At 45.9% G+C, this 288,358-nt stretch overlaps 3 protein-coding genes across 5 annotated transcripts in view; 1 reads left to right on the top strand and 2 right to left on the bottom strand.

The window, feature by feature from the left end:
• LOC136172034 (IQ domain-containing protein H-like) overlaps positions 1-10,405 on the bottom strand; it is an 81,368-nt gene extending 70,963 nt beyond the window's left edge. Inside the window, exons 1-3 of the mRNA XM_065941157.1 lie at positions 10,279-10,405; positions 4,715-4,837; positions 3,275-3,366 (exon numbers count right to left, since the gene is read on the bottom strand). Of these exons, the coding sequence (XP_065797229.1) occupies positions 3,275-3,366; positions 4,715-4,837; positions 10,279-10,329 (266 nt within the window). The 5' untranslated portion in view covers positions 10,330-10,405. The remainder of the gene's footprint in view (positions 1-3,274; positions 3,367-4,714; positions 4,838-10,278) is intronic.
• Positions 10,406-10,543: 138 nt separating this feature from the next.
• AAGAB (alpha and gamma adaptin binding protein) lies at positions 10,544-87,931 on the top strand. Of its 3 annotated transcripts, XM_065941398.1 has the most exons (10): positions 10,544-10,669; positions 31,327-31,517; positions 31,650-31,746; positions 32,082-32,171; positions 49,378-49,461; positions 78,884-78,966; positions 79,783-79,879; positions 84,969-85,073; positions 85,527-85,576; positions 86,199-87,931. In XM_065941398.1, the coding sequence occupies exons 1-10, from the start codon at positions 10,597-10,599 to the stop codon at positions 86,274-86,276; spliced, it is 948 nt and encodes a 315-aa protein (XP_065797470.1). In that variant the 5' UTR covers positions 10,544-10,596; the 3' UTR covers positions 86,277-87,931. The 3 variants fall into 3 exon arrangements, with proteins under 3 accessions (XP_065797470.1, XP_065797472.1, XP_065797471.1); XM_065941400.1 differs by lacking the exon at positions 49,378-49,461; XM_065941399.1 differs by lacking the exon at positions 85,527-85,576.
• Positions 87,932-96,013: 8,082 nt separating this feature from the next.
• Positions 96,014-220,170, bottom strand: SMAD3 (SMAD family member 3). The gene is made up of 9 exons (XM_065940034.1): positions 219,419-220,170; positions 118,856-119,049; positions 118,529-118,660; positions 117,201-117,275; positions 113,793-113,843; positions 104,274-104,486; positions 101,968-102,105; positions 99,474-99,618; positions 96,014-97,059 (listed from the first exon to the last, which is right to left on the bottom strand). The coding sequence occupies exons 1-9, from the start codon at positions 219,622-219,624 to the stop codon at positions 96,936-96,938; spliced, it is 1,278 nt and encodes a 425-aa protein (XP_065796106.1). The 5' UTR covers positions 219,625-220,170; the 3' UTR covers positions 96,014-96,935.
• Between the last annotated feature and the right edge of the window lie 68,188 nt (positions 220,171-288,358).

Here is a 288,358-nt window from a genome sequence, read left to right as displayed (position 1 = left end):
GTCAATAAGAGGTAGTAAAATAACCTCCAATATTTTCTTCTCCAAGAATCCCTTTTGTTATTTTCCCTACAGATTCCTTGTTCCAAAAGATGATTTATACAAACCTATTTGAAAATCATATTTTTATTCTCAAATTAAAAAATCTAAGATAGGGCAATTCCCTGGTGGTCCAGTAGTTAAGACTTCATGCTTTCATTGCCAAGGACATGGGTTTGATATCTGATGGGGGAACTAAGATCCCACAAGCTGCACAGTGTGGCCAAAACAAACAAACAAACAAAACCCTAAGATATAAATGACTTCAAACTAGACAGACGAGGGAAGGATTGCCTCTGCCAACGGATGATGGTTGCCTGTGGCACTACCTTCATGGAGGGAAAAGGGAAACGGGTACATTGAACACCCGAGGCTCTGTTCCCCACTACAAGAGCTGGGACCTGGTTGTATCTCTGGGTTTCTCTCTGAAACTTGACCTCCTGTCTGATATGATTCATTTACTCTTGATAAATATTTATGATGCAAAAAGGACCACAGGGTTTTAAGCTTCATACAAAACCCTGATCTACGTTCACTTCAATTCAGAAGGCCTGGATGGAAGAAGGTCCAAAGTAAGAAAAGGTTATTTCTCTTTTTATTTCTTTTTAATTTTTTTTTTTTTTTACTATGGTTGGTTTACAATCAGTTATACATATATATTCACCTAGAGTATACCACTCACCTAGAGCCAGACATCCTGGAATCTGAAGTCAAGTGGGCCTTTGGAAGCATCACTACAAACAAAGCTAGTAGAGGTGATGGAATTCCAGCTGAGCTATTTCAAATCCTAAAAGATGATGCTGTGAAAGTGCTGCACTCAATATGTCAGCAGATTTGGAAAACTCAGCAGTGGCCACAGGACTGGAAAAGGTCAGTTTTCATTCCAGTCCCAAAGAAAGGCAATGCCAAAGAATGTTCAAACTACCGCACAATTGCACTCATCTCACACACTAGTAAAGTAATGATCAAAATTCTCCAAGCCAGGCTTCAGTAAAACATGAGCCGTGAACTTCCAGATGTTCAAGCTGGTTTTAGAAAAGGCAGAGGAACCAGAGATCAAGTTGCCAACATCCGCTGGATCATCAAAAAAGCAAGAGAGTTCCAGAATAACATCTACTTTTGCTTGACTGACTACGCCAAAGCCTTTGACTGTGTGGGTCACAATAAACTGTGGAAAATTCTTTAAGAGATGGGAATACAAGACCACCTGACCTGCCTCTTGAGAAACCTGTATGCAGGTCAGAGAGCAACAGTTAGAACTGGACATGGAACAACAGACTGGTTCCAAATAGGAAAAGGAGTACATCAAGGCTGTATATTGTCACCCTGCTTATTTAACTTATATGCAGAGTACATCATGAGAAATGCTGGGCTAGAAGAAGCACAAGCTAGAATCAAGATTGCCAGGAGAAATATCAATAAACTCAGATATGCAGATGACACCACCTTTATGGCAGAAAGTGAAGAAGAACTAAAGAGCCTCTTGATAAAAGTGAAAGAGGAGAGTGAAAAAGTTGGCTTAAAGCTCAACATTCAGAAAACTAAGATCATGGTATCTGGTCCCATCACTTCATGGCAAACAGATGCACAAACAGTGGAAGCAGTATCAGACTTTATTTTTCTGGGCTCCAAAATCACTGCAGATGGTGACTGCAGCCATGAAATTAAAAAACACTCCTTGAAAAGAAAGTTATGACCAACCTAGACAGCATATTAAAAAGCAGAGACATTACTTTGTCAACAAAGGTCCGTCTAGTCAAGGCTATGGTTTTTCCAGTAGTCATTTATGGATGTGAGTTGGACTATAAAGAAAGCTGAGTGCAGAAGAATTGATGCTTTTGAACTGTGGTGTTGGAGAAGACTCTTGAGAGTCCCTTGGACTGCAAGGAGATCCAGCCAGTCCATCCTAAAGGAGATCAGTCCTGGGTGTTCATTGGAGGGAGTGATGTTGAAGCTGAAACTCCAATACTTTGCTCACCTGATGCAAAGAGCTGACTCATTTGAAAAGACCCTGATGCTGGGAAAGATTGAGGGCAGGAGGAGAAGGAGATGACAGAGGATGAGATGGTTGGATGGCATCACCGACTCAATGGACATGAGTTTGGGTGAACTCCGGGAGTTGGTGATAGACAGGTAGGTCTGGCGTGCTGTGGTTTATGAGCAACTGAATGGATACTGATACTGATACATATATCCACTGTTTTTTAGATTCTTTTCCTATATAAGTCATTACAGGGTATTGAGTTCCCTGTGCCATACAGTAGGTTCTTATTAGTTATCTCTTTTATATATAGTTGTGTGTGAAAAGGTCATTTTACTAATTTTAATAAATCATCTCTTAGGTTGTATTATTAATGTATATGTCAGTTGCTCAGTTGTGTCTGACTCTTTGTGACCCCATGGACTGCAGCCCACCAGGCTCCTCTGTCCATGGAATTCCCCAGGCAAGAATACTAGAGTGGGTAGCCATTCCCTTCTCCAGGAGATCTTCCTGACTCAGGGATTGAACCTGGGTCTCCTACATTGCAGATAGATTCTTTACCATCTGAGCCAACGTTTCAAGCAAGTTTTATTACTTTTGTTTTGTTTACCCTGGATACCAAAATCATCTTTACAGTAAAGCACATAAGACAGGCTAAAAACTGTAAAGAAAGCTCCACATGATCTAAATAGCACAAAAAATTGATTTGTTTTAAAATATTTCCTCTAGGAATTGAATTTGGCATGTTGTTGTTATTATCTAGTTACTAAGTCATGTCTGATTCTTTTGTGACTCAATAGACTGTAGCCTACCAGCGTCGTCTGTCCATGGGATGCCCCAGGCAAGAATACTGGTGTGGGTTGCCATTTCCTTCTGCAAGGGATCTTCCTGACCCAGGGATTGAATCTGCATCTCCTGTATTGACAGGTAGATTCTTTCCCATTGAGCAACCAGTGAAGCCTTTGAATTTGGGATATGCTTTACTAAAAATACAAAAGATGTAACACCAAAACTAGGACCCAGAAATAACTGTCATGACATCAAGCATTAAAATGCAGTAAAAATAACACAGAACAACTTTATTAAAGTTTAAATTCTGCCATTATCTTCATATGCAAAACTTGTATGGAAATTAGCAGAACGGATATAAACAAAGCCAAGGAAATTTTGTCTTTACAGTCATCTCACTGAGTGAGCAAAGTTCGTTTTTTTTTTTTTTGTACTTATTTTAGACCCTAAAATGGCTATTTTACTTACCATTTGGAAGCATGAGACGAATATAAGTTATAATCAATAGGAGTTGTTAACACATGTTGGTGTACAACGTTTAAATACTTCTCGATGTGTATCTGTTACAGAAAAGTTAAAGTTTAGGCCATTAGAGTGGACTGGAAATCCTCACCTAATTTTCTCCATTTCATTAGGTTCACCCTCTGAGTGGTATAATTAAGCCAAAAGACATAACATGCTATGTGTTTATTACAAGCCTAAGGTATCACTAGGTATCTCAAGGGCAAATTACTTCATCCCAAAAAGCATCATAAACAGTTGAGATTCGAAGCTTAAGTAGCATTCTTCACAAATGAAACTGCACAGTAGTCAGTTTGCTCCTTGGTTGGGGAGACTTGCTCGGTACCACGGACACAGAATGTCTTTCTCTGACTAGAACTTCAAGCAAGCATTTGAGCAAAGAGTTTGGCCTTCAGGTAACAGATTATTTTAAATGGCCAAACCCAAAGACTCCAGCTGGGTCCAGCCCTCTCACAATCACGTTATATAGGACAACAGCATATTACCACATCTCTCAGCCTCAGGAGCTGAGCTAGGAAGCCAGTGAGATGGAACAGTGAAGGTTGGAAGCAAGAGTAGAGATGCTGATGGAGGTCTAGATGATGGAGGTGGTCTTTATTGCAACCACGTGCTAATAGATCCTGATTTTGTACATGACGGTTATCCTAGTCTGAAGATTGGATTCCCCCGTGCCCTTAGGTCCATCTATAATAATGAAGGTCCTATCTACTTTATTTTTAAAATATTTATTTATTTATTTGGCTGTGCCAGGTCTTCATTTCAACGCATGGGATCTTTAATTGGGGCATGTGAACTCTTAGTTACAGCATGTGGGATCTCATATCCTGAGCAGAAACTGAACCCAGACCCCCTGCATTAGAAGCTTGGGGTCTTAGCCACTGGACCACCATAGGAAAGTTCTCCTATCTACTTTATTTCTATTTGCAGTGTTATGTACTAGGTTATAATATTTAAAAATTACTTAATCTTAAAATACCTAAGCTATTAAGGAAGAGTGAACTCTTATTTTTTAGAATCCCAGTGATTCTGATAGAAACTGTCTGCAATGTATTGGTATGAATCCTTTTCTGTCAGGCATACTGTTGGACTAAGTAGTTATTTTTAAAATTATAAATTCTTTTTATCAAACCACATTTTAGGGGTCATAAATTACTGCATAATCATATATTATCCATATCTCACATTCTCTGTGGTATGTGACAGGATGTAAATCAATCAACCAGCTAATAATCAACATTCTTAAAAAAGCAACAGGATGGGAAAGCTGATGACCAACCGAAGCCCCCTCTGTTCCAGAATTACACAGAACCTGTGAGAAGCACAGTTCTTCTTGAGGAATCTTTGTCTCCTTCCAGAATTTTATTTAATATCTAAAGCTCTACTTACTTTTAACCCCATTTCAGTCCTTTTGATTGCTGTTTCAAGATTCTGAATGTCTAGAGCCCCGCCTTTTTCCTCAAGCGGGAATTTTGTTAATTTCTCCCTTAATTCATAAAGATCTTCATGGACCTAGAGAGAGAAAAATGTAAAAGAATACATAAATATTACACCTAAAACAGTTACTTAGTTAAAGGTTTGCGACCTGTGTGAACTGCTAGAGACAATAAAGTTGATTTAAAGATGGTGTTCATTGAAAAGACTGTCCTTATAGTTCTAGGATGTGCTTTATTAGATGGCTCTGTTACTGTCTTTCAGATTTTGAAAAATTAAGAATGCAAACAATTTTCTATTTGTCCTTCCCCCGTTAGAAACAGATCCAAGATAAAATTGCAACCCAAATAACTTCTGCTTTCTCTGGTGGAAAAGAAGGTGAGTCAGATACAAGAAAAAGTTCACTCCAAACTCTGATTTCTACTAATTGATTGAGAGGTTAAAAAGAAAAAAGAAAACTTCCAGAAAAGAGATTCTAGTGAAAACAGTACCTGTCAAAAGAGAATTCTAAATATGTTGACAGGGTCTGTTGGTTTTCCATTCTAGCTAGATCTTCCCACTTAGTGCTGTGAAGAAGCAGTTCTGTAGATGTGACCTTAATTTTGTTTTAAGTACTCAGAAATGAAAACAATCCATGAAGAAAAAGCAACATGTCATTACTTGAACATTTTCCTTCAGTTCATATTTCCCTTAGAAATGATGAACATTTCTCCAAAGTCAAGCACCCTCAGAGTAACATGAGCATTATAAAATTAGCACAAGATTCTCTGCCTTCATATTAGAAACCAAACTTCCGGAGACAAATACAGATGGCACCAATTATGGCATGGGCTGCTGCCACAAGAGAAACATTTTACTATGCAAATTTATGAACCCAACACCTGTTTCAGCAATAGTCACACCAATAACAATCTGCAGATTGGGTTGCTAAGGGCATTTTGAAACAGTTACCTTTTTCTCTGTTGGTATAACTGGACCTACACATTGATCCAGCCTATGTTATCAATTACTCTCAAACATTCCCAAGGAGCCAAGTATTTGAAAGATCAAAAGATTTGCATCTTTTCCCTGATGAGCAGCACAGTCTGGCAGACGGATCAGGTCATTTGTACCCTGCACAAATTATCATGTCGAGCCTCCAGGGTTCACAGATTGAAATTTGAACACACCTACTGTTTGCTGATAGGCACTAAGGATGAAGATGTATTAATACTTTTTTCGATTTTTTTTGTCCAAATTACTGCTGCAAGCTATTTACAGTCTATTGTCTAAACACATTTAGAAAGTACAAAAAGCCAGTTCAAGGGCAAGCCCACTTCCAAGTCCATAATTTTTTGGTTTAACTTTTTCAAGATTTATTTATTTATGGTTGCACTGGGTCTTCGTTTTTCTCTAGTTGTGCATGGACTTCTCATTGTGGTGACTTGTTGCAGAGCACGGGCTCTAGGCCCACGGGCTTCAGTAGTTGTGGCTCTAGAGCGCTGGCTCAGTAGTTGTAGCTCACAGGCTTAGTTGCCACAAGGCATTTGGGATCTTCGGAGAGCAGGGATTGAACCCGTGCTCCCTGCATTGGCAGGAGGATTCTTAACCACTGGACCACCAGGGAAGCCCTTGGCTCAACTTTTGAATGCACTGAATTTCCTTCTTGTAGCTCTAGTATTTGTAGCTTCATGTATCCTTCTATAATTATACCTGTCGACTGCTGGAGGGAGTGAAAACAACACTGGATTATTTATCAGGGAACTGAAAATCCGGCTACTTCATCGGCTTTGTAGGAACCATTATGTCTTCATAGAGTTGTGAGATAATAGGTAATAATCTAACAGTAGTAACTCGGTAAAAGGCAGATGAACACGATTCCTTGTTCTATTACTAGTCACACAATGTCCATGCACACCATCCACATTTCCTCTAGTGTCCTCACCAAGGGGGAAAAAGAGAATTACTCTTCTTATGGAATGAAAATGAGACAATACATGTGAAAATGAACTAATAATATAGGCTTTGGAATCAGACAGCTATGAACTAGAATTCTATTTCCTTCTTTACTAAACTGAGATAGGCCAATTTACTTTTATTTTTTAGAGCCTTAGTGTCCTTATCTGTAAAATGGGGATAAATAGCACCTTTCAATATAGTGGCAAGAATAAAATGAGTTAAAAATATTGTAAAGTGCTTTGTACAGGGCCAGCCACAGAGGAGGGCATTGAGCCAATGCTAATTCTCTTCTGATTGGTAAAACCTAGTGAAGCACTTTGTAACTGGCACTTAGTAAATATTCATTGATTTGAATTATTCTCTTAATCTTTCTCAAGAGCTTTTTACTTTCCTAGCCAGGTATTGTCTTCTTCCCTCTTAGTAACTGCACATCTGTTTGTATAGCTGCAACAGAGACAACTACTGTAGGAAATGTTTCACTAGACCTGGGTAGAAAAAGAATAAGTTCTAAATCTTTGTTCTTTCTTCAAATAGATTCACTCTTCCATACTGAAATTTTAGGTGTCACCCATCATTTTTGTGATCATCAAATACATTGCTTTCCATACATTTCCCACTTGGAGGAAGATTTTGACAGTTTGGGGACAGGGCTACTTATAATAAGCTCTCAAAAGATTTAATGCAGACAAAAATTGCTCTATGATTTAAATTATTTTTTAGTCTTTTGCCATACCAAAAGACTTGGATCTTAGTTCCAAGTCTTAGTTCCCCAACCAGGGATTGAACCTGGGCTCTTGGCATGAGGAGTCTTAACCACTGGACCACCAGGGAATTTCCTAGAATTTAAGAGCCATGCAAACGAGACTCAGTTTTGTCAAAAGCAGTCTTATAATTCCATTTCTCTACTCATCCTAGAGTCACACTTTGAGATAAAAGCTAAAGATAAGAGTTTAAATGAGTCATTCTCATTTTATTGTTATATGTTGTACAGTCCTGGCAAACCAGACAGAAGAGGTTGATAAGAGTTCAGTTCAGTTCAGTTACTCAGTCATGTCCGACTCTTTGTGACCCCATGAACTGAAGCACGCCAGGCCTCCCTGTCTAACACCAACTCCTGGAGTTTACCCAAACTCATGTCCATCGAGTTGGTGATGCCACCCAACCATCTCATTCATCCTCTGTCATCCTCTTCTCCTCCCACCTTCAACCTTTCCCAACATCAGGGTCTTTTCCAATGAGTCAGTTCTTCACATCAGGTGCCCAAAGTATTTGAGTTTCAGCTTCAGAATCAGTCCTTTCAGTGAATATTCAGGACTGATTTCCTTTAGGATGGACTGGTTGGATCTCCTTGCAGTCCAAGAGACTCTCAAGAGTCTTCTCCAATGCCACAGTTCAAAAGCATCAATTCTTTGGCACTCAGCTTTCCCTATAGTCCATCTCTCACATCCATTCATGACTACATATAATATTAATTTTTTCCCCTCATTATACATATTCTACATTGTATCAGGGAGAATTTTACACTGTATCTACAGATCAGACTCAATAATTAGATTAAGGGGTGGCCTCTCTTTCTCTACATAGCCCTCCATTTAAGTGTGTACAAAGTAACCCTTTTAAGCAAGTAGGAGTGTTGATCAACATGGATATGATTCCTAGTTCTTCCCCAAGAGAGATCCAGCCTCTGCCCTTAGACCCTGGGAAGTGATCACTAGGCCCCTGGAGTATCCCACTTGATGGGAATGGGGTTTATGATAGGTGCTTTGAGCTATGCTGTATCAGTTCTAATCTCTAGAGGAATTAGACTGAAATCATTAGTCTGCTCTCGGGGAAGGGCTGAAGACTAAAGTCAGCCAAATGGGCATTGTGACTGAGCTCCAATAAAACCTCTGGACACTAAAGTCTTGGGAAAGCTTCCCTAGTTGGCCATAATCTGTATATGTTGTCACATATCATGACTGAAAGGAGGTAATGCTATGACTCCACTGGGAGAAAATGGCTGGAAGCTCCATTTGTACCCCTTCTGGACTCTGCCCTGAGCATCTCTTCCCTTGGTTGATTTTAATTTCTATTCTTTTGCTATAAAAACACTGTAATTATAAACATAGTGCTTTTCTGAGTTTTGTGAGTGCTCTAGCAAATTAGCCAATGTGACATGGCTGGGGCTTCCAAAAGTGTAGACAGCTGGTCTGAAATAAGCATAGTTCTAGGGACCCCTGAACTTGTGCCTGGAGTCTAAGTGAGGGCAGTCGGGTGGAGATTCTTCCCTCACACTTGGCAGTTTGGCTAAACTCATTCTAAGGTGATGGTGAAAGCAAGGATAAGAAAAGGTGAGGTAAGAAGATCTGGGTATGATTCATATTGGGGAAGTCTATAAAACTGGTGAGTTTAGGGGTTTATACTTTGGAAACATGAATTTAAAGAAGTCTCCCAGAGGGGAGGTAAGAGACCAAATCATGGCAGGAAGAAAAATTAGACCAAGTGCAGATCTGAGTAGAGTTTTGATAGTCCTTAGGGAAATTACTTCAAACTTTTAGTTAAGTAGAGCTACATATGAGTTAAAGGTGATGATATGTCAAAAATGTTCTAAAACTATCACATATAAATGTGGGGGGAGGGAGTAGTGCTTTTAACATTCTGGAAAAGTCTGAGTGTAAAGGTCACAAACTAAGTTGTACTGAGAAATTAAAACTTTCCTGATGTTCCCCCCTCAGATTAGAGAAAGTTACTTTCCTGTGCTTTTTGTCACATTTCCACATTCAAAATTTAACTTGATTAGCAAGCTTTTATCTTGTTCCCAAGTAAGGAATTTTTATTATTTTTTATTGAGATATAACTGACATAAACATTATATTAGTTTCACATAGACAACATCAGTCAATATTTGTACATATTGCTAAATAATTGCCACAGTGAGGCTAGTTAACATCCATCACCATGTAAAGTTATAATACAACTTTTTTCTTGTGATGAGAACTTGTAAGATTTACTCAGCCGCTTTCAAATATACAGTATTATTAACTGTAATCACCGTGGTGTGCATTACCTCCCCAGAACTCCATTATATGCAAGGGGCTTTTAGAGCGAAAAAAATTGGGGTACTTAAGAAAAGCAGGGCTTCCCTTGTAGCTCAGCTGGTAAACAATCCGCCTGCAATGCAGGAGATCAAAAGCAGTTCACCTATTTCAACTTCCGCCCAGATACGTGTCTGATTTGTATCTCCTCCACTTCCCTTACATCGTAGGATCAAAATTTTCAGAATATAACATTTAAAAATGGTGCCTGTGGAACATGGATTTTTCCAAAGTAAAGGTCCCAGTGGGGTGTATCGTCCTGGAGTTTTACCAGAGGCGGACTGGTCGCACTTCGACCGCGCAACCTCCAGGGTCAGGCTCAAGAGGTGTGTGAGGCTGGCGAGAGAGGTCTAGGTTGGCACACTTGGGAGTTCCTTAAACCGTGGTGTTGGAGGCAATCTGAGCAGCGGCACGTTAAGTGGGAAAGCGTCAGTGGATGGGCTCTGCTGGGCCTCGCTTGCTGGAAGGGTTCTAGCTGGACAGGGTTAGGAGAGGCCCATTTCCCACCTGGATTAAGATAGATCCGACGGGGTCTTCGTTTTCCTTCTCCTGGGCCATGCCTACAGCACGGCGGGGATCCCTCCCCAGGAAGGCGCGGTCTCCAGACTCGGGAACTTGCAGTGGAGGGAGCTCGTCCCCATGGCAACGCCAAGTGAAGCCCAGCCTGGTCCACGCCGGGAGCGGAAGAGGGGGCGGGGAGGAGGCAGGGCCGGCCGTGCCTTCTGAGAATGCGCTTTCCTTGGGCGTCTCCCCCGCGCGCCGGCGACCGTGGTATCGCCCAAGGCGGAAGTGGCTCCGGGAAGGAACCGGTTCGCGGGCGCAGAGATGGCTGCGGGCGTCCCCTGCGCGCTCGTTACTAGCTGTTCCTCCACCTTCTCCGCAGACCGGCTAGTGCAACGTGAGTAGCCAGGCTCCTGGGCCGGCCTCCAAGCCCCAGGACAAGCCGCGGCGGGCGGCAGTCCCAGCACCGCGGCTCTTCTCGGGGTCTCGGTCCTCGCCGCGAGCGCTGGGCTCTTTCTCCCCTCGGTGGTGGCCCGAGGCCCCTCGGGTGCCGCTCAGATGTGGTCACGGTGCCTAGTTCCCCGTCCACTGTTAGCTACAATACTCGTTGCTTCTCTGTTTCTGCCTGGCCCACCGTGGGGTTTGTTCCAGCGTTTTCTGTTAAGTAGGACCTCAACCCAGGGGTTGTCGGCGGGCAGCAGTTGAGGTGAACAGAAAAGGCTCTCTAGGAATTGAACCTAGGAACGCGAGCGTCAGGTGCAGGATTCGTGATTTATGTTGTTGTTCCTCTGCACCCCCAGCCCAATGTGTATATGTTAAGACTTGTTAAACTTGCCCCCTCCGTTCTGTTATTCACTGCCTTGCCTTCCTCCTGAGACCAGGCCCTCCGCCAGCGTTAGTTTTTGGTTATTACTGGACCTGGTCTTTTTCTCTCTAGACTCCCATAGTGGTTGTCAACCTAAGTCATTCTTCAAAGAATCGTAGGCGAGGAGGGGAGACCAGTGGAGTAGAGAGAGCATAGGGTATTGGGCTCGACTCTTCCACTAAGACTCCGCAAAGTTGATTATAACTCGACTCCTCTGTTTCAAATTGTGGCTTCGAGTCAGAACGGTGACTCTCAGCTGTAACCTATGCCCTTCAGTTTTCTGATCTGTAAAGTGGTGATAATTTTCACATGACTGTTGTGCTTAACACTTTGAGTGATCAGTCGGTAAATGGTAAATACTATTAATAAATACATTATCTCTCTAGCCCTCGGTTTTCTGATCCTGCAAGTGGGGCGTGCTAATCGCTTTAGTCTGTCCGACTCTTTGCGACCCCATGGACTGTAGCTCACCAGTCTCGAATGTCTTTGGGATTCTCCAGGCAGGAATACCTAACTGGGTTGCGGAGATCCAGGGGATCTTCCCGACCCAAGGATCGAACCCGCGTCTGTTTTGTCTCCTGCATTGGCAGACAGGTTCTTTACCACTTGCGCCACTTGGGAAGACCTGAAGTGGGTCTTATGAATCTGTCTCACGGGATTCTTTGAAGGATAGATGATGTGACATTTTGAAAGCATTTGGTAAACTATAAAGCATCATATAAACGTAACTTTTCGTTGTACTTGTCAAATGACAAAATTAGGCAGGGTGTCTCTCCAGCACAAATACTATATAACTTAGTTATCATTTATGATCTCCTAAAAAGTTCCTTGCCAGAGTAAAAGTTTAATTATACTTTAAATGGTAACCAGCTGCTTTAATTATGCCATTTCCTTACCTCTCAGCAGTGCTCCTTCTCATTTATTTCCTTTCTTTTTAAAAATTGTTTTATTGTAAAAGTAGTGCATAGTCCATTAAAAAAGATTTAGCATAATGGAGAAAAGAAAATGACAGCCAGGGTCTCATCACACAAATACAAATACTGTGTTAACATTCCTGTGCATTTATTTCAGTTTTTTCCCCCAATGCACAGATTTTAAATGGTAATTGCATTTCCAATATATACAGTTTTTATCCTGATATAATCATTTTAACATTTTATATGTAGCATGTTATATTTTTATTATTTTACATATAAAAATTCAAATATTGTATCTGAAATATTAAATATATTTATATAAACATATAAAGTTATATATTTATAACATTTAAGGCATATGATTTTTATAAATATATTTATATAAAATATACTATTCTCATATAATATTTCATATTTTTCATTTGTAAAAATTTACCATTACATTGTAAATTAATTTTCATTATGTATTACATCTAGAGAGCGTATTCGAATTTGCTAAGAATTCTTAAGCTTCTTGGTGTAAGCTTCTTTAAATTCCCAAGAGAATTATATGCATTTTTATTTCCATTTTTGATACATAGAAGTCCTTTCAAAGTCAGTCTTGAAAGTATTGTTTTCTCATGGCTATCATGTGCCATTGTTGCAGGAAGGGGGACCCCTTCAGGGCCCGAGAGTGGACTCTTGTCTAACACTCGGAAAAATGAATTGTCGGAGGAGACACACATGCTGACAAATCGAGAGACTTTCTTGGGGAGGGGCACCCGGGCAGAGAGCAGCAGGGTGACCAGGGGACCCAGCAGAGCCGCCTTGCCGCATGGCTCATAGTTAATGTTTCATGGTAATGGACTTAGTTTCCAGGTTGTCTCTGGCCAACCTGTCTGACTCTTTCCTTCCCGGTGGCGAGTGCATCGCTTAGTGAAGTGAAGATGGAGTCCAGCGAGGAAGATTCTGGGAGGTTGGTAGGACATGTGGACTGGAGTCTCCTCTCTTCTTTTGACCTCTCCTCAATTCTTCCAGTTGGTGATATTTTGTTAGTTATACATTCCTTTTCAGGACCTGCTGTCCTAAGATAAGCTTGCAAGTGGTACTATCTTGCGTGCCCAGGGCAGGCAGTTGCAGTCAGTGTTTCCCCTAACAGTTTAAGAATTTGCAGACACAGTCATTTCTTGAAGGAGTTGATTACCTGTAGTTGGTGAATGGTAATACTGTACTTCTTTAAAATATATTAGCATCGTTGGAAATGAAATAAATCCTGTAAAACAATTCACTTTATTTCTGTATATAAAATGTTTCTTGGATAGCTTCTATGTTAAAATTAGATAACCTTTCCTTTGTGGTTCCATTAATGTTTTATAGTGAAAAATAAAAACAATTAATGAAGAGATTAGTTGAGTAAGTAAAAGTGAACCATAAAAGAGAGATTTTACCCAGGTTAATGATTTGGGTAACCATGGTAACAGTGCAATGTAGTATTTGCTGAGTTTTGATTCTGTTTTATCATAATTAAAGATGGATTCATCACAGTTTGAGTCTAAGTTTGGCATAAAAGATGGAGACTACTATAATGAATGACTTTTGTTAAGTGTTCAGTGACATAAGATTTTGGACTGAATCTTAATTTACTTTTTTGGGAAGATTTGGTTTCTTTCCATGCATTAGGAAGAACATTTCGGCTTTCTCCAGTTTCTTTCCTTCAACATTTGATCTATTTCATTGCTTTTAACCAACAATGGGAAATATTTCTTAACCAAATTACCAAGTTTATTGTAAGTATTCCTGAAATAAAAATCACTCTGGGTAAAGTATGGACTTGTGAGAAGCTTTTTTCATTTTGTCACTCAGGGGCTTTATGTGCAGTTTTCTGGGTAGGTATCTGACATCAGTTAAAAGGGGTCTTATCCTTTTAGATTTTTAAAGGGGAATGGAGGTTCAGGATACTTGTGCAAGGCTATATGTGGTGTGCGAGCAAGTGTCTGTACCCCCAGGCCAGACATCTTTCCACCTTACATATGTTTATACGAACATTTTACATTTATTCTGGAAAAGTGTATTCTGATATTAAGAACAGAGCTAGTCTCTGTGCCAGTTTATTGTTTAGCCGCTAAACCGTGTCCAACTCTTTTTGCAGCCCCATGGACTATAGCCCGCCAGGCTCCTCTGTCCATGGCGTTTCTCAGGGAAGGATACTGGGGGTGGGTTGCCATTTCCTTATCCAGGGAATCTTTCTGACCTAGGGGTCGAACCGGTGTATCCTACACTGGCAGGTGGATTCTTTACTACTGAACCCCCAGGGAAGCCAGTTACTGTAGCTAAAATGATTGCTAAGAGACTTTTCCTGTCTTCAGGAAGGATGTGGTCAAAGTGTGTGCTCCACCTGGGAAAGTATTAAAATGTATTAGTAGATACCTAAGTCTTAACATCTTGTTCTACTTTCCTAGAAGAAACTTTCGATAGAAAAATCAAATTTGGTTTTAATATATGTAATGCGTATTTAGCAACTGTAAGCTGTTTAGGTTCTACACCTAAACATTTGGAGCAAAATTGTTTTCTTCCTGTGAAATGTGGGAATTTGGAAATCTTAACATCAAGCATTTTTGTGTATATCAATAGTCTTCCCAAGCATGTTTTCACATAATTCAGTTTGGTTCTTGTATTCCCGTGAATTAACAAAGTCAGATTTTCTCCATTTTACAAATGAAGAAACTGTGGCTCAGAAGCACTTGGCGAGTTGTCTAGATTGCTGAAGAACCAAGTGTGGAGGATATGTTCTCTTTCGGGATTTGTGTGCATGGGCTTTGCGAATGAAATATGTTGAAATTCTTCAGCAATCAGAACTATTTTAAGGTGGTGGCATTGAAGAGAGAAGATTAACTCTAAAAGAAGTTTTTAAAATATGCTCGCATTTCCGTTTAGAATGGTTGGAGTCTTAATTCTGAGTGGAGGAAAAAAATCATTGCCCAAAGCATCTGTATTTTAAATAGAGCATGCACATGCCTAATAGTCTTTAACAGTGTCTGGATTTTTTTCCCCTCAATTGAGGGAACCCTAGTACAAACATTGTATGTATTAGTCAGTTCTGCTGTGTAGAATTAACATTAAAATTAAAGTATTGTTCCAGATAATGTCTAACAGCATCCCTTATAAATGTAAAATTCTAAGTATTGGTTATTTTTATGTTAGATTATATAGTTGAGTTCAGTCACTCAGTTATTGTCAACTCTTTGCGACCCCATGAATCACAGCACGCCAGGCCTCCCTGTCCATCACCAACTGTCGGAGCTTGCTCGAACTCATGTCTATAGAGTCGGTGATGCCATCCAACCATCTCATCCCCTGTTGTCCCCTTCTCCTCACACCTTCAATCTTTCCCAGCATCAGGGTCTTTTCTAGTGAGTCAGCTCTTCACATCAGGTGGCCAAAGTATTGGAGTTTCAGCTTCAGCCTCAGTCCTTCCAATGAACACTCAGGACTGATCTCCTTTAGGATGGACTGGTTGGATCTCCTTGCAGTCCAAGGGACTCTCAAGAGTCTTCTCCAACACCACAGTTCAAAAACATCAGAGTTTATATAATACTTTTTTTTTTCATGTTTATCTTTTGAAAACTGAAGAATCAAGCCCCATTTTAAAGTTTCAGTAGACACTTCACTTGTAGTAAAGAATCTGACATTTTGTGTTTGGAATTCAGATGCATTTTTACCCATAGAAACAATCTGCTGGTCCTCAGGTTTCTAAAACTGTGGAACCAGGTAGTTCAATTATAAGATGGATGAACTAGACTTTGGGGAATTATACAGGCAAAGCTGGCCATCAGACTGCCCACTGCTGCTTTGGGAAGTATTCATTCTGTGAACTGGGAGTTTGTCCTAGGTCTATCAGACTCTTTCGGTTCACAAAAGATCTTAAAGTAATTTTCTAAAGAGAACATTCCTAATTTGGGGTAGGGGCTATTATACAATTTAGACAAGGTTATCTAGCAACAGACTAGGGATAGTAACTTGTGACTTCTAATTTAGGTTTTTCTGTAGCAGCTTGAGGAGCTTGAATAGAGCCTTTTAGTTTACTCTGGGAATAAGTAATAATCTTTGCTTTAACCAAGTTGCTTATTTTGTTGTGGTAGGAGAACTCTGTCTTTGATTGGATTGTGTATTTCCGAGTCTGTATTTTCCTCAAAGGAAGAAAGATTGGGCCAGGAAGATTTACCACAAGGATGATTTCAAATGATAGTGGAGGAACTTTGATTTGTTTTCAACTGTAATACTTAATATATTTAATTTTCAAATAACATTGAAAGAAGGCTCAAGATTCTTATCTTTATTAAATGAGGAATATTAAATCATCAACCTTAAGATTAAATACAAGTTCACATCCTCTCCAGACTCAAAGGGACTTAAAACACGTTCATGTTATCTTTCTGTGTGTCTGTGTATGTGTGTGTGTATAGTTGTATGTAAAAATTAAAGCTCAAAGAGACTGCGATTTTCTAAGTTTGTTTAGGTCATAAAAGTTGGGGAGCCAAGATTCAGTTCTATCCTTTGTGTGTGTGAAATCTGATGAACTTCCTGGTGACCAGAGTTGTATGTCTTCAAGGTGAATTGAGGGACAGAAGAAATGACAGTAGAAGATTTTACTACTACATTGACAACTTTTATGGTTCAAAATAAGTTTATACCTTTTCTTTCATGATAGTTGGAGCCTTAGTAGATGAACTATGGTAAGTTAAATAATAAATGAAAATGCCTCTGTTGGTGCCCAATTTGTTTTTTTAATCCATCGAGTAGAGAATTTGTATGAAGTGTTAAGACTAATCCTTTAGCCATTGTTGATGAGTTAAATGATTATAAGGTGTTTGTCTTCCCAGTAAGTGGCATTCCAGTAACTGAGGTTGGGGAACAGGCCGAGAACAGCAGTGGGGAAGTGTTACACATCAGACCATGTTGCATAAAACTGTTCATGATGCTGAGAGTATTGCATCCTGAATGTGTCAAGACTCGGAGCTTTCTTTCTGGGCCATGCAATGGCTTGTTTTTGTGCAGCAAAAGGTAAAAACATCCAGAAGGTATGCAGTGGTCATTTGGGTTAAAGAACTTGCTGCCTTTTGCCCTGAGTAATTCCTTAGCAAATAGTGACACTCAGTAAATAATGAAATCTGATATGAAACCATTTTTTTTTAAGCTAAAAATATGCAAGTTGTTTTAAATATGTCTGACAAGAATGAGAATCCTGGACACGACATTGTATTTATTTGGGAGCCAGTGTACAAACACTTCCCTGATAATTACTTATCCAGGAAGCAAGACTAAGGTATATTAAGACAGAGAGGATAGTTGTGAAACTCTTCAAGAGCCTTTGTGATATTTCAGGTTCAGTAACAAATGACCTATTTAGGTTTAATTTTCTACATAGACCTGAAAGCTGGTTCTGCACAGGGGTAAAGTAGTATCGTACCTGAATCAAAATCAGTATGCTTAGAGCAGAAAAATGAGCAGGATCATTTGGTAATAAACAACACTGTTATGCTGACAAGAGAATTACCATTCTGTCTGAATTCTGCTGGGGTTTTTAGGACTTCTGTGGGGAAAACGTTTGTGAGTTGAGCACTGAGTTCTACCCACTTCCTAGCTACCTGACTTTAAGCAAGTTAATTTTTCATCCCACAGACACTTAACTGTCTTTACACGTGCTGTCATTGTTCTCAGGGTCTAAATCCTGTGCCTGTCACCTTCCTTATCCATAACGTGAGAGCACTGTCTCCCAGTTTCCATGATTTTTTTCCAAGCCCCTTTATTGGGGTGTAATTTAAATGCCATAAAATCCACCTGTTTTTAAGTGTAGCCCATTCCTGTCATCCTAGAAGAAAACCTCTTAGCCGTCATTTCTCATTCCCAGCCCCAGCTCTGGGCAACCACTAATACACCTCCCAGCACCCTACAGTTGCCTTTTCTGGACGTTTTGTATAAGAGGAATCATACAGTACGTGGTCTTTTGTGCCTCGCTTCTTTTACTTAGCTTGATGTTTCTGAGTTTCATCCCTGTTTTAGCATGTACTTGGTATTCCATTGTATGGCTAGATCACGTTTTGTTTACCTATTCATCAGTTGATAGACATTTGGTTGTTTCCACTTTTTGGCTATTATGAACAAATGGTATGAATAATAATAATATGAATGCCATTATGGACTTTCTAAGAAACTGTTGTATTATTTTATGAAACTGCTGGACTTTGCCAGAGTGGCTGTATCACTTTACCTTTCCCATCAGCGATGTATGTTGTTGTTTAATCTCTTAGTCGTGTTCGACTCTTTTGTGACCCCAGGGATTGCAGCCTGCCAGGCTTCTCAGTCTGTGGGATTTCCCAGGCAAGGTAACTGGAGTGGGTTGCCATTTCCTTCTCCAGGGATCTTCCTGACCCAGGGATCAACCCGCATCTCCTGCATTACAGGCAGATTCTTTACCTCTGAGCCACTGGGGAAAATGTATGAGAGTTTCAGTTTCTCCACATTTTTGACAACAGTTGTTTTTGTTTGTATTGTCAATTAGTATTTTCAGTTTCATTCTAGTGGGGGTGAGGTAGTGTTTCATTGTAGTTCTAATTTGCATTTTCTTAGTAACTAGTGATGTTGAGAATCTTTTCATGTGTATATAGTCCATTCGTATATCTTTGGTCAAAAGTTTATTCAGATCTTTTGCTCATTTAAAAAAATTGAAGTATAGTTGAAAAAAATAAAAAATAAACTAAAAAATTGAAGTATAGTTGAGTTACAATATAGTGTTGTGTTAAACAACAAAGTGATTCAGTTATATATATATATCAGATAATTTCCCATTATAGGTTATTATACGATACTGAATATAGTCCCGGTGCTGTCTTGTCTCTATTTTATGTGTAGTGGTCTGTATCTGTTAACCCTGTGCTCCTAGTGTCTCTTCTCATCTCTGCTTTGGTAACCACGTTTGTTTTCTATGAGTCTATTTCTGCTTTGTGTATAGATTCGTTGTTATTTTTTGAGTCCACATATAAGTTATATCGTATAATATTTGTCTTACTCTGGTTTCACTGAGTGTAATATCGTCTAGATCCGTCTATGTTGCTGCAAATGGCAATATTCATTCTTGTTTATGGCTGAGTAATATTCCATTATATATGTATGCTGCATCTTTGTAAACCAATTGTCTGTTGATGGGCACTTGGGTTGTTTACATATCTTACTTTTTTCCCCATTAAAAAACCCTTTATCTTCTTATTAATGAGTTGTAAGAGTATTTTATATATCCTAGATAAAATTCCTTATCATGTATGTAATTTGTGAATATTTTCTCCTGTTCTGTGGCTTATCATTTGGTTTTCTTGATGGTATCTTTTGAAATGCAGACATTTAAAATTTTGATGAAGTCCAATTTATTGATATCATAGTTTACTTTTTCTATAATCCTTTGTGTGTTGTCCAGTTATGATTTTAGCCTGTTTTGAAGAACCTTTTGGGTACTGGGATGTTGGGTCTATTACCTTTGTAATGTTTTTCATTGGACCAAGCTTATTTTCAATGCATGCATACAGAATAAATGTTCTTCATTGAATTTATTCTGTTTTGACAGTTTCATCTCAAATATGTTTACCTTCTTTCAGAATAAATTAACATCTGCTGCAGATTCTATTGTTAACCTGAGCTGACATCAGTATTTTTGGTATGAAGTCTAATTACTTGATGCTGGCTTGTTTATGAAAATTACCATTTGAGTATAAAAATTATTTTCATCTCATAATTGTCCTGTTCAGGCTTACGTGTTCTTCATTTATAAATTATTTTCAAAACATCTAAGATTAATTGCTGGATAATTTTTGTGGTTAAAAGAATTAAAAAATACTTTTAAGATAGGTTTTTTTTTTTTTAAGATAGGTTTTTGATCAGATGCAAATGAATGGTATTTATGTCTGTGGTGGGAGGTTATTGTGCCTGGCTGTAAAAGGCTAGCTTCAGTTCTGTAAGAAAGAATAAAACCAGCTGTGCATTCCACACTTCTGTTTCGTTTCATGAATACAGTTAAGTCAGTGCCACAAGTTCTTTTGCTTTAAATTAGGGTTTCCGAGCATCAGCGTTGTTGACATTTTGGACCGAGTGATCTTCCGCTGTGTGGGGCCACCCTGCATGTTGTGTTCCTGGCCTCTGCCCGCTGGGTGCCAGTAGCATCTCCCCAGTTGCAAGAACTGAAAACGTCTGCAGATGTTGGCATGCCCCTTGGAGGCAAGGTCGTCTCCCAGTGAAGAGTCACTGCTTTAGATACGTGTCTCACGCTGTGAGAATAGTCATGGGATTCAAAGGAGTCCCCTCCTTTCCCCAAGCGTAAGTAGGAGTTGTCTGTCAGCTGTGCCACTGGGATTGATAAAGTGGTCTTTGCAAGAAGCCCATGAAACTTAGAGGCTGGTGGTTCTTCCTTGGTCCTCCTAAGGCACTCCTCCATAATCTCTCTCCTCTACCTGCTAGCTTCATTATGTTCTTTTGTGCATATTGCTCTTTCATGGACAAGCAGAGACACCCCCACCCCTATTTATTTATTTTTTTTGAACTTTTTAGTTTAGTGTTGGGTGTGGCTGATAAACAATGTCGTGATAGTTTCAGTTGGACAGCAAAGGGTCTTAGCCATACATGTATCCATTCTCCCCCAAGCTGCTGTCCCATCCAGGCTGCAACATAACATTGAGCAGAGTTCCCTGTGCTATAGGATAGGTCCTTGCTGGTTATTCATTTTAAATATAGCAGTGTGGACATATCCATCCCAAACTCCCTAACTGTCCCAGTTATTTTAACACGAAGATGTGGTAACCATTTCCAGATGGGTATTGGAAGAAAGTGAACTTGAGGAAAAGGAGGAGGACTGAGTTGGATTTCCTCTGCTTCAGCTTTTAAAACTTAAGCCCCAAAGCATATGGAAATGTGAGTTTAGAGAGTGACCAGAGAGGACTGTGTGAGGAAGAGGTAATTAAGTGTTGTGAGCAAACCGGAATTGCTGTACTCTTGTTGAAGCAGGCATATGTTGCTTTAACTCAGTCCAGTTCCTCTTCTCAGTCACTTAATACTGCTCCACTGATGGAGCTGTCATCTACACGCAGACAGATGTTGCATTTATGTGTACCAGGAGGCTGCAGGATGATTACTCAGAGAATCACAGATAAGAATTTCCCGACATTGTCTCTGTAAAGTCCCAGCCCTAACCCTGCAGTTTTAACCTGTAAATGGCACACAGGCTCCAAAGGCCCTTTCCACTGCAGCAGTATGAGCTACTCCTAGTGATTGGGGAATAATCTGGCAGTTAATAACAGCTACAGAGTTTCTGACAGAGCAGCACCCACCTTATACAACGTTCTCATGAAATTGTGGTTATGAAATGGTCACTGGTTGCAACAGCAGAGAGCCATTATGAATTTTAAAGATTTCTGCCTTTCCTCCTCTCTGGTTAATGAAAACCCTGGCTGTCATATATTTTCCCGAATCACATTTTGCTCAATCCTTTTCTTTCATAATGGTTGCTTTCCCCTTCAGCTGACGTCAGACTCCACTGCCTCCTATAATTTTCCTAATTGCTTTCTCTTCTGTCTCAGTCTGCACAGTAACAATGGAAAAGAAAAATTCAAGAAGGCTGCCTTTGGGGAGGGAGGGGCCAGGGAGGCTTAAGGGAGGTGGTTATTTCCTAATTGTGATGTTTCTTAGGCACTGTCCGCAACGCGGGTGTGACATCCTCCTAGAGTCAGGAGAGCTGTCACACGTGAGGACCCCGAGCTGGGGAGGAGGACGTGAGCTTACTGAGGGTCTGCTCTGTGCCCGGAGCCCACCTGCGCTTCTTGTGTAGCGTTTTATTTAATCTTCAAGGTGCCATTTGAGGAGTGTTTTTATCTCCTGTTGCAGGTGAGGAGCTGACAGAGAGGTTAATTTGCCGTTCTCACCCAGGGCTAGCGTTCAGATACAGGTCCCTCTGACCCTGGGGCTGTGCTGTCTCCTTTTCCTGGCCTTTTCAGGTTAGCAGTACTGTCATCTCAGAGGGAAAGGAAGCAAATGTGGGTCCCCGGAGTAGGGTGCACCTTGAAAGACCCTGGTGTTGGGGTGGAGGTTACAGTCCTCGGCTGCAAAGGCAGTTTCAGGTCTATGAGAAAGAGTAAAACTAAGTGTATTCTCAGAAGAGTTCTGCTTTCTGGAAGGATCATCTTGATTTGAAATGGCAGCTATCACTTCCCTCAAGGCATAGAAAATAAGATTTTAACCACTGGACAGCTCTTCACAAAGAATATCATGATTAATTAAGTGCCCATTAATTCTACTGGTATCAAAAGTGTCTTTAATTGTCCAACTGAAGGAGTTAGGAATACTCGAAAAGAGTATCAGTTCCTCGAGTGCACTAATTTGATCTTTTTTGGCTGGAGTAGATGGGAGAAAAGGAGTAACGTAAAGATTATATATATGTATGTAAGAAATTGGATATTTGTGCTGTTTGAGAAATTTGCCTTGGATCTTCAGTCTGCTTCTTAGTTCACGATAAAGAGAGTATTACCTTTTGTTGATTCTAAACCACAAAAAGCTACTTCCCTCCTTTCTTTCATGATTCCTTTTCAAATTTATACTTTTTTCTGAGGGAAGGAACATCAGAAAAGATAGGAAGTAGTACAAAGAGGGGCAAGAAGCAGAAGGAGTTTTTGAGTTGCTGGACTGAAACTTTTCTTACAGTTCTCTTCAACTCTTGAATCTCTTCACTGCCTTCCTGTGTGGGAGGGACTGTAGGGGAAATAAATTCCCCCAAAAGTGAGAAATAAGTAGGAGCTTCTGGAGAAATGATGGCTGTGTAAGTTTCTCAACCAGGGAGGGAGATTTATACTGTGCTTAAAGCTGGGGGGAAGGTTTATACTTGCTACTGGAACCAATTTGACATTTAACTTCTCATCTAAAAGCATTACGAATTAACTATTTTAAGCTGTGAAACCACTTGTAGTAACAGACCCAGCAATTAATCACCTAGTATTTGTCTCTTAAAAATGATGTATTACAGCTCCACCAGGTGGCTGCCGGCAGTGTGAATGAGACAGGCCATCATCCTCCAGGAGGAGGGAAACGCTGCTCTTGATTGCGTGTGTGCATCATTTTGAATCCATCAAAATCCAGTTGAGTGCAGGGCTTCCCAGGGTACAGGGCTTCCTAGGTGGTGCTAGTGGTAAAGAACCCTCCTGACGATGGAGGAGGTGTTAAGAGACACGGGTTTGATCCCTAGGTTGGGATGATCCCCTGGGCATGGTAACTCAATCTAGTGTTCTTGCCTGGAGAATCCCTTGAGCGGAGGAGCCTGGGAGGCTACAGTCCATGGAGTCACAAAGAGTGAGACACACCTGAAGCAACCTAGCATGCATGAAGGGCAAAGAAGAGAGACCATGGCAGGTTTTTCTAGAAAGTCTGTCTGGCAAAAAACTCCCACAAGATCACTGTGACTCACTTTTGACATGTAAATACCCAAACCCGTAGACAGTTTTCTGCTGGGTTAGTTGCATCTCTCATGTGTTTGGGTATCCTCATTCTGGCTGTTGTTTTTGGTTTTTGTGAAAAGGCGGAGGATACTTAGGCCCATAGTTGATTTTAGCTTGTGACTGTTAGACACCTGAATGTGACTTAGCCCAGATGCTAGATATTGCAGTGTATAATGTACCATAGTGGAGTAGGAGAGATGCTAGTGACCTGGACGCTGTCTTAGGCTCTGCTCCTATTAGGCAGGTGGCTTTTTTTTTTGGTTGTCAGTTTTCTTATCTGGAAATGAGTGAATTATACTGACTATCTCCATAAACTCTTAGCCATGTACACCAGCATTTGAGTGGTTTTTGCTTTAATTTGGAAAAGAATAAACTCGTTAAACATTTGAAACCAAATATAAAAGATGAAGGAGAAAAGCTATGTTTAGTGTAGGCATTTACATTTTTTAAATTAAACTCTACATTATGATATTGATGATAAGAACTAGAATGAGCCAATCTTCACTTTTCTCTCTCTGGTTCTAATATGGCACAGATGTGATAATAAAGCCCATATGCAGCTTTGCTGAAAGTATCTGATTAGACATAAAATGTTGAAAAAAAAATCTGATAAGTAAATTGAGCCATCAAATTGTTTTAGACAGCGCAACAAATGAAAACAAAACAAAAAACCCACTCAGCTCCTGAATCTTTGAAAGGTGAAATTCATTTTTCCAACTTATTGGTTCTATTCTCAGCTAATATAGAGAAAAGAGAAAGAAAGAACTTCTTTCTACGTGTTAAGTAAATACCTTCTTGTTTGAAAATCAGTGACAATAGGTAATTGGAATTTTAGGAGCTCTGAGTAACATTGTTTGTCCTCTTGTATTCTAGACATTTATTAATAAAATGAACCATCTTAAATGGATCCAAATATTCTGTATTGCAGTTTGTGAAGTATATGACGTCCTCATTGATTTAATTTTTTCATGTTAGTTGAAGACACTGATTTGAAAAAAAATGTAATCCATATTATATTCCAGTGTTTTAACACTACAACCAATCTAGGAACTATCAAGAACTGGCTGTGGTGCTGGTAGGAATACTGGTCCCCGGCTCCTTCTCCTTCCCCTTAACAACACTTAACAAGTAAGTTCATCACTGTACTCCTTTAGCTTCCCCAGTTTAAAAAAAACAAGTCAATTCATTATTTTAAAAAAGTACTCATGAATGAAGACTGATTCCATATGGTGGCTTGTCCTGCCCCTAAAAAAAATCAGTTTATACTTTTTTTGCCGCACCCCTTGGTTCAGTTTGCGTTCTTCCATATGTGCTTTTATTGGCATATTGCTGTACCACCTGCTTGAAGTTTGAAATGTTAGTTTTGGATGCAACATTGACTTTGATCTAAGAGTTCTTTGTTTTTTATTCTGTGAGACATTTATATGAAAGCAGAATCTTTGATTTTAGTAACTTATGTGTTCTTCCTGCTGCTCATTTCTTAATTGTGCTTGTCATAATGTCCATTACGGGACCACTATGGCATTATTGATAATTAATAAAAGATTATAACTTGAGATAGAAATTAAGCAGAAAGAACTATTGATTTCTTAAAGAGACAAGGTAAACTCTGATTTTCAAATAGTGGCATAGCCCTTCTGTTAATATGAGAATAACAATTCTAGTTTTGGTGAAAAATTTTAGAAAGTTAGTTTCAAAATGTGCCTTACGGCAAAGGTAAATTCCTAAATTTATTTGAAATTTAATTTTTTATAATTAAAAAGTTTTATTTTAAGCAGGCCTGTTCTTCTTAATAACCACATGATGAAGTTTACTAATGAAAGAATGCATGTTCGCACATACATGTTTTATATATTATATCTTCTTCCTAGCAGTTTGGGAACTCAGCAATTTCTACATATCTTTGTTGAGAAGAAACTATGGCAATGTCCCAAATATATAATCCTAGGTCTGGAATTTTAAATTTAACTTCCAGTTTTCTGTGTCCTGCTAATTGTGAGTTTGAGGAATTTTTTTTTTTTTAATTTATTTTGTTGAGGTTTAGACGATTTATGATGTTAATGTCTGCTGTGCAGCGACGTCATTCAGTTATGCATATATATGTATATGTTCTTTTTCATAATCTTTTCTTTTGTGGTTTATCAGAGACTGTGGAATATAGTTCCCTGTGCTATGTATAGTAGAACCTTGTTTATCCACCCTGTATATAACAGTTTGCATCTGCTAATCCTAGACTCCCAGGCGCTCTCTTTCCCACCCCCCATTTGTGTCATATTTTAGAATCTACGTGTGAGTGACATCGTATGGTACTTGTCTTTTTTCCTGAGTCCTGTGGTATGGTAGCTTCTAGTCCACCCACATTACTGAACATGGTGTCGTTTCCTTTCTTTGATGGCTGCGTTCCGCTGTGCACAGGCACCGCGTCATCTTCGTCCCCGCATCTGCTGATGGACGTTCAGGTTGTTTCCGTGTCTTGGCTGTCCTGAACGGTGCTGCGACGAACAGAGGGGTGCATGTATCTTTTCAAATAATAATTTTGTCTGGGTGTATATCTAAGAGTGGGATTGCTGAATCATATGGTAATTATATTTTTATTTTTTTGAGGAACCTCCATACTGTTTTCCACAGTAGCTGCACCAGCTTACATTCCTCCCAACAGTGCAGCAGGGTTCCCTTTTCTCCATACCCTCTCTAGCATTTGTAATATACAGCCTTTTTAATGGTGGTCATGGTAGTTTTGATTTGCATTTTCTTAATAATTAATGATGTTGAGCATCTTTTCTGTGTGTCGTCTTTGGAGAAATATCTGTTTAGGTCCTCCACCCATTTTTTGATTGGGCTGTTTTTTTTTTGTTGCTGTTCATTTATATGAACTGTTTGTATGTTTTGGAAATCAAACCCTTGTCAGTTGCATGATTTGCAAATATTTTCTCTAAGTCCATAGGCTGTCTTTTAGTTTTATTTATGGTTTCCTTTGCCGTACAAAAGCTTGTAAGTTTGATTAGGTCCCATTTGTTTATTTTTGCTTTTATTTCTATTGCCTTGGTAGACTGATCTAAGAAATGCAAAAAAAGGAAAATGGCTATCTTAGGAGGCCTTACAAATAACTGTGAAAAGAAGAGAAGCAAAAGGCAAAGGAGAAAAGGAAAGATATACCCATTTGAAAGCAAAGTTCCTAAGAATAGCAAGGAGAGAAAAGAAAGCCTTCTTTAGTGATCAGTGCAAAGAAATAGAGGAAAACAACAGAATAGGAAAGACTAGAGATCTCTTCAAGAAAATTAGAGATACCAGAGGAACATTTCATGCAAAGATGGACTCAATAAAGGACAGAATGGTATGGACCTAACTGAAGCAGAAGATATTAAGAAGAGGTGGCAAGAATACAAAGAAAAACTGTACAAAAAAGATCTTCATGACCCAGATAATCACGATGGTGTGATCACTCACCTAGAGCCAGACATCCTGGAATGTCAAGTCAAGTGGGCCTTAGGAAGCATCACTATGAACAAAGCTAGTGGAAGTGATGGAATTCTAATTGAGCTACTTCAAATCCTGAAAGATGATGCTGTGAAAGTGCTGCACTCAATATGCCAGCAAATTTGGAAAACTCAGGACTGGTCACAGAACTGGAAAAGGTCAGTTTTCATTCCAATCCCAAAGAAAGGCAATGCCAAAGAATGCTCAAACTATCACACAATTGAACTCATCTCACATGCTAGTAAAGTAATGCTCAAAATTCTCCAAGTGAGGCTCCAGCCGTACGTGAACTGTGAACTTCCAGATGTTCAAGCTGTTTTTAAAGAAGGCAGAGGAACCAGAGATCAAATTGCCAACATCCACTGGATCATTGAAAGAGCAAGAGAGTTGCAGGAAAACATCTATTTCTACTTTATTGACTATGCCAAAGCCTTTCACTATGTGGATCACAACAAACTGTGGAAAATTCTTCAAGAGATGGGAATACTGGACCACCTGACCTGCCTCTTGAGAAACCTGTATGCAGGTCAGGAAGCAACAGTTAGAACTGGACATGCAACAACAGACTGGTTCCAGATAGGAAAAGGAGTATGTCAAGGCTGTATATTGTCACCGTGTTTATTTAACTTATATGCAGAGTACATTTTGAGAAACTTTGGGCTGAATGAAGCGCAAGCTGGAATCAAGATTGCCTGGAGAAATATCAATAATCTCAGATATGGAGATGACACCACACTTATGGCAGAAAGTGAAGAACTAAAGAGCCTCTTAATGAAAGTGAAAGAGGAGAGTGGAAAAGTTGGCTTAATGTTCAACATTCAGAAAACCATCATGGCATCTGGTCCCATCACTTCGTGGCAAATAGATGGAGAAACAGTGGAAACAGTGGCTGACTATTTTTTGGAGCTCCAAAATCACTGCAGATGGTGACTGCAGCCATGAAATTAAAAGATGCTTACAACTTGGAAGGAAAGGGATGACCAACCTAGACAGCATATTAAAAAGCAGACACATTACTTTGCCAACAAAGGTCCATCTAGTCAAGGTTATGGTTTTTCTTGTAGTCATGTATGGATGTGACAGTTGGACTATAAAGAAAGCTGAGCGCAGAAGAATTGATGCTATCGAACCGTGGTGTTGGAGAAGACTCTTGAGAATTCCTTGGACTGCAAGGAGATCCAACCAGTCCATCCTAAAGGCAATCAGTCCTGAATATTCATTGGAAGGACTGATGTTGAAGCTGAAACTCCAGTACTTTGGCCACCTGATGCAAAGAGCTGACTCAGTGGAAAAGAGCTGATTGTGGGAAAGATTGAAGGTGAGAGAAAAGGGGCCGACAGAGGATGAGATGGTTGGATGGCATCACTGACTCAATGGACATGAGTTTGAGTAGACTCCGGGAGTTGGTGATGGTAGGGAGGCCTGGCATGCTACAGTCCATGGGGTCGCAAAGAGTCGGACACCACTCAGCAACTGAACTGAACTGAACTGAGACTGATCTAAGAAAACATTGGTACGATTTATGTCAGAGTGTTTTGCTTGTGTTTTCTTCTGCGAGTTTTATGGTGTCTTATATTTGCACCTGTAAGTCTTTGAGTTTGTTTTTGTGAATGGTGTGAGGGTGTGTTTTAACTTCATTGATTTACATGCGACTGTCCTAGTGCCACTTGCTGAGGTGACTGTCTTTTCTCCATTGTATGTTCTTGCCCTCTGCAAAGATTAATTGACTGTCGTTGTGTGGGTTTATTTCTGGGCTCTTTATTCTGTTCCATTGATCCATATGCCTATTTTTATGCCAGTGTCTTGCCATTTTGGTTATTGTAAAGTGAAGTGAGGTGAAGTGGCTCAGTCATGTCTGACTCTTTGCGACCCCATGGACTGTAGCCTACAAGGCTCCTCTGTCCATGGAATTTTCCAGGCAAGAGTACTGGAGTGGGTTGCCATTTCCTTCTCCAGGGGATCTTCCCGACCCAGGGATCGAACCCAGGTCTCCCGCATTGCAGGCAGACGCTTTACTGTCTGAGCCACCTTACTTAGCTTTGTAATATTGTCTGAAGTCTAGGAGGGTTATGCCTCCTGCTTTGTTCTTTTTCTTGAGGAATGTTTTGTATGTTCACCTTGTTGTTGTTTTAGTCACTAAGTCATATCCAACTCTTTTTGCGGCCCCATGGACTATATAGCCTGCCAGGCTCCTCTGTCGTTGGAATTTTCCAGGCACGAATACTAGAGTGGGTTGCCATTTCTTTCTCCAGGGGATTTTCCTGACCCAGGAATCAAACCTCTGCCTCCTGCGTTTCATGCAGATTTTTTACCACTGAGCCACCTCGGAGGCCCATATATGTGTTCATCTTAGTATGTATTAAAAAGGAGTTTGTGGCCATTTTGCTCTATATTCTTATAATAACCCAGTTAGTGGCATGTCATTTTAGATCTCTTAAGTTCATTTTCTACATCTGTGTAAAATGAAGATTGTGGTTTGGGGTATGAGAGATGGGAGTTTGGGTTAGAACAGTTTCTGATGTCTCTTCCAGTTCTAAATGTTGTATGACTTTATAGAAGCAAAAGGCTCCCTAATGGTCCAATGACTACACCTATATTTGTTCATCATTGACTTGGCTTTTACTCTAAGAATTTTAAAAGTTATACCCTTACTACACATGAATTTCTGAAAGATTTGGTTCTCTCCTAAATCATTTAATTTTCTTGGCTCTTTTATATTGAAATTTGCCAAAAGTATCTTTGTCAACAAGAATTTGAATTGGCTTTCAAAGAATCTGAACAAGGCTGAATATAAATGGAATGGGGTCATTTATCAGTATCCATTCTTTTATTTTATTAGTTGAATTAATGTGTCAGCATTTGGTCTAGGGACTGTGTGTAGCCCTTTCATCTTGTTAAAGATTAGCCTTCCTGCCATCTTCCTTTTAGCTTGTAGTAAGTACAGAATAGTTAAATATTCTTGACTTTTCTTAGTCTTTGAGCTTCCATGAAGTACGTAAGCAATAAAATAAATGTAACTGTTATTTTTTCTCTTCCACACACTCTTTTTTTTTTTTTTTTTTTTTTTTTTTTTTGTTTTTATTTTTTTTTTTTTTATTATTTTTTTTTTTTTTAATATTATTTTATTAGTTGGAGGCCAATCACTTTACAACATTTCAGTGGGTTTTGTCATACATTGACATGAATCAGCCATATAGTTACATGTATTCCCCATCCCGATCCCCCCTCCCACCTCCCTCCCCACCCGACTCCTCAGGGTCCTCCCAGTGCACCAGGCCCGAGCACCTGACTCATGTATCCCACCTGGGCTGGTGGTCCGTTTCACCATAGATAATATACATGCTGTTCTTTCAAAACATCCCACCCTCACGTTCTCCCCCAGAGTTCAAAAGTCTGTTCTGTATTTCTGTGTCTCTTTTTCTGTTTTGCATATAGGGTTATCGCCACCATCTATCTAAATTCCGTATATATGTGTTAGTATACTGTAATGTTCTTTATCTTTCTGACTTACTTCACTCTGTATAATGGGCTCCAGTTTCATCCATCTCATTAGAACTGATTCAAATGAATTCTTTTTAACGGCTGAGTAATATTCCATGGTGTATATGTACCACAGCTTCCTTATCCATTCATCTGCTGATGGGCATCTAGGTTGCTTCCATGTCCTGGCTATTATAAACAGTGCTGCGATGAACATTGGGGTGCACGTGTCTCTTTCAGATCTGGATTCCTCAGTGTGTATGCCCAGAAGTGGTATTGCTGGGTCATATGGCAGTTCTATTTCCAGTTTTTTAAGAAATCTCCACACTGTTTTCCATAGTGGCTGTACTAGTTTGCATTCCCACCAACAGTCCACACACTCTTTAGTAGGTGTTTTGTTAGATGACTATTTTGTGCTCTAGTATTGTCTAATCTAGTCACAGTAGTTTTCATATTCTCTTTTTGGCTGTGCCATATGGCATGTAGTATCTTAACTCCCTGACCAGGGATTGAACCCATGCCCCCTGCATTGGAAGCATAGGGTCCTAACCACTGGACCTTCAGGGAATTCCCTAGTTTTTATATTCATAAAGAAAAATGCCAATTAATTGAATTAAATTATGTCACTCTTACAGTCAAATTATCAAAGAAGAAAATAGCACAATAAATGGGATCCCCTTTGAAAACTTCAAAATCCTTGCGTAAAAAGAAGCAGCGGAAGTAAATGCCTTTTTAATATGGTATTTTACTGAGAAGCTTGACCAGTGTATATTGATTTTGCACTTTCCATGGTAATGTTGTGCCATTTATTTAGATATTCTTGGAACAGAAGATGTTGTTGTGGAAGTGACTGCCAACGATGCTGTGAGGTTTTATCCCTGGACCATAGATAATAAATACTACTCAGCAGATATCAATCTGTGTGTGGTGCCAAACAAATTTCTCGTCACCGCAGAGATTGCAGAGTCTGTCCAAGCATTTGTGGTTTACTTTGACAGCACACAAGTAAGATTTTGTTTTCCTTGGACCTTGAATAAAAAATTACTTTGTGCTTTTTCTTTCCCCTTTGCATTTTCTGTGAGTTCTCTTAATGTCTCTTTTTCTGTTTTTGTTTGTATATTTTTTTTATCCCTCTAGAAATCTGGTCTTGATAGTGTTTCCTCCTGGCTTCCTCTGGCAGAGTCATGGTTACCTGAGGTGATGATCTTGGTTTGCGATAGAGTGTCTGAGAACGGTAAGGCACACCAGTAGGTGGTACGCATGTCTGCCATTTCTTGGTAAACAAAACATGGGTCTCCTTAGCTCAGGGCGGGATGTCTTGTATGATTTTACTGCCTTACAAAAATATCTTCAGCTTTTTCTCTTTAGAACTTTGTAGTATTTACATTTTATTTTTTAAGAATGAACACTTGGGGTTTGAAAAATCATCTTTTTATTAATTTATTTTGGATGCCTTTAGAATAACATTGACATTCAAGGTTAACACTTTGAGACTGTGGAGAATGTTGCAGCAATATTCATGTTTTATTTTTTTTTTGCTTCTGAAGAATCTTTTGCATGTTATTTTAGGTATAAACCGACAGAAAGCTCAAGAGTGGTGTATCAAACATGGCTTTGAATTGGTAGAACTTAGTCCGGAAGAGTTGCCTGAGGAAGATGGTAAGTATTTTTATGTCTGGAGAAAACATAGATTTTGGATTCACAGATGAGAAATTATTTTAATTCAAGGAAATAGAATCAAAGTGATATTCAAAACACATTTTTCCCTAGCTTTTTGAAAAGATTTATGCAGAATCCATTGATACAGTCTGTTAATTGAATAATCCATTTATTTGGTTTTACCACTCATTTTAGGGCTTTTGAAATGTTTGTGTTTGTTATGAGTAGAGATTTCTACCTTAAATCTTAGTCATTTCCCTAATCTCTTATCCTTTCTTTGCTGCCAAAAAAGGAGGGTTTGGCCTATATTCATAAATAGTTATAAAGTTTATGTTTCTTATTTTGAATTCCTAGTAACCTGAGGCTGAATTCCTAGGGACCCTAGGGTGCATGTCAGTACTATTTGTACAGTCTTTTGGACATTTGAAACCACAAATAGACCCACAAATGTCCCCCCGCCCCTGGGGGGGTAACTCTGTACTTTCCTTCCTTCTACTATATTTTGGATCTTATATTTCTTTCCCTTCTTTTTTCCCCTTCCCCCATTCTTCTTCTCAAGTTTTTCCTTCCAAGTACAACTGTGCTAGCTACTGTGGAGTCTACCAAGATAAGACAGTTTTGGCCCCCAAAACCTTATAATCTGGTACAAGAGATGAAACTTGTATACAAATTACTGAATACAATGGAACTTCCTAAGTATTATAAAAAATATATATAATGGTGCTATGGTGTTTCAGAGATCAAAGAGGTTATTTCACATCAGAAGTTCAAAGAATGCATTGGCACTGTGAACTCGCACTTGTGAGCTGCTCCATTGGAAAGAAATAGAGAAGGTACCTGGATTTAGAGCTAGAGGACTGGTGGGAAGATGCTAGTTATTGCAAAAGACATCCTAAGTAGGGCAGCCAACTTGAATTAAAGTGCATAGAGAGGCTAAAAGTAATCATTGTGTGAAACCTATTTTTTTTTAAAGAAATTAAGAAATATTTTTCTATATTCTGACTTAGAATTTTTTCCAAAGTGTTGTTACCTTCAGGAATAAAGCCCCACCAGAGAAAAAGAGGACAAAAATGAAATAAAAAGGCTGATTTTTCTCCCTGTACATTTTTTAGAATATTGAAAACTATTAAGTATAATTTCTTTTCCATGTTTTTCTAGAATTCTTGAAACTTGTGCCCTGTTTTGCACTCTAGCATGCATGTGATTGCTTGCTTCTGGCACAAGAATGTTCTCTTTCCTATTGTCCTTGAGAATCAACATTTGAGTCATTTTCTTTATCTGTTTTCATTTTGGAATCTCTGCTCCTTTATCTTGTTATGCTGCTCCCTTACCCCTTGTCTGGATAATGTTCCTTTTTTTGAAAACGTTTATTCATTTTTAATTGGAGGATAATTGCTTTATAGTATTGTGTTGGTTTCTGCTATGTGTGTGCGCGTGTGTGCATCGTCGCTCAGTAGTGTCCGGCTCTTTGCGATTCCATGGACTGTAGCCTGCCAGGCTCCCCTGTCCATGGGATTCTCCAGGCAAGAATACTGGAGTGGGTTACCATGCCCTCCTCCAGGGGATCTTCCCAACCCAGAGATTGAACCCAGGTCTCCTGCATTGCAGGTGGATTCTTTACTATCTGAGCCACCAGCGAAGCCTGGTTTCTGCTATACATTAACATAAATTAACCATAGGGAATAATTTTCTTGTATTCAGCATAATCTTTTTTTAAAAAATTATTCAATCTTGTTCCTTTATTATGATTTTGTGTCTGTATATAAGGTTCTTCTTTTTTTTTTTTTTAATGGTTGTGCTGCACGGCTCACAGGATCTTAGTTCCCTGACCAGGGTTCGAACCCTGGCCTATGGCAGTGAGAATGTGGAGTCCTAACCACTGGAGCGCCAGGGAATTCCCTAACAAAGCTTAAAAGTAGATTTCAACATATTGTCTTTAGGTAAATTAACTAAAACCTGCCTAGAATGTTTAAATGCCAATTGTTAGTGTATACCCTCATCATTTATTGGCATGTATTATTCCATATACTCTCATTGTTTATTGGCATGTATTGTTCCCATATACCTTCATTGTTTTTTCTCATGTATCCTCATCCCATACACCCTCATCATTTCCCACATACACCCTCTCGTTTATTGGCATGTATTATTAAACATCAGCATGAGACCTTATGTTTGTTTGTATTAAATTAATCTTATTGATTCTAGCTCTTTATTTCTGATCATATTTTTGGCTCCTGGTTATATATCTTCTGAAGTTTAGTTATTCTTTCAAGACTTGAATCACTGAAAGTTAAGATAAACATAGCTTTTATTTCTTCATATAAACACTGATGGTGATAAACTTGGCCTTGTCGAGTATTTCTGGTTTAATTCTTCCTATATTTCTGTTAGGTTGGTAGGATGGTATTTAAACAATCCATCATTTCTGAATGAGGCATTTCTGAATGCCTCTTGTCTTTAAGGCACTGTGTAAGTTTAAGTAGTGAGAATGATGAATTCAGTAAGACATGACTCCTGCCTTCAAGGAGTTTCCAGTTTAGAGGGGAAGGTTATACCAGTGAATTATCAGTTCCAGTGCATCTTTTCCTTGGGAAAGGTACACAGAGTGATGTCATCCCCACTTTTCTTTGAGAATAGCATGACTGATTTGCCTTTAATCAAATAGTTAATAAGTTACAGAGCCTGACTTCACATTCGGATCTTAAGACTTCTGATTCTGTGCTGTTCCCATTAAACCCCCCAGGACTGGGGCAGGCCGCTAGAGACAGGTTCTGTATGGACTGTGCTCTGTAAACTCTTAAAAAACTTTTTAAACCACATGAAAACTTTTAGATTCTGCTGTTGTTTTCCACATGAGTATTGTAAGACTCAGCTGAAGGATTTTCATTTCCTTTATGCACACTCATATCTACATTGCAGATAAGAATACTGCCTTATTATTGGTATGCTAACTAGGATACTGATTATTTGTAGTGCCCCGTTATTTTTAGTATCAAATTCCAGAAGCAAGATAGTACCGATACTGAACTAATTAAACTAAGTTGTCAGTGTTTGTGGTTTTTTTTTTTTTAATGACCCCTTGCCTGTCTCTTACACTTAGGGTTATAGTAATTTCATTTCTCACTCTTAAACTGTCTATTTCTCATCAAAAAATTGTTATCTAGATAACTATTATAAATAGTAATTATCACTGTATGGTTCCCATTGAGGAAAAGTTGGGGCATTTACTGGATTTTATAGCATACCAAGCGGACCTTTCCTGCCCTTAGGAAACTCATTGTTTATGAATAGCCAAGTTTGGTATTTCTAGTACTATCCCAGGATTGTGTAATTGGTGGAAACTAACATTTTCAGATGTTAATTGATGGAAACTAACATTTCTTGCCTTGAGAACTCCATGAACAGTATGAAAAGGCAAAATGATAGGATAATGAAAGAGGAACTCCCCAGGTCGGTAGGTGCCCAATATGCTGCTGGAGATCATTGGAGAAATAACTCTAGAAAGAATGAAGGGATGGAGCCAAAGCAAAAACAATACCCAGTTGTGGATGTGACTGGTGATAGAAGCAAGGTCCGATGCTGTAAAGAGCAATATTGCATAGGAACCTGTAATGTTAGGTCCATGAATCAAGGCACATTGGAAGTGGTCAAACAGGGGATGGCAAGAGTGAATGTCGACATTCTAGGAATCAGCAAACTAAAATGGACTGGAATGGGTGAATTTAACTCAGATAACATTATATCTACTACTGTGGGCAGGAATCCCTTAGAAGAAATGGAGTAGCCATCATGGTCAACAAAAGAGTCCAAAATGCAGTACTTGGATACAATCTCAAAAATGACAGAATGATCTCTGTTTGTTTCCAAGGCAAACCATTCAATATCACCATAATCCAAGCCTGTGCCCCAACCAGTAACGCTGAAGAAGCTAAAGTTGAATGGTTCTATGAAGACCTACAAGACCTTTTAGAACTAACACCCAAAAAAGATGTCCCTTTCACTGGAATGTAAAGTAGGAAGTCAAGAAACACCTGGAGTAACAGGCAAATTTGACCTTGGAGTACAGAATGAAGCAGGGCAAAGGCTAATAGAGTTTTGCCAAGAGAACACACTGGTCATAACAAACACCCTCTTCCAGCAGCACAAGAGAAGACTCTACACATGGACATCACCAGATCGTCAACACCGAAATCAGATTGATTATATTATTTGCAGCCAAAGATGGAGAAGCTCTATACAGTCAGCAAAAACAAGACCAGGAGCTGACTGTGGCTCAGATCATGAACTCCTTATTGCCAAATTCAGACTTAAATTGAAGAAAGTAGGGAAAACCACTAGAGCGTTCAGGTATGACCTAAATCAAATCCCTTATGACTATACAGTGAAAGTGAGAAATATATTTAAGGGAATAAATTTGATAGACAGAGTGCCTGATGAACTATGGACGGAGGTTCGTGACATTGTACAGGAGAACAGGGATCAAGACCATCCCCATGGAAAAGAAATGCAAAAAGGCAAAATGGTTGTCTGAGGAGGCCTTACAAATAGCTGTGAAAAGAAGAGAAGTGAAAAGCAAAGGAGAAAAGAAAAGATATTCCCATTTGAATGCAGAGTTCCAAAGAATAGCCAGGAGAGATAAGAAAGCCTTCCTCAGCGATCAACCAAGGAAACAGAGGAAAAACAACAGAATGGGAAAGACTAGAGATCTCGTCAAGAAAATTAGAGATACCAAGGGAACATTTCATGCAAAGATGGGTTTGATAAAGGACAGAAATGGTTGGACCTAACAGAAGCAGAAGATATTAAGAAGAGGTGGCAAGAATACAAAGAAAAACTGTACAAAAAAGATTTTCACGATCCAGATAATCCCGATGGTGTGATCACTCACCTAGAGCCAGACATCCTGGAATGTGAAGTCAGGTGAGCCTTAGAAAGCATCACTACAAACAAAGCTAGTGAAAGTGATGGATTTCCAGTTGAGCTATTTCAAATCCTGAAAGATGACGCTGTGAAAGTGCTGCAGTCAATATGCCAGCAAATTTGGAAAACTCAGCAGTGGCCACAGGACTGGTAAAGGTCAGTTTTCATTCTAATCTCAAAGAAAGGCAATGCCAACGAATGCTCAAACTACTGCACAGTTCAACTCATCTCACATGCTAGTAAAGTAATGCTCAAAATTCTCGAAGCCAGGCTTCAGCAATACGTGAACCATGAACTTCCAGATGTTCAAGCTGATTTTAGAAAAGGCAGAGCAGCCAGAGATCAAATTGCCAGCATCCACTGGATCATCGAAAAAGCAAGAGATTTCCAGAAAAACATCTATTTCTGCTTTATTTACTGTGTGGACCACAATAAACTGTGGAAAATTCTTCAAGAGATGGAAATACCAGACCACCTGACCCACTGCTTCAGAAGCCTATAATGCAGGTCAGGAAGCAACAGTTAGAACTGGACATGGAAAAACAGACTGGTTCCAAATAGGAAAGGGAGTACATCACCAGACAATATTGTGCTTATTTAACTTATATGGATAAGCTGGATATTGTGCTTATTTAACATATGCAGAGTACATCATGAGAAACGCTGGGCTGGAAGAAGCACAAGCTGGAATCAAGATTGCCGGGAGAAATATCAATAACGTCAAACATGCAGATGACACAACCCTTATGGCAGAAAGTGAAGAGGAACTAAAAAGCCTCTTGGTGAAAGTGAAAGAGGAGAGTGAAAAAGTTGGCTTAAACCTTAGTGTTCAGAAAACTAAGATCATGGCATCTGGTCCCATCCCTTCATGGGAAATAGATGGGGAAACAGTGGAAGCAGTATCAGACTTTATTTTTGGGGGCTCCACAATCACTGCAGATGGTGATTGCAACCATGAAATTAAAAGACGCTTACTCCTTGGAAGGAAAGTTATGACCAACCTAGATAGCATATTAAAAAGCAGAGGCATTACTTTGCCAACCAAGATCCGTCTGGTCAAGGCTATGGTTTTTCCAGTGGTCATGTATGGATGTGAGAATTGGACTGTGAAGAAAGCTGAGCACCGAAAAATTGATGCTTTTGAACTGTGATGTTGGAGAAGACTCTTGAGAGTCCCTTGGACTGCAAGGAGCTCCAACCAGTTCATCCTGAAGGAGGTCAGTCCTGGGTGTTCACTGGAAGGACTGATGGTGAAGCTGAAACTCCAGTATTTTGGCCACCTCATGCGAAGAGTTGACTCAGTGGAAAAGACCCTGATGCTGGGAGGGATTGGGGGGTAGGAGGAGAAGGGGACGACAGAGGATGAGATGGCTGGATGGCATCACCGACTCGATGGGCATGAGTTTGAGTAAACTCCAGGAGTTGGTGATGGACAAGGAGGCCTGGTGTGCTGTGATTCATGGGGTCGCAAAGAGTCGGACACGACTGAGCAACTGAAGTGACTGAACATTTTCAGAGGAATATGAGTGGATTCTATTGGTGAGGTAATGAGGTTGACTTTACTATATAAACTTTTATGCTGTGTGTTTATTTAATTTAGTTTCTATTAAAGTCATGGTTCAGACAGTAAGGAATCTGCCTGCAATGCAGAAGACCCAGGTTTGAGCCCTGGGTTGGGAAGATCCCCTGGAGAAGGGAATGGCAACCCACTCTAGTATTCTTGCCTGGAGAATCCCATGGACAGAAGGCCACAGTCAGTCCATGGGGTAACAGCGTCAGACACAACTGAGCAACTCACACTTTTCATAGTTGACTTACAGTTGTTGTGTTAATTTATGCTGTACAACAGAGTGACTCAGTTGTGTGTGTGTGTGTATGTGCTCAGCTGTGTCTGACCCTTTGTGACCCTGTGGACTGTAGCCTGCCAGGCTCCTCTGTCCATGGGGATTCTCGAGATAAGAGTACTGGAGTGGGTTACCATGCCCTCCTCCAGGGGGTCTTCCCAACCCAGGGATCAAACCCAGGTCTCCCAGATTGCAAGTGGATTCTTTACTCTCTGAGCCACCAGGGAAGCCCAAGAATACTGGAGGAGGTATTCTATCCCTTCTCCAGGGGATCTTCCCAACCCACGAATTGAACCCAGGGTCTCCTGCATTGCAGGCAGATTCTTTACCAGTAAGCTGAGCTCCCAGGGGAGTTCGGTGTGTGTATGTATATATTAAAGAATATAAAAAAGATATATACATATATGTATATAAAAGAATATATTGAGCATATATATATATATTCTTTTTTATGTTCTTTTCCATCATGATAGAAAATATCTCAGGATACTGAATATAGTTCACTGTGCTATATAGTAGGACCTTGTGGTTTATCCATTCTATATGTAATGGTTTGCTTCTACTAACCCCAACCTCTTCCTCCATCTCTTCCCCCACCCCCACCCCCTTGGCAGCCACAAGTCTGTTCTCTCTGTCTGTTTTTGTTCTGTAGATATATTGATTTGTGTCATATTTCAGATTGCACATAGAAGTGATATTATATGGTATTTGTCTTTTTCTCTCTGACTTACTTTGGTTAGTATGGTAATCTTTGGGTCCATCCATGTTGCTGCACATGGCATTATTTCCTTCTTTTTGATGGCTGAGCAATACTCTGTTGTGTATATAGACCACATCTTCTTTATCTACTCGTCTCTCCACGGACATTGAGGTGGTTTCTATGTCTTTGCTGTTGTACATGGTGCTGCTGTGAACATAGGTTTGCATGTATCTTTTAGAATTATAGTTTTGTCTGACTATATGCCCAGGAGTGGGATTGATGGATGAGACCGTTTTTAGTTTTCTGAGGAACCTTCTTTCTGTTTTTCACAGTGGCTATACCAGTTTGCATTCCCACCAACAGTGTAGGAGGGTTCCCTCCCCCCCACACCCTCTAATAGCAGTAATTGCTATTTGAAGACTTTTTAATGATGGCCATTCTGACTTGTGTGAGGTACTACTTTGTTGTAGTTTTGATTTGCTTTCCTCTAATAATTAATGATGTTGAGCATCTTTTCATGTGCCTCTTGGCTGTCTGTATGTTTTCTTTGGAGAAAAGTCTGTTTAGGTCTTCTGCCCGTTTTTTAATTGGGTTTTTGTTTTTTTGTTGCTGTTGAGTTGTATGAACTCTATATGTATTTTGGAAATGAAGACCTTGTCATATGCAAATATTTTCTCCCATTCTGTAGGTTGGCTTTTTGTTTTGTTTCCTTTGCTTTGGAAAAGCTTATAAGTTTAATTAGGTCCCATTTGTTTATTTTTGCTTTTATCTCTATTGCCTTGGGAGACTGACCTAAGAAAACATTGGTTTTATGTCAGAGATTTATGATATAAAATGATTTAATGTCAAAGAATGTTTTGCCTTTGGTCTCTTCTAGGAGTTTTCTGGGGTCTTGTCTTATATTTAGATCTTTAAACCATTTTGAATTTACTTTTGAGTATGGTGAGAGGGTATATTTTAGCTTTATTGTTTTACATGTGGCTGTCCAACTTTCCCAGCACCACTTGCTGAAGAGACTGTCTTTTCCCCATTGTATATTCTTGCCTCTTTTGTTAAAGATTAATTGACCATAGGTGTGTGGGATTATTTGTGGTCTCTCTATTCTATTCCATTGATCCATATTTCTGTTTCTGTGCCAATACATGCTGTTTTATATTCTTCTCAATTGTGGTGGAAAATGTCTCAGGATATTGAGTTTAGTTCCCTGTGCTATACAGTAGGGCCTTGTTGTTTATCCATCCTGTATGTGATGGTTTGCTTCCTCTAACCCCAACCTCCTACTCCATCTCCTTCTCCCACCCCCTTCACAATTGCAGGTCTGTTCTCTATGTCTGTTTTTGTTTTGTAGTTATGTTATGCCTCCTGCTTTGTTCTTTTCTTTCAGGGTTGCTTTGGCAATCCTGGTCTTTTATGGTTTCATATAAATTTTAGGGTTATTCTGGTTCTGTGAAAAATGCCTTGGGTAATTTAATAGGAATTGCATTAAATTAATTGCTTTGGGTAGTATGGCCTTTATTTTTGGGTATGGTTGCTTTATAATGTTGTGTTAATTTCTGCTGTACAATGGAGTGAATCAGCTCTATGTATATATATCTTCTTCCTCTTGGATCTCTCTTCCGCCCCCACCTTTCCCCATTCCATCTACATCATCACAGGACCCTGATCTGAGCTCTCACTAGCTATCTCTTTTACACATGGCAGTGCTTACACATCAGTCACAGTCTCCCAATTTACTATGGCTATTTTAGCAATATTAAATCTTCCAATCCAAGAGCATGGATTATCTTTTCATTTCTTTGAATCATCATTAAAGAACATTATAAAAGGATGTGTGTGTATCACACATAACCCTCCCAGACTTCAAATAATACAACATGCTAAGCAAAGTAAGTCATAAAGAGAAAGACAAATACCATATGATATCACTTATATGTGGAATCTAAAATACAATACAAATCAACATGGGTCCATCATGTTGCTACAAGTGGCATTATTTCATTCCTTTTGGTGGCTGAGTAATATTCCATTGTGTATGTAGGCTACATATTCTTTATCCATTCTTCTGTCTTTGGATATTTAGGTTGCATCTTTAATTTCCTTTATTAATATTTTGTAGTTTCTAGCATATATGTTCGTCTTTCACCTCCTTGGTGAGGTTTATTCCTAAGTAATTTTTTGGATGTGATTTTAAATGGGATTATTTGTTTACAATCCCTTTTTCATATTTTATTATTAGTGTAAAGAAATGCAACTGATTTCTGTATGTTAATCTTGTATCTTGCTAAGTTGCTGAATTTATCAGTTCTAGAAATTTTTGTGTGGAGTCTTTAGGATTTTCTGATATGATATCATGTCATCTATAATAATGACATTTTTACCTCTTCCTTTGTAATTTGATACCTTTTATTTCTTGTCTGGTTGCTGTGACTAGGACTTTCAATACTGTGTTGAATAGAAATCATGATAGTGGGCCTCTTTGTTCCAGATTTTAGAGAGAAGGCTATCAGCCTTTCACTGTTGAATATTACATTGACTGTGGGTTTGTCATAAATAACTTTTATAATATTGAGATATGTTCCTTTTATACCCACTTTGTTAAGAGTTTTTATCATGAATGGATGTTGTATTTGGTCAGGTGGTTCTTCTGCATCTATTGAGATGATCATGCGTTTTTTATCTTTTGTTGACGTAGTGTATCACATTGACTGATTTGCATATGTTGAATCATCCTTGTGAACTTACGATGAATCCCACTTGGTCATGGTATATGATCTTTTTTATGTGTTGTTGGATTCAGTTTGCTAATATTTTTTGAGAATTTTTACGTCTGTGTTCATCAGAGATTATTGTTGTTCAGTTGCTAAGTTGTGTCTGAGTCTTTGTGACCCCATGAACTGCAGCATGCCAGTCTTCCCTGTCCTTCAGTGTCTCCCAGAGTTTACTTAAACTGTAACTCATGTCCATCGAGTCAGTAACGCCATCCAACCATCTCATTCTCTGTCACCTACTTCTCCTCTTGCCCTTAATCTTTCCCAGCATCAGAGTCTTTTCCAATAAGTAGTCTCTTCACATCAGGTGGCCAAAGTATTAGAGCTTCAGTATCAGTCCTTCCAATGAATATTCAGGGTTAATTTTCTTTAGGATGGATTGACTGGTTTGATCTCTTTGCTGTCCATGGGACTCTCAAGAGTCTTTTCGAGCACCACAGGTCAAAAGCATCAGTCCTTAAGCTCTCAGCCTTTTTTATGGTCCAGCTCTCACATCTGTACATGATTACTGAAAAAAACCATAGCTTTGACTATATGGACCTTTCTCAGCAAAGTGATGTTTCTGCTTTTTAATATACTGTCTAGGTTTGTCATAGCTTTTGTTTCAAGGAGCAACTGTCTTCATTTCATGTCTGCAGTCACCATCCACAGTGATTTTGGAATCAGAGATAGTAAAATCTGTCACTGTTTCCACTTTTGCCCCTGCTGTTTGCCACAAAGTGATAGGACTGGGTGCCATTTTCTTGGTTTGTTGAATGTTGAGTTTTAAGCTATCTTTTTCACTCTCCTCTTTCACCCTCATCACAAGGCTCTTTAGTTCCTCTTCACTTCTCCCATTAGAATGGTATCATCTGCATATCTGAGGTTGTTGATATTTTTCCTGGCAATCTTGATTCCAGCTTGTGACTCATCCAGCTTGGCATTTCGCATGATATACTCTGCATATAAGTTAAATAATCAAGATGACAATATACAGCCTTGACGTACTTCTTTCCCAGTTTTGATCCAGTCCGTTGTTCTATGTCTGGTTCTAACTGTTGCTTCTTGACCTGCATACGGGTTTCTCAGGAGGCAGGTAAGGTGGTCTGGTATTCCCATCTAAGAGTTTCCCAGTTTGTCATGATCCACACAAAGACATAGTCAGTGAAGCAAAAGTAGATGTTTTTCTGGAATTCCCTTGCTTTTTCTATGATCCAGCAGATGTTGGCAGTTTGTTCTCTGGCTCCTCTGCCTTGACTAAATCTAGCTTGTACATATGGAAGATCTTGGTTCACTTACTGCTGAAGCCTAACTTGAAGGATTTTGAGCATTCTTGCCATCACGTGAAATGAGTGCAATTGTGCGATAGCTTCAACATTCTTTGGCGATGTCCTTCTTTTGAATTGGAATGAAATCTGACCTTTTCCAGTCCTGTGACCACTGCTGAGTTTTCCAAATTTGCTGGCATATTGAGTGCCGCACTTTATCAGCATCATCTTTTAGAATTTGAAATAGCTCAGTTGGAATTCTGTAACCTCCACTAGCTTTGTTTGTAGTAATGCTTCCTAAGGCCTACTTGACTTCACACTCCAGGATGTCTGACTCTAAGTAAGTGAACACATCATCGTGGTTATCCGAGTCATTCAGATCTTTTTTGCATAGTTCTTCTGTGTATTTTTGCCACCTCTTCTTAATCTCTTCTGTTTCTCTTAAGTCTTTGCCATTTTTGTCCTTTATTGTGCTCATCTTTGCATAAAATATTCTCTTGATAACTCCTGTTTTTTGAAGAGCTGTTGTTTTTCCCATTCTATTGTTTTCCTCTATTTCTTCACGTTACTCACATAAGAAGGCTTTCTTATCTCTCATGGCTATTCTCTGGAACTCTTCATTCAGTTGGGTATATTGTTCCCTTTCTCCTTTTCCTTTCACTTCTCTTCTTTGCTCAGCTGTTTGTAAGGCCTCCTCAGACAACCATTTTTCCTTTTTGCATTTCTTGAAGGAAATGGCAACCCACTCCAGTACTCTTGCCTGGAAAATTCTATGGATGGAGGAGCCTGGTAGGCTACAGTCCAAGGGGTCGCATAGAGTCGGACACGACTGAGCGACTTCACTTCCACTCTTCCTTGGAAATGGTTTGATCACCTCCACCTATACAATGTTACAAACCTCCGTCCATAGTTCTTCAGGCATTCTGTCTGCAAGATCTGATCCCTTGAATCTATTCGTCACCTCCACTGCATAATCATAAGGAATTTGATTTAGGTCATACCTGAATGGCCTAGTGGTTTTCCCTACTGTCTTCGATTTAAGGCTAAATTTTGTAATAAGTTGCTGATGACCTAAGCCACAGTCAGCTCCCAATCTTGTTTTTGCTGACTGTATAGAGCTTCTCCATCTTAGGCTGCAAAGATTATAATCAATCTCATTTCACTTTTGACTGTCTGGTGATGTCCATGTGTAGAGTCATCTGTTGTGTTGTTGGAAGAGGGTGTTTGCTACAACCAGTGGGAATTCTCTTGGGAATACTCTGTGTTAGCCTTTGCCCTGCTTCATTTTGTACTCCATAATATCATCAAAGATACTGACTGGCCTGTAATTTTCTTTTTTGGTGGTATCTTTGTTTTGTTTGGTATCAGGGTGATGGTGGCTTCATAGTGTGTCTTTGGTAGTGTTCCCTTCTCTTCAGTCTTTTGCAAGAGTTTGAGAAGGATCGGTAAAAGTTCTTTGTATGTTTGGTAGAATTCGCTTGTGAAGCCATCTGGACCTGTACTTGCATTTGTAGGAAATTTTTTGTTTTTTGTTTTTTCAACTACAGATTCTCTTTCACTTCCAGTGATCCGTCTTTTCAGATTATCTTCTTCTTGATTCAGTTTTAAAGAGATGTATTTTTCTGGAAACTTGTTCATTTCTTCTCTTTTGTTGAATTTGTTGGCATTAAATTTTTCGTAGTACTCTCTTATGGTTTTCATGTTTGGGTTCCACATAAGTGGAAAAAATCTTCTTGATCATATTTTCACATGCGACTCTCCTTAAATGAAAACATTCCATTTTAAAAACAATTTGTGACAAGCAGTGAAACTGTACAATAATGTGGAATGGAAGAGAACAGAGAACAAGAGATCGTGGAACCACTGCCAACCACACCAAAGGTTGGTCTTCATCCAAAGAAGGTGATGTTGTGTATATATGGGATTAGAAGTGAGTCCTCTACTATGAGCTCCTTTTGGAAAACCAATTAGTTCCAATGAGTACTGCTCCCACGTAGACCAAGTGAAATAGGCACTAGACAGAAAGTGTCTGGAATCAGTCAACAGAAAATGCATCATCTTTCATCAGGATAACTCAAGACCACATGTTTCTTTGATGACTAGGCAAGAACTGTTACAACTTGACTGGAAAGTTCTGATTCATTGTCATATTCACCAGATATTGCACCTTCCAATGTCCATTTATTTCAGTCTTTATAAAATTCTCTTAATGGAAAAAATGTCAATTCCCTGGATGATTGTAAAAGACACCTGGAACAGTTCTTTGCTCAAAAAGATACAAAGTTTTGGGAAGGTGGAATTATGAGATTGCCTGAAAAATGACAGAAGATAGTAGAACAAAATAGTGAATACATTGTTCAGTAAAGTTCTTAGTGAAAATGGAAAATGGGTCTGTTATTTTTACTTAAAAACTGAAGGAATTTTTTGGCCAACCTGGTATTATTGTATTCCCATCAATTTCTCACTTTATGTCTGTCAGTATTTGTTTTATGTATTTGGGTGTTTCTTTATTGGGTGCATATAGTGTCCTTCTTTATTTTTCTTTATGCCTTTTGTTTTAAAGTCTTTTTTGTCTGACTTGAGTATTGCCAACTCTTGCTTTCCTGAAATCTTCATTTGCTTGATATGTCTTTTTCCATTCCCTCTCTTCCAGTCTGTGTGTTCTTTGCCCTAAAGTTACATGTTCATGTTTATCCTTTTGCTATTCCTTACATTTATCATTGCTTTCATAAATAGATTTAAAGCCTTTTTTTTCTTTTTGATCTGTATACTGGCTTATTTAAATGATTTACTTTACAATTGTGATTTTTTCTTTCCTATATATTCTTGATTCTTTTATAATAAGAGAAGATCTTAATATTTCTTCTAGAATAGGTCTAGTATTGCTCTTTTCTTTTAGTTTTTCCTTGTCTGAGAAATTCTTTCTCTCTCCTCTTCTAAATGATATTCTTGCTGAGTAGAGAGCATTCTAGGTTGCAGATTTTTCCCTTTTAAGACTTTAAATATGTTTATCCACTCCCTTCTAGTCTGCATTATTTCAGACTAGAGAAATCAGCTTATAGCCTTATGGGTGTCCCCTTATAATTAACTCTTTGTTTTTCTTTTACTGCATTTAGAATCTTCTCTTTGTCTTTAACTTTTGCCAGTTTGATTATAGTATGTCTTGGTATAGGTCTGGGTTCATCTTGTTCAGGAACTTCTGTGCTTTCTGTATCTGGTTATCTGTTTCCTTCTTTTGTTTGGAAAGCTTTCAGCTATAATTTCTTCAAACACATTTTCAATCCCCTTTTCTCTTTCTTCTCCTTCTGAAGTCCCTATTATCAGAGTGGCACACTTTTACGTTATCCCATGCATGCGTGCTCAGTTGCTTTAGACGTGTCCAACTCTGCAACCCCATGAACCATAGCCTGCCAGGCACCTCTGTCCATGGGATTTTCCCTACAGGAGTACTGGAGTGGGTTGCAGTGCCCTTCTTCAGGGAATTTTCCTGACCCAGGGGTTGAACCTACGTTTTCTGTGTCTCCTGCATTGCAGAAGAATTTACTGCTGAGCCACCGGGGAAGCCCATGTTATCCATAGGAGCTATTTTATATTATTTTCACTTTTTTGTTTTTCATTTGGCTTTCTGTCTACTGTGCTCTGAATGGGTGATTTTCATTATTCTGTTTTTCAGATCACTTTTTCATTCTGCTAGTCATTGCCTTTATCTTAGTTTTAATCTTGGCAAATGAATTTTCTAATTTTCTTGTCTCCTCCTCATAGTTTCTAGTTATTTGTTTGTTTGTTTTACAGTAATATGCATTTCTGTCGATAGCCTTTCTTAATTCCTCTGGTATGTTCATTACCTCTTTTTTGAACTTGGAGTCTATTACACTGAAGAAGTCTGTTTAATTGTTCTTTTAGGGGAATTCTGTTGGTCTTTTAACTGGTAGTGGTTGCTCCGCATCTCATTTTACATATATTTCTCTTACTCTGAGTTTAGGAGAAACTTGCATACTGTGGCCTTGGAAGGCTGTTTATTTGTGGGAGCATCTCTGTGTAGCTTACATGGGGTTCATGTTTTCCGTGCAGGGGCTGCTTTTATGTGGACGCCTTCCGCCTCTCCTCAGCATGTGCCGGCTCTTACCCCCTTGATAGGGGTGCACAGATGCTGTGATCCACGTGTTCTTGCAGGCCGCTGGCGCGTTGGCTGGTACCCACTCCTGGGGCCCATGGCAGCAGCTCCTGTGCACTCCTAGGCCCCACAGTGGCAGGGGCGGTGATTGGCGCCTGCTCTTGGATCTCTCTGGCCTGTAGTGGTTTGTGTTGCCCCCGAGCTTGCGTAGCAGTGTCCTGAAGTCTGAGACCGTGTGTGCAGGGAAAGAGGCTCTTAAAGCAGCCCTGCCTTCCCCGTGCGTGGCCCCTGCAGTGGCACTTGCCTCTGGCGGGTCCAGGCTGCTTCCTCGTGCGCCTTTGGTTGTGGGCATACCGTACTCCAGCCCTTCAGGCCGTCTCTGCGCAGCCAGCCCCAGCACTCGCCCTGAGTTTGACCTCCAAAGCCTGAGGTGCCGCAGCCAGCCCCCGCCCGCACTGGCAGACACATGTCAGACTGGGCCGTGCAGGGCGGCACGCCTGCTGTCTGTGCAGGTCTCTCTTCTGCCTTCTCCGGCCAGTTGCTGCACTCTCCTTTGAGGCTCCAAAGCTCCCACTCTGTCCTGGCTGACCACTCTGCTGGTGCGGCGACGTCCCAGGATATTGGAACCTTTCCTCTTTCATAGCTCCCTTCCAGGGATGCAGGTCCTGGCCTGATTCCTTTCTCTTTCTTTTTTCCTTTTCTTTTGTCCTACCTGGTTATGTGGAAACTTTCTTCCCCTTTCAGAAGTCTTGAGTTCTTCTGCCAGTGTTCAGTAGGTGTTCTGTGAGAATTGTTCCACGTGTAGATGTATTTTTGACGTATTTGTTGAAGGAGGTGAGCTCCACATCTTTATCCTCTGCCATCTTGTTCACTCTCCAGTTTCTAGAATATTCTTACCAGGAGCTCCAAGCTTTGTATTTTCTTAGTTTTTTTTTTTTTTTTTTCCTTTTTACGTAAGTTATAGTGTGAAATAGCAACTAAATAGGCAAGATAATTGTCAGTTGTTTTAAAGTGTGGACTGTGGCCCACAGTCCTAGATATACACATATAGTCAGCTCTCTGTATCTAAGGGTTTTGCACCCATGGATTCAACCAACAGCACATTGAAAATGTTCAGGAAAAAAAAAATCCAGAGGGTTCCAAAAAGTTTACATAGTATTAGCTATTATAAGAAGTCAAGGGATGATTTAAAGTATATGGGAGGAAAAAAGGTATATGGGATGATGTGGGTAGATTATGTGCTAGGTCACTTTAGTTGTGTCCTGCTCTGTGCAACCCTATGGACTGCATCCTCCCAGGCTCCTCTATCCATGGGATTTTCCAGGCAGGAATATTGGAGTGGGTTGCTATGTCCTTCTCCAGGGGTTCTTCTGGACCCAGGGATTGACTGGTGGGTAGATTATATGTAAATACTAAACCACTTTATATAAGGGACTTGAGCATCTGCAGATTTTGTTATCCATGGTGGGGAGAGAGTCCTGGAGCCAGTCCTTCATGAATACTGAGGGATAAATATATATAAATATTTATGTATGTGTAAGTGTGTGTGTGTGTGTGTGTGTGTGTGTGTGTATATATATACACACATTTTTTCCCCCCTCCCTGATTAGATGACTTCCCAGAATCTACAGGAGTAAAGCGAATTGTTCAAGCCTTGAATGCCAACGTCTGGTCCAATGTAGTGATGAAGAATGGTAAGTAACTTGGGACTAAACGTTCTAAAGATTTTTTTCCTCCTGTTCTTTCTAAGTTTTAAATTATTCAGATATATGTGGAAGCATTAAGATTATATGAAATCTGTATATTGTTCCATTTTAAAGTCCCAGTTGAAGGGAAAGCCAAAATAAACATTTCTAAGACTTGAAAATATATGTTGAATCATTAACAAAAATTTGGAACTTACGTTTAACGTGCTTGGCCTTGTCTTTGGCTTTGCAAAATACCCCCAAAGTTGTAAAGGTTGACTTCTGTCCTTACAGAGCCCATAGTCCAGCAGTCCCACAGAGGAATCAAAATATGTACTTTTAAAATGCTAGGTAACTGTGCAAGGCAGTCTTGGATGAGTACAGAATGTCTGATTCAAGCAGCAGAGGCAGAGGGGCCAGAGATGTGGCCTTTATTTATTGTGGGCCTGAGTATAGAGTTTCAAGTCGAAAGCAGGTCTTAGCAGTTGTCTTCACGGGATGGTCAAGATTTGGGTTGGTGAAGCGAGAGAGTGGCAAACAGCGGAGGGAGCATGTCTTCAAGAATAATGGTTGTATCTTTTAGGGTTTCTCAGAAACTCTTGCCTACCAGTTGGACCTAGCTTAGGGGAGAGAGGCCTGTATTTGAGGCAGGAGAATCTGAGCTTTTTCCTATAGGAAGTGGTGAGTCGTTACGACACTTCTTAACAAGTGGTGCAAAGAAGTTGGCACCTTTGAAAGGTTGATGTTGTGGTGGGTTTGGCAGCTGAAGCAGATAAGAGGTAGAGCCTGAAGTTAGGAGACCAGGCCCCTGTGGCTGCAGCTCTGTAGCCATAGGGCGAGAAGCTGAATCTGAAGTGCAGTTTGAAGCCAGCAGGCTAGTTGGTACACATTAGCCTCTTATTGTCTGTATTAGTTTGCTATTAGAGGCTGCAGTAACAAACTATAACCAGCTGGAGTCTTAGAACAACAGGTATTTATTGTCTCACAGCTCTAGATGCCAGAGGTCCCTTTGACTGTGCTAGGGAGGTGTCTGCTCCGGGTGTCTCTTCTGGCTTCTGGTAGCGTAATTCCAGTCTTCATATGTATTCTCCCTGTTTGCTGGTCTCTGTCCCTGTCTTCTTTATATAAGGAGAACAGTCATAATGAATTAAGAGCCCACCCTACCCCAACATGACTTCATTTTTACTAATTATGTTTGCAAATAAGGTAACAATCTGAGGTATGAGAGGTTAGAACTTCACCATATAATTTGTAGGGGGGTGTAATGCATATTACATATTCCTATAGGAATAACATATTTCTATAGGAATCACTGCCTGTGTAGTGTTTTTCTTTTTTGTAGCACTTGGCTGCCCCAACAAGTATGTCATGCTAGGTGAAACACTGCAGAAAAGAATGAGAAAAATCATGTTTAAGTGACCTTATCCCATATTCCCTGAGATAAAGGAAAATCGGTTTTATAAAAATAGAAATATTTCATCTCAGTTTTCTGTTGACACTTGAGATTAAAGTGAGGGTGGGGGCTTTTGAGCTTGCCTGAAATCTAATTGAAGCCATGCATCATGAGAGAATTTGCTTCTAGCATAGAAAGGTATTCCTGCCTCCCCTTTCCTTCTTCCTCCCTTTCATTTAATTGTTTTCTGGGGGAAAGTCTAATGGGTCTTATGTTGAATTCCAAAGATATTAGGCTTTATTCTGTTGTAGAAGCAATCAAGTTAAGGCCATGATAGTTCTAAAAAAACAGATTTCAGCCTATGTTTTCATCTCCCTGTTAACCAAAACAGACTCCAGTTAAGGCTTGGTTCTCATTCATTCATTCAGCAAATCCTTGTTGGAAATTTATCATGGTGCACCATTGCTATAGACTGTCATCACTATGAAAATACACTCAAGGTATGGTACATAAACTGGATCAGTGTGGAATACAGTTACATTCGGTGGTGCTTGTTATATTCATAAAAAATATTTTCAAGAGAGCTTATTTGGTTTTAATCACTTTTTGAAAAATCCGCCCCTCAAGTTTACACATTAAAGAAGTACTGTGGGCTTCCCAGGTGGTGCTAGTGGTTAAGAACCCAGCTACCAATGCAGGAGACTCAAGAGACACGGGTTCGATCCCTGGATCAGGAAGATCCCCTAGAGAAGGTCATGGCAACCCATTCCAGTATTCTTGCCTGGTGTATCCCATGGACAGAGGAGCCTGGCAGGCTACAGTCCATGGGTTGCAAAGAGTCAGACACGACTGAAGTAACTTAGCACTCACGCACATCTTATAATTTACATTTATAGCTATAAATTTAGAAGCTGGACTGAACACACTTTATTACTTTGGAATTATGGTCAAAGGTATTTGCTGGAAAACAAAATATGCTTTTCAGACACTAAACAATACTCAAGAGAACTGCAAAGCCAAGAGGCACACTGGATTTCTCATGGTCTTTGCCTTGAAGCACCTTTGCTTTATTTTTTTTCTCTGCAGTAGTGATATATTGGTTTGCTATTAACCAAATCTCAAATATTGCTGCTAGCTTAATTCCATTTTTAATAGGATCTTGACCTACATGATATGAAGGAAACTTAACTCTCTTCTTTCTCGAAGGAGCCCTAGGTATGGAAATACAGTGACATTTAGATGCAGCCGAAGTTTTAGGAAGTGTGGAGGACATCCTTGTATGACCCCACATCTTAGATTAGGGACAGAACTCGGTATGAGTATGTGGCGGGGGCCGTATTACTGTCCAGGATTGGCCTGCCCCCTGTGCCCTCTGTAGGTCCCCGCTCTGCTGGTGGGCTGAGTGAGCCGTGCCTGCCTCCCAGCAGCCTGTTCGTGAAGGTTGCCTGCCAGCGGGTGCTCAGACTGCTCTGTTTATTTGCAAGTGTCCATCTTTTCTACTTCTTTTTTCTCTTTCATTTCCCCCCTTTCCTCTTTCTCTCCTTTTGTTTTTCTCTCTCTCTCTCTCTTTTTTTTTTTTTTAGCTTTTGAAAAATTATGATTAAATATACATAGCATAAGAGTTACCATTTTAACCATTTTTAAGTGTTCAGTTCAGAGGCATTAAATACGTTCACATTGTTGTGCAGCCATCACTACTCAAAGCTTCTTAAACCCCCCCAAAATTTTAAATCAGGAAGTTAGTTGACAAAGTAAAGAAAAATATTGGAGGTGTTCTTTTTTGTTTGTTTTTCTGCTGGAAATTCAACCAAGGTTTTTCATACAGGATTTTAGAGAATAGTAAGAGAGGTAGCATACCTAATTCACTTTAAGGCCAAGTTAACTGATCTAAATCCCTAAAGATAGTACCAGTAAAGGAAATCATTAGAGGCCATCTCCTCTATGAACATAGATGCCATGATTTTAACCAAAATGCTAGCAACCCTAGCCCTGAAATACATAAAAAGAATATAACCTGACCTAGTTGAGGTATTCCAAGAACCTAAGATTCTTTAAGAAAAAGTTACTTAAATCACTGCTTGAACAGGTTATGGGGAGATCATATGATTATGACAGTAATGAAAAATGCATTTAAAATTTAAAAAATCTATACAGAGGGAGGAAATAAAGAAACTGAACAAATTAGAAGTGGACTCTTGTGGCAGAAACTGACAATATATAATATAGTGTACACCGCACTGAGAGGTAGAGTGGGGCCACTTCTCGCTTTCAGGACACTAATGACTAGTTTTTCTGTTGTTGTTTTCATTAGAAAAATTGCTATAATCACAGTTGATTCTTTGGGATTATTACATTGCCAGTTATATAATCTCAGTTAATTATTTTGAAATATGTATTATCTATTTAGTAAGCAATAATGGATCATTGAGGTTATATCATATTGGTCTTTAATTTTGATTCAGAAAAGTATTAGTTTGAAATCTTATAAAAATGCATTTTAAATGTGCTCATCTTAGGAAAAACATTTCCAATTCTAATGAGGACTGTGAAAATTTAGCTGTTATGGCAAATATCTCTGACAATGTACAGATCTGACTAGGGTTTCATTTCTTTGCAGTTTAAGGCCACTAGGTATTCACAAGTCAAATACTCAATCTGAAAATCCATTTAATTAAAAACTTTAAAATGAATAACTTTCTTCCTGCCTTCTACCAAGATAAAGTGAATGTTTTTTCCTCAGTGGGACTTCCTGATTGGAATGAATGGCAAGCTCAATTATTTGCTTATTGTAAGTCTGAACAACTTACCCTGCTATAGTAGGTAGCCTAGTAAGTTTTTGCCCCTAGTCTTTTTCTTAAAAGTTAATAATATAAAAGATGGTTCCTTGGGACTCTAGTTTCACCACCTTCATGGCCTGCTGGTTTTGCAAATAAAGTTGTTATTCCTTGCCCCAACAACTTGTCTCTCGATTTATTAATCTATCATTCCATGAGCATTATGAGCTTGGACTTGGTAAAAAGTTTTGCCCTGGCAGCTTGGAACCTTGGGGCTCATAGACAGCTGACAGTTGAGGAATTTTCAGGTAAGGCCCTGACAGCTTCCAGGACCACTTGTCCTGAGAATCTTCCCTTCGAAATTCCCCAAAGCAACACTGTCTGCTGCAGGGCTTGGCAGTTGAAGCAAGAAACTGATATCTGGAAGCTGATGGGCTCCATACAATATGGTAAATAGAAAAAATAATAATGATAACTTAGAAGTATGAGATTAACAGATACAAACCACATAAAACAATAAGGGTTTACTGTATAGTACAGGGAGCTATATTCAATATATTGTAACAGTCTATAATGGAAAATAATCTGAATATATATATATATATATATATATATATATATGTAAAACTGAATCACTTTGCTCTACACTTGAAACTAACACAGTATTGTAAATCAGTTATGTGAAGTGAAAGTTGGTCTGTCTTGTCCAACTCTCTGTGATCCATGGACCGTATAGTCCATGGAATTCTCCAGGCCAGAATACTGAAGCGGGTAACCTTTCCCTTTCCAAGGGGGTCTTCCCAACCCAGGGATCGAATCCAGGTCTCCCACATTGCAGGTGGATTCTTTACCAGCTGAGCCACAGGGGAAGCCCAGGAATACTGGAGTGGGTAGCCTGTCTCTTCTCCAGCAGATCTTCCTGACCCAGGACTCAAACCGGGGTCTCCTGCATTGCAGGTAGATTCTTTAACAACTGAGCTATCAGGGAAGTCAACTATACTTGAACTACTAAAAAAAATGAGGGATATATTGTGTAGCTGGAAATACAAACACACATACACACGTATGAATGATACAGAAACAACCAAAGAAAAGATATATTTACCCTTAGGAAAGTGTCCTCTGAGTGGTGGAAAGTATCTGTAAACCATACATTTATCTGATAAGGATCCAGTTATTTAGTCACTCAGTTGTGTCTGACTCTGCGACTCCATGGACTGTAGCACGCCAAGCTTCCCTGCCCTTCACTATCTCCTGGAGTTTGATCAAACTCATGTCTATTAAGTCGATGATGCCACCTAACTTATCTCATCCTCTGTTGCCCTCTTCTCTTCCTGCCTTCAATCTTTCCCAGCATCAGTGTCTTTTCCAGTGAGTTGGCTCTTTGCATCAGGTGACCAAAGATTTGGAGCTTCAGTATCAGTCCTTCCAGTGTATATTCAGGGTTAATTTCCTTTAGGATTGACTAGTTTGATCTCCTTCCTGTCTAAGGGACTCTCAAGAGTCTTCTCCAGAACCACAGTTTGAAAGCATCAATTTTTTGGTGCTCAGCCTTCTTTATGGTTCAGCTCTCACATCTGTACATGATTACTGGAAAGACAATAGCTTTAACTATATGGACCTTTGTTGGCAAAGTAATGTCTTTGCTCTTAATATGTTGTCTAGGTTTGTCATAGGTTTTCTTCCAAGGAGCAAGCACCTTTAATTTCATGGCTGCAGTCACTGTCTGCAGTGATTTTGGAGCCCAAGATTTTGTTACTGTTTCCATTTTTTCCTCATCTATTTGCCATGAAGTGATGGGACTGGATGCCATGATCTTAGTTTTTTGAAGGTTGAATTTTAAGCCAGCTTTTTCACCCTCCTTTGCCTTCATCAAGAGGCTCTTTAGTTTCCCTTCATTTTCTGCCATTGGAGTGGTGTCATCTGCATATCTCGAGGTTATTGATATTTCTCCCAGCAGTCTTGATTCCAGCTTGTGATTCATCCATCCCGGCATTTTGCATAATTTATTCTGCATATAAGTTAAATAAACAGGTGACAGTATACAACTTTGACGTATTCCTTTCCCAATTTTGAACCAGTCCATTGTTCCTTGTCTGGTTCTGATTTTTACTTCTTGACCTGCATACAGGTTTCTCAGGAGGCAAGTAAGGTGGTCTAGTGTTCTAATCTCTTTAACAGCTAATGTTAGTAGTTCTCAAACTTTACTGCATATTATAATTACCTGGGGAAGATGTTTTATTTTATTTATTTATTTTTTCATTTATTTTTTTTAGTTGGAGGCTAATTACTTCATAACATTGAAGTGGGTTTTGTCATACATTGACATGAATCAGCCATGGAGTTTACCTGGGGAAGATGTTTTAAATCTCTATGCCTAGGCCTCACCCCACAACAGTTAATGCAGAATCTCCAAGAATTTTCCACAGTTTATTGTGATCCACACAGTCAAAGGCTTTAGCGTAGTCAATGAAGCAAATGTTTTTCTGGAATTCCCTTGCTTTTTTATGGTCCAACAGATATTGGCAATTTGACCTCTGGTTCTTCTGCCTTTTCTAAATCCACTTGTACATTTGAAGGTTCTTGGTTCATGGATTGTTGAAGCCTGTCATGAAGGATTTTGAACACTACCTTGCTTGCATGGTGAAATAAGTGCAACTGTGCCATAGTTTGAACATTCTTTGGCATTGCCTTTCTTTGGAATTAGAATGAAAACTGACCTTTTCCAGTCTTGTGGCCACTGCTGAGTTTTCCAAATTTGCTGGCCTATTGAGTGCAGCAATTTAACAGCATCATCTTTTAGGATTTGGAATAGCTGGAATTTGATCACCTCCACTAGCTTTGTTCATAGTGATGCTTTCTAAGGCCCACTTGACTTTACACTCCAAGATGTCTAGCTCTAGGTGAGTGACCACACCATTGTTGTTATCTGGGTCACTAAGACCTTTATTGTATAGTTCTTCTGTGTATTCTTGCCACTTCTTCTTAATATCTTCTGCTTCTGTTAGGTCCACACCATTTCTGTCTTTATTGTGCCCATCTTTGCATGGAATGTAGTACTTAGAATGTATAAAGAACCCTTATAGCTTAATAATAAAAAGACAATGCAATTTTTAAAATGGTGAAGGAGTTGAATAGACATTTTTCCAAAGAAGGTACACAAATGGCCAGTAAGCATATGAAAAGATGCTTAACATTATTAATCATCAGGGAAGTCACAACCACATGAGATACAACTTCATTCTCACCAGGTTAGCTATAATCTAAGAGACATTAAGAAGCATTAGTGAGGATGTGAAGATATTAGAACCCTTATACACTGATGATGAGAATGTAAAATGGTGCTATAGCCACTTTGAAACAGTAGTAGTTTCTCAGAAAAGTAAGCCATATGACCCAGCAATTCCACTCATAGGTATTTTACCCAAGAGAATTGAAAACATATGTCCACAAAAAACTTGAACACAGATGTTTCTAGCAGCATTATTCATAATTGCCAAAAAAAAGTGGAAACAAATGCTGAATTGGAAATAACTGCTGAAAACAGCATCCATATGATAGAATATTATTCAGCCATAAAAAGAAATGAAGCATGGATGCATACTACAACGTGGATGAACCTCCGAAACATTATGCTAAATGAAAAAAGCCAGACACAAAGGCCACATATTTTAACGATTCCACTTAAGTGAAGTGTTCAGAATACTTAAATTCATAGAGATAGAAAGTAGATTAGTGGTTCCCAGGGGTAGGGAGGGGTGGTTTGGGGTATGAAATTTCTTTTTTGGAGTGATAAAAGTGTTTTAGAATTATGTAGTGATGATGGCTACACAACTTTGTAAATATACTAAAACCCACCAAATTTCATACTTTAAAGAAGTTGAATGTTATATATATATGTAAATGATATCTCAGTAAGGAGGAAAGGGAAGGGCGGAAAGAGAAAGGAAAAAGGAAGGGAGTAAGGAAGGAAATAGTACTGTTAATGATGATAGTACTGTTAGAAGGATGTTGATAGAAGGCAGTGAGATGGTAACCATACTAATGAGCTGCTAATATATATACATTATCTTATTTATTCACAATATTCAAAAGAGTTAGGCCTAAAGAGGTCAAGTAATTTCCCCAAGGTCATATAAGTCATCAGTTCTCAAACTTCTTTGCACACTGGAATCACTTGGGGAACTTTAAAAAGTACTGATGCCTGAATCTCATTCTTGGGGATTCTGTATTAACTGTTGTGGGGTGAGGCCTAGGCATAGAGATTTAAAACATCTTCTCCAGGTAATTATCCCCAAGTAATTATAATATGCAGTAAAGTTTGAGAACTACTAATATTAGCTGTGAGATAGCAAACTCTCTGATTTGAACTTAGATCTTTATAATTTTGAAGTCTCATGCATTTAACTACTGTAATGTGTAGCCTTATAAATTGCTATATTGACGTGAAATTTCTCTAAAGAGTCTGGTGACAGTGTCCAGTGCCAACATTTCTAGTAGCTGTGTGACCTTATGTGGAGCTCATTCTGTCTAGGCTTTATTTTTAATCTGGAAAAGGAGGTTGGTCTCCATCCATGGTTCTGGTTGCACAGTGAGGTCACCTGGGAAGCTTTTACGACCTGTGCTGTCCGGGTCTCACCCAGACCATTTGTCTTAGAAGGGAGGGGTGGCTACAGTATTTTTTAAGTGCCTCAAGAATTCAGATACGCAATTTGATTGAGAACCACTGACATAGATGATAGTCTTCTAATTCTAACTTGTAAGAGTCTGTGCTTAATCCGTGAGAGTAAACTCGGCATTTTGAAAGCGATTAGCCCTTTGACTGATTTGCTTTCTCCCATTCATGAATCGTGTAATACTCACAGGTCACTTCTCTGACTTACAAAGCCAGAGGACAGAGATAGGACTCTGCCCAGGGTAGAGTCACCTAGAGGCAAAGGTGGAAATAGTGGGCCCTGTCCTCTCTACTTCCTTGGTACCTATTTCTAGTATGACAAGATCTCCTTGAGACCAGGAAGCAATAACACAGCCTTTATTAGTAGCTGCCTGTCTGGGGCACAGTTGAGGCCTTAGGTGTAGCTAGATCATGTTAGTTTGTCTTCTGTCAACCTCAGATTTCTCACTGTTCCATAATTTTAGGATCTAGTTTCAAGTGTCCATTCATTCAGAAAAACACTTTTTTTTTTTTCCTGGCTGGGCTGGTTCTTCATTGCTTTGCACAGACTTTCTCTAGTTGTGGCAGGTAAAGGCTATGCTTCATTGCAGTGTGCAAGCTTCTCATTGTAGTGGCTTCTCTTGTTGTATAGCACAGGCTCTAGGCGTGCGGGCTTCAGTAGTTGCTGCTCGTGGACTTGAGCATGGGCTCAGTATCATGGCACATGGGCTTAGTTGCTTCCGGCATGTGGGATCTTCCTGAACCAGGGATAAAACCCGTGTCCCCTTTATTGGCAGGCAGATTCTTATCCACTGCACCACCAGGCAAGTCCAAATAACATTTATCAAGTGGTTACTATGTGCCAGGCATTGATCTCTGTGGTCGGGATACGTCAGTGAACAAAACCAACACAAGTTTCTGTCCTTGTAGAGTTTTCATTCTAGTGGGACACATTAGCCAGTAGATAATACACCTAATTAGTCAGTTGTACAATATACTAGAAGATGATAAGTGATGATGAAAAAAAAATAAAGCAGAGTTAGGGATGTTTAGATAATCAGGTAGATTGCAGTATTAAATAGGTGTAGGTATTAAGGTTGATCTTAAGAGCTTGAGATCTAAGAATGGAGGTGAGGTCTTTGCCATGTGATATCTGGGAGAATAGCTTAGCAGGCAGAGTAGATAGCTACGGCAAAGACCCTGAAGAGAATCCATGCCTGCTGTGTTTGAAGAAGATCAAGGACTGCACTGCGGCTGAGGAGGGAGCCCAGTCAGGGGATAATGGAGGACCAGTTATCAGGGTCTCACAGGCCATCATAGTAACTTGCGTATTTGCTCAGTCAGCCAGGGACTTTGGCAGGGCTTCTGCTGAGTAGAAGAGTAATATGATCTGACGTGAGGTCTGTAAAGAGCACTCTGGCTGCTTTGTGGCGAAGAGACGGTGAAGGTGAGGAGGAGCCAAGGTGATCTCATAGGAGGTGATTGCAATATTCCAGGTGAAAGAGAGCAGTGACACAGACCAGAGTTGTGGCAATGGAAGGAGTGAGGAAAGGTCAGATTCCGGATTTGTTTTGTGGTCATGCCAGCTTGATTTCCTGATGGTTTGGATGTGAGGGATGAGAGAGAGCACAGTCAAGGAAGACCCCAGGATGTGGGCCTAAGCAGTCAGAGGAAGAGGATGCCATCAACAACAGTGAGTAGCTGCAGGTGAAGCCAACTTTGAGGGGCAAGGTGACATATCAGTGGTTTACTTTTGGACGTGTTAACTTTTGAAAGGGACACTAGACTTCCAAGTGGAGATATCAAGTAGCCAGTTGGCTAGATGCATGGAGAGACACATGGGCGGCATTTAAAACCTTGAGCCTACATGAGATCGCCAAGTGAGTAAGTATAGTAAATAAAGATGACCAAGGACTCAGCCCAGGGACATTCCAACATTAGGAGGATGGGGAGAAGAGAAAGAACCAGGCAGGGATACACAGAAGGAGTGACAGGCAAGGGGGGAGAACCAAGAGTGCAGGGTCCTGGAAACACGAGTGGAGGGCTATCAAGGTGGAAGGAGTGGTCAGCTGTGCCAGATGCCGCTCACAGGTCAGGTAAGATGAGAACTGAGAACTGCCCTTCAGATTTAGCGATGTGGAGATCATCAGTGGACTTGAGGAGAACAGTTTTGGTAAAGTAGTTTTAGGAGAGATTGGGAGGAGAGGAACTGGAAATGGTGACTGTAAACCGTTCTTGAAAACTTTTTTGCAGGAAAAAGGAACAAAGAAATAGGTGGGTGCTAGTGAGAAGAGTGTGGTTTACTTTTATTTATTATATTTTTTAGAATGAGATCAAGAGCAGCATGTTCATAGGCTGAAGGGAACAAGCTTGTAAAAAGTGAGAAAACTGTTGGAGGAGGAGAGAGAAGGGAGGAGTGCTAGAAGGCTGTCCTTGAGTAGGCGAGAGAGGGTGGGCTCTAGTGGGGGAGTGAAGAGGTTGGCCATGGATGGGAGGGGAAAGTAGATCTCTGCAGAGGCAGAATGGAGTGTGTGGGCACAGATGTTGCTGGGTGGGGAGATGTGGCATGGAAATCTGTGGAAGTTTCTTCTGATTGCCTCTGTTTTCTCAGTGAGGTCAGAAGCCGGGTTATCAACTGAGGACAGAAGGAGGTTGTACTAGGATCTGAGGAGAGAGAAGCAAATGTGAAAGCTATCTAGGAGAATGAGAGAGTAGATGATCCTAGGGATGTAAGATAAAATGCTAAAGATAAATGACTGCCAGACAGCACGACGGGGCCCACTTGAAATCTGGTGTGATACGTTCAAAGTGAAGCCAGGCACAGGCAGCAGGAGTGTGTGTCTGTGCCCGTGGGGGTGGAGTCGAGGGGTGGGTCTTTTCCCTGGCTGCCTTAAGGTACACGGGTGCAGCCATGGAATCATCAGTTGAGCTTTAGCCAAGCAAGGATATCATGGTAAGAGAGAAGAAGGGGATTAGGTTGTATCCATAAGAGAATGAGTGTAACGATTGATCATGGAATTTAAACTGGGTAAGAAAGCGAGAGAGAAAATCAGTGGGGAGACGGGTCAGGGAAAAGGTAATAGTTTAGAGGTCCCAGTGAAGCTGAAGGATAATTGACTTGAGCTACTATAAGGGAATGGGGGTAATAAGCTGGGAAAATAAGTGGTGATCAGCAAATGAGATCATGAAATTGAGATATGGAGGGGTTGTAATGGATAATAATAAGATCTTATCAACTAAACAGTAAATTAACAAGGAAACACAAACCTCAAATGACACAATGGACCAGCTAGACCTAATTGATATCTATAGGACATTTCACCCCAAAACAATCAACTTCACCTTTTTCTCAAGTGCACACGGAACCTTCTCCAGAATAGATCACATCCTGGGCCATAAATCTGGTCTTGGAAAATTAAAAAAAATTGAAATCATTCCAGTCATCTTTTCTGACCACAGTGCAGTAAGATTAGATCGCAATTACAGGAAAAAAATTGTTAAAAATTCAAACATATGGAGGCTAAATAACACGCTTCTGAATAACTAACAAATCATAGAAGAAATCAAAAAAGAAATAAAAATATGTATAGAAATGAATGAAAATGAAAACACAACAACCCAAAACATATGGGACACTGTAAAAGCAGTGCTAAGGGGAAGGTTTATAGCATTACAGGCTTACATCAAGAAATAAGAAAAAAGCCAAATAAATAACCTAACTCTACACCTAAAGCAATTAGAGAAGGAAGAAATGAAGAACCCCAGGGTTAGCAGAAGGAAAGAAATCTTAAAAATTAGGGCAGAAATAAATGCAAAAGAAACTGAAGAGACCATAGCAAAAATCAACCAAGCTAAAAGCTGGTTTTTTGAAAAAATAAACAAAATTGACAAACCATTAGCAAGACTCATTAAGAAACAAAGAGAGAAGAACCAAATTAACAAAATTAGAAATGAAAATGGAGAGATCACAACAGACAACACTGAAATACAAAGGATCATAAGAGACTACTACCAGCAGCTCTATGCCAATAAAATGGACAACTTGGAGGAAATGGACAAATTCTTAGAAAAGTATAACTTTCCAAAACTGAACCAGGAAGAAATAGAAGATCTTAACAGACCCATCACAAGCAAGGAAATCGAAACTGTAATCAAAAATCTTCCAGCAAACAAAAGCTCAAGACCAGATGGCTTCACAGCTGAATTCTACCAAAAATTTAGAGAAGAGCTAACACCTATCTTACTCAAACTCTTCCAGAAAATTGCAGATGAAGGTAAACTTCCAAACTCATTCTATGAGGCCACCATCACCCTAATTCCAAAATCAGACAAAGATGCCACAAAAAAAGAAAACTACAGGCCAATATCACTGATGAACATAGATGCAAAAATCCTTAACAAAATTCTAGCAAACAGAATCCAACAACATATTAAAAAAATCATACACCATGACCAAGTGGGCTTTATCCCAGGAATGCAAGGATTCTTTAATATCTGCAAATCAATCAATATAATACACCACATTAACAAATTGAAAGATAAAAACCATATGATTATCTCAATAGATGCAGAGAAAGCCTTTGACAGAATTCAACACTCATTTATGATTAAAACTCTGCAGAAAGCACGAATAGAAGGAACATACCTCAACATAATAAAAGCTGTATATGACAAACCCACAGCAAGCATCACCCTCAATGGTGAAAAATTGAAAGCATTTCCCCTGAAATCAGGAACAAGACAAGGGTGCCCACTCTCACCACTACTATTCAACATAGTGTTGGAAGTTTTGGCCACAGTAGTCAGAGCAGAAAAAGAAGTAAAAGGAATCCAGATAGGAAAAGAAGAAATGAAACTCTCGCTGTTTGCAGATGACATGATCCTCTACATAGAAAACCCTAAAGACTCTTCCAGAAAATTACTAGAGCTAATCAATGAATATAGTAAAGTTGCAGGATATAAAATTAACACACAGAAATCCCTTGCATTCCTATATACTAACAATGAGAAAACAGAAAGAGAAATTAAGGAAACAATACCATTCACCATTGCAACAAAAAGAATAAAATACTTAGGAGTATATCTACCTAAAGAAACAAAAGACCTATACATAGAAAACTATAAAACACTGATGAAATAAATCAAAGAGGACACAAACAAATGGAGAAACATACCGTGTTCATGGATTGGAAGAATCAATATTGTCAAAATGGCTATTCTGCCCAAAGCAATCTATAGATTCAATGCAATCCCTATCAAGCTACCAACGATATTTTTCACAGAAAATAGAACAAATAATTTCACAATTTGTATGGAAATACAAAAAACCTCGAATAGCCAAAGTAATCTTGAGAAAGAAGAATGGAACTGGAGGAATCAACCTGCCTGACTTCAGGCTCTACTACAAAGCCACAGTCATCAAGACAGTATGGTACTGGCACAAAGACAGAAATATAGATGAGTGGAACAGAATAGAAAGCCCAGAGATAAATCCACGAACCTATGGACACCTTATCTTTGACAAAGGAGGCAAGGATATACAATGGAAAAAAGACAACCTCTTTAACAAGTGGTGCTGGGAAAACTGGTCAACCACTTGTAAGAGAATGAAACTAGAACACTTTCTAACACCATACACAAAAATAAACTCAAAATGGATTAAAGATCTAAATGTAAGACCAGAAACTATAAAACTCCTAGAGGAGAACATAGGCAAAACACTCTCTGACATAAATCACAGCAGGATCCTCTATGACCCACCTCCCAGAATATTGGAAATAAAAGCAAAACTAAACAAATGAGACCTAATGAAACTTAAAAGCTTTTGCACTACAAAGGAAACTATAAATAAGGTGAAAAGACAGCCCTCAGATTGGGAGAAAATAATAGCAAATGAAGAAACAGAGAAAGGATTAATCTCAAAAATACACAAGCAACTCCTGCAGCTTAATTCCAGAAAAATAAATGACCCAATCAAAAAATGGGCCAAAGAACTAAACAGACATTTCTCCAAAGAAGACATACAGATGGCTAACAAACACATGAAAAGATGCTCAACATCACTCATTATTAGAGAAATGCAAATCAAAACCACAATGAGGTACCATTACACGCCAGTCAGAATGGCTGCTATCCAAAAGTCTACAAGCAATAAATGCTGGAGAGGGTGTGGAGAAAAGGGAACCCTCTTACACTGTTGGTGGGAATGCAAACTAGTACAGCCACTATGGAAAACTGTGGAGATTTCTTAAAAAACTGGAAATAAAACTACCATATGACCCAGCAATCCCACTTCTGGGCATACACACTGAGGAAACCAGATCTGAAAGAGACATGTGCACCCCAATGTTCATCGCAGCACTGTTTATAATAGCCAGAACATGGAAGCAACCTAGATGCCCATCAGCAGATGAATGGATAAGGAAGCTGTGGTACATATACACCATGGAATATTACTCAGCCGTTAAAAAGAATTCATTTGAATCAGTTCTAATGAGATGGATGAAACTGGAGCCCATTATAGAGAGTGAAGTAATCCAGAAAGATAAAGAACATTACAGCATACTAACACATATATATGGAATTTAGAAAGATGGTAATGATAACCCTATATGCAAAACAGAAAAAGAGACACAGAAGTACAGAACAGACTTTTGAACTCTGTGGGAGAAGGTGAGGGTGGGATGTTTCGAAAGAACAGCATGTATATTTATTATCTATGGTGAAACAGATCACCAGCTCAGGTGGGATGCATGAGACAAGTGCTCGGGCCTGGTGCACTGGGAAGACCCAGAGGAGTCGAGTGGAGAGGGAGGTGGGAGGGGGGATTGGGATTCGGAATACGTGTAACTCTATGACTGATTCATATCAATGTATGACAAAACCCACTGAAATGTTGTGAAGTAATTAGCCTCCAACTAGTAAACAAAAAATAAATTTAAAAAAAAGAAAGAAAAAAAAAATAAGATCTTAGACTATGACCGTGTGACTATTTGACTGAAATAGGTCGAGGACAGCATCTGTAAAACAAAACTTTAATGAACCAAGAGTCAAGTTCTTAGAAGGACCATCAATATGTGTATTGAACTTTCTGAGAATCAGACAGAAATAGTATTGGAGAAAAGGACAGTGAGCCAGTAATTAAAATTGTGATGAAATAAGAAGAGGTGGCGGGAATACACAGAAGAGCTGTACAAAAAAGATCTTCACGACCCAGATAATCACGATGGTGTGATCACTCACCTAGAGCCAGACATCCTGGAATTCAAAGTCAAGTGGGCCTCAGAAAGCATCACTATGAGGAAAGCTAGTGGAGGTGATGGAATTCCAGTTAGCTATTTCAAATCCTGAAAGATGATGCTGTGAAAGTGCTACACTCAATATGCCAGCAGATCTCGAAAACTCAGTAGTGGCCACAGGACTGGAAAAAGGTCAGTTTTCATTCCAATCCCAAAGAAAGGCAATGCCAAAGAATGCTCAAACTACCGCACAATTGCACTCATCTCACATGCTAGTAAAGTGATGCTTAAAATTCTCCAAGCCAGGCTTCAGCAATATGTGAACTGTGAACTTCCAGATGTTCAAGCTGGTTTTAGAAAAGGCAGAGGAATCAGAGATCAAATTGCCAACATCCGCTGGATCATCAAAAAAGCAAGAGAGTTCCAGAAAAACTTCTATTTCTGCTTTATTGACTATGCCAAAGCCTTTGAGTGTATGAATCACAATAAAATGTGGAAAATTCTGAAAGAGATAGGAATACCAGACCACCTGACCTGCCTCTTGAGAAACCTGTATTTAGGTCAGGAAGCAACAGTTAGAACTGGACATGGAGCAACAAACTGGTTCCAAATAGGGAAAGGAGTACGTCAAGGCTGTATATTGTCACCCTACTTATTTAACTTATATGCAGAGTACATCATGCAAAACGCTGAACTGGAGGAAGCACAAGCTGGAATCAAGATTGCCGGGAGAAATATCAATAACCTCAGATATGCAGATGACACCACCGTTATGGCAGAAAGTGAAGAAGAACTAAAGAGCCTCTTGATGAAAGTGAAAGAAGATAGTGAAAAAGTTGGCTTAAAGCTCAATATTCAGAAAATTAAGATCATGGTATCTGGTCCCATCACTTCATGGCGAACAGATGGGGAAACAGTGGAAACAGCGGCAGTCTTTATTTTGGGGGGCTCCAAAATCACTGCAGATGGTGATTGCAGCCATGAAATTAAAAAACACTTACTCCTTGGAAGGAAAATTGTGACCAACCTAGACAGCATATTAAAAAGCAGAGACATTACTTTGCCAACAAAGGTCCATCTAGTCAAGGCTGTGGTTTTTTCCAGTGGTCATGTATAGATGTGAGAGTTGGACTATAAAGAAAGCTGAGTGCCCAAGCATTGATGCTTTTGAACTATGGTGTTGGAGAAGACTCTTGAGAGTCCCTTGGACTGCAAGGAGATCCAACCAGTCCATCCTAAAGGAGATTAGTCCTGGGTGTTCATTGGAAGGACTAATGTTGAAGCTGAAACTCCAATATTTTGGCCACCTGATGCAAAGAGTTGACTCATTGGAAACGACCCTGATGCTGGGAAAGATTGAGGGCAGGAGGAGAAGGGGGCGACAGAGGATGAGATGGTTGGATGGCATCACCAACTCGATGGACATGGTTTTGGGTGGACCCTGGGAGTTGGTGACCGACAGGGGGGCCTGGCGTGCTGTGATTCATGGGGTCGCAAAGAGTCGGACATGACTGAGTGACTGAACTGAACTGAAAGGGGAATGGTTGGATGATATGTTGGATGATGGCAGCAAAGTATCAGATGCTTGGCCTTCAAATATAGACTGTGTGAGAGTATCAGTAGGGTTATATATTTAGAGGCAGTTTTAGAAGTAATTCAATCCAGTGACCCAGTGGGAGTAGGGGATTGTATATTAGATACGACACACGTCTTCTCGAGGTGTTTACCTGGCTCCCATTGATAATCATTTTAACTAGTAAGCCAGTATTACCCAGTTGATTGATAGGTGGCATATCTCTCGAATGCATTTAGATGGAAAACTGATAGGAACTTTTGAGCTAGTCTGTTCTATGCAGTACAGGTATGGTTTCTTTTTTTTTTTTTTTTTTCCAGTGGGTTTTGTTGGGTATGGTTTCTATAGCATCCCTGCCAAATGATTGTCCACCGTTTTTGGTTGAATGCTTCTAATAATAGATACTTCAGTATTTTATGAAGCAGCATGCCTAGAAGCAGTCAATTGAATAGAGAAATCAGAGAACTGGCCTGTTAATTCTCAGAAGATAGAATATCTTAGTCTGGTAGTTTGGGGAAAGGATATTTTACTTTGTGACATAGAACTGAGAACAGTGGTGAAAATTTTCTCTCTAATGTATTTTCCCCACATCTCCCTATTTTACTGGCTTTCATTTTGATCACTTCTTCCTTGTCCTCCTTGGAGGTGAAGAAAGTTCTAATGGAAGTGATTTAACTCAGAACTGTTGAAATGATTAAGGGGAGGGGAAGAATGGAGATTGTCTAAAGTAATGAGTTTGGAAAAACCAAAGCTGAGAAGGGATTTAATTGGAATATGTAGTGTAGGGTATGCATACGGTACATGGGGACTTGATTTCCCAAATCCTAGGAGGTAATTTATGGAGTACATTCCACCAAGAGATGATCCAGGCAGAAAAGGGACATGATTCAGAAAGGACTGCAGTGAATTCTCTTGAATGACAGTTGTGCCTGATTCAGGTTAGGAAGGCTTTTGGCCTAAACTTTGAAGACTTTTCATTTGGAGAACAGTCATTTACTTCCCAATATTTTTCTATGAAGTATTTTTTTCTATCAAGTCTTGTACTGGCTGTACAGATTGCATATTGTTGAATTTTGTAAAATTTAATAAGGGACGCTGTTTTGTTTAGTATGCTAGTGTATATGAATTAGCCAGGGGAAGCGTTTAGAACGTAGAATCTCTATGCATACCTCCTGCGTGATGTCTTCCTTTCATAGATGCAGAAAAACGAGGCCTCGGGGAAGAGAGGTGACTTGCCCACGTCCACACAGTGAATCAGTAGCTAAGGTGGGACAGCAGGGCAAGTCTCCTAACCCAGGAGTGTTGTTTTTCCATTACTGTGTGTGTCTCTGTGTGTGTTATTTGCTCAGTCGTGTCCGACTCTTTGCGACCCCATGGACTGTAGCCCACCAGGTTGGGAATTTTCCAGGCAAGAGTACTGGAGTGGGTTTCCATTCCCTTCTCCAGGGGATTACAGTGTGTAGATCTGCATTATTGGCTGATGAGAGAAATGAACACAGAGGAGTTAAATAATTTACCCAGGCTGCATGGGAAATTATTGGCAGAGTCAGATGAGTTCATTCCCTATAGAACTCTCTCGAGCTGAGGTGTTCTGCTGCCATGAGTAAGATATTTAATGAGACAGGCAGGAAGTAATGATCATACCTGAGTTTTTGGACCTTTTTTACTGACTGCATTTTAAATAAATCCTTTTAAAAAGGTTGTCTGATGTGGTGTTGATACTAACTTTATCCCATTGTTCTGAACTTAATCCAAAATACCAGTAAGGCTTCTTGATAGTTACTGTAATAACTGTCCTGTTATGCCTAATGAAAGATAGTTTATTTTAAATTATTTCACTTCAGAGTCACCACGGATTATTCTCTTTAGTTTGAGTTAAGGTTTATTTGTACATAGTAGGTGCTCAGTTAATGTAATTTGTTACTTAATTTCACATTGTAAAAGGAAACAGGTTAAATTATAGTACTACAGTTGTAGACAAATTGTTATTCTAGAGAGAGATTTCTAAATCTTCTTGATATAGAGGTAAAATTTCTGAGTTAACTTATAATAACCTGGTTTCATATTCTTGACCCTACCAGTGTCTTGTTTCATAAGTAAAAGTGTCATACTTTTAAAAAATTTTTTATTTATTTTAAATTGAAGGATAATTGATTTACAACTGGTCAATTGTGTTTTCTGCCATACATCAACATGATGTATACGTATACAGCCATACGTATACATATGTCCTCTCTCTTAAACCTCACTCCCACCCTTCCATCCCTCACCCCCCTGCCACCTTGTTACAGAGCCCCAGTTTGAGTTTCCTGAGTCATATGACAAATTCCCGTTGGCTATCTGTTTTACATATGGTAGTGTATATAATTTATTCTTTATGTATACAGCACAGATATGCATAAAATGTATAAGCATAGATATAGTGTATCTGTAATATTAGTAGTTCAGTGGGGAGGGTATATTATAATTAGGAAACAAATGTCTAGAAAGGCCCTGAGGGGACATGTCTTTGTACCCAATTCCTGGCACAGAACTCCAAATATTACAATAAATTAATATTTGGGTTTTGTCCTGGCTCCCGAAATAATTCCAGAGCAATCCAGGTGAAAATAGTATCTTCTGTGAATTCAGTAACAGACCCCTTTAAACCACACTGGAGTTTATGTCAATAGAATGAGTTTTGGAAAGCCCCTGAGAATGGGAGACTGGTTATCAGGGGAAACAACCGCATGATTAGATGGTTGGAACTTTGGACCCCACCCCCAACCTCCGAGTTGGGGAGAAGGGCTAGAGGTTGTTAGTCACCAATGGTCAGTGGTTTCCAGATTGGTTAACACATTGAGGTGCTGGGAGGGTGGCATGGCTTGCTCTATGCATCTCTTCCATCTGGGTGTTCCTGAGTTATATTCTTTTATAATGAATTGGTAATCTAGTAGGTAAACTGTTTTCCTGAGTTCTGTGAGGCATTCTAGCAAATTAGCAAACCTGAGGAGGGGTTCATGAGGAGCTGAGCCCTTGGGCAGGGAGTTCTGCACTAACTATAGGGGATAGTGTCAGAATTGCATTAAATTGTAGGATATGTGGTTGGTGTCCTCTAAGAACTGGAGAATTGCTTCGTGTGGGAAAAAACCGCACATCTGATGTCAGAAGTGTTGGTTACAAGTAGAGAAGGAAACAAGTTTTTCCTTAAGGGGCCATGATGAAAGCAGCTGAGAAACAGTAAGCTGAAGGATCAGGTGGTACATACTAAACTCTTCAGTTCAGTTCAGTCGCTCAGTTATGTCCGACTCTTTGTGACCCCATGGACTGCAGCATGCCAGGCCTCTCTGTCTGTCATCAACTCCCAGAGTTTACTCAAACTCATGTCCCTTGAGTCGGTGATGCCATCCAACCATCTCATCCTCTGTTGTCCCCTTTTCCTCCCACCTTCAATCTTTCCCAGCTTCAGGGTCTTTTCCAGTGAGTCAGCTCTTCGCATCAGGTGCCCAGAGTATGGGAGTTTCAGCATCAGTCTTTCCAATGAACACTCAGAACTGATTTCCTTTAGGATGGACTGGTGGGATCTCCTAGCTGTCCAAGGGACTCTCAAGAGTCTTCTCCAACACCACAGTTCAAAAGCATCATTTCTTCGGCACTCAGCTTTCTTTATATTCCAACTGTCACATTGTACATGACTACTGGAAAAACCATAGCTTTGACTAGACGGACCTTGTTGGCAAAATAATGTCTCTGCTTTTTAATATGCTGTCCTTGGAGCAAATTACCAGATGTCACTGTGTTCACTGTAAAGGTCAAACTTTTAGAGAGATCAGAGTTTGCACTGTATGCATTAAAGCCTTCAAATGGTCCAGGAAGTGAAGTTGTTAGAAATGCCTGTACACCTTGGTAGGGTTTTTTAGATGTCTCTATCCATGTCAATTTGCTCACCTTGTATAATACTCCCCGTACTGTCTTGCCTTCCATTTACTCTACTTGAAAGTTGATTTAAGAAAAGGGATATCAGTAAAATTTCAGCTGCCTACTTGAGTTACCCTCAGCTCCTCTGAGAGCCAGCTTATGGCTGTGGAGACTAAGCGTTTGGGGGTTTTTTATAGTTGGATAATGTCCTCTTGTTATCATGAAAGAGAACTGACTGGGGGCAGTGCTTTATGCCAAATGTGACAGATTTTTAAAGTTGATTCCCCCCACTCCCACCTCCCTTTTTAGTCTCTGGTGTAGCTGTCTTCTCTTTCCATTTGCCTGGTGCACCAGGAAACCTAGTGACAGACTCCTTGGTTATCTTTGAATGATCAAGGCATCTTGCTCAGTACTGTGCCTTGAACTTGGGAAAGTGAAGTGTTAGTCATTCAGTCCTGTCCGACTCTTTGCAACCCTGTGGACTATCGCCCACCAGGGTCCTCTGTCCATGAAATTCTCCAGGAAGACTACTGGAGTGGGCTGCCGCTTCCTTCTCCAGAGGATCTTCCTGACCCAGGGATTGAACCTGGATCTCCTGTATTGCAGGCAGATTATTTACTGTTATGACTTGGTTTTAATTTCAAGGAAAAGAAGATGGTTAGAAGCCTGATGAGTTTTGTTTTGTTTCAGGAGAGGCTGTCACTTGTTTCGCATAGGAATGTAGTGTGTGTAGTGTCCTTGTTTAGAGTGTCAGTTTATTGTTACCCTCAACCCCCCTCCCACCAACAATCGCAGGCTTTATCACCGACCGCTGGTACCACAGAGGATTTAGTTGGCTCTTGGGTGGTCAGTGGGTTTTTGTTTGTTTATTTTTTGTTTTTTTTTTTTTTGTTTTTTTTTTATAAATACCACCACTGAGGGATGGGCTAGGAAGGGAAATTCTGTGATCTTTTACTGTTCCTAATCAGTGAAGGAGGGATTAGACTAAATAAATATTACAGGGTTGTAACAGTTATCTCCCAGTGGTAAGCAGTAATTGTGGAGATTGGATTTAGAAGCTCTGAAAATTTACTTTCAGTGTATTATAATATTGACTATCCAGTGATGCAAGTGGGTAAAGATTAAGTGGAATTTTAATGTTAGAAACAATCCTTTCATATGGTTTTCTGTGTTTTCCCATTATAAATAAAAAGATTGGTTATCTATTTATGTATGTTCTCCGGAATGTACTTGGTAACAAGATACCATGGCAGAAATCCCAGTCCATTTTTAAGGCATCCTTTGCAACTGATGTACAGAGCAGTGTCAGTAATTGAGAACCAAAACATAAGGTCTCTCTGGCTGCCTGATACCTGGGTTACTCTCCTGAGAAAGCAGATGGCTAGTACCTTTAATATTATTTTTTTCTAAAAGTTGAAAAAATGATGATTAAAAATTGAATTTAATGTTACAGAAAACAAAATAACATCAAATTAGTGAATGGAAGAATGGTTAATGAAGAGGATTCTAATGGGGTCTGTCTCTGCCTGGGTGATTTTGGGAAAGTGGCATCATGTTGCTGGACTCCACTTTCCTAACCTCTAGGATAGAGTAGAATTATATCAACCTAATATTCCGTGGAACTGAGTTCCTTGAGACAGAATGAGTTGTTCCTCTTTTTTTTATTCCAGCACCTAATATTGTGGAACTGAAAAAAATGATTTGAATAATCTGTCAGTACTCTCACTGTGAATGTTGTGGTCAAAAATAAACTGTGATGTATTAATACATTGATTTTTAGGTAGAATGCCTAATTTGGTGGAGGAGATTGTGTTGTAAGAGCAAAAGGGGAAGGAAGAATTGTGACAAATTAGAGAAGATAGAAGGCAGTAAATGTATGAGTAAAACAATGAGATTTTGTTCTTAAAAAATCACCCCCAAAATTGTCCATAGGCAAATAAATGGTGGGAAATCTCTTCAGATTAGTCACCACGAAGGCACTGCAGGCTTCCTCCTGTGACCCCCTTGCAAAACATTTTTGTAGTCATTCTTTGGAATTACTTTTAGAGATGGTTATGAGCCACATAAGGAAAGTCATCTTTTTGTTTGTTTCATTTGCTCTCATTAATCCCCACACTGGTTCTGAATTTTTTTTTTTTAAACTTGATTCTAAACATTCCTTTGAGGATTTTCAAGAGTGTGCTTTAGGCTCTGGAGAAGGGACTCACAGTAGAACCACTTTTGGAATTAGTATAAAGCTTTCCTTTACAACTTTGGAAAAAAACATTCTGATATTTAATTCAATTTATTAAGAATTTGTGTGTATGCATGCACAGGAAAAAAAGAATAGAAGGGCATATGCTGAAGTTAACTGGCATCTTTGGTTATTTAGTTTTCTTCCTTATGCTTTTCTCTATTTTACAAATTTTCTACAAAGAACATATTTACAATCAGGAAAAAAGGCAAAAAAAGATAGTGTGGTTTTTTTCTGGTCACGCTTATTACATGTTCAGGTATTGACAGAGACAGTTCTTCACTTGTGAGCATGTGTCACAGATGTCAGAGATTGACTTTTCTGAATTCAAAGCTGGTAATGGAGCCAGATTTAGTGCTTAAGCCTATTTTTCTAAAGATGTGCTGTCTTTAATAATATACTTTATAATTTTACCCTTTTCAAGCAGTAGTTTAGAAAAAGAGAGTAAGTCAATTCTGATTCTTTTGTGATTTTAAGAACATGTCATTTCCATTTGTCAAAACAGAAGTGGAATGTGAGATAAAGGTATACGCTTACTTTCCTAATACTAGTGAAATCATTTTGGATGGAGTACTGTATTTGCATAACAGTTTTTATGCAAATAGTATGGTATGTTTTAAAAATATTATTTAAAAATATATGCATCTTCTGTGTATAAGTTGAGGTATCTTAGTTATGGTTATGGTAAATTTGATCATCTTATCACATGGGTAGAAAAGAAAACATTTTGTGGGGAGGGAAAGGGGATGTAAAGAAGACTTAAAATACAAGAAAACTTGAACTTTGTGTGATGAGATGATGCCAAATAATTGGTGCTTTAAAGAAATAAAAGCTGGGGATTTCCCTGGTGGTCCAGTGGTTAAGACTGTGCTTCCAATGCAGGAGGTGCAGGTTTGATCCCTGGTCAAGGAACTAAGATCTCACATGCCATGCGATACAGCCAAAAACATAAAGAAAGGAATAAAAGCTAAAATATGAACACAGAAAATATATAACGTATCATCTAAGACATTTTGGGGGTGCAGTCATGGAAATTCAAATTTTGTGAGCAGCACATATAAATTTGAAGTATAAAAGCTTCTGTCATGCTTGCAGCCTCTGTCCAACAGCATGTCAGGCTGTCAGCGGATATCTCAGCATCCCCCATTGTAGGCTTAGCACTGTGCTGTGGGCTGTGCAAGGTGGAAGAACCCTGAACTCCTATCTCTGTCTGCAAGGAGTTTCTAAAAGCTGATAGACTCAAGATAGGTGTTTATGCTACCACAGTAAGGACAACAAGGCAGATGGCACGGAGGAGCTGAAATCATTCAGAGAAGTTTCCCATTGTAGGGAGAGGATGTTTGTAATGCTGACAGGATATAAAGATTGACTCCTGAGTACTTTTATTACTTTTCCATTGAAAAATCCTTGCAAGAAATGACTTAAAACCTGAGCATTTTAGGCCCAAATTTCCTGTCCTAACTAGATTTATATCAGTGGTTCTTAATTCAAGGTAGTTTTGCCCCCACCCTGGGGACATTTGGCAGCGCCACAGGTATTTGTTAGTATAGGTGGGGATGTACAGTACGCCCCCATACACACTCAAATGTCGGAAGTGGTGAATTTGAGAAGCCCTTGTCTACATATCCTTGAAAGCACAGTGAGGGACACTGGGGCCAACCACCTGTCTGTCACTGGTTTTATGTGACCAGTGCCTCCAGGAGTTATGGGGGCTGGGCTAGGATAAGTTAGTGAAAGGCACTGAAGTGGTGTGTAATTAATTATTCAGTTCTCAGCTGTTCATCTTATTTCAGTTGAAATCAGCCTAAACCAGGGATATAATAAAGGATTACAGACAAAAAAGAGAACTATATGTGAATAAAAGGATATCTTTTTGCACTTGACCCAAGTTTGTGTCATCATATTCAATATTTGCAGTGTCATATTTAGTATTTGTATATTAAGCATTTAATGCCTCTTTGCTCTTTATATGATACCTTTGGGCTTAATGGAAATTAATTAGGATGGAGATTTTTAAAAATATTTTTATTTATTTATGTTTGGCTGTGCTGGATCTTCGTTGCTGTGTGGACTTTCTTTAGTTGCAGCGAGTAGGGCCTACTCTCTAGTTGCAGTGCATGGGCTTCTCATTGCAGTGGCTTCTCTTGTTGCGGAGCAATGGATGTAGGGCATACAGGCTTTCACTAGGTGGGGTGCGTGGGCTCAGTAGTTGCCGCCCCCCGGGCTCCAGAGCACAGGCTCAGTAGTTGTGGTAGTTGTAGTTGTGGCTTAGTCTTCCCCTGCATGTGGGATCTTCATGGATCAGGGATCGAACTGTGCCTTCCACTGAGCCACCAGGGAAGCCCTAAAACTGGAATTAATTAGAATCAGAGTTCTGAATTTCACATTCAGATTCTAGTTGTGTGACTTTGAAGAAGTTACCTAATCTCTTTGAGTTATATTTTACTCTGTTAAAAAAAAAAAAAGATAAAACCTCGATTCATGTTGATATTTGACAGAAACCAACGCAATACTGTAAAGCAGTTATCCTTCAATTAAAAATAAATAAATTTTAAAAAATTTGTAGAAGATAAATAACAGTGTGCCTTTAGATTTATAAAGAGATATCCAAATAATTTCATATATTTCCACAAGGCTTGAATTTTCCATTTCTAATCTTTATTCTAGATGCTGTGGTTTTGTTTCTGACATTTCCTTGAGGAATTCTATGCAGATGACCAGTACTGAATCAGTGTTTTTAGGACCAGAGTTTGATATACTTACTGTTCCTCCTAGAAGAATTTAATTTACATCACTTAACAACTTCCCATTTCTGTAGCTCTGAAGTTCCAGAAGAATCAGTTGAGTAGACAGATTTATTCCTTCTTAGTCTGGTATTTTGTGGCATCAGTAAAACCAGAGATGCTAAAGCCAGTTTCAACAGCTATCAGCTAAATGAATAAATTCTTAGCAGGGATGACATTTCAATGCCCTGAATCCTGGGGAGAAAAATCTGGCAAACAAGACAAGATTTAGGTGATTCTCGCCTGTTAGAACAGTAGTTTTACAGTGGGTGCACATGGGTAGAGTTTTGCTAAACATTGAACTTGGGATAAATGGAAAGTTTCTTTAAAACCATGGGTGTTTAAAACATCCAGGTTTTTTGAGCAACATTAACGTGCTTTTCTAATTGTGAAAATTTTTGTCTCTAACTTCCTTGAAATATAAGCAGTGGAACATAGTGAACTCATGTTAGTTGGCCAAATTCTCCATTGTTTATAAGAAAATACTGAGCCAGAGTTCTTCCAGCTTTCATTAGCCTGAAACCTGATTATAAATTCATAATCATCTATAGATCTTAAAAGGATTTTGGAATTTTTGGTTCTTATTTTTCTATGAAGTAACTTAAAATACCTAATTCAGAGTTGACTTTCAAGAGAAACTGAAAAATGCCACTTTACTTCATCAAATCACAAACCTCTAGAGCAGAAAGAGCCTTAACAACCATTCTAGCAACGCTCTTTTTTTTTTCTTTTTTTTTTAAACAGAAGATTGAGACACAGAAAGATTGACTTGTCCAAGGTCACACTTGTAGGTCAAGCCTATTTGACCACTAGCCCTGTCTTCTTCCCACCTATTTTTACTCTCTTCATAATTTTATTCATTATTAGAATGGGACAACCACGGGTTTTTTTGTTGTGGTGGTGGTTAAACACACATAGCATTTAATCATTAAAAGTTTTGTCTTTAAATAGGCAAACACATGAATATGGAACAAAAGTCAAAAGGTACACAAAGGTTTACAGTATGCAGTGATGAGGCCAACTCCCTTGCTCTCCTGTCCATCCCAGATCCCTTCCTTAGAGGCAGCCACTGTAAAGAATGAGGATTTTAAATAGAGCGTTTGGGTCTAAATAGCACGTCTAAACTGACATTGTATTATATTATTCTTCACGGATTGCAGTCTGGCCTGCCAAGTTTAGGTAATGCCCAACAAAGGAAAAACATAAGCTATGGAATTGGGATGTGGAGAGAATTGTGCACTGATTTGAAAATTACCCAAAGTCCAAGTGATTTCCAGTAATGGAAGTGAAGGCTCCCTTACATCAGTACTCTGTTACTCAGATAATGCCTTTTGTGCAAAGAGCCTGAAGTATTTTTTAAGAATTCTCATGTAGCCTCATGACATGTAAAATCCCTGAGTGGTGCATAACTACTTTCAGCTGCTTTAGAGTCTATACCACATTGGCCACAAAAAAGAATTATGTCGATGTTTGAACAAACACCCCCAGGCTCTGTGAAACCATCAGTGTGGGACATCACATGGATCTGCTTTTCTCAGCCTCTGAGCCGCCATGGCCTGCCTTGATGAAACCTTGGTGTCTGGTCCTTGGAGGGGGCGTACCCAAGCGTCGGGCCTGGAGGGTTCCTCACCACGTGGGCAGGTGGCTAAGGGGCGAGGGGGGCTCCAGGAGCACCTGTGTACCTTTTGTTGTGGAGCAGGGAGGGCAGCAGGGCAGCAGCAGGCTCTTGGTACCGCCTGGTGCCTTTGTCACCTTAAAGCATAGGTGCTGACTCGGGTAGACAACCGCATGCAGTCGGTAGGTGCCTGCCTACGTGCTCAGAGGTCAGCCTGGAAAAAGCTGCAGGTCTGGACTCCACGTGCCCCAGTCGGGCTTAACCCAGTTTCCTCCCCAAGTGAAAGACAGACCTCCCCAAGTGAAAGGGGGGACGAGTAGCTGCAAGTGCTTATCTTTCTGTGGTGCTCTGTGTGACTTATGACAGGTTTCACCCAGTAGGGGAGAAGGCCTTGAAAGTTTGTAAGTTGTTTGAAGAGAGCTGAGAATGGAGCCAGGGAAGCCACAGGGAGGAAAGTGAAGGAAGAGGACATCATCTTTTTGAGAGAGCAGTTCTGTGACTTCTGTGCTGCTAGACTCTTAAATTATGGGTTTCACATCCACTCTCAGGCAGTGGGTTTTTGTTTTGGGGGCTTTTTATTGTTGTTGTTTGGCTTTCCCTCCAGTTTTCCTAATCCTAAGGATTTTCCTGGGCTTGCCTGATGGCTCAGTGATAAAGAATACACCTGCCAATGCAGGAGGAGATGCGGATTTGATCTCTGGGTTGGGAAGATCCCCTGGAGAAGAGAATGGCTATCCTCTCCAGTATTCTTGCCTGGAGAATTCCATGGACAGAGGAGCCTGGTGGGCTATAGTCCATGGGGTTGCAAAGAGGCAGACACCACTGAGTGACTAACACTACCTAATAAATATAAATACTGAAAGTACTGGGAACCTTAACTGAATTAAACAGAACTTAATTTCAAGAAAGCATGAATGTTCATTTTCTTCTGGTAATAATGCCTTGACATTGATTCTTTTTAATGTTTTTTAATTGTTTAGACACTGAAATATTAGTTCATAGTAGCTATTAAAATATCAGTACTTTTAATCTTTGCAAACAGAACTACTGAGCAGCCTTTTGTTATAACGGCCCTGCCAGATATTTGATCTGGACTAATACTCTTTGATTTCAAAGTTATTCAGAATTTAGAGGATTTTGTAATTAATAGTAACTATTTTTATAGTGAAAACTTTCATAACAAGGAAATAGCTGTTATTTCATCATCACAGTCATTTTAACAACTTTACATGTAAATAAAACATTTCACTGATTGTATTTTTTCTGTTCAGAGAGGAACCAAGGCCTTAACCTTCTCAGCTCATTGACTGGAGCAAACCATAGCATTGGATCAGCAGAGACCTGCCACTCAGAGGTAAAGATTTTTCCTGGATCTTTTCTCTGCTTTGGCTTTTATTTCTACTCGTCATTATGAATCTCTACACCATTCACCCATTTTTTTCCTTTCCAATTAAGAAGTGGCAGAGAATACCCAGAATAGATCCAAGGAGCCTGCTGCCTGTTAGGAGCAGCTAGATTGGTATTAAAGCAGTAAGCCCTTTCAAGACGTTTACAATTTGGGCTGTTCCATGTGTTTTTGCTAGAGTGCTTTTAAAAACATGCTAGAATTTCCTTGAGGCTGAAGTTGTCCCCCACATCTTCAAATGTAAAATAAAAGTAATGGTTCTTTTAAGTACTTCTTCTGTATTCTACAATCTGAGGCAGGTCCTTGTCCTTAATGAGCTTAATAGGCTGACTTCAGCCCTCTGTCCTCAAGGACTTTGGTCCGTGTCCGCCGTGGTCGGCGTGCTGGAATCATGCGCACATTATGCAGTGCCACATTGTCTTCCCAGGACCTTCTTCTTCTGTCTCTGAGCTGTTTTGTGATAGGATTATGTACATTTTCAGGTTTTGAGTAAAACATGATTTGAAACAAAACAAACAATATGTTTTTAATAGTCAAAAGCAAAATCATAGCACTTTTCTATCCTTGAGGAAAAACACCCCCAGGTTAGTGAATCCTTGGGCTTTTTTTACATAATGTGGCCTCGATCCTTCTTCCGTCCCTCCTCATGTCTAGCTCCTCTCACTGCCTCTCTAAAGCTGAGCAGTGCGTGGACTGTGCGCCTTTTTGGAGGTAGCACGGAAGCGGCCTCCGGTTAGACTGTGGCTCGTGTATGTTTCTCCACAGCAATCCTGTGTGCCGGCAGCAGAGAGGACCGAGGCCCTCTCGGACCATCGAGGGGCCGCTTCTGACACGGCAGACGCGCAGGTCGACAGCGTTGTGGGTGAGTGCTGTGTGGCTGCCAAGTGAGAGCGCTGTGGAACTTGCCAAGCCCACGCATGGGACATACATCATCCAGAGGGAAACTGACTTTAGACGAGGATGAGGGAAGGACATCGGCCATTGATTCTGTTCAGTTGCTAGGTCATGTCTGACTCTCTTGCAACCCCATGGACTGTAACCCTCCAGGCTCCACAGGATTTCCCAGGTAAGAGTATTGGAGTGGGTTGCCATTTCCTTCTCCAGGGGATCTTCCATACCTAGGGATCGAACCTTTGTCACCTATAATGGATCCTTTGCCACTGAGCCACCAGGGAAGTCCAAGGACATCAGTAGTGACCCCAAATGAATGTGAGCCTTGTGGACGGCTGTCAGAAAAAGCAGGGAGAGTAAATACATTACAGTACAAATCTGTGGGCACCACTGATTCTCTCAGCAGAATCTTGATTATCTTAAAGTAGGTAGAACCAGGTAGTGAACAGCTTTATATCTCCATATTCCACCATTTTTTCATGGTATTTTACAGCAGTCAGAATTGGTAACAAGAATAATGTAGTTTTATAAGCCCTCTCATATCCTTTTAAAGTTCTTTTATGTCCACATTCTCATTTGGTAATGAAGTTTGGCAGAGAAGTTATTTTACAAAGATGAAGGTGCGGCCCAGAGCAGTTTAATAACTTGTCCAAGGGCATCGAACAAGAAAGTCTTGGAGCTGAAACTGAAAAGCAGTTTGTCCAAAAAGCTAGAAAGCCACGGTGCTTAGTTGACAATAACTATAAATGTTCTTTTGTTGGGAAACTACTCACATCACTACTACTTTTAATGCCACGTAGGGCCCATGTGCAATAATAAGTCTTAAAAAAACTTTTTTTCTGTTTGTAAACTAATTCATACAGAAAACTAATTGGTTATAGAAACATATTAAGAAGCAAAAATTGTGTATAACTTCATTTCTCTCCAGTTTATTCAATCTTGTCCTCTCAGTTGAACCCTTCATGTTAGCTTTGAGACCTACTAAAGTCTCTGCCATGAGAACAAACCATTGACCACACAGAAGAAGATGGGAAGATAAGAACTAACCTAAAGAACTCGGGGAAGTGGTGTCCTGACTGGATGCCATAAGCCAGAAACTAAAAGAACTGAACAGAAATCCTACACTCTACTTAATAAATTTGATTCTTACAAATTCTTCTGAAGATAAATATAGTTTACATATATTACTGTTGAAAGAATAAGAAAATATAGCATAGAGAAAGAGAGGTAGGTTTCTCTCTGTCAGAGAAAGAAGTTACAAATAAGGAAAGGTGAAGGCTGGGTTGAATCCTTTGGTACTGAACTAGAAATGAAGGTATCATTGTGAACTCTTAGTTTGTTAACATATAGTTTGAGCAGTGGAGAAATAAATACAGATACGTGTATGCATGTGTGGGCTTCCCAGGTGGTGGCAGTGGGTAAGAACCTGCTTGCCAATGCAGGAGACATAAGAGATCTGAGTTCTATCCCTGGGTCAGGAAGATCCCCTGGAGAAGGGAACGGCAACCCACTCCAGTATTCTTGCCTGGGAAATCCCAAGGACAGAGGAGCCTGGCTGACTACAGTCCTTAGGGTTACAAAGTGTCAGACACGACCGATGTGACTTAGCACACATGCAGGTGTGCATATGTAAGTGCGCACACACATACACACATATATTTCCTAGCTCTGTCCACTAGGAGGGTCTAGAAGCAATAATACTCTAATAGTGGTGGAGACACTTAGCACTTAGATCTTGGTTCCTAAATACCATTCTCCAAGAAAAGATACCAGGGCTACTTGGAGGAGTGTGTGATTCAGGGCTGGGGCAGGAAAAATGAAGGATGAACCTGAAGCATCTCATGGTGCCAGAAAGTAAAGTGGAAGTGAAAGTCACTCAGTCATGTCCAACTCTTTGCAGCCCCATGGACTATATAGTCCATGGAATTCTCCAGGCCAGAATACTGGAGTAGGTAGCCTTTCCCTTCTCCAGGGGATCTTCCCAACCCAAGGATCAAACCTAAGTCTCCCACATTGCAGGCAGATTCTTTACCAGCTGAGCCACAGGAGAAGCCCTAGAATTCTGGAGTGGTTAGCCTATCCCTTCTCCAGCAGATCTTCCCAACCCAGGAATCGAACCGGAATCTCCTGCATTGCAGGCAGATTCTTTACTAACTGAGCTATGTGGGAAGCCAGAAAGTAAGGAAATGCTCAAAAAAGGATGAGGGCGTGTTGAAAGGTCACAGGAACCAACCTGAAAGCATTTCCAGTGGCTAACGCTGGAAGATTTTGACAAGCAACAAAAATTAACATTAGTATTAGGCTGTAATCTATAAAATAAAATGTATACCCATGAATCCATACTAATTAAAATAAATAATTGAATAAATACATACCTGGAAAAGAAAGGGCTGCTACTCCTCCTATAAGAATTCCAGTTGATAAATGTAGACATTATGAGGGAAATAGAAAATCACCCTTAGCCACACTCTACAGTAATAGTCATTGCAGGCAAGATCCACTGATAGATGGTGAAATTAGTAGATGAACATTTGAGAAGAAACACAACATTTCCTTAGTCAAAAAATATCTTTTCCAAATTACTTATTACAAAGGGAGAATAGTAACCTTATACTGGAAAAACCTGGCAAGTACCCCTTTAAGGGGTGAAGGTTACGTCACCAGTAATGACATATTGACATCTCTCAATATGATGCACTGAAAGGGTACTCACGTCTGTGGTGTTCCCGCCAAAGGTGCATAACCTCAGTCGTGAGAAAACATCAGAGAAACCCAAATTAAGGGGCATTACACAAAATAACTGGCCAATACTCTGCAGAAGTGTCAAAACCATGAACGACAAAGACTCAGGAACGATCACGAACGGGAGGAGACTAAGCGGGTCTGACGGCTTATTTCTGTGTAGAGCCCTGAAGTGAATCCTGAAACAGAAAAAAGATACTAGTGGAAAAACTGTTGAGGGTTGAGTGAAGTATGTGGTTAGTAGCACTGTTCCACTATTAACTTCTTGATGTTTATACTTGTACCATAGTTACGTAAGATGTTACCACTAAGGGAGGGTGGGGGAACGGTGTATTGGAATGCTCTATACTATTTTTGCAACTTTTTTTGTAAGAGTAAAATTATTTCAGATTTCTTTAAAAAAGGCAAAACCAAACCAGCGAAAGTAAAAAACTTTCCCTCCCCGACATCTTCCTCCTCTCTCTACTTATTTCCATTCCCCAGCTCATTCTCATCTAGCTCTTGTCCCCATTTTATGCTAAAACAGCTCACCAGCAACTTCTGTGCCGCTCGATCTAACTGATGTCCTTCTGTCCCCATCTTGACCTAAGAGGTCAAGGGCAGCATTTGGTGTTATGAATCAGTCCGTTTCTGAAGCATTAGCTTCTCTTCACTCAACCAGCACATCTCCTGGTCTTCTTCCTACCTCTCTGATGATTCCTTCTCTTCCTTTGGAAGAGTACTCTCCCTTACCCAGCCTTTAAATATCTCCATTCCTCAGTGTTCTATCTAAGCTCCTCTTCCAAACCTATATTTCAGCATGAAGTGATTCTACCATATCCATAGTTCAAATAACATGTATACAGATAAATCACAATTTTTTTTGTCTCTAGCCGTGTATAGCAACTGCCACCACAGCACACCCATTGAACGAAAACAAATTTATTAACCAAAAGTATTTTTAACATCAAATAATCTGTATAGTATTGTAGTAGATGCAAAGAATTATGTTATCATCCTTGTCTTCAAGGAGCTCATAGTCTAAAAATTGCAGAGACAGGCCTTGTAATGTAATGGGTAAAGTCATGGACTTGGAGTCCTGGACAACTGGGTTTGAATCATGACTCTGCCACTAGTAGTGAGATGACCTTGAGTAAGTTATTTAGCTTTCCCTAGTTTCCCTAGGGCCTTAGTTTTCCCTTCTGTAAAGTAAGGGTAAGAAATCTTTCCCCACAGTGCTGTTGCAACAATGAAATGGAATTGTGGCAGTTAAAGCACTCAGCAGTGGAGGGAGACACAGCTGTCTCTCTCTCTTACTGTGGTAGATGTTATAGTAGTGGTGGAGGGACGTGAGAACACAGAGTAGTATGTGTCAGTGCCAGGGCAGCTCTGTAAACACCAGTTGTGGGATGAATCTTAAGGAAGGAGACGTGTGAGTTGGGATGGTCGGGGAAGACATCCTACAAGTGGCCAGCCTGGAGTGGAGGCTGAGTGAAAATTCTGACTAAAAACAAAGTTTGATAAAGAAACCACATGCCGATGCAGAAACAGTAAAGGATTTGTGGTAAGAAAATAGGAATTTAGATTGGCTCTGCCTTTGAATAGCTCTAATTTTAGAAGATTTCATTTTTAAACCCAGGTTGCTTCATGTGTAAATTGTGGACAGTGGTATCTGTCCTAACCACCTTATATGGTTGTCAGTAACAGATGTGAAAATAGTTGTTGTCCAGTAAAGTATGGTATAAATTTCAGGCATTTATTGAATCTGCATATCTTAGTACAGGGTGTGGGCTTTAGAAATTGGAAACACGTAAGTCTGAATCCTGGCTTCCCAGGTGGTTCACCGGTAAGGAATCTGCCTGCCATGCAGGAGCTGCAGGAGCTGCGGGTTTGATCCTTGGGTTGGGAAGATCCCCTGGAAGAGGAAGTGGCAACCCATTCTAGTATTCTTGCCTGGAAAATCCCATGGACAGAGGAGCCTGGCAGGCTGCAGATCGCAGAGTCAGGTCCGAGCATGCATACATGCATAAATCTGACCCCAAGGTCACACTTACTAGCTGTGACCCAGAGTAAGATCACTTCTCTTTGTACTCTAGTTTTCTCAGGAAAGGTAGAAACAGAATTCTGTGCCTCATTGCAGTATGTCAAGGATAAAACGAGTCCCTGTTCATCTGTGAGGGCCCGCTAGCACCCAGGCAGGATACAGCATCAGGAGGTGTATAGCTGGCCCGTGCTGGGCCCTCGTTCAGTGGTGACTTGCGTCCAAGCCAGACTCATTGCTGTAGGATTCTGGGTATTTAGCACATACATAAATCCTGTGTGGCAAATCCTTATTGCAGATCCCATGTTAGACCTGGACATCCAAGAACTTGCCAGTCTTACTACAGGCGGAGGAGATTTGGAGAATTTTGAAAGACTGTTTTCAAAGTTAAAAGAAATGAAAGGTAATTGGGTCCATTGGGTCTTACAGGTTTCCGTAGTGATGCTCCTCTGTCTTATCTAGTAGGATTTTACTTTGTAACTGCTAATAGCATTCCATGCTTTGGCCTCATCTGAGAAATGTAGATACTGTGGGACTGTGCCATCCTCTGTTGGTAAAAGTTTCTTTAGGAAAATTCTCCTTTTTTCATTCTTTTTCTTTTTCCTTTCCCTTCTTCTCTTGCCTGTTTCTTTCAGTCTGTCTCATTAACATGGAATCAGTAAGATCCCTACCAATTTACTCACATCATTCCCATCTGGAAGATTTGGAAGACTTAAACTATCTAACAGCTGTAATGACTCCACCATAAACATGTGTTTTTGCAACCCATCTCCCATCTTCTAGTGTTAGAACATCTATGCACTCCAGATTCTCCTGTGCGATTAGATGAATTTCTTAAGATATATTTTCCCCCTAGACAAGGCTGCGACGCTTCCTCACGAGCAAAGAAAGATGCATGCAGAAAAGGTGAGAAAATTAGTCAGGTATTTACATACTTACTGCAGGTCCAGTGCTGTAAGAATTATATGTCACACTTGTTTACTTCTCAAGTGTCTTACTGTGAAGTTTTTGTTGGATATTCACTTATGATTAATTGAATATTTAGTTGCTGCCATCAGGCCAGGATTTTCCAGTGTATGTTGAGTGACGTGGAACATTGAAGCTCAGAATGTTTGCCTTCCTAGCTGTTAGGCTGGAAAACTCTTGAGTTATTTTGTTTGGGTTGGTTTGGAACAACACATGTTCCTGGCAAGAAATGTATATGGTTTATGGTATCCCATTGTATGACTGTGTCATAACTTACTTATCCACTTCCCCCTTGCACATTTCAGTCTTGTGCCTTTTTTTTCGTAGTGAAGTTCATATCCCTGTACGTCGCCTATGTAAACAGTTCTGATTATATCCTCAGTATGAAGTCTAGGAATAGACGTCGTGGGTCAGGGTGCTCAGGGGGTTTGGTAGATGCTGCCAGAGCACTGACGGGCAGGCACGGTGTAGAATTTTAAGTCTTAGGTCAGTTCTGTGTGTGACATGAAACGAGCTGAAGTTTAGGTGTTCCCTAAACTCTGTTGCTTGCTTCTCTCCACAGGTGGCCAAAGCCTTCTGGATGGCAATTGGGGGAGACAGAGATGAAATTGAAGGCCTTTCATCTGATGAAGAGCACTAAACCATTCATGCTAGGGCTGGCCTAACTAAGACCCTAGCGCTCTCTCCCTGAGATTCTTCTCTCTTCAATCCAGTCATCTTTTGCTGAGCTTACCAGCATCGTGTTGGCTGCCTGACTTGTTTACAGGGTCCCGTTAATTTTAGTTTTCAGTAGAGGGTAAAGCAGAAATCTCTTCTCCCTCAGTATATTGTAAGAGAGTGAGAAATTTTCAAATAACCTTTTTTTTTTGTTCTAGGAACGGGAGTGGGGTAAGCCTCAAAGGCCTGTGTGATTTGCCCTAGTTAAAGAAGAAAAACCACCACCCAGCTTTCCTGGTCAGTCTTTTGAGGAGCATTCCCTGTGTTCATGTTGATCCCTGCAGATCAGGAGTTTTCTGGTTTTCTCTTTGAAGGAGCTTGCTGCTGGAGGTTTGATGCTTTTGGTGGGAGGAAAGGAAAAAACTGCAGGTTTAATCTGTGATGTAGTGCAGATTATGGGTCAGCCACTGGCCCTCGGGCTAGTCTCTAGCTTAAAAAAAAGCATCTGGGCATTTCATTTGAAATACAGTAATCTGACCTCTTGGTAGAAAGTATTGAGAAACCAGTGTGAATTTTTAGACTATAATAAATGATGCAAAGGTTTTCTACTCTGGTAGGGATAAAAATAAACCGTTCTCTACCAAGTTGTGGGCAGGGGTGGGGGTGGGGCATGGGTAAGAGAAACTTAAGGAATTCCCTGTATAGGCCGTTGAATCAGTATGATCCTAGCCTGAGAATTTTGGATTAGTATTACCATGTAGAAACTTTTCTTTCTTAGAGTTTGCTACTTGAGATGGCAGAGATGTGTTGTCACAGTTGATACCCTCAGAACAAGGGGAGTTTCCTCTTCTCTTTCTGAATGCCAGAGATCACTGCTAGAAAGTAACACTTAAGTGGGACTTGGTGGGAAGGCATGCAGAACGCTAGGCAATGAATGAATCCCTCAGTACCTGTGTTACTTCCAGGGCTGAGGAGTTGGGCTGCAGGGACACTGATCTCCAAGGGGGAAGTTCCCAGAAGAGTGGGAAATGCAGAAATGAAACCCTTATTTCTGTTTGTAATGCACGTCATGAGCCTTCAGCCTGCCGTGGCTCCCAGCTGTCTCAGGGCACACGGGCTGAGACCTGCTGCTGGCCTGGTGTGGGTGTGAACCCCATAGGTCACCAGCAGAAACAAATTTCAGACCTGTGTGTGCAGCACCTTTTCAGCACTGCAGAACCTGCTACAGATGGCAGAAGGAACAGAATGCTCCAGGGTCCTGGCCAGAGCGGCCACAGGATGGAAGGTTTCAGTGAGTGGGGTGTTCAGGGAGAGCCATTCGAGGGGACGTTGGCGGCTGTCTTCCTTGGTAACTTTTTTCTTTTTCTTTTAACTATTCTGAGGGTCTTTGAGACTGTAGTTTACCGCCATTCCAGCACTGTTTCTTTGAGGTGACTGCATTGGCCATTGAGGGGGAATGTAAGGAAAGTCAGCTCTGGGGTTACAAAATGAAAGGTGGAACAAGTTTTTCTTAAAATCTGAAAGGTTTCAGAGAACACACTAGGTCACATGGTTTGGGAAAACAGACTATAAAAAGCTGTGAACTTGATCTTGTGGATTAAACAAAGCCATGTGATTAAAGTGTGATTTATTTGTAAACCCTGCTTACGTGTATTTTTGTGATTTTGTTGTTTTTTAGTAGAGGATGTGGGCGGGGGCAGGGGGAGCCTTCCTTCTTTGGATTAGGCATAAATAGCAATAATCTGTTCGTCAAACTCACTGTTTTAAATCTACCATTCATGTGTATAGTACCATGTTTTCAAGGTCTCAGCTATCTAGGGGTATTGGCCCCTTCTGGGTGACATGTGAGATTAAGGTGTACAGTAGTAACTACTGAAGGCCCTTTTAAGAAGCATGATCATGAGCTAATAGTGCAGTAGAAATTGCAGACTCTCCGAAGTGACCTATGTACATGCCACCACAAGTTATTATGGACTGCCCCATCTGGGATTTAAAACAAGAGCCTCGGCTTTTTTCCCCCTTGAACATTTTTCTATTTGTGTAACACAGCATCTGGCCCAAAGTGGGCCCTTAAGTTTGGTTTGGATTTTCATTTGATATTTTGATGGCTATGATTGCAAAGTTTTCAGGTCTGTGAGTGTTGGGAGGTAGGGAGAGACAAGAATAAACTTTTTTTTTCCTGAGAAAATCATATATTATGTAATAATTTTGGAGTGATGAAGACATAGATATTTTTATAATTTTAAAATATGTTATCCTGCCAGAATATGAGAAGATTGACAGAACCACGTCTGCTTGCTGTCTATTTATAGAACTTGGCCACATCTAGTTCAGAGAAGCAGGAGATTCAGGGAAGCTAGACTTAGATGGCTGAGTAATATGGGATGTGGTTCAAGGACCATGGAGCATGTGAGGCCATTACTGCAGACTGCTTGTAACATGGGAAATGTGATCTGCAGCTAACTTCGTGTTCCCGCCGTGGAGAACTGGGGATAAATGGTTTTGCTGTGGCCCATCAGGTTCTCTCTACCTTGGGCCAGTCTCTTAACAATGGTCATTAAGAGAGCACTTGGCGTGCCCCTTGGCCTGCCTTGGCCTGCCGTGGAAAAACAGTCTTAGAAGAATCACTGTCTAAGGGTAAGATGAGAGCTCCCTGAGCTATTCTGAGCCGGAGTGTTTGCTGATGCAAAGCTAAATTTAGCCAACATCTGTCCAGTGTGGTCAGAAGTTTGATTCATTGAACATTCTGATTGATGGAGACAGCGCCAGGGAATGCTGGATGAGTTAAGAGTCTCCCTTCATCCCCCCTCCCCCCCCCCAAAAAAGCTTTTAAAACAGAGGAGACAATTTAGCTACAGCCTTCCATCGTTAAATACCCATCTTATAGAGGACTGTGGGCAGAGAAAATGTGAAAAATCAGGTCAGGTGTAATCCTGCATCCCTTAGTGCAGGATTGGTTTAAAAACAATTAACTTGCCCATAATTTGTGTGTTCCTGAAAGCATCATGCTGGCCGTGCAGGGCAAAGTTCTAGTTTTCTTTTTCTTTTTTTTTAAGTTCTAGTTTTGATTTAGATTCCACTTGGGGTTTAGGTTAGTGCCTTTGGAATGTGAGCTCTTGCAGAAGGGGTCTTAGAAATATTCTAAGTTATATTTTATGCCTGTTATTAACATCACCAGTCTTGCTGTTAATCTGGGTGTCTTTATTCAGGATTAAGTGTGTGTAATAGTTCTTCTAATATAGGAAGTATCTGTCTTGATTCTGAGGTGTTTCTCTGATTTGCACAATGAAGAATTGAAAAGAGGTAATAGCAACAGTGTGATCTTTTTGTTGGAACACTGATGAGAACTGGTCTGGTTCTTAAATAAGTGCTATTCTACTGTTTTTCCTGTTGGAAAAGTATTGATTCAAAAACTGGACCTAATGGTTGTAACTAACTGCATCTTTGGAAAACAGGCTTGGGAAGAAAAAGATTTCTTTTTCCTCTGAGGTCCTTTTTCATTGTGTGTCTGTTGATAGGCTTAAATAGTTGAGCCTCACAGCTGCAAATCTGGGAGGAATACCTGGGTCACACAAAGCCTCCCAGGTTCTCTCCTATGAAGCACGTGGCCTACCCCTGCCTCTCTTTCTTTCATTGACCAGGTGGCTTTGATGGTCCAAAGTGTGGGCTGAATGAGGCTTGAGGTAGGAACTTTGTGGAAACAGCAGCATAATTTAGGAGAGATGAGTTTCTTCTTCTGAAGCCCCAAGACATGGTCTGCATCAATCCTGTTGCTCCAGGAAAGTCTCAGGAAGTCATTAATGGTTTTAGAAGGCCTCAGACCTGACGTTAAGGACGAGCAACTGCAACCTGTTCCTTTATCCTGGTGAGAGCTGAAACGAGGCCTCAGTGCAGCCAGCACTGCCTGGGACCCTGCTCGGTGCCAAGACTGCTCTGGCCATGGCTGAGGCTACAGACGTCGGTAAGGATCTGGGCTCTCCTCTCTGACAGCTTGTCGTCTGACTCAGGAGGGAGACAGGGGGAGCGAATTGAGGCCACAAGAGGTCAAACACTGGGCAGACATGAAGTGCGCTGTGCCCAGCCTTGACTGCTGTGGGGAGAGCGCCCAGCGGGGTGGGAAGAGCATAGCGTACACCTTCGAGCGGCAAGTCTGTCTTGAGCCCACGTCAGAATCACCTGGAGGGCCCCACTCCAGGGCCCCACTTCTGATTCAGTAGGTCTGGGGTGGCACCTGGGAATGGGGGTGTCTAACATCCCAGGTGACACTGATGCTGTTGGCCAGGGGCTGCACTTTGAGGCCTGCTGACTCTGAGGAAGCCTGAACTGAGCTATTGGGCTAAGAATCGGGGTAGATGTGTGGGTGAGGTTGCAGAATTCTCAGCGGAAGCTGCAGCATGAATAAAGGTATAGAGATAAGCAAGGGGTGATGTTGGGGAAACCCCTGTCGTACAGCTAGAGAAGGGGTGGTAGATGAGGATGAAGGGATGTTAGAGCCTTGGAGTACTGCTGTGTGCCTACTCAGGAGATCATCAGGGAACAAACGGGCTTAGGGAAGAAAAGACACGTAACTGTAATTCCAAGACTGTCTGGCGGCAGTGCTAGCCAACACCAGTTGATTACCAGTCTGCCTAGAAAGCTCTGTTGAGGATTCTGAAGCTGAGAATGGATTTAGCACTGTGATGAATGCTTTGCATGGATAGAGAAATAGCAAGTGCTGGCGATTTTGCCCTGTATTTGCCATCCCTGGACTAAAGGGTGACAGATTAGGAGAGTACTGGAATAACTGTGATGAAAGGTAATCAGAACTTTGGGTGGTATTCCTTCAACCATGCATAAAGATTTGTATAGGACAGTAGGACTTCCCAGGTAGCACTAATGGTACACAACCCGCCTGCCAGTTTAGGAGATGTGAGAGTCAAGGGTTTGATCCCTGGGTCAGGAAGAGCCCCTGGAGAAGCGAAAGGCAACCCACTCCAGTATTCTTGCCTGGTGACCCACGGACAGAGGATCCTGGCTGGTTGCAGTTCACGGGGCCACAAAGAGCCGGACACAACTGAGCAACTAACACCTTGAGGTACTGGTGGCACCTCCATATACCAGTAGCCAGCAGGCTGTGGGATGTGAGTCTGAAGCTTGGGGTTGATGTCTGGGCTAGAAGTACTGATCTGGGAGTCTTGAACATATATGTGGCTTGAAATCACATGGATGGGTGAGCTCTATGAGGAGGAATATCCAGGGTACCTACTACCATGGTCTGGGTACACCACCATGGAAGTGGTGGGGGGTGGTGCAGGCCTGAGAAGAGATTGTGCAAGAGCGTCCAGGGGAACCTGAACACTCAGGGCCTTTCCAAAAGGGAGGTTTGGTCCACAGGGGTGGCTGCAGAGGTGTGTGGGGAGCAAGGAAAAGAAACCCTCAGGACTTGGGTGTGGGGAGGAGGCCTGGAGGTGAGGCTCCAATAAACACGGGGAGTCAGGAAAGGAAGTTTGCTCAGGAAAGGGAGTTCGCTTGGGCAAGGTGGAAGGTGATTCAGTTGGGGTGTTGTCCGGCTCCTGTTTAACAGGCGGCTGGAGTTAAAGTTGTGGAGCTCAGGGACAGGCTGGTTAGAGGAATGGATCTGAGAGTCATTTGCTGAGAAATCCGACTAGATAAAACCTGAAGAAAGTTGTTTACTGGCAGGAGGCTGGAACTGGCCAGATAACAATGACGGTAGGAATGTGATGTCATTCATGGAGGGCAAACCTACAGACTCACAGGTGCTGTTCCTGTGAAGTCCGCCTCCCTCCTGGTATAGCAAGTACTCGGACTCTGGTGACGTCCTTAGAAGGAAGTGACCCAGCTGGAGAATGAGTCCAGCCCCCTTCCGCCTTCCCCAAATGGTTTACTCATTCTAATCATCCTTTTTCTTAATCCACATCATCTCAGGTCAATGTATGACTCAGCCAGGGGAGTGATTTTGAAGTCTCTTTCTCCTTGGTTTGAAATTTAAAATGAATTTCCACAGGAGCTAAGTCATCAAAGCTGGAAAGTTGCAGAAACCTACTTCTTTAGTTGTTTAAAACCTAGCTCCGTGCCTGTGGTGAGACTAATCTGGTGACCTCCAATCACTGGCTGGAGGCTTTCAAATACAGCGGAAGTGAACACAGACTGACAGCCTGGAGACAGCACGGCTGGGAGACGTGCCTGAGCCGGAAGCCCCCGCGCCCACTGCAGGACTGGCTGGCACCGCACGCTGCCCTCGGGGATGAATGACAGCAGCGGAGAACGGGGCCTGGCACACCTGGGCTCAGAGGCACTTTTCTCTGAAGGCCCCAGGCCCTTTAAACTCTCCACCCAGACATGGCAGCCAGAATGAGTGCGCACTTCCAGCCTGGCTGCTTTTCAATGAAAAGTTTTATTAGAAGGGCACTTACAGGAGGAAGAGAGGAGAGAGGGACACATTTAATAATAGGGGTACAATGCTTAAACAGGTGCTCAGCTCTTAAGATACAAAAGTTAGAAAAATCTAAAACACTATAAATACATACATGCTTTTTACAAAGGTATTAAAAGGTCAGGCTGGCTGAGAAGGGAAGGTAATCAGCGTCCTCCGTTCTCTTCCCCACCCAAGCAGGAGTCCCGCCCAGGACAGCCTAGTTGCAACAGCAGCACTGAAGGTGAATGAAGGCTTCTTGGGGGGAGGTGGCTCCAGCCCTCTGTACAGTTCTCGCCCCTAGGAAGGGAGAGGGGCTGGGTTCAGAGGCCCCTGTGGACAGGCCTGCGTTTGCCTCTGGGGGCCAAGCCCAGAGCCACTGCGCCCTCCACCAGTGTCTGGAGCGAGCTGTACCCCGTCTCTTCCCAAGCCACTGTCCTCGGGAGGAGAGCCGTTTCCAACTTTCTTCCAAAAATTAAATAGTTATTTGTCTTGGTTTTAAGAAATTATTACATAAATATAAAAACACCAGAATGCTCGAGTGTACATTACTTCAGCATAAAAAAAAAATTACAGGATCACTTGAGAGAATTTCTCAATCCAGTTTACACAATACATGAGTTTTTGTGATAGCCGTGTTTCTGAAAGGTTGCTTGTATAGCAAGTCATCTCCCCACTCTCCCATCAGAGATGCCTCTTCAGTTTTGATCCATACATTTTCTGCTTTCCTACCCACTTGAGAAGCGCTGATACTCCTCAAAGACTGTTACTTGAAGGAAGGTTCTAGAAGGGAACATCTACACCACACCAAAGTGACACAACTTGACTATGTTGAGGTTTTCTTCTAGCAAAGATGTAGATTAGGGAGAAAACTCCCAACTCTGCCACTTGAAGTCACACGGTGAGATACAGGGTTCAGAATCAAACATGCGCCCTCTCTCGCTCCTGGTAACCCCCTTCATAAATAGTCCTAGGAGAGCATGCCAATTCCTGTCCCTCCCTGCTTTTACAGACTACAGAGAGTGGCCTAATGGGAGCTCTGGCCCCCAGAGGTCCTCAGAGCCTCAGAAATGGCAGCTTGGGGCTGCAAATGAAATCAGATCTCTGCCTTCTCCCCAAATGACTCGCATGCATGCATGACATGCACACATTACTTCAAGAAAAGCTTTTTCTGCGGTTTGAGTAAAAGCATTTAGCCCTGGAATATGTCCAAACTCCAGGAAGCCAGAGGGAGATGGAGAAAAACAAACTGAAGCACAAGATATGTGCTACAGCTCATTCCAATACGTTAACAATGATTTAAAAAAATAATCACCACGGACAATTAAAAAAAAAAAAATACAGCACAGACAACATAAGGACAATGGAAAAGTCTGCCAGCAGCCTTGCCCTCATGTCTGTTCCTCCTAAGAGTCAAGTCCCCGCTCCTGACTCTGGGCTTGTCTCAAAATGTCAGGTCTGCAGCCTGCCAGGAAGGTGGCCAGTGGAGATGATGTGCCAGCACAGGCCTGTAACCCGAACTGCCGGGGCGGCTACCTACTTGCGCTGGAAGGCTCCCAGTACTAAATAAAGTTAGGAGCGGGGAGGGTGTGGGAGGAGAGGAAAGGGAACAGAAGTTGGCTCCCAGGGGAGGTGCCGAGGCCAGGATCTAGGGCCCCTGCGCTATAGCTACACCCGGGTCAGCATCGGCACAAGCCGCAAGGTGAAGGTGGCCTGGCGGGGAGCCCGGGGCAGGGGAACAAGGCATGTCCTGCAGCCTGGACAATGACACCAAAAGCACTCTCCAGCAGCTGCCATCACCCCCGAGAACTGCCCTCCTCCTGCCCCTTCACCTGTCCTGTCTTTCAATGTATAAATGCCTTTATGCAATGCAGGACACTAATATTACACATGCCTCAAAGCCACTTACGCGGCCTCTGATGGGAATGAAACCAGATCCTAACCTCTAGGTACAACCAAATTTTCTTCTGAAGGGTGCTGAATGTGGTCTTCCCCACTTTTTCCTCACCCATCCTCCTGCAGCAGTCTAGTTATAAAGAAAAAAGGCCAAGTAAGTAGCTTTTGGGAAAAAACACAAAATTAAAACTCCACGCCTCCTAGAAGAATTCTTTAGCTCTCAGCATTGTGGGTTCTAAGACGCCATCCAAATGCAGCCAGACGTGACCAACCGGATCACCCAAATTGGGCTGTACCTGAAGCCAGCGCCCAAGTACCTGGAGGACAGCTGTGTGCCGTAGGAAGAGCTCACAGGAAGGAGATCACAGGCCCTGGAGACTGCTCCCCGTGGCTTTTAGTGGAGGCATTGCGACACTCCAGCCGAGGCCAAACTGAAGTTAGAAGCCATACCACCAATCTCAGACCTGACCGGGAGCAGAAACACACATCCAGGTGGTTCAGATGATTTCCTGTATCTGTAAGAGGCAGTCCACGATCATTTCACACCAGGCAGAAACTTCAGACCCACAGCATCTGGCCGCAGGTGGGAGTGCGGGGCTACGTGGTGTCTCTGGACTCTGACAACAGCCCTGTGCGAAGACTAGTTCAGGTCTGGCAAGGCACTCCTGTCTGCTCCTGTGTCCTCCGGAGGCGTGGTGAGCAGCCCTCCTACCTGGACTTCAGGGCTGGAGCTTCCGAGGCCTAGGGTCCTGCGAGCAAGGCACCAGGAAGCACCAGCGTCTCCACATAGCATCACAAATGTCATCACATTTGAGGTTTATACCTGCCAAAAGTACACACTTTCTTCCCTTCACCTGGAATAATACAGGACTTCCATAGGAAATCCCTTCATTTTTCCTGGTAGAAAACCATGCAAAAATACGGGATAAGTCATTTCATACAAAAAACAGCAGCAAAGAATAAAGTACCAATTGCAAGTGACAATTCCATCTGCTGTATTCTGCAAAAGGTCAGTATAAGAGGGCTCTTTTTTTTTTTTCCAGTTGAAATAATCTATAGTAGTTTCCTCACTAATTGCCACTGGGAGCCATACTTATTATACATTCTAACTGCTAGAGTTGTCACTGACGGTCCTCTGCCGTGAGCTAGATAATCTCATACCTCAGGGGAAAGATGACAGACCTCTTTGCACCAATTCTGCAGTTTTCAAAGGTGTAAAAATAATTTAATAGCCCTTTTATTTGTCTTTGTCGGCCTGAGATCTTTCCCTCTTGGTGAATTTGCTTCTGTCAATTTCAGCTTCCAAAAGTACTGGCAGGTATCTTCTTAACAAAACCTGGAGAAAGTTTCACTTTGAGAGAGAAGTTGCTGGATCCCACTCTGGTTTCTCAGTCAGTGTGCAAACCAGGGTGTTGTTTTTTTTTTTTTTTTTTAACTCAAATGTTTAAAAGAACATACGATGAAGGTCATTTAATTAACCCAACTGACTATACCAACCAATATAGCCAAATGCATGAGAAAGCGGAGCGAGCTCTTACAGGTGACCGGAGACCCTCGCACACCTCACAGACAACTACCTCCTGGGAACACTTCCCGTAATTCGGATCTCTCTTGAGATTAACATGATGATACAAACTGTATGTCGCATATGCGCTGAGCCTCAACAGATCCTGCCAGCTGCTGGAAATGAGGGCACATTTAAGGTCATTTTTAAAGAAGAGGTGTCTTACCACCTCTTCCCACCGGTCCCTACGTGCTCGATTCAGAACACAATCAGTAGGCTCAGACAGGTGGAGACCGATGAGCCCCTTCCCTGCCCCAAGTCAATTCAGCGCTCGGTACAGGGTCTGCTCCTGCCGGGGTTTGAGAGTACTCAGTGGAAGGGGAGGGCTGGGCCTGGGGTGTGCTCAGACCCCTGCAGGCTCCTCCCAGCCCAGAGCACCCAAGGCGAAGTCCACACTCCAGTCCTAACCAGGGGGCCAATTCCTGTTGGGCAGTGACATCTCAGTTTGCTGTCTCTTTAAGAAAGAAGGGGACCAGGGGAGGGGCAGGTGGTGAAACACTACCTGTTTGCTCACGCCACCAGAGCAGAAGCCATTTCTTACCCTTCAGACTGGGGCCGAAGGGCCAATGTGTTCAGCAGACACAGCTGTTCATAGAAATCCACCTCTGGGTTTGCTTTTGTATTTTGGAAAACAGGCTGATGCCACTTTGGTTGAGGGAGAAAATTTTCTTCTTTGACACCAGTGAGTTGAGTTCTGATTTCTCCACCTCCTACATGGCCCTCTTCCCCAAATCCACCCTCCCTCCCCTCCCCCTTCACTTGAAGTGTCCCTAAGACACGCTGGAGCAGCGGATGCTAGGGGAGCCCATCTGGGTGAGGACCTTGTCAAGCCACTGCAAAGGTCCATTCAGGTGCAGCTCAATCCAGCAGGGGGTGCTGGTCACAGTCTGTCTCCTGCAAGACATTTGAGAAAAGGGTGGGTGGGGGACATTTAGAATATCCAGTAGCACACACAGATGCATCAGAGTGGCTTCTCCTGATCTGGTGACAGTCTTCCTCCCAGAGCCAGAGATGCAGCCTGCCCTGCCAGACCCTGTCCTGGAGAAGGTGCTACCAGCTTGCTGAAACTGCCTGCCAGACTCCAAGCAGGAAGGGAAAGGTGGCGGCCCCCTTAAAGAGAAACATGTAAGGCAAATTCCAGGGTGCCCCGGAGGCCCACCAGTTGCCGTGACGGGCCCCTGATGGAGAAACTCCAGTCAGAGCAAAGATCTCCCCGGCCCCCTGTCCTAAGTGGGCACCCTCAGCTCCCCTGCCTCCAGCCCTGGCAGGCCACGATGACGGGCGTCTGTCTGGTTGAGGGGTGTTTTTTTACAAAGCGCCGACAGAGTCCACATGCCGTCGGTCCCCAATGTGCTGATATAATTCCCATCTATGGCCTTATTTTGGAAAATCTTACGAGCAGAGCGAGCCATGGAACAATTACTGGAAAAAACTAAGGCACACCACACGTTTCTTTTCCCCAAAGCCCTCTGTCTAAATTCAGGCTGGTTGATGACGCAGCTCACAGGCGAGCTCCCAAAGGCCTCCGCTGAGCAAAAGGCTATCTGCTGAGGCCGGAGGCGCGGGTGCCAGCTGGAGGTGAGAGGCCCGGGCCCCGGGCCCGGCTCTCGGCCACCGCACAGGAAGGGATGAAATCTTACTCTCTTGGCCCAGGAGGCAGAGGAGGGCGAGAGTGTTCTGGGAAGGGGCCGCGCCGCCGGTCAGGCTGCTGCTAGCGCTGCCAGGCGGCGGGGCCGCGGGCCGCGCAGGACTGGCTGTGCTGGCGGCGTGTCCCGCGCGGTGACACAGTGGCCCCAGGGAAAGGCTCTGGCCAGCAAAGGGCCTCTGCCCCCAGCACTTGAAGCTGGAGGGCCGCGTGCCGCGCCAGGTTGAGAGCCGCCAACCCCAGGGCGCCACCCTCCTCGCCTGGCCTGCGCATCGTCTGAGCGGAAGGTTAGAACTGGGCGTGCAGACTCGGCCCCGGGGCGCCAGCCTGACCCGGGTGCCTGCGTGCGACCCTCAAGACAGCAGTCTGAGTGTTCAGAGGGATACGCGGATCTCCCTCTGGCCCTTTCCCACTGCGTCCATCTTCAAATATTTCCCTTCCCCAACAAAAAACAAGACTAGTTTTCTAACCTTTCGTGTTGCCTAAACGATTCCAGCCAAGGCTAAGAGGTGAGCCAAAATGTCCCTCGGGCCGGGCCCGTGGGCCTGGGCGGATGTCAGGCTGTTATCACTGGGCAGTAAGTTCTCCTGAAGGCTGACCACGCGGACCGCCCAATTGTTCACACCTCCCGGATTTGAGAGTGACCCCACAGACCAAGGGCTCTGTTCCCCAGCACTGCGGGGCAGACACGGAGAACAGCAGCTAAGATACGGTAAATGACAGACGAGGATTTTACGGACCGAAATCCTCTAATGAGAATCTGACTTTCCATAAGTCACGCTCATCTGGATTTCATTATAAATGGTGGCCCAGAGCCAATACTGAAATGGGTTTGGCCCGGGTGCAGAATGACTGCAAAACAAAATGGATTCCAAACATCTGGAAAAATGAAGAGAAGGGGGGAATAACTTGCGAGGTGCTGGCTCGGGCTGACGTGTGGGTACCTCTGCATCTGCCGTGGAGCGGGGGCTGGGCACACAGACCTGCCTCTCGGGGCAGGTGTGGAAAGGAAAGGAATGGGCATCTCCAGGCCCACACCCGAGTGGTCTGAGAGCTTCGAGAGAGCAGACCAAGGACACCCCTGACCAGGGCTGCATTTAAACCAGTACGTGAAAGGCTGAAAGAAAATCATTTCTGAGCCAGTAAATATTGTTCCGTTGACCGCTGGCTTCTCCTCCCTTCCCTGCTTTCTCAATTTTAATATCCTAGGTCCTCAGGGTTACCAGGTCAGAGAAGGAGCCACAGAGGAGGCGAGGAACTTAACTCCTTGAAGAGGGTCGTCCTGAAATCATCTGCCCAAAACAAACTAGGAGGACACCAAGAGGGCATGGTTGTAGGCTCGGCATTTCCACCAACGGTGCGACTCCAGGCACGTCGGTCTCCCTCCCTGGGCCTTCGCTCCCTCACCTGTACGAGGGGGATGACACCAGCATCCCCACCCAACGCTGTGAGGATGAGATGCTTCCAGTGCCTGAGAAGATGAAACGCTGGGCAAGCACCGCTCAGCTCTTCCTCGTCTGATGGGACTCGGCCCCGCTCTGATCCCTGGTCCCTCTGCTCTTGGCGGAGAGGGCCAGCCTGGCTCATCTCTGAGGACCCTTGCTCGGCTGTTCTGAGTCAGCTGCGGTCCCCGCGTCCCCAGGACAGGCACGCCAGCACCCACCTGTACTCGGCTCCCCAGCCTTTGACGAAGCTCATGCGAATGGTGCACATGCGGGTCAGCTGGTACACAGCCTCGAAGCCCTGGTTGACAGACTGAGCTAAGAGGGCGGCGAACTCCTGGTTGTTGAAGATCTTCAGGTTGCATCCTGCGAACAGGACAGACGCAGAGCTCACGGGGACGAAGGCCAGCCTTGTCCTGAGCTCCCCTCCTGGTTAAAGCCACCGCCCAGGTCACCCAGACCAGCGTTTCTGCATCAGCCACAGACTCCACGCTCAGCCGCCTGCGGGGGGCAGCCCGCGTGGTCTCCACCCTGAAGCCACTGCCACTTCAATAGGGAGGTGCAGCCAACAGAGCCGTAGGGGGGTGTGCGAGCCTGGCCCCCAGAGCGGGGGGAAGACTAAGGGAGACAGTCAGCTGGGGCGCTCTGCCCTGGGTGAAGGGGCCAGGCAGGACTCCAAGGAACAGAGAGACAGGGCTGTGGCCCAAACACCCCCTCGGCGTGGGGCATGGTCGGCCGCCTGGGGAACAGAAGCCCATGCCCTTCGATGGAGGGGGTGCCAGAGAGGGCAGCTGAGAGGCTGCCCAGCCTGCCATGCCAACAGGAAGCTCAGCAGAGGGTCCTGGGCACCTTCCACCCAGGGTTCTCCGATGAATCCACCTCCGTTGGGACCGAGGGCAGTGAGAGATCTGAGCACAAGGCTGGGTTAGGGTGATGTTCACAGGAAAGGGAAGGTGTGTGCCTAACTTTCCCAGCAGTACAACCAGAGACAGGCACATGTGAAGCGTACAATAAATCTCCTGTTTGAAGTCCTACAGCCCAAGTGCCAGGAATGTGTCAACCGGAAAAATAAAAGACAAAAGCATGTTCCGGAAATGCCCCAAAGGTGAGCTGAGGCGACACTCACTAGCGGGCCAGCCCCGACTGGGCCCCCCGGCTGGCTGTGTGACTCTGGGCTGGTCCCTTCTCTTCTAAGCCCATATCTCCCTTGTGAACGGAGAGGCTGGCCTCAGGAGCCCCCAGCTCCAACATTCCAAGAACTAACAGCCAGCCACAGCCAGCTCTGCCCGAACCAGAGAGGCTGGGAGGGCCAAGGGGTGGGCAGAAAGCCAAAAGTGCAGCTGGGCTTCCTCTGCTCGTCTTCTCTGAGGCGACAGGAGGTGAAGCAGGGCCCACGGTGGGCTCCCGCCCCTGCCCAGCGAGCAGCAGACGAGCACACGGCCCCAGGCTCATCCTGGCTTGGCTACTGACTAGCTGTGTGTCCTGTGCAGGTGGCTTAACCTCTCTGAGCTTATCTCAACATGCCTCCCTGCCGGGAAAGCTAGAGTAACTGGAGAGGACTCAGTGAGCCCCAAGACAGACATGTGCTCTGTAAAGGCAACCACACGACGTTCTGGGAACAGAGAGCACCACCAGCATCTCAAACTGCATTCTTCACTTGACCTTGCCCGTGACCCGCCGCACCACCATCATCTGCTGCTTGGCAGGCAGGAAGACTTGCCACACTCGTGCCGTAGGCAATGGGCTGAGCCACACTCTCTCTGCCTGCCAGGCACAATCCACGCTCTGCGGCTGCATGTCCTGGGAGGAGGGGGCCTCGGGGGCTTTCTGCCTCTGCTTTCTATGCAAGGTTCTAGGTAAGATCAGCCTCTTGCCTGGTCTTCTACCCAGGGCTGGCCTTGTCCACACCACCCTCTGGTGAGCCTGGGGTGAGCCTGCCACCGCCTGGAGTACACAGTCCTACTCAGAAAACCCTCAACAGTCCCCTTGAGTAAACGTGATCTCATGTCCTTCCATGGCCTGGTCCCATCACACTGTCTAAACATGTGCCCTCCTTCACCTCTAGGCCTTTGCCCATATCATCCCCTCTGCCTGGAATGCCCTCAGTCCCTGCCCCCATCACCCTGTGCCTACTCCTTCCACGCCGGTGCAGGCCCATGGCTCCCTCCAAGCTCAAATGCCTTATCCTCCATGAAGCCTTCTCTGAACCATCCCAACAGTTGAATGCTTTTCCTCTTGGATCCAACAGCATGTGACCTGTGCTGCTTGCTTTGTGCTTAGCACTACCCCCCCTTGTATTAAGCACATTTGGGTCTTTGCCTTGTACACGGAGCTGGTGGGTTCACTCTGAGAGGGCAGCAGGAGGGCTTCCTGTACCCTCCCGTCCCCCTGCAGCTCCCAGCATGGCTGTAGGAAGGAAGGGAGGAAGGAAAGAAGGAAGCAAGCAGGCATACTGCCTCAGCATCTGTGCACACAGGCAGGAAACAGGTACCCACAGATCAAAGGCAGACCTGTCAGATGCTGCGTCTGCTCTGCGGAGGTTCCAGGAGGTCACAGCAAGACAGCAAGGCACAAAGAAAACCCAAGAGAAGCATCTCCAGACTGTCAGCGCAAACACCAGTGCGGAGAACAGGAAGAAGAAGCGTTCCGGCATCCCAGGCATGCGCCGCAGAGGAGAGGCCCACAGGGAAGGGGTGGGCGTGTAGGTGGTGGTACCTGGCGGGATCTTGCAGACGGTGGCTGGGTGCCAGCCATAGCGCTGGTTACAGTTGGGAGACTGCACGAAGATGGCGCTGTCACTGAGGCATTCTGCGAAGACCTCCCCTCCGATGTAGTACAGCCGCACGCCCCGCCCTAGAGAGATGCAGGTTAGCCGGGACCAGGTCTCCCTGGCCCCCACGCAGTGGTCCTGGCACCAGCCGCAGCCACCACAGGAGGTTCCAGGCGACTGGTTCTCTAGCAGCATCAGCAGGCAAGCGGGACCCAGAGCCCAGGCCCAATCCCACCGGGAAGTGATGGATGGTTGCTAAAGCTAGGGAGGCAGACCACCAGTGATCTGCCACAGGCCTCAGCCAAGTTACGCAGCCTCAGTTTCTTCATCTGTAAGATGGGGATAATGATAATACCTACCTCGTGGGTGCTTGGTGAGCAGTAGCTGATGCTGCTACTTACTACTAGGTCCCTTCCCCTTCCAACATTCAGAAACTCATGTGGTCAACCTGCAGAGCTCCTCGGGCAGCAGACACCCCAGGAGCCCTTCACTGCAGGCATGGCTTCATTAATGCCACCCCCTGGACCTTTCTCCTCTCAATGCATTTTTCTAAACCATTCCATAGGTTTATATCATTTAGTTTTTCTTCATCTCTTAAATCCACTCCAGATGGACAGAAATTATTTTTAAACTGGCCCTGCAACTCAAGCGGTTACATAAACCCTCCAACAATGAGTCTCTGCTCGGCCAGGGGATGTACTCTTCTGCCTGGAAGGTCTCTGTTCCCACTCCAGCGGGGGAGAAGCCCTGAGGGCCGGGAAATGGAGCCAGATTTCACAGGTGCACGGTGGAGTGGGATGGAAAGCAGGTGATCAGCTACAGGCCTGCCACCTCGTCCCACAGCCGTCCCCCGCCCCCACTCCCCTGCTCGGCCTGGCTCAGTGCTGCAGGACTTGGCATCTCGAAGACCCCTGGGTGCCGGCAGACCCGGGGGACCCCAGTATTACATTAGTCAAGAGCAGGAGGCAGAGGTGGAGGTGGGAAGACAAGATCCAAAGAACAAAAATGTTTGTTTGGGTAACTTTTAAAACACTATTTTTAGATACACAGAAGTATGAAGTGAGTAAACAAACCTCTGTGTATACCACTGCGGGTCTTTTTAAAACAAGTGAAGGGCTGTCTAGGAAGGGTACGGGCTGAGGGGCAGGGGCTTATGTCACCCACTGTGTCACACACTTGCTGTGTGCCCTCTGGCCCTCCCTGGGCATCAGGTTATTCCCTGGAAAACGATGCCACTGGTGCAGGCCCGTGGCTTCCCAGCTTTTAACTGCAAAACCGTCTCTGCACATGAGATCCTCCGTGAAGGCCCACGATACAGGCAAGAGCAGAGGTGCTCTGGTTCACATGGGCCCTGACCTCTGCTGCCCTGCTCAGCTCTTGAGCTTGCTCTAGAGCGCCTCGGCCACCGTGGATGCACCGAACAATGTCTGAGAATACCCACCCTCTCTACACCATCTCTACGACCCTTCTAGGTGACTCTGGATCACAAAGTTGTGAACGTCCTCAGCGTGATAATTTTCTGAACAAATCGAGGGCCACATATCACGGCTTCACCTTCCCTAGACTAAGTGATCTTTCGCCACGGGCTGGGGCACAGAAGACAGTGTTAGCAGTGGCGCTGTCCCAGCTGCAGGCAATGGAAGTGAAAAAAAGTCAAAGTCGCTCAGTCATGTCCGACTCCTTGCAAGCCCACAGACTATACAGTCCATGGAATTCTCCAGGCCAGAATACTGGAGTGGGTAGCCTTTCCCTTCTCTAGGTGATCTTCCCAACCCAGGGATCGAAGCCATCCAGGTCTCCCGCGTTGCAGGCGGATTCTTTACCAGCTGAGCCACGAGGGAGGCCCAAGAATCCTGGAGTGGGCAATACCTGTCGTCTTTTCACTTTTTCTAAGTTCCTAAGACAATTATATATGAAATGAACAAATGAAAGATGACTCCTCCAAGACAGACTATCTACCTGTCTGCGCTCCATATTTTAAGGGAATTTTTATTAAGAGAATGGCACAGCTGCCTTTCTGAAGAAATCCAAGGGTATTCCTTGACTGCTTTCAAATTTTCAGAGATGGTCTGTCTGAGGAGGGAGGAACAGGCAACCTGGATTCTACCTGTCTTCCCTAAACACCCTCAACAAGGTGACAGAGAGCCCGAGGGGCAGGTGAGGGAGGCGGCACAGGGTGGTGGGCGGGTTGCCGCGGGGGCGGTGGCGGGCTGGGGTGTCGGGGTGGGGGGGTAACGTGGCCGCCCCTTACCGATATGCCTCCGTGTCAGCTCCACGGCTGCGTTCCGGTTGACGTTGGAGAGCAGCCCCAGGCAGAAGCGCTCCGAGTTGGAGGGGTCGGTGAAGCCGTCCACTGTCATGGACGGCTGCGAGGCGTGGAATGTCTCCCCGACGCGCTGGTTGAGCTCGTAGTAGGAGATGGAGCACCAGAAGGCCGGCTCGCAGTAGGTGACGGGCTGCAGGTCTGCGGAGACAGGCCAGGCTGCTGGGTCAGGGAGTGTCCCCAGGCTCTGGGCTCCTGGATGGGGTCCCCGGGATACTCTGCAAGACTGTTTCCTCACCTCCCGGAGGGCATTATAACCTCCCCGCCCTATTCCTGTGTAAAACTCGCAGGATCTAGTGGGGCAAAACCCTCAGGTGTTGGGAGACGCATTCCGCCGGCCTCAGCACTGTTCATTTAGTCTGAGCTCACAAAGGCCCTACCCCGCCTGGCCTTCGGTCAAAGCCGTCTTCAAGGAGGTGCCGGGCCAAATCTGAAAGGCCCTGGGACCAACAGATACCTGGGCAGACGCACCAGACAGGCCAGCAGTGTCCACTGCAGTCTGGTCCCACCACCTGCCTTTCTTTCAAGGTCCCCATAGTAACCCGTGCTGGTCTCTGCGCCCCTAAAAGGGCCTGCAGCTTCTGGTTCTGCCTGATCACGGGCCAACTCCTAGCCCATCTCGCGGCAGCGTGCAGGCTGTGAAATGGCCAGATGACGAAGCTGGTGCGATCCCAGTGTCCATCCGTGCTCAGCAGTTGCAACCACACAGGCATCGGTGCTGCCTGCGGCGTGAGCTGGGTCCCTGCCATTGATTACAGAAGCTATCCTCCTCGTATCCAGATGCTATCCATCGGGGCGGCTGAGACACACACACTCACCCAAGAAAAACTCTGAATATATCCCAGTTGCTAGTCTGTGTCTCAGTCAAGGGCACCTTAGAGCAAACTGCCATCCTGTGAGGGGGTGGCTCTCAGAAGAGGTAGGCACCCCGGAAATAGAGGCTTCCCCTCACGTGACCCCACATTGCCTTTCCCGTGACTCGTGCCACCTCCAGCCGTTTCAGGCTCCACACCTGCCAGGTGCCCTCCTCCGGCCCGTCTCTCCATCATCGCTCATCTCAGGGTCCATCCTCCTGGCCAGGGGCCAGGCCCTCATCACTCCTCATTTGCCCCAGTGCCTGCCCTCTGACATGACCCCCTCCCGCCCCCCAGTCACCCCTTCCGCTGTGCACTGCTCCCGGGACCACATCCGGCACTCTGCCTCCTCGCATCCCAGGTGCTGGACACTCAGGGAGCTTGCTGCTCTCACTACTCCATCACGGGTCACTCACTCTGGCTCTTATTAATACATACATACATATACACAGACGGTCATTCAGGGTGCGTCTCTGGGGAGCTGGTGAGAGAGTCCAGGAGCGCTCACTGGACCAAGTCTCAGCCCTGGCCCAAGACCCCTGCTCACTGCCCGCCAGGCAACTTCCTAGAGCGAGAGCCCACGAGAACCTCTGCTCAGCTCCCCAGGCCACTGACAGTGTGTAAAGCCCAGGAGAGAAAAACCCAGAAGCAGTTCCAGGTGGGGCCAGGTCTCCCTGCCGGGCAACGTGGCCCTGACCTCCTTCCAGGGTCAACGTCCACGATCCCATCTAAGGGTAGAAAGAAGGTCAGCACACGCAGGAGGAGCTGCAGGCAGGTGACAAGCCTGCCCTTGCCACACCCAGGAAGAGAGTCAGCCGGAGGGTCAGGACGCCTAGGTCAGGTTTCTCCACCTCAGCACTACTGAGGTTCGGGCCGGGTAATTCTGTGTTTGGGAAGAGGGCTCTGTGGGCTCCAGGATGTGTGCGGCATCCTTGGCCAGCGGACCACATCCATCTCGCCCTCCCAGCTGTGACAGTCAGAAGGGCCTTCAGACACTGAGAGAGGTCTTCCAGGGGGCAAAACAGCCCCCAGATGACAGTCACTTCCCTAAATGTTTGACCAGGTCATGGAGCCCAAGCTTCACGCCAGACACAGACCAGCTGTGTGCTGGTGAGCAAAGCAGTTTAGCTCAGAGTTTCAGTGTCCGCAACTCCCCCTGGCCACCCGAGTGGAGAATCTCCTTTCTCACCCGGAGCTGTTTTTGGATGGACTGAGAGAATTCAAGTGCAGAGCAGGGCATGCATCAGACACTCAATAAATGGTGTCAACAGCAATTAGAATAATTTCAGTTATTCAAACTTGAGAACATCCTGTTCTTGGCCTGACCTCCAACCAAAGGAGGCAAAGTGTCCTTGCCCCTCCTTCTCCTGCCAGGGTGGAGCAAGGGAAGAGGAGGGAAGGTAGGCTGTCCAGGCTACTTACTGGTGAAGGGGGTGTGATGGGGGCAGGAGAGATCACAGCCTGCGGCCAGTACCCTGGAGGCTGGACTGAGCCTTGTCAGCCACATCCGGCTCTGGCATTGCTCGATGTTTGACATTCCAATGAGATAAGTTATATTCTAAACAATGTGCTCACTAAAATGTGAGCTATGTTGCTTTGGAAACCTTAAGAAAAACAACCACCACCACCTAAGAAATCCAAGTGCACTCCAAGCCTTCAAAGTGGCCCAGCAACATGTCAGACCCAAAAGGTACTGGGGAAGCGCTGCGGGCCCCACTTCCCAGAGGCAGGCTCTGCTGACTCTGCTGCGCAACCTCAGGGACATGACGTCCCTCTCTGGCCTCAGTGGCCCAGTCTGAACAGTGACTGCAGGGTGCTGGAAGCCACTAAAGCAGGCTGGGAAGGTCACGGGTCACACTGAAGAGGCAGCCGTGACTGATCTGGGCTGGCCTTGGCTTCCCTAGCCAAGTACAGAACCGAGTCCTTGTCCTCGAATGATAAAGCCAAGTCCAACACCCCCTGGGCTTAGCCCAGGCCGAAGGCAGTAAGCCAGGCTCCCAGGAACACTGACTCAGCCCACTTGTCAAAAGAAGGGAAGTCAGCAGGCCACCCGCTGGGTAACATGGGGCCAGAACACCATTCTGGTGATGTGTAGGCTTTGAGGTGTCTCAGAATCAGAGAGAGACTCGGGGTCCTCGCCCAGAGGCTCTCCCAAGCAGATCTGAGCCCTTATCTAAACATCCCTGCAACTCGCAGACGCTCACTAAACAGTGTTATGGAAAACACAGGATGCAGGAGCCTGACACATAATTAAGCAGATGGTAGTTTGGGGAGTGGAGCTGTCAGGCCAAGGCCAAGTCTGAAGGCTGCCATTTCAGAGAGTGCTGTCTGGACGAGCTGACCCACGTTCAGAAGCAGCACCCCAGCCATGCACTTACTGTGGTCTGCAAACCGCTGCCAGTCAGCCTGGCCTTTCACCTCTCCCCTCCCATCATCCCTCAGGACTTCTTGCAGGCACTTACGCCAGGGGAGCTGCATACCCGAGTACGCGCCCCACCTCCGGGGTTCTGCCTTGAATGGTGCTTTATTTTTAAACTGCATGTCTGCCCTCATTTCTTTTCCTACTAAAGGGCTTATCCACACCATGGTTCAGAACAAGACCAAGTCAGGACCCTGGAAAAGAGAAGACTATAAACAGGCTAGCCATTAAATTAGATGGCTATTAAAAGAGCACTCAGCTTGGCTCTGAGCTTCCTAGCAGACAAGGCAAAAAGGGAGCATGATATGCGACCTGGCTCTGGTTGGCAAAAAGAAAATTCTTACCAGTTCTGTAGGGAAAATAAAGCTTGTCCTGGGCACTAAATCTTAAAAGAACTCTTCAGTGGGGCCACTTCTCCCCCACAACAGTCAATACAGTCATTCAACCCACCCTGGATTCAAGAGTGTCCCAATAAAGGCAAAAGCAATTTTACATAAGGCTGCTTCTGGAGGAAAAAACTCTGAACATATGCAGCTCACAGGCTCCTCTGGGAGGACAGGGTAGGGTGACCTGCCCCAAGGAAAGTGGTTTCGCTTCCCCAGGCCAAGGACTCCATACACCTGGTGTGGCAGCTGATGGCGCGTGCCCAAGGCCTTCCCTCCACACGGCTCTGCTCCCAGGCAGACTGCTGAGTTTGTGCTAATCCCTCTTCCTGTGGCAGAGGTGTTGCAGACGCAGGAACCTCCCGCTCCAGCCACTCTCGCCCCCCAGCCCCTGCCGCTGCGGTGAGGGCTAGATTCCTTGCGGGGCAGGGGGCACTTAATTCTCCACTGGCCCCCTGCCAGCCTAACGCACTGGCTGGCTCTGGTTCTGAGCCCAAGTCCAAGCTGGCATAGGCTTTCTGTTTTGTTTAAGGGAAAGAAAACAGAATAAAACCCAGAAGGCAACACTTGGATTAAGGGATGCCTATTAAAAACACGTGCAAGAGATCCAAATCCGGGAAAGGAAAGGGGGGAGGCCCGAGCGGGGCAATTAGCTTTCCGCTATACGTCGAGAGCAGGGAGGGGGGTGAGGAGCGGGCGCGCCGACGCGGTGGAGCTGAAGGTCAGAGCACCAGCGCCCGCCTCCGTCTGGGCCCTGTGGAAGAAGACCCCACACCCTAGGCCCCGTCTGCCTTCCACTGCCTGCGCTGCTCGTCCCCCTCGTCTGCTGGGACACGATCCTCAAGGCCCAGCTCAGGTGGCTGTGAAAACATTCTCTCGCCCCTGGTGTCTGAGCCGCCTGCCCACCTAAAGGTCAGGTCCCTGCTGGCCCAGGCCAGTCATCCCAGCAGCCGAGCACCAATTCCAACTGGTCTCGTGAAGGATTAGGCCACAAGCCCACTTTTACCCAGAAAGGACCCCTGCTCTGTCAACCTAGGACCAGTCTACCGAGACCAAGAACAACGGCGAAGTCTCAGCTGGACGGCCGCCCGGGAGTCTGACGGTCCAGCCAGCGGTTGACTTCCTGCCACGAGGACGTCCACCTGTGGTGCCCCGAGCTTGTGGAAGACGAGAGCTCAATGAGGCCTTGGAAAAGACACCTGGGATTGGGTTTGGGCTGTAAGGGGGTCCCCCTGCCCTCTCTTGAGGGGCCAGGGGTCTTCTTGCTACCTTGGCCACCAGCAGGAGAAGAAGGCAGCTTCAGTCCAGGGCCCTCTGGGAAACCATCACCTCTTTCAACTCCAGCTCAATTCCTGCCCCTGGACACTCCCTGGTACCTCACTTCCCGAGTCAAAGCCTCTCCAGAGATGTCTCACTCTAAAGCAAAGAACAGCTTACTCACAGGCAGGATCTGGCTCGTTATCTCTCTCCACCTCCCCCACTCCTCCCCCTGCATTTGCTCCAATCCTTGACCTAAATCCTTGGAAATTCCAGGTGATTCATCCAACACAATGTGTAATAACAGGAACCTCACCTGCTCACATCCCTTCCCTGCACAACAAAGCCCTGGGATCTCCCCAGAGCCTGCGGCTGGCCAGAGGCTGAGCTGGCTCTCAGTCACTCCTGGGGCTCCACCATGAGGCACCCCAAGTGGCTCAGAGGCTCAATCTTTTGCCTGGAGCAGGAAAGAAATGAAGTAGTAGCCAGATGTCCTATGCCTGCTTTCTTTCTGTATAATAACTTCTTTACAAGAAATAAGAGGTGTCCTGAGATGCCCAGATGTCTCTGGGAGACCTCTCCACGTACCCGTCAGCATCCTACAGTTTGGGACATTCGGCCGTGAAAGAGGAATGCAGAGGTGGTGGCTGTGTGCCGCCCCCCACCACCTTTTATCTGTCCTGCAGCCCACTGCCGAGGACTGCAGCCCCCTCCCCACACCTGCTCTCCAAATGATGCCCCTGACCCCCGAGGAGCTCTCTCCTTACCCCTCACTTGGCATCTCCACAGAACCTGCCCACCCCTGCGCTCAGCATCCCTCTCCCCTCTGACTGTTGGGCCCCATCCTCCGCCTAACCCCCCGGCCTCTTCCCGAGACACGTCTCATGAGTCCATCCTTGGGTCTCCCTCTCCACAGTGTCCATCCACCCCCAGGACTTCAGCCGAACCTTTGTCAGTGTTTCCCAAGTGAGGTCTATAGAACGGTCCACGGGATCCTAAGAGAAGTGTTCCAACAGCGGTCGGATCCCTGGAGAAACGCTGGACCAGTCAGGCCTCCTTTCTGCAGGACTCTCAGAGGCTTTACGCTGCGAGTGCCCTGGGGGCCCCAGGAGTGGGCATGAGACAGGTTTTCCAAACTCATCTAAAGATAAAACCACGTGTCTGACCCACTACAGGCAAGGCTATCACACATGCTAATGGCTCCGAAGCTGCACCTCCAGCTGCAGCCTCTCTCCTGACCGTCCCGCTGCTTCCTGGACTCAGGTGAGCAGAGGCACCTCCCTGTCACCCTCCTCGCCAAACCCCGTCCCCCATCTCCTGGGGTCCGGCCTCAGTGACATGGAAGCCTCCCAGTCTTCCCAGTTAAAGCTGGTCAATAAATGCTGCTGACTCTGGCCCATGGTGCTCTCAGATGCCTTCTCCCGCTCCGCTACCCTTTCTCTAAAGCGTTCATCTCAGCCTCCTTCGGTGCTACAGCCTCCTAAGTGGGTTTTTTGGGAGGGGTGGGGCAGGGGTGGTAGCCCCAGCAATGTCTCCTAAAATTTAAATTCCACATAGTGGCCAGATTAATCATTATGAAGCCACCATCAGATAAGCGCCCCAAACTCAAAACCTGCCCTCTTGCCTTATCCTGTAGGCAAGGCGGGGCTATGGAAGTGTGGCCTTCCGTGCTCTTTTCTCAGCCCTGGCAGCCCCTCAGCCTCATCTCCACTGTGCCTCCCACAAGCCAACCCACCACACTGCCAGCCATCCCCAGAGCTCAGCCCGCCCGTTCACGCCAGTGCTTCCATCAGCAGTGCCCTGCCCTCCTTCTCTGCCTCCTCGCAGCATCCTACCTATCCTTCAAGGTCCAGCGCACATGGGTCACAACTCTGAGGTCTCCCCACCCCGCCTGGCACATACACTTCCCCTGTCCAATATGCGTCTGCTCCTTTGGCCCTGGGCGCAGTACATCACCGGTGACAGACACCTCTAGCCACTCCACCAGACAGTGAACGTTTAAGGGTCTTCAGCTCTGGACCCCCAGCATTGGTACATAGTAGGAACTCAGCGAATGAATGAGTAAATATGGAGAAGACACTGACCACCCTGCATGATGGCCCCACTGGAGTGCCACCATTCCCTCCCTTTAAGCCCTCAGGGTATTTCATCTGCACCTACCTCTTGTTTTATATAAATAGCTATTTACAGTCCTGCTTATTTATCCCAACAAGGCCGACAACATTTGATGTCAGGGTCTGGGGCTCCTCTTGGAATTCCCCTACCTGGGCTGGCATACAGAGACGGAGCAGGAAGTACCGGCAAACGGCTGAGTGACGAAGAGACAGGCGAGCAGGCAGGGGTCCCCACCAGGGACGACATGGGACACCAGGACCCTCAATCTGACACTTGTTCCCTCCCTGAGCCGAGTTCTGCTGAGAAAGGGGAGAGCTGGTCCAAGTGGCCGAGCAAGGCAGGGTCCTGCTGCATGTGGGGACACAAGCTCTGGGCCCCCAAGGCCTGAGGTCTCCATGTCCTAGCTGTGTGAATGGGACAAGTACATTAACCAGTCTGTTCCTTGGTTTCTTACTCCACAAAATGAAAAATTATAGCACTACCACCTTATTTAGTTGTCATGAAGATTCAGCTAACATGCATGAAGTGCTCTGAACATCACTCAGTAAACGGCGAGTTCTCAAGAAATGCCAGCCATTGTCATCACCATCCTCTCATCTCCATCCAGCCCTGATGCCAAGGCGATGAGACAGTAGGGGTCCTACCAGTGGTTTTGAGTGGGTGAAGGCCGGGGTTCGAGGGCTCACCAAGCAGAAAGGAAGCCGGGCCTGTCAGCGCCAGAGTCTCACCATGAGTCCTTCATGACTCGTCAGCTGACTCGTGCCCCCATCCACATCTTCCCAGCAGAGTGGCTCCCCCCTCTCTGTCCGCCAGGTTTGGAGGCTGTTCCTTCATTTGGAAGAAATGGCCTTATAATTCCTGACCCTCAGACAAGAGGCTGAGGGACACGGCAGCAGGCCGGGAGGATCGTGCCAGTAGGGCTCTCTGCCTTGGGGCCAAGTTCAAGGACACGCTGTCATCCTGGTCTACGCAATCTCGAGGGGAATGCAGAGTGAGCACCCACCCAGGACAACTTTCAGTCCGAACCACCAAGTCAGGCAGTGGGGTTGCCAGGTCAACCACCAGCTCTGATGTTTGTAGACTGAAAGGGCTGCCGTAGTGGGGTCAGAGGGGTCAACCTCCAAAGCGGAAAGCCCAGAGTGACGTTCACAGCCAAGGCCTTCAAGTTAACATGAGCTTCCAGCCTTCAGAATTTATGTTTAATAACTCCATCAGTCCTTTCACATTGGGAACATACACCGTGGTATTATTTTACAAAGACACTAAAACAGATCCCCCAAAGTCATATTTCACACTGCCCACTCGTCAGTCTGTATTAAAGGGTTTTCAAGGAGCTCCCACACATTCCAAATGATGACTCTTCATCTGATGCTATCAGTCAAGGACTGGGAATAACTGGGAACAAAAGCCAGGCCAATCCACTCTGATTCACCAAGTATGGATATTAACTCCTTTGTTCCCTGAGCCACAAGTCAAGTCCCAGCAGTACAGGCCAGAACAAAATCAAACTCACATTCTTCTAAAGCTGCCAGACCAACTCAGGAAAAAAATTCCCCTAAATGAGAACTGAACAAATATTTCATTTGTTTTGAGCCCTCTGGCAGGCCCCACACTGAAGCCAAAAGACGATCCTGGACTAGAAAAGCAAATCTCACAAAAATGACCCAGAAATCAAACATCTGAGAGAAAGTTGTGGAAATGATGGCCCAGCTGCTCCAAAACATCATGAGATAATGCAAGATGATCAATGAGACATCTAAGCATGGAAATGTGTTTACAAAATAACAGAAGATAGAAGGAAAAACTGAATATGAAGTATTATCTCAAAGGCAAAGCACAAATAATGTGCCTGATCCAAAAACATCAGAGGACCAAGATAAAACAAACACGTTTGTGTGAGGGTAGAGGGATTATGGGTAACTTTGCAATAAAAAAAAAAAAATTCCTTATATGGTACTCTTTTAAATAAAAATGACATCACTGTCAGATGAGGTGCTCAGATGAAATCCAAGTAAGTGTATCTGAAACAAGTCCCCGAAAGCTGGGGGCTGTAGTCTGCACCACTGCCCGTGGCTTTGCATCAAACCACACACGGATGCTCGCCGACCACAGACCCTCATATTTCTACAGCACAAGATTCAGGGGATTTTCATTCACTCGTGTCTAACCGCCTCCCAGGGGAAATACAAGCCTGGCCCACGGCTGCTTTTCCTGCCACCGCTGTTCTCAGGTTTCCCATCCTGTGGGTGACCCCAGAAGCTATGTAAGCAGAAACCTGATGGGTTGTGCTGGGCGGATGCTGGGGGCCAGGGGTTGGGGGGGAGAAGCCTCACCTTCACAGGGCCTCCTCCCCACACCAGCCACCAGCCAGGGCTACAGCTAAGGGGGGTTCGAATTGTACAGACAAGAAGCTACTTACCCAAGTTATTGTGTGCTGGGGACATCGGATTCGGGGAGAGGTTTGGAGAACCTGCAAGGTGAGACACTGCTGTGAGACTTCAGAAAAGACTGTGGGCCTGGGGGCGAGATGACAGGAGGTGTGCATCACACTGGTGTGGGAAGAAAACCCTGGGCTGGGCCTCCATGGCCCAGGAGAAGGCCGAACCTCATATACCCTTGCCGGTGCACTCGCTTCCCCGGGTCCCAGCTTCTTTATCTGCGCAACCAACAGATGAGCGGATGACCTCGGAGTCTCTTCCACAACTCGAGGGGTTGATGCGTCTAACCAAGCCTGCAGCAGAGGGCTGCTGCGGTCCCAGCCTGGGCACACAGACCCCACACTGACACGCCCTGTTAACTGGGGGAGACCCTCTCCCCAGGTGCTCCAGGCCCCCAGCAGCGAAAGTGAAGCTTGCAGCCGCCCAGACCCCTCTCTGCTCTCAGAGCTCAGGGTCTGCAAATACCAATGCAGGCATTCCCAGGTTTCAGGAAACTCACCAAGCTGCCTCAGACACCCCACAACTCAGCAACCAGACTGACATTTTATGCAAAACATGATGCTACACATGGGGAAAAGTCCTAACTACCCAATTCGTCCTATTCTATTATCTTTACTCGTTACTCCCAGTGGGTAGGTGGGTGGGGACCCACACAGCATCAGCCTTCAGAAAACCAAGCTACTGTTTTTCCAAAAAGCAACACTGGGCTGGTCGCTCCATCGTCCCTGCACCCATGGGGCTCCAGCTCCAGAGGGTTGTTTGTTTACTGACTGACAGCCCTTTGCACCTGGCTCCATTCCCTGAAATCTCCAGTCCTCCCCACTGGGCCTTCAGCTTAGGCTGCCTAGAGCTGTGAGCAGGGGTCTGCTCCTGCTCCTAAACTCAGCTGTGACCTCCTTGAGGACCAAGGGGGAACCATGGGTTTCTGTCTCGCCTCTGGCACCCAGTCTTCTGGGGGATGTGGAAAAGTCAGAAAAAGCAGAGTTTTCAAATCTTCCATGGTATCTGGACATGACACCATGTAGCCACGGGACTTTGGCAAAGTGGTTCAAACACTTTGAGCCTTGATTTTGTTTCCCCGCAGGTATAAAATGGGAGTGATACCATCTACTGTGTGATGTGTAGAAATGAAGTGGAATGGTGCATAAAACTATGCCTACACCAGGGCTTGTACACAGGTGGTGTTAGTAAGTGTTGGTCTCCTGTTTCAGGCTGGTCCGAATCATGGAGACCCAGGAAGTGGGACCTTCTCTCTGGTCTGAACAGACATGTGCACATATCTGGGGACACACAGGGCTGGATAGGGAGAGCCTTGGGCCCCAGCGGAGATGCTGCTCCCATCTGCTGGCAGGGAAGTCAAATCATGAGCAACTGGACTGGTCTGAGTGAAGAGCAGAAAATAAACAGGAGACCCCACCCACCCACAAAGCCTGGGGGTCCGCAAAGCCCAGGGCCTGTATTCAATAAACATTCATGTCCACAACAGGGTCCTACAGGTATACTACAGGAGGAGATGAGGAAGGGAGGACAGAGATGGGACAGAGAAAGGAAGGGGGAGACATAAGAGTTGAGAGGGTGAAAAGGTGGCTGCTTGTCCCATGTAAGACCTTCTTCTCCTTTGGCCTGTTTTCACAGGCAGACTGTGTTACTATGCTTTGCAGATGCAACGTTTTTTTTTTTTTTTTTTTAACAAACTGAAAGTTTGTGGCAATGCTGCATCCAGCCAATATACTGGGACCGTTTTTCCAACAGCATTCATTGACTTCATGTCTTTTGTCTCCTGAAAATTCTCACAATATTTCTAATTTTTTAATTATTGTTATATTTTTGATGGCGATCTGTGATCTTTGACAGTTACTATTGCAAAAAAGATTTTGACTCGTTGAAGGTTCAAGTGATGGTTAACATTGTTCAGCTATTAAGTATTTCTAATTAAGGTGTGTACACTACTTTTTTGGACATACTGCTATTGCACACTTAACAGACCAAGACAGTATAAACATTACTTCTACAGGTACTGGGGAACAAAAAATTTGTGTGACTTGCTTTACTGTGGTTATCTGGAAATGAAACCACAGTATCTCAAAGGTTTGCCTGTAATCCTTCCACAAACCTGAAGAGCAGCAAGGAGGGAAGGGGGAAGGAGAGGGAGAAGAAATATAGCATCTGCAGAGATGTTGCTCAGGGGGCTGACTTCCCACGCCAGCATTTAAAGCTGTGAGCTTACGGCAGGCACCCGGCATCAGATACAGGTCTCCAGTGCATTCTGGCTGGGTTCACACCGTCATCCACTCATCAGTGGTGTGTGGAGGCATGTGACACAATGTCCAGGCTATGTATCAAATGACCACATTTACAATAAACATGCATGTCCCCTGCATCCTTCTTTTGGGAACTGCACTCTCTTCTGGGCTATGTGCAGGGCAGGTGGCCCCGCCACATCGGACGGCTCTACATACACGAGGCATGCCTGCTGTCATCGGAAGGGAACATCTGCTTGGCTCTCTCCTCCTCACCCAACCACATGCAACGCCATGCACGTGCGATGTGGCAGCTGGGGTTCAATTCAAGAAGCCGCTGGTCTGGGGCCAATTTGGTCCCAGAACAAATGAGGCAGGAACATCTGGAGATGTGGCTGGAGATGACTGGGCTGGGCCCCTCATGGCAAGAACACATAGATCGCATTTGGGCATCACACAAAAATAGATGCTTCGGGGCCTTGCAAAGATCTTGCCTCTGTTCCAGCGCTCCTGAGCTGTTTCAGGTGATGAAGGCCACCCTCCATCACACTGCCAGCAGCGTTTCATCTGCTTTCAGCCTGCAGGGGCTCCGCATCAGCCTCTGGCTACACCTGAAGCTTTGAATGACTGGCCCTCCTATCTCTGGAAGAGGATGCTCCAGCCACACGGAGCTCTCTCTCACCCCAGAACTCACCAGTTCTCCTCCCCACAGCCCCTCATGACTCTGCCTGGCATACTGCTCCGCCTGTCCTGGCAGCCTGGCCAAACCCTATTACCTCCAAGACTCAGTGCAGGAAAAACCTACACCGCAAGTTACTGCTCAGTCCCCTAGTCCTTCGTCCCCAGGCTGGGTGGCGTGGCCCTGCTCCGTGCCACCAGCATCTCCCATCAGGACATACAGGAGACGGCATGGGGACTGCGGGCTGGCTTGTTGGTCTCCCCTACACCATGAGTCACTCAGGCTCCTCCTCTAGTCCAGATCTGGGCCCGTGGGGATTGCTCAGTAAATACTGGATGGAGGGACAGAGAGAAGGATGGAGAGAGAAAGGGGGGAGAGGGGAAGAGAGAGAGAGAGATGGAGGAACAGAGGGAAGGATGGGGAAGGGCAGGCACTCAGGACAAGGAGCACAGACTCCACAAGGCTCTGACCTGCATCCATGCTGTGGTTCATCTGGTGGTCACTGGTCTCTCCATCTTCACTCAGGTAGCCTGGGGGTGGGGTTTCTGGGAATTGAAAGGAAGGTGGTGCATCACATGGCCTGTCTGGTTTGGCTCTTGAGGCGCCCTTTGCAAAGTCACAGATTCAAGCCACTACGCCGGGGGCGGGAGCTGAGGAACTCTGGGCCTTGCAGGCCGGGCTCTCCCTGTCTCTGTGCACTCACCCTCGCTTGTTCCCACCTGAATCACTCTGAACTCGGTTCACACTGTCTGACTCCCAGTCTGAAGTGCCTATCCCTACAGCCTCTGTGGGGCTAAACTTCTCCTCATCCCTCAAGATCAGGTTTAAACCCACTCCCCCCACCCCCACCTGGCCGTGGACTCACCCATGTCTGAGGACAACTGCCTCAGATCACCCTCTGGCTCTACCAGCCACCCCCCGTACCGGCTCTTGAGGGGATGTCTCAGGTGGGATGCAGTCTGCATGAGAGCAGACCACCATGCATTTCTCTCACTGAGCCCCAGGCCCTGACTGACTCCTCTGCTTTGCTGAACAGAGTGGGCAACCCACCCTCGAGGGACCAGAGCCACCCGGGGCGGATGAAAGGCCGGATCTGTAAAGCAGGTCCTTCCTTAAGGCTTTGACCCATGCACACAGGCCTGCGGTCAACCTCAGCACGGTGCGCTCGCTCGGGGCCAAAGGCTAGTCCAAACTAGACGGCTCCGAAAGGAGCACGGCCCATCTCTGCCCTGGCTACCCTAGTGCGGGGTCTGGCCAAGCACTGCCAAGCAGTTCTCCTGGACGCCTGGAGTTCTGGTGATTCACACATTATTTGCATGTAAATGATGGGCTTCTAAAAACATTTACACTCTGACAGCAGAGCCCACTTCTCCCTTTACAGCAAAACCTCCCAGCCAGGTTGGAACCCTCCTGGGGCTTCCTTACAGGCCCCGTTCTCCACACGCTGCCCGGCCCTTGGTCCCGGCTCAGCCCACTGCCCCTGCAGCCCCCCAGACCTTCGGGGATCCTGCCTGAACTCCAGCCCCGGGGCCGAGAGGGTGGTGAGAGAAACACGGCCTTGCTATTTCCGCTTCCAAAATAAATGACTGTGCCGAGGCCGGGCGGAAGGGTCACGCCGCCGCTCCTCCATGCCAAGAAAAGCATCATTAGTGAGCGGGGAGCCAAGGCCACGGGTCCTCTCCCCACAGGGATGTGGATCTGAGTCAGGGGCCTCGGGCCAGTGGGTGTGCGGGGATGGGGTGACAGGGCCGTCCCGCACCCGCCTCCAGGGCTGGCCTCACGGCTCGAGGGTGCCTACCTGGAATATTGCTCTGGGGCTCGATGCCGGCAGGGAAGTTAGTGTTTTCGGGGATGGAATGGCTGTAGTCGTCCAGCGGGGGGAACTCGGCCGGGATCTCTGTGTGGCGGGGCACCAACACAGGAGGTAGAACTGTGCAGAGGAGACAGAGCAGAGGAGGTCAGCGTGGATGCCAGGCTGGACTGACGCCCCGGCACCCCCAAATGCACCAGAGGCCCTCCTTCAGGGAGGAGAGGCAGAGGGTGGGGGAATGGGGAAGGGGAGAGGAAGAGGCGGCGGAGAAGGATGCCCGGTAGACGCCTGCGGACCCCACAGAGGGGGCCGTACCTGGGGTCTCTACCCTCTGGTAGTGGTAGGGATTCACGCAGACCTCGTCCTTCTTCATGTTGAAGGCGAACTCACACAGCTCCATGGCCCGCAGCTCGTGGTGGCTGTGTAGGTCGGGCCATCGCCACAGGCGGCAGTAGATGACGTGGGGGAGCCCCTTCCGGTGGGACACCTGCAGCCGGCCATCCAGGGACCTGCCGGGATGGACAGGAGGAGCAGAAACAGTGAGGGGGATCTGGCCTGCCTCCTCCCCAAGTCCAGCCCGCTGAGCTCCTGGGGGCCTGGCAGAGACTCAGAAAGCTCCCCCTGACAACCAGCACTTGTCCGGCTCGCAGGCAGAGGGCCTGCAGATCAGAGGAGCTCTGGGCATGCGGGAAGGGGTCCAGGAGAAGAACAGAGGCCCAGAGAGCAGGCTGAGGGCTCCTGGGCCGGCAGAGCAGACCCTGGAGCCACCAGGCTGCAGGATGACTACTCTCCCCAACCTTGAAGGGAACGGCGCTGAACTGTGCTCTGGGGAGGCCAGGCCAGGCGGAGGTGGGCAGAGGGGCCGCGGCTGAGCTAGAAGATGGGAGTTCCTCAGGAGCCGACATGAGGACCACAGTGACGCCGTGGAGGAGGGTGGCAGAAGGCAGCCCGTCTCCAGTGGTGCTCCTTCCTCATACACAAGGAGACAAGGGGAAAATCCCTTTTTCAGCTGGGTCTGTGATGAGGTGGGGAGCGAGGGAGGGACATGAAAGGGAACTTTAACTGGTCAGGGCCTACACAGCAGGCCTCTCAGGAGTCCCTTTCCATGTGAGGGTTTCTTGCCGACCGGCCCAGGCGCCCCATCCATGGCTCCCTCCCCGAGCTCAGAGCTCAGGCCTACATGGTCGTGTGTGAGCAGAGCTGTGACCCCACTCCAGGCCTGGTTCTGCCTCGGTCCCCAGAGCCCAGCTCGGCCCAACCCACCACCCACGGCAGTGTCCTGTCCCTGTGCAAACCATGTCTTCTGTGGTGACCTGGCCTCTGAGCAGTTGGCCTGGTGCCCACCGCACTCCCCCAGGCTAAAATGCGGTCCCTGATGGACCAGTGGTGTGTGTCCACAGGAGCTCTTCTAAAAGGCAAAACCAGAGAGACTGCCCCAACCCATTCCATCAGAATCTTCCTCTAAAACCCCCGGGTCATCGGCCCGAGGGAAAGTGGGAGAAGTGCCATAGGCTGTGACGAGTGGGGAGCTGGAGTGGCCAGGGCACCATCAGCCAAGAGCCAGGTGGGAAACGGGGACTTCTGAAAGATGCGAGACTCCAGGGACGACCAGGGTTAGACGGGTGAGGAGAGTCCACATACACACAGAATCCTTTACCAAGGGAGTTCCCTGGTGGCCCAGTGGCTGAGACTCCATGCTTGCAATGCAGGGGGCCCGAGTTCAATCCCTGGTTGGAGAACGAGATCCTGCACGCCATCAACTAAAGGTTCTGCATGCCACAACTAAGACTTGGTGCAGCCAAATTACAAAGATGAAGAAGGAAAAAAAAAAGGAATGCTTTATCTAATAAGTATTTCATGAGTTCCTACTGTGTGTGGCACGAGGGATACAGTGGTGAGGGAAAGAGATGGAAAGAGGCCACAAAGTGGTCCCTGCTTCCACGGAGCTTCCGTGGGCAAGGCCGACGTTAATCTACTAATCAGGTCAGCGACAACGACAGGCGAAGGGCAGGGAGCTGCGAGCGCAGACGACCCTGGGGACAATGCTTCACTGAAGGGTGAGACAGGGCATCTCTGGTGGGATGGTGGTTGACCAGAAGGCTAAAAGGCAAGGACGCAGACAAAGGGGGCTGGGAGGAAGACATTGCAGGTAGAGAGAGGAGCATGTGCTAAGGTTCTGAGAAGGTGGAGAGCTCAGTGAGGAGGGAGACCAGGATGGAGGCCAGAGGGACCAGGGAGGAGGGAGGCTGGGGCGGCAGGAAGGCGTGCCTCTGCCGGGTCTCAGACCCCATGATGAGAGGTTCTGCCTTCTTCCTAAGAGCCACAGGAACCCTCTGAGATGTGTAAGTGGGAAGAGTGTGTGTGTGCATGTGTGTATGAAATTCTGGCTGTGGGGACAAGCAGACTGGGGGCAGGGGTGGTGGAAGAGCCCAGAGTGGATGAGACGGGGAATTCTCTGGTGGTCCAGTGGTTAGACTCCCCCCTGCTTTCACTGCTGAGAGCCCAGGTTCGACCCCTGGTTGGGGAACTAAGATCCCACAAGCCGAGTTGCATGCCCCCCACCACAAAAAAAGAGTGGATGCGATGGATACTCTTATATAGAGAGAGCCCCCCAAAGGCAGTACTGCCCTTCCTACAAGAAGGCTCATCTTTGGACCCCACTGGTCAGCGGGCAGGACGTTTCTGACAGCTGGGCAGGGCTGGTGGAGAGGCATTTGAAGCTCTCTGTCCCTGCCCCCATTAGACTGAGGGCACCTGTTTTCCTGAAAAAAAAAAAAAAAATGGAATTTATGGACACAGTGAGGGAGGGGCCTGCCAGATGCCAACAGAAGCACCAACCAAAGAGACAAAAACAAGAATCTAGTCAAACTCTCTGAGTCACTGGCCTGGGCAGGGGGAAGGACAGACAGGTCAGAGCTGGGCTATGGCAGAGGGACTGCCGGGAGCTGCTGACTAAGGGCGACTCCAAGGATGTAATTACCTCCCTCCCGTGGGGCCCCAGACCAAGGAACCCCAACAGCCCCAAAACAGTAATTAGCAGGCAGAACAAGAGAAGGCAGCCTGGGACTCGCCCCTGAGACACGGAAGGCAGACGGCCAGATGCGGAGTCATGAGACCTGGGGTCAAGACAAGGTTCTGCTCTTCCGGCTGTGAGACCCTGGGCAAGTCGTGAGGTCTCTGCGCCCCTCAGTTACCTCATCTGTAAAATGGGAACATTCTCCACCCACTGCTGCCCTTGACCTCACGCAATTTTCAGTATTCACTCAAAAGTGCTTTCTAGGGGCTTCCCTGGGGGCTCAATGGTGAAGAATCTACCTGCCAATGCAGGAGACACAAGTTGACCCCTGGTCTGGGACGATCCCATACGCCACAGAGAAACTAAGTCTGTGCACCTCAACTACTGACCCTGTGATCTAGAGCCCGGGAACCACAGACACTGAGTCTATCCACCCCAACGACTGAGGACGACACACCCTAGAGCCCATGCAACAGACCCCACTGGAATGTGAAAAAGCCCACATTCTAGCAAAAAAACCCACATCCAGCAACGAAGACGTAGCATAGCCAAAAAGAAATAAATAAGTAAAACTATTATTTTTTAAAAAGTGCTTAGTTAAGTACCAACCAATGAGCATTACGCTTCCACATCACAACGGACCCTCTCCAAAGCCAGCCCTGGATAAGTGAGGTGAGCTGTGGGGCTGAGGGGGAGAGAAAGGGGGTGTGGGAGGTGACTAGTGGGACAGAGAAGGCCTTAGCTGCTTCTATTGTCTTGAAAACCACTGTGCGCCCACAGAGAGGGACGTGGTCACAGTCCCTCTTCAGGGTTTGCCAAAATCCCCCGAAAAGAGACAGCTGAACATCTGGAGCGGCCTCCGCATAGAGCCCTTGGAGAGATGCTCAGACCAGCAGGCAGGAGTGAGGCTGTGCAGGCAGTCTCCATTCCCTACCCGTTTGATGGGAGGCTTTTTTTTTTTTTTTTTTTTTAATGCAGCACTATTTACAATTGCCAGGAGATGGAAGCAGCCAAAATGTCCACTGACGGAGGAGGACTGGATAAAGAAGATACGGTGCATATATACAACAGAATATTACTCAGTCATAAAGAAGAACAAAATGATGCCATTTACTGTGACATGGATGGGCCTAGAGACTGTCATACTGAATGAACTAAGTTAGACAAAGACAAATGTTACATGGTATCACTTATACATGAAATCTAAAAAAATGATGCAAAAGAACCTATTTACAAAACAGAAATAAGAGTCATAGATGTTAAAAAAAAACATGGAGTGGGGTGGAGTGGGGTGGGGAGGAGGGGGAGGGGAGGGGCAGGGGTGGGAGAGACTAGGAAAGTCTTTGGTCAAATACAACAAACTGGATGGATGCATTTCTCTCTGTCCTGCCCAAGACAATGAGTAGAAGAGCAGATCAGACAAAATTGGAAAACAGCTGGCCAAATGGGAACAGACTTAGCAGAGTGACGTGAGCTGAGACCAAGCGTCATCAGAGGACGCCAACAGAAGTGATTCCCATTGGGCCTCAAAATCTGGGAAGACTCAGGAGTTGGAGGCACCACACACGTGTCAAGACTCGGCTAAGAATAGGAAGATGGGGCTAAAGTCTGCGGAAGAGGCTGGCAGGTCCCAGCTCTTTCCCTGCCAGCCTCCCCACAAACAGGACCTCCCCAGGCCTGCCAGAGACAGGTCTGCTCTCTGTGGAAAATGATCCAGACAGCAGCTCTGGATGGGGTCACAGGGCACAGCTGGGGGTGAAGTCAGACAAGGGTTAGAAACAGGATTTCGTGAACGTTCCCTTGTTCACCAGGCACCCAGGACAGTGGCAGTCAGGCCCGTGCCCCACTCCCACCTGTAGAGGAATTAAACAGCCCAGCCCAGGAGAAAAGACCTGCGACACTGACATCTGGGGATCACCCAACAAAATGACCCAGTCCCTGCAAGCCTGCCCTACAGGGAAGCCCGTTTGCCAACTGGCCCCTCCCATCGCCATACACCGAGCAGGCACTCAGCTTTTCATTGCCACTCTCTCATAGAGATGCACATCCGGAATCCCCACAGAGACACACATAAGTGGGGGAGAAAAGAAATCTGAGATAATGTAGGGAGCAGAAGAAAACTTCCAAACAAAGTGAAACGAAACAAAAACTACTCTCAGGGAGACAAGTCACTGGAATCCTAAAACAGGAACCTTTGCAAACTACTGAAAAACATTCCTGGAAATAAAAAATAATATAAATTAAAAACTCAAGAGAGTTTTTCACAGACTTCTTGAGTTTTTAAACTACAGACATGAATTATTTTAATAGTATAAAATTTTTTAAACCAAGGAAGGTACAATAATCAAGGTACAGATCAATGGACACTCATAGAGTCCAGAAACAGCCACATAGATATGATCCACTGGTTTCTGGAAAAGGTCCAAAGATAATTTATTAGAGACAGAAGAGACCACTTTCAACAAATTGTGCTAGAACAACTGGACGGCCATATGCGAGGAAAATAAGATGCAATCTACACCTTGTGCCTTATACAGAAATTAACTAAGGTGGGTCATAATATAAAGCTTTAAACTATACATCTTCTAGAAGAAAACATAGGAGAATATCTTGGTGGCCGTGGGATGGGCAAAGATACTACATCAGAAACATATTCCAATTTTTTTTTAAAGTTGATGAACTGGACATCATCAAAGCCTAAGTCTCTGGTGTTTGAAAAGACCCTGTTAAGTGAATAAAAAAGACAAGCCACAAATTAGGAGAAAATATTTGCAAAGAATATATTTGATGGGGCTTCCTTTGTAGCTCAGTTGGTGAAGAATCTGCCTGCAATACAGGAGACCCCAGTTCAATTCCTGGATCAGGAAGAACCCCTGGAGAAGGAAATGGCAACACATTCCAGTATTCTTGCCTGGGAAATCCCATGGATAGAGGAATCTGGTGAGCTACAGTTTGTGAGGTTGCAAGAGTCAGATACAACCTAGTGACTAAACCACCAACATATTTGATAAAAGACCTATTTCCAGAATACATAAAGAACTCTGAAAACTCACTAATAAGAAAACAAACAACCCAACTATTAAAAAACAAAACAGGTAAGTGACTTGAACAGACACTACACAAAAAGACATAAATGTGGCAAAAAGGGAGGATGAAACGATGCTTGACATCACTAGTCATTAGAGAAGTGCAAACTAAAACCATGAGATGCCACTTCATCATTACTAAAACAGCTACTACTGAAAAGACTGCCATGTCCTGGCAGGGATGTAGAGCAACTAAAACTTCATGTTGCTGGTGGGAATGTAAAATGGTACAACTACTTTGAAAAACAGCTTAGAAATTTCATAAAAGTTCAAAATATAAACCCACCATATGATCCACCCAGTCCACTCTGTGAAGTCTTACCCGAGAACAATGAAGGTATCTGTCCACACAAACCTGTGTGCATGAATGTTCATCCCCACTGTATTCATAAAGGCCCCAAACTGGAGATGACCCAATGCTTCTCAACAAGCGAATTGAATAAGCAAACTGAAACAGCCAAACAAAGTCAAGTAACGAAAAAGGATGAACCACTGACACAAATAACGTGGATGAATCGAAAAACAGTCATTCTCAGTGAAAGAGGTCAGGTGTGATTCTGTTTGTATAACATCATATACAGTAAAGTCAAGGGACAGTGCAACCTTACATTTGCATGACAGCAAGCAGATCCGTGGTCGCCTCAAGATGGGGTTGGAGGGGGATGGGAGAGGGGGCTTATCAAGCAATAAAGGTGATGGTTGGTACCTTGATTCCTGGTGGTGGGTTTTGTTTTTTTTTTAATTGAAGGATAATTGCTTTACAGAATTTTGTTGTTTTCTGTCAAACCTCAACATGAATCAGCCATTGGTATACATATATCCCCTCCCCATCTGCCTCCCCATCCCACCCCTCTAGGTTTACAGACCCCCTGTTTCACTTTCCCGAGCAGTACAGCAAATTCCCCTTGGCTATTTTACATATGATAATGTAAGTTCCATGTTACTCTTTCCATACATCTCACCCTCTCCTCCCCTCTCCCCATATCCGTAAGTCTGTTCTCTATGTCTGTTTCTCCATTGCTGTCCTGCAAATAAATTCTTCAGTACCATTTTTCTAGGTCCCATATATATGCGTAGAATATGATATTTATCTCTTTCTGACTCACTTCACTCTGTATAATAGGTTCTAGGTTCATCCATCTCATCAGAACTGACTCAAATGTGTTCCTTTTTATGGCAGAGTAATATCCATTGTGTATATGTACCATAACTTTATCCGTTCATCTGTCGATGGACATCTAGGTTGCTTCTATGTTCTAGCTATTGTAAATAGTGTTGCAATAAACAATGGGATACATGTGTCTTTTTTCAATTTTGGCTTCCTCAGGGTATATGCCTAGAAGTCAGATTGCTGGGTCATATGGTGGTTTTATCCCTGGTGGTGGTTTTGCAGGCATATACACAGGTCACAATTGACCAAACTGTACACTGGGAAAACATGAAGTTTGTTATATATCAAATACACCACAATTAAAAAAAAAAAAAAAAAAGAACTCTGGGACTTTGGACTTGGATAAACCTGGATTCAAATACTGACTCTCTCTGGTCAATAGCTGGGTAAACTTGATCAGATTGCTTAATGTCTTGGCCTTAATTATCTTTCATCTTAAATAAGTCACTCTGCTAGATTGCTTGCTGAAGGGACTAAATGACATTCCAGGGGAAGCTTTTGGCAAATAGTCAGGACACAATGGGAAAGCTTTTGGCAAATAGTCAGGACACAATACATGGCATCAATCCACTGTCATTTTTGTAGTATCACTATTACTACACCATCACTATGGCTGCGCCCGGAAGAGAAAGGTCCTGGTAGGAGCTCTAAGACACCAGGCCCCTCCCCTGCCTGGCCCATCTGGGTCCACAGCCCTGGAGGCCACGTGAGGCCTTGGGTAGCCTGGTGCTTCTAGTCTTCACAAGACTCTCGTGCTCCTTATCTCAGAGCAGCCTCTCCAAGATGCAGCTGGGTCATAAGGCAAGTGTTGTAATGGTCCCGCCTCACCCCATCGAGAGGAAAGGTGACCCTCCTAGGACCACACAGCTGTCTGCACCCAGGTCATAGCTACAGGGCAGGTCTCCTGGCTGCCAGGCCAGGCCTGATGGTGGGGAGGCGCACTCTCCAGCTCGTGAGCACATGACCTCCGGTCTGGCTTGGCAGTATCCTCAAGAAGTCACTGGGGGGCTTCCCTGGTGGTCCAGGGGTTAAGAATCTGCCATCCAGTGCAGGGGACGTGGGTTCAATCCTTGGTCGGGGAGTGAAGACCCCACGTGCCATGGGGCAAGTAAGCCAGTGTGCCCCAACTACTGAGCCCTGTGCCTCAACTAGAGAGGCCCACACACTGCAACAAAAACCCCGTGTGCCACAAATAAGACCCATGGAGCCACATAGATAAACAATAAATATTCAGAAAAAGAAGTCATCTAGCTCATGCCCCTGCTTCTGGGCTGTACAATCCGCAACCTCATGGCGAGGCGGGCATCCCACTCACGTCCTTTTCTCATCACCGACGACTCCTGTGGGTTCAGGGCTGCACAGAGCCAGCCCGTAGTGTTCCTTCTCTCCCTCTGTCCCACTCAAAACTCCCAGCAATGCTTACCAAAGGATTAATAGTGAGCTGGGAGTTTCAGCTGCTGGATCTCATTTAGTCCATGTGTCCGGTACACACCCTCCCAGCCTTACAGGGCACTGGGCCCATTTTAAGCAAGTCCAATAAATAAGTCTTAATTCTGAGCTGATGTTATCATAAACATGCTCCACTGCAGAACAGGGTCTACTTACAACCTGCCCCTCTCCCTGACCCAGGCCTCTCTCGGCGTAGCCCAAGACCAGCTGCTGGGGCTGAGAGCACAGCCCGCCTCTGGGCTGAGGTCTTGACCCACACCCAGCAGCTTCCTGATGAGAGACCCTCAAGAGTTTCTCCAGCAACGCTCTCAAGCTCCTCTGACAGAGGTTTTATTCCTTAAATATATTCTTCACCAGCCGAACCATTTCCTGTGGCAGGAAATTAGGTTTCCTCCCATTGGCTCCAAGTGGGGCCTGTAAAGTGTCCCAAAATGGTGGTGGGAGCCACAGCCAAGGCTATGGACATGCCAAAGCCCTGAGCTGATGGTGAAGCGGAGCCTGCCCGAGCACTCGGGCAGGGAGGCAGGCCCGGGGCCCACACGCCTTCAGGTCCCTGTGACCAGAGCTCTGGGACCCGCAGCCCTCTGGGGGCCGACATGAAACTGGAAGACTTGGACGTGAGGCTGGGAGACGAGGAGCAGAGCACATAGCTCCAGAAACACCCCGGGATCCAGTCACAGCACGAACTATACGCGGGGCAACAGCTGCACGTGCATGCGTGTGTGCTCAGTCACGCCCAAGTGCTCTGACCCCATGGACTGTAGCCCGCCAGGCTCCTCTGTCCATGGGATATTCCAGGCAAGAATACTGGACTGAGTTGCCACTTCCTTTTCCAGGGGATCTTCCCAACTCAGGGATCTAACCTGCATCTTGTGCATCTCCTGCATTGGCAGGCAGGTTCTTTGCCAGTGAGCCACCGAGGAAGACCGGGCACACTGCTACTATGTGAGAATACAAAGACAGCCCAACCCCAGTGCACCCTGCCTTCCCCGAGTTCAGAGAACTAACGGGGCTTGACCAAGGTCATGTAACTTCTACAGGAGCAGGGCCAGAACTCAGACCCAGACCTGGGTGAAAAAATGGAGGGTGGGGTAAACAGTGCTTTTCCCGTGCTGTCCCATGCTGCCTCCCTACCAGGGAAACTGACTGCTTATCCATCATCAAAGAGCTACTGCATACCCACCAAATCTCAGGCGCCAGAGCAGAAGTGAACAAAAAGCAAATTTGTTAATACTTCAGGTGAAGCCTATTTTACTTAAAACACATACACACAACTAAACTTTCTAGCTTCTTCCAGAGACCAGCTTTTTTTTTTTCAATTTGCTCATTGAGTAGTAACAGTTCCTTTGTTTCTACCTGGCCTTTGAGCACCAGTGGTCTGCTCTGAGATCTGCTGCTCTGCCTCTCCTTCATACGTAAGTATCAGAATGTTCCTTTCCATCTTCCATGCCAAGGATGGCCCAGGACAACTGTTTGATAGAGCAGCAAATATGCTGCTGCTGGTGGTAAGTCGCTTCAGTTGTGTCCGATTCTTTGCGACCTTATGGACAGCAGCCCACCAGGCTCCCCTGTCCCTGGGATTCTCCAGGCAAGAACACTGGAGTGGGTTGCCATTGCCTTCTCCGCAGCAAATATGAAAGCCTTGCAAACAGTCCTGCTGAGAGGACCACTGGATTTAGGGGTTCACCCAGGATCCTCTCCCTTTGGTCAACACAGCCAAAACCAGGACTTCCCTGGTGCTCCAGTGGTTAAGACTCTGCCTGCCAATGCAAGGAACACAGGTTCGATCCCAGGTACAGGAAGATCCCACCTACCAGGAGCAACTAAGCTTGAGCACCACGACTACTGAAGCCTGAGTGCCTAGAGACCACGCTCTGCAATGAAGCGCTGCAATGAGAAGCCCTTGCTCACCGCAACTGGAGAAAGCCCACGAGCAGCAACAAAGATCCAGTATAGCCACACGCACAAAAAAAATATAAAAAAACCACAGCCAAAACCAAAGCATCCTTTGTTCCAGGCAGAAATGCTATGCAGCCCCTATGTCGAGTCAAGGGGCTGCAGGTGACAAGCCACAGAGGTCTAGCATTTAAGGAAAGAAGCGTTCCTGGTCAGCTAAGCCCTGGCTAACTGTCTACCTGAAAACTTACTCTGGAGAACTGCAGACAGCTGGGACTTGAGGACCTTGAGCGCATCCTGACCAACTCCTTCCTTCTGTGGTTGAGGAAACAGACTGATAGATTAAGCACTTCAAGGTCACCCAGCAAGTGAACACAGAGCGAGAAGGTGGTCGCCCAGCTGTTATTTCACAGCAGCCAGAACTCGCTGCTGCTGAAGTCTGAAAAACGCACGAGTCCACATTCGCCCTCAGTAAACTGAGTGCAACAAAACATATTAATGATTTTTCTTTATTGTATTGAATCTTAAGTTGCCCAGAGTTCTCAATCTTCAGGATGACAAATATTTTTTAAAAACTGGGTCTGAGCACTTGGTCTAGGTGAAGGATGTGTGCTATAATTCCTGTCCCATCAGTGCAACCTTCTGAAAGTTACATTAAAAGAACCTGTTACAAACAGAAAGAAATTTAGCTGTATATTGAATCTACTATTCCCCAAATCTTTTCAAAGTTTACTTTGGTTGTTAAGAGTTTAAATAAAAAGCAACATTTCCAACATCAGCTCCTTATCATCTGGCGCCACAAAGGAAGAATCTGGTATGGGGGAGAGGGGGGTGGTCCCCAAGTTCCAGATAGCTGAGGTTTCCCTGTAACCCCACCATAGCGACCACCGCTCCAGCCCATTTCATACGTGTCCTCAGCAAGTTCTGTTAAGTACACTAAGCATGTTTTTTTTAGGTAAAAACAGAATTTCACAAGCCCTGATACCAGTCACTGAACCGCTTCACCAAGAACCACCCAATTCCCATCTGAACTTGCCAATGGGTAACAGCTGGTGCTTCAGGCCGCCACACTGGGGGACAACCCATCCGATGCCAGGCTGAAGCCCCCGGTACTGTGCTCTGGACCAGAAACCGGCTCTCACTCCTCCCCCACTGGACTGATGTCTCCCCGCCCCGCTGAGAGCTTTCCAGAGTGGCGGCTCAGATCTGTGACAAGTGCTCCAAGCAGATGGGGCCCGAGTGTGAGCCCCAGAGATGGGAGGACCCCCTGGGCAAACCCTGGAAGGAAGAAGCCAAGGAGCACCTCATCCTGCCCACTGCGGCGGGTGGGCCGCACAGGAAACACATTATCTGGACCTCAGGGCCTCCCTCCTCCCAAGGGGCCAGGGATGCATGGAGGGCGTACACTTTCTACAGAAGAGGGAGGCTGATCTGGAGAAAGTTCACTTAATTACAGTCATCTGTAAAGCACATGTACACCAAGAATCTTTCAACATCAGGCTGTGAGTAAGGGGAGCCCAGTCCCCTCCTCACCCCGGTTGCTCAAGCTCAGCTTTCCCGACACTTGGGGACAGATCACTCTATGCTGGGGTGGAGAGGAGCCGCAGCTGTCCTGCGTCGTAGGGTATTTAGCAGCATCCCTGGCCTGTCCCCAGAAGCTGCCAGTTCCACCTCATCTCCCAGCTGTAATAACCAAAATCATCTCCAGATCTCGCCAAAGGTCCCTGAGGGGGTAAAGCGCCCCCCTGGGTTCCTTGAGAACCTGCGGGCTATGGAAATACTCTGGGCATGGGCACAGGTTGGGGAAACAGAAGCAATTTCCACCTCCGAGCAAGTGTCAGCCTGGCACTTCGCACTCATCATCTCCCTGGATACAGGGATTCTGTGGGGTGGGTCTCCTCAATCCCATTTTTCAGGTGAAAGATTCACGTGACATTGAGTGACTTGCTCAAAGTTGCCCAGATGAACAAGAAGTGGTGCCTGACTTTGTAAGCTGGGATCACACCCCAAACCCAGCTCCCCATGCCTGCTAAGCACAGTGATCATTCTGTTTGAACCAGAGGTTCTCCGTGAGACCATGATCCATGGTACCCTCCGGTCCCCCTCACCCATGCGAAGAAAGTAGTTACGTCTGGGAGACAGAGGGGAAGAAGGAAGACAAGGAGGAAAAGGAGTGTTTCATGTGGAATCTTTCTATTTCACAGCTTTGGTGTTCAGAAACTTTTTTTTTCCTCCAAGAACCAACTTACGGGTATTACTTTTTTCTTGGCAGGATCACAGAGGTTTCACACTGGAAAGGGAAGATGTGACAGAAGTCTGGGTTGGTCTCTGGTTACCGAAATAAGGGGGAAAGAACTGTTGCCAGGCTTCACGGAACTTTCTGGATGGCCATTTCACTCTGCCAGTTAATATTCACTAAGAATGGAATTAAGCAAGAAGATCATGTATTTGTTTATTTTTAAAGAGATCACTCACAGAATGTTCAGGATACTCATAGCCCTTGGCCATGTTCTGATGGGCTTAAGGCAAAAAGTACACTTCAGCCCAGCTTTTATTACAACCCCCACCCCGAAAGCTCACTTCATAAAATACAGGGAGCTTGAAATGGAATTGTGAGTTCAGGTGTGTTTAGATACCTCTCATTCTACTGGGTGACTCTGGCCTCCTGTGGCCCTGGTTCTGCATGCAGCATGGCTATTCACATAGCCCACACTTAAAGGGTCCCTGCTTCCAAACTGCTCTGGAGAAATGGATTCATTTGTATTTTCAATATGGGGGAAAGAAGAGAAAATGGCAGCCTGAAGTCCAGAGGACAGACTCACACAAGAAGACAAAAGAGTTCCTTCTCTATCTGACAACATGGCACTCCATGAGCAGTTGGGGAAAGAGATTTACTAGGCTCCACAGTCTAACTTTGGAGGGAAAAGTTTAAAAAAAGCGGGGGAGGGGGTGCTCGGGGAGCAGCTTTTGGAGACTGTTAGATCATTATCTCGGCTTAGACCCTTTTTTCTGAAGAAGAGAAAACCGGGGCTTGAACTACAGATCAGCCTTCCACTAATAAAAGCCTGTAGACTGAGAAATGTCTTTGATCTCTTACAAAATAAAAAGGCAGGGCTCCAAAGAGTCACCTCCCCTGACAACTGCTATTTCTCTTGTCTTATCTGCCAGTGAACTTCAATATTAGCTCACTTCGCTAAACAAACAACTCTTATTACGGGACTCTTAGTCATTCTGTTTTTCACTTTCTTCCAGCAGAAACCATTAAGGTCTGAGTTGCCTCTCCGGGGCTGTCTTTTCCCAGACCCAGTTCCCAGCCTTCCACCTCCCGCCCCACCAGGTTTGTATGAACTGAGCCCCATGAATCACTTCCTGTGGGCAGACTGCACGTTTGGGGATGGGATTTTCTTTGTCTTTTTTTTTTTTGGAGAAGATTCTCACAGACAGTTGGGCCTCAAGGAGTGGAACCAGGCAATGATGATGCTCACTCACTGCCCTGTCCTATTAAAACAAATCAAAGTTTCCAAAGACATATAGAAAATGTCAGGCGGTGTTCGTGACTAGGGGAGTTGGGGGGGAGAGGTGAAGAGGACAGATGAGGAGGTTTTCTGTTAATTGCTCAGTTTTGACTTCCTTCATTATGAGTCACTGGCCAGAGAGATAAAACATAAGCACTATACAGCATGTGGGGTAAACGTGGCAACTTTCTGTGACATTTGAACCGAGGAGTAGGGCTTCTAGAAAACGTTCACTCAAGCTCCGAGTTTACAGCCATTTCTGGTGAAATACCATACAATATGGGCTGGGAAAGGAACATTCCCACATTTCAGTCTTAAATCACATTTACCACTCTTTCCCCTATTTTTAAAAGAGGCCCCACAAATGGGAAGGAAATCTAAAAAAGAGGGGTTATATGTGTAACTGATTCACTCTGCACAGAAACTAACACAGCATTGTAAAGCAACCATACTCCATTAGAAATTAATTTTAAAAAAGTAAATAGGCCCCAAAGCCTTAAGTAAGAATCCTCTAACCTTTCAGGGCAGCCACTGTAGGAGAGCTGGAAGCAAAGGAGGGGGGGGAAATGACCACATTTCTAGAAAAAGTGAGTTTAAGGCCCATGAAGTTAAACAGCTAACCTTTAAAAGCAGAAAGGACAGAATTCGCAGGACACCAGTCTCTAACATTCCACAGACACTCTGCCTCTCTCTGGTCCAAAGCTTTACAAGCTTACATAAGCAGTTTCCATCTAACCGGTAACAAAGAATGGGTGTCCTGTATATTCTGGGCATCACTATCCTGAGGACAATTTAAGCAGCCAATTAGCATTCCTTTCAGTCTAAAGGGACAGACTTCCTATTGTGTCTCAACAAAAGGTTCTGGTTCATTGGGGGCAATTGCACCTAAGACAGCAAAGAACCCCTATGGGCAGGAAGATGGGAATTCCCAGTAAACAAGAAGGGAGGACTTCAGAACTTACAATGTCAGGGTGGCGATCACCTGCCCTGCTGCTTAAAGCTGGCCTCAAGGACTAAACAGCTCTAGGCTAAAAGCTGCATCACCAACCTCCCCACCCCCCGCTGACCCCCCAGCAGCTCCACTCGGGAGCACAAAAAGGCTTCCAGGTGAAGCTCCCTCCCCTGGGGTCCAGCACCTCAAAACTCTCCCCCACACCCAATGCACCCAGTCCCAGCCAAGCACCCACAGAGTACCTGCCCACCCACCGCCTCATCAGACGCCCACTTCCCAAATAGCACACAGGTATTTAGAGGTCTGCGTTACAGGTATGGAAATTCACGTTGCTTCGCTGGTTCGTGTTGTTGAGCTAACATGTTGTGGCCATAATGCCTGAGTGTGGGGCTCTTGCATCCACAGCCAGAGATCTTCAGTTCTTGGCAGTACGCCGACATGGTCTAGGGGTCCAGAGGCTCCCTTCGGTCCAACTATGCCTCCAGCTCAAAGATTACTCCCATTCTGTGGCTCTTCCTGCAGAAAGATCTCTGTTCTCCCCTCTTCAAAGACTTACAGACCTTACTGTCCAACACTCACCAAACTCACCATCACCATCACCTGGGATGATAAAGTAACTTCCATGTGTACCTGGTTTCCCCTCCCAACGAAGACAGGAGCTCCTTAAGGACAAGGAGACCCAACTTAAAATAACTTCCCCAGTCCCCTGGATGGAGCATGGGGCTTGCATGTTACATTTGTTCAAAAGTAGGTCAGGGCAGGGCAATTACTCCTCTGGGCAGCAACAATCAGAAGATGGAGGTGAGAAATACAAACCTCAGGCTGCATCCCAGCCTTATGAACCCAATTAAGACATGAAGCCTTGTAGTAAAGGGACCCACAGATGCACGTTACTGCCGGAAACCCAATGCCAGGAATGTTCTCGAAGCAATCAGCTGGTATCGAGAGGTGCCATTAAAAACAGCAGGGGAATGACAGCCACAGGTGCCAGTTCATTCTGCTAAAGCAGCCAGTGGCGGGGTGCAGGGAGCTGAAAGGCTTTTAAGTGAGGAAGTCCTGCCTACTTCACTCATCATACCAGAGAGAGACAAAGTCATATGTGGCTCAGGTTGTAGGCAGACACGGGCTAGAAGGCTTTTCGATGAATTGACTCAACAAATATTTGTTGAGTGGAGATTTTATCAGTGTTGAAGTTACTGGCAGAGAAGACATGCACAATACATCTGGGTCTACGCCAGGGAGTGGACTAGAGTGTCTGTGGTCCCATGTTGGCTGTGCTGCTCAGAGGTGAGGGGTCTCCAGGTGTGGAGCATCCCATCTATACAACAATGGGTTCAGGGACTTCCTTGGTTGCCCAGTGGTTAAGACGTCGCCTTACAATGCAGAGGGCGCTGGTTCAATTCTTGGTCAGGGAACTAGGATCCCCTATGCCTCAGTTCAGTTCAGTTCAGTTGCTCAGTCGTGTCCGACTCTTTGCGACCCCATGAATCGCAGCACACCAGGCCTCCCTGTCCATCACCAACTCCCGGAGTTTACTCAAACTCATGTCCATTGAGTCGGTGATGCCATCCAGCCATCTCATCCTCTGTCATCCCCTTCTCCTCCTGCCCCCAATCTCTCCCAGCATCAGGGTCTTTTCCAATGAGTCAGCTCTTCCCATGAGGTGGCCAAAGTACTGGAGTTTCAGCTTCAGCATCAGTCCTTCCAATGAACACCCAGGACTGATCTCCTTTAGGATGGACTGGTTTGATCTCCTTGCAGTCCAAGGGACTCTCAAGGGTCTTCTCCAACACCACACTTCAAAAGCATCAATTCTTCGGCACTCAGCTTTTCTCACAGTCCAACTCTCACATCCATACATGACTACTGGAAAAACCATAGCCTTGACTAGACGGACCTTTGTTGGCAAAGTAATGTCTCTGCTTTTTAATATGCTATCTAGGTTGGTCATAACATATGACTCATGCCCCCCAAAAAGAACTAGAACATAAATAACAAAAGCAATATTTTAACAAATTCAATAAAGACTTTAAAAATAGCCACATTAAAAAAAAATCCTTAAGGAAAATGACGGGTTCTGCCAATCTCTAGTGTCCGCTTGCTTTCTAGCACTGACAGTTCACCTACCTGAAAAACACACTAATTTGCCGTGAAAAGGATCTTTAGAATGGTTGTGTTTACACCTTCCAGTTCCCTGACTGCCTTTAGGCAGGTAGGGCCTTGGAAGAAACAAATCTGAATCATCAACAGCAGCAGTGCAAATACATGATCAAGAAGAGGGACTACGATCTCAGAAACGAAACAACACACAGCAAGGGGAAAGAGAAAACTTCAGGACTTCCACTCTTTCTGCAGGTTAGAAGAAATCAAACCCCCAACGCCCCCTTCACAGCAGTATCAGCAAAACTGCGGCAATCACAGCTGTGAGGCGATAGTAAAGGATTAAATTGGTATCAAACAAGTTCCTGAGAGAGAAGTTGGCTTCACACCAGAAAGGTGGGACTCTCCTGGTGGTCTAGTGGATAGGACTCTGCACTCCCCATACAGGGGGCCCAGCTTTGCTCCCTGGTCAGGGAACTAGATCCTGCATGGTGCAACCAAGACCCGGTGCAGCCAAATAAATAAAAATAAACATTTAAAAAGAAACCCGGAAAGGTAAGAGGCTGCAGAATTGCTGACCTCAAAGGTCACAGGTCAGGAAACGGGTGCTGTGGCTCACAGACGAGGTCCCATTTGTGGCTAGCTTCAGCGGGATTCGCCCAAGACACAGGAATGAATACAGATGACCTTGCGTGGTTTGTTCCAGATTCAGGAATCAGAGGACTTTGGAGCTGGGGCGGGGGCGGGGGGGGGGGCTCTAAAATGAACCATTGCACTCCCTGTGCCTTTTTCCCTCCACTTAGGAGGAGACCGAGGCCCCAGCAGAGAGAGCATCACCCCAGGGCCCCTTCTGTTCTTTTTTTTTTTTTTTCTACTCCAGGAATCCATGATCCCAAAACTATCTGTGGCCCGAAATGGAAAACTCAGCTGTCAGGGAACAAAAAAGCTAAGCCCACAACAAACGGCAGGGCTCCCCTCCAGGGCAGGAAGACCAGAGGGTGTCTGGGCAGGAGGACCGCCTTCTGGCGCTTCCCACCCTCCGCACGGCCAGCTGTCAGGCCCCAGCGCCCTCCCAGCCCATATTTCAAGGAGGCCGGGCCCATCTCCCCGACTCTGTAAACAGCTCTGCCCTCCCCTCCCTCTGCCGCCAGAGCGCAGAACACCCCCTGCCACTGGGGCCTGGACTGTTTGGTAACAATGGAGGGAACATTAAACAAGGGTGGAAGACGGGAAGTGAATCACTGAACTCTCAAGCAGGCTCCTTGGAAGGGGCAGGGTGGCGGGAGGGGAGGCTGGGGCCACGCGGGGAGGCCTGGCGGAGGGTGGGGGAAAGTTTCCCGGGTGTTCTCTTCTTGCCCCACAGTAGGGTGTCCCCCGGCTCTGCCTGCCTTCCGGCACTGGGCAAGCTCAAGTTCCTGAGTCATCTTGGCTGCTTCGAGAAGTATCTCGGATGTTCTCTGCTCGGGCACCAGGTGGAAGCGGGTGGAGATGCAGAAGAGCCACTTCTCCACAAAAGGACCCAATTCTGTCCCCACGGCCCTCCAACACTCTGACGCTGACATTCGGCAGATCCTGGTCTCCCCAGTAAAGGGTATGGCTTTTTCTCCCTTTCCCCTGCTCACAGCATCAATTATTCACGTGGAGATGTTCCACGGGACGATGGCAGGCCACGACTGAAGCAGCATCTAAGTGAGACACACGCCGTCCCCCATCCCTCCCCCGCCCAGTACACTGATTCCCACTCAGCCCGGGTGCCACGCCAAGCCACTTCCAGTACGGTCGCTCACCTCCACTGACGACCACCCACCCTGGATCTGCACAGCACCTCCAAAGCCTGGTCTCTGCCAGGATTTTGTCCTGTTTCACTCAACTGGTGTGTGGAACGCTGTGGGTGCATGCACTCTACTGCTCCATGCCTCTGCTGGGAGAGGCAGGGAGACGCTCCAGCAGTCCCAGTCTGTAGTTACTGAGGGCCTACTACGTGCCAGGCACTCAGCGAGCCCCTCAGTTTGCTCAACTTTGCAAAGGATCAAGGACTAATGGACCAAACCACTGCACTCCGTGCAGGAGCAGGGCCAAGGGCGCCCCACAGTTGGTGCGAGTCTGACCTAGTTTTTGCTTTCCAGGCTCTCTTTTCACAACTAGTTTTTCCCATACCTGCCTCATCTTCATTCCAGAGGTAACATCAATGAGCTGTTTCCTAAAGCAAGTTCTTTGCTAAGCACTTTATGCTTATATACTTTTCTCCTGCTGGACGGGGCCCTGTTCTGTAAAAGACGACCATGAAATTTTAGTGAGCAGGAGAGTACAGTCAAGCTCTGAGCTCCAAACACGAAGGCCGAGGGTCTTTCCATTGTGCCAGGCTGGTGCCCGGCATACTCACTTGCCTTGAAGGAGACACGGTGGGAACAAGGTAAGATTCCAGCTCTGGCTCCTCCCTCTGCCACCTGGCTGACCTTAGGGAAGGTGTCTCATCTCCCAGGGCCAGTTTAAATGTGAGAACATGATAAAAACTTCATCTGAGGACAATTTATGTTCTTGTCCATGGTGGTGGTGTTTTACAGGGTACCAGCAGCTTTGGGCAGAGACTAAGGAGATGAACGATTTCCTCCTTCCTAAGTCCACTCAAGTTTGCCAGGTTTTTTGACACTCCCATCCTCAGAGATCACGCAAGTGAAGGTCTGAAGCAGTTGCCTGGGTTCCTCAAGTCCCAGTCCTGCTTTAGTGACTGTGTGTGAGTTACTCCTGCTCCCCAAGCCTCACTTCTCGTCTGTAAAACAGGCAGGTTGGATCAGAGATGCCCAAGGCCCCTTCTCCGACAATGTGACTAACTATTAATCAGCAGCTCGCTGTTTTGTTTTTTTTCCTCACACAGAGAAGACTTCCTCCATGCAAATTTCTCTGAACAATGAAAAAAGGAACACATTTCCAACACCCCAGCAATACCATTCTGTTTTAGCTTCTGCTGGGAACTGCGCAAGTGCCAGGAACTCAACTCCCACGGTCAACTCCGACCCTGGCCTTGGGTGTGTGACTTTGCAAGGATGATGGAGTCCCCAAGGCTAACTTCCTGCCTGCGCTCCACACGAATGCTCCGAGCAGGAATCACGGAACTGCGGAAACTGCAGAATCTGTCCCCATTCCTGGTCACGGAAGAATCGCAGGCAGGGAAGGAATACCTGCTGCAACATTCAGCATCGGCCACCGAGAAGATTCTAGAAGGCAAACTGGTACCATCCTGTGTCTAAAAGCACCGCAGTTCCACCCCAGGTAGGCTGTCAGAACCTCATGAGCAAATCCACTGTTGGCTGTGACATGAAGTCCTTCTGTGCTCCCAAATCCCAACAGGAAACACTATAAATAATTCCTGATTTAATTAAGTGAAAATTGAGAGTCAAATGCATTCTACACCAATATTTGCTCTTTCAAAGGACATTTTCAAAAGGGAAAAAAACTACTCCTCCATAAGAAACTTTTAAAACAAAAAGTAAACAAGAGAAAACCCAAGTGTACATACTCCCCTCGGACATAATATTTTATGTGGCTCACGTACTTTTGACAGCCTCAGCTAAAATTCTTTGCTTTTAAACATAAAGAGCAAAACTCCTGTTTATATCCATAGTGAGATATTACCCAGTTATAAAAAGGAATTCATGATTGCAACATGCAAAAACGTGAAAGAATCTGAAAATAATTATGCTATGTGCATGAAAGTATCCCCCCCATCAAATAAAAGGAGTACACCCTGTACAATTTCATTAGTGTAAGATTTTAGGCAGTTTAAACTAATGAACAGTGACAGAAAGCAGACCAGTGGCTGCCTGGAGACTGAGGGGCAGCAGGCAAACAGGAAGGCAAAAGTACAAATGGGCAAAAGGGATCTTTTGAAGGACATGTTCATCATCTTGATCGCTGATAGTTTCATGTGTGTACATATGTCAAACTCATCAAACTGTACACTTTCAATAAGTGTCAGCTACTGTATATCAATTATATCTCATCTACTGCTCCAACGGACAGTGTCAGAGCTCTCTCTCTCTGTTTACTGCAAGACAAACTGGAAAAAGCCAATGTTGACACATGAAAGCATAATGACTACATTATGACATTCTCCCATCCAAGTACTAACCAGGCCCGACCCTGCTTAGCTTCCGAGATCAGACGAGATCGGGCGCGTTCAGGGTGGTATGGCTGTAGACCATTATGACATTCTAAAAAGGCGTGACATATTTACACACTAGAGAGGTTGCTGAAAACGTAGGTATGGCCTCTCTGGTACATGAACATCTTAACTATCTAGTTATTCACATAAAATTGTGTGCAGATTCATGACTTGAGACAATGCTCGTAACAAGTGTTCATCAATGAAAAGCCTCAGAGCATCACAGAGCGGGTCTCAGAACTTCAAGTTGGCATTGGAGAATAAATCGTACACAGAGACCCCAACCCCTGCTGCAGTAGTGCGGGGACTGGGGTGCGTGCAGGCTGTGGTCTGGCCAGGAATGATGCATGGAGCCAGGGGACACGCCAGGGAAATCATGGTGGTGGGGGATGTTTAAACCCAGGAGCAAGCTGCCGGGTGTGCCGTGTGTCAAGCTCTCTCTTGCACATGGCCTCACATCCCTGTGTTCATGTTCAACATGGTGGGCCCCCCTGGTGAAGTGCAGGGGTCCTTTCAAACATCACAAGACTATTTTGTCAGCTTTTTATTTTTTTAAATCTTTAAACTTTTGAACTCTGTGGGAGAAGGGGAGGCTGGGATGTTTCGAAAGAACAGCATGTATATTATCTGTGGTGAAACAGACCACCAGCCCAGGTGGGAGGCATGAGTCAAGTGCTCGGGCCTGTTGGGCTGGGAAGATCCAGAGGAATCGGGTGGAGAGGGAGGTGGGATGGGAGACCGGGATGGGGAATTCGTGTAACTCTATGGCTGATTCACATCAATGTATGACAAAACCCACTGAAAAATAAAAAAATAAAATAAAAAAAGAAAAGAAAAAAAAAAATCTTTAAATTTTGAGGTCACTATAGCTTCACCATAATTTAGCACAGTGGTTTTCAAATGTCTTAAGACACTGGCAGACTCAGGCCTCCAGACTGCCCCTATGTCAACCTCCTATTCCAAAGTGAACTAGATGTAAACACTCTGTTCCTCTCAAGAAGTCTGAGATTTGGGGGCGGGAAGGCTGTATATCAGGGCACATCACTTGGAAACCTCTTATCTAGGACACTCCTGGCTCAGGCAGTAAAGAATCTGCCTGCAATGCAGAAGACCAGGGTTCGATGCCTGGGTTGGTAAGATCCCCTAGAGAAGGGAATGCCAACCCATTCCAGTATTCATGCCTGGAGAATTCCATGGACAGAGAAGCCTGGCTGGCTACAGTCCATAGGGTCACAAAGAGATGGACATGACTGAGCGACTAACACTATCTAGGACATGCCAAGCAGGAAAAGCACTCAGCACACTTAAGGCTGACACTGGAGGGAAGAAAGGAGCGGGCAGCATGAACGCGGGGAGAGACAGAGGGGCACCAGGCCTGAAGGAAAGGCCTTCCAACCTGTTGGTGATACGTCCTCCAAAGTTCTGCAGAAAGACCGAGTTCATTGCCAGCCCAGCCCTGGGGTCGAGTATTTCTGGTATAATTCCACACAAACCATGGGGGCTCTGCAAATGTTCACAGATGGTGATGAATTCCTACTTCTGGCCAAGTGCACAGGGGAAAACCCCAGTTCTTAAACACTTGAATGCAGATAGTCCTAAAAAAATAGCGGGCGGGGAGGAGATACAAAGAATGCACACACACACACAAAGGAAATTAAAAATGGAATAGTTTAGCATCATGGATAAGAGAAGAGTGAAAGTCAACTATCTGGTTTGGGACTGGGTTCCTCCTAGCCCAGGTGTGTGTCCGAGAACAAGTTACTTAAGCTCTCTGTGCCTTAGTTGTCTCAAACCATCCTGTGGGTAGGCAGTATCATCCCCAATTTAAAACTCACGGTGCAGGAGACCGGAATATGTGAGCGACATTTCACAGCATCAAGAACAGACCCTCCCAGAGCTTGCCCTGACCAGCGCCTCCCCTCAGCCCCAGGTGACCTGCATCTGTTTTCATCAGAGTTGAACTGGCTTTTCTGGGGCACCTGGCCCCTTGTCCAGCTGCCAGAGTACAAATCAGCCAGTACCTGCTGGAAGCCCATCAGAAATAAGAATGACGAACCAGAAAGAAAGCATTAAGTAGAGACTGTCATACAGAGTGAAGTTAACTTAAAGGGAAAAACAAATATCCCATATTAACGCATATATGTGTGGATCTAGAAAACAGTATAGATGATCTTATTTGCAAAACAGAGAGAAAGACACAGACGTAGAAGACTAATGTATGGACACCAAACAGGGAAGGAGGTGGGGGTTGAACTGGGACACTGGGATTGACATATATACTCTATTAAAACTATGTATAAACTAGATAACTAGTGAGAGTCTCCTGTACTCTCACTGAGAGCTGAGGGAACTCAACTCAGTGCTCTGTGGTGACCTAAATGGAGAGGAAATCCAAAAAAAGAGGGGATATATGTACACATATGGCTGATTCACTCCGCTGTAGAGCAGAAACTAACACAACATTGTAACGCAACTATACTCCAATAAAAATTAAAAAAACAAAAAAGGAGTTTAAGGCCCAGGAATCTGGTGGGTAAGCAGGAGGCAGTCTCTAGGTATTAGATTTTCTGGATAATCAAAGACCAACTTAGAGGTCCTCTAACCCTGTTCAGTTCAGTCACTCAGTCGTGTCCAACTCTTTGAGACACCATGGACTACAGCATGCCAGGCCTCCCTGTCCATCACCAACTCCTGGAGCTCACTCAAACTCTTGTCCATCGAGTCATGAGTTGGTGATGTCATCCAACCATCTCATCCTCTGTCGTCCCCTTCTTCTCCCGCCCTCAATCTTTCCCAGCATCAGGATTTTTTCAAATGAGTCAGTTCTTCTCATCAGGTGGCCAAAGTATTGGAGCTTCAGCTTCAGCATCAGTCCTTCCAATGAATATTCAGGACTAATTTCCTGTTGGATGGACTAGTTGGATCTCCTTGCAGTCCAAGGGACTCTCAAGGGTCTTCTCCAACACCACAGTTCAAAAGCAGCAATTCTTCAGTGCTCAGTTTTCTTTATAGTCCAACTCTCATGTCCATACATGACTACTGGAAAAACCATAGCTTTGACTAGACGAACCTTTGTTGGCAAAGTAATGTCTCTGGTTTTCAATGTGCTGTTTAGGTTGGTCATAGCTTTTCTTCCAAGGAACAAGCATCTTTTAATTCCATGGCTGCAGTCACCATCTGCAGTGATTCTAGAGCCCCCAAAAATAAAGGTTTCTCAATGTTTTCATTATTTCCCCATCTATTTGCCATGAAGTGATGGGACCAGATGCCATGATCTTAGTTTTCTGAATGTTGAGTTTTAAGCCAGCTTTTTCACTCTCCTCTTCACTTTCATCAAGAGGCTCTTTAATTCTTCTTTGCTTTCTGCCATAAGGGTGGTGTCATCTGCACATCTGAGGTTATTGACATTTTTTCTGGCAATCTTGATTCCAGCTTGTGCTTCATCCAGTCTGGCATTTCACATGATGTACTCTGCATATAAGTTAAATAAGCCGGGTGACAACATACAACCTTGACATACCCCTTTTCCAATTTGAAACCAGTCTGTTGTTCCATGCCCAGTTCTCCTCTAACCCAACAGCCTCAGAATACAGCACTCCATCCAAAAGTTCTGCCAAACACAGGGCTGAATGCAGCCTGTTCCTCTGTGATTTCTGCCTCCTGCTCTTAGAACAACATTCAGGGACCTTGCAGAACAAGTGTCCTTGGCTGGGTACTCTCTGCTCCAGGTTGTCATGCCCAGGTCTTTCCTCAGATGAACACCATCTCCTAGGGACTTCTGCATTAAGTTGACATCCAATGAACTGCCCAGGGCCTGAGAGTTGGGCCCCAGGTTCTCCATCCACATCCCTTCTTGAATTTCCCCCACTGCATCCATCCTGGTTATAATCCCAGGGGAGAGGCAGGGACCCATAACAGTGCATGATATAAAGAACTTATCAGCTTGAGGAGGACAGCTGTCTCAAAACATTAAACCAAAAACACGGCATAACAGAGAAAGTGCTTTGAACATAACAGGTGCTCAATAAATATTTATTGTGCAAATGAATGCTCCATTGAAGTCAAGGCAAGCGCCTCTCTCCTCTTTCCCACTTCATTCGTGGTCAATTTGGGCAACTTCCTGAGAAACTTCCCGCTGCCGGAATCCAGAGACACAGAAGAAAGCCACCAGTTAATTGGTCTGGGCCGGAGGCTGAAAACAGGCAGCAGCCCACAGATGTTGTGCTTGGCGTACACAGAGATTTTAAAATTTTTAAGTTAGTTGCCAACTTTTAAAAGCTGAGAGATTTCATATGTAAATCTAGATTTTTGGCTTCTCTTGAAAAAAAAAAAATCAGAAGATCTGGCAACCCTTGGCTGATGCCATGTCACCGATGCCCCTTTAGATAAGAAATGAATCCTTAAGTGCCACTCTGTCTTGACACCAGGCCCCAGCCTCCTGCCCTTCTGCTTGTCCTTGGGAGCATCTGAGCCTGCAACCCTTGCCTGTTCTTCCAGCGTGGGAAGCACTGCTTCTTATAAAACAAAATGGAACCTGAAGGGCTGAGGGACATTTGTAGGGCAACCACACGACGTTCACTTGGGACAGTTCAATTCACACTGTCCTCATGTTATTAGTAAATGCATCTCCTTTCACTCGCAGAGTCCCTGTTTGAGTAACAAATTGTATGGCTACCTGGAGCCTCTGTCAGCTCTAGACCTGCCTGGATCAACCTAAGAACTCAATACCCAAAGCCTGAGAAGGAAAGTCCCTTGATCTCTATACAGTTTCCAATCCTGAAGATGTCAGATGTCCAAGGGGTTCACTCCACAAAGAAGGCCTTCAAACAGCCTTGCTTTCTCGAAGCTGTGGCAGTGGCCAACCCTGGAGGATCTGCAACGCTGAGTGCCAGGGAAGGCTGGGGAGGCGTGGCCAGGACTAGAGGTAGAGAGAGGTACCTCCCTTGGGGAAGGCAGAGGTAGAGAGAAAAGAGAACAGAGAAGGCAATTTAATAACAACCCCACCTCTGGGTACCATTTCTCTTGCTTGAAACCACAGGGAGAACTAAGGCTACCTTATTTTCAGTGGACACAAGGGAAGAAGAGAAAATGGCAGCCTTGATGGTGAGACAAGTCATCAAAGGTCATCAATTTGTATTTATTGTCTCTTCTAGAATCTTCTACCCTCTTGGATCAAGCACATTGAATTGTCAGGGCCAGGAGCCTGGCTTCCACCCACACTGATGAAAAGACAGACTTACTGAGCCTTTAGCTGAGTGAGGTTGGGTCAGGGTTTTAAAAAAATCTAGTTAGCCAACATGTGGGGGGCCTTTAGTATAGCCAAGGGAGGTACCTTGCTTCAGAGGCGATGCTTTGCGAAGACACAGCCACAGGAAGGCAAGCAGGTGAGCCTCTTTTCATACTGAACTGCAACACCCAGCTAGCTCCAGGCCCCAGGCTGCAACATTCTTAAGTATTTCCTAACATCCCTCTAATCCAGCCTAGGCTGAAAGGGTTTTGCATTTAACCCTGAAATCAAAGTATTCCCTTTCCAATCTTTAAAGGGTTAAAGGCCAGGGAGGGAATGATTTCCCTGAGGGAGGAGGGTAGCAGAACGGCTCTCTCTCCCTAATAAAAATTCTGGCAAGAGCAGACAGTGTGCAGAGGGGAAAGGCAAGGCCGGAAATCAAGCACTGCTGTCTTGACATTTTATCCGAAAACCTGACGTAACTGGATCTCACAAGGCATCTGAGGCTTATTTTTTCCCTCCGTAATGTGAGCAAACAGAAGAAAATCGGGTTCTGAAAATCCTTAAGGTCCATGTGATATTAAGTCCCTCAACCTCTTCTTTTCCAAAGTGGGAGCATTACAGAGGAATCATGGCCGCCAAAATCTGTTTTTAAGTTTCCTTGGGTCACTTGCCTCACAGACGTCCAAGCCTGTTTTATTGAGCAAGAGAGAGCTAACAGGAGGCACGGTCTACGTCGAAACGGGTTCTCAACATTTCAGTCTCTCAAAGGTAATTTAGTAAATAGACCCAGGGAAGGGCCTTGGCTTTGGAGTGGGCAGGGAATCAGCTATAGTCGCTGAAACACTGATCAAATTCTACAAAGACGATAGAGAGAAAACGCCTTCAAAGAAATGGTATTTTATGTTTTCCCTGACCAAGTTAGCCAGCAGCCTGGATTGGGAGGGTTAACAGCATGGAGTTTTAACATCTTGTAGGGCGGGGAAGAGTTGAAGTGTATTTATAAATTCTCCGCTGGCCTTTGGCCAGGGCTGCTTTTATTGATCTAATCAAACACAAATGATGATGCCTGACATGACTTGTATATACAAATGGCCATCTGAAAACAGTCACAGACCTAATTGAAGGAGACGGCAGGAAATCAAAGGAGGGCTGGATGGAGGAAGAGAAATACCCAGACCCACAGAGCAGCATTCCAGCTGCCCAGAGAGGCGGAGCAGGGGCTTTTCCTTTGAGGGGAGGGAGATGTTTACTCTCACTGAGGAGTTCGGCTCCCCTGCCTGCCTCTGTCCCGGGGAGCAACTCAGAGCAGCCACGACTGGGAAGGACGAATAGCCACCCTCGCCAGCAGGCGCCCCGAAAGCTCCTCCGCGATGGCAGCTCGGCCCTGATGGCATGTGGCGGAGCCAGGGCTCATGGACTGGAACTCAGCCGAGGGTCATGAGCAATGCCTCTGCTTCTGTCACGCAGGGGCTTTCCTGCAGGAAGTGTGGCTTCCTGCCACTCGGAGCATCTACATCCCCACCCAGAGATGGAGAACGCTGGAAGACTTCTAACAGCTCTCCAGCCAGCAACCCCGTGGACGGACAGGGAGACCAGCCCACAGAGGAGACTTAGAGGGAACTTGTCCCGAGGTGGGGTGCCTGACCCCCACCCACTGTGCTTCCCAGCATACCAGCCTGGAGCTGCCCCACCCGAGCAGGCAATAGGTGCTGGTGAACTTAGGAGGTCACAGAGCAGAAGGCAAGAAATGTGGGGAGAAAGACAACATAGCTCTTCCTAGGAGAAGTCTGATCCCTAACAGCTTTCATTTTCTCTGCTGCCAAGAGGAAAGCTTTAGTGATATCCAGAAAGGAGAAACTGAGAGCGAGAATCAGAGTTTGTAAGCTTGTTTCAAACTCTTCAAGAAAGAAGACATTTGGACCCATCACTCCAATTCCCACAGGCACTCTGACCAAATGACCATGAAAAATTAGACAGAAATAATCAATCCCAAAGAGCGGACTCACTGGAAAAGACCGTGATGCTGGGAAAGACTGCAGGCAGAAGGAGAAGGGGGTGACAGAGGATGAGATGGTTGGATGGCATCACCAACGCAATGGACACGAGTCTGAACAAATTCTGGGAGATACGAAGGACAGAGAAGCCTAGCGGGCTATAGTCCATGGGGTTGCAAACAGTTGGACATGACTTAGCAACTGAACAACATAATCAATCCCAAATAAAACTGGTAATGGCTATCATGACAAACTCTTTAATTTGTTGAAGATAACAAGTAAGTTGGCAACACTGAAAACTGCAAAAATCAACCCAGGAGAAAAAATAGGCTCCAGAGTAAAAAGTTCAGCACAAAATAAAACTGGAAGCAGTGAAAACTGTAGGCAATGAAAGTCACTGGCTAAAAACTGATGGACAAAAATCTAATAATTCAGATATGCAAAGGAAACTGACTTGGTGTCAATAATGGCACAAAAGAAAATTCCAAAATGGCAAAAGCTAAAATCAGTACCCAACAAAGGAAAGCAAGCAAACAAAAACTGAAGCAAGTTTTGTTATAAACTGCACAAAGAGCGGTGGATACTAATGAAAGTAATTTGTTTAAAAACACAAACAAGGAAGAAATCAAGAACAGTTTAACTGTAACACACAGAAAACGGTTGAGGTATTAAAACGACTCACATCCAGTTTAAAGTGCTAAAATGAAAAATGCCCAAGATGTTTTCAGGAAAGGTGGTCCAAGGACCAGCCATTGTCTGTGGCTACCTCCCCGTTTCCCTGAAGAGAAAGGGGGACCCTTCCCCTTTGCTGGATGCTTGTCATCATGCCTGGATCAGGGCCAGGATCCATGAAGGATCAGACTTCAACATAAAGAGCAGACATGGAAGAAAAACATCTTCAGCCACCAGGAGATGGCCTTCCATTCCCAATCAGGTCACTGACCTGACCTAGGGCAGGTGACGGCTTCTCTCACCTTGGGGACACAGACCCTACTGTAAGTGGAGGATGGACCATTACTCACTAGGAAACCCTGAGTCCACGGTGCTGGCCCTACTTGGGGGACCCAGTGACTTTCAATTTTCTACCCTTGTAGGGGTGGGTAAAAGAGAAGGACGCAATTCTATGGGGGGGGGGGTGGTCAGATGAGCAGGGTAGTGGGCAATTCTCATCTTTCCTTCTCTGTATGTTCTGAATTCTTTACAGTAAGTATACATTACAGTTGTGATGGGGGGTGAGAGGGAGCATTCGAGAAAAAAGCCAAAAAACCTGCTCTAATAATAGACTCCAGAATGTATTTACTCACATGAAAGGTCCAGATGACCCTGGGAGCTCCAGATGGCACAAGTTCGAATTTGCAATTAAGCATGGAGGCAGGGTCAAGTTTTAAATCCAAGGCAAAGGATTTATAATTTTGGAATTTAATATAAACAACGATTGGGGAGCAGGCAGACTTGCTCTCTCTCTCTTAAGCTGCTGCCCTCGCCTTAGGTATTCAGTCTTCTTCCAAATGCTGATCATTTGGTGGTTCAAACACATTCCAACGGAGTTACTCGGCTTTACAAACAAAACACTACAAAGTCCTGGCTGCGGAGGACACACACCAAATTCAGAGTAAACACCTGTGAGGAGGAGAAGAGAGAAGAATAGCAAGGGGGTGGGGTAACAGGAAGCCTTTAGCAGAGTAGCTTTAGGGTTTTGTTTTTTAATACAGAAATAAGACATTACAGGTATCTGAAGTAAACATGGAAAAATATTAGCACTCATTATATCCAATGGAAGGTTCATAGGCGAGATATAATATACCTGTAGCTTGTATGTTTCCAATTTTTGTATCACGAAAACACACTCAACAAAACCCCAACAATAGACCAAGGCAAGGAATCACCTCTGGCCGCTTGGAGAGGGTGTCTGAATCAGCACAGAGCCAGCTGAAAAAATCAAAGTTTACATACCTCTGGTATGTAAATACTAAGCAAATTCTTGGCCTGAGAGTATATACACAACATATTAACTGGTCTCTGCCTTCTAAAATTTTTGTTATCATAGGAGAAAAAAAATCTTGTTTTCTTTTTTAAACAAATGAGTGTAAGGGAAAATGAAAACTATTATTGAGAGATGGCCTACTTGGTATCTGGTACTTTGCAAGAAGTCTGGGGTATCAGCTCATCTAAGGTTTAACAACAAAGAAGGCTATTGTGACCCCTTCCTTTCAAGAGGAGGAAACTGAACTTCCGAGGGGCCAATCATTGGTCCAAGGTCAGGCATTTAGCAAGGAGAGCTGAGAAAGGCAGGCTGGGCTCAGGGGTAAGAGAGATTCATGGGGGCCCATCTTTCTTACCCTCAGTTGGGGTTATTCTCTGTGGAGTCCCCCTCTCCCCCCATCAACCCACGTGTCACCCTCACAGGGTCAGAGCCCGGATCACCAAGCCATGGGACAAGGAACCCTTCCCAAACACAGCCCTTGCCTGCTGTCCTGTCTCTGCAGCCCCAAAACCGTACCAGCTCCGTCCCCAGCATCTCCCCACACTCATGCTCCTAGGATAGCGCCACCTTCTGGGGACACATCTTCCCCAGGGCGACACTGGGAGGTTCTAAAGGGCAGATGGCTTGGAAGGCTCATCTACCATCACCTCTTTAAACCTCAGCGTCCTCCTCTGTAAAATAAAGAATTGTGGCTCCATCTCCTATGATCGCTCTGAGGGTTGGGCACAATAACACACCTACAGCTCTTAGAATGGGACCTGGCATGGATGGTCACAGGCAAATATTATCATCGACATAACGGTCCTTAACAACTCCAGGTAAATACAGTTTTTCTCAGCACCTAGACTTGAGATTCTTTGAGAGCAGGAGTCGTGCCTCTTGTGATCTCACAGCCCCCACAGTACCCTACAGGTGTCAGGGGAGGAGAGGAAGCCCGAGAGGCTAGGGTGGGGTTGAGCATCCACCCAGGAAAGAGCTGGGCACTTGAAGGAAGGGTCCCTTCCACATTTTAAGACATCCAGTTAGTAAGGAAAACAACGAAGGGACAGGGAACTCTCACAAGTGGCTTTTCTTAGAGCTGTTCTGTCAATTCGGGGTCTGCATGTGTAAGTACCACACACATGTGAGGGAGTGGGACCAGGGGAGATGGCATCACAGGGCTGCACTTAAAACAGGTCAGGGGGAGAGCGTTCAGAAAGTCTCTGGTGACTCAGGGGCATCTCAAGGCCCCAATTCAGGGACCTCCCTGGTGCTCCAGCAGCTAAGACTCCATGCTCCAGGTGCAGGGGGCCTGGGTTCGACCCCTGGTTGGGAAACGAGATCATACATGCTACAAATAAGAGTTTGAATGCTGCAACTAAAAAAGTAAAAAGGTCCCACATGTCGCAATGAAGGCAGAAGATCTCACGTGCCACAACTAAGAATAGGCACAGCCAAAAAAAAAAAAAAAAGCCCCAGTTCATCCAAGCTTAGGGAGGCGCAGGAAGAGGTCCTGCTACAAACATCGAAACCCTGACACACATTCCCTGCTAATTAACCACAGGCCAACTTCACTCCTAGAGCAGCAGATTTCAACGTGTAGGGCCGGGGCTTGGCCTGGGTGAGCTCAGGGGAATAACCAGGCTCCTTCAAGGGAGAAGCCACTATGTTCTCCCCTGAACCAGCATGGCATGCAGTATGCAGCAGCAGTCTGACCCAAGTGCACCAATAGGGTGGCCCTGAACCGAGGGTTCCCCTCCCTCCACTCTAACAAGGTGCCGCTTTGGACGACAGCCCAGATCAGGTCCACAAAAGGCTGGAGCACAAGCCCCCAGGAGGTGGAGGCAGCGGCGGCCAGAGCACTGGAGTCCGGGCTCTGGTCTCGGCGCTGGCATTCCCGGCTGTGTGACTTACCGTCCCCGAATCTCTCAGTTGCCTCATTCAGAAAATGAGAAGGTTAGAACAGATCATCCTGATGATCCCTGCCAGTTTTTAAGTTGTTGGAAAGGACTCTCTTCTGGGGAATATGTTTTGCTCTCTTCTGGGAGTCTGTTTTGCTCTCCCAAACTCAGACTTGAGTGAAAACCAGAGCAAGTCCTGGGTGTCACACCCGTCCCTCCCAACACCACTGCCCCCCCACCAACACACAAACCCATCTGCTTCTGCTAGTTTTGTATGTTTGTCTCTGAAAGTCTTTCTAACTCTTCTAATTTTCTAATTTGTACTTAATCACAAGGAACTGCACTTACATTTGGTATGGGGTTCACAAATGGAAAATACTAATGACTTTGTAAATTAATTTCAGATTTGGCTCCATAATTTCTGGCAGTAAGATTCCACTTTGTTTTCCTTCTCATTGTTTTCAGAGGCAAATGGAAATGCAGCCCACCCCTCCAAAAGTACATTAAAATTCCAATTAAGTTTTCATGGAAAAAAAACCAACAGCAATACAATATTGGCATCTGGGGCAAACAAGCTGGAGTGTGGAAGATGGCAGCTATAAACCTGGAAGTGTTCAAATGGGCTGAATGTGACACAGGCTTTCTCTGGCAAGAAGGTAAGAGGTCCGGGAGGGCTGTCCCTAATCCCACCAGCAGCTCAGCAAATGCCACTTCATTCACCCTTCCATGAAGTCAGGCTGTTGCAGGGCCTGCCTGGAGGGAGGCAAAGACCTTAGGGCAGGACGGCTATGATCTCTGCTACTTGGGCTGGGCTGTTAAATCCTGTCCTGGGTGTGACACTGGATTGGGCCATCAACAAGCTGCACAGCATTTAAATGGGAGGGACCAGAGGGTGAGGAAGTTTAAAACATGGGTCAGAGAAGGAACAGATGAGGAAGCTGATGATGCTCTGCAGGGAGAAGTCCCAGGGGACACAGCAGAAGGTCCCCCAGGCCAGAAGACTCACTGGCAGGCTGTTCTCAGGAGCAGGGAAAATTACAGGGGGGCTGACTTTTGCCCAAATCAAAGTGGACTTCATTGGAAGGAGGGAAGATAAAAGGGCTGTCTTAGAGTAATGATTTTGGAGAAGGAAATGCCAACCCACTCCAATATTCTTGCCTGGAGAATCCTAGGGACAGAGGAGCCTGGTGGGCTGCTGTCTATGGCATCGCACACGACTGAAGTGACTTAGCAGCAGAGTAATGATTGGAGGTGGTCAGCAGCTCATTAAGGATTTTTAAAAAGCCCTTCTTACATTGAAGGCACACGCTTTTTCAGGTTACTCCATACTGTTACTTGATTCACACAAACCTTCTCCAAGGGCCACCACTCAGGTCTCTTGGTGTAACCACCAATCTCCATATAGTCACTGGGGCTTTGCCCCAAGTTCACACAGCAGGTAAATGCAGGTGAAGGGACCTGAACTGGGCTCTCTCCTGGCTTCCTCCCCCCAGCATCCCTCCTGTTCCAGCGCTGATCCCCTCTGTCTTGCCTGTGGGACGGCATGCTGATTCCCAGGGGCTAAACGCCATGCCACGCAGTGTAAATTTCCTTGACTGTCTATCTCAGGAAACCATAGATGGTGAGGTGGTTCCTCTCCAAGCCCCCTGGCAGGGACAGTGGGGAGAGAGACATTCACCCAGCAAATGGTTTAATCCTCAGTATTCACTTCCCGAGAGGTACTGTGAGGCTCAGGCTGGGGCTCCCAGCCCGGGAACATGCTGCTCAGACAGGGAAGGAGACCCATGCTCAAGTATCTCTGATGTAAAGTCTTTATGGCTGGTGTCTCTAGGACTTGGCTCCTCCAGCCCCTCCCTGCAAAGTGAACAGTTGGCTCAATATCTTCCGGCCTTCCACATGTCTAAAGTATGGAACCTCTCAGACGGCCAGCAGTGTGGACCAGGCTCCCTGCAGCTCGGTGCTCCAGGAGGACCACACTCTGAAGCTGCCGGTCATCAGGAGGGATGAGGGCCTGCTCTGGCGGGGCTCCCACACACTGCACCTCTCGCGTAATACAGCTTTCTTAGCCAGGCAGCCTCTAAAAGCAGCAGCATCTCCTTTTGCAGAGGATGGACTGGCTGCTCCTGCCCCAACGTTACAGCTGGTAAAACAGAAGACCAGACAAGGTGGCACAAGAAGGGGCAGGGGAAGCTGGGCTTCACTTTGGGATCAGTCCTGGACCCTGGTCACAGAGAGGCAGTGAGGTGTAAGGGGCTGAGTCAGGGCTCTGGAGAGACCAGCCGGGATTGAAACCCCTGCTCCCTCTGAGGTGCAGGACCCCAGAAAGCGCCGTGTCTCTGAGTCTCAGGGGCCTTCTCTTCCCATCAGCACTGGGAGGAATCCCCGAGGCTGTGGTGACCACGCCTGGCACACAGCAGACGTCGGCCACTACGCAACATCTGGTAGCGCTGTGAGTGCTCTCAGATAGAAAACAAGACACCAGACCCAAGAAATCTGGAAACATAGCTCAGTGCCTGGCATATAGGAGCTCAAGGACTGCCTGCTGGCTAGACAGACAGGCAGACAGAAAGTCAAACACACAAAACCCAAACCCCTCAGTTCTGAGCGCCTGTGGCCTCCATTCAGTCGCCATCCTGCACAAGATCTCTCTTCTTGGAGCCTCAGCTCACCGCACTGTGAAATGGGATAACTCAGTACTCAGAGGCTCGCCGTGGGGTCTAAACAGGCTGATGGGCTGGATCTTCCAGGGAAGAGGAACACCTAATAATTCCGGCTCAGAGCACATGCTCAATAAATATTTGCACAGTGAGGGAGGGCATGAACGCACACATGCATTCAAGAACTTGCCCAATCCCAGCCTCCCCAAATTCTTGGGGTTTCTCCAAGCTGAAAGTCTCAGCTGCTCGGAGCCTCTTGAAGTGCCCGACATTCCCAGGAGGCAGTGGGAGCGGGGCCCAGCGTGCTGGCCTCTACAATGACTGCCCATCACGGGCTCCCCACCCCCACCACCAGCTCCCACTACCACCAGCCCCATCCCCCACTGGTTTAAGAACCTGGGATTAGAAGGAATGTGTTTATACACGCATGCATCACCTTAGCAAAGCAGCCCCAGACCTGCGGAACCTATGTCCTGAAGCCCTTGTTGAGCAGGCCAGCCATGGCGCCCCTCTTGTGCCCTGTAGCTTTCTCTGAGCACTTGGCCCGACTGCTACGCTGTGTGCAGATTTTCTTTCTCTATACAGAGGGAGACAGACAGGTGAATGGGCGGCTCTGGAATCAGCAAGCCCTGGGCCAAATTCCAACTCCAGCTCTGACTGTGCAGCCTTGAGTGAGTTGCTTGGCCTCTCTGGGCCTCTGCTACTTCCTGTGTGAAAATATACATGCTACCCATCTACCACTGAAAATTCAACAGAACAACAAGGGTTGAGTGTCTAGAACGGCGCCGGGACACAGCGGACACTCACCAAATTCAAGTGTTTCCTGCTTCCAGTGGAGAGGGGACCTGAGCTCTAGCTCCACTCCGCTCCTCACTGACTGTCACAGTGAGTCACAGGCCCTGTGAGTACAAATGCTCCCCTCCAACATGCAGATGCTGGGACTTCCCTGGGGGTCCAGCAGCTAAGACTCCACACTCCCAATGCAGGGGCCATGGTTCAAATCCTGGTCGGGGAACTAGATCCTGCATGCTGCAACCAAAGACTCCGTGTGCCACAACAAAGACCATAATTAAATAAACTGAGTAAATATTCCTTTTTCTACGTGCAGATTCTATTAGTTGACCAAACAAACCCCAGAGCTGTGCCGTCCAGTATGGCAACCACCAGCCATACATACGTACCTCCTGGGCACTAGCAATGTGGCCAGCCAGGAGTTTCAGGTGCTGTGAGTGGAGAGAACAAGCTGACTTCAAATATTTAGTATGATCTGTTTAAAGGATGTAAAATGTCTCATGAAAAATGCTTCTATTGAGTACAGGCTGAAATGTTAATGCTCTGGATACACTGTATTAAATAAAATATTTAATTTCACCTTTTCTTCTTTTATGTTTTAACATGGCTAATAGATTTCAGATTCCATCTGTGGTGTGTACTCTCCTTCTGTCAGAGAGCACTGCTCCAGGGTTCTAAGCAATCAGGAGTTACTGCTATTGGCATTAGTCTCCCCCACATAGCCTACAGTTTCTTCTGGACCCCTATTAGTGCTTTTTTTTCCCCCCAGAGCACTTAACATGCAGTGTTCAAGGTGCATGCCGAAATGCTCTTAGGGACCTGATGAATAAAGTCTTAAGATTTCAGACATGATCAAGCAGTCACCGTGTACCAGGAACCATGTCAGTGGGTAAAAATACACACCAGCTCGTCTAATCTTTACAGGAACCACAATTCACAGACAACAAAACTGAAGCTCAAAAACACTGAGCGATTTGTCCAGGGCTACTCGATGGTCAGGGACAACAGCTGGGACCCAAGGCCACGCAGCCCCCACCCCTTGTTCCAGCGGCATCTCTCTCCACCACACACATCCTGGAAAAGCTCCAGCCTCACAGTGCTCCGCCCCCCACCCCCATGCTCTGCCCCCCATCCGCACCACCTAAGGACTTCCCAGCAAGCCAGAAGTGACACACCCCTGAGTGAGTCCATGTACAACCCTACCTGCATTTGGCCTGGGCTGGGCTAGCTCAGAATGAATCACCTTTTAAAAGGGGTGAGTGACAGGGAAGGTAGATTCTAGCTTGTTGCCTCTGAACTTCCTGGCCAGGGTGCAGGTGGGAGCCTGGGAATAAGGAACTGGTGAGTTGTGAAGAGCCTGATGAGGTTGTTTTGCTTTTTCAGAGGAACTTATTAGCAAGGCTGAGCAGCCCCAAGTTTCATAAGCTCAACCCCATTAAAAATCGCCTCCCTGGGACGTCCCTGGTGGTCCAGTGGTTAAGACTTCACCTTCAAAGGCAACGGGTGTAGGTTTGATCCCTGGTCAGGGAGCTAAAATCCCACATGCCTAGCCAAAAAACAAAAACAGAAGCGATACTGTAACAAATTCAGGGCTTCCCTGGGGGCTCAGTGGTGGAGAATACATCTGCCAACACAGGAGACCCAGGTTCGATCCCTGGTCCGGGAGGATTCCACATTCCTTGCACAACTGGAGCCATGCACCACAGCTACCGTACCTGCGCTCTAGAGCTTGAGAGCCACAATTACTGAAGCCCGCACGCCCCAGAGCCCGTGCTCTGCAACAAGTCTGCACACCACAACCAGAGAGGAGCTCCCACTCGCTGCAACTCGAGAAAAGCCCGAGCAGCACTGAAGACCCAGCACAGTCAAAAATAAAACAAACAAACAAAAATTTAAAAATGGTAACAAATTCAACAAAGACTTAAAAAAAAAAATCACCTCCCTGCCACTCCCAGGTCACGCTGTCCTCTGGGCTCTGGCTGTCCACTCCAGCCCTATACATGTTTCTTTGGCATCAGGGCTCAGGGGGAAGGCCCAGGCTGATCATAAGTGTGGGTTGTTAGATGAGTATATGTGAGGAGATGGAGGCAGAAACAAGAGAAAGGAACAGCTGTAAAGGTGCAGAAGATACAGCCCTGTCTCTGAATGAACTCACTAAATAGGGTACAAAGAACCTGAAAAATAAAGGACAACGCAAGAACTACCGAGCAAGTAAGTACTGTCTGCAAAGGGGAGGAAGCAGACGGAGGGTGAGCCAACAGGCCTCTCCTTGTCTAAACCATCCGAGCTTAAAGGGAGAAGTGGTTTGCAGGTGGCAGGGAAAGATCAGGGTGGGCCTGGCAGTTTGGGAGGGCTTCTTGGAGGAGGACGCGCCTGCAGGAGGAGCAGGGCCCAGACAGGCCTGGAGGACATGCCAATGGTTGGCTGTGTCAAGTCTGACACTTAGCCTCTCAACCTCTCGGTTTCCTTTTTTTTTTTTTTTTAAAGGGGGAAGGGGTAGCAGGCAGAGAGGGAGGAGACAGAGAAAAAACAAAACGTCTGGGAGACAGTTCACATCCGACCTCAGACAGGGCAAATATTTACTCACCCATTCACGAACCTGGCTCTGGGAGCACCCTCAGCTGGGGACGCCTGGGTTTATGCTGGTGTCTGGTCTCGATGTGAGGCCTGAGGCAGCCAGTGTTTAGCCAATGGCATAGAGTCCGGTCCTACAGCTTGTCTGTCTGCAAGCTCAACGGACAGCATTCGATGGCCATGGAAAAAGTGATCGCCACGATGACCCCACTGCTCACACCAAGACACAGGCGAGCCACAGGGCACGCCGCCCTCTGCCGCATGCCCACCTCCCACAAGACCGTCCCGAGTGTGTGAGCCTGCGTGGGGAGGGCTCATCTTACCCTCACCAGGGAGCTGGGGGGAGGCTGACAGCCCCTCATTCCAAGGATGAGGATGCTGAGACTCAGAAGGCCACACGATTCACACGCAGTCCCACTGAAGGCAAACCTGAGCCTGCCCAGCCAGACCATCGCCTGAGCGCTCCCGCACTAGTCCTGCCGCTGAGAAAACCTGTCAAATATTTACTGAGAACCTACTGTGTGCCAGGCACTGTCCACGGCCCTGGGGACACAGTCACGGACAAACAGGGAAGGAGCCTGTTCCCCAGGAGCTGGTGTACCCTGAGAGGAGACTGGCCCAAACACAGAACGCAAAATTAAGAGGAGTTCAGTCGTGATACAGGCTCATTGTCTGAGGAGGTGGGAGGTTAAGCGGGCTGAGCCCCTGGACCACTTCAGAGTGAAGGTTCGTAAGAATCACCAGGAAGCATGTTTCAGTACAAATTCCCAGAGCACACCCCAGGGCTTTCATTACAAGTCTAGGAAGCAACCAGGAAATCCACATCTTTAAGAGCTGGCCAGGAGCCTGGAGGCCCCGGATTCCCAGCAGCCCGGGGCCTGGGCACAGTGCTCTGGCCGTGTTCCATTATCTACGACGGTTTACAACTCCCACCTCAATCCATCATCCATAAAGTGAGCATCATTCTTTACCATGACGGTTTATCACAGGATATTGAATCCAGTTCACTGTGCTATACGGTAGGGCCTTGTTGCTTATGCGTTCTATATACAATGGTTTGCATCTACTAACCCCAAACAGTAATGGAAAACAATGTGAAAAATTTATATATGTATTGCTATAACTGAATGACTGCTATCCAGCAGAAAGTAACTCATCATGGTAAATCAACTATAGTTCCAACACATAAATTTTTTTTAAAAAATAAGCATAAAAACAGCAGACCTGACCTCCCTCTCAGGGTATGCTGAGACACAAAGAAGGCTGTGAAGATAAAGAGCTGGACAAATGGGAATTACATACATTTTTAAACCACACTGCTGGGGATTCCTGGACCTGGTGGTCCAGTGGTTAAGACTTCACACTCCCAATGCAGGGGACCTGGGTTCAATTCTTGGTCAGGGAAATAAAAATCCTACATGCTGTGAAGCATGGCCAAGAAATGAAGATAAATAAAATAAGAATAATAAAATAATTTAAAAAAACCAAACAGCAACAACCACACTGCTGGTGAGAGTGGACGCACCAAAAGAAAAAAAGAAAACCACATAAGCCCTCTAGAAACCCGGGACTGCCTGTCCAATGCACACTGCTCAGTGACAGATCCCCCTACATGTAACCTACGCTGCCACATATAATCATTCTAACACAAGCGCAGCTGCACAACAGGGGCCCCACCCTGTGGGAGCCCGGCGTGTGGGGTTCCTGGTCAGGCAGGCGGCTGCAGTAAATTACCCCGCCGCCAGCGGCTCTAGCCCACATGTTGCTCTTACGGTCAGCGCACTGCATCCGAGCAATGACCGAACCCCAGCGCCAGTCAAGTCAGCAGCAGGCTCTCCTGTTATCCCCCTCCAGCAAGCACCGGCTCACATTTCAGGCCATTTGCTCCCCTGGGCATGACTCAGAGACTCAGTTGTCTTTAAAAAATGCTTTTCATATTTCAAATCAAAAATAAATACCACGCACTCTGGACGCAAGCCATCACAGATGTCTCTGTTGAGTTATTCAAGTCAGAAGACCCGGGGAAGTAAAAAAAAAAAAGTTAGAAAAGTGGTTAACTCCTATCATCCTCTCCCTATTGCCTTAACCCACCTCCGGGCTGGTAGAGTGGGCCTGAGGCCAGGTCACAGGACTGATTTCTGGCTAGGGCAGGAACAGAGAGGTCAGGGGTTCATACATTCATTAGGACTGGGAAGTGGAAAAACAAATGCCCTGCAGGCTAATCCTACTAGGAGACATTGTGAATCCTGGCAACCTCACCTTGAAGGGGCTCTCTGTACACAGACTGGAGTGGCCCTTAATCCCTAAAGAAGAACGGCGGGTGGTGGGCAAAAGCAGCTGCAAGGGCTGCCCGTCCGTCCAGCAGGGAGGGGCCTGCCCAGCACACAGGGATGCGCCCGGCCCCCAGGGCCCCAGGCCACTCGACCAATCTGCTTCCCATGACTCCCTTCTTCCCTTATCCTGACCCACCCATGCCTTGACCATTTGGCTTCCTGGGTGGGGTGCCCACAAGGAGAGAACGCCCTGCTTAGAACCTCATAGTGGTTACACTTTTCAACAAATAAACTAGTGGCTTGATTTGTGCTTTAGCTTCTTACTAGTTGGTGGGAGCCCGCAGTCCTGACTTGAGGCCGACAACATGAGGCTTCTGAGTGGGTCGGGCCAGGCCCAGCTCCCAGGTAAGTCACCAAGGTCAGGGCCGTCTTCTGGCCCCAGCTCTTGCCCGGATGTCACATCTTTCCTCCCAGTCCCTCCAGACGCACCTCCACTGGGCACAGAGCTGAGCATATCTTCAAGGTGCTCCTAGGTCACACCTGCAAGCATAGCTTTGAAATCAAAAGCGAAAACTTCCCCTTTAGCCATGGGTTAATTTCCAGTCACACATGGTCACAGGTGAGGCCCTGATCAACTGTGATACTGTGTGATGGGACATTCTGATTCACAAATATTCTCATTAACCAAGGATAACCAGAAACCTTTCTTTTCCCAATTCCCTATGAAAATATTTCCAGAGTATTTCCAGTATCCACTCTTCTTCCTCAACAACTCTGTTTTCTCTGAAGACAAGACATTTTTAAGACTAAGGATCCCTCTAGCCACTCAGGCCCACACCATGAAGGGAATCTTCACTAGAGAGATCAACAAGCGTGGTAACGAGCAGAGGCAGCCGGTCAGCCGGGTCACCTCACCACCCCAGGACGGCCTCTGGCAATGTTTCCTTTCCCAGGAACAAAAGCCTGAAGACAAAGCTGACTACAACCTACTTTCCAGTGACTGGTTTCAGTCTTATTCCATAGGGTATCCAAAAAGTTAGAGAACAGGGTATACTGTTTTCCCCCTGTTTCTAGACTTTCTGGGCTCCCTGGGATAGTGATACTAAACCTTTCCAGGTTAGAAGCTGGACTTATCACTTTCAATTTAGAGGTCTTTGATCTAAAAAGAAGTCCAAGGGTTGCAGAAAAACACTGAGTATCTTATTTGGAAATGTAACTAAAAGACTGTTTCAAAATAAGTCTATCCCATTCTCTAACTCTGTGGCATGTATCTGAACACCTCTGTGCTGGCCACTGCTATAAAATTTAAATGCTGGAAGGAGGTGATGACATCATCATGATATTAATGGCTACCATTTAATGAGCAGTTATAATATGTCACAGATTGTCATTACATCTTGTCAACTTCGTTTTTTAAAACAATTCTGGCAAGTTATTTTATCCCAAATTTACAGATGAAGAAACGGAGGCTCAGAAAGTTCAAGTCCTTCTATGTGGAATCTAAAATATGACACAAATGAACCTATCTGTGAGACAGAAACGGACCCAAAGACATAAGAGAACAGATTTGTGGCTGCTGAGGGGGGTTGGCAGAGGGATGGATTGGGAGTTTGAGATTAGCAGATGCAAACTAGGATCTATAGAATGGATAAATGACAATGTCCTACTGTATAGCATAGGGAACTATATTCAATATCCCGTGATCAATCATAATGGGAAAGAATAAAAAAAATATATATGCACAACTGAATCACTTTTCTGTACAGCAGAAATTAGCAAAATATTGCAAATCAACTATACTTCAACAAAATTGATTTAAAAGCAAAAAACACCCAAAAACAAACAAAAAAGGAAAGTTGAAGTCCTTGCCGAAAGTCCCATAACTTCTGAGTGGCATGGCCAGGATCTGAACCCTGGTCTGTGCACCTCGAAAGCCCTGTTATTCTCTACCTCACCATGCTGTATATCTCAGACTTCAGGAAATTCACTGCAGTGTTTTTCTCTTCATGAAAAAACAATTCTTGTCCATGGAGTGATTACTTTAAGATTATCTGATAAATCCTGGCTTGAAAAGACAAGTTTGAGAACCAGTTCCACTCAGCTCCCAGCTGGTTGCATAACCCACGAAGTGCCCTCACCTCTTTGGACCTTAGGATCTGGGGCTATGAGATGAGTCTACATTTCCCGAGACTTCTTTCAGAACTAACAAGAGGCAAAAATTCCCAAGAGGTCACCAACAGCCATAAATCCTCAAATAGGAAACAGACCCAAGGACTACTGTGAGGAAAGCAGACCTAATGTGCTCACTCCCAGACTCTGGAGAGGAAACCAGTAGAAGCTGGATGGCTTCCAGGGAAGGACAGACCCTCACAGCACCCCTTCAGGGCGACCTGAAGGGTTCCTGAAGCTACAGGTCAGTTTCTCTCTCCTAAGAAGGAAAAAAATAACAGTTTCCTGGTTTGTAAAATGGAAATGTCTCATGTGTTCATTCAACAGAGGATTGCCATGTGACTGCACTGAAATATTAACAATAAACACGCTTTTAAAGAAAAAAAAAGTGCAGAGATCCTGGGATCAGCAGATTTGGATTAAAACTCCAGCTCTGACTACAAGTGAACAAGTCAGCTTAACCTGAATGAGACTCAGTTTTCTCATCTATAAGTCAGACCCCAGATCAGGGCTAGAATTTTCTGTAAGGATGAAAAAGTCCTGCTCTGGGCTGTTCAATGTGGTAGCCGGTAGCCACCCGTGGCTACTGAGGCCCAGAAATGTGGCCACTGTGACTGAGGAACTGGATTCTAAAGTTTACTTAATTACCTGATATTTTGCAAATACAGGAGGCATATGAGACTTGGGTTTGATCGCTGGGTCAGGAAGATTCTTGGAGGAGGGCATGGCAACCCACCTCCAGTATCCCTGGAGAATCCCAAAGACAGAGGAGCCTGGTGGGCTACAATCTATAGGGTTCCAAAGAGTCAGACACTGAAGCAACTTAATACAAACGCACCAGATATTTAAATGGCAACCCGCGGGTGGCGGCTACCCTATTATATAACATAGCCTCTGTAGTGATAAGAATAAAATCAGATAACGTCTATAAACTGCCTAGCACAGAACACAGGAAGCAGTAAGTTCAGGAGGAAAAATGCATGAAAATATAGAGCTCCCATCAGTGGAGAATTTTTTTAAGCAGAATATTCTTACATCAAGAAATGGAGGCGCCGGAAGCTGACATCTAGACAGAGAGATACATGGATAGTTTAGGAAAACCCCCAAAGAAAAATCAGATACACTATTGGAACCATTCCCTTAAGTGTGTAAATGCCTGGCTTGAAAGTTTTGTTTTCTTCACCAATGTTCTTGTCAGCAGATAGAGAGGGCGTTTTAGGCCAAACTGGGTTTTTATAACCCTCAACGCCCAGTACAAACTGCCCCATGAGGAAGCTCTCTCAGCAAAACCGTCCATCCCGATGGGCAGCCGCCCCCAGCCCACGTGCAGCCTCCCTGGGGCCCTCGAGGGAGCTGCCCACCCCAGCCCGGGCACACCCTGCTGGGGACACGGGCTCCAGGGAGGGAGGGAGGGAAGGAGGGGGGCCGCCCATAGGGCCCGGGGAAGGCGGGGTCACAGGGCGGGCGGGGGTACCCCCGCACCCACTGGCAGGCAGCCTGCGTCAGAGCCCGACAGGAAACAGGAGAAGACAACACGGGCCGCGTGGAAATCCCCGCCGGGCCCCACGCCAGAGTGTGACTCAGTGGGGCCGGCCGGCCAGCTGCCCTCCCACCCCGCGGCCGGGACCCAGGGGGCCGGGCTGCAGGAAGCCGAGCAGCCTCTGCACAGACGCGGACACTCGAGTCCTCCAACGTTATTCACTACATGACAGATGCCATCTGAAAGTGGGCGAGGCAGGGGCCCAGCCCACTGGGTGGGAGTTCAAGGCTGCCTAACTACAGCAAAGTGCAGTTTCCCTAGGGGCAGGTTGGAGTTCAAGTCCCAAAGCTGCCACTGAGCCTAAGACAGCCTCTGCACCTTCCCTGGCCTGCACGATCCAGGCTCCATCCCACCTCCGGGCCCGTCCCACCCACTCTGCGGCAGGTCCTAGTCTCACCCCAGGATGTCAATTATCCTAAATGTGGACGTTCCCACAGGCCTCCCCTTCAGACACTTATGTCACCAGGACGCAGGCCATGCCTTGTACCTTCAAGGTGAGTTGGATACATACAGGGAACTCCAAAATCACTCTTGTATCCAAACAGACAGCATGGAATACCTCTAAGACTGATATCCCACAACTCTCCTGGTGGCCCAGCAGTTGAGAGTCCCCTTGCCAATGCAGGGGATGTGGGTTTGATCCCTGGTCTGGGAATTAAGATCCCACATGCCACAGGGCAACCAAGGCTGTGTGCCACAACTACTGAGCCGGTGCGCCCCAGAGTCCACCCTCCCTAACAAGAGAAGCCACGGCAATGAGAAGCCCAGAAGCCCGAGCACTAAAGTTAGAGAATAGCCCCCACTCGCTGCAACTAGAAAATCCCACATGCAGCAAAAAGACCCAGCATAGCAGGGAAAAAAAAAAAAAAGACTGAACCCTTGACAGCCCCTGGCCAACTCCAAGTCACCATGTGTCCACCTGGGATGCCAGGGGCTCCATCTCAGGCCTCCCTCAGGGCAGGGGCTATCCTATACATTCTTCTTTCCCCCATAAAGTACCCTGTGTCCTTGAGGGCACATAGTTGGTACTGACAAAAAGCAGCAACAGTGGCAATAACAACAAATTCCTGGTGCGAGACACAGGAGGCTCAGTAATCCAAAGTCTTAACCCTTTGAGATAACTAGAAAAATCCAACTTGACTTGACGTTTTACTTTCAGAAATAATCTTGGGCAATTTTGCCTTTGGACTATAAACTTCTTACAAAACAGTCCATTTGCCCCATTCCCTTAAGTGCACGTTGGTTGGAACTTCAAGGGTGCTTTTGGCAAGTCTGAGTGCAACTTGGCCTGCCTTCTATGTACCTCCCTAACCAGTGACTCCATTCAGCTGGCACATGAACGTACTCAAGGCTCTCCCCTCCCATGGGTCACCCCAGACCCTGGTCCCCATCCAGCTCCCACCTGGTGGCTGTCGTCCCAGCACTGGTGAGTGGTAGCAGGAGTGACCCATGCCCTCTGTTTCCCCATCCTCCCCTCTATTCACTCTAGGACTCACTGTGTGGGCCTGGCCCCCAGCTACCACCACGACTGCCCTTACCAAGGCCACTAGTGACCGCTGAATCACAAAATCCGAAACACGTGCTTTGCACACCTTCGCATCCTGGCTCCGCCGCTGCATCTAACCGCGCTGTTCCCTTCCTCTCGCTGCAGGGCCTCATCACTCGCACCTCCGGCGTCCCTGGTGTCTTGCTTTGCCTCGCTCTCCCCGTGCCCTGAAGGTAGCTGTCCCTCAGGTGCCGGTCTCCTTCTCAACCCACCCCTGTACCCTCCCCAACCTGGCCTCACCCACACCATAATGCCTCACAAACACACGTCTCAGCTCAGCCCTCCCCTCCACACATATCCACCCAGCTGCCCGGTCTACGGGGCCCGTGACAGGAGCTCTATCAGCAGTCACTGGGGCTCACTGCTCATCAGCACGGGCCTCCTCTGTGCGTGGCGTGATGGGAGATGCATGGCCCTGGGTTCAAGTGGTACCCAGTGGAGAAATCCTGTGAATCTCAGAGAAGAGACAGACCTCAGTGGGTAGGGGCCCCCGAGGAAGGCACCACTGAGCAGCTGGCATGTGGGGTGGTATCTTGAAAGACAGTTCAGGAACCCAGCATTTTTATCCCATGAGCTATTCTGCACTCAGCTCCCCCACATCACACTGAGACAGCACAAAGTCTTACCCGGCTATTTGAAACTGCTCTTTTACATCCTAGGTTGGATGAAAAATCTCCTAGAGAAAGACATTGTCTATGTAGAGCTCTTTTTTTTTTTTTTTGCAGTGGGGGGCGGGGTTCTTTGTGATAAATTGACTCCCCCTTCCTAATTCTAGTGTAGTCTAAAAGGAAGATATCTTTGGACCAAAGTTCACTGGCCCCAGCCTTCCCTCACTCAAAACTGCCATTTATTTGCAAAAAACATCTGGGATTTGCTTTATTCTAATTCTGGTAAGGAATGCGCTCTAAAGAGGGAAGCTCCATCTATATTTTTCACTCTTGCCCCGGTCCTCTCAGCCAGGCTGGACAGCCCCTCCCTGGGTCCCCACTGCAATCCCTATGCGGGGTGGTGAGTTACATGTCCCCCTCCCCTTGCTGGGGGGTAGCAGGCACCCTGCACTGTGCCAGGCGCATGGTCAGCACCCACCACAAGCATGGGAAATAATGCATTTCAGACTCTTAATAAGGAGTTCTTGCAATAAATGATCTCTGGGTTGTGCTTGGCATTATATGCTTTCTGTGCTATCACTAAAACAACATTACATGATCATGTCTCTAGGCATTTTAAAGCAAACAAGAATCTTTAAAGAAAGTTTGAGGAACTTCCCTGGTGGTCCAGTGACTAAGACTCCATGCTCCCAATGCAGGAGGGCCTGGGTTCAATCCCTGGTCCAGGAACTAGATTCTGCATGCTGCAACTAAGAGTTCGCATGCCACAACGAAGATCAAAGATCTTGAATGCCACAACTAAGACACAGGAGAGTCAAATAAACAAATAAAAATGAATGTTTAAAATGATCATTATTAAAATGTGAAATGCTGGGCTTCAACTCACAAGCTGAAATCAAGACTGCAGGGAAAAATATCAATGACCTCTGATATGCAGATGATACCACTTTAATGGAAGAAGGCAAAGAGGAACTAAACAGCCTCTTGATGAGGCTGACAGGGGAGAGTGAAAAAATTGGTCTAAAACTCAATATTCAAAAAACGAAGATTATGGCATCTGGTCCTATCACTTAATGGCAAACACATGCAGAAAAAGTGGAAACAGTGACAGATTTTATTCTCTTGGGCTCCAAAATCACTGTGGATGGTGCCTGCAGCCACGAAATTAAAGGACTCTTGCTTCTTGGAAGGAAAGCTATGACAAACCTAGACAGCGTTATTAAAAAGCAGAGACATTACTTTGTCAACAAAGGTCCGTCTGGTCAAAGCTATGGTTTTTCCAGTGGTCATGTACAGATGAGAGTGTTGGACCATAAAGAAGGCTGAGTGCTGAAGAAATGATGCTTTCAAACTGTGGTGCTGGAGAAGACTCTTGAGAGTCCCATGGACAGCAAGGAGATCAAACCAATCAATCCTAAAAGAAGTCAACCCAGAATATTCATTGGAAGGACTGATGCTAATGCTTAAGGTTCAATATTTTGGCCACATGATGCAAAGAGCTGACTCATTGGAAAAGACCCTAATGCTGGGAAAGATTGAGGGCAGGAGAAGGGGGCGAAAGAGGGTGAGATGGTTGGATGGCATCACTGACTCAATGGACATGAGTTTGAGCAAACTCTGGGAGATAGTGAAGGACAGGGAAAACTGGCGTGCTGCAGTCCATGGAGTCACAAAGAGTCAGACATGACTTATCGACTGAACAACAATAAAGAAATGAAGCAATCACAACTTAAAAAAAAAGAAGAAGACTTGAAAATCTGTGCTAAATAAACCCATCTCTTTCACATGAGCTTGGAGGGCTTCCTAGAAGGAAGGGAAACATCCCCACACCCACCAAGAGTCTCACGCCCAGCACCACCTGCTCTAACCCACTTGGGGACCTGTTGACTTCCTAATGATCAGAAGGGGACAGCCACTCTGTGCAGTGAGGGCTGCACGGGGCTGGGGCTCAGAGGACCATGGCCTGAGCCTGAGGGTAGCCCCATTACCACTTCTGCTTTGGGGCACATGACTACCTCCTCTGTGAAATGAAGGAGCCGAGCTGACAAGGTCTCAGGGCCCTGCTGGGTCTGCCAGTGGCTCTTTCCTGACTTTCAGGTCTGTCCAAAAAAAACCCTGCCCACTAGCTCCTTCTGGCAGAACCCAGGATCACCACCTGAGTGAGGCTGGGGTGGCAAGAAAGAGTCTGGATTTTAGATCAAAAGACCCTAATTGGTCTCCTAATCAGTATTTACAGCCTGTGAGGCCTCCAGAAACCTTATGCATCCAAAAAGGATTATGACTCACCCCAGTGGCTCTATAAGACAGACCAGTCATGGCCCTAGACCTCAAGAAGCCAACCCTCCAGGTAGAGAGGCAAAGACACATTCACACAGGGTGTATCTGGGGTTTGAGGAGGTGGAGGGCCCAGGAGGACTGGGTGGGGGAGTCCAGAACGGCTTCCTGGAGGAAGTGAGCATGGGGATTTCCCAGCAGTTTACAAGTTTTTTTGAGATAAACATTGCATTTATCTGCTTTCTTACCTCCTGACCTTTGCCTTCCAAATTGGACATGCCATCATATCTAGTCATAAGATGCTTCTCCAACCATGAAGTAGAAAGCTAGCTGCCTGGGTCACTTCCCCATGGGTGAGAAGCCATCTGCTCAGCTCGCTGAACACGTGTCCATTTCCTCCATGTTGAATGGATAATACCAGAGGTCTTCCTCATTTCCTGCTCCTCAACTCTCCTGTCTCAGCTTGTGAGCGCCTACCTAGAACTCCCTTCTCTCTGGCCTTTCCACTCCCTCGGGCTCTGAACAGCACTCCCAGCACTAGCGACCTCTTCTCTTCTGATTTCCTATGGCACCTACTTTCAAAACTACTCACAGGACCGCTAGGAATAACCACCATCTTCATCACAGCAGTCCCCCTTTCCTGCATGCCCCTGCAGCCCAGCACTCGCATGACCCACTTGTGATCATAGCAGCAGCCACACAACCCCATGAGATGGGTGCTATGTTTATCCCCACCATGCCAGGATGGGTCTGATATTCAAAGCATATGTCCCTGGCCTGGTCACCTGGTACTCTATGGGTAAGATTTCCCCTTGGATGGCGAGGGATGGATCAGTATCCTAGGGCAGGATGGCCCAGCAGTGCCTTCCAGGCCCTCACATCAACTGTCATGGCCTGATGGCCCCAACACCTGTGATGAACTTAGCACCTAGCAGCTGCTCCAAAAAGACCCACTGAGGGAAATCAAATAGGAGATGCTAGAGATCCACGTCCACAGCCCTACAGGCAGACTTCTCCCTGTTGTTAAATGCCCCTCCTTCCTGGGGGCTTCTGCATTTGCTCTTCCCTCTGTCCAGGCTGCTCAAAAATCACCTCTTCCCTTGGTGACCCTTACACTTCAGCTCAAATGTCACTTCCTCCAGGAAGCCTTCCCTGACCACCACTCCTCCCACAAAGAGAATCAGGCCTCCCTGCCTAGAGTGCTCAGGCCCTCTCCCTGTCCTCATTCATGGCTCCCCAAGGTCTGCAATGTGACATCTGTGATTGCTGGGTTCCCCAGACTCCAAGTGCCTTGTCTCAAGGTAGGGCCTCTCTTTGTTCGCCACAGAATCCAGAGCCTGGCTGAGGGGGAGCAATCAGTAAGATGTGCTGAGTGAATGAATGAGACAGTCCATGTCATTAAACCTTATCTCAACCTCAGTGTCACTCCCGGACACAGACTACCAGACATCTTCATCCCCACTACACTGATGAGAAAATTGTGACTCAGAGGACACATGTCTGTCACCTAGGGTCAGAGGCTTGGTAAAGTCTAGGACAAAAATGCCCCCAAAGGGTCAATGCCCCCAAAGGGTCACAGCATTTTCCTGTTGGATTTGCTGGCACAACTCTCAGCACACAGGAGGTCTGGAGACCTAAGCAGATGGACACGGGAGCCAAATGACCTCCCAGGTGGACCAAAACAACTTGGTTCGGTGTTTGTTGGCCAGCATCGTGTTTCCATCCTAACAGATTCTGGAGCAAGGCCACATTCTGTCTGCAACCTGACTCCACCCTGCCTGCTCTGTTCTGAGAATACTGTGAGGGGCTGGAGGGATACAGAGAAATCCAGGGGTGTAGGTGAGACTTGACTTCTGAAGGAGAAGAGACTTTCCTTTTGTCTCGTCATGTAAGTAACAAAGTGCCAAGGTGCTCCTGGAGGTGCCCACAGCCTCTAGAGCAACATAAATTCTCAGCCTGCCTGGTTCGACCTGACACATCTTTTGCTGCAGAGCAGAGCAGAGCACTGGGTCGGGAGTCACAGACTGGTTTCTCAGCCCGCCTCTGACCCTGACCACCTGGTGACCCCAGGCAGCTCAGCATCCGTACACGCACAGTGCAGGAAACAGCACCCACCCTGTCTCCCTCTCTGTGGTCAGGCTCAGAAAAGACGGCAGGAGCGAAACAGCCTCTATAAGTCCCAGGTAGTAACTCAGATGTTACATTCTTACATTATTACAAGGCCACTGCTGGCCAAGGGCCCAGAGGTGCAGAGGGTGATCCCTGGGGGCTGCTTTTTGACACCCAACCCCAGAGAGGCAAATGTAACTTTAAAGGAAACTGCTCTTACCTGTTCAAAGATACCCAGAGCAGAAAGAGCGCTGGCCTCTTACACTCCCTAAATTAGATCAAGAAAGGGGACCAGAGAGCAGAAAAGGAAGGACAGGTGAAATCAAAGCCAGGATTCCCTGGGCTGGAGTCACCTCCTCACACGTTACTAACTGTGACTTAGAACAAGTAGCTTACACACGCTGTTTCCCCTTCTGCAAACTGTGAAACAGTAACCTCCCCTAGAGGCTGGTGTTCAAATCTCTCTTTAAAAAATAAATAAATAAAAAAAGAATGTTACCAAAAAATAGTAAAGCCCTTTATTGGGGATGAGATGGAGCGGGCCACCCAACATGACACATGTAGTCAGTTAAAGGCAGTTTGTTTCTCTGCCCCAGGAGGGAGCCTGTCTGGGTGGGCCTCTTTGTAGAGTGACCAGGCCTGTGCCAAGCACAACCACAGGTGGTGGTGGCCCCACTTCTAGGAGAAGCGGTCCAGTTTGGGCCAGGACCTCCCTCACGCATGCTGGAGTTTTCCATTAGGCAGCGAAGCGGGAAGGCATGTCAGAGTGAGCAGAAAGGATGCTCCAGCACTGAGGAGGTGGAAAGGTGGGTGGGCTCCAAGGTGGGTGAAGCAACGCAGCTTCCCTTCTAGGTCACTGCCGTCTCTCAGAGCAAAGCCACCCAGCACTCATCACTACCTGGCCAGCTCTCAAGGAGCAAATAGCAGGAAATAACTCCTAAAACACAGCCAGAAGGGCCAGCAAGCACTTCACTTCTCTACCTCCAAACGAGCCTCAAAATCCTAACCTGATCACAGAAATGCCACTGAAGGAGGTAACAAATATTCAGAATTTTAGAAAGCATTCCATCAACATTTTTTTAAAGTACCCCCATGTCCCTTCCTAGGCATGATGGGGGGATGTGAGGGAATTAAGACACAGTTCCTGACTTGAAGAAGCTGTGAGGGGAATTCCCTGGTGGCCCAGTGATTAGGACATCACACTTCCACTGCAGGGGCCTTGGGTTTGATCCCTGGTCAGAGAACTAAGATCCTAAACGCCCCCCAGTGCAGTAAAAAAAAAAAAAAAAAAAAAAAAAAAAAAAAGATGGACTGTTAAAAAAAATGTTATCAGTCCAAAGGGACAAAACTAACACAACTGAAATAATTTTATGCTCATGAATCTCTGGTTCCTAGGACCCACAGGGGAAAGTGTCTCAAGTTGAAGCCCCCGAAAATATTGGATTCCTCCCTCAGGAGAGGAAAAAAAATTTTATTTAAATCCCATGGACACATATGTTACTCTGTTCAGAGGTCACATTTCCATTTTACCTTTGACTTATAGGAGGGTCAGAGCCAGACCTGCAGGCTACATCTAACAATCCCACAAAACTTTATAATACCCAATATTGTGTACTAACATTACCTTTGCTCTTATCTTATTTTCCAATCCTTTTCTCCTCTTCCTCTAATTTCCCTGCCTATCTCAATCCTTTTTTGTTCACTATACTTGAGACTTATCTCAAATTCTTTTTTGGAACAAGGTACATGATTAAAAAAATTTTTTTTAACTTGATTAGTATTACAAAGTGACAGTAATCAAGGCTGGCATGAGGATGAACACATACATAAATGGAAGAGAACTGAGAGTCCAAAAATAAACCTTTAAACTTATGACCATTGATTTAATTTTACTTTTAATTGGAGGAAAATAACAATATTGTGATGATTTCTGCCATATATCAACATGAATCAGTCATAGGTATACATATGTATTCTTAATCACTGATTTTTGATAGATGCCAAGACCATCCAGTGGGGAAATAATAGTCTTTTTAAATGGTGCTTGAACAACTGTATATCCATATACCAAAGAAGGAAGTTGGACACCTATCTCATATCATATACAAAAATTAAATTAAAATAAATCAAAGATCTAAATATATAAGCTAAAATTACAGAGCTCTTAGAAGAAAACAAGGGAGTAAATCTTTGTGACCTTGGATGAGATAATGGTTTCTTAGATATGACACCAAAAGCAAGAGCAACAAAAGAGTAAATAAATTAAGCGCCATCAAAATTAAAACCTTTTTGTTTCAAAGGACACCATCAGGAAAGTGAGACAATTCAAGGAACGGGAGAAAATATTTGCTAACCATCTATCTGAAAAGGGAATTTGTATCCAGAATACATAAAGAATCCTTAAAGCTCAACAAGAGAAAGACGACCTAAATTAAAGCAGACAAGTGGCCAATGAGCACGTGAAACGATGCTCAGGGTCGTTAGTCATTAGGGAGATACAAACCCAAACCACAGGGTAACACCACCGCACACCCAGCAGAAGAGCTGAAATAAAACAGATGAGACGAGTGCTGGAGAAGCTGGAACCCTCAAACACTGCTGGTGGGACCTGTAATACACCCCCAGTTTGGAGCAGAAGCCAGTTCCTCAAAGAGTTCATTGTAAAGTGACAAATGACCCAGTAATTCTACACCTAGAGATATACCCAAGAGAAATCAAAACACAGCCATACAAAAACTTGTACATCAACGTTCACAACAGTAATATGCATAATAGCCAAAAAGGAGACAACCCAAATGTCTATCAACTGACGAATGGACAAACAAAATGTGGATATAGCCATATAATCTAATATTATTTGACCATAAGAAGGAATGAAGAATGGGGTCGCAAAGAGTGGGACACGACTGAGCAACTGAACTGAATTGAACTGATACATGCCACAACATGAGCCTTGACAACACTGTGCTAAGTGAAAGAAGCCAGTCACAAAAGACTACCACTGTATGACTCCATTGTAAGCAATGTCCAAAAGAGGCAAATCCATAGAGACAGAGTAGATCAGGTTTCCAGGGCAACGGGATGGAGGGTAGATGAGGAGCAGCTGCAGGTGGGTATGAAGTTTCTCTTAGGGGTAAAAATATATTCTGAAATTAGACAGCAGTAACAGTTATAGAGGGCATCCCAGGTGGTGCAGTGGTGAAGAATCTGCCTGCCAATGCAGGAGATGCAAGAAACATGGGTTCAATCCCTGGTCAGGAAGATCCCCCGGAGTAGGAACTGGCAATCCACTCCAATATCCTTGCCTGTAAAATCCCATGGACAGAGGAGTCTGGTGGGCTACAGTCCATGGGGTCGCAGAGTAGGACATGATTGAACACACACTCACACACAATGGTTACAGAAGTGTTAATGCACTAAAACCAATGAACTGTATACCTTAAAAGAGTAAATTTCATGGTATATGAATTATATGCTAATAAAACTTTTTAAAAGTTCTTTTTTAAGGTTGGTTAAATAAGGTCGGGAGTTGTATTAATAACTCACTGATGCTGGTTTCTTAATTTTGACAAAAGTACTGTGATAACATAAACTGTCAACACCAGGAAAATCTGGGTGACAGGTACACGGGGACTCCGTGCTATCTCTGCAATTTTTCTGTAAGTCTACAATTATTCCAAAATAAAAAGTGTATTTCACAAAAAGTTCACTCGGAGAAGGCAACGGCACCCCACTCCAGTACTCTTGCCTGGAAAACCCCATGGACGGAGGAGCCTGGTGGGCTGCAGTCCATGGGATCGCGAAGAGTTGGACGCGACTGAGTGACTTCACTTTCACTTTTCACTTTCACGCATTGGAGAAGGAAATGGCAACCCACTCCAGTACTCTTGCCTGGAGAATCCCGGGGACGGCGGAGCCTGGCGGGCTGCCGTCTATGGGGTTGCACAGAGTCGGACACGGCTGAGGTGACTTAGCAGCAGCAGCAGATAGAATTAACTATTATGTAATTACTGAATGAGGCTACACAACTGGAGTGTACCTCCCCTCTGGGAGGCAGCTGCTCAAGGGCAGACAGAGCCCACAGGTCTAGATCCCACAGACTCTCAATGCCCGTCAGCAGAGGGGCTACATGTGTAACAACAAATGCGGTCCTTTTCCCTCCTACAAGAGCAGAGCAATATCCCGGAAGCCTCCCGACCATTCCAGAAGGGAAACACTGTCACCCAGGAAGCCGTCAATCTGAGGTACCGTTAGTTTTCCACCACTGTTTATATACACATGCACCTCTGTTTGGCCAAACCCACTGGCCACTTAAGCCACACCCTCTGGCACAGCCTGCAGCGGGCTGGGGTCCTGGGACGCCTAGCCGGGCATTGCTGAGCCTCCCTCCTCCAGCAGAGGAGGTAACTGTCTTGATGCCCCATTGCATACACATCGCATATAACCTGACTGGGGCCCCACAGACCTCTGCACGTTTATGAGTCTCCTCCCCTAACCGAATGGAAGTCCAAGGGCAGAGACAATCCTTTATTTATTCTTATTCCCCCAAGGTCTTACAGACATACACCCAAGCAATAATCAAGTTCATTCATTAATGGGTAAACTAGGAGAGTTCAGGAAGCATATGGTAACATCATTCCTACAGGAAATCTACTGGTCTCAGCAGAGAAGGACTGAAAAGCAGAAATCCTCCCTGGTGTTCTCTTTCTTGCATGGACGTCATTAGTGGGTTGAGGTTTTGGTTTTGCGAGCACGGGGTGGGTATCTCACTCCGACCAATCTGGGAGCCATGGCTGCTTGTTTTCCAGAGACACGGGTGGGTGGCAACTGGGCTGTGGGGTGGGGTAGGGGGGCGGGCGTCACATGCTCTGCCAGGCTGATGGCAGCGCTGCTTCCTGTGGGGCCGCTGACATCAGAGGCCAGCCGAGCGCAGGGGGCACGCGGGTGTCCTGACAGCAGGCAGCAAGCGGGGTCATGTGAAGTTCAGCACTGGGGCTTTCTCAGTCCATTGGGTTTTACTCATCATCCCCTGTCCACGAGGCGTGTTTCTCCCCCTCCCGCTCCTCTTTGTGTGCGTGTGTGTTTTAATTATTCGAGGGCTCTTGGCTTGCTTTCCTAACCCCACATTAACATTTCCCTCCGCTACTGAGAAAGGAGGCATTCCACCCGCTGGAAAGCAGTCAAAGAGGCCAGGGAGAATTCCAGCTCTGTGCACGAACCCTTGGGGACACGGTCTGTGTCCAAGCGCCAAAGAGGAGGATGGGAGGGTTACATGAGCAGGACAGCAGGAAGCTCTTGGAAGCCACGTGGTCCACTGCCACCTCCCACCCATTTTACAGATGAGGGTCACGAGTCCCAGACGGTTCCAGCAACTTGCACAGGGTCACCCAGCTTCCATCAGAGCAAAACAACTCAGTTTTTCACAACTGCTACCATAAAGCATTTTTCAGTCCAGGCAAGCACTCTGCATAAAAAACATGCCCCCACACAAAGAATTTACAGTGGAAATCATGTCTTACAAACCAGCAAGCCATGAGAATTTTCTAAGCACCAAGCATTAAAAAAATCCAACTTGCAGATTCATTCCATGCATTCATTTGATAAGATTTATTAAGTGACTACTCTCTACCTGGCATGGTGTTAGGCTGAGAGGACTCGAGGGTGAACTCCCCTTGCCTTCGAGAAGAACCCAAAGGTTGTCCGTGAGACAAGGACCAACCCATGGAAAATAAGCCTGTTAGCTCAAGATGGGTACATGAGCTCACCTCCTCTTACGAAAACACCAAAATCACAACTAACTGCTGAAAAACCATCACCAAAAAAAGATGCTGGAACCTACCAAAAAAGATACCCTACAATCATACAAGTCTGACTTTATATAATAGTCATAAGAAGTAATACTTTCTTTGATCTTCATAATTTTATCTCAACCTCCAGATCATTGAAATCCCTAGATTTTCACTATATTTCCTTCTTCCCAAATGACAAAAAGAAGCACAAGGATCTGCTTCAATGTATTAAGTCATAAGCCACAAGGCATAAGCAAGGGCCAAAAGCTCAGTTTAGAACCGGTGCAGTCCAGGGACCAGAGCTCACACAAGGCAAGACCGCCCTGCAGTCCTGAGAAGGGATGTGCAGAATGACCTGAATGCCAGCACTCTGCCAGCCTCAGCGACCCAGAGACCAGCCCCACAGAGCCTCTGCCCTCCCCTCAAGGGGCTCACTGGGCTAAAAAGAAAATAAAATAAAACCCTAGAAACAGATATTTTCTCCTAAGGTTTAGGTGTGCTCAGGAGCTGTGGCGGTGGGGGGGAGAGGGGCAGGTGGAGGATACTGAGCAATGGCTAGGAGGAGGGGACGTCTGAAGGCTGCTTCCTGGAGGAGATGAAGATGGAATCACATTTTGAAGGAAGCTAGTTGAATAGGTTTGGGACATTCCATGGGCATGAGGTGAGGCAGAGAGGCAAGAAATAGCCTGGGGAAGGGTGGGGCGGGCAGGCAGTACTCAAGTCAGAGTGAGAATTCTCAGCCTTGATGGGCAGAGAGTGGTCACTGAGAATTCCAATGATCTTCACAGGTCTCTCCCGGGACCTCAGTTGTACTTGATATGCGTCACCTGAGTGTCCACGTGAATCTCTGACATTTGTAGCAAATATGGAACCTCAGAGTGATTTCAGCTGCCAAGTGGGAAAGCGCCTTACCAGAGCCACTAAAGGCAAGGCTGAGTGAGAGGGAGACCCCAAGGGACAAGCTGAAGCATCCTAAGGCTCTGGGTGCTAGGATGGCTTCTAAGCAGGGAGTGCCAGGGCAAGACTTGTCCCATAGGAAGACTACCCTGGGGGAGCGGGAAAGCAGATCCAAGGGCGTGGGAGGGGAGGCCACAGAGGGAGTGCTGTGCAAGGAGCTTCATCATCCAGGTAAGGGAGAACGACTCCACCCAGGAGTCAGTGTGGCAGAAGCCTCAGGCCAGCTCCTCCTCCCATCCCAGAACTAATCACTCACTCATTTTAAACAACAGTTTCCACTCTCTTTGCACCCAGCCCTGAAACAAATCAAAAAGGAGGATTTTCCTACAACAAAATCCAATGGCTCCTCCTTCCTTCCTGTTTTCACAGGCCACATCCACAGGACACGTGGAAAAGACGGCGATGGGGCGGGGCTGGAGCAGAGGGAAGGAGGTCTGTCTTGCAGTAAACGTGGCAGCCAGATCGTCAGTGACTGGGCTACGAGAACCAATGCGACCTTGGCGGGGCTCAGAGGGGCAGGAGGGGCCGGGGAAGCCATTCTCTCACATCAGGGATAATTCCCAACCTGCAGATGATCACAAATGGCATCAGACAAGCAGGTGGATGTGATCACACGACTTCCACCTCCTCCGGCACCTTGGGAAGCCAAGAGTAGATAAACCTCATTCTGGGGAGGAGGACACTCTGCTGAAGCGATGTGGCTGGTGTGGCAGGAGGAGAGATGTGGATTTAAGGGCTTTGAAAGGCCACCTGCTTTCTACTCAGTTAAGGCTGCCTCTCTCCTCGTCTCCTGGCACAGTCATGGTCATCGAGCCTGAAATTCCCACCATTTGTCATTCCTCTGGCATCTAGGGCCTAAAGACTGACTAATGACACCAAAAGCCTTGGTTAAAGTGTGAGTCATTAAAATCAACTTCTTTTAAATTCACGTAGTAAATATTTCTGCAGGACCTGCCCCTGACAGGTACTGTGCCAGGTACCGGGAGGAAGGAAGTGAGATGACTAAGGTGTGGGGACCTAAAGAAGTAGACAGAAGCCAGATGTCCACATGGGGCCCTGTCAACCCGGCTGAAGACAGGAGCCTCTACTTGGACTCCCAGGAGTTTTTTAAACCACCAGGGAATGATATGTTTTGATACCATCATTTTGCATCCCCTGGGGTAATAAACACTATGTCATTAGCGCCATTAACACCTTAGTGTGAATTAGGTAATCAGATGAAGTGTCACCTTGCAAAAGACTGAGCCATGGGACTGATAAGTTCGGATGCCAGAGGAGCGAAGCCAGGGAAAGCCCAGTGCTCACAGGCCACTCAGTGGGGACCAGAGACTAGGGACAGAGGCCCAGAGAATCGGGGCGCTGAGGCAATGGAAGCACAAGCAGATGCACATGTCCTCCACCTACCATTCATATATTTACTGGGCTCTGCAAATATTTACAGGGCTCTCTGGTCCTGGGCCCTGGGCATAGTGGAGAATAAAGGAGTTGGCCCCTGCCCTTGAGGGGAAGACAGACAGTAAACAAATAAGCACACAGAAGTAAAACTACAACCTGGGGGACAGTCTCTGAGTGACAAGAACCGCATGCCATGGACACTGTGGCAGGAGGTATAATGAAATGGGGAGGGGCGGAGGTGGAGGGACTGCGCAGCGTTCTCTTAGGGGAGGACAGATAAGCTGAGACCTGACTCACATTTGCCAGCTGAAAATGGCAGGGAAGGGTACTCCAGGCCGAAGGCACAGCACTTACAAAGGCCCTAAGGAAGGAAACTGAAGAAGGCCAGAGTGGGGATGGGAGCCCAGCTGGAAGCAGAGGTTGGACAGGCAGGCTTGGGCCAGACCCCACAGCCTCATTAGGGATTCGGACCCTCACCCTCAAGGCCACAGGAAGCCCCTGAGTGATTTTCAGCAGATGTACCAGGTGATAGGATGCACCTTTTTTAGAGTTCACTCTGGCTGCAGTGGAGAATGGCCCTGGGGGAGAGGTGAATGTAGGCAGAGGGACCCGCTGGGAGGAAGGCTAGGCCAGAGAGACCCTGATTTGGATGAGGAAGCCACAGTCGAGATGGGAGAGCAGACAGATGTTGACCTTTTGGAGGCAGGAATGGTAGGGCCTGGTGATTCACTGGGGAGGGGAGTGGCGGGGGGAGCGGCAAGGCTGACTCCTCTTGGGGTCTGGTTCAGGCAACTCAGGGGATGGTGGTCCTTTCCCTGAGAAAGGAGGCTGAGCAGATGGCAGAGAGGGTGCAGGGGAGGAGGGCAAAGCAAGGCTCGGATTTGGGGCGCTCTCAAGCAAGACCCCGAGAGGCCCAGGAGAGGTCTCCAGGGACATTGACAAGCCATGTGCAGCTGCAGGTAGAGGTCCCCACCAGGGGTGGGAAATCCCAGGGACCTCCAGCCAGAGCATCAAAATAAGGGAGTTTCTTGGCACCTGAGCCCAGAGACACATTTGTTTCTCCCTCCCATGCGCTGTCAGAGAGGAAGGCTTCCCTTTTCTGGAAGTGTCAAACACGCCGCACAGGAAACTCCTTCAGCTGCCAGGGTGACTAATATTTATCACTGGTGTATACAGTAGCCATTCTCCAAGGCCATGAAATTCTGCCCACAGTTACCACTACCAGGCTCTCGGCAGCCCTGCCCGAGCCCAGCCATGCCTCGGCATTCCACAGGGCTGAATAACACCCCTCGCTTCCCGGAGGGGCTCCGCTCACCCCGCACCCCAAGAGCGTACCGGCATCCTGGGCTTGCTGCCTGCAGGTCAAGGTCCAGAGTCTCCGCTGTGCTCACGGACGCAAACCAGGGCTTTGCCCAGCCTGCCCCTCCAACCTCAGCACACGAGCAGTGCCTCCCTCCCCAGGGCAAGGACAGGGAGCGCAGGGACTCTGGAGGGCATCCTGGCCAAACTTTTCATCTTCAGAGGAGCAAACCCAGAGTCAGAGAAATCAAATCGCTTGCCCAAGGTCACAGGGCAGAGCTGAGATGACAATTCTCGGCCAGGGCTCACTCTCTGGGGTCCCAGCCGTAGGGTCAAGGCAGCAGGGCTCAGGTGGGTGGGAGAGAGCTGCGGGCCGCTGATACAGAGACCCCCTGGGAGAATACAGGAAGTGGATCAGGAAAAGCATCCACTGGGACATCCCGGAGGATCTAACTCTCAAAGTCCGTACATGGGACCCCACACACACTGTCCTCTCCAACGACCTTCAAACAAGAAGCAGGCCTCTGTGCCAAAAGTGGGGGAAGAGTCGGGCCTTAGGAGCCCATTGAAAGGTTCCTGCGAACAGCGGGCTATTCTCCGAGAAGACTTTCAGCAAGACCCCAGCTCTTAACAGAAATGGCCTCACTCATGCAATGCAGTTTACAAATTTATCTACGCCCACAGGTCTCTGTGAAGGGAAGCCCACAGAGGAAGTACTTTCTCGTGTGACAATGACAATCGAGGAAAGGCGCTAACGAGATAGCACGGATACAGCAGTGCGGTGTAAACCATGCCGTTCTGCCAAGTCCCTTGCCAAGGTTATCTGCCTACAGCACCTGCCAGAACAGAGGGGAAATCAACTGGAAAAAGGGCACTGCTCACAACTGCTAGGAATTTTTTATCACTGCATGTGCCAGACACATTACAGTCCCCTCTGGGAACCGAGGAAAACAGGGCCTTTACTCCTTTCTAGTCAGGGATGTTCCTGAATTCAAGAATACTGGAAGGTGACCACAAAATGGAGAAGGACGGGGACAAGGAGGACAGCGTCAAAGGGCAATTCTTTCTTCCTAGAAGCTCCATCTTCTTCTATAATCAGACATGTTGCTTAGTATTTCTGAACCCGTCAGGTCTGCTAACAACTATGGCTTTAAATATTCACTGACGCTACACTGCTGTGAAGATGAAGTCATTCATTCATTCAAACAGTCTAACATTCACTGAAAACGCTGAAATATCAAGTATTGTGCCAAGTACATGAGATAGAAAAGTTGAAAACTAGTCCCTGCCCTGGAAAAGCTAACAGCCGTCAAAAGTTGGGGGAGGGTGAAAATCCTGAAATCTGATCTTATCTATCTTCCTGTTTTTCAATGCCACCCCCACAAAACCAGCTGAAGCAGGCACTTCTGCAAGTTGGGACCTGTTATACATACTTTCTCAGCAACTAGCCCCTTTCTCTCCTCCAGGTTTCTTGTCACTCTTTCTGTACCATCACCCCCGACCATCTTTAAATGTCAACACCACTAGAAAGGGTGAAATAATTCAGTCACCTTAAATAGTGCAAAGAGCTTCTCCTAACAGTTTAAGCGAGTGCTTATGGAGATCTATCAATAGAAAGTAAAGTGGTCGCTCAGTCATGTCCGACTCTGCGACCCCATGGATCCGACTCTGCGGCCCCATGGACTATAGCCCACCAGGCTCCTCTGGCCACGGGATTCTCCAGGCAAGAATACTGGTGTGGGGAGGTGTTCCCTTCTCCAGGGGATCTTCCCAACCCAGGGATCGAACCCAGGTCTCCCGCATTGTGGGCAGATTCTTTACCATCTGAGCCACAGGGGAAGCCCAAGAGAACACAAAGAAAGAGGTTCAGGGTGGGCCCTCAAGGTGATATCAGAGCGGACATGGCCAACCCACAAGCGCTAATGGTTGGAGGGAACCTTCCTGATTGTCTCAGCTAAGTTCCCGCCAAACATGAGTGGGGAGTCGGCACCTGCTGCCCCTCCCTGACACAGTGCCAGGACCACCAGGGTCAGAGCTGGAAAGCCCTGGAGCTGAGAAATCTGGAGCCGAGGGTGGGTAAGTGAGACTCAGGGTTCCTAGACTCCAGGGAAGTGGCATATACCAGCTCTCTCTGAGGGCCCTTGCACAAGTCAGCATTACTGGCAGGTCACAGCAGCTAAGAGCCCATCCACAGGCCATCAACAGCTCCTGTCTGCCTCGTGCTCTACAGTTCTGAAAAACTCTCCCATCCCTAGCTCTCTCCTGATGACCACGGTCACTTCAGTGTAGGCAGGGTGGCTCTAACTAACCACAGTGTGTGTGTGTGTGTGTGTGTGTGTGTGTGTGTGTGTGTGTGTGTGTGTGTGTGTGTGTGTGTGTGTGTGTGTGTGTGTGTGTGTGTGTGTGTGTGTGTGTGTGTGTGTGTGTGTGTGTGTGTGTGTGTGTGTGTGTGTGTGTGTGTGTGTGTGTGTGTGTGTGTCTCTAACTAACCACAGTGTGTGTGTGTGTGTGTGTGTGTGTGTGTGTGTGTGTGTGTGTGTGTGTGTGTGTGTGTGTGTGTGTGTGTGTGGCAGGGTGGCTCTAACTAACCACAGTGTGTGTGTGTGTGTGTGTGTGTGTGTGTTATAAAGGAAGTCCCCGGACTTCCCTGTGGTCCAGTGGCTAAGACTCTGCACTCCCATTGCGCGGGGCATGGGTTCGATCCCTGGTCAGGGAACTAGATCTCCCGTGCCACAACTAAAGATCCCACATGCTGAACTAAGACCTGGCCCAACCAAGTAAATAAAAATAAATAAAATTTTAAAAATAATAAAATGAACCCCATGGAGGCTGTGTGCTTGGTCTGAAGCCCCACTGAACAGGGAGAAGTACCCAGGCATGTCCACTCCTCTTTCAGGGTGGTGGGAAGTGGGCAAGGTGTAAAACACAAGCCCAAGACAACGGCCCCTGTACAAAGGAAGGTGGCAGCTACGTTTGGGAGGATGAAGGACACACAGGGAGGGCACCGACCACCAAGAAGGGCCCAGCTCACATATTTGAAAATAATGATTATGTACTGTGTGCCAGACCCAGGGAGTGAGTCAGGAGACCATTTGAAGAAAGAGGAGATGGTCACAGCAAACTGGGACAGTCCGGGAAAATGCAACAGAGGAGGTGGGCAACATGCCTGAGGGAAAGTAAGGGTGAGCCCCAGTTGGGCATTGGGTGCGAAGACAGCAGGTTGGTTGGGGGGCATGCTACAAGGAGACTCATCTTGGTGGGAGCAGAGAGACAGACACAAGGTCAACCCATGAAACGGTTTAAATATCAAGCAACAGGCCCCAAGTACCCTGTCTACAGAAATGCAGGGCATCCGGTTCTTTCCAGCCCAGTCCTAGGTCACCTCCTGCTACAGACCAACCAGGACCACCAACAGGGTCAGAACTCACCTGTCTAATAGATCTGCCCAGGGCCTTGCCCCCCATCCACATGGCCCACGTCTACATCCTATCCGCAGTCAGCCTGGGCGGGCTTGGAGCTGGCAGCTGGGGCAGACACAAAGCTCCTGCACACGAGGAAAGAGCTGAACGTTTACAAATCCATCCTGGCTCCAGAGAAGGTGGGTGGTGGGCATACATTCAAAAGAGCCACATTTTGCACATTTTATGTGGTTTTCACACATTTCTGAGCAAGTGGATGACTGCTGTGTGTGTGAGCATAGCGAGTTTCAAAAGGGAAAAAACAGTGGGTAAATCTGACTCATCTTACACACACACACACACACACACATGCATTCCCCCCCCCCTCCGCCCCCCAGGACTCTGACTTGAATAGCACAGCTGGGGGGGTGGGCCTGGGGGCTGCATCAGGTCACCTGCCCTCCCTTCTCAATTGCTCACCTTCCAGGTGACCCATGAAAACACAATTAAACTGTGAAGTCCTGGAGGGCAGGAACTGGGTTTTCCTCACACTGCCTTTGACAGAGCAGGGGCCTCAAGAGCCCTGCTGATCTGATGGCAGAAATAAATAACCGTGCATGCCAAGTGCTGCGTCCCTGAAAGTGAAAGCCAATCCTACTCCTCAGCTCCCAACACAAACCAGTTTGCATTAGTGCCTTATTCCTTTGGTCTTTCCACCCGCTGGCTTCATAAAGCACTTCAGTAAGCACCTCAATAGCTAACGAAGCACCTTCACATCCATCACCTCACTCAGATGCTCACAGCAACTCCAGGATGTGGAAGAAGCTAGGATATTATACATGTTCCAAGAGGAGGAAGCCCCAGCTTAGAAACTTGAGATCATTTTGCTAAGGTCACGTCACTAATAAAACTCGGGTCCCGTCACTCCTTGTCCATGGATCTTCCTAACAGTCTAACTGTCAAGGCTCTGGAACCTGATTCACCTTCTCCCCAGGATCAAATATACATTTAATTTCATTACAGCTCAGTCTCTTTTAAATGGCATCATCTTCACTGCTGTCTCGCCACCAACTAGGACAGGAGGCTAGAGCCTGACTTACGAGAGTAGGCGGGCCTGTCTACTGTATAACCAGAGGGTGGGAGAGTCAGGGGGCTTGCTAAATTTGAAATCTTTTCTGACATCCAAGCATTTAAACAGCTCATTGACTCCCATATATAAATATTACTATAAGCTACAGTTTCATTTACCCTGTGCTGGGGCCAAGAGGGTTTGAAAGTAGAGTGAGCACAAATTAGGTACTGGAAAGTTTCTTATTTCCTGTAGTGTCAGATGTTCAGAGTCAAAAAGAAAAGAAAAGAAGAAGCAATGTCACGCGGTAAGTCTCCTATCAAACAGCAAACGTCTTGTGTTCACACGTAATTGGTTCCTTTTGCTCAATGCCAACATTGAGCAGCACGACTGGAATTGTTCTAGACAACCCAGGTCTTTGGCTGAGGGTCTCCTGACAGCAAGTCAGTCCAGGGGCTGCTCCACCAGCATGAGACACCGTTTTCCCAAGTATTACCTAAGGCGGGAATAAAACACCAAGTGGAACAGAGGTGAACCTCTGTGGCTGGACATTTATCCAGTGAGACAAAGACGCTTATGAAAAAAAAAGTACATTTCCGTTGCGATTTTCCTAACGGAAAGTGAGAAGGCCAGAGTCCCAGCTCTGACCCTTGGGCGACTTACTATCCCTCTCTGGGCCTCTCATTCTTCTTAAAAGTAAAGCCTGGTTCAGAAAGCCCCAAGTCTGCTTCAGCCGCCATGCACACACCAGCAACTCCTCCCTTTCTCTCTCACTCAACACAGCATACCTGAACCCAAGTCGGTGAGAGGGCCACCATGAGGAAAATAAACTTATTAAAATACATACGGTGATCTACTGGACATATACCCAGAGAAAATCGTAATTCAAAATGACACATGCACCCCAATGTTCATCACAGCACTATTCCCAATGGCCAGGACACGGAAGCAACCTAAATGTCCATCAACAGAGGAATGGACAAAGAAGATGTGGTATGCATATGCAATGGAATATTACTCAGTGATAAAAAGGAACAAAACTGGGTCATTTGTAGAGATGTGGAGAGAACTAGAGATTGAAATACAGAGTGAAGTAAGTCAGAAAGAGAAAAATAAATACATATGTGGAATCTAGAAAAATGGTATAGATGGTCTTATTTGCAAAACCAAAATAAAGACACAGAGAGAACAAATGTATGGACATAAAGGGGGAAGGGTGGCGTGGGATAAATTGGGAGATTAGTACTGACATATATACACTATTGACTCTATATATAGTATAGATAACTAATGAGAAGCTACTCTATAGTACACGGAACCTTATTCTGTGCTCTGTGGTGAATTAAATGGAAAGATATCCAAAAAAGAGGATAGATAGAGACATATAGCTGACTTATTTTGCTGTTCAGTGTCCAGTACTTTGGCCATCTGATGTGAAGAGCCGACTCATAGGAAAAGACCCTGAATGATGCTGGGAAAGATTAAGGGCAAAAGGAGAAGAAGGTAGCAGAGGATGAGATGGTTCGATGGCATCACTGACTCAACGGACATGAGTTTGAGCAAATTCCAGGGGACAGTGAAGGACAGGGAAGTCTGGTGTGCTGAGTCCATGGGTCCACAAAGAGGTGGACGTGACTAAGCAACTGAACAACAACAGTATAAACTAGCACAAGATTGTAAAGGAACTATACTCCAATAAAAATTAATTTTAAAATAAAAATAAAATATACATTGTGATAAAATGCACATAACCTAAAAAGATACCACTTTAACCATCTTAAGGTGTACAATCCAACAGCATTTAATTCATACAGAATGTTGTGCAACCACCACTTTTATTTTGTTCTAGAACATTTTTATCACCCCTAAAGGAAAGCCCTGTATGCAGGTCAGGAAGCAACAGTTAGAACTGGCCATGGAACAACAGACTGGTTCCAAATAGGAAAAGGAGTACATCAAGGCTGTATATTGTCACCCTGCTTATTTAACTTCTATGCAGAGTACATCATGAGAAACGCTGGGCTGGAAGAAGCACAAGCTGGAATCAAGATTGCAGGGAGAAATATCAATAACCTCAGATATGCAGATGACACCACCCTTATGGCAGAGAGTAAAGAGGAACTAAAAAGCCTCTTGATGAAAGTGAAAGAGGAGCGTGAAAAAGTTGGCTCAAAGCTCAACATTCAAAAAACTAACATTATGGCATCTGGTCCCATCACCTCATGGGAAATAGATGGGGAGACAGTGGAAACAGTGTCAGACTTTATTTTTTTGGGCTCCAAAATCACTGAGGATGGTGATTGCAGCCATGAAATTAAAAGACGCTTACTCCTTGGAAGGAAAGTTATGACCAACCTAGATAGCATATTAAAAAGCAGAGACATTACTTTGCCAACAAACGTCCATCTGGTCAAGGCTATGGTTTTTCCAGTGGTCATGTATGGATGCGAGAGTTGGACTGTGAGGAAAGCTGAGCAGCGAAAAATTGATGTTTTTGAACTGTGGTGTTGGAGAAGACTCTTGAGAGTCCCTTGGACTGCAAGGAGATCCAACCAGTCCATCCTAAAGGAGATCAGTCCTGGGTGTTCATTGGAAGGACTGATGCTGAAGCTGAAACTCCAATACTTGGGCCACCTGATTCAAACAGTTGACTCATTGGAAAAGACCCCGATGCTGGGAGGGATTGGGGGCAGGACGAGAAGGGGACGACAGAGGATGAGATGGCTGGATGGCATCACCGACTCGATGGACATGAGTTTGAGTAAACTCCGGGAGTTTGTGATGAACAGGGAGGCCTGGTGTGCTGGGATTCATGGGGTCACAAAGAGTCGGACATGACTGAGCAACTGATCTGAACTGAAAGGAAAGCCTGTACCCATTAGACAGTCACTATACCCCATTCCACCCCATCTCAACCCTCTAGCAATCATTAATCTGCTTTCAGTCTCTATGAATTGACCTATTCTGGACAGTTCATGTAAATGGAATCATACAACACATGGCCTTTTGTGTCTGGCTTCTTGCCCTCAGGATAATGTTTTCAAGGTTCATCCCTAGTGCAGTATGTACTTCATTGCTTGGCTGAAAAATATTCCATTGTATAGAGGAATATGTTTTGAATTAACGGGTAAGGAAACCATTCATGAACTTCAGCAATATTAGCAGTAATAATTAAATAAGATGATCTATATAAGGTCCCAGCACATACTAAATGTTCAATTAACAACAGCTTCATTATCTTCAGCCTTCCTGAAGGCTAAAGTTTCTCACAGTAGGACTTGCTTGAGAATCTCTGGCCTGGATGCCCCCCAAGGTCCCACCCAGGCCCCAACTTCTTGGAATAAGTGAAGAAAAACTTGCCACCCATGTGCTACATCTTCCCCCAGTTCTCCAGGACATGTGAACCAGTCCTCTGAGCACCTGAGGGGTCAACCATCCTTAGGCGCCAACATCACAACTTTGCAAAACAGTGGGGCCCCTCTTCTAAGCCGTCATGCTCCTTGAATGTACCAAAATAAAACACTGTTGGGGACGTAGTGTAATTCTTCATTTTTCAAAATGACTCACAACAGGATTTCTCGAAACGGTTTCCCTGGTATGCTTGAAACATAATTCAATTGACACCATCACTGTTTCGGCAATAGACCTTCTCCATAAAACAGCGTGTGGCTGTTAGGAGTCGGCTCTCATCCTGGAGGACAGGGTTTGTTCCAAGTCAGTGGGACTGATGCTAGTCTTTCCATCCTGGTAATCAGCGTGCTGCATCTGGAAACAGAAGCCCTGAGCCCTCAGCCTACTTCCCAGCCCTGCGACTTTGAACAGCCACCTCTTGGACTGTTACTTCACTTCAGGAATATAGAAGTCGCCCTCACTTTCCCTAGTGCTGGTACCAGAATCAAAAGTGCCAGAGATGTGAATTACTGCTACTCAGAGATCCAGCCATGCGTTGTATGATTCCATTCCAGAAGAGGCCAATTCACAGAGACAGAAAGCAGACTGGGACTTCCCTGGTGGTGCTATGGGTAAGAATCTGCCTGTCAACTGAGGAAATGGGTTCGATCCCTGGTCCGGGAAGATTCCACATGCTGCAGGGCAACTAAGCCCATGCAGCACAACTACTCAGCCCGCATTCTAGGGCTCGCAAGCTGCAACTACTGAAGCCTGCGTGTCTAGAGCCCATGCTCTACAAAAAAAGACGCCACGACGAAGAGTAGCGTAGACCCCGCTCGCCGCAACTAGAGAAAGCCTGTGCAAAGCCATGAAGACCCAGTGCAGCCAAAAATAAATTAATACAAAAAAACACAAACAAAAAAAATTAAGAGAAAAGAGATTAATGGTTGCTAGGGAATTGAGATGGGATGGAATGAAGCACAATGACTGCCTAATAGGTACAGGGTCTCCGTTAGGGGTGATAAAAATGTCCTAGAACTAACTTGTTCTGGGCACAAGTTTTGGGGCATTTCAGAACCCTGCCCCACCTTCATGGGTAGCTTGACCTTCTCCCAGCTGGTAACTTCACAGACCAAGGTCACTCTCCCATCCCACACAAGCACCACTACTGTCCACATCCAAGCCTCCCAGTGGGTCCTCGGAGTGCCCTTAGGGACACGCAGGGGCCCGGATGCCCGCTTCACCTGTCTTCCGGGGGCTGCAGAGGCCTCCACAACCCAAGCAACCCTCTCCAAGGGCTCTGTGGCCAGTCCTCTCCCAGCTCCCATAGCTTGTTTTCTTTAATTAGCTCGCTGTGGCAGGAGAAAAATGCGGCCCCACCCTCGAAATGAGCAGGTCTGGGCCTCAAATGTACTCTGTGGTTCGCCTCTGTGCTGCCAAGCTGTTAGCCGGGAGTGACAAGCTACCGGAGCTTAATAGGCAGGGGCTGGTGAGAAAGTCTGCTCCAGTAAGACAGGCCTTTCTCGTCCCAGCATCTGACGTTTCTCGCCAACAAAGCTGGGCTGCACCCCTTCCCGAGTCCCTGAAGCCTGCCATTGTGGTTCAGGGGACAATTCCAAACTCTGCTGGTTTGCCTTCTTTTCCCTCCCTCCTTCCTTCTTTTTTAATCTGCTCCTGGGACAGCTCATGGTCCCTCTCTGATCTCAGAGATCAAGGACTTTGCCCACGCAAAGTAGCTGATGCTCATCTCCTGATGCTAGTGACCACGGTTTCAACCAATACTGAGAACTCACCAGGGAGTTCCTCACATAGCACCCCGAGTCTAAGCTAAAGGGAGATTTCTACCCGTGTCATCTCAAACAGGCCCCACCGTGGAAGGCAGGCAGACCCATTTCACAGATGAATGAACTGAGGCTTGGTGGGGAAAGGACTGTCAGAAGTCAAGTGACTCAGGATGACAGAGGGTGGAAGAACAAGGACCCAGATCTTCCAACTCCAAGCATGACCATGTTTCTCTCTCACTCTAGTAACTTCTAAAACAGTCTGCAGAGCCGCTTAGGAGTCAGGCTCCCCAGGCACTCCTCCTCCCAGACCCTCTCCAGTTAGACCTTGAAGACTGGGGTCCCAGATGCTACTCCTTTGGTCCTAGGACCTCAAAGGATTGACTCTCTTTCACCATCATGACCATTGCTATCATTTATTCAATGCAATGTACCAGACTTGATGCTAGCTCCTTTCCCTGAGTTCATTTCATACCATTTTACAGATGGGGAGGTTGAGGGTCCAGGAGGCTTGAACAACCTGCCCAAGGTCCAACAGCTAGTTAAGACACGGAGATGCGATTTGACCCAAGAATTCAGCCTCCAAAGTAGCTCACACTCTTCACAACTACATTATAACTGAGACTGAGGATTGTCCGTTGAGGAGACTGACACAGGAAGAAACAACCTGTCCTAGGAGACCAAGCCAGAGGTGGAATCCTAACTGGGGCCTCTCTCTTAGCCCACTGCTGGCTCGAGCCCCTGCACTGGGATGCTTAATAATCTACAAGACTGAATGCACAGCACGCTCCCAAAACACCTTCAACACGGGTATGTTTGTAGCCTCTGAGAATTCTCAACTGCGAGGTCCATCAACCACAGACCCACCATCACCTGGAACAGCCTGGAGTCTTTAGAGCAAGTGCCAATGTTCACTTATCCATAAGTTGTTTCTTGGCTCCACAACTTGGAACAGAGTAAATCTAGCAAAGGGCCTGTGTGTATAAGAACAGTCTGAGGCCCCCAGCCCCAGGAGCCATCTGGCATCAGCCACATAATTTGTGGGACTCCAAGCAAAATGAAAATGTAGAGACCTCAGAGCAAAAGGCAGGAAGAAATGTCATTAATGGTATTAAATATAAAATATTTCCCTTTTCTTCCAGTGTCTCTCTATGGACCTGTGATAATGGGTTTTGGCTTGTTTTTTGCTATTTAATACCATCCTAAGTCAAGAAAAATTAAAATTTTAAATTATTGGCATGAATTTTGCCATTCATGTTTACATTGTGCAATGCCAAGTTTTGAATACAAACGAAAGAACCCTTAACTAGTATGCGAAATCATCAAACTCACACAATTTGTATTTTGTAGCTTGGTGCTGTATGCTCATTCATGTCTGACTCTTCGCAACCCCCATGAACTATAGCCCACCAGGCTCCTCTGTCCATGGAATTTTCCAGGCAAGAACACTGAGTGGGTTGCCATTTCCTCCTCCAGGGGATCTTCCCAACCCAGGGATCCAATCCACATCTCTTGCATCTCCTGCATTGGCAGGCGGATTCTCTACCACTAACCATACATACATACCCACCGTACATCATATGACTAACCAGAGCAAGACCACCACTGCATAAACTAACTCAACCGTTTTCACTTCACTTCTTGATACATGCACATTCTACCAACACTCCCCGCTGGCTCCTTACTGATGAACAGGGAAAAGTCACCGTGGGCTGCCTGATCTTTCCTTTCCCTTGTACGTCATCATTTTCAGGGTAAGTGATTGGCTAGCATGGGGAAGTCACATGAGTAAGAAAGCATACGATGAGATTCTTTGGTGGTTGATGTTTCTTAGAATGACATCACTTTCTGTATCTCACACAAGCTCTGGTTCAAACTCAGGACTATCATGGGCTTCCCAGTTCTTGGAATAGCTTCAGAGCAATAAAGGTGAAACAGTTATCTTCCAGTTATTCATAACAAGCCCCTTTCTACAACACCTGAGTTTATGGAAACCCTCTATGAATGAGGGGCTTGTTGCCAGGGAAACCAGTCTTATGATTGGAAGGTAGGAATTTTCAGCCTCAGCCCCTCAACTCTGCCCCCAACTCCAATCACCAATGGTCAATAATTTAACCAAGCAAGTCTTCCTATGAAACCTCCATAAAAACCCAAAAGGACTAGGTTCAGAAAGCTTGCAGGTTGGTGAACACATGGAGATGAGCAAAGAGCTGTGCATCCAGAGCATGGATGCTCCAAGCTTCTTCCCACATCTCTCTCCCTGTGCATCTCTTCCATGCGCCTGTTCTCGAGTTATACCCTCTTACAATAAACCAGAAGATGTTTTCCTATGAGCCAGTCTAGCAAATTAACTGAACCCTAGGCGGGTGTGGTGGGAAGCTCTGATCAATAGCTGGTAGGTTAGAAGCACAGGTGTCAACCTGGGCTTGTACCTGTTGTCTGAAGTGGGGAAGGGTGAGACCGAGCTCGTGTCTGTGGGATCAGATGCTACCTGCAGGTAGAGAGGGTCAGAATTGCCTGAAACTGTTACTATCTAGCTGGGTGTGAGGAAATCGCCATACCTCACCCCAACGCTCACATACACACAGTGATCAGAAGCATCAGAAATGAAGTTTTCTTTGAGTAGGGTGTGAAGAGTAGACACGTGGAAGCATTTTCCAGACACCCCTCTAGGCAGCCCTGATGTCTTCCTAGTGACTGGTAGCAGAGCTGGGTAAAAACTCAAGTGCACTGAAGTCCAGAAAAAGAAAGAAAAAAAAGAGTGACTGACTCCAAAGGTTCTAGAACATCAAGTCAGTTGCAACCTGCCAGGATTTAAATGAAGAGTTACTGCAAAGGCTTTGTTGTGTATAATACCTGTTATAAAGGTATGGGGCAGCATCCTTACCTAGATGAGTGCAGCTCATCTGCTTCCCTAAATGCCTGTGAAGCAGGCCTGAGGTAATTATGACCCTCAGACCATCTGGGCTATATTAGAAATAATGTGCATCTATTGAGTTAAAAGCTCAGGTCCTGCCCCCAACAGTTATTTAGCGTCCTCACGAGCTGCCCGAGCAGGCCCGGTTCCATGTTATCACACCCTGCGCTGGCACAGCCTTGTCCTCAGGGCAGCGATTCTGAGCAGAGCTTGAGCAGTAAGATTGTTTAGTGCTGAATCTATCTTAGGAGGAGGCTGGGCAGACGCCCTCAGCCCTGCCCGGGAGGATCAGCAGGTGGGACGACAGCTCCAGCTGACCCCCAAGTGTGGGGTCAACGGAAGCAGTGGATGCTCCCCTCTTAGAGCCTTCACACCCCAACCTGATGTCACTTCTAGCTACAACCCAAACAAGGGGATAATGTTTGCTGGTTGGAGGAGGACACGTCTTCTGACCTGCCCCAGCCTTAGGCTGATTCACTGGACTTGTCACATACAGATCGCCCCACGCCGGTCATCTCACATAGACCCACTGACCACCTGTGGACCCCCCACAGAACGGCTGGGAAAGGATTTGGAAAACTGCCAAGTGGTGGCCATGCCTGGATCTGGGAAACACCCTGGAATCATGCAAAGAGCCCTGAACCAGAAAGGATGTGAGCAAGGCTCAGATACCTGACCTCAGATAAGCCATTTGACTTCTGGGAGCCTCAGCTTCCTCAGCCGTTAAATGCAGAAGGCATCCAGATGTGCAGGAGGATGGCGGCTGGTCCTCCCACTGGCCCAAGAGGCCTCCCACAGGTGCTGCCAGGAGTGGTGAGATGGGAATACCGGCTGCCTGGGTTTCTATTGGGCAGTCAGCCTCCCCACCAGTCCCGTTTGGCTCCTCAATTGCACCCACAACACTTGTGGGCCTGATACATCATCAGAAGCCAGCAGGAGCCCTTACCCAGTTCCTCTTTCCCTTCTTAGCAACAGCAACGCTGTGGATGGCTCTGGGGCCAAGTGGGCCTCCGTCTGTGCCCTTAGGACTGGGTTTGTTTACATCCTTCCTCTTAAGCTATCTGGGCCTCAGTTACTTCTTGGAAGACTCGGTCCTTGGTAGGGCTGCTGGGAGGACCGAAAGACAAAAATGTGTGGAAGACCCCTGGGCTGGTACCTTCCTACAGGTCACGGTTAGAATGAGGATGCACCCAGACTGCCTGCTAAACGAAGCCCCTCCTGCGTTGGGAACAGAATACGAGGCTTATGGAGATAGCAAGGCAGACAAAGGGCCCAGTGGAGGTGTGAACCCTAAAGCTTCATACTCAAGGGGCCCACTAAGGTTCAAGCCAGATTCCACACCCGTCACCCCACCTGATCTGCACCATGGTCAGCGAGCATAGAGGCTTTACAGACAAGAAAAGCGTGGCTCAGAAAGGTTAAGTGATACACCCAAGAAGACACAGCCAGCTCAGGAAGCCAGGGGCCCTGAGGGTCCTTTCCATGACACCAAGTGGTGAACAAGAAAAGAGGAACAGAACAGTGGTGACCACAGGGTCAGAGCAGCACCTTAATAAACAGGGAAGGGAAGGCAAGCTTGACTGCAGATACGGAACTCTCACTCCAAGATTCCTACTGCCTTAAAGCTCCCTCTCAGCCTCCCAAGTGCTCATCACTGACTTTCAGACCACAACCCTCAGGTACTAGGGCCAGGGCCAACTTCCTATGGCCCAGATGCTGGCTGCTATTGCCACATTTCCTTCCCTAAAGCTCGAGAAGACCCAACATATGGGAAACATCATGCCCATTATTGAATCCTCAGAATACCACCACGGATAAGATTTCATATTTTTAGCTGCTGAACAAATGGGAAATGAATCACCCAGGAGATTAAGGGCAAGGGGAAGGCTTGACCCTAGAGGTGAATAGCCCGGGAGTCTGGGGCCTTTTCTGTCACACCACACTGCTCTGGATCAAGACCCCGGACCAACAGTACCCTCGGTATCCTGTCCCCACATTTAAAGGGGTGCAGCATCACCTGTAACGGTGGCTCTCCAGTTTTAATGTGTCAGCATCTTTCAGAGGAAACCCAGACTTTGGGGCCACACCCCAGGGGTTCTGAGTCGGGAAGGCCTGATACTCTTCATCCCCAACAAGATGTGGAGACTTGCTGGCTGCTGACCACACTTAGAGAACTGCTGATTTATCATCAATTTAAGCTCTTTCCCAACAGCTGAGGAATGGTTAACTCTGGCATATCCACTTGAGATAATGTGTAATTATGAAGACCATGGGGAAATGCTTATGAGATCAGCAAATTAGGACAGGAGGCTGGCTCCCTGGGCTGGTCCAGGTGCTGTGTGTCCTCTGATCCCTTCCTCATCCTCCAGTCCTCTGCTCTGCATCCCCAGGGCTGATCCCTAACAACAGGGGGGCAACTGGGGAGTTTGGACAACAACACAACTCGTGGGGGGGTGGGAGGAAGGGAGCAGCCGGGGTGTTTCTCCCCTCTCCCCCTTTCTGCCTTGGGTGGGCATTTTGAGAAGCAGCTGCATCTGCTCTAGACAGGTGGCCCACCAGTGAGCCTTGACCTTGGGCTCTGGGCAGAACATCTCTTCCCTTTGTCCCTCCAGCCTAGAAGCAGCAGTGGCTTCCTGCCACTAAGCTCTAGGTCACCTCCCCTTCCCATGTTTGGCATCTTGGCTTCTTTATCGCCTGCATAGTGAAGGCCCATATTAAATTCCCTTTGCGGTAAATACTTGATGGTGCTCCTGCTTTCCTGGTTAGACTGACTAATATACTCTGATTACAGCTACACAAAAACGCTTATGCCAAAGGACAACTCTAGAAGGTAGCATGGAAAAATTAAAAGAGGTAACAAGATGACACTTGTCTTCCAAAAACGTGAGAAGAATGTCAGTTATTCATTATCCATGACTAATATTTAAAAACTGGCCCCAAGCACATGGTTTAAGAGAAAACAAGGGAGAGAAAGAAAGAAAGAGAGAAATCACCTTTTCCTTCATAAGGAAAAGGCTGGGGAGCCCGGAGTCCATGACAACAATCTAAGGAGAACAAACCCTTTACCTTCACTTCTAAAAACACCTTCTCTTGGAGAAACCATGCCCACAGCCACAATGATACTAGCAGTTCCCCCTGAAAGTACCGGTGGTTATCTGGGGGTGAGTGACTCACTTGTTAAAGAGGTCACATAACGTATCATCACAAAGCTGGTCTCCGGGGCAGGGCAGGTCACACTGGGCAACTGCCCAAACCACCTTCAACCCTCATTACCCTGGAGGCAGCTTCCACCTCAGGTCAGAAACCTGGGACCCATTTGAGAAATCCCTTTAGAGGAGACCAGGGCCCAGAGACAGCTGGGAGAGCAGGAATAATGAAAGAAGATGTTCTAAAACTCAAAAGAGTTCTGTTCAAGCCGCATCCACCAAGCATCAGGGCAGCAATGTGTGTGCCTGGGATACAGGGGAGGGAGGGGGAAGGTGGGGGTATCCTATTTTCCCAGCATTTGTAGGGTTTTTCTCTCCCAAAGAGCACAATTAAAATCAAAAGCAAGGCTCCACAAAACCAGATGGTAACAATATAAGAAATTATGCTGGATTCCTGCATTGAACTCAAGGCTGAACACTGCGGCAGACAATCAAAAGCTCAAGTGGGGAAGGAGGTTCTTGGCCTTGGACCAAACACAGTTTGGTGGTCTGTTTATAATATTTTAGCCTGACAGCACTGCACAAAATGGACCACGAGACTCACCGCTATAATGGGTTACTTTCAACCCCAAGCCAAAGATGATTTAAAGCCCTAGGGAAATCGGGGGTGGGGGGTGGGGAATGCAGCAGAGAAAAGCATCGAGGGCTCTATGGGAAATGTACATCTACGCTTGAAAACTCTGAGTGGAACACCTCAGCGTCAAAACCATGCTTACCATCAAGAATATTTGGAAAACCAGGACTAAGATTACAACAGCTCACACGAGCAAGCGTCAGGAAGCCGTTATTGCCCTGCCCTCCTACCCATTCTCCTCGTCCCAAGGAACGGACATCAGAGACCTCGCACCTTCATCCCTGGGAGCTGGCTGACTGCATCATAAGACAAGTAAAAGTAACTATGCGGGGACCGGGCTGTGTGGCCAGGGTGTGAACTAACAAGAAAACTAACAAAAATTAACAAGAAAAGCTACCCCAAGTTCAGGCAAAGCACAAGCAAAGAGAACACCCACACAGGATCGAGACGGCGCCACCTCCAGCTTTGTCTCATCCACTGGGACCCGGGGCGAGTCCCCGGGCCTCTCGGAGCCTCAGTTTCCATCTGTGGAAGGGGCTGGACTAGATAGCCTATCAAGGCAATTCTAACCAGGGGAGTCACTCCTGTGTATGACCCAGTCTATAGCCCATGCTTCTGAAGGACAGAGAGAGTACCCCCAAGCTGTGGGTCAAAGGGCCAAAGGGACTATCCTACGAGCCCACAGCTACTGAGTTGGCACTGTCAGCAAATCTGCCAGACTCCCGGCCTCCCTGCCACCCCAGGAGAGGTGCCCCGCTCTCAAGGGCTGCCTTCCTGCACATGCCCTGCAGGGTCAGCCTCTCAGTCTGACCCAGGCAGCCTGTCCCCACTCCCTGGGGGTGGCCCTTCCTCGGTCTGACTGTGCCTCCTCCTCACACATGGGTCCAGGCTTCCACACGGGGCAGGGTGTCCACAGTCAGGGTCAGGTCAGGAACCACGACCCTGTGCGGCTTCAGAGGCAAGAACAGCAAAACCCAATGCCTCCAACTGCTGGTTTCACCACCCACCGCCCCCACGGGACTCTCACTTCCCCATCCACTGGTGCTACCCGCTTCCCACTGGCCTGATGACCAGCTGGGGGGCGCTGGGCCAAGTCACTCAGCATCTCCAGGCCTCCGTTTGTTCATCTGGACCAGCATCGACCTCCAGAAACTGTCATAGAGATGAAATAAAATCAGGTATGTGACACAGAGATAAAATCGTGTCTGAGAGAGCTCTGTGTAAACTCTAAAATACAGTACATCGAAGGCCATGGTGGGCTTCCCTGGTGGTCCAATGGTGAGGAGTCTGCCTTGCAAGGTGGGGGATACCACTTCGATCCCTAGTCTGGGCGAATCCCACATGCCATGGGGGACCCAAGCCTGTGCACCCTAGAACTTGTGCTCGCAACAAGAGAAGCCGAGAAGCCAAGAACCACTGCAATGAGAAGCCCACATACTGCAACTAGAGAGTAGCTCCTGCTTGCCGCAACTAGTGAAAGCGTGTGTGCAGCAATGAAGACCCAGCACATCCATAAATAAATAGATAGCTTTTTTTTTTTTTTAATGTCCTGGTGGTGGTGTCTCCCCTTCCCAGTGACAGCAGCTGGAAAGAGTCCATGATTGTTGGAGGGATGTACTGAGAAAGCTCGTGAGCACACACACCTCTGCACTGACTTTTGCGGCCACGCGGTGCAGTGAAAGAACGACCCTGACAAAGAGGAGGAGGAAAGGCCACATGAACATGAAGACAGGGGTGAGACCACGTCTCTGCCGCCCCTGTCCCAGGGCTACTGTGAAGACAGGACAGGGGGAAAGTGCAAACTCCCCATCCTCCCCGCAGGAACGGGACATGAAGGTCACAGCTAGAGGACAGCTGGCTGCCTTTCTTGCTCTTCTGAGTCTCCGAGGCGCTCAGAGAAAGGAAAAAGCGGGAGAAAGGACAGCGCCTTGAAAGAACAGCCGGGGAGCAAGCGTGGCTGGGCAGGCAGAGCTGACCAGGAAGGAGGAGGGCATGGGTGCTGGGGTGTTTCTCTCATCTTTCTGGGGGTTCCTAATCTGGTGTCTTTAGAAACACAAAAACAAAAGCAGCCATTTCCCCAAGAAACAAAACAAAACAAAACCTAAGAAACCTACCTTGCAAGAGAACGTTGTTGGCTGTGTTCACACTCAGGACTGTGCTGTGTCACAGAGCCTCCTGGGGTCTCCTGGGAGCTCTGGGGGGCCGGGTGCTGAGGGTCCCTGGGGAAGGACTCGCCCTTCTCAGCTGACTGAGCTCTCTGTTCACACAAGGATGCCCATCAGAGGTCTGAGCTACCCGTTCATACCATGTGCTCCTGGGGGCTGATAGACTTCAGGTGTGAGCTGCAGTGGGTGCCAGTCCCCTCCATCCCCCCACCCCAGAACAGCTGCTCCCTGGTTCGTGGAGGTGGGGGCGGGTTCTGAAACAGCCTTCCTAAAGCTGTGCCCAGCTACAACGTGTGAAAAAGCAGCAAAACACCGCCTGTGTTTCCTTCGAGCCCGCCCCCACCTCGCAGCCCCACAGCTTTGCTGCTCTTGCGGGTTTTCTCCCCAGCTCTGCCCCCTCCGCTCCTTCACGGATGCTCACACTCACCGAGGCACTCCACCCGGCCTCCACCCCGGGCTTCCCCTGCTGGGCTTCCCCAGCCCCTGCCCGCCCCACTGCCCTCAGCCCAGCTGACAGGTAAATCAAAGAACACGGGATCCACCAAGCCTGGCGGGCGAGGCAGTTCCCATTTAGCAAGAGCTGACCCTCCTGTGTGCCCCGCCTCCAAGCCACAGTCTCAGAGAACCACTTCTGGGTTGTGGCTTCCCTGAGGGCTCAGTGGTAAAGAACCTGCCTGCAATGCAGGAGACCCAGGTTCGACCCCTGGGTCGGGAAGATCCACTGGGGAAGGAAATAGCAACCCATTCCATTATTCTAGACTGGGGAATCACAAGGACCGAGGAGCCTGGCAGGTTACAGTCCACAGGGCGGTAAGAGTCAGACCAGACTGAGGCAAGTGAGCACCTCTGGGGCACTGGGCGCTGCTGGCCACCAGAGCAGAGCATCCACACAGGAAAGGGGGAAGAGAGAAAACAAGCCCCAGACCAGAATCACACTGCGCGAAGCCTCCCGCGACAATGGGAGAGAAACTAATAAATGCACATCCGCTCCCACCTCGCACTCCAGGTCTCTGTTTTTATTCTTCTAGATGAGCTCCAGGAATCACTGCTCAGCTGTCAATCAGCTGGGCCAGAGGAACTCTAAGAACTTTGATCGAAACCATGGTTTCCCAAGCAGCCTGATTTGCTCCGCCCCAACCCCCTCTGCCAGCAGAGCTGGCATCATAGCAAAACAATTTCAAAGCACAGAGACCATAAACACCAAATTAAAAGGTAAAGTAAAAAAGGGAGGAGCTGTTTACTGGAAACTTAAGTTCTACTGCCCCAAAAAAAATATAGGTCTTTTTTTAAACACACATACACCAACACACACACATATATATAAAGCCTCTGCCGCCCACCTTAAGAAATATGTACTTTGCTCTATATATGGCTTTCTTATCTGCCCTCGATTATGCTCAGCTCATAACCGTGAAGCCTGAAATAATTACCCACAGAGAAATAATAGCCTTGGCCCCAGTCAGGGCCTAACAAAGCCAGTCCTGCGTTTACCAATGATCACACAACTCGCTTGCAGGACAAACTTGAGTTTGCTGATGCACAGATAATCATTCCCATCCACACCTGAAATGCAGCCACGCTGAGAGGGTGCCAGGTGGCTACTGGAACCAAGAGCAATCATCTTGCATGATATTTCTGGGATAGAAAGGAAAGGAGTTCCAGCTGAAACTAGGCAGGAGATCAAGGTGGGCAGATGGTAATCATCAAAGCAGGGGGCTGGCAAAGACCACTCCTCCCTTGCAGGGGAAGGAAAAAGCTAGAGGAAAACTGACTCCTGAAAACAGAGAATTTTGAGGGGGGCAAGAGCATACAGTCCTTCTTAGTAGCAAGGGGGTGCCCCTCAGGGCTGCTCCCCAAAGACAGTCAACATGTTAGAAGCAGGGAGACAGGCACAACCTACTACGGGGGCCCAGGAGTCTCCTTTTCACTAGCTCACATCCTTGACTGGACCTGATCTGTCCTACCCGCACCTCCATGCCCCTCCCTCTGAAACCCTGGGTCCTCACCACGTTCCCGAAACACAGAAGGCTTTCAGATTGGGTTGACCAAAGGCTCCTTCAGGTTTCCCTGTAAGATACTATGCAAAAACTGCAATGAACATTTTGGCCCACCCAATACTATCCCACACTTGTGCATTCAAACCCCAAGTCAGATGGTAAGCTCTCTGAGGGCAGTGGCCATACTTGCCATTTCTCTGAGCACCTTGCTCCATAAATATTAAGTGACTGATGAATTCTTGCCTGAGAAACAGCAGCCTCCATCTGGCATCTGTGTCTACACCCACAACTCAAACCCTGTCACTGAAAAAGCTCTTGAGCCCCATTCCCCTATTTGCAAGACCCTTCACGGTTCATCAGTACTGACCAGGTCTCCTCCCTGCTGAAGCTCATTCCACACCCAATAAGTCATCACCTTTGCAATCCCACCACCATCACAAAATGCCCTCTTCTCTGCCTGAAAAAATATTAGAACTGAGCTGTCCTTTCCCATTAATGTCTGACCTGGATAGCCCCTCAGAATCCTTCGGCTGTAGGGATGGAGTCCCCGCAAGGAACTATGAATGACTGGGCACAAACAGAAGTGCTTAGATGCTGCAGCTGATGAAGGTGGTGGGAAGTTCTCAACCAAGGGCAAGAACACTCACCAAGGCACACAGGCCACCACAGGACATACTTTCACAGCCCCTAGCATCCACCGGGGCATTGCCCAGGATCTGACACTAAGCTATGCCAGCACTGGCTGAGGCCTCTGACTTAGTTTCACGAAAGAAGTGTGGGTGTGTGTAATGGTCTGTTTAATCCATTCCTGCTCCACCCCTGCTCTTGCCACCACCCCCTTCCCCAACATAGTACTCTTGAGTTTCCCAAGCAGAAATAACCAACTACAGATGGTTCCACTCCTTCAGAGATGTTTGAGAAACCACTGACCCAGAGATAGGAGAAAACTGGGACTCCAAACCTCAGGGCAACTATTCACCATCGGCAGCTGTGATTACCGAATCAACATGCTTCTACAACTTTTTTTCTGTGTACATGTGCTTTTTCTTTTTAAACCAACCACTATCACTTTTCCCTGAGAAGAGATGCCCGAAACATTGAACCACAGCTTTACTTAAGATCTAGAGCTGGGATTTCCCTGGTGGCTCAGTGGTTAGGAATCTGCCTTCCAAGGCAGGGGATGTGGGTTCCATCCCTGGCCAGGAAACTAGATCCCACATGCCCCAGGGCAACTAAGCCCACACGCCCAAACTACTGAGCTCACACTCCACAACAAGTAAGACCCAGCGTAGCCAAAAAATAAATGTTAAAAAAAAAAAATCTAGGACTGTTGATTCTCAATTCTGGCTACACACCAGAGAACTTTAAAAATATTGATTCCCAGGGCCCACCTGTGGAAATTCTGAATTTGTCTGAGGTGTGGTCTAGGTATTGGAAATTTTATAAGCAACCAGGGTTGAGAATCTTCCATGTCGAGCCCAAGCACCGAACGTGAATCATGAGGAAGCAGGAGACCCAGCTGCCACAGCTTACCCTGCACCGCAAACCTCTTTTCATTCTGTCTTCAACGGCAGGCCCCTGTCCCCAGCTCCCAGAGCGATGGTACAGTGATCCTGAAACTCCCCAAATGAGTAACAGAGTCGGTCATTTCTTTGAATGCAAGCTTCAGAATTAGAACATTTAAGGTACAGAAACTTTAAAAATCCTGCTAAGCCAATGCCTTTGGTTTGTCAAGGAGGAAACCAGGGGCCCAGGTAGCAAAGTGACTCAGCCAAGGTCATGAGGCTGGTTCACAACAGGACAGGCCTAGAACCCGGGTCTTCCACTTCTAGTTCTCTCTCCGGGACACCAACCAGGAGGTCCTGGGGTGACAGACCCCCAACAAAAGCGAAGTCACAGGAATGGCCGCTGTTTACTTCTTGTGTGCTCTTAGCGGCCAGCCCCTCATCACTGCATCTCTGGGAGCCTCTGTCTCTTCGCTGGCCTTAAAACAGCTGACAGCAAAGATGGTTCTTCTCTTTAAAGATTCCTGAGCATGTTGGTCAAATCATAATCCTCAAAGAATAAATTTGCTGGCTGGCTGGAGTTTGTGGAAAAAGCCTTTAGAAAAAAAAGAGTCTACCCAAGTTTTGAAAGAGCGCTCTGTTGAGCTGCGGGTCTGAGAGCCTGAAAAGCAGCAGTGGATTCTGGTTTCTTGTGGATAAGAGAGAGTTGATTGTTGGTTTCAAAATCTCTAACCAACCTGTGAACACGTTTCCCTTCCTTCCTGTATTTTTACGGCACCACGCCTGCAACGCATGCAGCTGGTGGCTAGAAGCACAGGAAGCCTGTGCTTTGGGTGAAATGAGAATTCCTCTCTGCCTACAAGCTGACTTCCCCTAGCCTGGGCACAGGGAACAGACCCTCATCAGGTGAGCCTTGTTTCAACACAAGCCTGGCAGCTCCAGGCAGCAGGAGTATATACAACTGTCCAAATCTACAGACCAGTTACAGCCCCTGGACCATAGTGTCTGACAGCACCACTCCCAACTGAAAACACTCAGTAACTACCTGACGAGTTAAGTCATCACTGTAACAATTAATATAAGGAGTGGGCCACCTCTGAAGGTAAAGCATTGGACAAAAAATTAGATTTATCCCCCCGGAAAATATGTGCATCAAGAAAAGAGTGAGGGGACTTCCCTGATGGCCCAGTGACTAAGACTCCATGCTCTCAAGGCAGGGGTTCCGGGTTCCATCCCCGGTCAGGGAGCTAGATCCCACATGCCACATCAAAGACCTGGCAGCAACTAAGTGAAAAGCAAGAAGTCAAGGAAGAGAGGGCAAAGAGGTGTCATGAAATATTAGAACTGATATAGACTTTTGAGATCCTCTCTTGGACTTGTTATTTTCTAGATGCAAAGACCGATACTCAGAGAAGCCAAGTGAACTTTCCTGAAGTCAGAAAGCAAGTTCCATCCAAGAGTGGCCAAGGGCCCTCAACCTCGCTGGAGAAACAGGATGCCAAGACTGCGGTTCCTTCATGTGCATGTGTGTCTCTTCTCAGGCTCATTCAACACTTCATTGACCCTGGAGCTTCAACAATGATGAAGATGAAGACCTGTGGAGGTCATGGAAGGAGTATAGACAGCAATAGTCATTGTTCAATTCCAGGCATTTCTGGGATATTCAGATATGGACGCCCAGTGAACAGCTGAAGCTGAGGGTCTCTAGCTGTGCAGAACTACAGATCTGGAAGTCAGCTCCCCAGTGAAACCCAGGGAGAGGACAAGTACTGCAATTCTAAACTGTGATACCCAGCAGGGTAGAACGAGGTCCAGCCTCGTGTGATTTTCTCACAAAAGAAGTTAAGGCTGATGGGCAAAAAATAAAAAAACAGAATGGCCAAAAGGTGACATTCAAAAAGATTCTGGGATCAAAGTCCCTTTGTGAGCACTGTTATTTCACCCTCCTCTGAACGGTAACCACTTCCCACATGAGCCTCAGTAAGGCAACCGTGTAGCCCACAAAAGAGATAGAAATATGACCACACTTCCCTCTTATAAACAGGCGACGGTAAACATCTGAGACCACTGGTCCACAGTCGTGGTTAAACAAAGGGTCAGGGGGCCCCCTGGAATGGCTGCCAGGGCCTCCATCTCCCCACCCGCTGACCCTCCTTCTGAGTGGGACCTTGGATCATTAACTTCAGAGCTCCAGCTGGTCAAACAGAGCCAGCCTCACCCTGGAACCACTGTGCTGGGTTTCATGCCCAGGCTCCCCTGGCCACCACTCCTGAAGACTCGAGAACTTTCAAGGAGAGTAGCTGCTTTGCTGCCTGGCCCTATGCTCAAAAATGCCTCTCTGGGGCGGGGGGGGGGGGGGGGGGGGGGTTGGTCTTGCAAAGCAGGCAGGAGGGCAACACGTCATGCTGAACCGAGCAATCCCCCCACCCCCACCTCCTGGAGCAGTCGTGGTCGTAGATTCTCCTTTTTTTAAACAAAGAAAAACAAAAACAAGAAAAGTCAAAACTGCGACTCTTTCAATCAAGCAAGAAAAAGAGGCAAAACCTCAAACAAGTATCTTTAATTAGCTTTAAGATGTTCCCTGGGGGGGTCCCGGCTACTAGATCAATAGGAAAATAAACCTTGAGGCCTTAGGACAGACTCTGTTTTCTCTGAACTGGAAATGAAAAAGACTTTGCAGACCCGAAGCCAGTTATTAGCTGACTGTGACAGAAGTCCTCCTGGGTATGCCATGTCTGCCAAATGTTCCATCAGAAAACGACCCTCAGATTCTATAAATCGGCCAGCACTTTGTTTTTAACCACTGAACATTTATAGAATTCTTATTTCTTCGTCTACATGCTTTCAGAGAAAGTTTCCAGCAACTTCAAAGCCAGTCAGACGCACAAAGACGCTAAACATGCAATTAAATTTCACAGGGTTTTGAAGCTAGAATACCGCAAGAACCTTTAGAAAATTTCCCCTGGGGGCAGGAGGCTCTTAACTCTGTACCCCACCCCCACTCCATACTCAAGGGCAAATTTTTAATCTTCATTTCATCAACAGGAAAACAAGACTGGCAGAGGGGCGGAGATAGAAATCTGAACTGCTTGAAAGACCTGACTTAAGTCACAAAGTATAGTCCCCAGATACAGAGTTTAGAGGCTCTGCTGTTCCCCTCAGTGAGTCTCACTTCCATTTGTCCCCCCGAACCCTAATTTCACACCCATTCCTACGCAGTCCCATGGCAGACTGCTACAACTCACACAGGTGCATGTTCTAAACACAAAAATAATGGTCTCTCCATCTCAACTGTAAGCTCCATGAGGGCACGATCTAGCCCTCTGATTGGGTTGCCACTGTGACCTCTAAACTCAGCAAGACATTGTTCAAGACATCAACAAGTGTTCAGGAGTCTACTCAGACAAGAAGGAAAACACCAATCAAGTATAAATTGACATTTACTAAGTACCCAGCAGGTATTACCGTTCATAGAATTCAGCAAGGAAATCAACCCTGAATATTCATTGGAAGGATTGATGCTGAATGAAGCTCCAATACTTTTGCCACCTGATGCGAAGAGCCGACTCATCGGAAAAGACCCTGATGCTGGGAAAGATTGAGGGCAGGAGGAGAATGGGGCAACAGAGGATGAGACGGTTGGATGGCATCACCAACTCAACAGACATGAGTCTGAGCAAGCTCCAGCAGTTGGTGATGGACAGGGAAGCCTGGCATGCTGCAGTCCGTAGGGTCAAAAAGTCAGACACAGCTGAGTGACTGAACAACAACAAGAGCAGGTACTAAGTACCATAATGAACTTAGGAAACAACCTGGGTCTTTGCCTTTGAGGGACTTGTTACATCTAATTTCTGCCACTGGCTGCATGTGACACAATGCTGGCCAGTGAGATCCAAGAGGGATTCTGGGAAAGGTTTCCTTCCTGGATAAAGAGACCCCCAAGGAGAAGCAGCCTTTCCTGCTGTTGGATGCAACTGTGTAAAGAGGGTAACACCTGGAACAGCTGTGATCATCACTGGATCATGAAAGCTGGAGACGGCAGAGCAGAAAGATGGAAGGCTCCCAAGTCCTTGCTGGTGCCTGACACCACCCTGCCTCCAGACTTCTTAAAGCAGGTAATAAGCCCCCATAGTGGTGAAGTTGTTAGCTGAGTTTCAGGTTACTTGCAGCCCAAGCATCCTCAGACAGTGAGTCTGGCCCCTAATCAGAATACGGGGTGGATCGGACAGCAAAGGAGCTGGCTGGCTTACTGCAGTATCCAGGCATGAGAAAGCGGGGGCCTCGGCTGAGGAGAGGGTGGTGATGGTGAGGACAGCTTGAACTCAGGAAACACAAAAGCGGATTCCAGTCTTACCCACACGATGGCCTAGTCATCTCCATGAAGCCCAGGGCCTAGTTCCCACGCTGACTCTCCAATGAACTGGAACATAAATAATTAATATTCCCAGCCCATCCTCACCCACACACATGCCTGCTTGTGTTTGTGGGGTAAAAAAGAAAAAAAGGGAAATGCATGTTGTTCTATTTATAAGAAACAGCACAGCCACAAAGGGTGATGACTAGAGGGGCACAGTATCAGCTCAAGTTCTCCAAGCAAGTGCTAAGTTCGGTTTGAATTTACACTTGGCTTCTCTCAGCCTGTAACTGGTCCTCTTCAACACTCCAGCTGCTCTCCTTGGAGCTCATCAGACAGAGCCTTGCCCACAGCAAACAGTTCGGTTGGAGGGAACAGAAAACTCAAGTCCCTCTCCAGGCTTCCAACAGATTATTTGGGGCGAGAGAGGAAGGATGAGGCTTGGATGATCACAGAAACGAAACCCATGAACCCAAGGCAGGAGTGAAACATGCAAAGTCTTTCCATGTTCTCTATGGGATTCCACTGGCAGACAGGGTTACTTAGAGCCACGCACCCTGGCACATTCCATGCATTTACCACCATCAAAGAGAAAGAAAAGGCATGCTTGCTGTTATTTTTAATTCCTTCCCCAACGCCTTCCAAAACTCTTCAGCACAAGACTGATTCACTAAACCCCCACCAGCTCCCAGCCAGGATTATCTTGGAAACCTTAGTGAAAATGCAGCAGGGGAGCAGAAGTCAGCTCACAGAAGACTTTGCTCCTGGACATGAAATCCCATCTCAGCTGCACTGGGCCTGGGGGCATCTCCTGCTTTCCAAAGGGACATGTCTTGATGAGGATGCATATGTTCTAGAGCCAAGTGAACACCCTACCACCCCCTCACTGCCACCCCGACATCCCCCGGATACACTCCCATCTCCACCTCCTGCTTCTTGTCCTTCCCTTCAGAGTGGCCATCAGTGAAGCCAAATGTTCCCCAACTCCCACTGCAGCTAAGTTAACACATAGTCTGGTGTTAACTTGACTATTGTAGATTACCTCTAAAGTTTCATCCAGTTTTAAATTATGTTACATTGCCAACTTGCTGAATGATCTTAGATGAGTCACCTCACTCAAAACAGCAGTAAACCATCTAGACAGTCCCTGACACTTTAGCAGTGGCAGAGAAAGCTTCTGATGGACCCTCCCAGTTACTCTGGCCAGGTATCGTGATCACCGGCACAGAGGCAGGGTGACTTGAGTGACTAGCTCTCCAGGTTTGCCTGGATAGTCCAGGTTGATGCCAGTTTCTGGCCATCACTGATAACGGCACTGCCCCTTTCTCACTCTTAGAAGTGTCCTGGTTTGTTTAACAAATTCTTTGGGCACCCTAGATTCTAAAACGGACAGAGCTTCAGAGGCAAATCCCGCTCCACCTCTTATCATGAGACCTACAACAACTTTCCTAAGCAATTTCATGGGTTTTCATATAAAAAGGAGAACAGTAGTCCCTTTTGGGGGAGCCCCGGGGCAGACAGCTGGGAACAAGAGACCTGAACTCAGATTCCTAGTCTGCTGCTGACTCCCCAAAGCCTGAGCCTCCTCTTCTACAAACATTGGTAACTCATCCTTCCCAGAAGATAGGTAAAGAAGATCAACCACCTGATCAATGGCCCACCTTGGTGTCTGGCACATAATCAGCACCCAGTCTATGCTGCATGTACCAGAATCACTCCCAGTGAGACAGCTCAGGTGATCTGCCACATGTCAGCACGACGGACCCAAATCCTCAGACAAGACCATAAGCGCCAAACTCACCTAAGCTTCTGGAACCAGACCCATGCCCCTCCTCCCTCCCCCGCAACCCCCACCGATGGTATGCACGCCCTAAGTTCATACTCCTGTTGAATTCTGTGTATCATTAAGGTTTTTCTCTATGGTCTCTGTGAAAATGTAGGTGTGAACTTGGAAGCTCTAACTCCATCTCTGTGAGGAAGGGTTTTTAACAATAGCATAGAGTTGTTCTTCATAAAGAAATAATAAGTGGGGATTTTCCTGGTGGTCCAGTGGCTAAGACTCCATGCTCCCCAGTGAAGGGTGCCTGGCTTTGATCCCTGGTCAGGGAACTAGATCCCACACGGCGCAAGCAAGAATTCACCATGCCACAACTAAGACCTGGTGCAGCCAAATCAATTAATAAATATTTTTTAAAGAAAGAAAGAATGAGTGACACTGCATACTTTATAGTCTGCAAAGAGTTTTTAATACATATGCTATGCTAAGCTGTTTTGGTTGTGTCTGACTCTTTGTGACCCCATAGACTGTAGTTCTCCAGGCTCCTCCATCCACAGGATTCTCCTGGCAAGAATACTGGTGTGGGTTGCCATCTCCTTCTCCAGGTATCTTCCCAACCCAGGGACTGAACCCAAGTCTCTTATGTCTCCTGCACTGGCAGGCGGGTTCTTTACCACTAGCGCCATTCATTAATACATAGCTCATCGAAATAAACAACAATCATCCTATCAAGGGAGGCATCGTTTTTCTCATTTTACTGATGAGGAAAGGAAGGCTCAAAAAAAAAAAAAAAATCAGGTGACAGGTCTACAGTCACCAAAGCAGGAAGCAGACGCAGAAAGGCAGGGATTTGAACCTGTGTCTCCTGAATACAAGCCCAGAAAGCTCCATCAAAGTAGGCTGCCATTTCAGCAGCAGGTCTCTATCAGGGTTCTCAAAAATGGTCCATGAACTAAGAACCTGTCCATGGACACAAAACTTCTTACTTCTAAAAACCTATAAACTTCAATTAACAGCAACAACAACAAAAAAGCTGACCCTAAACAGGTGAGGTAAACTGTATGCATGGTTACCAAGATTTCTGCTGGCTCTTGTGATGAAATATATGAACTTACCCCATTTTACTCTCTTATTAAGGAATGTAATCTGTTTTTAATACATGAGAGTATCTGATGAGTCTGCAGTAGAGAACTCAGGCATTTTTACTGATTGCAGTGTGGTCTGGAATTGGAAAGCCTGACCTAGACGATCGTCAATGAAGAAATTTAAAACACTGACCAGAGACATTCCACACAAAGACACCATGCCAGGCACAGAGAAAACCCAAGGAGAGGCTGGGATCTGACGCCGAGGCCTCTGCATGGAGCCCAGCGACACTCTGCTTAATTTCCCAAGGAATCCATGTCAAGAGGCTGGCATGACTCACTGGCTAATTACCTGAACACTTGGGCTCCCAGAGCCCTCCTGGCTGTGCAACCCGTCTTCTCTCCTGACGGCAAACAAAACACCATTTTCACCCTGGTCCAGACATAGCCTGAAGCTGTCCACATGGTGGTGTAAGGGATTACGACTCTGACCTGGATAACTCAGGCAGAAAACTTGCTCTTACCAGCCACGGGCTGGGGGAGGCTAGGAAACGCGAATAGAACGGTGGCTTCAGCCACGCCACTCCCGTACTTTAAAATCTCCTGGGTGCTTTACGGAGCAAGGTCCAAAACGCCAAGCTCGGCCGAATGAAACCCTTGGCAACCTCCTTCTCAGACTCCTCTCTGGCCATGCCCTCTTCCACGTTCTGGCCACCCCGCCCCAGACGCCAGGCCCTTCCACACTCTGTCTGGCCAGTGCTGCACTCAGCCTTCCCTTCACTCCCATACTCCTATCCACCTTTCAAAGTCTCGCTGGAGCATCATCTCTTCTGTGAAGCCTTCTGAGTCCCTCAGAAACAAGCTGCTCTTTCTCTGGGATCCCCAATGCTGCTTTTTTCAACCTAGAAGCCTTTCCCATGAGCCCACTGTAGCTGCAACCACTGTTTTAGCCTCCGCACAGCTCAGAGACAGGACTTTATCTCTGCATCTCTATCTCTTCTGAGGCCCAGCACAAAGTCAGAGCCCAATACATGGAGCCAACAGCCAACTGCACTAGCAGGGGTTGGGCTCTTCACTCCACCTTTCGGACAGGCAGCTGCCACAAGCGTCACCTTTCCCTGACCTGCACTTAACTCACTCTGATCTGAGTTCAAGGTGAGGGAAATCAATCCTTCCTATAGAAACACCCACAGTCTTCCGTATAATGGTGCCAGCTGAGCAGGGCCTCAGTTGTGGCTATATAACAGAGAAAAAGTTATTAGTCGTTCAGTCATGTCTGATTCTTTGCAACCCCATGGACTACACAGACTGCCAGATTCCTCTGTTCATGGGATTCTCCAGGCAAGAATACTGGAGTGGGTTGCCATTCCTTTCTCCAGGGGATCTTCCCAACCCAGAGATTGAAACCGGGTCTCCCACATTGCAGGCAGATTCCTTACCATCTGAACCACCAGGGAAGCCCACTGAGAGGATGGCCATAAAAACAGGACTGCCTCCACCATCAAATGGTCTGAGAGCAGGAGGAACTGTGGAGTTCCACATATAATACGTCATATAGAAAGAGAGAAATCAAGGTAACAGGCTGATAAATAGAATATGCTCTATCATACTGACAGGGACCTTAACACGACCTGGGAGGCCAGGTTTGAATGGAGAGTTCTCTGACCCCTTGGGTTCCACAATGGAACTGCTGAGAGAATCCCAGGAGAACCGACCCTAAATCCCAGCCCATCCCCAGGATCACCCCACACTTAGAGGGACTTCCCGTATGCTCATGCAGACACCCCAAGTCTGAATTTCATCCCGTTTCTCCATCTCCCAGCCCGACCCACGTCATCGGCCCAGGGCCCACGGATGCACACACGGCCCACGGTTGACACAGTCTCCCTTCCTTAGGCAGGTGGACCTGGGGAAGAGCCCACCTGGGACCTGGAAGCAGGGTCAAGATCACGGGGGCAGGGAACAGAAGGGCCGAGACCCAGTGCACCGTCTGGAGGAAGGAAGTGCAGGCTCCACACGGGCCATCCCTGGGCCCACAGCTCTACCCCGTGGAAAGAACCACATCCAGAAGGATGTCCAAAGGGTGGTCCACTGAGCGTGAGCCCCCCAACACACCTAGAGGGCAGCCAAAGGTACCGCCGTCCACGTCTGGGTCATTTTGGAGCCATGAGCTTCCGGCACCGAACATTCTCACCTGACAACCAAGCAACTGGTGAGGGGCTGCCTGGAGCCAGAACTGCCTTCCAGCCAGGCCTCAAAAACACACCACCAAGAGTAAACATACACTTCCACACATGGATGGGCAGGCTATCGGTGACAGGCCCGTGAGTCACGGCGTTTCTCCTTCAGGATCTTACACCCCCCCCCCCCCACCCCAGGAGCACTGATTCATCAAAGTTTGTTTTCAATACTATTATTTTTAGTCAGCCAAACAGTTTTTAAAATGATGATGGAGGACAGGAGCGGGGGGGGGGGGGGGGGGGGGGAGAACCACCTAAGAATACGAATTGTTTCTCTTTGAATGGCCTACTAAGCCCCACATCAACCAGCAGTATGACTGCCCTCTTGCACAGGGCTGGAGGCAGATTCTTTTACTGCATCAATAGGGGTTCTCTAAACAGTGAGCCCTGAGAACGAGTGGAGGGGGCAGGATCCCCTACTGGCATCTACCAACACCATCAGTCAACCCCGCCCCCTTGAAAGGGGAAAAGTGAATGTTTACTAAGCGCTTACTACGTGCTGTGAGCCACAAATACCAGCCAAGTGCTTGCTCTCTCTTAAATTATTTGTGTTGATTTGCAGGAGGCAGGCAGCCCCATGCCCATTACACAGATGAGGAAAGTGGAGCTCAATTAATGGAAGCAGATGTCCCCAAGGCTGCCACCTGGTCAGTAACTGGCCAACTCAAACCCAGGTTTGTCAGACTCCACAGCTCTTTGTTCATCCTCGATGGCTCTGGTCTTTCAGCCTACTCACGTCCTGAACCCCTGCTCCTCCGGCAATATTTTAAGAATCTTTGGGTAGAGATAAAAGGGTACACACAACATCTAAAGGGGGAGCAAAACAAGGTCACTCACCCTGCCCTTCCAGGCACACAGAGAGACAAGGCTCACCTTGAATCTGAATTCAACGAGGGTGTGAGAAAATTTACAATGGGGAACATTTGAAGCAAAAGGAAAAACCCAACTTCCATCACCAGCGCCTGCTTTCAGCCACTTGTAACTATTCAAAAAGTCCTTTCTGGATCCATTACTCCACATTTGGGCTTAGCCCAGAGGTGATTTTTTAAGGAAAAAATGCCTTTTGGCATTTTTGAGCTGTGACAGCGTAAAAACAGACCTTTAAAAAACACACACCCAAAAAGCATTACTATTTTCAAAAGCCCAGTCTCAAAGAAAAAGAAAAAAAAAAAAAAAGGAGGTGACACCCCAAGAGCTGCAACTAGGCCTGGCGGTCTGTGATGCAAGTGTTAGTGGGGAAAGTCAACAGACTGATAATGCCATAGATTTCAAAGGCAAACCTTGACCCCAGGTTTCTTAAACAACACCCCAGTCCTAAACTCCCAACAAAGCTGTCAGGAGAAAAACTTGCCAGATGTAAGCAGGGAGAGCAGGTGTGATACAGAAAAAGTACCATTTCAGGGGAAACTCACTTTTCATTTCCTAGCTGGGGTTTCAACTTGTAACCTCCATGCCTCCCCACAAGAGGTGCATGCTTACGCAATCAAGTATAGCCTTTCTTTATATAGATGCTTGAAAATAAATAAAGAAAGCTTCCTGGGTAAACTCTGACATATGAGCAAACATTTTCCACAGGTATCCTCTATAATGCCTACCTCTCACATTTAACCTTTTTTAGGCAATTGTGGTCATTAGTTTAAGTAAACTTCCTGCTCTGAGGATAGCCAAAAATAGCAACAAAAGAAGAAAAACTGCTCACTGCATCTCAACACATTCAGCCTTAATGGTGTTATCCTTGATTTCAGTTATTTTTATATTCCTTTGTGGTTAAATTTCACTGATTTAGACTCACAGGGCAAAGGAAAGGCAGGGAGGACAGAGAGGGGGGGAAACAACTAAAATAAAAAGCTGAATTATAGTTTTCTTACTTTCAACTAGGGAAATTCATTGGCACCAGACTAACAGGGACTTAGGACATGAATAGTTAAGAAAGAACTGCGGTTTATTGATCAAGCGGATGCATGCAAAGGGATGCTTCTAAGATGCTTGCATGGAAACCACTTTAGAGTGAGAAAGAACCTCTAATAGAGCTTATGTAGCCCACTTCCCAGCTGAGAACATCTGAGGCCCAGAGACGTCAGGGACTTGGCCCAGGTGACACAGCTAATTAGAAACAGAGCTAAAATCTAGAACCTACCCAGGTCTGTTGACTCCTGCCTGCAAAATGACTCCCAAAAGTGTGTTCATGACTGATTTTTCTTGACAGCATTTATGGGGAGAAAAGGCCTGCTAAACAAACTTCAGCCTGGTCCAGAATTAGACAAACTTCTTAATTAATAGGCTTCTACTGTGTTTTCATTTTAAGCCGAGTCTCTCTGTCAAAACGCCCCGCAGCAGAATGCCACGGTGGCAGGCTGCTGTTTACAGCAGAGGCCTCAGATAATCACAACGGATAGTGTGACTTGTGCTCTAGATTTGTTATTTCTAAAACTGTTAATTAAGTCAAAACAAAGAGTAACGTTACACACTCTCTCTCTCTCATCAGGACTCAATAAACTGCAGGGCTTGGGGAATCTGGTTCTCTGGCATTAAGAAAACAGTATTTACAAGTTAAGCAGAGTGAACACACACATGATTCTTACAACTCCAAAGGACCAGTGTTCAGCAGCCAGTGGACCAGAGGTTACAATAGGGCAGAATAAGGCATCTGCCTCCATCACTGGTGTGTTCCTGCTACCTGGAACAGGTTTTGGCACCTGGTAGGTGCACTAAAGGAAGCACACACATGAACTGGACAAGTTCTCTTGGATCTTTGTTTTAAAATCTGGAAAACAGTAAAATTAGAAACCAAACTTCTGCAAGCTAGGTTTACTATGGCAACTTCCAACTGTTTCCAGAAACCACGGCACCTGAAGATTGAAGGCTCCCTGGCCCAGGAACCTATCAATGGTCAATAGATGATGCCCAGCCTCCTGGGGAAGAAGCAGTCCCATCCACCACTGCAGGGGACATTCGCATCTGCAAAAGGCTGGTAAACCTCCCAGGCCCTGCATCAGCAGCCTTTCTGGGCAGACTGTAAAACCAGATGTGGATCTGGGAAGGAGGCAGGGCGAATTCTTTTTTTTAAATAGGTCAATACATCAAAGGAGACAAGGACAAAAGTTAATTAGAACTATTCATGAGCTTTGTTGATTGAAAAAGCGGCATTCCACTTTCAAGAACTTAACTGCACTTACAAGAGGCTGGGGGAGGGGTAAATAAGGTGGGAAAATAGATGAGAGAATAAAGTCAGACTTCAAGTCTTAAAGCAAGCACTGCCTGCAACGTGGATAGACCTAGAGGTTACCAGACTAACTGAAGTAAGCCAGAGAAAGACAAATATCATATGCTATCACTTATGCATGTGATCTAAAAACACGATACAGATGAACTTACACAGAAAACAAAAATAGACCCACAGACTTAGACAACAAACCTGTGCCTACCAAAGGGGGAAGGAGAGGGAGTGACAAATGAGGAATTTGGGATTAACAGATACATATCACAACATATGAAATAAACAAGCAACAAGGACCTACTGTATTGCACAGGGAACTATATGCAATATTTTGTAATAAACTATAAGGGAAGAGAGTCTGAAAAAGGATAGACATATATAAAGCTGAATCACTTTGTTGTACACTTGAAACCAACACTGTAAATCAGCGACACTTCAATAAATAAAGCAGGCACTTCTTGGTCCTATTTATTTCCTAAAGGAGCTCATACAGAGACACGGCTGCATTGCGCAAGCAATGGCATTTAGAAATCTCCCAATAAGTTAACAAGTGAAAATTAATGGTCGCTCAGTCCATTAAATCGTGTTAATTTTATTTCCATTAGAATAACAGAGCAATTACAAATTTACATTATTGAACCAATATTTATTTTTCAAAAACTCATTTTAATTGGATTCCTGATGTGATAAGCTCAAGCCAGTCTCTCTATGCCATCAGCTGCTTGCATTTCTCATCAGAAGGAAATGACTACTGTATTCATTGGCTTTTTCTATTATTAGAATTGTCATTTAAATCTTTACATCCTTGCAAAGACTTTTAAAAATACATTATTAAAAGCTCTTATGTCCCTGTAGAATTTCAAGATACAGGATTTATTTTCTGGCAAGTGTTAACCAGAGAAATTAAAAGTTACAGCACACCAAAACTCAAAAATTCTGAGCATCCACCATCACCTCCAAGTTGCCCACTTCTTATCGACATGGTCTGTTATATTCTGAGCTAATACATCTTAACTCACGGTTTCCACCAAGGAAACTTGAATTTCAGGTTTGCCATACTAACTCCTTTTTTTATTTCAAAGTGAGAACACTTTACAGTGGCATAAAATACTGAATACAAGTCACTAGTCTTCTGGTGCAGACTAGGAGGTAACATATTCATAGCAGCACTCCATTTAGGAATAAGAGAAGATAAAGACATTCTCAGTCCCGTAGGCAACAAACACCATGAACCGAAAAGTTCCCATGATCGTACTACCGTCCAGAAACTTCCTCCTTTGGATAATAGCTCCTGTCCTCTTGGCTTTCCACCTTGCATTGACCCCTCCCTCCTCTCTCCACCTCTTCCCAGAGAAGTAATGGTCTGTCCCCCACATCCCTGGGCATTTTGTACATCCTTTTGGCTGCAGCTAATGGCCTATATTTTGGGCAAGTCTGTCTCCCACTCTAGACAGGGGGGCCCTTGAGAACAGGTGCCCTGCCCTGCTCATCATAGTAGGTATTTCATAAATGACTGAATAATTTAGTAATGAATGAATGATACACAGAGACATCTAAATATAAAACACATCTGTCAAACTTTCTGGTTTACAAAACACTTCCACAGGCTTTACCTCATCCTGATTTTACAGGTGCTGACACGAAGGCTCTGAGAACTGCTAAATCCATCCAGGTATTAAAACAACAAGATATAGGATCTGAATTCTGTGTTTTTTTTTCTGGGGAAAACAGATGGCTATCCTTACTTTGTTATCTAACATGGTGACCTCTAAATATTAAAAAAACATATCATAATCCCCCTCACTCCCCAAAAATATCACTCCATACTAGAGTTCATATTCCTGATGGCTGGGAATAAGAAAGAAATAGACACAAATAATGTCCTGTTGATGTTTTCCTTACTCAAGTGTAAGCTTGTCACAGGCAGGGACCATCTCAAGTTTATCTCCACATCCTCCCCCACTTCCCAGAATACAGATTCAGACATGGGAGGGGCCAATACCGAGGAATGAATCCACAAAATCCCATCCTGTAACATTTGATTAGGAACTGTGAGCAAGGGGCTGTATGCAACACGTACTGAGCCCAATCATTCAACTCCTGGGTGCAAGGAGCAAGTTCGAAGGTTCCAAATGACTCCTAAGTTCGAAGGTCAAGTGGCTCCTAGATTCAGCCATAGCTCTAAGCCAGCCCCACAGTCCACTACCCAGCGTCCGGCAGACTCCTTCTCTTTCCTGCCTTTGTGCAGAACTCCTCTAATCGAGGCTAACAAGAGAAAGGAGAGGATGGGTGCTTGCAAGTGAGTTGGGTTCAAATGGGCCACAGAAGAATGGTGCTCTGAGCTGCAAGTGAGAGAAAAGAGGACAGGAGATGCTGAAATGGAGAGGGTGTTAAAGCTGTCACTCTGCACCCCTGGTCTGTCCCCAGAAGCCTGAGAAAGAAATATTACGGTGAGACCAGCCTGGCAAAGTCCAGGCAGATAGCAGGAGGAGGCCACACCAAAAGAACAGACGCACAGAAAGGTATGTGTCAGACCTTATGTTTGGTTTGATTCCCCCACTTTCCTCTGGACTTGGTGCTTTGACACAAGAAAGCCTGAATTTCTTTCCAAGCAAACAAGGTCGTAAGCTTGGTTCAGCCCTCAACAAGTGGGCCACAGCATGAGTCCCATTGGTAGAAATACAAATTATCAGTGTCCATCAGAAGAGTCATTTTTAAGTGTGCCTGGCTCCTTCTCCCTGATAGAACACACGCACACCTTCTCTGCCCCTCGTTGGCAAATGCTATTACTCCATTCTTATAAACTGGCCAGGAAGATACCTGCAGATGGACTCAGGTACTCAAGAAGGAGAGCAGATAACACGAAGGATGCTATTACACAACCCATCGAAGTTCTGACCAGCCTGCCAGACCTCAGAGAATCCTGATAGCCCCTCTACTGGTGTGTCTAAATCAGGCTCTGACCACTGCTTTGGCACCAGTCTCTTTGACATGCTTGAAACCAGTAAGCCTGTATCACTCCAGCTCTCTTGATCACTGACACAAGTTAGAGCCGAGTAACAGAAGAAAGCGTGCAGTCTGGGGGGCTCCAGTACACAGCTCCAATTGGTAAACAGTGCTGCTGCTGCTCATGATCTTATATTAGCCAAAACAAGCTGGAGAAAATCTTCCTAGACTAAGGTTCCTTACACTGTGAAGTCCAGATCTTGTAGGGTACTTTTAAGCACCCAGGGCCCCACCGCACACCCACAGTGGGATAACTAGGTGAAACATTTCCCGCTGTCAGTTTCCCAAAGACCTCGTTATAAAAAGCTGTGGGGAGAGAGCAGACAATTTGACAAGCAGCCCCGCAATCTATGGGACTCAGAGACACACCGATATCACCCGCGTGAGGCCAGCTAGCCACCTCCCCAAGACGTGGCCTTTAGTTTTCTGCCCATGAGCAAAACAGCAGCCGCTCTTGCCAAGGGAGACGAGGTGACCCAGAGGCGTGGGCACAAAATCCAAGGATGGAAATCCACTTTGTCTGCATCCACCCAAGTAACGGGGTTTCCCTAACTGAAAAAGATGGAAAAAAATCTGCTTCAGCATTAGGTGCCTGCCAGGCAGGTAGAAGACGGCTCAGTCCTCACAGAGCTATGGGAAGGCCAAGTTAACTTGAACTCTCAGGGACATCCAGAGTGTCCATATGCCTCAGGCTGCAGAAAACTCTGGAAGAGGAAAAGGCAGGCCAAGGCTATGCTTTCCCAGAGGCAAACTCCTACCAAGGCAAGGGGGAGCCAGGCCTCTCCTCCAGGCTGTCACCAGCCCAAAGAATGCTGGCAACCTTACTACCAAAGATCCCAGGGCCCACCCCTCTAGCTAATACTCTAGCCATCAGCAAAGAATGTATTCAGAACCTCCAAAGTGAAGCGGAGCCATGGCAAGCAGAAGGGGCACATTTGGTCAGAATGGGATGTTTTGCTATGCCAAGCCTTTTCACCTCTCTCCAAAGTTTTCTCAACTTTGAAAATGGGGTCAATCTTAGGCCTAATTGCCTTATCTATTTTCCAGGAGTTTCTTTTTCTTCATCTCCTAAAAGCATATGAAAGTCCTTTGTAAACTGTGAAACAATTCATGCAGCTGTTCATTTTATACTGGATACTGATTTTTTCTGTCTCAAAACATAAAAAAGCACTTGTCCTCAGCGCCCTCAGGCAGGTAAGAAGGCAGGTTCTCCCCAGGAGGGAGAAGTATGACATTCCTTTACTCCCTACCCCTCACCCAAAGTAATAAAGAAGGAAGAACCGGGGCTGAGACCAGGACCTAGGGCTCCCTGACCATCACATCACACCACCTCCTCTGAGGTCAATTCTGGCTCCCCATCACACACCAGAACACACTTCCCAGACAGAACACCACCTTCCTTCCCGCTTTATTGACTGGATCCACCCAGTTTTGAAAAAAAAAAAATTATTATTTTTCAAGTCAGCACTCCCACCATATGTGGCGTTTATTTCCAGAGGAGGCCGGCTCTGGGTTTCCGTGGACAGATGTTGCTTTGTGCATGCCTGACACGCCGGCGGCCGGCGTACAGCTGCCCCGAGCAGGTGGCCAAGGACGGAGTCCACTTCTGGCCCGGCATCAAGGCGGACAATTTATGTGGGGCTCTGGCCCTGGGGACCCTCTGCTCATTCCTCCACAGCCGGGGACCCCTACTCACACACACAGACACACAAACTCTCCCTCGGTACAGAATTAAGACGTTCAAAGGGGGCTAAGAGGGAGACTAAGAAAAATAAGATATGTGCCCCCCCCCCCCACCACATCCTAATTTCCAGCCGGGCGCAGCTAAGCTAAGAGAAGGCCGTGGGGAGTGCAGAGAAGTCACTGACCCCTTCTATCAGCCATCTGTGAGCTCCTGCCAGATCTAGCTAGCACGAAGTGGAGGATAAAGGAGGTCCAGACAGATGGCAAAGCGCTTTGGGAAGGAGGGCTCCGTAGGAATGCGAGGGCCGATGCGAGGCCCACTTTGGAGTGCGTTTTGTTATCTCCTCGGCTCCAGACCCCCCTCCTTTCGGCACCCACCCGCAATCTCAGCCTGAAAGAAGGGCAAAAAACAGCCGGGGGAGGCGGGGGAGCAGACCCCACTCTCCGCCACTTATCTCTCTCATTTGAAAGTCAGAGCGCTGCACTGCAACTAAAGTGCGTGTGTGCGGAGGGGGCGGGAGACTGGCACAACCGAATCTAAAAATACTCGATAAAAATGCTAATCCCGAAGGCAAAGAGAGAACGAAGAAGGAATCTGTCAATCACGAGGCTCCCGCTCCTCACCCACAGCCCCAGCTGTACGGACTGCATTCCTGTCGAGAAGGAAAGAAGTGGGGGGACAGGAATGAAGAAAAGAAAGGGAGAGACACCACCACCTCCACGAGCGCGGGCCGCGGGGGCGGGAGGCGGCGGCGGAGGAGGGGCTCGGGCCCGCGGAGCTGAACAAAGCGGGCCTCAAGTTCTATCCCGCAGCTCCCCGGGTGGGGGGGGGGGGCGATCCTGCAGCACCCCCTTTCCCGGAGGTGAAAAGCCAATGCGAGGTCTGCGAGAGCGAGTGCCGCGTGGAAGTCCCGGGTTCCGAATCTTTGCAAATCTAGAAAAGGTTTTGTTTGGGGTCCCCCCTCACCCGCTTCCTGCCTGCGTTCCCACCCCTCGTGTACACATACACACGATCCCTCCTGCTCCAATCCCACCAGGCCGGCCCCGCCACGCTCTGGGGCTGGGCGGGCGCGCCCAACAGTCCCTCCAGCCCCCACCTGGGGATGGTGATGCACTTGGTGTTGACGTTCTGCGTGGTGATGGCTTTCTCCAGCTCGTCCAGCTGCCCCGTCTTCTTAAGCTTCTTGACCAAACTCTTGACTGCCTTCTCGCACCACTTCTCCTCCTGCCCGTTCTGCTCGCCCTTTTTCCAGCCCAGCAGGCGCTTCACGATCGGGGGAGTGAAAGGCAGGATGGACGACATGGTTGGGGAGGGCGCGCGAGCTGCGATGAGCGCCCCCGGCGGGGCTGGGCGCGGCGGGACGCCGGGGGCGCAGCGGGGAGCTCAGCCCGGGCCGGCCGCGGCCGCCCAAACTTCGCTTCAACTCGCGGCGAACTTGCTGGTTCTCCGGGCCCGGCCGCGGCGCTGCAGCCGGCGGGGCTCGGCGCGCGGCCCTGCGCCCCGGGCGTCTCCCACGGCGGGGAGAAGGACGGCGGGGCGGCGGGCAGGCGGTAGTGAAGCGGGATCGGGAAGGCCCGGGACGCGGGGCGGAGGCGGCGGCCGCGGGGACCGGAGTGGCAAAAGAAAGTTTGGGTTTCCGCACGGGGTGGCTGTTTGGGTGCCGCCTCCAGGAAGGAAAGTCCAACCCCCAGCCAAACTTTGCTCGCCTCGCTCGCTTTGATGCGCAGATCCCTCCGCCTCGGCAGCCTCGCCTCCCCGCTGCCCTCCTCCTTCCCGGCTCGCTCGCTAGCTGGGCCGGCCCGGGGCGTACGCCGCGCTCCTGCTCCCGCCCGCTCCCAGTCTGTGTTTCATGCAAATCCGCGTGCAGCCTCCTTTCCAAGCTCTGTCACCGCCCCCTTGCCGCTGGGGCTCCCCGCCTCCTCCCCCGCGCCCCGCCGCCTCCTCCTGCGGGCGCCTTGCCGGCTCCCCCCTCTACCGCCTCCGGGAGGGCTCCTGGCCTTCCCCCCGCCCGGCGCGGAGCACGCCCACGTGGGCGACCTGGGACAGCGGCCGCCAGGGCTGGAGCGCGCAGGACTCCGCGCGGCCCCGACCTGAAGTCCAGCGGGCGCCGGGAGGAAGTCGTGGGAAAGGAGCGGCGAGAGGGGCCCCTGGCGGGAGGGCCGGGCTCGGGTCGTGGCGACCGCTCTCGGAACCCACACTCAGGAAACTCATTTGCAGTGGCGGGCCCCAGGGTTAGATTCGCACTAACCAAGGAGAGCGGTCTGGCCACGGGCAGGCGGTGCATTCCTAAGAGGACCCCGGTTCGAGGGAGGACGACGCGCGGGAGGCTGAGGCCCAGGAAGTCGGGGCGCGCACCGGGACCCTGGCGCGCCGATCCCAGTCAGGGGCTGTGGCGGCGCCGGGGACTCGGGGGGCTGTTTTTATTCTCGCACCAGTGAAACCGTTCCAGTTTAGAGCCCCAGGGCCGGGTGAAACAAGGATTAGGGAGAGGCTCTCAGAAGTGCCGATTTGGGGACCCCAGTGACTCCCTGGATAATAGCTGGAGTCAGGGGTCCCTTGGGCCTTGGGAATCAAGTGCCCCGCAGAAAATGGGCCTCAAAGGCATTGTTAAGCTCAGGAAGAAATGAATGGGGGAACCTTAGAACATATCTGTAGAGGAAAAGTTTCATTACAGGGTGCTGGAATCCTATGGGAACCAAAGTATCCGAAATTCAACACCCAGTAAATAGGAGAGAGAGTTTTGTTGTTTTTAAAGCTGTGAACTCGCAAGAAGTGGAGCAAAAGGGCAGTCTTCGGGGACCGTATATATTCCAAATTAGCTTCAGTGGGAAGCCGAGAAACACCAGGATATGGGGGCGCTCTGGGGCTTTTCTCTCCACCAACACCATTCTGGGGCGTCTACCCTCAGACCCCCTCACTCAGTGGCTGTCAGGAGTTACCCAGGCGCCCAGGGCCTTTCTCCTGCAGCCCCTCCCCTATCAGACCTCTTAGCCTTTGTTTGTTTTTAACAGCGGGAAACTCCCTTGGTGAGAAAGAAGTGATCCGCAAACCCTCTAGCGGGTGGGGCGTTACAGAGCCCGTGAGGTGTGGCCTAATCCACAAAGTCAGCCCAGAAGCTGCAGGGGTCCCTGCCTGGAAGGGGAGAATGAGCTCTGGCAGGCCTGTCAGCCGCTGGGGCCGAGCTCTGGGCTCCCCTCCTTCTAATTCCTTGCCTGCTTGGACCTCAAAGGAGAAACCCCTTAACCACAAATGGGGCTTAATGACCTGCTCCCCACTCCTGGACGGTCCTTGGAACTAACCAACAGCTATTATAATCTGGTTTCATTCCCTTCCTCCGGCTCTCATCGAAAAAGAGAAGGGAGGAAGGACTTTTATTGATGGCATTCTTCATTCCAAGTGATGCCCTCTGAGTTCATCTTCACAGTGACTCTTGAAGTAGATGTCCCTGCTCGCCCATTTACAACTGAAGTACCTGAGGCACAGAGATTATAATACTTGAGAGCTCTAAGCTGCAGAGTTAGGATAGAAACCAGTGATTTTTGATGCCTCAGCCCACACGGCACCCAGCTAGCTGCCTTCTAGAGTTGTAGAGGGCGAAGGTGACATCACAGATGGAGCTCTGCAAAAGCCAAGTTCTTTACACAGGTGCACTATTGTGACACCAGAAGAAATGTTTGCTCACCTGGAAAACAGGCTAGAGATAGCTTTCCTCTCAATCTCTTAGGGTGGTTGTGGGAGTCCGATGTGAAAAGCTTTGCCAACAGTCAGTACTCTAAAGGAATGGAGCCACACCTTGGGGCCGCTGTTAGTGCCATGGAGAAAGGTGCAAAGTGGGGAGCAGCGTTCAGTTAGACACGCACATCTACAGAGCACCTCCGTGTGCCGTCCAGATCATTTCTGAAAATCCTGAAATGAAAGACTAAGGGCCCTAGCCTCACGACCTAAAGAAGCACCAAGGGAGGTGTGTGCCTGTGAGAAAAGGGCCCTTGTGTGAAACGTTCACATTAACCTGCACCGCCATCGGGCAGGTCCCTCTGTTGAGAGGCATCCAGCGAAAAGGCCTCAAGTTTCATCAATGACTGAACTGGCTTTTAATCTTGGCTCTCTCTACCCCTTCACCCCAGCGAGCATCTATTCTCTCAGCTCTAAGAATGAACCTCACAGTTCTTACTATGAATCTAGAAAAAAGCATGACAACGGTCCTCCTCCAGTGCAGAGGCCATGTGTGGTGAGGTGCAATGTGCACGATGAAGGTGAGGCGCCTGAGAGAGATCTGAGGGCTGCAGGTAGTGGAAGGACCTGGCATGTCCCCGAGCCTCTGAATCAGGACATGTGAAGGGCCCCCTGGTCAGCCTTCTCATTCTCCTGAAAGGAGGCAGTGACTGGTCAGCAGTCAGCGTGGCTGAAGCATGCTGTCCTTCAATTCCCTCTTTTTCTGGTCTCAGTGGGACAGCTGGTGCATGCAGAAAACAGGGCTGGCTCCACGTGTGAGGTCAACAAGTGCCTCGTCTGGGCGTTTCTTTCTCCTCTGGCCTCAGTTTCTCCCCTAGAAGATTTAAAGAAATCAGTCCAGTTTCATGAAACAGTGAGGAGGGCTGAGGAGCAGATTTCTCTGGGTGCCCGAGAACCCCACACACACCCCAGCCTTTGGCAGGTGAGTGGGTGGGTGGCTGTGGATGGAGAGGAGCTCTGTTCTAGTGTCGGTGCTCCTGGGGCCCAGCCAGGCCGGCTTCTGCAGAGGTTGTCCTTGGAAAGGAAACATCAGCCGGTTAATTTTTCATCGGGGTAAGCACAAAGTTCAAGAGAGGTGGGATGGGGCCGGAGGCAGCGCCTCTGTTTTTCTGGGAATAGTTAGTCCTACGGGGGAGGAGCCTCACAAGCAGATTCGCCAAAAGGTTTTCATGTGTTTGGCACGGCTCCCGGGTGGAGCACTGGAAAGAGACAAACACCTGCCTTCAGTTCTGATTTTTCTGTTAGCTAAAGGGTGTTTAATCAATAAGTGGTGAATCTCAAAAGAGCAAGAAAGTTGTTCCTGTCTTCATTTTACACAGACATAAAGTGACATCTGGTGAAGGGAGGTGATTCACAACCTGGAGATGAGTCAGGATCTAGTGAGGACTAGAACTTTCAGCAGAATGCCCTCACCTGAGAGGGAGCCTCTGTCTGCAGTTAGCCCTCTTGCTTTAGCACTTAACACACGTGAGTCCTCTTTGTGTTACTAAATGGACCTGAGTTAAAATGTCTAGTTTCCTGTTTCCAGCTGTGTGACTTCCGGTGAGTCCCTCGACTCTGTGTATCAGTTTCCTTATAGAGTGGGAATAATAATAATCTACCTCTTAAGATTGCTGTAAGGAATCACACAACACATGCAGAGAACTTTCTACAAGCACTCAGAACATTGTCAAACGCTTGGATATAGTTGGTGCTCAGCGTAGAGTACTATGTACAGAAGCAATGAGTTCTGCATACAGGAGACAAATGGCTGTGTCTTCAAAACAGTTCCAGGTGAAGATAGCAACACAGAAAAGGAAAGAAATAAGGCTATGTTACTTGTGTAAAAAGTTACATAGGGACAAAACAACTGTATACATTTTGAAAGAAGTCTTACAAATAAAAAGATACACATTGAATCACTTCACACCCTTTAGGATGGCTACTCTTAAAAAGGGAGAAAATAGTAAGTGCTGGTGAGGATATGGAGAAATTAGGACCCTTGAGCAATGCTCGTGGCAAGGTAAAATGGACGCAGTATTGTGGAAAACGGTATGGTGGTTCCTCACAAAAGTAAACATGGAATTACCACTTCATCCAGTGATTTCACTTCTGAGTGTCTACCCCAAAAGAAGTGAAAGCAGAGATTCCACAGATGTTTGTACAGCCATGTCCATAGCGGCATTATTTGATAGTCAAGAGGTGGATGTAACTTTATTGTCCATTGATGGATGAATGCATTAACAAAATATGGTCTATACATACAATAGAATATTATTCATCCTTAAAAAGGAAAGAAATCCAGTCACATGCCACAATGAGCATGAACCTTGAAGACCCTGTGCTAAGCAAACTAAGCCAGTCACAAAAGGACAAACACCATATGATTCCATTTACACTAAGTATGTAGAACTGGCAAATTCTTTGAGACAAAAAGGTAGAATGGTGGTTGCCAGGGGCTGGGGGGAGGAAAGGGATTAATAGGTACAGAATTTGAGATGGGGAGATGAAAAAATTTTGGAGATGGATGGTAATGATGATTGTACAACCTTACCACAGAACTGTACACTTAAAAATGGTTAACATGATAAATTTTGTTACCTATATTTTACCATAATAAAAAATAGAAAAAATACGCATTGAATGCAATAGAATATGTGTTTGAGGGTAAGCATATGGGAATTGGAGAGGAGACTAGAGGGGGAAAATAAATAAACCCATGGGTCTGTAATGATGAATACTGTGTGGTACTGAGGAATCTGTTAACCTCACTCTCTGCACTTAAGCTGCGATAGAACATTGTACTCAGCACACGGTAGTCAGTAGCCTAACTATTCTGTACTTCGCTCAAAAGTCAGTCTTTGGGACTTCCCTGGTGGTCCAGTGGTTAAGACTCGACAATGCAGAGGGTGCAGATTCTATCCCTGGTCAGGGAGCTAAGATCTTGCATGGCACATCCAGTCAGTCAATCAGTAAAAAGGCAAAACATCAAAACAACAGCAAAATAAATGAAGACAGAGCCTTTGCTTTCTAGCACCTTCCAACCAATGATGGTGATCTCTCATATTTGGAGAGCCCAGTCAAAATTATTTCAAATGTCTGCCTCAGGGCCACCCCTAAGAGCCTGCAGCCTCAGACGCTCAGGGAACTGAGGGTGCGGGGGCCAATACCCTTTGCAGGTCTGCTCCAGGCCAGGCTCTGGTCAGAGACTTCAAGGGTAGGATTGAAATTCTCGGTCCCCCAAAAATGGTTCCTATTGTTGCCGAGGAGGGACCATAGGCTGAAGAATTTAAGTTGCTATTGTCCAAACTGGATGGCTGACCCCTGACTGCCAGCTCAGCATGGACCCTCTGTCTCCAGACCCCCCAGAGTAAGGTTCCTAGGGCTGATTACAGACAGTCCCTGGGAGAAGGGAGCTGGAACAGAAGGAGCTGGGTGCAGATACTGTCCAAGGAAGATAAGGTGAGAGGCCAGGTCTGGCAGGAGGAGATTTGGGGTGGAGGACTGGACTTGGGGGTAGGCATTGCTACCCGCCGCTGGGTGCAGACTGAGTCACAGGGCCAGGGCTTCGAGGGAGGACAGGATGGGCCTGTGGGCAGGGAGCTGGAGCCCAGGGCAGGGTTCACAGAGCTATTTTGAGTTTTCCTGAAGAAGCTCCTTCCCAGTGTTCAGAAATTGCAGGCCTGGGACTCAGGGGCCAGGAGAGGACCCTGGGAGGTGTACAGCTGTGTGTGTGAGTGTGTGTGTACCTGATTATACCACCTCTGTGGGTCCTGGTGTGTTGCTCACTCTGTGTATACACAGGTGTGGTTGAGATTCAAGTGTGTGTGCGCGAAATGTTTCTGTCTGCCCATGCCTCTGAGATCTGTCTTGTTCAGATCACATTATTTCACAGAGCCCAGCCCCATATGTTGAAGTTCAATGGGTATGTGTTGTGTGAATTTTCTTCCTGGGTTCATCTGTTTCTGTGTCTTTGTCTTTGTACCGTGTATGAGTGTATATTTGTAGAGGTCACTGTGTTTTCTCTTTCCTACTTTCTGGGATAATAAGAGTCACAAATGTGGCCTTGGCTCAGGCCCAGGATTTCCCTCAGTCCAGAGTTCAGTTTACAATGTGGCTCTAAAGCAGCAATTGTTGGTTCATATAATTGCATTTATTTTTAAAAGCACACGTGCATATGAACAACCACCAAGGAGTGGTGTGCTGAAATAAAAACACAGTTCTAGAAGGGCAGTGAGATTGTATGCCCTTAAATTACCTTTTAATATATTGACAAGCTATTTTTACACTATAAGTGAGTAGAAGATACTATATCAAAGTTATACCTAAATTTAAACAAAGACTTTAAAGAAAGACAGCCATGTGTAGGGTGAAAGCACAGCTAGGTCTCTCCAGGGTAGGGAATGTGGATCCCGGAGGGAATGAGGCAGAGGTGGTTTGGACTGTCTGCTCAGGTCTGAGAGAGTGACTGATGCTTGGGGCAGTGGGTAGGGTGGTCTGTGTAGTCAAACATGGGCCATGTCCATTTCTCAAAACAACACATGTCTAGAATACTCTGTCCCTTAGATACACCCCAGCCTCTGGAAACAAACCTTCTGGGGTTGACTCAGACCTTGAAGGAATAAAATGGGAAAAGCTGTCCCTCTCCCAAGCAATTCAGTCTGACCAGAGGGAGGGACACCAGCTTCAAGACATGAGTTAGGCTGCTGTTGTTGTTTTAAAGACCCCATACTATAGGATTCCATTTCTCTGAACTGCCCAGAATAGGCCAATCTAGAGTGGCAGAGGTAGATCACAGGTTTCTGGAGGCTTGGTAGAGGGTGGGATGGGAGTGACTTCCAAGGGGTACAGAGTTTCTTTCTGGGGGATTGAAAATATTCTAAAGTTGACTACGGTGATAGTTGCACAGCTCTTTGAATATATTAAACCCCACTGGCTTGTTCATTTTTAAGTGGGTGAATTGTATGATAAGTGAATGACAGCTCAATAAAGATATCTTTAAATGTAATAATAAAGGCTAACACACGCTGAAGTCTCACGAGTGCTGGGCCTTGCTCTCAGTGCTTTACATGAACGAGATCAACTCATTTAGTTTCTGCAGCTGCCTGTGGTTGGTGTTGTTACCCTCCCCTTTCCAGAAGAGGACACAGACATGATGAGGTGACATTCAGAGACTGGCCTTGCTCAGACAAGCCAAGATACCTGCTGGACAGTCCTTGTTCTGAACCATGATGAAGACAAACAATAACCACAAACTAGAGATAATCACACTGCAATCCTCTGATTTTTCACTAAAAATATCATGAACATCTTTTTATGTTACTCCACTATGTTGAAAGTGTATGGAGCAGTCTGTCACGTGGGTCTATCATAATGCATGAAGCCAATTTTCCACAAGTGGACATTTAAGTGGCTCCCAATTTTATTCAGCATTATAAAAAATTATGCTTTAAATACTTTTGTACATATGGATTTGTGTGTCTCTCTGATTATTTTCTTACAGTAAGTCCCTAGAAAGAGAATGACTACTTATGGAGTCATTACCAAATGGCCCCCTGAAAAGCTACTGTACCAGCTTATCCTCATCATAACAGCTTTATAAAGTAAGATTGAATCTGGGGCAGAATTTTTCTTATCATTTCACTTAGTCGTCAATAGCTCCACTCAAGAGAGCTTCAGGTTTTGCTGTGACTTTTTTAGTTTTCTTCTGCAGTCAATAAATGAAAAAGGGTCTCTACTGAAAGATCTCTCAGCACAGGGCAGAGGAATCACAGGGTGGCGTTATTGGCAGGCAGTACGAGGGTACACCTTTCGATCTTCTCCCTCTGCCCTCCCACAGATGTTGGTGTTCCCCAGGGCCAGGTACTTGCTTCTTTCCTTTTATATCCTCTCCCTGTGTAACCCTGATGTTGGAAAAGACCCTGATTCTGGGACAGATTGAAGGCAAAAGGAGAAGACGACAGGAAAAGATGAGATGGTAGATAGCATCACCAACTCAATGGACATGAGTTTGAGCAAACTCTGGGAAGTAACGGAGGAAAGGAGAGCCTGGTGTTCTGCAGTCCATGGGGTCTCAAAGAGAGGGACATGACTTAGAGACTAAACAATAAACAACAACCCTGGGTGATCTTATTCTGCTTGAGTCTTGCCTGATCTTTAAAAACTGACCCCAAAATCTAAGTATACAACCCAAACCCCTCTCCGGAGCTCAAATCTCAAACTGTTACCTGGAATTAGAGGCCCACAGTCATCTCAAGTTCATGTTCAGAAATGAGCTCTTCAGTTTCCTCCATGAACCTGCTTCTCAGCCCTCCATCCTCAGGGGCATCACCATTGTCTCCAATCACCCAGTAACCTGGAAACTCCTCCCCTCTTTCACCCTTATATCCAATCTGCCACCAAACCCTATAGGATCTGCCTTCTATCACCCAGCCTCCATCTTAATTCAGGCCCCTATCACTGCTCACCACCAATTATTACAATAATTTTCTAATTGTCTTCCTTCTCTACTTGCAGCCAGAGTGAGCATTCTAGAAGTGTAAATTGCATCTACATTTCCCTGCTTTGTAAAAAATGTTTTCTATAATTTATAAAGAATGCTTTCAATTGTCTACAGCGGTGCTGTCCAATAGAAATATATGCGAGTGACCTATGTAATTGTAAATGTTATTGAGGCTATGTTATTTTTTAAAAGGAAAAAGAAACAGGTGAAGTTAATATATTTGATGTGACACAACATAGGGCTCAGTGGTAAAGAATCTGCCCGAAATGCAGGAGACACAGAAGACGGGGGTTCGATCCCTGGGTTGGGAAGATCACTTGGAGGAGGAAATGACAATCCTCTCCAGTATTCTTGCCTGGGAAATCCCATGGACAGAGGAGCCCCTGTGGGCTACAGTCCGTGGGGTGGCAAAGAGTTTAACATGATTGAAGTGATGTAGCATGCACACAACCCAACATATCCTGTATATCATTTTAACACATAAGCACCATAAAAATCATCTCTATATTCTTTTTTTGTGCAGTCTTTGAAATCTGCTGGGTCCTTTATGCTTGCATCTCAATTTGGACTGGCCACGTTTCAAGTGCTCAATAGCCACGTGTGGCTAGTGGCTCCCCTGTTGGACAGCATACTTCTAGAGAACAGAGTCCATAGTCTTTCATATGGAGTGAAGGCGATGAGTGATGGGGCCAGTCTGTCTGCAGCCTCACCTCTCTTGCTTCACCGACATCACATCCTTTCTCCAGGCACATCACAAATACCCCTGGTCCTTTCACACCACAGCATCTTTGCTCACACCACTCCTTGACTTTGGTGTCCTCACCATCCCTCCTATCTCCACATCCCACCCTTTCAACTAGTTGAACACTCCTTCCATCCAAGTCTAGGTTGGAGCAGCACCCACTTCATGAAGCCTTTCCTTCTCTATCCTCTATGCTCTATATACCTCTATGCTCATACTTAGGACTTATTCGTGCAATTATCTGTTTATTTATTAAAGGCTATTGTTAAAATATTGTGGAAAAGTTATTGTGGTTTCGGACCATAAATTTTAAGTCATTTTGGGTCAGACACATCTTTATGAATCAAAACAGAAACCATTACAATCAACACATTTTTTTCAATGAGAAATAAGTTGATTTATTCCTGTAGTATAAAAATCCCTGCTTCGGAATTCAATGAGCTCTTGCAAAGCATTTTCTGCCTCCCGCTGGTTGCAGAAGCATTTTCCCTGCAAAAAGTTATCGAGATACTTGAAGAAGTGGTAGTCGGTTGGCAAGAGGTCAGGTGAATATGGTGGATGAGGCAAAACTTCACAGCCCAATTCATTCAACTTTGAAGCGTTGGTTGTGTGACATGCCATTGGACGTTGTGGAGAAGAACTGGACCATTTTTGTTGACCAATGCTGGCTTCAGGCATTGCAGTTTTTGGTACGTCTCATTGATTTGCTGAGCATACTTCTCAGAAGTAATGGTTTCACTGGGATTCAGAAAGCTGTAGTTGATCAGACCAGCAGCAGACCACCATACAGTGACCATGACCTTTTTTCAGTGCAAGTTTGGCTTTGCAAAGTGCTTTGGAGCTTCTTCTTGGTCCAACTACTGAGCTGATCATTGCCAGTTGTCATATAAAATCCACTTTTTGCCTCACGTCACAATCCATCAAGAAATAGTTTGTTGTTGTTGTGTAGAATAAGAGAAGATGACACTTCAAAATGAAAATTTTTTTTTTTTTGGATTTGTGGTCAGCTCATGAGGCACCCACTCATCAAGCTTTTTCACCTTTCTAATTTGGACAGGGAGGCCTGGCGTGCTGCAGTCCATGGGGCTGCAAAAAGTCGGACACGACTGAGTGAGCTGAATTTGCTTCAAATGCCAAACAACCAGAAAATGGTGGATGTTGTCACCTTCTGATGGCCAGCCACTGCACTCCTCATCTTCAAGACTCTTGTCTCCTTTGCAAAACTTCTTGAACCACTACTGCACTGTACATTCATTAGCAGTTCCTGAGCCAAATGCATTGTTGATGTTGCGAGTTGTCTCTGCTGCTTTATGAAACATTTTGAACTCAAATTAAAAAATTGCTCAAATTTGCTTTTTGTCTAATATAATTTCCCTAGTTAAAATAAATATAAACAGCAAATAATGTCATTGGCAAAAAAAGAAAAAAACCTGAAGAGAGAAATGTGCATTAAAATGATGTATAACATAATCACATTTATTTAAGAAAGTATCCCAATAGCAAGCAGCAAATTTCAACAATTACTTTCACACTAACCTTAATAATTAATTCATTATAGTAGATTTTAAACCCCTTGTCATATTTTTCTCACCCCAATACCTGTGCTTGAGCCCACTAAAAGTATTCAATAAATGTTTGGTGATGAATTGAATTAATAGTCAGGCAGTTGAGGCCCAGAAAGATTAAATGATGTGCCCATGGTCTCATAACTAAAATGTAGAATCCTGACTTAACACTGCATGCTCTCAGCCCCATGCTCGCTTGGCCACTGGGTTAGGGGATGTCAGAAAGCCAATCTGTAGGGAATGCATGGAAGGATTTACGTGAAGATTGGTCTGAGGTGCCAATTGCTAAAATCCAGGCATCCTGCACCCTAGTTCCTGGTATGGATTCAGCTTCCGTTGCACTGTATTTTACTGCCCCCAAACAATTACTGGGAAATGTCAGGGACCAAAAGGAACATAGGAGCAGCATGCATTATGATTCTCAACTCCTGATCTGGACCAGCCTCACCCACAGATGAAAGGAATGGTTGTGACTTGGGGAGGAATTTTCTATGAAGGACTTGAAACCTGGTTAAGTGGCAGAACTAACTGACTGGAGTGCTGGGTGGGGGGAGGGGTCGGGAAGCGTGGAGAGTTTGATTCTATCGGTGGACCTGCTCTAGCGTGTATGTTACTTACACCCCCGATCTCAGCTTCCTCGTCTGTAAGAGGAAGGGATTGGCGTGGTCTTGGGTTTGAACACAAGACTCAAACACCCCTCTTTGCATCCATGGCAGACATCCTGGCAGAATGGCTTTCTGAGTTCCTTCCTGCCTTGGGCCCCTCCTTTAAACTCTGCCACGGAGCTGTCATCCCTCCAGTTGGAGCCTGTTTGCCTCTGCACCTCTCCCAGCTCTGACCTTCTAATTCACCAATAAAGATGCATCCACTGATCTCTGGGAATCCCCTAACTCGATGCAAATGACTGTGGCAGGAAAACACCTCGAGCCCTTGTCAGTTTCAATCGAGAGCTAAACTCTCAGGGCCCCTTCCTGCCAAGGCCGCCCAGGAGGCCCAGGAGAGGAGCCAAGGGAGAGGAGGTGAAAGATGGAAAGTGCATGCATTGTCAGCCGGCTGGGGCCAAGGCCTCAGCTTCCATCGTAGACACCCTTGTTCAGGGTGATGGTTAGAAGCAATGCCTCCAGGAGAGCCTGGCCTCCTGCCCTTGGGTAGCAGGTAGTTTAATTCAACAGCCAGAAAAGACAAGTGCTGTTCCCACTGACTTGAATACACAGATCGGAACTCATCTGTCTCATTAACAGGTATGTCACCAAGTGTCCAAGATACTGCCTGACACAAAGCAGTCTTCTCAAAAATATTTGATGGAATGAAGGAAAATAGTGAGCGTGCATAAACACTAGCTATCCTACAGCTTAGCTAGCGAGGGTGGAGGTAAACTCCCGACCAGCATGGACTCATATTTTTACAGGTTGCTCTCTACTCCCCTCAGATTTTTCCAAGTGAGGCCACATTACTTTAATGCCTAAAACACACACAATTATACACTCCCTCTCAAACTCAAACCCCACTGGCCGTGGTTTGGTGGTGTGTCACACCTTCATTAAGTGTATTTTTGCCTCCAATGTTATTTTTTTAAGCGGAGCTGGTTTTAAGTAGGAAAGCATACCCATCCCATGCATCTGCCTGGGGCTGCATCAGGAAACTCTAAAATCCCTTTATGGAACTGCATCTTCTGTGAAGCTCTGGGTTCCAGGCCCAGCATTCTAGCCATTCAGTTCAGGGCTAACAGTTGATCCTTCTGTGAGAAACTTGTCCTTAAAGGACAGTCAACATCAGGGATCAGTTCGAACCTGGGGAAGTGTGGGGATCCCAAACTTGGATTTCTTTTTTAAGTCTTTATTGAATTTGTTACAATCCGGTTTCTGATTTGTTTTGGTTTTTTGGCGGCAAGGTATGTGGGATCTTAGTTCTCTGACTAGGGATTGAACCCTCACCTGCTGCACTGGAAGGCAAAGTCTTAACCATTGGACCTCCAAGGAAGACCCTTGAACTCAGATATTAATTAGGAAAGGGAACAACACGTTTTAATTTTGCTGTCCCTTTAAGCTGGAACAAGGAGGATGGATGAGTCCACACACACTGTCCTCCTATGCCTCCTCCCCATGCATGTGTGTATAGGTGTGTGTGTGCACGTGTGTGCCTCAGCTAGGCTGGCACAGACTCTCTGCCCACACCTCACACAGTACAGCTTAGACTTAGTTCTCTTTGGGAAGTGAGCATACATCATTCAATTCAGAAGATGGGGGCTGAGCACCCACTATGTATGAGGAGGCAGAGCAAGAAGGGGCTTAAGCCTGCTGCAAAGCACCCTCCCCCTCCTGCCCCACTTGCAGCCAAGGAGAAAAGTTCAACTTTCTTGTATTTTACAAGCAGAATCTCTAGGAAAAGATACTTGAGTTCAAAACACAGATGGGAGGCATGTTATCAAGTTTAGACTATTTTTGTTGGGATGTGGTATGTGGAGACTGAATCTGTCAGGGTGTCTCGGGGTCTCGCCCCAGCCCTGTCCTTGCGCAAGGCGATGAGAAAAGGCCCCCAGGACAAGAACTGCAGCATGCAATAGCACAGCCTCTCCAACCTAGAGCCCATCATTCTGAAGCTGGTAAAGAGGACAAAGGAGTCCCTGTGACCACACAGCCTGGGTTCCACAGGCCAGAGTCCCAGACAAAACTCAAATGTAGTTCCCATGTTCCATGGGACCAATATACTCAAGTCTGGGACTAGAAACGGCACCAGAGACACATTCTGCTGAACCCAGGATTTCAACTAGGAGCCAAGGACTAAAGTTCCTTTCCCAGCGCTGCCAGGAATTCTCTTAAGACCTTATGTCCAAGGGTCCTTTGCAAATGCAAATCCCACTGTCTGAGGTTTATGATCCACTCCCCATCTACCTTGAGCACATCACAGAGCTTCTGTGAGATTCAGGCCCTCACCTACAAGGTGAGGTAATGAACACCCCCGACAGAGTAGATGTGAAAGTCTTCCCCGCTGGCACTAGTAGTAAAGAACCTGACTGCCGATGCAAGAGATATAAGAGACGCAGGTTGAATCTCTGGATCAGGAAGATCCCCTGGAGGAGGGCATGGTAACCCACGCCAATATTCTTGCCTAGAGAATCCCATGGACAGGGGAGCCTGGAAGGCTACAGTCCATGGGGTGGCAAAGAGTCAGACACGCCTGAAGCGGCTTAGCACACGCACAGCACACACTTGCTTGTGGGCCAACAAGAGCCACTTTTAGCATCTTCTCTCTTTCCCACACTTGAGTACCTGGGACAGTCATAACAACAAAGGTGATTTGCCAGGCACTGTATCCTCATTTACATAACAGCTTCTGAGCCCCTCCCTTCCCTAATCCCAGGGTCTTCCTGTGAAAGAACCAGCTCCAGAAGCTGAAGGAGTTTAGTTAAACCAGGTGTTGTGACTCAGATCATGAACTTCTTATAGCAAAATTCAGATTTAAATCGAAGAAAGTAGGGGAAACCACTAGACCATTCAGGTATGACCTAAATCAAATCCCTTATGATTATCCAGTGGAAGTGACAAATATTCAAGGGGTTAGATTTGATAGACAATGTGCCTGGAGAACTATGAACGGAAGAGTGTGACATTGTATAGGAGGTGGTGATCAAGACCATCACCAAGAAAAAGAAATGCAATAATGCAAAATGGTTGTCTGAGGAGGCCTTACAAATAGCTGAGAAAAGAAGAGAAGCTAAAGGCAGAGGAGATGAGGAAAGATATACCTTTTATATAAAAGATATACATTTGAATGCAGAGTTCCAAAGAATAGCAAGGAGAGACAAAAAAGCCTTCCTCAGCGATCAATGCAAAGAAATAGAGGAAACAATAGAATGGGAAAGACTAGAGATCTCTTCAAGAAAATTAGACATACAAAAGGAACATTTCATGAAAAGATGGGCACAATAAAGGACAGAAATGGCATGGAGCTAACAGAAGCAGATGATATTAAAAAGAGGTGGCAAGAATAATCAGAACCATGCAAAAAAATCTTCCTGACCCAGATAACCATGATCACTTACCTAGAGATAGACATCCTGGAATGAGAAGTCAAGTGGGCCTTAGGAAGCATCACCACAAACAAACCTAGTGGAGGTGATGGAGTTCCAGTTGAGCTATTTCCAATCCTTTTTAGATGATGCTGTGAAAGTGCTACACTCAATATGCTAGGAAATTTGGAAAACTCAGCAGTGGCCACAGGACTGGAAAAGGTCAGTTTTCATTCTAATCCCAAAGAAAGGCAATGCCAAAGAATGTTCATCTACCACACAATTATACTCATCTCACATGCTAACAAAGTAATACTCAAAATTCTCCAAGTGAGGCTTCAACAGTACATGAATGTTCAAGCTGGATTTAGAAAAGGCAGAAAACCCAGAGATCCAATTGCCAACATCCATTGGATCATAGAAAAAGCAAAAGAGTTCCAGAAAAACATCTGCTGCTGCTAAGTCACGTCAGTTGTGTCCGACTCTGTGCAACCCCATAGATGGCAGCCCAGCAGGCTCCGCCGTCCCTGGGATTCTCCAGGCAAGAACACTGGAGTGGGTTGCCATTTCCTTCTCCAATGCATGAAAGTGAAAAGTGAAAGTGAAGTCACTCAGTCTTGTCCGACTTCGCGACCCCATGGACTGTAGCCTACCAGGCACCTCCATTCATGGGATTTTCCAGGCAAGAATACTGGAGTGGGTTGCCATTGCTTTCTCCTGAAAAACATCTACTTCTGCTTTATTGACTATGCCAAAGTCTTTGACTGTGTGGATACAATAAACTGTGGAAAATTCTTCAGGAGATGGGAATACCAGACCACCTGACCTACCTCCTGAGAAATCTGTGTGCAGGTCAAGAAGCAACAGTTAGAACTGGACATGGAACAACGGACTGGTTCCAAATCGGGAAAGGAGTACATCAAGGCTATATATTGTCACCCTGATTATTTAACTTATATGCAGAGTACATCATGAGAAATGCTGAGCTGGATGAAGCACAAGCTAGAATCAAGACTGTCGGGAGAAATATCAATTACCTCAGACTTGCAGATGACACCACCCTTATGGTAGAAAGTGAAGAGGAACAAAAGAGCCTCTTGATGATGTTGAAAGAGGAGAGTGAAAAAGTTGATTTAAAAGTCAGCATTCAAAAAAAGAAGATCATGGAATCCTGTCCCATCACTTCATGGCAAATAGATGTGGAAACAATGGAAAAAGTGACATACTGTATTTTTGTGGGCTCCAAAATCACTTCAGATGGTGACTGCTTGCTCCTTGGAGGAAAACCTATGACCAACCTAGACAGCATATTAAAAAGCAGAGACATTACTTTGCCAACAAAGGTCCATCTAGTCAAAGCTATGATTTTTCCAGTAGTCATGTATGGATGTGAGAGTTGGACTATAAAGAAAGCCAAAGAATTGATGCCTTTGAACTGTGATGTTAAAGAAGACTCTTGAGAGTCTCCCTTGGACTGCAAGGAGATCAAACCAGTCAATGGTAAAGGAAATCAGTCCTAAATATTCATTGGAAGGACTGATGCTGAAGCTGAAACTCCAACACTTTGGCCACCAGATTCAAAGAACTGACTCATTGGAAAAGACCCTGATGCTGGGAAAGATTGAAGGCAAGAGGAGAAGGGGACAACAGAGGATGAGATGGTTGGATGGCATCACTGACTCGATGAACACGAGTGTGAGCTGGCTCCAGGAGTTGGTGATGGACAGGGAGGCCTGGCCTGCTGCAGTCCATGGGGTCTCGAAGAGTTGGACATGACTGAGTGACTGAACTGAACTGATTTCAGCACCCATTTTACAAAAGACCTGAGGATTAAGCAAAGCTTCCCTACCCTCTTCCCTTAGGAAGCTGGTGCGACTTCCCTAGCAGTCCAGCGGTTAAGATTCTGTGCTTCCAATGCAGGGGGCATGGGTTTGATTCCTGGGAACAAAGATCCCACATGCTGCATGGCACAGCCTAAAAAAACAAAAAATGAATAGAATAAGAATAATAAAATATTTTTTTTAAAGAAATACTTTAAAAAAAAGAAGAAGCTGGTGGGAAAAGGTGGACACCATGGGAGACAGGGTCCTGAGGCCTCGGAGCTCACTGGCCCTCTGCTCCAGGCAGAGTTTAGTGCTGCCTGTCCTTCATGGGGCCCGCAGGGTATATGACCAGGTGCAAACATGTTCCCCAGGCTTGAGGTGGAGGGGGGATGCTCAAAGGAGTAGGTTTTGGATTCCACTGACCTGGGTCTAAAACTCCTTCCTCTTCCCCATTCATTTACCAGGTTAAGATGTGGTTCCAGTGTGAACTAATTTCCCCATCTCTGGAACACGCTATTGCAAATAACTTACTCATGAGTAATGCGGCCATGTTTGCACAGAGTTTATTTAGATAAGAAAAACAACTCCAGGCCTCACGGGAGGGGCTGCTCAACCGCTCAGAGCCAACCCGTTTCCTGGGCCTGCCAGGGAGGGTGAGGCCTTCAGGCTGCAGGAGGCTGGACTTGGAGGGCTGCCGAGAAGCCAGCCTGTCCCCAGATGCCTCCGGGCCCTGCACCAGGAGTGAAGGTGAGGGAAGGAGCAGATCGGGTCGGGGACGCAGAGCTGGGCAGCGAACACAGCTCAGCTGCTCCACAGTGTTCGGCCTTGGGTGAGATACTTCCACCCTCCTAGCACTAGTCTACCCCTCTCTGAAAAGAGGTGGGGTACACCCACCCACAGAAGGGCTGTGGGGAGTACTCTGAAACTGCGGAGGGTAACGCACAGGTTACTTATTAATTGATGTCAGGATTAAGGCTGTGTTTTTAGGCCACACATACTAGAGGAACGGGCCCAATGCCAGGATTCAAAGGCCTGGGTCCAAGTTTCAAATCTGCCACCCACCAATCATGTGACCTCAAGTTTCTTCACCTCCCTGAGCCTCAGTATTCATCTCTGTGAAGTTGGTAACCCTGAAAGCTCCAAGTTGATTTGAAGGGAAAGACAGATATAAAAGTGGTTTGTCCTGTATGAAGAAAGAATCTGAAAAAGGGTGGATATACGCATATAAATAACTGAATCACTTTGCTATACACTTGAAGCACACAACATTGTAAATCAACTATACTTCAGTATAAAATAAGAATTCTTAATTTTTTTAAACAAATTTATTTTTTTTTAAATAGTCCTTACTGAATTTGTTATAATATTGCTTCTGTTTTATGTTTCGGATTTTCGGCCATGAGGCATGTGAGATTTTAGCTCCACAGCCAGGGATTGAGCCCACACCTCCTGCATTGGAAGGTGAAGTCTTAACCACTGGACTACCAGGAAAGTTCCCCAAATAAAAACTTTTTAAAAATAAGAAAATAAAAGTGTTTTGTTTGTGTACTGTAAAACGTGCTCGTAGGAGATGACAATGGTGCTAACTTACTCAGGAGTTTATCTATCAGTCAATCCACCACCAAACGCTTATTGCACTGGACACGGAAGATACAGAAGCGGAGCCCAGCTGCAGAGAAGAAAAGGGAGGGCTGCATGTGAGGGGCCAATGGGCAGGGCAGAGCAGCGCGGAGGAGCAGGCTGGCTTGGGCTGGAGGGGGAACCAACCACCTCCTCGCAGCTCACACAGCCCAGGGGTACCTGTAACACTTTGTGAACGATACTTTCACCTGGTTTTCACTCTGTTTTTGTGTTTTTAAAGCAGAATCCATTTTTTAAACAAAAAGTGTTCAACAGAACTGCAAATCCTAACGCACACAAGCAAATCTGTTCTGGCTGAGACAGGTAGGGGCCCAGAGCCAGGACTACCTGGCCCCACCCTGCAGCCCCCGCATCCACTCACCCATCTCTGTCCTCAGTCCTGTTCCTCAGCAGCCCTGAGCGCTGAGTCGCTATAGCTCTAAAACCACAGCTTCATCTGGGAGGCAAGCACCCTACAGACACTCTCACACAAGGAGGCACCTGCGTGTGGATTCATAGGAGCATTACTTGTGGTGATGAATGCTGGAGGCAACCAAACATCCTTAAGCAGGAGAAAGGGTAAACAGATGGCATTACATGTATACAGTGTAATTAAGTTTGCTCCAGTGAAAGGGAATGAGTGAAAGCTACACATATCAACAAAGATTAATCTCCTAAATGTACTATTGAGTGCAAAAAGAAAATTGTAGAATGTTAGCATATTTGCTGTTATTGTTTAGTCACCAAGTCGTGTTTGACTCTTTTGTGACCTCAGGGACTGTAGCCTGGTAGGCTCCTCTGTCTATGGGATTTCCCAGGCAAGAATACTAGAGTGGGTTGCCATTTCCTTCTCCAAGGGATCTTTCCAACCCAGGGATCAAATCTGCGTCTCCTGCATTGACAGGCAGATTCTTTACCACTGAACCACCAGGGTTATTATATTACTATGTTATAATATGCTATTACATATTATTTATATAAAACCAAAAATATACAAAAGAATATATTTGCTTATGAGATATAAACATGGAATTGGAATGTGAAGATGTACATGAGAAATAATAAGGTTTCTAGTGGAAATTCTAGGAGAATATCTTCATGACCTGGGGGTAGGCAAAGACTTCTTAGGGCACAAAAAGCACTAACTATAAACAAATTGACAAATTGGACTGCATTAAAATTGAGAACTGCATGAAAAGAGACAATGACAAGAAACAAAAAAGCAACACAATTAAAAAGCAATTTAAAAGCAACACAGAGTAGGAAAAGATATTTGTGATACATATATCTAAGGACCAAATTCAAAATAATAAGCTGCTGTAAATCTATAAAAGACAACTCAATTATTATAAATTCTAACTTGAAAAAATAGGTTCTCTAGAAAAGAGGCTTTCTAAAGGCCACTAGGTTTATAAAAAGGCTTTCAAAATTCATTTTTAGGAAAATGCAAATTAAAATAAAATGTCATACCTCTACACACTCATTAGGATGAATATAATTTTAAAGACTGATGACATCATGTATTATCAAGGATGTGAATCAACCAGAACACCTGTACATTGCTGGTGGGAATGTAAACTGGTGTAACCACTTTAGAAAACTGTTTGACACTATTTAGTACTGAATGAAGGTAAACATCCTCCAGAAATCCTATCTCTGATCATATACCAAGCAGAAATGAATGATTAAGTCCATCAAAAGTCATGTACAAGAATGTTATATATTCACAGTATTCTCAGTAGCCCAAATGTCCATCATCAGTAGAATGGATAAATTATGGTAGAGCCACTCAATGAAATACTACACAACAGTAAAAGAAAGAAGTACTGTTGTACACGACACTCTTACAGGTGAATCATTCATGTGAAGCAAATCAGGTATAAGACAGGATATATTGCATGTCATTCATATGAAGATGTGGAGAAGGAAATGGCAACCCACTCCAGTATTCTTGCCTGGAGAATCCCAGGGATGGAGTAGCCTGGTGGGCTGCCATCTATGGGGTTGCACAGAGTCAGACACGACTGAAGTGACTTAGCAGCAGCAGCAGCAGCAGCATATGAAGATCAAAACCCAGCAAAATTAATTTATGTGATAGAGTTCAGACTAGTGGTACTTTGGGCAGAGGCTGACTATGACATGGTCTGAGGAGATTTCTTGAGTTCCTCTATCCCAGTGATGATGACCCATGCATGTTCACTTTTAAAATGCATCAAGCTGTACATTTAAGACATGTACACTTACATGAAAAGATGCTTAACATTGCTAATTATTAGAAGGAATGCAACTCAAAACTACAATGAGGTACCAACTCATGCTGGTCAGAAACTCCATTGTTAAAGAGTCTACAAGTAACAAATGTTAGAGAGGGTATGCAGAAAAGGGAGCCTCTTACATTGTTGGCGGGAATGTAAGTTGGTATAGTCACTCGAAAACAGTATGTAGGTTCCTCAGAAAACTAGAGTTACCATATGATCCAGCAATACTACCCCTGGGCATACATCCAGACAAAACATATACATCCAGTTCAAAAATATACATGCTCTCTTATACTAATAGAACTGTTCACAACAGGCAGGACATGGAAACAACCCATAGGCCCATCAACCAGTGAATAGATAAAGAAAATATGGTATACATATACAATTAAATATTACTCAGCCATAAGAAAGAATGAAATTATGTTATTTTCAGCAACATGGACACTAGAGATTATCATGCTAAGTGAAGTAAGTCATCTATTTCTGCTTTATTGACTATGCCAAAGTCTTTGACTGTGTGGGTCAAAATAAACTGTGGAAAATTCTGAAAGAGATGAGAATACCAGACCACCTGACCTGCCTCTTGAGAAACCTATATGCAGGTCAGGAAGCAACAGTTACAACTGGACATGGAACAACAGACTGGTTCCAAATAGGAAAAGGAGTATGTCAAGGCTGTATATTGTCACCCTGCTTATTTAACTTACATGCAGAGTACATCATGAGAAACGCTGGACTGGAAGAAGCACAAGCTAGAATCAAGATTGCCAGGAGAAATATCAATAATCTCAGATATGCAGATGACACCACCCTTATGGCAGAAGGTGAAGAAGAACTAAAGAGCCTCTTGATGAAAGCGAAAGAGGAGAGGGAAAATTTTGGCTTAAAAGCTCAACATACAGAAAACAAAGATCATGGCATCCAGTCCCATCACTTCATGGCAAATAGATGGGGAAACAGTGGAAACAGTCTCTGACTTTATTTTTCTGGGCTCCAAAATCACTGCAGATAGTGATTGCAGCCATGAAATTAAAAGATGCTTACTCCTTGGAAGGAAAGTTATGACCAACCTAGACAGCATATTAAAAAGCAGACACATTACTTTGTCAACAAAGGTCCGTCTAGTGAAGGCTATGGTTTTTCCAGTGATCATGTACGGATGTGAGAGTTGGACTATAAAGAAAGTTGAGCGCCGAAGAATTGATGCTTTTGAACTGTGGTGTTGGAGAAGACTTTTGAGAGTCCCTTGGACAGCACAGAGATCCAACCCGTCCATCCTAAAGGAGATCAGTCCTGGGTGTTCATTGGAAGGACTGATGCTGAAGCTGAAACTCCAGTACTTTGGCCACCTGATGCGAAAAACTGACTCATTGGAAAAGACCCTGATGTTGGGAAAGATTGAGGGCAGGAGGAGAAGGGGACGACAGAGGATGAAATGGTTGGATGGCATCACTGACCCAATGGACATGGGTTTGGATGGACTCTGGGAGTTGGTGATGGACAGGGAGGCTTGGCGTGCTACGGTTCATGGGGTCGCAGAGAGTCGGACACAACTGAGTGACTGAACTGAACTGAACTGAAGTAAGCCAGAAAGAGAAAGGCAAATACTATATGATATCACTTATATGTAGACTCTAAAATATGACACAAATGAACCTATCTATGAAATAGAAACAGAATCATGGACATAAAGAATAGAAGGGTGGCTGCCAGGGTGGATAGGGGTGGAAGAAGATTGAATTGGGAGTTTGAGATTAGCAGATGCAAACTGGTATATATAGAATGGATAAACAACAAGGTCCTACTGTATACCACAGGTAACTGTATTCAATATCCTGTGATAAACCAAAATGGAAAAGAACATGAAAAAAGAATGCATATATACACATAACTGAGTCACTTTGCTGTACGGCAGAAACTGGCACAACATGGTATTTCAACTACACTTCAATAAAAATACACTAAAAAAGGACTTGTGCCCTTAATGCAGGTGATTCGTGGATTAAAGCCTCTGGACCATAGCCCACCAGGCTCCTCTGTTCATGGGATTTTTCAGGCAAGAACACTAGAGTGTGTTGCCATTACCTTCTCCAGGGGATCTTCCCAGCCCAGGGATTGAACTTGCGTCTCCTGCATTGGCAGGAGGATTATTTACCACTGAACCACCTAGGAAGCCCCAAACGGGAATCACTATGAAATAATGCAATTAAGCTGCTTAATACAGTGGCTGGCCCATAGTACTGGAGAAACAGGCACACTTCCGTCATAATCTTTATACCAGGAAACTCTCCTAACAAGTGCTACAATGGGGCTACAATGGTGCGCTTGCTGTCTTTATCTCAGTCATCACCCCAGAAGCCAGAGATAGCACAACAGGTGCCAAGAACCCTCACATCATAAAGCAAGGGCTGGGCCATGTGTCTGGGACAAGCTAAGAGATTGTGGAACATTCTGCCAGCACCTCCAGGGTAATAGGAGGATTTCCTTCTTTCTCATGGCTGAGTAATATTCCATCCTACATATATACACTACATCTTTTAAAATTAATATACAGTTAACATACAATTTAAGTTTCAAGTGTATAACATAGCAATTCACAATTTTTAAGAGTTATACTCCATTTACAGTTATTTTTAAAATATTGACTATATCCCCTGTGTTGTACAATATATCCTTGTAGGTTATTTATCTTATACATGGTAGTTTATACCTCTCAATCCACTACCCCTATCTTGTCCCTCCCACCTTCCCTCTCCCCTTTGAAAACCACTAGCTTATTCTCTGTATCTGTGATCCTGTTTCTGTTTTGTTATATGCATTCATTTACTTTTTTTTTCAGATTCCACATACAAATGATAATAGTATTTGTCTTTCACTGTCTGACTTAATTTACTAAGCATAATACTTTTCTTATGACCCATCCACATTGTTTCAAAGGGCAGAATTTCATTCTTTTTATGGTTGAATAGTATTCCATTGTATGTATGTACCACATCTTTATCCACTGATCTTTTGATAGATAATTGGGTTGCTGTCATATCTTGGCCACTGTAAATAATGCTGTGATGAATGGTAGGGTGCATATATCTTTTCAAGTTAGTGCTTTCATTTTCTTTGGATACATACTCAGCAGTTGCATTGCTGGATCATATGGTACTTTTATTTTCAGTTTTTTGAGGAACTGGAGCTTGGAGTTTTGATATTATACTAGACCAGATTTTCAATTTACTGAAATGAAACTCTCTTGGAGACTAAGAAGGCCCAGAAAAAGCTATAAGACCTGAGATTTTATTTAGGGATGGAAAGAAAGAGAATAGTCTAAAAAGGACAGGGGAAAAAAGTGCAGTTGACTTCTGTTTGCATATTGAATCCAGCTGGAACCATAAAGCGGCCACATGTGTATAAAGTGCCCGGCACAAGAAGTGCACGTCCGGTTTCGCCTGGACCTGGGAGAAGCTGCCTCCCAGGCCCCCGTGGCCCGGTTCCAATCCAAGAGGTGGCTCCCCCTCCCACTCCCAGGAAGGCCCTGCTGGAGGCTGGAGGCTGACAGCGGGGAAACTCCTCTGCAAAACGTTAACCTCAGCCTCTGGAATTTACACTTGCCCCACCGCCCGTCTGCTAAACATTCCTGCCTGAAATTCCAGCTGAACCAAGATACTGCTCTGTGAAGGCCCCTCGACTGGTAGGGCCTGGCAGGCCTCTCCCAGCTTCCGAATTGCTGTCAGAGGCTGTGACCTCACTTCCTCAGCCGGCTCCAGCGCAGGCCTCCTCCCTGGCTGGCCGGGATGCTGTGTGGATGCCAGGCTCAGTTGCAGCTCAGATTCCTGCAGGCTGCTGAGTGGGCTTGGGGAGCTACTGCCATCCGTTCCATACCGTGCCATTGTTCAAAGGTAAACACGCAGAGGAAATGTCCCCATTCCAGGAGAGCTGGGGTAGAGGAGGGTTCTCTTGGCTCAGCCTTCGGATTAAGGAGAAGGGAGGAAAGGAGCTGCCATTTATCAAGCACTTACTGTATATTAAGTCTGGTGCCAGGTCCCTTCCGTGGGCCATCCTACACCCCTGAGAACAGCCACCTGATGTGGATATTGTCATTCTCATTTTACAGAAGAGAAGGAGAGATGCCCTAGGAATTAGAAAACTAGCAAGTGGCGGAGATACCTTTTTCACTTGTTATTGCCATAGCATTATGCTACTCTGGATATGGTAACCTCGTGTGACTATGGCCCTTAGCCATTGTAAATTCAAATTATTTTTTGCTGGTATAGAATACTGAATGGAGTGGTACGGTGTTAAAAGACAAGGGCTGGGGTTGGGCTGCCTGAGTTCTACCACTTTTCTGAACCTCGATTTCTGTATCTCTAAGGGAGAACAGGAATAAGAGCACCTTCTGCATCGCACTATAAAGACAACACATGATGGTGTATGGGAACTGTGAGTCCAGAGCTTGGGATGTTTTCATGTGCTCAGTAATTATCACTTGTGATTACTCACATCACAGACTAGTGAGGGGATGGGGCAGACACTGGTTACACTGTGTTGATGGATGGCTAGGACTCTGAAATTCAAAGGCGAGATGATATCTAAGGTCACTTGGTGACCGACATGGCCCTACCTCATGGCAGGTGCCAGCTCCTTCAAGGGTCCCCTCTCACCCTGGAGACCTCCCATGGGTCTCTGAGCACGTGCCAGCCCACAGCCTCCCATCCTGCACATGGGGAGGCGCTGAGCTGTGAGCAAAAATAGAGAAGGCTGTGTAGGTGGCTGGCGCTGCGTCTACCAGGGAATGCTGCTTCTCTGTACTCTGTGCGGCCGTTTGCAGAGGTGGGAAGGGGTGGCTGTTTGAAATAGACAAAAAGTACAGAAAACTCCACAGGCAAGAAGTTGTCCCCTACTCCTCTGCCCTCACGATGGCGTTCATGGACGCATGTCACTCTCCATTTTTCCGAGATCCCTCCATTTGATGCTTTGAAGCATCACCCTGAGCTTCTCTACCCATTTCTTTCCCGGGGAACCCCCTAAAAACTCTCACACTTGTACACTGGGAGTTCAGTTCCCCCCAGGTTTAGCTGGGGAATCCCCCTACCCATCCTCAAGGGAAACCAGCCCACATCTGGGCATCTGGACCCTTGCCACCTTGGACTTTGAGAACAAAAGCAAATCTGCTAGCCAGCAGGGGAACCCAGCTCGTTCTCAGTAAAAATAACCTGTCAAATCAATTACAGTGGCAAAGCCAATTAGGGTGACCACAGGGGAATAAATATGCTGTGTTTAACTTAATCATCTTTCTGTTCCAACGGCACTCTGGCAGGGCTGCATGACTAAGGCAAATGACTATTACATAACTGATATTTTTATTCTTTGCCCCTTCTCTTCAGAAAGAGAAGCCATTAAATTCCATTTTCCTTCAAAGTGGGGGGAAAAAAGGCAAAGGAAAGTAAGACTGACTCTGAACTCACACAAATGATAAAAACAAGTCTAAGACCCCCTGTGGTGAATAAACACATATAAAACTACTCATCAGCTATGTGACTTGAGGCAAGTCACCTCCCTTCTAGATTCTCTATCTGTGAAGAGAGAGGATTGGACTTGGTGATCTCCAAGGGCCATCCTTACACATTCTGACTTTCTATTACACTGGACAATTTTGACTCTGAAATTCTGTACCATCACACGGTATCTTGAGTCACCCCATTGCTCCACGATGGTGACTGCATCCATGAAATTAAAAGACACTTTCTCCTTGGAAGGAAAGCTATGACAATGTAGACAGCATATTAAAAACCAGAGACATCACTTTGCCAATGAAGGTCCATATAATCAAAACTATGGTTTTTCCAGTAGTCATGTATAGATGTGCGAGTTGGACCATAAACAAGGCTGAGTGCTGAAGAATTAATGTTTTCAAACTGTGGTGCTGGAGAAGATTCTTGAGTCCCTAGGACTGCAAATGAGATCAAGCCAGTCAATCCTAAATGAAACCAACCCTGAATATTTATTGGGAGGACTGATGGTGAAGCTGAAACTTCAATCCTTTGGCCATCTGCTGGGAAGAGCTGACTCATTGGAAAAGACCCTGGTGCTGGGAAAGATTGAGAGCAGGAGGAGAAAAGGTAACAGAGGGTGAGATGGTTGGATGGCATTACCGACTCAATGGACATGAGTTCCAGCAAACTCCAGGAGATAGTGGAGGATAGGGAAGCCTGGAGGGATGCAGTCCATGGGGTCGCAAAGAGCTGGACGCACTGAGCAAATGAACAACAATATTGCTCCTTTGACAGCATCTGTATCTTGAATCAATATTTGCTGAGTTGAACTGATTGACTCACTCTTTATTTCAATTATTTCCTGTCTCTCAAACACTAGCCAGGTAGTGCAGATAGACAGCTAAATGGTGATAAGAATGTTCCTTTGAAGATGGTTAGATGTGTCACTGTGAAATGCCAGAGTCTTGTGTGATCAGATTAGATGATGTCAGAGCCAACAGATATTCAGAGAAGAGGGAGCTTTCCAGCCCTGGGATGGTCATGAAGCACTTCCTGGATGAGGTGAAGTTTGGATCGGGCCTCAAATTCAATTCAGTGAAAGGTACTCTCAGGGTATCTGGAGGAATGGCCTGTGTAGAAGCAGAGAAGCCTGACAGCATTGAGGGTTTGTGTTGGAAGATAAGGTATTTTAGAAGACCATGAAAAGCTTTGGAGACTGGGATTGGGATGGGGGTTATGAAGAAGGTGGGATGGAAACTGTAAGACCATCACCTCCTCCTCTGGCCAGTGGATGAGCTCACCATTCTGACCAGTTAGAGTAAACTCTGGTCTCAGCTTCTGAGAACTGTCGAGAGGTCCTAAAACCATGGGGTAGGGGTGTCACTGAGTGCAGAAGATGCAGTCCTTGCATCTGCACAACATACCAAGGCCTTAAATTCACCTACTTTGTCCAGGTGTATGCGTACAGCTTTTCAGGGCTAGGGAAGAGTTGAAGGTCAATTATTACAGAGATGTTACCAGTGCCTTCTCTCTGCCTTCGCAGGTACTATCCCTGACACTCAAGGCTGCTTCCTTCCAGTATGTGCAAGCATGATGGGCCAGTGTGGGGCAAAGTTCGAGGTGGCCATGAACAAACGCTTCTGGAAACAGCCCTCTGTAAAGAGAGATACAGGTGTGGTGGGTTAATCCCCAGCCTGGGCAGCAGAACTCTGTGGTCTGCTCCAATTCTGTCTCCCAGAACTGTCCAACTGGATGGAGGCCCTGTTGCCATGGTGATGGCCTGCTCAACAGCACACCTTGTATTGGCTCCCTTCCCTCGGTCTCACTTCCATATCCCTCAATCTGAGTTTCCAGGAACTACTTACATTCGAATCTTTGACCCAAGTTCAGCTTCTGAGGCAAACCAAGTCAAGACAGGTAATGAACCTCCCTCAGTTTATAGCTGGAGAAACTGAGGCTCGGAAAGGAGAAGGGGACTTGTTTATGGTCACCAAATAACTGGTTGAGTCAGAGTTTGAGCCTGGGCCTGCAGGCCCCCAGCCTAGGGCCCTACCCACTAGGCCAGACACGTCTTAGGTTAGCTCTTCCCCCTCTCTGCTCACCTCTGAGACCCACTCCCACAAAGTCAGAAGTAGAAGCTATTCTTTCTCCATTTCTAGTTGAACAGAAAGCAAGAGGCCTCAGTAAGGGGGAAGGGGCAAGGGTCTGAGGCTCCCAGATATGGCCCTCATTATCCTAGGAAGTGGGCTTTTGTCTCCATGGCAGCCAGGGCAGCCACCCCATTTATCTGTTTCAGCAAAGCAGCTGTATTCCTGGGTTCCAACTGCTGGGGTTTAAATTGCATGTTTGCAAAATAGAGTTATTAGCCCTAAAAAAGTAGGGGGAGGTAGAGGACAGGAAGCTTGGGGTCCTTTATATCAACATTAAAGAAGTGTGATATCCAGAGAGATGACTTTAAAGGGACCAGAGCAACTCCACATAAAGACAGCAACCAGAAAAATGGAGTGGAGGTGGATAGAGTGGTGTCATCTCATAATAGTTGAAGCTGTTTATCGTCAGTGAAAGGAATCCAAAGGGAATATCACTGAGGAACAAAGACGTTTTCTGTCTCTTTAAATAACTCAAGGCAGCTTGACATCTTAGTCAACAGAAGGAACAAAGATATTGTGTGTTCAGGGAAAGGAAACTATTTTTCTCCTGAAAGGAAAGCAGATGTTATCACCTACCTTGAGAGAGGTTTGCGGAACCAGAGCACAATCTGACACTTTTCCAGGTTCAATAAACTCTGCTCTGATGTGCTAACAACCCTAATGAAGTTGCTCAGTTAAATGAGCTAACCTCTAGGCTACTAATAGATTCTTATGACAGTTTCCTTTTCTGTGTATGGAACATTATACTGCAGATGCCTTAAGCAAATCATTCTGTTCCCACCTTGCCATGCAATGTATGTGAAGGGCTAGTTGCAAATTCATTCATTTGTTTACACAGAAAATTCAGTATTTTTACTGTATGGCTGAAGAAATGATACATACAGATGATATTAATAGGTTAGATTGGCCATACTTATAATTATATATCATCTAAAAAGTACCCCCAGAGGGACTTTCCTAGTGGTCCAGTAGCTAAGACTCTGCTCCCAATGCAGGGGGCCCAGGTTCCATCCCTGGTCAGGAAACTGGATCCCACATGCCAAAACAAAGATTGAAGATTCCGCAAGCTGAAACTAAGACCCAGCGCAGCCAAAATTTAGAAAAGTACCCCAGAGAATCGTGTTGCGGGCCCAGCAGGAACATATCACTATGTTCAGGGGAAGGAATGGGATTTCATTGAGACTGTTATCTTTTTGCCCAGCCCTCATATGTTTAGGGGAGAATTTGAACAAATAGGGTGGGAAAGTAGCCAAAGCAGTTTGGCTGGGGCTGATGGTATAAAATGTGAAGTTGATAGAGAGAAAGCTGGAGAGATAACTTGGGTCCCCATTAGCTTTTTCTTAAAGGCAACAGGAAGTCACTTCAGTGGTCATGCTGAGGAGGAAGATTGGGCTGAAGATGGTTGCCTACTTACTCCAAAGGACACTAGCTCACATCTCGCATACAGTATTGACACAATGAGTTGGTTATGAAGGCTGTTCACACATATGGCTAATTTGGGGGATAGGAGGCAGAGAGGAAGGAAGGGGTGAATTATTAAATTTCAAATTACAAAGTGGAAGAGGAATTTCTCAACTGGGTTAGACAGCAAGGACATCCTCTCCCTGGTGGGACCCAAGACCCACCTGGCACACAACTGCAGAATTTAAAGCACCATCCATTTGAGTTACTGGTTAAAATTCTGCTGTGTTTTTCTTGATAAACTCTTAGACACTTAACATTTATTTATATGGCTCATCCACAGAATTTTTCTTCAGGATGGACCTCAGCCTGTTACTTAATTTCCCCCCCTCCCTCTGGCATCCTTCCCGAATCAATCTGGGGGAGTTAAACTTCAGTAAAACCTCTTGCATTTCTCTGAAAGAGGTCTCTTGCATTTCTAATCATTTGGGGTTTTCCCCTTCTACTCCTCTCAGGCCAGACTTCCGAAATGCATGCTCTGGTCAACATGCTCTTCAGCAGAAAGCTCAGGGAGTGGGAGGTGCAGGGTAATGAAATTTTCTAGGTAATGGAGGGATCTATTGATAAAACTCAATTTGTTTTACCCTTCTTTCTGGCTGCTAGTTGTTGTTCTTTTTTTTTTTTAACGTCTGAGTCACTTTTTCTGCCCTGCGATTGTAATTAAGTGGATTCTTGCTGAAGAGGGCTCTTGCAGCCACGGAGGAGTGGTGTGGTCATCAATAACCACAGGCCAGGGCTAGAGAAGGGGATGAAAAAGGAGAACACCACGGGGTGGCCACACCCCCGACCACGGGGCCGCAGGGCATCACGGGAACTGAAGGTCAGCTGCGGCCACATGCCTCATGGTTCCTTGCAGCAGCCTCCTCCCCTCCTGTCACCCGCAGGAGAAGCAGGGTCAGAATCATGGCACAATCTTATTTCTTGCCTCATCTTGCCCCGACCTTCACGAGAAAAAGAAAGATGTTGGGGGAAACGCTGTGTAGGAGTTTGTTTTCAGAGGCAACTCCTAGGGCAGGTCTGGGGGGGTCTGGACATCCTGGGTATTAGGAAGAACACCACCCATGAGCTGGGAGAGTTCATTTCTTGTCCTGCTCTGCTGTTCATAAGCTGTGTGGCCCTGGGTAACTGGCTCCTCTCTGGGCCTCATTATCTGTCTCTAAAAAGGGCTGTGGTCTGCAGGGTCTCTATCCATGCAGCTGAAAGTTGGCATAGTAAAGCCTTTCCTGCTCACCTCAGGGAGGTATGGCGGGATCAAGATAAAAAGTGCGGGGAAATCCTTGGTAAGCTGCAAAGCCCTCTGTCACTGGGAGAGGTGAGCTCCCCACAAGAGGCTCCCCTCAGCAGCCAGGAACGTCTTGATGCAAACCAGGTGTCAGTGTGATCAGATCTGAGGAAAGGGGCTCTGGGGAGACTGTGGCCTGAGGGAGGAGGAAGGGAAGTGAAGTGCACAGCCGGGCCTTCCAGAATCTCCCCTCAGACAGGGCTCCCCAACCCTCGTCAGTCTCAGCACCGACGGGAGCCCCTCCCTGCCCCCCATTCGTGTTTACGCCTTGTGATGCTGTGAGCAGGCCCCTTGCTCCTGGGTCCTCTGCACCTCCCTGGGGGGTGTGCAGGCAGAGAGCTTCATCATGCTTCTGTCCAGATGAGAAAATAAGCCACCTCCAGTGAGAGGTTAGGTGGTGGGCTCCAAGCCCCCTGGCATGTCAGAGCCCTAACTGAACCCTCCAGAGTACTATGGGAAAAGCCCAGGCACTGAAAACAGAGGGTTTTAATCCCTGTTGGGCAGACTCCCCAACCAGCTATGTGCTCTTAGGCAAGCTATTTAACTTCTCTGAACTTTACTTTCAGTCAAATCTGGGAGGTTTTCCGTAGACTTCTCGGGAGGTTCCAACTGAGCTGAGCCCCTCTGGTGTCCATAGCAGTGAGCTTAACAGTACCCCTTGTATTGGACAATGCCCAGCACTGGAGAGGCACTGACAAACATCAGATGCAGGCAAAGCTGTGAAGTGCACTGTTTTCCAGGTGGCTTCCATCCAGAGCTCTGAAAACCCATCCCCTCCCACTGCCCCCCACCCCCGTCACCACGCAGACCCCGCCTTTAGAATCGGACCACACTCAGGTCCGCCCTGACTCCCACACCTTCTCTTCACTCCCTCCGGCTCTGATGCTGAGGCTCAGCCTTTCTCATGAAGGCTGTTGGGACAGATCCATAATTCAGGGACATCATCGCTCCTCAAAGGTACAGGGAGGTTTTTGGGAAATAGAACTTGGAGGGAGCTTGTCTTTGGCCAAGAGTGTTGCGGTTTGGTCCCTTGAGCTTGGAGTTCAACAGAACCTTAAGACACATTTGGCATCTGTGTAAAATCTCTGCCCTGTGCCCCCAGCTGCAGGACAATGGGGGCCATTTATAACTCTGCACATGGAATGAGAACATCTGGTTCAAATAACACACATACACATACCCCAACAGGAACACATTACAGTAGAGACGAGTGCTCTTAAGCTGAATGCACTCTCCTGCTCTCAGTTCAGGGACCATGGGAACCAATAAAGAAGACACAAGCTCTGTCCTGGGGGAACTGGTAGGGGTCATTTTATCTAACACTGCTCACTCTGAGTCCCTTGGACAGCAAGGAGATCAAAGCAGTCAATCCTAAAGGAAATCAACCCTGAATATTCATTGGTGGGACTGATACTAAAGCTCCAGTACTTTGGCCAACTGATGGGAAGAGCCGATTCATTGGGAAATACCCTGATGCTGGGAAAGACTGAGGGCAGGAGGAGAAGGGGCGACAGAGAATAAGATGGTTGGATGGCATCATCCACTCAGTGGACATGAGTTTGAGCAAACTCAGGGAGAAATGGTGAAGGACAGGGAAGCCTGGAGCACTGTTGTCCATGGGGTCACAAAGAGCTGGACACGACTTAGCGACTGAACAACAGCAATAACATCCGAGATGGTGGGGAACCTGTCTGAGGTCACACAGCAAGGGAGAGACAGTGAACCCTGGCCCAACCTCCTTCCAGGCTGCAGCTCTCCCCAGCTCCGTGCACATGCACTTCACCCAGCGAAGAAGCAAGCAGACCCTCTGCCCTTTGGAGTCTGGAGGATGGAGAGAGGCACCCTTTTCCCCCAAGAAGTCAGAGGTCCCCAGGGTCCTGGCCAGCGGATAGCCTTTTGTCACGTGGAGCATGGCCATCTGTGATGCCAGTGCTGGTGCTGCAGAGACCCCAGAGTCATGGAATCTGCAGGGAGGCGGGGTGCTCTGCAGCCAGTCAGGCTGGGGTCACAAGCACCAGGGTCGCACAAGTGAACACAGGAGCAGGTGCACCCAGGGCGGCGGGCCCAGCTGCGCATGTCTGTTGGAGAGCAGATGGTTGTGCCCAGTGGCGCATTGAGCATGCACTTCCTCCACGGAAAACATCTGCAGAGCTGGGCTGTCTTTTCTTGCCCTATTTTGTTCTAACTTCTTGATTTCTCTGGTTCTCCCTCTTTCCACAGTCCCTCCATCAGGTTTCTCTGCCCCAGATTGCCTCAAAGGTTGGGAGACCCCGGCCTCACTTCTTCTTTCTTCTTCATTGGGGGTCCTTCTTTCTGAGGTCCTGAGGGAAGTGAAACATCCCTTCACACTTACCCCTTCCCTGTCTTCCCAGAAGACTGTTGCCCAACCCCTGTGACCTCATAGGCGCCATTAAAACCAAGCACAGCCCACAGGAGGCTGAATGCATGTGGGGCCTGAGAACTACAGGGGAATTAAGGATGATGCTTACTTTTTTTTTTTTTTTTAAACCTAAACAACTAGAAGGATGGAGTTGCTGTTAACTGAGATGAGGAAGATGTGGGTGACACAGGTTGGGGCGGTGAACATTCAGAGTTTCACTTTAGATGTATTTTGTGTGACTTCTCAGAAGAAAGTTGAATGTATGAGCCTGGATTTCAGAAGGCAGACCTGATTGATGAGAGAAATTTGGAAGCTCTCAATATAGATGATATATAAAGCCATGGACTGGATGAGGTGACCTAGGGTATGAGTGTGGCATTTTACCCCTCTTCTCTGTAGTGGGGTAACAGAAAATCTTTCCTGTATTGTGGGGATGAAAAGGGATGATGAGTGTGAGATGCTTAGCCTGACAGCTTGAGGTGCCCGGGGCTTGATACTTAGCTATTATAGATTGGTACAGGAAGGCTTGGGGAGGGAGGGTCACTGTGGGCAGCAGCAGAGAACTTGGGAAAGGTAAACTACACGCAGATTATTAATGGTGGGCCCTAAACCCCCACCTCTGGGAGAATGGGTTGCCGTCTCTGCAGAGATCAGATTCCCAGGAGCCCCCTGGACCCTGATCCTTTAATCCAGGCTGTCTTACAGACGAGTCCTCCATGCAGCCAGCACCCAGCTAGAAGGAAGCCTAGACATCCCAGCCCCGTCAAGACAAAACCCAGACCCTGCCTGCCTCGTGTTCATTTTACTCCAGCTACTGCCTGGCGGTTCCCTTGCTTCTGCTGGAGGCTTACTGTTTCCCTGCCTGACATGCTCCCACTGGAACTGGACGCTGGTCAGACATTTCCCACCCCCATGCCATGCATTCTACTCCCACAACAATCTTACAAGGAAGATTCGCTCCACTTCAGAGGACAGGTAAAGTGATAGCACTCACTCCCTAGGTCATCTAGCCAGTCTCCTGGCCTCAAACCTCATCTATGCCAAGGCTCCCAAATTCTCCTCTTCGACCAGACCGCCTTCCTGAACAAACTCTTATCTCTGCCTAAATCCATTTCCTCTTTCTCTGCTCGGTTAGCTCTTACTCACCCTTCCTTTAATCTTAGAGGTCCCATCCTTCCAGACAGCTCTAAAATCCTCCCCTCAGCCTGGATCAGGTATCTTCTCAGAGTCCCCATAACACCCTGTCAACACATGCTATTGAATTCATCTATTTTTTGACTTCTCTGTGTCTCTAGATTTGGTAAAGTTCATTGCTTAAAAGACAAAAGTATAAAATAGGTAAAAACAAGGACCTACTGAATAGCACAGGGAACTATAATCAATATCTTATAATAACCTATAATGAAAAATAATCTGAAAAAGAATATATACTATACACACACATATATATAAATATATATAAAACTGATTCAGTTTACTATACACCTGAAACCAACCCTATAACCTAGTAAGTTAACTATGCTTCAATTTTAAAAAGTACGAGAACTTCCCTGGTGGTCCAGTTGGTTAAGAATCTGCCTTCCAATGCAGGGGATGTGGGTTTAATTCCTGGTCAGGGAAGTAAGATCCCACATGCAGCGAGGCAAATAAGCCTGAGTGCAACCACTACTGAGTCTGCATGCGGCAATTAGAGAGGCCCCGTGCCACAACCAAGACATGACGCAGCAAATAAATAAACACATAAATATTGTTTAAAAGTACAAATGGAATGATGGGGTAAACCACAAGTGGGTGTATTTGGGAATGAAACCAGTAAAGACGATACCCCACCTTATACCCCACACAGCCCCCAGGGAGGACTCTGGAGCAACAGATTTGGAGTCAGGCGGGCCTGTGTTCAAATCCCAGCTTGGCCAGTTATTAGCTGTGTGACCCAAGATTCTTTAAAATGTGTTAATAATCATATCTAGCTCATGAAATTGCTGTGAGCAGCAGTTGAAGCCAGCCTTAGAGCAGAGTTATGCTCAAAAAGTTGTAAAAGTGCTTGCTGGTATTCATGGCCAGTCTTCTTCCTTTTGGAAAATAAATACACAGGGCCAGCTGTAGAGCTAGCAGAATGTGGGGCCCAATGAGCAGCCCCTAGAAAAGACAGAGGGGACAGCATGTGGGCAGGCCAGGCTTTGTTCTCCAGGGATTCGAGTTACCAAGCACTTCGTCAGAAGGGCAGCCACATCTCTTTCCAGCCTACGACCTGAACAAAACCAGCAAAGCTTTGACAAGCAGGGCCTGGAGGACTGGCTTTAGGAAGAGATAAAACGCTGACTTCCCAGGAGGCCTCCATTGTAAACAAACAGCTGCTTCCAAACTGCCTTTCCCCATGCGTGTTCTGGACTCTGCCTACACTGTGTCCGCTGTCTGCATCTTTCAGTCTCTCTCTATTGCACACTTGCTCACCTCTCAGCTCTGGAGTGCTGCTAGAGAGCTCAGTCAGAAAGGCTGGCATGCCAGGGGTGGGGGCGTGACTTTCAGGAAGGAAGCCTTGCGATGTCAAGAGGGAGGCCACTTGAGAGTCTCCTATGGGATTTTCCCAGGGTCCCCCTGTCCCCACACCTGGCCACCTGGTCAGATGCCTGCTAGGTGTACCCTTGGATCCAGACCCTAGGGTCCCCCTCACTCTAATTTGGTGTCTCCTGAATGGAGCTCATTTAGTATTGGCCATCTCCAGTGGGGTACTGGCCTTCAGCCTCCTCTCCTAGGTAGGAGACCCAGGCCCAGACCCCATTTTTGCTTCACAAGTCATAACTGGGAGCTGACTAGTTACAAGGACCACAGCCTCACTGTGGACCCGAGGTAGGACAGGCCCGTCACCACCAGCATTTATGGCTCAGTACCATCTGCCTCTTCTGTGAAGGTTTCTCCACATTCAGTGAGGTGGTCCTCACTGAACCCCTTTCTTTGAACTCTTGAAGCCTGAGTAAAATCTGCACCCCCTCATCTTAGTCCTGAGTTGTCTACTTTAGAAATCGATCATCTTTGCACACTGTGGTGAATAAGATATTTATGGTCACTAAATCCTGACTCTGCTGAGGGATTCAAGCAAATGACACAGCCCTTCTAGGCTTCGGTTTCTGCATCTGTAAAGTGCGATAATAGCAACCTTTCTCAGGGAACTAGTTGTAAGGATTCAGTGGGTTATTATATCAAGTGTCTAGCATAGGGCCTGCCACATAATATGTGATCAATAAATGGCAGTGTTATTATTTAGAGAAGCAGACTCAGTGTATGTACTCTAGGGCTTTAAATGCACTCTACCACTTACCAGCTTTGGGATCCTGGGTAAACTTCTTAACCTTTGTAAGCTCTGATTTTCTCATCTGTGGAATGGGACTAATAATGCCTATTTTTAAAGGTGAGGAAACCAAGGCACAGATAGGTTAAGTGACTTGCCCTAGATTACACAGCTAGCAGTGTCAAATGTAGGGTGTGAAGGCTCTAGAGCCTGTTCACTTCACCACTGCCGCAGAACGACACGAGGGACACACAGAGGTCCCTGCAGTGAGAAAGTGGAGAGGAGGGAGACATCTTTTCTGCAGGCAGTGTCGAGGGAGATGAGGAGAGCTTTAAATGGAAGGTGAACATTGCTCTAGTCCTGGAGAGAGAATGCATGTGTCTGAGAATGAAGTTAGAAAGTCATTCCAGATGGGAGACCTCTTACAGTGTTGGTGGGGTGTAAATTGGTGCAGCCACTACAGAAACAGTTCACAGTTCCTCAAAAAAACTAAAAATAGAGTTGCCATATGATCCAGCAATCTCTCTTCTGGGCCTATACCCAGACAAAATCGTAATTCGAAAGATGCATGCCCCTCTGTGTTCACAAAAGCACTATTTACAATAGTCAAGACATGGAAGCAATCTAGATGTCTATCAACAGATGAACAGATAAAGGAGATGTGCTGCGTATATATCTGTATTTACAATGGAGCATTACTCAGCCATAAAAAAGGATGCTGTTGCTGCTGCTGCTGCTGTGTCACTTCAGTCGTGTCCGACTCTGCGACCCCATAGATGGCAGCCCACCAGGCTCCCCCGTCCCTGGGATTCTCCAGGCAAAAATACTGGAGTGGGTTGCCATTTCCTTCTCCAATGCATGAAAGTGAAAAGTGAAAGTGAAGTCGCTCAGTCGTGACTCTTAGCGACCCCATAGACTGCAGCCTACCAGGCTCCTCCTCCGTCCAGGCAAGAGTACTGGAGTGGGTTGCCAGTGCCTTCTCCAAAAAAAGAATGAAATAATGCCATTTGCAGTTCCGAAAAAAGAATGAAATAATGCCATTTGCAGCAACACGGATGGACCTAGAGAATATCATACTAAGCAAAGTAGGTCAGAAAGAGAAAGACAAATGCCATATGATACCACTTATATGTGGAATCTAAAATACATAGATGAACGTATTTACGAAACAAAAACAATTATAGATATAGAGAACAGACTTGTGGCTTCCAAGGGGGAGGGCTGGGGGAGGGAAGGGTTGGGAGTTTGGGGTTATCAGATGCAAACTATTATATATGTGCCACATAAATGACAAGGTCCTACTGTATAGCATGGGGAACTATATTCAACATTTTATGATAAGCCATAATGGAATGGAAAAGGATATATTTTATATACACACACACACACACACATATATATATATCTGAATCACTCTGCTATACAGCAGAAATCAAATACAACATTGTAAATAAAATCCACTTGCGAGCTTTAAATGCTTTTAATATATATGTTAAAAGCTAAAAAAAAAGTCATCCCAGACAGTTGAACAATGCGAGTGTGCTTAATGCCATAGAACTGTACACTTAACATTCACTGAAATGCTAATTAAGATTTTTTAAAAATAAAAATGTACAATTTTCTTAAAGGTCACAACTTTAGTGATGTATGTATTTTCTGTGACCATTCAGAAGATAGAGATCATCAAGCAAAAAAATAATTTGTTATTTCCCTATTCGGATATGTCATTTTAATGCATATCTCTCTGGGATTCTTTTCATACATATGTTCTGATGGTTATTTACTAAAGATTGGAACCTACTGTATTTCTATACATGTAGTTTTGTAACTTACTCTTTTCACTCACTAGATTATAAAACTTCCATGTCGTTAAAAATAAAAAGAAAGAGAGAAAGTCTTTCTAAGCAGGAGGCCTGGCATGAACAGAGGCATCAGGAACAACAATACAAAACGCAAGCCTGAAAAAAATGAGGAGTCCAGAGCAGCAGGAGCACAAATTACAGAGAAGGATGTAGTGAGAAGAAAACCTGGATAGGTCACTTGGATCTGGAGACTAGAGGGCCTTAAAGGAAAAAAAAAAAAATTATGCATCACAAAACTTAGCTGAGGCTCCTCGTAGCCAATGCAACAAGAGGAATACAAGGGACTTCCCTGGTGGTCCAGTGGTTAAGAATCAGCCGTGCAAGGCCGGGGTCACAGGTTGCCTTAGATCCCTGGTCAGGGAACTAAGATCCCAACAGCAGCAGAGCAACTAAGCCCACCATAACTAGAGAGTCCATGTGTCACAATGAGAGATCCTGTACAATGCAACTGAGACTCATCACAGCCAAATAAATATTTTTTAGTGAGAGAGAAATGCAAAAAGGAAAAGAAGTTTCCATATACAAAGGAGTGAGGAGCACAAGGTCTGGGGCCTGACTCCCAGGATTTGGTCCCAGCTCCTTTTTAGTATTAATAATTGTGTTGCTTTGGCAGATTAGTTCACTTCTTTGTGAGTCATCCCCCTACTTAGAAAACAGGCCAAATAGCAGTGCCTACTTCATATGATTGTTGTGAGAAATTAAATGAACTAATACCTGCGAAGGGCTCAGAGCCTGCCACCTTGTCAACTCCCAATACAAGTTAGCAATCATTTTCATCAATACTTTTTCCTGGCTGAATTCTAAGATGAATGTATCTTGAGATTTCCTCATGCAAAGAGCTATAAGCGACATAAGGGCTAGTATTTGCAGTGAAAATGGGACAGTAACCCTGGCCGCCTTCTCAGTGAGCCTGTGTCTGACATCTCCTGGAAAGATGCCAAGGGCTCTGAGCGAGCTGGTGCTCCCATCCAGGCCCCAAGCTTCCTGACCGCCTGACCTGAGCCAGGAAAGGAAGGATTTTCACTCCCTTCCCGCCTGCCCTCTCTCCCCCTGCTCAGGTCATCCACTCAGCCTGGCTTTCTGCCCAAGTCGTTTCCTGTTTCCTGAACATTTATCTCCTGCACATTCATGCTTTTTTCTCATATCATCCCTCTGCCTGGAATACTTCTTCCTTCCAGAATCCTCCTGGCAAAGGCCTGCATGTCCTTTAAAACTCACTTCCTGTCTCTGGCATTCCCTGACTCTGCGAGTCTCCCTCTGCTCCTGGAGGACTCTGCACCACACTCCCTTCTGAGATGAGTGATGGTGACAAAGACTGTGGTGATGGTGGTGATTGAAGATGGCAGTAGCTTACTGTTATCACCCTCTTCTTATATGAAGTGCTTTCCAAGCATTATTTCAATTTAATTTTTACAACTCTATAAAGGAGTCGCTATTTGCACCCCCATTTGATAGAAAAGGAAACTGAGGCAGAGAATAACTTGCTTGAGCCACACACAACTGGAAGCGAAAGAGCTGAGATATGCACACAGGGAATCTGTTTTCAGAACCCACACCCACAATTGTTATGCCAAACCGCTTCCCTGTATTATTATTCCCATTTTTATTGTTACAATTATTAAAAGCTGATGATAGATGTGTTCCTTTGTCCTTGTGCCCTCAGGGCCTGGCACCAGGCTGGACACCCAGGGAGCACTGAAGGAAAAAAACCTGCCACTGTTCAGTCTGGCAGTTCAGTTCAGTTTAAATGAGTCAAAGCTCAGTTCAAAGGCCTCGTCCTCACTGTTGGACCCCCTGACCAACCCCAACCAGATAGACTGAAAAAGTTGGCTTAAAGCTTAACATTCAGAAAATTAAGATCATGGCATCTGGTCCCATCACCTCATGGGAAATAGATGGGGAGACAGTAGAAACAGTGTCAGACTTTATTTTGGGGGGCTCCAAAATCACTGCAGATGGTGACTGCAGCCATGAAATAAAAGACTCTTACTCCTTGGAAGGAAAGTTATGACCAACCTAGATAGCATATTAAAAAGCAGAGACATTACTCTGCCAACAAAGTTCCGCCTGGTCAAGGCGGACCACGTGGTTTTTCCAGTGGTCATATATGGATGTGAGAGTTGGACTGTGAAGAAAGCTGAGCACCGAAAAATTGATGCTTTTGAACTGTGGTATTGGAGAAGACTCTTGAGAGTCCCTTGGACTGCAAGGAGATTCAACCAGTCCATCCTAAAGGAGATCAGTCCTGGGTGTTCATTGGAAGGACTGATGGTGAAACTGAAACTCCAGTACTTTGGCCACCTGATTCGAAGAACTGACTCATTGGAAAAGACCCTGATACTGGGAGGGATTGAGGGCAGGAGGAGAAGGGGACGACAGAGGATGAGATGGCTGGATGGCATCACCAACTCAATGGGCATGAGTCTGAGTAAACTCCGGGAGTTTGTGATGGACAGGGAGGCCTGGCGTGCTGCGATTCATGGGGTCGCAAAGAGTCGGACATGACTGAGCGACTGAACTGAACATCATTGAGCCCCTTTTATGTCTTTATGCCTCTCCAGTGGCAGACACTTTAGTACTGCAGTGCACACATGTGTATACACACACACACACATACAGGATTCTTCCAGAGGGTGCAAGAGCATCTGCCATATGGTGAAGCCCTACTGCTCATCAGCACGCTGGTGACTTACATACCTCAACTCATTGATGCCTCACTCAATTTAGTGAGGTTGTATCCCCACTTCAAAGACCAGGAAAGCAAGGTTTGGAGCTGGTAAGGGAGCAATGGACCATGCCAGGGTTTGACTCCATCACCCTCTGGCTCCAAAACCCATTTATTCCTCCTTTACATTCTCCTCATCCAGTCTCCCACATCCCTGGATTTCCCACCACTGCATCCTTTTACACAGGCCTTGGCACCCAGTGAGTGAAGTCACTCAGTCGTGTCCGACTCTTTGCGACCCCATGGACTGTAGCCTACCAGGTTCCTCTGTCCATGGGATTTTCCAGGCAAGAATACTGGAGTGGGTGGCCATTTCCTTCTCCAGGAGATCTTCCCAACCCAGGGAATGAACCCGGGTCTCCCACATTGTAGGCAGACACTTTACCGTCTGAACCACCAGGGAAGTTGCTGGCGCACAGTAGGCCTGCAGTAAATATTTGCTCAATTGAACTGGATTATGGTGTGGGTGGTCCAAGAAAAATGTGCCACAACTCAGGCATTTCAAGTGAAATGCATAGTTTCCAAACCCAAGCATGGAGGAGCCCGCTATTTTTGGATGGCCTTGCACAAATGTTGTGTGGGCTTCCTTTCTGCTACTAAATGTCACTGCATTAGTTTCCTAGTTTCATTCTCCTGCCTGGGCTGGGGAGGATTATGCAACCAGAGTTTAGGAATGAGTCATTGCTGGCTCAGCTGCCAAACTGTCCACAATTGCCATGATATGGTACAGTCGTTCTTTTTTTTTCTTTCTAGGCTATTTGTGGGTGGTTTTGTTTAACTTTTACAGTCTTTTCTTTCTTTTCTTCTAATTTTGTATCTCTATGTCTTTTGCTTTGAGGGTATGAGTGAGGGGATACTGAAGGTCTTCAAAACTATGCTCACTCTGTGTCTGCCATTATAAGTTCATCTACTTTCTGTGAAATCTACATGGGGAAGAAAAGCCCCTCTGGTGATGATGTTACGAGGAGCCGACCCGTGAGAAAGATGGGCACTCTTTTCTGGGTGCACAGGGCTTTCCTTCCACTGGGTCAGCAGCTACCACCACCCCCTCCCCTGCAAGCCTGCTGGGAAACAACCAGAATCACAGATGAGCCTCCCAAACTATGGCTGTGCCCTTCACATTCCTTACACAAGCCTGTTTCCCGGATGTGTTGAGGCTGGTTGTTTACTTTCAGGAGGACCCAGTGGCCTTGAGCCAGGGAAGCCCTGGGGGCAGTCCCCAGCCCTCATTGGATGAACAGGGCAGACCCAGATGCAGTGGGATATGCAGGAGGGCAAGGCCCAAAGTTCAAGGTGACTGATGGGTATGTGGCACCTTCCGTGTGCCAGACACAGTGCTGGGCTATCTGATAGTGCGGGTGATCTGATACCCAGCTGTATAAGGGCTTCCTTATATAGGTTGATGGTCTGCAAACCAAGGCAAGGTCGAACCTGGAGGTGAAACCAGCAGATCCACATATGAGTGGTGGGAAAGATGGAAACAGGAGCTGGAACTTGCCTAGGTGAATAACAGCTACCAGCAGTGCTCAGTCCAGCACTGAAATAAAGGCCATCCGGCATTAGGAACATAGGGTCAAGAAGACTCATTAGGAACTTCTTAGTTACTACAATGCTCGCCGTATGTGCAATACTTGATTGTTTCCAGAGGACTTTCTATACATGCTCTCAAATGATGCCATAGAACAGGTCCAGATCCACCCAGCAGTCCACATGCAGAGGAAGAGTTGGCCCTGTCTGCCCCTTTCCCAGCTCTCAGGCATGAGCAGAGGTTTACACTTGAGAGAGGAAAGAACCCTGGATTAGAAGGAAGAGTTCACACAGACTTAAAGAATGAGCTTATGGGTGTTAGCGGGGAAGAATCGAGAGAGTTAGGGATTAACATGTACATACTGAAACATTTAAAATGAAAAACCAATGAGGTCCTACATTATAGCACAGGGAACTCTGCTCAACGTTATGTGGCAACCTGGATGGGAGGGGAGTGTGGGGGAGAATGGATACAAGATATATAATCAAAGCTATGGTTTTTCCAGTAGTCATGTACAGATGTGAGAGTTGGACCATAAAGAAGGCTGAGTACCGAAGAACGGATGCTTTTGAACTGTGGTGTTGGATAAGACTCTTGAGAGTCCCTTGGACAGCAAGAAGATCAAACCAGTCAATCCTAAAGGAAATCAACCCTGAGTATTCATTGGAAGGGTTGATGCTGAAGCTGTAATACTTTGGTCACCTGATGCGAAGAGCCAACTCATTGGAAAAGCCCCTGATGTTGGCAAAGATTGAGGGCAGGAGGAGAAGGGGGTGCCAGAGGATGAGATGGTTGGATGGCATCACTGAATCAATGGACACGAGTCTGAGAAAACTCTGGGAGATGGTGAAGGACAGGAAAGCCTGGCATGCTGCTGAACAGCAGCAGTATGTATGACTGGGTCTTTTTGCTGTCCACCTGAAACTATCATAACTCTTAATCAGCTACACTCCAATATAAAATAAGTTTAAAAAAAAAAAAAAAAGAAGGAAGAAGAGTCCAGCTTAGAATCCTGGCGGCTCATGCTACGCACATGCGGGCAATTTTCTTAACCTTTCTGAACCTCAGTCTCCTCACCTTTAAGATGAGACTAATATGGCAACCCACTCCAGTATTCCTGTCTGGAAAATTCCATGGACAGAGGAGCCTGGCAGGCTACAGTCCATGGGGTCGCAAGGAGTCAGCCACCACTGAGTGACTGAGACCATCAGCATATTCTATGATCTCAAACGGTTGCTTCCTTTTGTAGTCCTACTGGAAGAGTTTGGGACTTCCACTTCTTCTATATCCTTGCCAATATGTTTAGTCTTCTTAAACTTTTGGCCTTTCAAATAAATGTGTAGCATTAAAAAAAAAAAAAAGATGAGACTAACAATACAACTGAGAAATGATCACCCAATGAGGTGGTTCATAAAGTGTGTGCTGTCATGCTTCCGCTTGACACTCTCCAGAAGCTTCTCATCTCAGTGGGAGAAAAATCCCAAGGGCTCACACTGCCCAGGAGGTCCTGTGTGGTCTGCCCCACCCTCCCACTGCTCCTTGGACCTGATCTTCCACCCTGCCCTGCTCCACCCCTGGTTTTCCAAACACATCTGGCTTCACTCCCCACCCCCAACTCAGAGGGGCTTCCCTAGTAGCTCAGTTGGTAAAGACTCTGCCTGCAATGCAGGAGACCCTGGTTCAATTCTTGGGTCAGGAAGATCCCCTGGAGAAGGGATAGGCTACCCACTTTAGTATTCTGGCCTGGAGAATTCCATGGACTGAATAGCCCATGGGGTCACAAAGAGTTGGACACAACTGAGCGACTTTCACTTTCATTTTCCCAGCTCAGGGCCTTTGCACTGACTGTTTGCATTGCCTAGAGCACTCTTTGTCCAGTCATCTATCTGCACGGAATCCTCTCACTGCTCATCTTTGTTCAAACATCAGCATTTCAGTGAGGCCTTTCAAGATCTCCCTGAAAGGTATCATCTCTTCCCAACACACTGTCTCCTCCCTCCACTAAAATATTAGCTCCATGAGGGTAGGACTTCTATTTTGTTCTCTGCTGTAACCCCAGTGCCTGTAGAATGCTTAGGAACACAGAGAAGATGCTCCATAAATATTCTCAGAATGAATGAAGTAGTAAATGAATACAGCGGTCTTTAGTACTGTTGTCCTACAGTTAAAAGAGCCAGCCTCAGTTTTAGCATCCTGACCCCACTTAGGCCAAGATCTTGGGACCTTTGAAGCCATGATCTCATGGAGGAAATTGTAACCACTTCTCTCTCCCAGCTAGTCTGAAACCCCAGTCTGATAAAACAGAGCATCAATTTATCATGTAGCGGATGACTGCATCTTGAACATCACACTAATGGTTTGCTTGTGAGAAAATGGGCACTTAGCCTGTTATCAGAATCAAATGAGGTGAGAGAAGCTTCTTCAAATGCCCATTTCCCTAAAAAGAAGAAGAATCAGTTTGCAAGAAAAACACGATTTTTTTTAATGACCAGTCCTGCACCCTCCTGTCTGTCTGTCCAATGGAGGAGCAGGTTTGGAGAAGGACTATGTGTTGCTCCCTGAACTTGACTGGCAAGCACTTGAGAGCTGCAGCCGGCTGGGAGAATGCTGGCTGACCCTCTGACCACGAGAGTCCCAGGAGTTGTTCCTCTGGGGATCCTTTTTAAAGCTGATTGTTCCCGCAGCAATAGTGCATTTTAATCTCTTCTTTTTCAAGACAGATCTTTTTCCTTAAAAGGAAAGTCTAGCTAATCTTTCCACGAAAGTATTGGTTTTCCTTTTATATAAATTCTAGATTTTTAAAATATTCTCTTTTTATCTCCTTGCCTTCTTTACCAACCCTTCTTCTTGAATAATTAAGGCATGTTGTGTGGGGGAGGGAGAGAATTATATTTTGGTGACCAATATACTTCACCACAATTTTATATACATAAAAATAATCTGGATATATGTCTAATTCATAGATTTTGGAATCTCTCTTCATTCTCACAATCTTCCACCACTGCTACCATTGTTTTCAGTGTTTTGAAAATTCCAGAAATAGGTCAGGTATACCCGCAAACTAGTACAATAGGAAGGTATTACTCCCCACTGTTGGCGAGTGTCCTCACTGGACAGAAAGTTAACTGAGTCCCCTCAGACAGCCAGCAGCAATCCTGGGGTGAGCTGAGGCCGGAGTGCCAGCCAGAGCGTGGGCAGGGAGCCCAGATCTGGGCCCCCAGCAAAGGCAGAGTCGGAGCAGCCTGGGACTCTGCCAGGAGGGGACCGGCAGCGTTGGGATCTGAGTCTGCAGAGGCTGCCAGGGAGGCAAGCCCAGGAAGGTGAGGCGCTAAGTCCATGCAGGTGGATGACCAGGCTCCTTGTCCCTCCAAGTCTCAGAGACATGTCTCCGCAAGCTGACCCCAGGGAGGGCACTGTGCCTTTGTCAAAGGCCAAGGTAACATGGGACTTCCTGATTCCATCACATGTGATAACAAGATGCAAATATTACTATATGTAAATGGACTAGCATCCACACTGGTTTGAAAAGCTACGAAATTAAGGCCCAGATCATCCCCCCAAATAGCAACAGTAACAATAAACCTTTCCTGAATGTTTTACTGTGCAAGAAGCATGGTTCCAAGTGCTTTATGCAAGTTAGATCATTTATTTTTTACAACAACCCTACTGGTAAATATGGATATTATACCAATTTTAATTTTTTTGGCTGCACTGCACAGCTTGTAGGATCTTAGTTTCCAGACCAAGGGTAGAACCTGGGCCACGGCAGCCGAAGTGCCAAGTCCTAACCCCTGGAGCGCCAGTGAGCTCCCTACTCATTTTAAAGCTGAGGAAACTGAGGCAGCCAGAAGGCAGGTAGGTTGCTTCAGGTAGAGCCTGCAGTCAAGCCAAGCAGTCTGACTTTAAGCTTTCTCAGCCTTGGCACCATTGGCGTGTTGAAACAGAGACTTCTGGTAGTTCTCCGTCAAGGGGGGCTGTCCTGTGCATTGGAGGAGGATTAGCAGCAACCCAGGCCCCTCGATGTCAGGGGCACCTCCACCCTCCCCCAAGGTGTGACCACCCTAACTGTCCTCAGGCATTGTGAAACTTCCCTCTGCGTTAAGAACCACTGCTCGATAGCCAGGGCCGTTCACCACAAAGCACTGCCTACCAGGGATGGCTCCGGATGTGGAATCGGAGATTCATCTAGGAGGGACGCTCGAAGTGGCTACTCACACCTGGGCTCCCAGGGGAATCCTCACAAGGGTCCTCGGCTTTCAGTGTTAAAAATTGCATTTATCAGGTCATCTAGAATCGGCTGGTCTCAGGGAAACAATCCCTGAGCAGCTTGCAGGCCAGCTGGACAAACCAGTTCTTACTCATGTATCCCAGGGGAGGGGGCAGATGGGGCAGCTGGCTGGCAGATCACGCAGGACACGCGCTTGGGCAGGGGACTGGTTCTAGAGCAGCAGGAGAGCGAGGAGGAGGGGCCGGGCTTCCTCCCTGGGCCCCGCTGCTCCACCCTGTGCCAGCTTCCCGCTGCGGGATCATCACGGAGGGCTTGCTTGCTTCCTGCCTTGCAGGCAGGTGAGTCTCCCGGCCAGGCCGGCCAAGACAGAGCAGGATTGTGTGTCCCGACTTCTAGTCTGTTCCTCCGCCACACACCGCCCTGTGAGCACCCTGTAGGCCTCCCCTCATAGACAGAACAACACAGGTAATTAGTGATAGAACAGGGACAAAAATTCCAGGTCTCTGGATCACTCTTTCCCATGCCCATTGGTGGGTCTTCTCAGAATGTTGACGAAAGGGGTCTCCAGAACCTGGGCTTCACCTCCAGGATCTAATCATACACATTGTTGTTTTTTTTTTTTCAGGTGGACCATTTTTAAAGTCTTGACTGAATTTGTTACAATATTGCTTCTGTTTTATGTTTTGGTTTTTTGACCACAAGGCATGTAGGATCTTAGCTCCCTGACCAGGGATTGTACCCGCTCTGCCTGCTTTGGAAGAAGCCTTAACCCATAGACTGCTAAGGAAGTTTCAGATCACACATGTTTATTGAGGTCCTACTGCGGACCCAACTCTGCCCCGCCCTGTGACAGATGCCGAGAGGTACAATGAGCAAACCCTGGTCTCAGGGAGATGAATCTGGTTATGAGCTGCACAGATGCCTAGCATTAATCTACAGATAAAATGAGGAAAGGAAGGGAGGGACGGAGGTACCACGGGTAGCCCCCCAGGTGGTTTTGGAGCTTTGGAACACAGGTGGAAGGACAGGGTGCAGGAGGAGGTGATGACTTCATCTGAGCCCTGCTGATGTGCAGGCCCCAGGCATACCCAGGGGAAAGCCAGCTGGCCAGGCCAGAAGCTTCAGAAGAACTCTGGGCCTGAGATGGACATTGGAGAGGTTAGAGATGGAGAAAGACTGGGCTGCAGGGGTAGATGAGGAGGCCTAGGGAGGGCGCGTAGAAGGAAAGCTCGACGCTGCAGGGATGAGGGAGAAGAGGGTAGCTGGAGGTGAAGGGAAAAAGCCGAGGGTGGGCAGTGACCCCAAAGCTGGAGTGTCCTGCCAGGAGGCTGGTATGGTGAGGATGGAGGAGGACGAACTATCATTAGCAACCAGGAGGCACTCAGGACCTCATCAAGAACAAGTGTAGGTGGGGGCTGGGGCAGAAGTTAGAATACAGCAGAGGGAGAAGGGAGTGGGAGGTGAGTGCAGAGTCCCCCTTCAAGAAGCTCACTGTGTGCATCTATTTAATATAAAGTAGTATGCCTCTGTCGGAGAAGGCAATGGCACCCCACTCCAGCACTCTTGCCCGGAGAATCCCAAGGACGGAGGAGCCTGGTGGGCTGCAGTCCATGGGGTCATGAAGGGTTGGACACAACTGAGCGACTTCACTTTCACTGTCCACTTTCATGCTTTGGAGAAGGAAATGGCAACCCACTCCAGTGTCCTTGCCTGGAGAATCCCAGGGACAGGGGAGCCTGGTGGGCTGCCGTCTATGGGGTCGCAGAGTCAGACACGACTGACGTGACTTAGCAGCAGCAGCAGCAGCATGCATCTGTTAATCTCAAACTCCTCATTTATTCCTCTACAATTATTTTCCCTTTGGTAACTGTAAGTTTGCTTTTTAGGCCAGCTTTCTGTTTTGTAAATAAGTTCACTTGTATCATTTTTTTAAGATCCCACATATAAGTGATGGCACGTGGTATTTGTCTTTCTGTTCCTGACTTATTTCACTTGGTATGATGATCTTTAGGCCCATGCATGTTGCTGTAAATGGCATTATTTCATTCTTTTTAATGGCTAAGTGATATTCCATATTGTATGTATACCATATCTTCCTTAGCCATTCATCTGTTGATGGACATTTAGGTTGCTTCCATGTCTTGGCTACTGTAGATAGTGCTGCCATGAACATTGGGGGGTGTATGTATCTTTTTTAATTAGAGTTTTCATCTTTTTCAGATATATGCCCGGGAGTGGGCCTGCTGAGTCATATGGTAGCTCTATCTTTAGGAGTTCAAGATTAACAGATACACACTACGATTCGTAAAACAGATAAACAAAGGAACTACTACATAGTACAGTGAACTAGAATCAATATCTTGTAATAACCTATAATGGAAAAGAATCTAAAAAATTATATGTATATATTTTTATATGTATATATATAACTGCATCACTTTACTGTATACCAGAAACAAATACAACATTGTAAATCAACTAAACTTCAATTTTTAAAAATAAAAAAAAATTTTTTTAAAGAAGCTTTGCTGTAAAAGAGAGTTGAGAGGGCGAAACTTGAGGGAAAGGCGGACTCTCACTTTCAAATTCCTGCCACTTGACCATCGGAGGAACTTGAAGACGGGGAAGCCCCGAGATAGTTCCCCACGCAGCTGCCAGAGGCTGCTTCCTCCAGCAGTGAATTCCCCTCCCTCTGCTACCAACTCCACTGCAAGCGCACCTCTTCTCCCAGCCGTGGCCCTTCTGACTTGGCATAGACCTCTCACCCTGGCCTGGCCTTCAAGCGCACAGTGAAGAGGCCGCTCAAACTAGGCGATGAATGAAAGATGCCCAGGGGTTCTCAGTGTGTGCGAGTGAGTTCAGATCCAAAACCACGTGGACTCTAAGCTGGAACATTTTTGCCAACACCTAGTCCAAAGTATCTCAAATTTTTCCCATGAAGGACCCCTATTGGCACATGGGAAAGAGGTCCTACCCCAGGGGTTAGGGGTCAAAGTGGAACACAGAACAACAGCAATAAACCAAGAGTTTCTCTAGTTTTTCTAAAGCCTCATAATTAAAAATCCACATGGCTTTGCATGCTCCTCTGTGATACACTTGTGTGTTTTGGAGTTTTAAAGTCACAGTCTATGCTAAACTGACACTCAAGGAAGATGTGCCAGTTTTGTTCCACAGCAGTCCCAGTTACAAGCGTACCCCATAGCTAAGTCGGCTTTCCCTGGTGGCTCAGATGGTAAAGCGTCTGCCCGCAATGCGGGAGACCTGGGTTCGATCCCTGGGTTGGGAAGATCCCCTGGAGAAGGAAATGGCAACCTCCTCAGTATTCTTGCTTGGAAAATCCCATGGACAGAGGAGCAACTTCACTTTCCCTTAGTCCCATTTACAGTAGCAGTCTGACCACTCTGCCTCCAGCTCCCTATATCTGCATGAACACACACACATGATTTCACAGTTGAGGAGAGTGGGGCTCAGAGAGGGAAGGTCACATGCCCAAGGTCACACAGCAAGTACATAAACTAGAATCTAGGTCCATCGACTCCCAACTTTTACCCAACTCTGTTGCCAAAGGAAGTGAGGGTGGCATAGCTTTCTTGGGTGAATCTTGGATTTCACTTTGAATTTTGGCAGATGAAATTAGGAATGGATAGCAAGAAGTTCAGAGTAGAAAATAAGTAACTTAATCATCTGGGCTCCACAACCAGGTTCTGATGCCATTAAGGCTTGACACTACTAGAATTAATAGCCATGTCCCAGGGAGGGTTTGAAAGACTTCAAGAAGGCCTTTCTGCTCCAAATTCTGTCATCCCTTCTGGTGTTGAAAGATATGAAAATCACCTTTCAGTTAAGCATCATGTTTTCCCCCTAGGTCATTCTTTGGGGTTGAATTGTACACCCCCAAAATCCATATGTTGAAGTCCTAATCTCCAGTACCTCAGAATGTGACCCTATTCAGAGATGGAGACTTCGCAGAGGTAATCATTAAAATGAGGTCTTTGAGGGTGGGCAGTAGTCTGATGTGACTGGTGTCCTAATAAAAGGAGATCTGGATATAGATACACACAGAGACAAGACTGGGTGGAGATACAGAGAAAAGACAGCCAACCACACACCAAGCAAAGAGGCCTGGGACAATCCTTTCCTCCCAGCCCCCTGAACCAACTCTGCTGACACCTGGGTTTCGGACTTCTAGCCTCTAGAACCGTGAGACAATACACTCCTGTTGTGGAAACTAATGCAGTCACCTTTACAGAGGCTTGAGATCCTGGGGAGGAACGCACAGCTGGATTCACACAGCAGAAAAGCATGATGCTCTTTTAGCAAAGGGAGCCTCTGTTTTTAAACTGTCCTCTTTACTGGGTGTCCCCACACGGCATCTCCTTTCCTCTCCACTGTAGAGATAATAATAATAGAAATTGTCGCTCCTCTTTACTGAGCATGTACTATGTACCAAGAAGGTTTTAATGCTTTACATTTAATACCCAATACCAGGAGGTCTGAGGCAGTATTGTTCCCATTTTATAGATGAGGCAGTTGAGTGCCAATGAGGTCAAGTGTCTAGTCCAAGGCACTGAGCTAGCAGAGTAAGTAGTTGGACCAGAAATAGAATCCACTTTTCACCCACCTTTCTATCTACTCTCAGGGTGAATGATCTTTCCCTGGGCTTTCCTCCTGAGTGATGGATGGGGAGCTGACCCCAGTCAATGCTTTTGAGGAGAGACGAGGGACGTCTCCTGGTGCCTGAAGCTCTGCACCTTCTGACCTGCCCAGCCCTCCCTCAGGCCCCCTGCAGGTCTGATGGGCTTGGCCAGAGTCTGGGCTGACGTCAGCCGGCTGGAAATTCCTCTGCCCAACGATCAAGGCTAGTAGAACAAAAGCTCCCACAGCAGGAAAAAAACTTCCTGCTCAGCTCCTAGCGAGAGGGCTCGGGTTTCAGCCACACAGCCGGTGAAGTCATCCGTCATGGGCCAGCGGCTGCGGTGCTCCTGAGGGCACGGAGTAGCTGGACGGAAGGCCTCTCCAATCTTCCCTTCCAGGCTGGCCTCAGGGAAGCCATTTCTCATCTCTGACCTCAGCCAGTCCTTACATCCACAACCATACATTTTGCCATTGGGAAAACCGAGGCCCAATGAGAGGTGAAGTCAGTAACAAGAGGTAATGCTTTCAGTAATGAGAGGTGAAGTCAGGGGTTCCATGTAATTCCACAAATTAGACTTGGCGGGGAAGACCTGAACCCAGCCCTTGATCCCTCCTAGAATTCCTAAGAGGAGCTGAGCTCCTGGTCCAAGATACTAAGCACAAGGAGAAAGAAAGGTCCTCCAACAAAGACTGGGTGGAAAGGAGACAAATTCCAAAGACACCTACCCCCCACCCCACCCCCCACCGCCCGCTTGTCTCAGCCATCCATCTGCCCCTCCCAGACCACTGAGCGCTGGGTGGGAGAACATTCACTTATTCACGCATTCATTCATTTAGCATCTCAGGTACCCACCAGGTTTGTGGGCCAAATGTTGAGCTGTGGGTCGCGTCAGCCTGGGCCCCACGTGTGCCCAGCTAACTTACAAGCCAGCTCAGTCAGGTGGGGTCCGAGATCAAAGCAAAGGGAAGCAGTCACTGAGAAAATGAACACAAAGCAGACAGAGACACGAAAGATATTTTCGTTATCAGTAATTTCTCAGAGTTAAGCACCAGTTATGACCAGGGCCAGGAGTTGCAGCGCTGCGTCATTTAATTCCACAACCACCCTATGAGGCTGTGGAGTAGACTCCAGGATCCACACCCCTCTTTCTTTGGCACTTGGACCCCTCCCCCATCCATATGAGTGCGTTCCTGAGGCCATGTTTGCATCAAGTGGCCCAGCCGCACCGTCACAGAAGATTGGGCTGGGAGTGGACACATGACCCAAGCTGCGATGATCAGATTCTTTGAGAGATTTGGAATTGGAATGTCATATTAACTGAGGTTTACAGGAATCGGGTCTTGGAGGAGAGAGAGGACCAACAGTGCACCAGGTATGCTGGGAGCAATAGTGTGGTTGGTAGTGCTTTCTACCCTCTGGTCCCCAGATTCTCCTACATCCTTATAACATATTCTGGTTTTGCATAAGCTGGCTTGAGTTGGTTTCTGTCACTTGCATCCAAGGAGCCTTAAGCAGACAGTGAGTTTCATGATGGCAAAGGCCAGGTCTTATTCACCAGAGTATGCTCACAATGGGGCACAGAAAAAGTGCTCATTAAATACTGGCTGAATTAATGAAAAGTGAAGGTTCAGAAAATTTCATTGATCTGGACCCAGGTCACATAGGAAGTAACAGCTGGGATTTGAACTGGGTTTTTCAGCTTCAGAGCATCCGTTTTTCTCTATTATACCATGGCCTTTTACAAATTGGTTTTGAAATCAAGGCCATCAGAGGGGAATGGATCAAAAAGGTTTGAAAACTTTGGGACTTTCCTGGTGGTTCAGAGGTTCAGAATCCACCTCCCCAGAGCAGGAGACGTGGATCCAATCCTTGGGTGGGGAACTAAGATCCCATTTGTCTCAGGGCAACTAAGCCCATGCTCTGCAAGTACTGAGTCCACATGCTCTCGAGCACATGAGCTGCAAGGAAAGATGAGGCATGCCACAGTAAAGACCCCAAGTGCCACAACTAGGACCCAGTGCAGCCAAATAAATAAATATGGAAAAAAGTCGGATTTTTCTTTTATAGATGGGAAACTGGGGCCCACAGAAGGGGGTGGTGGAAGTCTCTTGATTCCTATACAACCTTCTAACTGAGCCTGGGTTCTGTCCATGCATGTGTGACACAGCCGTGTTGGTTGCTGGGACACTGAAGTACTTTTATTTGTTGTTTAGTCGCTAAGTTATGTCCTACTCTTGCACACCCATGGACTATAGCCCACCAGGCTTTTCTGTCCATGGGCTTTTCCAGGCAAGAATACTGATGTGGGTTGCCATTTCATCCACCAGGGGATCTTCCCAACCTAGGGAATGAGCCCATATCTCCTGAATTGGCAGGTGGATTCTGCACCACTGAGCCACCTGGGAAGTCCAAAGTACTTCTATACCTGTTGGTGAGAACCAGCTGCTGGAAGGCCCCTAGACCTCCCACCCTCTGTCAGCCCTTCCCTTTGGAAGCCCTGGGCTTCTAGTAACCCACAAACCAAGAGGTGATGCTTAACCCCAGCAGGGGGTCTCCAGGTGCACTGTCAGTACTTACGCTGCTCTCTGTGTTAAATATTTCCAGTATCAACCGTCTACCCACGTAGGGCAATCTGAGGAATTCTGGTCACTGTCTCTGCATTAAAGAGAGCCCCTTCTCCTATCTCCCATCATAGCTGAAATTCTATTATGCAGAGATTTCATGTATCCTTTCATTCTTGTATTCCACAAATATTTACTGAGTGCCCCTTCTGTGCCAGCTTTCAGTCCCCAGGAGTTCTTGCTCCCTGGGAGGTGGGGAATACAAATAGTCCTGGGGAGGGAGAAATCTGAAGTCCTTATGGCCCCTATGTCATGGGGAAGGTTTGGCGGCAGTCTGAGATCACCCACCAGGCTGGCTAAGCTACCGGAAAAAGGCCAGTAGCAAAGAGGGGAACCAAAAAGCAAGCAAGAATGGGAGAGTAAATACAGAAATAAGCGATTGCATTTACAGCATACAAGGAGGCTTCATGGCACATCAAAACACCAAATTTTAGGGATTGGTGCTGTTATTCTGATTTATGTATTTTGGAGGTAAATTGCACCATGAGCTTCAGAATTTGGGGCCATCTGAAGATCTTAATCCAGTCTAACTGGCAGGTAGCTGAGAGCAAACTCCATGGCCATAGATAGGGGCTGGGCTGAAGTTCTAGGAGGAGAAGTGAGGAATTAAAGATGGCTTAAGGATTTCTACATGCCAAGCCCCATCTTATCTACTTTTTTGTGCAATATGTCATTCCCCTAAAGCCAGACCAAGCAGCAGATTTTGTTACTCCATTTTACAGATGGAAGAAACCGAGAGTCAATATTCCTAAGTGATTTTCACAATGTGACATCACTAATAATTAACGGAGGATTTTCCAAGTGGTCCAGTGGTTAAGAATCTGCCTGCCAATTCAGGGGTCACTAGTTTGATCCCTGGTCCAGGAACCAAGATTCCACATGCCGTGGGGGCAATTAAGGCCATGTACCACAATGACTGAGCCCGTGCTCCTCAACAAGAGAAACTACCGCAACTAGAGAGCTGCCCGTTTGCTTCAACTAGAGAAAGCTGGCGTACAACAATAAAAAGCCTGTGTGCCATGGTGAAGACCCAGTGAAGCCAAAATTAATCAATCCATACTCATAATTAATGGAACTGAGATTTGCACCTGGATCTGGCATTTAGTAAATAGCTGATGAATGAATGATCTTTTTGGCTCCAGAGTCTATGCCCTTTCTACTACAACTGAGAGAACTTGAAGGGAAAGGCACCCCATCTATAAATAATAACAGTAACCTGTATACAGTACTTACTATGTGCCAGGCACTGTTCCAAGTTCCTTATATATACATATATTAGCGGTTCAGTGGTAAAAGAATCTGCTTGCCAATGCAGAATACCTGGGTTTGATCCCTGGGTGGGGAAGATCCCCTAGAGATGGAAATGGCAACCCACTCCAGTATTCTTGCCTGGGAAATCTCATGGACAGAGGAGCCTGGTGGGCTATAGTCCATGGGGTCACAAAAGAGTCAGACATGACTTAATGGCTAAACAACAACAAAACCTCATTTGACAGATGAGGAAACCAAGGCACAGAGAGGTGAAGTCCCTCATGGAAGGTCTCAGAAGTGGCGCATGGAGGGGTTGGTATTATAGCAACCTGGCTCCAGAGTCCCTGCCCTGAAGGTATCTATACTATCTGGCTTGTTTCCCAGCTTTACCGACACAGGGTTTTGACACTGTATTTTGGTTAGTTTGATAAGCATGTGCTGATACCTCATAGCTGACTGTTTGCATTTCTCTCATTTCCGGTAGAGTTATGTGCCTTTTCATGTTTTGATTTACCATCTGCACTTCCTGTGTAAACTGTGCGCTCGTCTCTTGCTGCTTACTGAGTGGAATCTGGGCACTGATTTTAGCTTTTTGTGAAAAGGTAAAAATTAATATGTTTTAGATGTATCAGTGGTTTATCTTTTCCAGGGTATTTTCCTCTTGCAATTAATTGTCTATATTTTCTTTAATAAAATGCTCCTATTTTTTAACTTGAAAATTTTTGTTGTCTTCAGTGATGGGTTCTCTTCCAATATGATAAATGTGGATTTATACCTTCTTGTCTTTATGGATTGTTTTTCAGATGTGCATAAAATGTAGCCTGCACTTTATTTCAGAAAATGGTATGAAGTATAACTTTACTCTGTATTAATTATAGTTCTTTCCCACACATTTATTATATGGCAATTACTTTCTTCGCTGTTGGATTATTTCTAGTTTCACTATATACTGAATTAATTTTGGATCATTTAATCCCTTCCACTGATCTTTTTTTCCCATTGTTACCATATGGTTCAGATAATTGTCTCTTTGTAATATGTTATGAAATCTGGTAAGTTAAATTTACTATCATACTCTTTAAAAAGAGGCTTCAGTCCTTTTAACCATTTAATCTCGGGAACTGAACATCACTATTCATTTCTCAGTTCAGTGACTCAGTCATGTCCGACTCTTTGTGACCCCATGGACTGCAGCACGCCAGGCCTCCCTGTCCATCACCAACTCCTGGAGTTTACTCAAACTCATGTCCATTGAATCGGTGATACCATCCAACCATCTCATCCTCCGTCATCCCCTTCTCTTCCCGCCTTCAATCTTTCCCAGCATCAGGGTCTTTTCAGATGAGTTTGCTCTTCACATCAAGTGGCCAAAGTATTGGAGTTTCAGCTTCAGCATCAGTCCTTCCAATGAACACCCAGGACTGATCTTCTTTAGGATGGACTGGTTGGATCTCCTTGCAGTCCAAGGGACTCTCAAAAGTCTTCTCCAGCACCACAGTTCAAAAGCATCAATTCTTCGGCACTCAGCTTTCTTTATAGTTCAACTCTCACATCCATACATAACTACTGGAAAAACCATAGCCTTGACGAGGCGCACCTTTGTTGGCAAAATAATGTCTCTGCTTTTTAATATGCTGTCTAGGTCTCAAGCTCTTGTAAATTAACCTTTGGGAGCATTAATAGGTAGTGTACTGAATCTGTATAGAAATTCAAGGGAAATTGTTGCCTTCCTATTTTTAATCTTCTAGCCTGGTATGGGTGGGCTTGCCATTGATTTTGATCATGCTCTATTTCTCCCAATAAGGTTCTATAACTTTCTTTGAAAAAATCTTATGACTTGAAGTAAATTAATGTTCAAGTACTGAATATTTGATACTAAGTGAAGGGAACACCCTTTCCTGTGTATTTCCTATCTGTGCAGGCCTGATATATGGGCCAGAATGGGAGCTCTTGGCGCAAGGGAAGCTGTCAGTGGCCAGGAAACTGGCACACGTGCCGGAGTGTGACAAGGGCCTGGACAGCAGCTGGCAGTGCGAGCAAGGTTCCCCGGGGCTGGGGATGAGGGGAGATCCTGTGGGAGCCCGGAAAGGGGGGAGCCTCCACAGGAGAGCGTGACCACATGGACGGGCATGGCCTGTCACAGAGCACCCACGCAGGAGGTGGGAGTGGGGAGCAGGAGGGCTCTTTGACCCAGGCCTCAGATGTAGACTCTTCTTTAATTAACAGATCCTTTTTTCAAAGTTTTCTATAGCTACAGCAAGCAGGGGCTACTCTGCCTTGCGGAGCCTGGGCTTCTCGCTGTGGTGGCTCGCCTTGTTGTGAAGCACAGGAACTGAAGAGTTATGGTGCATGGGCTTGGGATCTTCCCAGACCAGGGATTGAACCTGTGTCCCCTGCACTGGCAGGCGAATTCTTAACCACTGTACCACCACAGAAGTCCAGTTGCAGGCTCCTAACATTAGCTCCAAACGAGATCATTTACATTATCAGTGGGTGTTTTTGAGAGACCGCTGGCTAAGGGAATGACGTCCTTGGAATCTGTGTCAGGTTCTTACTCAGAATGGTCTTTGGTATTTCAAAACTTCCTTTGGGGGAGGCAGGAGTCCGAAGCCTCCGTTGAGTGCCAACTATATGTACCAAAACCTGTGCTTGAAGCCCTAGCCTTGCTGTCTTATTTAATCTTCATGACAGTCTAATGAGGTAATTATCATTACACCCATTTTGAGATGAAGAAACTAAAGCTAAACTAAAGCTAAACTAAAACTAAAGAGGTTAAGGATGAAGCTCAAAGGCACACAACTAGTAAGTCTCAATTTGCCATGAAACTTGGTGTTGCCTTCTAAGCCCACGTTCCTTCCATTCACCATTATGCTTTTCCACAGTGCAAGGTCTCAGTGAGTTACTCTGTCTCCTGGAAAGGAGTGAAACATGAGTAAATCCCAAGACCAGGCCAGGTCACTCATTTCTCCAACAAATGTTTATCAAGCATCAGTTATGCACTCCACTTTTCCCAGGGTGAAATCATCCTCTCCATGGTTTGAACCACCAACATGCTGAAGCTCCTCACATTCATCCTTCCAACTCAGACTTCTTTTCTAAACTTTACACTTGAACAGCCAACTTCCTGTTGGTAAACTCAGCAGGGTGTCTCACAGCTCAGCATGTCAGAATGGAACTGGCCATTTCTCCTTCATCTCCCCAAACTATGTTCTCCTATGTTCTGGCTCAGTGACTGATGCTGTCATCTATCTACCTTCTTGTTTGTTCCTGATACCCAAATTTTCACCCACACTTACTGGTTTTCTTCCAAATTATGTCTGAATTTGTGCCTTCCTTTCTGCCTCAGCAACCACCCCCTTGGATTAAATCCTGACCATTTGGTGTGAGTCCTCGCCTGGTACATCTCCCAGAGCCATTCTACTCTGGAGTCCCTCATATGTTTTAGGTGGACCTTCCCATTCCATGACTTCAAAACCTTCCTAAGTGGAGAACTGCAAATTCAATTTTGGTGCGAAATCTCCAAATTGGACTTCATGCCAGCCATATCAACCGTTAAACCTGCCCTTTAAGCCCTTTTCAAGGGGAACTGGTCCACTATTGCTACCTGCTCAGAGAGCAATTGTGTTTTGGGCCACGCCAGCTGATTGAACCAGTGTTAGCCATCTGGCCCAAAGGCAGCTGGCTGGTGGGCTGGCCAACAATGCATGACATGGTCTGGTGTAAAAGAAGCATGAAGTTGATCAGATTCTCTCTAGAAACTGAGCAAAGAAATATTGAGAGGATGAGGCAGAGAGCAGTGGAGACTGAAGTCATGCAGCAGAGTTGGGGCCGGAGCAACCACGATGAGCGCCTGTGGGATGCAGCGTACACACAAGAGGAGGCAGCCAGCGAGTGCTGGGAAATGGATAGAATAGCAGAGCAGAGAGCCACAAAAAGGATGCTGAGCAGCATAAACGGGTTCTGCAACTAGAATACTTCTAGTTTTAGGAAAAATTCTCCATATTGTCCTGACTTTTTAATTTTGCTCTAGGTCAGTAAGGATCATAATGGAATGTGGAGGGGTTCCCCAGCCTGGCTTACATCAAACAAGCCCTCTTTCAGACTAGGGTCTTGAGAGAGGCGGCAGAAGTCTTGCAGAGCTACAGAAACAGCTTCAGATCTTCCCCCTGGGGAATCCAGACAATAGGAGTTACCGACTTTTTTCCACTAAAAGATCACCACACGTGGCAAGGCACGGATGCTCCACTTCAATATTTAGACTTCGATGCTGTGGAAGTCAGCCGTGTTTGTTATTCTGGGGGTTGGTGTTTGGAGAAGCACATTGTCTCCACGGTGATGCCTGGTGCTGGAAAGTTGTTCCATTGTCTCAAAGCCCCGCCGGCATGAGATCACAAGGATGGGCCAGCATGTGCTTTTTCTGAATAGGCCCCAGGAGGTTGGGCTGATTTAATTCCCCAAGGGAAGCTGGTTTCCTAACTCCAGGGGGACAGGGTAGGGCCCAGGTGCCCGACCAGCCCCCTGAGACTGTGGGCACATTCATATTGGTGTCTGGAAAAGGGGTTCACAGCATGGGCTCTGAAATCAGGCCTCCTGAAATTGTAAACTGGCTCCATCATTTACCAGCTGTGTGACCTTGGATAAGTCAATCTCCTTGTGCCTCTGTCTCATCTATAAAATCAGGTAAATAATAGTATACATTTTATAGCATTTTATCATAATTAAATAATGTATTAAGTAGATAAATAATGTATTAGGTTGATCTATATGAAACTGTCAACATTTTTCTTGGTCAAAAATGGTTTCTCCTCATGCAGTTGTGATTAGCATGTTGTAAGTGTTTAATATATGCTAGTTAAAAGTGTAAAAAATAGAACTAACATTTTTTTTTTCAGCCCTTCTCTTACAATAAGTACCAGTCATTTTTGACTGGGCCCTGCCCAGACTGGTACAGAGAGGGCGGGTGGTACTGATGCCCACTCTGTGTTGGAGGCACCAGGAAACTGTGGGTTTCTCAGGGCTGGGTCAAGTTCTGCCACTAGTAGCTGTGTGGCTTCCTCTCCAAGCTTCTTCCTCTGACAAAATCTATAATATTGGACAAACTCATAAAGATCTCTTCTAGCTCTGATTATCTGATGCTAAGTGTTCTTAGACCATAGCAAATCTCTCTCTCTCTCCTTTTCACTTTTTATCTGTGTCACTGCTTTGCCACTTGCAAATGAACAACTCAAGGATCCGCTCTCACATTGGCCCCTCGGTCTTTGCCATGTCTAAACACCTTGGGATAGCCTCTATAGCCTCTGACAATAAATTAAGGCTATAGTTTCTTTGTCACCCAAATTATAATTTAGGCCACATTCAGCTGTGCTGTAAGAAGTACAGCTTTTTCACTTCCCCTTCCCTAAATATTGGGCTGGCCGAAAAGTTCAGGTTTTTTCATTACATCTTACAATAACTCACTCACTTATCACAGTCCATATGGACAGAGGAGCCTAGTGGGCCATAGGATCGCACAGAGTAGGCCTGACTGAAGTGACTTAGCATGCATTCCCACATGTATCAGGCATGCTTCTTTGTGCCTACATGCGTAAGCCGTTTAAAGCCCACAGCAAGTCTGTGACGGATGTACCATGATCCCCATCTTACTGCTGAGGAAAGCCAAGGGGCAAAGACAAATATCATGTCCAAATGTCACGTAGCCAGTAAGTGGCAGAACCAGGGTTTAAACCGCAGTCCATGTTCTCAGCCACAAACTCTACTCTCTTGGCATTTCCTGTAAATTCTTAGTGTTCCATACATTTCTCTTGGTGTCACTTGTCACCTCTTCCAGAATCTTGTCCCACTTGTGACATTTCTGGTGAGTCACGCCCTTAAAGTCCTTAGAGGTACAATGTGACAGAACAGTACTTTCAGTCACCACCTTTGACCTTCCAGAAGTGTTAACAAAGGGTTTCATGGTCATACCCCCCCTCAGCTTCAGATTTTTAAAATTAATTTTATTTTATTTTTATTTAGCTGCACCAGGTCTTAGTTGCAGCATGTAGGATCTAATTCCCTGACCAGGGTTCAAACCCAGGCATCCTGCACTGAAAGTGTGGAGTCTTAACTGTTGGGCCATCAGGGAAATCCCTCAGCTTCATCTTTAGACCATGATTTCCTGAGAGATTCCTGGATCTTGGCTCAGAATTCATCTCCTAAAAAATTTTAACATTATTTCCTATCTGGAGAGGTGGGGATCTTCATAAACAGCAAGTCCTATCTCTCTTTTTAAAAAAGTCTTTCCTTTAGCTTATCTCTCTCCTCTAGCATTTTTCTAAAAGCAGCAAGAAACCAGGCGGCACCTTCAACAGTCTGGGTGGAAATCTCCTTAGCCCAAATACCCAGTTCACTATGGTCATTTTCTAGTTTCCAAATAAGCTTCAGGTGAAAGTGTTGCTATGCTTTCTCCAGCTAGATGTCAAGAATCTACCCTTCCTGTTCCCTCTACACTGTTGGTAGGAATGTAAGCTGGTATAGCCACTATGGAAAACAGCATGGAGTTTGTTCAGGAAACTAAAAACAGAATTACACTATGAGCCAGCAATCTCACTTCTGGGTGGTCATATGTCCAAACTAAACTATAACTGAAAAAGATACATGCAGCCCAATGTTCATAGCAGTATTATTCACAATAGCCAAGACATGGACGCAATCTAAATGTCCATCAACAGATGAATGGATAAAGAAGTAAGATATATACACAATGGAATACTACTCAGCCATAAGAAAGAACATGCATAATGCTATATGCAGCAGCATTGATGCAATTAGAGATTATCATAATAAGTGAGGTAAGTCAGAAAGAGAAAGACAAATACCGTATCACTTATGTGTGGAATCTAAAATATAACAAAAATGAACCTATCTATGAAATAGCAACAGACTCATGGACATAGAGAACAGACTGTGGTTGCCATGAGGGAGGGGTGGAGTGGGAGGTTGGGGTTAGCAGATGTAAGCTGTTATATATAGGATGGATAAACAACAAGGTGCTGCTGCATAGTACAGAGAACTATATTCACTATCCTATGATAAACCATAATATAAAAGAATATAATAAGAGAATATGTATATACACATATATGTGTATATATGTGTGTCTGTATGAAGAATTGAATCATTTCACTGTACATCAGAAATTAACACAACATTGTAAATTCAACTATACTTCAAAAAAAATTAGTCAATTACTTTAGAAAATAATGAAAGGAAGCACATATTTGCAGCTGAGCCATTTTATCAGCCTGCTTCCTACCAGCAGAATTCTAGGAGTGCAAAAGCTTCTTTTCGTTTTTTTACTGTCTCTATCCCTTTCAGCCTGAACTGGCAGTATTCTTGCTGATATAATTTTTGCAGATAAAACAGTGTGTTATCAAAAATAAGAAATACTTAGAGGTAAATTTGACAAAAGCTGTGCAAGGCTTAATGCCAAAAACTGAGAGAAAGTAAAGACAACTAAAATTAGTGGAGATACATACGCCTCTTCAGAGATCAGAAGACTCGGCATCATTAGGTGTGAATTTCCTGAAGCTGATCTACAGATTCAATGCCATTCCAGTTAAAACTTCAGTTGAACAATGGAGAAACAGACATAGAGAATAGACTGACAGACACGGGGAGAGGGGAGGAGAGAGTGAGACGTATGCAGAGTGTGACAGGGAAGCTTACGTCACCATATGTAAAATAGATAGCCAATAGGGATTTGCTGTGTGGCTCAGGAAACTCAAACAGGGGCTCTTTATCAACCTAGAGGGGTGGGATGGGGAAGGAGATGGGAGGAAGCTATAAAAGGGAGGGGATATATGTATACCTATGACTGATTCAGGATTTGAAATAGCTGAACTGGAATTCCATTACATCCACTAGCTTTGTTCGTAGTGATGCTTTCTAAGGCCCACTTGACTTCAGATTCCAGGATGTCTGGCTCTAGGTGAGTGATCACACCATTGTGATTATCTGGGTCGTGAAGATCTTTTTTGTACCGTTCTTCTGTGTATTCTTGCCTGGAAAAGGTCCATTTTCATTCCAATCCCTAAGAAAGGCAATCCCAAAGAATGCTCAAACTACCGCACAATTGCACTCATCTCACATGCTAGTAAAGTAATGCTCAAAATTCTCCAAACAGGCTTCAGCAATACATGAACTGAGAACTTCCAGATGTTCAAGCTGGTTTTAGAAAAGGCAGAGGAACCAGAGATCAAATTGCCAATATCCGCTGGATCATCGAAAAAGCAAGAGAATTCCAGAAAAACGTCTATTTCTGCTTTATTGACTATGCCAAAGCCTTTGACTGTGTGGATCACAATAAACTGTGGAAAATTCTGAAGGACATGGGAATATCAGGCCACCTGACCTGCCTCTTGAGAAACCTGTATGCAGGTCAGGAAGCAACAGTTAGAACTGGACATGGAACAACAGACTGGTTCCAAATAGGAAAAGGAGTATGTCAAGGCTGTATATTGTCACCCTGCTTATTTAACTTATGTGCAGAGTACATCATGAGAAACGCTGGGCTGGAAGAAGCACAAGCTGGAATTAAGATTGCCGGGAGAAATATCACTAACCTCACATATGCAGATGACACCACCCTTATGGCAGAAAGTGAAGAGGAACTAAAAAGCCTCTTGATGAAAGTGAAAGAGGAGAGTGAAAAAGTTGGCTTAAAGTTTAACATTCAGAAAACCAAATCATGGCATCTGGTCCCATCACCTCATGGGAAATAGATGGGGAGACAGTGGAAACAGTGTCAGACTTTATTTTTTTGGGCTCCATAATCACTACAGATGGTGACTGCAGCCATGAAATTAAAAAAGATGCTTACTCCTTGGAAGGAGAGTTATGACCAACCTAGATAACATATTAAAAAGCAGAGACATTATTTTGCCAACAAAGATCTGTCTGGTCAAGGCTATGGTTTTTCCAGTGGTCATGTATGGATGAGAGAGTTGGACTGTGAAGAAAGCTGAGCGCCGAAGAATTGATGCTTTTGAACTGTGGCGCTGGAGAAGACTTTTGAGAGTCCCTTGGACTGCAAGGAGATCCAACCAGTGCATCCTGAAGGAGATAAGTCCTGGGTGTTCATTTGAAGGACTGATGCTGAAGCTGAAACTCCAGTACTTTGGCCACCTCATGTGAAGAGTTGACTCATTGGAAAAGACCCTGATGCTGGGAGGGATTGGGGGCAGGAGGAGAAGGGGACGACAGAGGATGAGATGGCTGGATGGCATCACCGACTCGATGGACATGGGTTTGAGTAAACTCCGGGAGTTTGTGATGGACAGGGAGGCCTGGAGTGCTGCGATTCATGGGGTCTCAAAGAGTCGGACATGACTGAGCGACTGAACTGAACTAAACTGAATGGCTGATCCATGTTGAGGTTTGACAGAAAACAACAAACTTCTGTAATGCAATTATCCTGCAAAAAAAATAAACAAATTAAAAAAAACTACTAATCAATTAAGATAGAAAATAAGAAGGAAAACTCTACTATAAAAAGATACAAGCCTTTCAGTTAATCACACTTGCAAATATGGTGTAAATAGAAATAACTTCTGCTATTCAGGTATTAAGTGCTGTTAGACCAATATTTGAAAATTGTATTTAAAATTTACTCTCTCTCTATGAGAATTCCATTGTTAGAAATGAATTCAATGAAAATAAGCCAAAAAAGGGAAATATTTTCTATTCAAAGCTGCTCAGAGAATGGGAACTTATAATTCAAAGGGGAAATTTAAAATATGTTCATGTTGTATAATGGGAAAAATTATATTATAAGAAAATTACTGTGTATTTATTAAGAATATAAAAACATATTTCTGTGTCATATTCATTAGTATATAGGTAATAAATAATATTTGTTCCATCTATGTATTAAGGAAGGAAAATGGCAGGATGAGAAACATCAAAACACTGAAAGTCACAACCGACTCTTTGTGACCCCATGGACTATACAGTCCATGGCATTCTCCAGGCCAGAATACTGGAGTGGGTAGCCTTTCCCTTCTCCAGGGGATCGTCCCACCCCAGGGATCAAACCCAGGTCTCCTGCACTGCAGGCGGATTCCTAACTAGCTGAGCCAAAAGGGAAGCCCAAGAATACTGGAGTGGGTAGCCTATCCCTTCTCCAACAGATTTTCCCGACCCAGGAATCAAGCCAAGGTCTCCTGCATTGCAGGCGGATTCTTTACCAACTGAGCTATGAGGGAAGCCCAAAACACTGACACCTCACTAAATCAATGAAGAGCTGGCAAAAATTTTCCAACTCAATTTCTTTCAGAACTCTGGAATCTAATAAAATACAAGAAGTAGGGAACCGCTTCATGAAGAAATAGGTTGCTAAATTTTGGTAAGAAGCATTTGTTTCATTCAAAGTGAGTAGAAATAGGATGCTAAAATTTATTTTTTTTATTGAAGTATAGTTGATTTACAATGTGTTAGTTTCAGGCATACAGCATAGTGATTTGTTTTGGGTGGGTTTTTTTGAAGTTTATATTCCATCATAGGTTATTATAAGATATTAGGTATAATTCCCTATGCTATGCAGTGAATTCTTGTTGCTTACCTATTTTATATAGTTTGTATCTGTTAACTACATACTCCTAAACTGTCCTTTCTCACCTCCCTTTCCCCTTTGGTAACCAAAATTTGTTTGTCTCTGAATCTGTTTTTGTTTTGTATATAGATTCATTTGTATTATTTTTTTAGAATCCACATATAAGAAATATCATACAGCAAAAAAGAAAAAAAAAGAAAACCTCAGCTGGCTTTTTTGTAGGAAATGATAAACTGATTCTAAGAAATACCTACGATAGTCTGACCAAGTTCATAAAAGAAAAAGTTGTTGAAATTATGTTAGTTAATTTCCAAATATATAAAGTTACAGTACTCAGCGCAGTGTGGTTTGGTGTCAGGAGAGACAAATAGCCCCAAGGGGCAGAACAGAGAACCCAAAATAGACTCACACATATACGTGGTAAATTGATTTTTCAAACAGTTTTATGAAGACATAATTCACACATCATATAATTTATCCACTTAAAGTGTATAATTCAATAGCTTTCAGTGTATTCACAGTTGTGTAACCATCACCACAATCTATTTATAGAGTATTTTCATTCCCCCCTAAAAGAAATTCCATACCCATTAGCTGTCATTCCCTATTCTCCCCCACAAACACTCAATGCCAGCTCTAAGCAACCACTAATCTATTTCCCGTCTCCATTGATTTGCCTATTCCAGCCATCTGATACAAGTGAAATCATATAATATGTGATCTTTTGTGACTGATTTCTTTCATTTAATGTTTTCAAGGCTCATCCATATTGCTGCATGTATCAGCACTTCATTCCTTTTCATTGCCCAATAATATTACATTGCATGGATATACCCATTTTACTTACCTCTTCATTACCAGTGGGCATGTGGACTGTTTCCACTTTGAAGGATATTATGAACAATGCTATTAACATTCATGCAGAAAACTTTATGCTTTCATTTCTCTTGGGTCTAAACCTAGGAATAGAACTCCTGAGTCATATGCTAACTCTGTGTCTAACCTGTTGAGAAATTGCCAAACTGTTTTTGAAAGCAGTTGCACTATTTGACATTTCCACTAGGAATGCATGAGAGTTCTTTCTCCACTTTCACTAGCACTTGTTATTGTCCATCTTTTTCTACTCTAGTCATTCTAGTGGGTGTGAAGTGGTATTTTATTGCATCTTGATTTTCATTTCCTTAATGACTAATGATACTATTGCCTAGCCAAAAGTAATGAGGATTTATTGCTATGTTGTCTTCTAGGAGTTTTAAAGTTTTAGTTTTCCCATTTAAGTGTATGTTCCATTTTGAGTTGTTGTATATGGATGAAGTAGAGTTCCAACTTTATTCTTTTGCACATGGATATTTACTTGTCCCAGTACCACATTTTTTTTAACCCTATTCTTTCCCCAGGTCAATTGATTTTTGACAACAATGTCAAAACAATTCAATGAGGAAAGGATATTTTCAACAAGTAGAGTTGGAACAACTGAATATCCATTTAAAAAAAAAGGATCCTTGACCCTTATTTCATACCATATACAAACCTGACTCTAAATGGGTCATAAACCTACATGTAAGAGCGAGAACTATAGAACTTCTATAAAACAGAGGGAAAAAAATCTTGGTGACTGACCGTGGGCTAAAAAAGCACAAATGATAAAAGTAAAATTGATCAATCTCATTAAAAATTTTAAAATTTCTCTCTGAATGATCATGTTATAAAGTTATAAAGGTAAACTATAAACTGGGAGAAAATATTTGTAAAACATATCTGATAAAGGACTATTCAGAATATAAAAATATCTCATAATTCAATATTAAAAATAGCTCAGTTTTTAAAGTGGCAAAAATCTGAACAGACACAAAGTTACACAGAGATATCAAATAAGTATCATTAATCAGTAGAGAAATGTATATCCAAATTACAGTGAGATACTACTACAAATCCTTTTAGTTCAGTTCAGTTGCTCAGTCGTGTCTGATTCTTTTCGACTCCATGGGCTGCAGCACGCCAGGCCTCCCTGTCCATTACCAACTTCTGGAGCTTACTCAAACTCGTGTCCATTGAGTTGGTGATGCCATCCAACCATCTCATCCTCTGTCATCCCCTTCTTCTCCCACCTTCATTCTTTCCCAGCATCAGGGTCTTTTCCAATAAGTCAGCTTTTCGCATCAGGTGGTCAAAGTATTGGAGTTTCAGCTTCAGCATCAGTCCTTCCAATGAATATTCAGGACTGATTTCCTTTAGGATGAACTGGTTTGATCTCCATGCAGTCCAAGGGACTCTCAAAAGAGTCTTCTCCAACACCACACTTCAAAAGCATCAATTCTT

Source organism: Muntiacus reevesi, chromosome 7 (genome assembly GCF_963930625.1).
Source record: "Muntiacus reevesi chromosome 7, mMunRee1.1, whole genome shotgun sequence".
Taxonomy (NCBI): Eukaryota; Metazoa; Chordata; class Mammalia; order Artiodactyla; family Cervidae; genus Muntiacus; species Muntiacus reevesi.
This window is presented reverse-complemented; position numbering and strand designations above follow the sequence as displayed.

Excerpts from the sequence above, each read along its gene's own strand:
- AAGAB (XM_065941398.1), top strand. The coding sequence starts at position 10,597 with ATGGCTGCGGGCGTCCCCTGCGCGCTCGTTACTAGCTGTTCCTCCACC. Across the intron at positions 31,518-31,649 it reads TTTACTTTGACAGCACACAA|AAATCTGGTCTTGATAGTGT; the intron begins GTAAGATTTTGT and ends TTATCCCTCTAG. Across the intron at positions 31,747-32,081 it reads CGATAGAGTGTCTGAGAACG|GTATAAACCGACAGAAAGCT; the intron begins GTAAGGCACACC and ends ATGTTATTTTAG.
- SMAD3 (XM_065940034.1), bottom strand. The coding sequence starts at position 219,624 with ATGTCGTCCATCCTGCCTTTCACTCCCCCGATCGTGAAGCGCCTGCTG. Across the intron at positions 118,661-118,855 it reads CCAGAGGGTAGAGACCCCAG|TTCTACCTCCTGTGTTGGTG; the intron begins GTACGGCCCCCT and ends TCCTCTGCACAG. Across the intron at positions 117,276-118,528 it reads GCCCCAGAGCAATATTCCAG|AAACCCCACCCCCAGGCTAC; the intron begins GTAGGCACCCTC and ends TTCAATTCCCAG.